This window comes from Saccopteryx bilineata, chromosome 1, assembly GCF_036850765.1.
Source record: "Saccopteryx bilineata isolate mSacBil1 chromosome 1, mSacBil1_pri_phased_curated, whole genome shotgun sequence".
NCBI lineage: Eukaryota > Metazoa > Chordata > Mammalia > Chiroptera > Emballonuridae > Saccopteryx > Saccopteryx bilineata.
The window spans coordinates 21,693,789-21,977,495 of record NC_089490.1 but is presented as its reverse complement, the minus strand read 5'-3'; the positions used below and the strand labels follow the sequence as shown (position 1 = coordinate 21,977,495).

The following is a 283,707-nucleotide window of genomic DNA, read 5'->3' as shown; positions in this document are numbered from 1 at the left end:
ACACCGTGGACCACTCCAGACCCTACCCAGGAACTGCTCTAACACAGCAATCTCAACCGTTGTGCCACAAGAATTTTTAAAACATGAAATACCTAACTATTTAGACAGGGGCACTGACCTCTTTTCCTTTTGATTGTCAAATTTTAAAAAATGAAAACAATCAACATGACAATAGCCAGCCTGTGTGAATGAGTCAAAATTATACCTTTTTGTCAGTTCGGCAAAAAATACAATTTTTGGTGTGCCGCAGAATTTAATAGTTTATGTTTGCCATGAGGTGGAAAGGGTTGAAAATTGCTGTTCTAACTCAGAAGGTAGCTCATTCTCTATTTTTATTATTGTACTTCTCAATTCTAAGAATTCTATTTGATTTTTAAATCTGCTATGCTATTTTTATAGTGTCCTGTTCCCCACAGATAAAATATCTGTGAATAAGCTAATTTTTATTTATATCTTAAAATAAGCTAATTTTTATTTCTTTAAACATAGTTAGCATAGTTTTCTCATAATCTGTGTCTAATAATAATATCTAAAATCTATGGGTCTGTTACATTTATGGAATAATAAGATAACTTATTTCCATGGTATTTAGTTATCTTTGACTCTATACTGGTCATTACACTTGAAAACTTATTTATAGAGGATATGTGCCTGGTAAGTTTAGTGTAGAATCTACCTTTCGTCCAAAATCAAGGCTTGAGTTTCCCTGGACCACACAGGTGGTGCAAATCTGAGCTGCAAACCCCTGTAGGAGCTGGTTTAATTCCATCCACCCTGCTTTAGGGCTTCCCAGAAAGCCCAGCTTATAATGCGGAAAACTTCCTATTAGACTCTATACTTTGAGGTGGCATTTGACTTTGATTTTGGACAAAACAAAAGTTCAGATTTGCTAAGATGCCAAATTCCTTCAGGCCAAAAGCACATTCTGTGCTTACTTACCTCTCTGGCTTATTTTTTCCTTTAAATGTTGGTCTGGTAATGCCTTAACATCTCATCAGCTTTTGCATCTTTAGTTGTTCTCAGCATGCAGTTTAATCCAAATAAGCAAGCTCCCCGTTTCCTAGAACCAAAGTCCTAATAGTCCATTCCCTATCAACAATTATACATATCATCCTGGCCGGTTGGCTCAGCAGTAGAATGTCAGCCCGGCATTTGAATGTCCCGGGTTTGATTCTGGTCAGGGCACACAGGAGAAGCTACCATCTGCTTCTCCACCCCTCCCCCTCCTCCCTCTCTCTCTCTCTCTCTCTCTCTTCCTCTCTCACAGCCATGGCTGATTGGTTCCAGCGAGTTGGCCCCAGGTGCTGAGAATGGCTCCATGGAGCCTCCAACTGAGGCACTAGAAATAGCTTAGTGGCAAGTATGGCCCCAGATGGGCAGAACATTGGCACCAGATGGGGGTTTCCAGCTAGATCCTGATCGGGGTGCATGCGGGAGTCTGGCTCTCTATCTCCCCTCCTTTAACTTAAAAAAAAAAAGTTACACGTGTTGTCTAGTACTTTTCTTCCACTAATCTCGTAGCGTCTGTATTTAACCCCACTGAGGGTTTAACCTTACTGACGTCCCCAGGCCTCTAGCCACTCCATTTCTCCCAACCTGTCAGCCCCTTCTGTCTCCAGTCCCGTCTTTATACCCCACAATCCATCACTCTAGCCTCTGTCTTACAAACACTCTTACTCCCAGGCCCCACTTTTCTTCCCTTACAGCTACCTGGAAAAATGAATCCTAAATTGAGCCAGCCTTCTCTGCTCCTACACTCAGGCTGCTGAGTAGTTCCGGGGAAACCTACCCGGAAGAGAATAGCACCTATTTTGGTGCTATTCTCTCAGGGTCCCTGACGACAGCTGGGACCACCACCACCCAGGGGACCTTATGACACAATCAACCGCCGTGCCAGCACTTCACAGCAGCTTTGCCCAACTTTCACCTCTCACGAAGTCCTTCCTTCTCTCCCAGCCCACACTCTGCACATGCTCACATCTCTCGGTTCACCAAAGCAGTCTCTCCTCTCGTTTCCCCCCTGTCTGCCCGCTCATCCTCATCTGGGCTCACCCTGTCTCTTTCTCATCTGTTTCACAGGCAGGATTCTTTCCCCCGACCTGGCTCTGTCCTCTTCCACTTCCTAAAGAAACTTAGTTCTCGGTCGTTCCTCGTTCTGGTGGCTCCTTCCCATCACCTTGTAAACCCACTCAAGTTCCTCTCATGTTAAAAAGGAGCTCCTCCCTTCAACCCTACAGTCCTTGCAAGATAGTCTTCCTGGCTTTGCTCCCCCAACATGGAACAGTTACTCCTCCTACACAGTCCTCTGCACCCCAGGATTACACTTTCCTTGCACTGCAATTCCTTCCCCATAAGACAATGACTTCCTTGAGCGCTGGGCCTTTGTCTCAATCACTATTGACGGCCCAACATCCAGCGTAGAACTTGCGGGAGGGATGAAAGAATAAGATGTGGGGTCATTGTTAGGCCCGGCAGACCCCATTAATCTCTGTGTACTGGTGACCAAGGAATTTTTGCTTTGATGGGAGGCCAACTGGCAGAGTGCTAACTTTCAGTGTTACTGACGCTGGGCAATTTCTTTTCAGTCTATGGAAATTCTGGCTTTATTTAGTTAGTATCTAATTTGTGGGTTAATAAGTCTTTGTCTGACGGTCTTGGTGCACGGAGCAGGGCTAGGATCACCTTTCTCAGACTCCCCCGGGGCTTGAGGTGGGGGGATGAGTGTGTTTGAAGGCACTGACTCTTTGTATAACTTACAGGATCTCAGTCTGGGTGTATTACTCATTAGGGTTTATTTACCTTTTGTGGCGACCTAGAGAAGCCAAGCTTAATGAAGTGGTTACCAAAAGCCTTTAACATCATATTTTCCACAGAGTTCAGAAAAATATTGACGGTGGACTTCACCACCACATCGCATCTTTCAAAGAGACGGACAAAGATGATATTAAGCATATTGATTTGGTTTTTCATAAAGCCTGCAGGGCAAGGAGCCTGGTGTGCTCTCATTCTCCACGGCAGCAGGTCGGGCCTTCCAATGGGTGATGAGGAAGTCGGTCACGTGGCCTTGGGCATGCCGCTGTCCCTGTCTGGGTGTCAGTTTCCTCACTCTAATACAAGAAGCTGTGGATAAAATGAGCTGTGAGGTTGTGTCTGTTTCAAAATAGAATGAAGCTATATTCTTTCTGAAGTCCCTTCCAGGACAGTACACGGCCTTTGCTTTAAAGGGAAGAACAATGGGGAATATTCTTTTTCTCTCCCAGATGCCCCACAACCAGCAGAGATGGCCATCAAGTTGAAGGAAACGGTGATGGTCCTCAGGACCCAAGTCCCCAGTTCTCAGGAGGCCCTCTTGGCTCCCAGCCCCTTGGCTCACAGGCTGGCCTCCCCAGGACTGGCCGGCTTTGAACACTCAGCTCTCCTCGCGTCCTGCTGAGCCTCTGCCAGCCTTCCCTGCGGACTTCTCAGTAGGGGGAAGAGAGGACGATCGGAGATGCCTAAAGCATCAGTGGAGTACGTGGTTTTCAAAATCACCTGACTGAAACATCCTGATGCCCAAGTAGGCGGATTCTGGATCTCTAAGGTTGGGGCTCAGGCCTCAGTATTTTTTAAAGTTCGTTAGGCGATTCTTCCGTGTAGAGAAGAGTAAGACAACTCTCATGAGCTTCCAGTTTGGTCTCTCCACATGAAGTGGCAAGCATGAGCTGTTGAATCAGGAGACCCGGGCATGAGTCCTGGCTCAGCACTTACCACCTGTGTGATGCTGTCATGCCCTTAACCTGGCTGCATTCCAGGTCCCTCGGTCAATGGCTGTGAGACGGTTGGCACAGTGCCTGGCACATAGTGGATGTCCAATAACTTTTGTCTTTCTCACCATCCTAATGTCATCATCATCATCGTTATCATCTTTATCATCACCAACATTATCATAATCTACATCAGTGTTTTAGAACCCCAGTCCACAGACCGGTGCCAGTCTTCTAGAAATTTCATGCCAACCCACAAAAGAATTAACCACCTGGATGTTGATTATCTTAGTTAATTTCCATACAACGTCTGGGTGGTTAACTCTTCATGGGTCAGCACCAGTCCGTAGACTGGCAGTTAAAAACTACTGATAATTACTAACTTCATTTTCTCATTTTTTTCTCCCCTCTTCCTCCTCCTCCTCCTTCATCATCATCACCACTGTCATCATCAGCAACACCATTATTATCACTAACACCATCTTCTTTGTCATCTCCTCCTCCTCCTCCTCTTCCTTCTCCTTCTCTCTCTTTCTCTTCTCCTCCTTCTCCATCATCATCATCATCTCATCATTGTCACCTGCAGTACAGCCTGACTCAGTCCCTCTTAGAACATGATTGGGCATTTGTGCCTCACTTAACCAGAATCATTTTCCCCATCTGAAAATGTCCAGCCTTAATAATATTACATTTATTCACTAGTCTGTGTCAGGATTTTTTCTAAGAGCTTTACATAAGGAAGGCAAGGTATTACAATCTGCATTTCACAGAGAAGGAAACTGAGGCACAGAAAGGCCTAAGTACCTTGACCAAAGTCACACCGCTACAGGTGATTTTTAAAATGGGGAGGACACTACTAGCATTGATCTCAAAGGGCAGTTGTGAAGATTAACTGAGACACGGGTACAAGCACCTCCTAGCAATCCTGGCCCCTGGCGAGTGCTCCACATACATTTCCAGGTCACCCCAGCAGCTGTGAAGGCGCTGCATTAGAAGGAGAATGCTGACCCTTCTCATGTCCCTCCTCCCCCACAGACATGCACCGTCCCCGGAGTCTGGAACCCCAGGACAAGCTGCACACCCAGAAGGAAGGGAAGAAACATGCTGACCCCTTTCCCAGCTCTGGCCACAGTCCCCTGGCCTGCTCCCTGCGCCACCAGCACACGCGCGCGCGTGCGCACTCACAAGCACCCGCTGCCTCTGCGGGGTGACACTGGACTCGGGGATTAACAAAGGGAGCCAAGGTCCTTGGAAACCATTCAAGGGTCAAGGATGGGTTCCTGAACCTGAGCCTTCTCCCTCCCTTGGGCGAACAGACAGGCTGGGCCCGGCCTGGTGGGGTCGACCCACCACCGCCTCGTTTCTTCAAGCTGACGACCCAGTTCGATTCAGGTGGCGGCATGTTTAATTCTCAGAAATGATCACTGGTCCGACTGAAACTGGTTCCGGCTGCCCCATTTTCCTTTGCCAGGCTGTAGTGGGCACGCCGTGAGACCCCGTTCTGATCAGTAAGATAGAAAGGAACTCTCTGGATGCATCTGGAAGAGATTTTCCTCCCTGGTAAAAGGTGAGGGCAGTGTGAGGAAAGTACTGTGCCCCACCCCCAGCTTCCTGGCCTAGAAGCTGTCAAGTGGAGGAGGGAGGCTGGCGCTGTGGGAGCCAATGGGAGAAGGCTGAGGGAATCGCCGAGACCGTGAGTGACATCACTGAGCTCCTGTCCAACCTCAAGACCTGCCGCGATCAACCAGCAGGAGAATGTAAACCCTGGGGCCACACCACCTTGGAACCAGTCAAGTCCTGGCTCACCACTCATTTGAACTTGGGCAAAGTGCATAACTTCTCTGAGGCTCAGTTTCCTCACCTGTAACACAGAGACCACACAGCACTTCCCTGGGAGGAAGGGCGTTCAGGTGAAATGTATGAAGAAAGCATGGCAGAACTGGTCACTGCCTCTAAGGACCTCAGGAATCAGCTTGGGAGAAGAGCCGTTCCTGTGAGAGGGGCCACCCCAGACAGGCAGCCCCAGGAGAGCTGCTCAACTACCCAGCATGCCACTCACTGATCATCCTCTCTGCCCCAAAGCGCACAGAGCCCCGCCCTGGGCATACGATGGTGATCACGTTGGCAACACCCTGCCCTCCCTCTGCTCAGGCAGATAGACCAAACAAGGATTTCCTCAAACACGTGAAATAATGGCAAATTGCCCCAAGTGCTACAGAGAGCTCCGACGAGACACTGTGGCAGAGACGTAGAGAAGGGATCCCATTTGGAGAAGTCAAGGATGGCCGCCAGAAGGAGGTCACACTGAAACTGAGACCAGGAAGGTGAGAAGGAATTAGCCAACAACCAAGTGAGGGGCACGTTCCAGGCACAAGGAAGAGCACATGTGAAGCAGAAAATAGACTCACTTCAGAAGCAGAAAATAGACTCACTTCCCTAAGGAATCCAGAGAAAATCAGTGCGTCTGGAGCTGGGGGAGGAAGGGAGAGGTGAAAGCAGGAGCAGGCAGGGCCGCAGGGCCATGGCGAGGAGGTCAGCCTTTATCCCAAGAGCTGCGCAAATCTAACGGGTTCGCCGGTGGGGACAGCTAGTCCTTGGGTGGAAGAAGAGGTGGGCTTTCAAGAGAAGGCAAAGCTGCCATGGAGGAAAATGGAAATCGAAGGGCAGGTGGGGCCGTCTCCAAATGCTAACCAAGAGATTGTCCATCGTGTGCGTAAACCCTCTGAAGGGCACAGGAACTGTAACGATTGAACTGTTTTATTTATTTTTATTTAGAAATTAAATTTAATGGGTGACAATGATCAATAAGAGTACATAGGTTTCAGGTGAATATGTCTATAGCATTTGAACTATTGATTGTGTTGTGTGCCCATCACCCGAAGTCAAATCATTTTCTGTCACTGTATATTTGTCCTTCCTTGTTCCCTTCCCCCACCTCCCCCGTCACCACTTCACTTTTATCTATCTATGTCCGCGAGTCTCAGTTTTATATCCTACCTGTGTGTGAAATCATATAGTTCTTAGCTTCTTCTGATTTACTTATTTCACTCAGTATAATGTTCAATTGAGCTATTTAAAAAATCTCTCCTCTCTCTCTCTTCCAGAAAAAAAATCCTTGGAAATTATGAGCACTAATAAAAAAGAGATGATGCAGAGGAATTTTAGGAGGCTTTCAACAGCTTGCACCGTTAAAAACCAGCCTCAAATCCAACGCCCACACACCTCCTGATAAATGTCAGCTGGAAAGCAATTCATACTGAAGCCCTACGGGTCGGGGTGGGAGGGGCCGGTTTAGCTTGGGGTGGCCATCCACAGACATCCGACAGGGCAAGTGACAGGGGCTGGCCGCCCAGAGAGTATTGCAGGAAGGCAAATGCTCCCCATCAAACAAGAGCATGAAATCCTCCACCCCATCGCGCATGAAAAGTTCAGTGAGAGTTTGAAGATATTACGCCAGGATTTCTGGAAGCCAAGTAAAAACGACCTTGAAAATAAACCACATGTTGCTGCTAATTAATCTTAGTTCCTGGCTCTTTCCAATCAGACCCTGAACTATAATCCATCTTCATTACACTTCTTTTAAAGCAAAAATGGTGCATTTCCGCAAGTCTAATTAAGGAGGGAACATTATAAGGCCTTGGGTCATAACTCTCTCTCTGTCACATATGCACACTTCTGCTGCACACACACACATGCACACATAAATAAATGCTTTTCAAACCCTTACATGACCTATTTATATGTGACCACAGGCAGGCCACTCAAGAGCCCAACGATGGATGAGATGGCCAACCTGAGTGCCATCTCGTGTCAGCCGGTGCCCCCAACTCCAGTGTTCCCGCCTTGCACACATCTACCCACCATATTACTGTACGCACATCTGGTGGGCAGCCACAGCCTTGGGAAAGAGCTGCCTGCCCCCGTCCCCAGGGATGAAGCAGGATTAGTCTGAGCTTGGAGGGGTGCTGGAAGGCTCATTGACAACAGTTGGCTTTAGGGTGGCACTTGACCCACTTCTGACCAGTTCGATGACAAGAGAGGTCTTCCGGGGGTTTGGGGAAAGTTTCTCTCCCATGACTGAGGTTAGGCTGTAGGAGGGCATGATGCTTGTCTCTGCAGCAGCCAACACAGTGCAAAACCAAAAAGGAAAGATGACTGACTACCCGTGAGGACCTGCCAAAGACACAGCTTTGAAAGTCGAGGAAGGGAAGAAAGTGTTGAGAGCAAGTTGTGTTATCGCTGAGGACTTGTCTGGTTGTCATGGTCTAAACCCAAGATTTTGACTTGGGATCTCAAGGACAGATTGTAATGGGTTCAGGACCCATCTCTGAGTTGGACTTCGTGTTGTGGATGGAGACCCAGCTGAGGTTGTGTCTGAGAGTCTGGCAACAGCTGTTTCCCAGCTGAAGATGGGTCCTCTCCATTGACACATTCTCGCCCACATTGCCGTCACCACCACCACAACCTTAAATGAACCGTAGGATAGATTTGAATTTTTTCGATCGTTGATGATTAGAGAGTTCCTGTAAACCCCTCACAGATTTTATTCATCTAAGTCCATGAACTGATAGACACTTAAGGGGCCTCTGAGGTTTAGTGAAACCTCACTCTCATTCCTGCATGGCCTCTCTACCCCAAACCCACCTCCCCCTTCCCATCCCCCACCTTTTGCTGTAGTTCTTATCAATCAATCCCTGGAAGAAGCTCGAGGAGATACACCAGCCTTTGAATTTCCTATTTGGAAAAATGTAATCAAAAGATTCCCTTTCATCACATGACCAACTCAGCCCACAGCTGGTCCATTCTCATGACAAGAATATACACCATGCAATTTAGAAGGTGCCGGAGTACGCAGTGTGGATGACAGCCTCCTAGAAGCCATTTTCACACGCATATATTTGCGTGTATTCACGTGCTCAGTGTGAGGCCCAGCCAGGACAGGAGAAGGGGGCTACTGAGCTGCCACAGCTAGCAGATTATATTAGAGCTTGAAGGGACAACCTCTTCACTATACAGATGAGAAGCTAAATCCCAAGAAGGAAAAGGTATTGGCCAGAGTCCCAAAGCTTCAAGCTTAAAAGAAGTGAAAACAAGTGAGTTAATAGCGGTGTTAAGGATGCTGGTTTCCTGTGTAGTAAAGCGGGAGGAATGACTTTGTACACTATCCAAGGGTAAGCCTTGCTGGTGGGATAGAATTTCGTAGAGCACCATAGACACCTCTTGGGTGGCTCCCTGGAGCTCCCCCCTTCGGTGCTGGACACAACCAGACATTACAAGGGGCCTCAAAGGGGTCAGTCAGCTGTGGCCATTGGCAGGATCATGTAGCAGAGATCATGTAGCATGCATGAAAGGATGCATGCCCCAAAGTGGGTCAGAGACATTCTGCTTCCCAGGAATTTGACATCTGTAGCAGCACGCACAGATGGCCACCTTTGGAGCTGGGTTGTGTTGGTTGGAGCCCACTGAGCAGAGGATCCAGACCTCCTGCCTCTGAGCCATCAGGGGCAGCCCCATTGCCTTCCAAATCCTAGTTGTTCAAGCCTTCCTTTGATTTGTGAGGTCCCCCCTAGTCCTTCTAACAAATTACCTTTCTTCTTTGCTTAAAAGCTAGTCACGCCTGACCAGGCAGTGGCATAGTGCAGTGGTCCCCAACCTTTTATGGGCCACGGACCGGTTTAATGTCAGAAAATATTTTCACAGACCGGCCTTTAGGGTGGGATGGATAAATGTATCATGTGACCGAGACAAGCATCAAGAGTGAGTCTTAGACAGATGTAACAGAGGGAATCTGGTCATTTTTAAAAAATAAAACATTGTTCAGACTTAAATATAAATAAAACAGAAATAATGTAAGTTATTCATTCTTTCTCTGTGGACCAATACCAAATGGCCACGGACCAGTACCGGTCCGCAGCCCGGAGGTTGGGGACCACTGGCATAGTGGATAGAGCATCGGCCTGGGATGCTAGGGACACAGGTTCCAAACTCCGAGGTCACTGGCTTGAGCATGGACTCATCCGGCTTGAACGCGGGCTCACCAGCTTGAGCGCAGGGTCACCAGCTTGAGCGTGGGATCAAAGACATCACACCATAGTCACTGGCTTGAGCCCAAAGGTCGCTGGCTTGAAGCCCAAGGTCACTGGCTTGAGTCCAAGGTCACTGGCTTGAGCAAGGGATCACTGGCTCAACTGGAGCCCCCCGGTCAAGGCACATATGAGAAGCAATCATTGAGCAATTAAAGGTGCTACAACAAGTTGATGCTTCTCATCTCCCTTCCTGTCTGTCTGTCCCTGTCTGTCCTTCTCTCTCTTGCTTAAAAAAAAGTTAATCACACAGGCCCCTGTTGAATACAACCAAAAACAAAACAAAACAAACAAGAATGCTTAGTAATAGAACAACGAGTCTGCTGCAACACGGTGCCCCAGTTTGCTGCTTCCTGGACAAAGTGAGAGTTCCGTGAAGTTGAACTAAATATACTGCTCACAAAAATTAGGGGATATTTCAAAATGAATATGAAGCAATAAAAAAAAAGCATTTGATTTTTTTGTGTGTGTGTGTATTTTTCTGAAGCTGGAAACGGGAGAGACAGTCAGACAGACTCCTGCGTGCGCCCGACTGGGATCCACCCGGCACGCCCACCAGGGGGTGATGTTCTGCCCACCAGGGGGCGATGCTCTGCCCCTCCGGGGCATTGTTCTGTTGCAACCAGAGCCACTCCAGCGCCTGGGGCAGAGGCCAAGGAGCCATCCCCAGCGCCCGGGCCATCTTTGCTCCAATGGAGCCTCGCTGCAGGAGGGGAAGAGCGAGACAGAGAGGAAGGAGAGGGGGAGGGGTGGAGAAGCAGATGGGCGCTTCTCCTGTGTGCCCTGGCCGGGAATTGAACCCGAGACTTCTGCACGCCAGGCCGACGCTCTACCACTGAGCCAACCGGCCAGGGCCTGATTTTTTTTATTAAACAAGAACAACCAGAAAGCAAACAAGTCAAAGAAAGTTGTTCAATTATGCAAATGAGATGCAAAACCAACTTTTATTTCATTGGTGAAAAAAGGCTGAAAGTATTGGAGTATCTGCACATTCCTTGATCTTGAAAGTGCATTTTGAAATATCCCCCAATTTTTGTGAGCAGTTCATATGGTTTTAAATCCCTAACACTGTTTACCAGAGTAAAACAAATCCATTAAATGAATAAGACTACAAAGCATCACCAACCCAACATTTAAAAAATCATGTTAATTTTTATCAAGAATATTTGACACTGTACCTAAACATTGTCCTAAAAGGATATTTTTCCAGACAATGACCAGGCTCAGGGGGCAAAAACTGAGGAAGGTCACCCGTTTAGAGACCTTGGACTCCAAATCCAGGGCTCTTTCCTTGTCCCAAGTATGGCAGACCCATGAATTAGGAGATTGGATTTTTAATCTTTATTAAACCACGAACACACCCTTTAGCCTGAAACAAAGCATTTTGTCATTCTGAAAATAATTTCTTCCTCTGTAAAATGAGAGTGTAGGAATAAATTACTTCTAAGTTCCTTCATAACTATAAAATCCCCCAATTCTATTCAACTAGTCACTGGAAATCTTTCTGTTTATTCATATTTAAGCACAAATTCCAAAAGTGGTCCTTTGTTGAATGGGTTACATCTCAAAACAGATTATTGTAATGAATTTAGCTTAGGCCTCTGTGATTAGCAGCCTCCAAGATGGCCCACGGTGACCTTCATCTCCAGCTATCTGTGCCCTTCCTCACTGAATCAGGATGATCTGTGGAGGTGATGGTGCCTGACTTCTAAGCTAGATGACAAAAGGCATGTGGTTTTCTCCTTGGCTTCTTGGATCACTTACTCTGAAAGAAGCCAGCCGCCATTGCATGAGGGTGCTCAAGCAGCCCTGTGGGAAGGCTCATGTGAAGACCTGATACCTACTGCCAATAGCCAGCACCATCTTACCAACTATGTGAATGAGCCACTGTGGAGGCAGATTCTTCAGATCACAGCAGCCCTGTTCAACATCCTGCCTGCATCTTCATGAGAGACCCCACGTCAGAACACCCAGCTCAGCCACATGCATTCTTTCTTTCTTTAAGATTTTACTTATTGATTTTACAGAGATGGGGGAAGCACAGATCGAGGAGTATCAACTCATAGTTGCTTCGCTTTAATTGTTCATTGATTGCTTGTTGTATGTGCCTTGACCAGGCAAGCCCAAGGCTTCGAGGCAGTGACCTCAGTGTCCCAGGTCAGTGCTCTATCTGCTGCGTGACCACATGCCAAGCAGCCACATGTATTCTTGACCCACCTTTATTATGAGAGATAATAAATATTTAATCCACTTGTCTTTGGGCTAATTTGTAACCCAGCAAAGGAAAACTAATTTAATCTCTAAAAATGTATATTTGATTTATTTAATATAAAAATTAGAAATCCTGATAAAGGTAATAATAATGATAGATGATAGTATTTTTTTTTTCTTCTAGAGGTCACAATGCTGTCAAACACCTGTCACCGTTTTCCCTAAGAGAGTGTGTGAGGTAAGTAGGAGACTGTAAGATACTTATCCCTCTTCTTGCTGCCTGAGAAATTTGTTTATTACTTTTATAATTATAATAAGTTTGGCCAAACATTAACAAGCCGATGGGGACCTGGAGGCCTATTGTGTTCTTCTCTTTGTTTTTGTGTGCATTAGAAGACTACTATGCTCAAAGTGACTGTAATTGTTAATCTTTTACTAAAGGGAATGGGATACTAGGGGGAACACTTTTGTAAAGTGTACGATCATCTAACTACTGTATTGTATACTTGAAACTAATATAAGATAATACTGAATGTAAACTATAATCAAAAAATAAAATTTTACTAAAAATAAAGTGAGCGGAAGAGGGAGAACACCTTGGCAGTCTCCATTTTTACCTGCCACCCCCTCTACTCCAGTGTCACCCTGCCCCAGCCACACTGCCCTCCTCGCTGTTCCTTGAACATACCAAACTCACTTCCCCATCGGAGCCTTTGCACCTGCTAGTCCCCTGCTTCTGGCAGAGACCACTAGCTGTCCATCAAAACCCATCTCCCCCTTGTTCCTGGGAACAAACACTGCATTCCCCAGGCTCCCTTGCAGTCGGGTGACCATGTGACAAAATTCACTCCAACGGAACATGAGCATAAGTGATACCTGTCACATTCAGACTGGCTCATAGAAAACTCCCAAGATACTCGTTCAAGTTTTCTGTCCTTCCAGCCATCCAGGAGGGTGATGCCAGGAAGACCTTGGAAATCAGAATTTGAAGACAATAGAGCAGCCATCAGTCTGGGCTCTTGAATGACTGGACAGAGGAGAGCTATCTCACCAACCCGAACACCCACCCTGCAGGATTATGTAAGAAATAAAGACATTTTTCAGTCTCTAAAACATCTGGTTTTGAGGGTCTATTTATTATGTCAGCTCAACAAATAACGAACGCAATCCACGTGGCCCTCGCTTCACATCGTTCAGACTGATTGGATGGCAGTGCTGCAGGGGCCGTCCCTCGCTGCCCGGCGGGACTGGCCCTTCCCCCTCTCCGTCACATGACCTCATCTCCTTTTGCTTTGTACCTGAAATTATACCCACGTGTGCTTAGCTGTTCCTGGTCTTTCTCCATTACTAGGTGAGCTCCAGGGAGGCAGGGAATTTGCCCATATTCCCACAGTCCCCAGCACACAGTGGGTACTTGCTCAATAAACATTTATTGAATAAATATAGTGGGCCATGTTGAGGCATTAGGCTGGGGGATCCTGAAGCAGAAACGAACTCAACAAACTGATTTGTAGATCTCAGGGGGCTGTGTTCCCTGAATCAGTTTGTTAAGTTCATTTATGAGCTTGTTAAAAGCACAGGTTCCGGGCTCCGTGCTCCCCTGTGAGGTCTGGGCACGGGTAGCGACCAAACCCCTGTGTGTTAGTGCATGACCAGCTTTGAGAGCCGCTGCTCTGGCTCTGGGCAGGATCTGGACAAGACCCTCCCGTGTGACAGTATGGAGTATTCACAGAGTGGCCAGGAGGTGGCCTTCATCTGACCTCCAGCAGCAGGGGAAGACTGAAGAAGACCAATCCCAAGGAAAGATGATTCTCCTCATGGGCAAGTAGGTGTGTTATTTGGGATACAGACTTGGCCACAATTGACAGAGAGGTCACCTAGCAGCGCTAAACATCAGTGTAGATGTTCACCTCTCTCCAAAGGAGAAGTTTGAGGTGGGACGGTGACTGTGTTCGTCAGGACCCTGCCTCTTCCCCTCCTGTGTTCTGCCATCTGCAGAGTGTGGCCACCGCTCACATGGTCCCCACCATGGCCACAGTGCAGCCAGCCAGAAGTAGAAGGGACATGCACCTGGCTATATAAAGAAGACAGGAAAACATTATCTATATTTTGGGTAGCACAAGCCGATCAAAAGTTCTCGGCCAGTGCAAGAAAGCAGGGAAGGAAATTAAGGGACAATGAGCCTTCTCGCCACAGAGACTGTGGCTGCTACAGAGAAGCGAACCAAACCCTGGGGCACAGGTACAGGCCTAGGCGTCAGGGTGCCGATCCAGCCTCGGCCTCTGCCGTCGGGCCTCGGCGGCCGTTGGGAAACACAAACAAGCAAACAGCCACTCCTGAATGGACTGTAAGTGGATGGAAAGGCCCCAGAAGCCCAGAGGATGGTAGAATGACTCACTATGGGGGTAGAAAGGAGACATTTCTATTGCCAAAGGAGACATTTCTGTTGGTCCCAAATAGGTGAGTGGAAACCAAGCAAGCAAGATTCCCCCACCAGCAGAGAGGCCAGAGCATGCAAAAGCTAGGAAGCATGGAAAGGCCTGGGGTCTCCAGAAAAGGAAGCTAAGTCCTGGGTACAGAGTCTCGGGTGCTTAGAGGGGAGATGAGGCTGGACACGCAGGTGGGGCCACACTCGGGAGCCAGGCTGCCTGGTTTCACATCCCTGCTCCCCGCTGACAAGCCGTGTGACCTTGGCCGTGTCAACATAACCCCCTGAGTCTCGTTCTCCTCATCCACAAAATGGAAATAAATAATAACATTTTAACACTTCATCCTAGGCTTTTGTGAGCATTAAGTGAGTTAATACAAGTGAAAAGCTTAGGAGAGGGACCGTAGGTGCTGACTGCTTTTATTTTTTCCATACAAAGGAACACGCTTTATCCCTGGTTGTTTAATAAAGTTCCTTTAGACGGGTCCCCTGGCCGTACTGAGGAAGAAACAGAAAAGGGACTTTTTCCACATGTTTAAATCTAGAGCAACGATTTTCAACCGGTGTGCCGCAAGAATGTTTGAAAATATGCACTACCTGACTACATTATTTAGTCAGGGGCACTGACCTCTTTTCCCTTAGATTGTCAAATAAAAAAAAAATGACAACAGCCAATACAATAAATGAATCTAAAGTAAACTTATTTTTTGTCAGATCGGCAAAAAAATATCTTTTTTGATGTGTCGCAGAATTTTAGTAAATAGTTTATGTGTGCCATGGATGAAAAGGGTTGAAGATTGTTGCTGTAGAGTATAAAAAAGTGCAGTCGGTGGTGCCGAGATTTGGGGAAGCCCAAATGGAGGGGACCATCGGGGCAGTCTCCTCCTTTACCCCCAGGGAGAAGGGTGACCCCTCAGAGGTGGGTTTCCTCACTGTCTCATGCCGTCTTTTGCCACTTTTATGAGAGAGACTATCAGCCCAGACTGAGTGGGGCTCCAACACCTGGCAAGAGGCGTCTGGCCAGCTCCGCCACCATCTGCCCAGCACGAGAAAGGCCCCCTCCCACAGGACACACAGACCGCATCTCCTCACTCATCTACCCGCTTTTCCTGCTTGCTCTGGACCAAACCTGAACGGCTCGGTGCCCTGGCTGTCGGTGTTGTTTGCACTGGGCGAAACAAACCCCGCTGCAGGGCGGGCATGGCAGAGGGCAGTGCCCTGCTCCATGACGCAGAAAGAGCCAGGTTTGAATCCCCCCTTCCCTGATGCTCTAATACGGACTGAGCCCCCACAGTGAGCTGGGCCCTGACCTTCAGGGCCTTGTGGGTTCTTGTTAGGGGCAGAACAAGATAATGTGACAGGCCGTGATCATTGACAGGTAGCTGTTAGCATTCAGAACCCAGCAAGGTGGTTATCTAACTACTCAGACAAGGCAAGCTACACCTGAATGTGTCTTTTTCCTGAGATGGCATCCCGGTCACCTGTCAATGGGAAACAAGTCCCTGATGAGTGGGCCTGACCAGATACAGCCTAAACGGCATTGCCTGCAGAAGCCGGCCCAAATGGCATAGAGGAGAAAGCGTAACCAAGGCCCAGGAGACTGCACAATGACATTAAACAGGCCACAGTGCACACAATCCCCACCAGTTGTCGCTGCCAGCTGCAGAACTTTTCAGAGAGACCCCAGCTTGCTCCAGGGCGGGCAAGGGCACAGCCCCCTGAGAGAGTCATCCGCGGCTGCTGCGCTCAGTTCCCACGCTCCACGGCAAGGCAGGGAGCAGGCTTTGTGTGTGTGCGCGCTCCCCGATGAGCAATAAAAACGCCCGAACACGAGAGTCAGATGTGCCTCTGTTAGGAGTTCTCTGTCCGCCCTCCATCTCTGAGTGTCCGCCAAGACCCATAAATTAGGCAAACGTCTCCTCTGGGCCCAGAAGCCGCGGAAGGAGATCACCAGCAGCCCAGCAACCAATCCGGAGAACAGTAAAAATAAATGCGTTGTCAGCTTGGCCTTGTCCCCTGACTTCCTGAGGAGCTCTCGGGAGAATTTTGTGCCACTTTGCAATTCTCTAGGGTAGTGCTTCTCAAAGCGTGGTCCCCAGACCCGCAGTGTCAGTGCACCTGGGAGTTGGCCATAAATGCACATTCCCAGGCCTGGCCCCGGACCGGCTGCACAAGTGCCTCAGACTGGCAGTTCCTGTTTAACGAGTTCCCTTAGCCAGCCCTCTAGGTGACCTTGCCCCTCATAGCCCTGGCCCTGTGTGTGGTGATGATGCAGGGCTTGTGAGAGATCGTAGAGGAGGAAACAGGAGCGAAGTTGGGGCGTTTGGGGCCCGGGGAAGCAGCAAACTATGGGAAGCACTGCACTGCGCTCACAGCCCAGAGGGTGGGGGGTGGGGGTGCTGAGCAGGTTAATGCTGTTGCGAAGGCTGAAGAGTGGGGAGCAGGGAGGCCACGCTGAAAGAGCAGGGACCCACGGGGCTTGGACTCATCCCTGGCGAGCACTCCCAGTGAGCATGCTGGGGCCACACGCCACACACCTGTTGTCCTAAAAGAATGGAGACCACACAGTCTAACCCTCTCATTTTACACACAGGCACAGAGAGGGAAGTGACTTGCTCAGGGTCACACAGCAAGTTGATGACTGAGCTAGGGCCAGAGTCTGGACGGAGCACTCTCCTGCTTGATGTCCACCGCCAGCAGGGAAGAAGATACCTTCGACTCATACAGCCAAGGAGGAATGGGAGACCCACAAGGCCAGCATCCGCTCAAACTCACCCAGCCGTGAGCCACACTGCTGAGATGGGGCCTGCTCTTCCATCTTCCTGACTGCTGCTCCCCCACCCCCGTGGGGAAGGAGGAGGGAGGGTGCCCCTATGGGGCAGAGAGGAGGTGAAGGAAGGAAAGAAGGAGTCCCGTCCTTAAGGCAAAATCTGCACTCAGGACATTCCCTTGATGATTTTCAAGAGCCTCTCCCTCTCTGCACAAAACCCAGCCGGCAAACCTCAAACCATGGCTTTTGCAACCCTTGTTTTGGGAGTTAAAAGTCTGGATCTATTTCCTTCTCTTTGCATCCTGCTCTGTCCACCCTCATCCCTGTGAGGCAATGTGGCTGCCACTGAAGTATGGGGGTGAAGGGGGGTGGGGTGCAGGGCAGGGGGCGGAGCAAGAGCCCACTGTCTCCCTGGACCAGGGTGCAGGGCAGGGGGCGGAGCAAGAGCCCACTGTCTCCCTGGACCAGGTGTGCAGGGCAGGAGGCGGAGCAAGAGCCCACTGTCTCCCTGGACCAGGGTGCCGGGCAGGGGGCGGAGCAAGAGCCCACTGTCTCCCTGGACCAGGTGGGGCTTATCACTCCTCTTTGGTGTTTTTTTATTATTTTTCTATCATCTCACTGGTGCTACTTCCTTGTGGATATGCAAGTGGTGTATGAGTCAGCTGGGCTTATTCTGTACTACCGAGCAGCCCCCAAATCTGGAGGCCGTCACCCATACGAGCTTGCTCCTCTCTCGTAAGTCCCTCCCAACTGGGAAGTGGGTCTTCTGTGGGCCCGAAGGAGAGAAAAGTCAGATCTGTTTGCGTACTGGCAATGTGGCCACCCCCTGTGACGGAGCCAGCGCACACAGCAGTCACTCACTGGCTGCTGGGAAGTGTGGCTGAACAAACGAGACAAAACGGGAGGAGCTGAGAGGACAAGGGGAGGACAGGCCTGACCCTCCCCCGCCGATCTGACATCATTTAACCTGCAGGGAGCAGGGGAGAGTCGAGCGATGGACCCAGGGTCAGGATGGCCGTGGGCAAGTCCTAGCTCTGCCACCAACCTGGACAGGCGGAAAACAAGACAAAAGCTCTGCCCTGCTTCCTGCACAGAACTCCTAAAACCCTTGGAATTTCCTGAGTGATAAAAGGATCTTTTTTCTAATGATGTGACTCTTATTTTTTTCTTTTCCAAATGAGAGGAGGGGAGATAGAGAGAGACAGACTCCATCATGTGTCCTGACGGGAATTCACCTGGCTAACTCTGTCTGGAGCCAATACTCTGCCCATCTGGGGCCATGCTCACAACCGAGCTATTTTTAGTGCCTGAGGCAGAGGCTCCATGGAGCCTCTCAGCACCTGAGGCCAATGCACTTGAACCAATTAAGCCATGGCTGTGGGAGGAGAAGAGAGAGCGAGAAGCAGAAAGGGGAGGGGTAGAGAAGCAGATGGTGGCTTCTCCTGTGTGCACTAACCAGGAATCAAATCCAGGACATCTACATACCGGGCCAATGCTTTACCACTGAGCCAATGGCCAGGGCCTAATGAGGTGACTCAAGGGGCTCCTGGAGAGGAACTGATCACCAGAAAGACCAAGCCATGATTAGAAGCTTAGAAGTTTCAGCCTCACTCCTCATTCTCCAGAGTGGAAAGAGGGACTGGAAACTGAGTTAATAATCAATCATGCCTACATGATAAAGTGTCCATAAAAACCCCAAACATACAGGGGTTCAAGAGCTTCCGGTTGCTGAACCCAAGGAGGAGCTGGGCATGTGGCACACCCGGAGAGGATGTGGAAACTGTGCACGCCCCTCCCGGGACCTCCCCATTGCCCCTCTTCATCTGACTCTTCTTCCGTACTCTTCATCATATCCTTTGTCATTTAATAAACCGAGAAACAGAAATCAGCGTTTCCCTGAGTTCTGTTCTGGGAAACTATTGAACCCAAGGAAGGGGCCACGGGAGCCCTGTTTTATCACCTATTGGTCAGAAGTACAGGTGACAACCTCAGGCTTGGGGATCGGTGTCTGAAGTGGGAGCAGGCTTGCGGGACTGAGCCCTTAGCGTGCGGGAACGGACGCTAACTCCGGTAGACAGCCTCGGAACTGAACTGAACTGTAGGACTCCCAGCTGATGTCTGGGAGCTGGCGGGTGTGGGAAACCATCCACACATTTGGTGATCAGAAGTGTGAGTGAGGTGGTAGTAGAGACTAAAGGAAGGGTTTTGTTGTTGTTTTTTACAACAGTTTACTTCCCTTATTTACTTCCCTTCAGTCTTCTCACCAGTAGAATGATGCAGTTGGGCTATCAAAAATATATAAAGAAAGAAAGAAAAAGAAGAAGGTTTCTGCCACTTCTAACATTGTATCTACAACTCTAAATGAGCATGTCAATGTTAGTGGAGCAAGTGTAACGATGTGCGTTAGGGGAGAATGACCCAAACCTGGAGGGTAGATTCTGAATTAGTCATCAGTTATGACTCAAGAATTCCTAAAGATAGTGGCAAATGTCGCCTGACCTGGGGTGGTGAAGTGGATAAAGCATCAACCTGAAAACACTGAGTTCGCCAGTTCAAAACCCTGGGCTTGCCCAGGCAAGGCACATATGGGAGTTGATGCTTTCTGCTCCTCCCCTCTTCTCTCCCTCTCTCTATCTCTCTCTCTCTTTTTCTCTACTCTCTCTCTCTCTCTAAAAATGAATAAATAAAACCTAAAGAAATATGCACACACAAAAAAAGATAATGGCAAATGTGATTTTTGTCCCAAAGAGTAGACATTATTTGAAGAGGTACTAGAAATCATACCCTCTCCCGGCCCAAGCTTCGGAGCAGCCCCCTCCCCTGGGGGGGGGGGCTGAGCGCTGGGCAGGACTTTGCACTTAGAGGATGTTAGAGACAGTGCAGAGGGAGGCAGCTGGGTCTTTCTCTACTGCAACCCACCCACTCTCCACTCTTTCCTCCTGCTCCAGGACGCAGGGAATCAGCCAGGGGCCACATCCATGACCCACTGGTTCTCTGGCCTCTGGTCGGGTTCAGCCAACGAGAGGCCCTCACAGGAGCTCGGAGGACAGGAGAGAGGAGGCTTGGAACCGCTCAGCCGGTTCCCCCTGCACCTGGGCTGGTGACGCCCCTCTGCCGCCCCAGCTGGCGCTCCTGCCCGCTCCCAGTGGCTGCTCTCCCACCTCCCCTGTGTGCAGGTGTAGCTTGGACTAGAGAGGCGGCGGTGGCAATGAAAAGTGGTCGGATTCTGGGTATAGTTTGAAGAGAAATCCAACAGGATTTGCACACAGGTTGGATGTAAGTTTGAGAGAAAAAGTCAAGAATGACTCTGGGAAGGTTTTGGGTTGGCAGCTGGAAAAATGGTGTTTCGGTTACCAACTGCTACATAACAAACTAGCCCAATACTTAGTAGCTTTGAAACAATCATTTGTTTTGTTCATGATTTGGTGGGTCTAGAATTAGAAAAAAAGTTGGCTAGGTAGCTTGTCTCTGCTCCCTGGGAGGCTGGGGTAGCAAATCTGGCTCTGAGATACCAGAATATCTTCATTCATGCTTAGTCCTCAATGCTCCTTGGCATCTCTCTCTCTCTCTCTCTCTCTCTCTCTCTCTCTCTGGCATCGTACATCATAGCTGTCTCTGGAGAGTCCCGTTTCTTACAAACATCAGGAAGTAGAACCTGGCTGGCAAGTTAACGGCTATGCCCCAAACGAACCCAGCATCACCTCCACCATATTCTGTTATTCAAAGCAGTCCAGGGCCTATCCTATTTCAAGGAGGTGAAAAATTAACTCTGCCTCTTGGTGAAAGAGTAGTAAGATCACATTGCAGAAGAGTGTGTGGGATGAGGGATATCACTGCAACCAACTTTGGAGAATACAACCTGGCAGAGATGAAGCCAGCATTTTTAAGACGGGGAGGACAGCCTGGGTCAGGGGAAGATCAGAGCTCAGTTTGAGCTGCCCATTGGTTATCCAGGCAAAGATGGAGAAGAAAGCCCAAACCAGCTTCTTCCACCCACCCACCCACTTGCCAACCCTTTACAGAAGAGCCAGGACCTCTGTCGCTGGTTTTTAAGATGGCTAAACAGCTTCAGAGAACTTTTAGAGCTTTCTGCAGGGCAGGACAGGACAGGAGAGTGGAGAGGAGGGAGCTCATGACAGTCTCCTCCCGGGCAATGTCGGTCCACTTGTAGTTATGCTGAGCCCTCCGCTGGCTCTGTCCAAGGCCCCGGCACCAAGGTGTTAGAAAAAAGGCTCTGAGTCAATGAGAGGCAGCTGGTTGAAGCGTTTCCCAGTTTTTCATATGACTCATAAATTTGTTACATGGTGAGGAAATTCCCTGAAAGCTTTTTGGCAGTCTCATCCAGTCTGACCAGTAGCTAAGAAACACATAACCTTCCAGTTAAGAAAAGGAAAGAAAACACACAAGGCCTTGACTCAGGGCTTACATGGAGGGTCACTTGAAAAGCTTTCCTTCCACCAAGTTCACAGCAGCATTCCAGGAGAGATGGGGGAGTTAGTGAGGAGGTTTGCAGTTGCTATCAGACTTCAAGCTGTAGATAGATCACGGGGAAGGGTGTGTGTGTGTGTGTGTGTGTGTGTGCGCGCGTGTGCGCATGTGCACGCGTGTGCGTGTGTGTGCGTGTGCGTGTATGTGTGTGCGCGTGTGCGTGCGCACACACATGCAAAGGCCTTAAAGACAAGCGCCTGGCTGGGGTAGGTAAAATGAGATTGCCCCCCTGACAGGCTTTTCTCTGGTTGCTGAGAAACTTGTTGCCTTTCCCCAGCCGACACACTGGTCCGCGCCAACCTTAGCAACGTCAGGCCCAGGACGGAGCAGAACCGTGAAGTCTGCCCCATCTCTCTGACCCATCACTGCCCTCACAGGAACGCTGCCCACCTTTGGGGCTCACACTACATACAGGTAATAGAAATGGTCCCTTTACCCAGGTGTAACTTCAGGCAAATGGCTCTGTTGGTTAGAAGTCGGGATGATGGTTACCTGTGGGGGATGGTGCTGAGAGGGGCACAGGGGGAGTTTCTGGAGACCGGGTGATGTTCTATGTCTGGTTCTGGGTCTGTTCACTCTGTGCTAATCCCTCAAAGTTTTCCTTTTTTCAGGCAAGTTGTATGCCCCTTGACATCTGGCAGCATAGGGATCTATGACCCATCTCTTCCCAGCTTTCTCCATAGGATTGGAACTTCTCTCTACGTATGCTATACTTCCATTAAAAGTTTATTTTAAAAAATTACCTTGTCACTTTTAAAAAATCTCTATGCTAAACATCTTAAACTTATAGAGTGCTATATGTCCCTCATGAAACCAGGACAAAATTACCTTTTCTCTCTGAGCGTCCAATTCCTCCTCTGTACCATAGGGACAGTAACGAACACCTTATGCCTCACAGGGGGGTGTTAGGGGTTAGAGATATGAACGGAAAGTGTCCAGCAATGATATTATCACAGGTAGCCACTTCACAGCTGCTCCAACCGCCCATGGCAAAGCATATTCACACGTTCAGTGTTGATTGTTAGTCACTCATATCACACTGCTCACAAAAATTAGGGGATATTCTACAGCTTCATATTCATTCTGAAATATCCCCTAATTTTTGTGAGCGGTATATTTTCATGGGTTAGATTTTTAGAATGAAAATTACTAGGATAAAGAAAAAAAATAAGGGTTTGACTATATTGGTAAGTTAAATTGTATTGGAAAAACAGGAATCTTTGAAGACCCAATGGCTATCACTAATGTTGGATAAGAATTAGTGAAGACATCCCAGCGGAAAGCAGTTCCTGCGCGTCAGCTGGAGGTACAGAAGCAAGGGAGGTCTGGAACACAGGACAGAAGCGGGTGGACAGGTGGCCTTACATCTCCTGGTACAGGGTTCAGATTTTACCCTGAGGGCAGAGGGGGAGACTCCGGGTTTTAAAGTACGTGTCAGGGATTGAAGTGTATCTCAGAAAGAACGCAGTGTGGAGGGTGGCAATGAACCGGAAGTGGCAGGATTGGGAGATACTTTCATCACTTTTTTTAATTATGGTAAAAATATTCGTACAAAATTTACCATTTTAACCATTAAGTGTATAGTTAGTTCTATAGTGTTAAGTACATGCACACTGTTGTGCTACCCAGCCCCAGAAATTTTTCCTCTTGTAAAACTGAAACTCTCTAGCCATTGACCAACAACTCCCCATTCCCCTCAGGTCACTTTGCTAGGGCCTCTTGACCCACTGGATTGGCTAGAGAAGAGGAAGTTGAGAGAGGTCACTCCCACGTTTGGGGGTTAGAAGACGGGTTAGATGGCAAGGCCACTAACCGATTGGGGGAAATGTAAGATACCTCACTTATTGCTCATAACAAACCATCCCAAATTTTAGTGACTCGAAACAACCAAGATTTATTATTGCTCATAATCTGGAGATTTGGCTGGATGCTTCCTCTGCTGGTTTGTCGGGCTCACTCGTCTGGCTATGTTCAGCTGGAGAATCAGCTGGGCTGGAAGGTCCTTGCTGGCCTCCTCGTGCACCTGGCAGTTGGTGCTGGCTGTCACCTTGGTTCTCTTCCACCTCTCATCCTCTACCAAGCTAGGCTGGCTTCCTTCCAGGGCACTGGCTTCTCCTATGGCCTTGGCTTGAGAACTCTCACTTCTATCACAGTCTATTGGTCAAAGCAAGTCACAAGGACAGCCCATCTTCTCAGGGGTAGGAGGGATGGACTCCACTTCTTGATAGGAGAAAGCTGCTGAGAAGATATAACCATATTTAATCTGTGACATAGAGGAATGCCAAGTTTAGCAGAGAAAATTAGTTTATGATCATATAGACTGAAGAGGAAGTTGAAATCAACTCAAAAGAAGATTATTTCCCAATCAAAAGGAACCATGACACTTACAGGAATTTAAAGGACAGGTGAAATAGATGCTCCCAAAAACCTTGAAATAAAATGGCCAGAGGGGTAGAAGGAACCAAGAGAAAGCTGTGTCCTAGAAGCTGAGAAAAGACAGTGGCTGACAGAATCATATGCTACCAAGACACCCAAGTAGTGTGCAATTTTCCAAAAAAGAAAAAGAAAAAAGAAAACAGGGTCATTACATTAAGTGTGGTGATTGAAAAGACTAATGAATGTGGTGAGAAAATTTTGGTAAAATAGAAATTGCTCTGGATGATGAGTGTAAAGGTGCTGAAGTCTTCCTTATATCCCTAGGACGCATCACACCAGGTGTATACCCAGGATGCATCACACCAGGTGTATACCCAAGATGCATACATAACACCAGGGTATACCCAGGATGCATAACACCAGGTGTATACCCAGGACATATCACACCAGGTGTATACCCAGGACATTTCACACCAGCAAATGGAGGTGTCTGTGGCATAGCCTTCCTGACAATAGAATTATTCTTCCCCACCCTACTGATACCAGGCTTGGCTGTGTGACCTGCTTTTGTGGTCCTGCAAACCACAAATCAGGATGCGGGGTCTTTTGTTAACACGGAATAACCTGGCAAGAACTGACTCAGATGGCACTCAATGAACGTTCATGGAATTCTATCAACCAGGGCCCAGGCAATGAGATCCCAGAGTTGGGAGTGCTCGACTGTGACTGAGGCGATGGTGAGAGAAGGGACCATCTGTGCTAGACCTTGAAAGTCAGGCCAGGACTCAAAAAGGAAGAAAGTGGAGATGGAAAGAGATTTAGCTCCGGGCGATGGGCACAGGGTACAGGGTGCAGATGATGTTCTGTTGAGTTGTACCCTTGAAACCTGTATGGTTCTGTGAACCAATGTCGCCCCAATACATTAAATTTAAAAAGTACAAATAAAATAAAGAGGAGGCAACTGCGGAAGTGACATACATGGTAATGTTCAACTAATCAAGACCACGCACTCTCAGGTTCTTTCCTTGTGTGACAAGTTCTCCATTAAAACTTTCTGGCTCCTGTGAATGCATGTTTATTAGTTTGCTTTGGTTCTCTTTTGAACTGTGCTTCAAAAACCTGCAGCAGCAACAGGGGCTACACAGGAACGGCCTGGCCCAGGGCAGGCACAGGAAGGAGGTCCAGACAAAACTGGAGTTTCAGAGCAGAGAAAATGAAGAGGGGTTTGAGACGGGCCCCAGAGTCCCGCCTGAAAAGACTTGCTTCTCTCCATAAGAGACGGACATCTGACACCCAGGAAACGCTCATGCAGACAGGCCGAGCCTCCTTCTGAACGAGGGCAATCAGGGTCTGGCCGGAACGGGGTTGTCAGGGTGACAGCAGCACCTAGCTGGCAGGGAAGGCAGGCCGCGCACCGGCTGGGAGTAGAAGCTCCCTGGAGTCCAGAAGCTGTACCGGTCAGTCCCTCCAGACGGTGTGTTCCAAGGCCTAGGGTGCACAGAGGCGGTGAGGGTGACAATGTGTGTGTGTGCGTGCGTGTGTGCGAGCGCGCTCGCCCGCACACACAAGCACGTTCAATTTAGCAGAGGAAGTGGAGGCAAATAGTTTAATCACAACCATCCCTCGGGGCAATTTGGAATAATTTTCTCATTAGAGAATATAACATGCAGCATGACTAATGTTCAATCAGACAGTAGCTTCCAGTCCCCTCCCTCCGCTCTGATTAATGGGACGGGAGGTGGGGGTCCTTCTTCTGTGGGCCTGGGATGGTGGCTGGAGTCCAGTGGTGGGGAGGGGAAGGTGGAGGGAAGGGAAGGGAAGATCTTTTTTCAAACGTAAACATGAGAAATAAAATAATGGGACCCCTCAGGGCTTGAAGCAGACCTGATTAAAGCTGAGGGGAGCGACAGCCCCGGAGGACAGGGGCACGGGGGCAGGCCTGCCGCCGGCACACCCACCCCCCCCACCCCACCCCACCCCCCCCCACCCCCCACCCCCCCCCCACCCCCCACCCCCCCCTACCCCCCCCACCCCCGGCAGAGGCAGCCCCAGAGGACAGGCACACCCACCCCCGGCAGAGGCAGCCCCGGAGGACAGGCACACCCACCCCCGGCAGAGGCAGCCCGGGAGGACAGGGGCACGGGGGCAGGCCTGCCGCTGGCACACCCACCCCCGGCAGAGGCGGCCCCGGAGGACAGGGGCACGGGGGGGCGGGGGGGGGGGGCAGGCCTGCCGCCGGCACACCCACCCCCGGCAGAGGCGGCCCCGGAGGACAGGCACACCCACCCCCGGCAGAGGCAGCCCCAGAGGACAGGGGCACGGGGGCAGGCCTGCCGCCGGCACACCCACCCCCGGCAGAGGCGGCGCTGGGACCCTCCACTTCTCCCTTTTCCTCTCCCCCTCCACCTGTCTTCCTTCCTCCCTCTGCGTCTCCCTGCTCTCCCTCTCTCAGTGCCCAAGTCTCTCCTGTCTTTTTCTGACTCACAGGCCCCCTGGCTGTGTCTGCCGCCCGCACGTGGCACCCACTGTCTGTTTCTCCATCCTTTCTGCTCTGTCACGTGGTGTGACGTGTGTGTGTGTGTGTGTGTGTGTGTGTGTGTGTGTGTGTGTGTGTGTGAGAGAGAGAGAGAGAGAGAGAGAGAGAGAGAGAGAGAGAGAGACCTCTGGGCCCAGCGCGGTTTGCTTGAGGGAGGGAGCCCGCCTCTGTCCTCCCACGTCCAGACTGTAGCCAGTGTTCACACTGCAGGGTGCGCAGGGATCTTCCAGAGCTTTGCCCCAAGTGCGTCCGCAGACCGACCAGCGCCGGGCAGAAACACCGGCTCTCGAGCCCTTCGTCAGAGCCGCTGGCTCAGAACCTGCATTTTCTCAAGATCCAGCGTCGCTGTGCACACAGCCAGCTCGGAGGAGTGTGGGCCTCACTGCTTCACCAGAACAGGTGTCTGGGGCCCAGACTGACACAACGCACCGGAGTTCAATGTTGTCCAGGTCCCAAGCCCGGACCCCGGGGTTCACTCTACTACACACCCCACCCCCTGACAATGAGGAGCCCCATTATTGTCAAGGTGCCTCTGATTTTAAGATAACCAGGTTTCAAGTGTCTCTTCCCAAATCACCTTAGAAATCACTGGCGAAGGTTTACCCCCACACCCTCCGTAGGAAAGGGTTCCTCTCTTGGCGGGTACACCGTTCCCCATCCCTATTCTCCCAGTGCGTCGAGTTATAGGCATTCAGAAAAACGATGACACAGCGAAACGCACGTGTTCTCAGGCCATGATGGAAACCACAGAAACTCAGGGCTTGGTTCTTGCTCCCAAGAAACATTTATTCCCAGGGACTCTGGCCTGCCCCAGATTACATTGATACCTCCAGTCAGGGTGGAGGGCTCCCCGGGTGCCACACACACTTGTATGCTAACTGTGCCCATGTACACACACACACACACACACACACAGACACGGGTTAAATAAATCAAATAGCTAAGACAGAATGGAGTGACTGGGACAAGATCTGCAGTGAATCAGACAAGACTTCCCTGGTGCTGGAACCTCTCAAAACCCTCCTGGAGTTGCTTTGGGCACATCTGTTCTGTGCCTCGGTTTCCCTCAGTTTCCCCACAGGCAGCAGGAAGAAGGGAGCCCCTCAAGGTACTCCCCTCTCCTCTCCCTCTCGGGAGTCTGAGGTTTAAGTGAAGCAACAAATGGTGAGACAGGCCTGACCAGGCGGTGGCGCAGTGGATAGAGCATCGGACTGGGATGCACAGGACCTAGGTTCGAGACCCCAAGATTGCCAGCTTGAGCACGGGCTCATCTGGTTTGAGCAAAGCTCACCAGCTTGGACCCAAAGATCTGCTGTAGCCCCATGGTCAGGGCCCATACGAGAAAGCAATCAATGAACAACTTAGGTGTCCCTACGAGGAACTGATGATTGATGCTTCTCATCTCTCCGTTCCTGTCTGTCTGTCCCTATCTATCCCTCTCTCTGACTCTGTCTCTGTAAAAAATAAATAAATAAATAAAATCTGTTGTCTGAAATTTTCTAAAAAAAAAAAAAGAAAGAAAGAAATGGTGAGACGGGCAGAGGCAGGGCAGCCCACCTCGCATTACCCTTCCCTCCTGGGCCGGGATGACGGGCAGGTTAGGGACTCTCAACCTACACCAGACAACGGCCAAGGCCAGCGGGGAACCAGGCCCGTCAGGGTGGGGACATGCTCCCTGTGTCTAACCCGAATCCTGCAAGTCAAGGTCGAAGCCACATGAGCTTTGGGGTTGGGCAACCGCCTGCATCCTCGTCTGCCTCTCACAGTTATGCGCCGGCGTGTGCTCCCCGGCCTCCCTCCGCCCTGCCTCTCACAGTTGTGCGCACGGCGTGTGTTCCCCGGCCTCCCTCCTCCCTCCTCCCTTGTCTGTGGAAGGGGACCACTGGGCGGAGGTAGTGCAGGCCTCAGCAGTGTGCGCGTGTCTGGACTGCGTGAGGCAGCGGGTGTCCCAGGGGTAGTCTGCAAAGTGCAACTATTTTAGAGGCCCTTCGAAACTCCAACGCCCCCCCCCAGGCGCCAGGCACAGAGACGTGGGGTAACGCTGGCATCTGCGGGGTGTTGATTTTCACCAAACAGCTCAGGAGGCCTCAAACACCCGCCAGGCCTCCCCTGCGGGGGGCAGGGGGCAGGGGCCCAAGCCCCAGCTCCCAGCTCACAGAGCCAGGGGCACAGGAGCACAGCTGGGACCCATCAGCGTCACAGGTGGGGACCCCTTTCGGCACCACCCTCCAGGTACAAAGAAACCGCTGGGTCCCCTCCTGGCTCTCACAGAAGCCTCTGGAGGAGCCCCGCCCCCCCCCCCGGCCTGAGGGCAGAGGCTGTGGGGAGCACCTGTGAGGCCAGCGAGGGTTGCTCCGTTGCCCTCACTCCCTCCACCACCCCCATGCCTTTTGCGTGGACATCACCCACAGACAGCACTTACACAGAGAGCTTAAACAGCTGCCCTCCCCTCAACACCCCTATCTAGGCTCTCTACGCCCCCAGTTTCTCAGACACCTGCCTGGACTTTCGTGACACACTCGGTAGTCCCCAAGAAACCTCAGTGATTTGACTGGAGTGATAGTGAGCAACTGACCTTTCACCTAACCCATTCAAGATTATTAGCCCAGGCCACGCCGCTTTGCTTAGTGGATAGAACATCAGCCCAGCATACGGGCATCCTGGGTTGTTTTCCCAGTCAGGGCACACAGCAGAAGCAACCGCCTGATTCTCTCCCACTCCCTCTTCTCTCCCTCTTCCCCTCTTGCAGCCAGTGGCTAGATTGGTTCGAGCATCAGCCTGAGGCACTGAGGATATCTCAGTTGGTCTCAGTGCCTCAGTGTCAGGTGCTAAAAATAGCTCAGTTAAGCATTGGCCCAAGATGAGGTTGCCAAAGCCACAACTTTAAAAAAATCAATTCGAGCCTGACCAGGAGGTGGCACAGTGGACAGAGGGTCAGACTGGGATGTGGAGCACCGAGGTTCGAGACCCCTAGGTCGCCAGCTTGAGCGCGGGCTCATCCGGTTTGAGCAAAGCTCACCAGCTTGGACCCAAGGTCACTGACTCGAGCAAGGGGTTACTCAGTCTGCTGAAGGCCCGCAGTCAAGGCACATATGAGAAAGCAATCAATGAACAACTAAGGTGTCGCAACGAAAAACTGATGATTGATGCTTCTCATCTCTCTCCCTTCCTGTCTGTCTGTCCCTATCTATCCCTCTCTCTGACTCTCTCTCTGTCTCTGAAAAAAAAAATCAATTCAACCCTAAATTTGAGAAGAGGAGGTACAGTGGGTGGCCAGCCAGGAGAAGCACGCCAGGATCGTCCGGTTCCACTGCTGGAGGCCACCGCTCAGACTCAGGGCTGGGGGGAGAATGGCCCTGAGGGGAAGTGGGCCCCAGCCTCAGTCTGCCCACCATGCAGTATGACTCTGAGCACATGTCTGCCCCAGTCAGCCTCAGGCTCCTGTCCTTGCCCACAGAGGGACCAGCAGATCTCTGAAAGGATGTCCCCCTGCCAGCTCCATAGTCCATAGGTCCTGAATCACCCAGACTGTGAGTGTCTCCCCTGTTGAACCATCTGCAGGAGCTTTGATGTCCACTTCTACTGCCCTATTGTCCTTCCTTGATCCACTTAGTGATTTCAGCACCGGTCCTTACAGAACCAACTCCCAGGAAGTGGTGGGGGAGTGAGGTATGACACAGCTGTCACCTCTGGGGGCAGGTGACTTGGCTCAATCAACATCTCTCTGAAAGATATAATCTTTGATTTTAAAGACTAGATGAAGTGGAGGGTGTGAGCATGGCTAGGAAACCGGGAGAGTGAGAGTAATGCTCTTAGAGTTATTTGTATCGTGACTTGTCTTCCCTTCTTGAGAGCAAGGACTCTGACCACTCATCTTTGAATTCCCCTATGACATCAAAGGCCATTCCTGGCACATGATAGGAGAGCAAGACACATTTGTTGAGTGGATGGATGCATGCATGCATGGATGGATGGAGAGTACATGCATGTATGAATGCGTGGATGCATGCATGGGTGCATGGATAGATGCATGGGTGGGTGCATGCATGGATGGATGTATGGGTACATGCATGTATGAATGCGTGGATGCATGCATGGGTGCATGGATAGATGCATGGGTGGATGCATGGATGGATGGATGCATGCATTAATGGATGCCTGCTTGGATCCATGGCTGGGAGGGTGCAGCAGGCATGCTGGCAGGCAGAGAAGGAAAGAGCATTGGCTGCTCACCAACAGTGAGTGGCTGGTCCTCCTATGGACAAGACCTGGCAGTTTGGCCCAGTTAACAGTGCTGGATAGAACTCTGGTGTCCAGCAACCAATATAAAATATTTTTCATTAAATTCATATTGGTTAAAAAAAAAAAAAAAAAACCTGAGTATGTCTCTGCAGAGAATGGGGCTCCCTGACACCTGTGCTGTCTAAGGCCACAACTATTTCCCTGGTTGGCTCATCAAACCACGTTCTGTAGCCACAATGGTGAGACATAGGAAGAAGGAACTCAGACAAGGAGGGGGCTCAGACCCAGCCCCCACCAGCTTCCAGTGGTAGCCAATCCCCAGTACCCATACGCAAAGACCTGGGTGGGATCCAGACGGGTGGCATCTGGCCCGGGCCTGATTCCTTGATCTGATCCCGTCTTCTGACCTAGCTCTAAGACTGTGTGCACTGTGGGCACTTCTGGTCTTTGATGCTCATTGTGATTATGGTCAAAGGGCCCACCAGATTGGAAGCCAGTGAAGGCCCACACACCACAAATGTCTTCTGACACTTGTGATGCTATCCACACAAAAGCCTAGTTGCTCAAAGTGTGGTCTAGGTCAGTGGCATGAACACCCTGTGGGAGCTTGTTGGAAACACAGACTCTTTGGTCCCCACCACAGACGACTAGATCAGAATTCACTAGATAGAATTCACCCTGTAACACGACCCCCAGGGCATGCATGCCCACACTGAAGTGTGACAGGCAGGGTGTCAGGTGCTCTGATCCCTGCCAGGGGCAGCCACGGGGATGTGGAGAAGGCCTGGGTTGGGCCTTGAAAGCAAGCCAGCGCTGTGCCTCACTAGCTCATGGCCCCAGAACTTCGTGCCCATCTGTGCTGGGGCCTTGCGTCTATAAAATGGAGGGATAATGCTTGACCTCTGCACATCAGCCAGCAGATGGGAATGCGTTTCTCTAAGTTGACTCATGAAGAGTCAGGTGCCCTGTAACACCAAGGTGTTCGCTGCAGCACCAGCTAGTATAGCAGCAAAACTGGACACGACCTCAACGTTAGTCGGGAGGAAATTCCTGCAATCACTGGATTCCCCCGAACCAGACAGGACAGCACCGTTAGAAAGGATAAATGAGAATTGCGCATGAGCCCTGGGCAGACAGCTTGGTGGGTTGGAGCATTGTCCTGAGGTGCAGCGATTGCTGGATCAATCCCTGGTGAGGACACATATGGAACAGACTGATGTTCCTGTCTCTCTCTCTCTCTCTCTCTCTCTCTCTCTCTCTCTTCCTTCCTCTCTTGCTAAAATCAATAAGTAAAAAAAAAATTTTCAAAAACGTGTATGACCTATTGCTAAGTGTCAGGACTACAGAATACTGATCGTCTGTGATACCAGTCGTGGAAAAAAAAAAACATGCCGCATTCACACTTGTATGTTTATGTATGGACAGAAAAATCTAGAAAATTATAACCCAAAATGCTAATAAACCAGGAGACAGAGGGAACTGAATTGTGGACAGAGAAGAGAATTTTGCTTTCTTGATCTTGTTTCAATTATTACGGTTGATTGAGAAAAACAACAACATGCCGTATACATCTGAGGTGTGACGACCATCATTACTGAGGAGATGGAAGTCTCGTGCCATGACCTCATCCGGGAGAGAGAACACATGCAGAGTTACGCCTCTCTCTCCGGCGTGAGTGACCTCCACCGGACCAGGACACTGGGGTCATGGGGCCACCAGGAGGTCCTCCACCTCGGTTCCCACAATCAGGTATGTCCTTGCTTGAGCAAAATAACTCAGGGAGGGCAGAGTGTTTTCCATGTAAGCGGGCTAAGTGTTGTACAGGTTAAAACAGCATCTGACTTAGAACAGAATCATAGAATTGTGCTCAGTCACTTTGAGTTGAATATATCTGTATCTCCTGGGATTCCATAAAGTCCTGACTCCCCGGGTGTAGAGCACAGTTGGAGGAGGGCTGTGAGGGTGTGTGTCGGGGGTGGTGCCTGGAGGCAGCTGGGTAGTAGCCCCAGGAGTGGAAAAGCACTCTGGGAGACCCCTGCCTCTGCCCAGCAATGCCCAGGAGAGTCAGTCGGTGTGACTCATCCAAGAAGAGAAGATAGTGCTCGCTCCGGCAGCACCTATATACTAAAAAGAGGGGAAGATTGAGGTAGGGGTCCAGGGGCACCTGGTGCTGTCTAATTGCAGATGCAACGTAATAGCCGCACCAAGGCCCTCACACCTGCATGGCAGACTGAGACTGGTCGGAGCAGGGGAGTCCAAGGGGAAGCTAGAATGCAGGGTCTTTGGGGGAACTCCCCCTCCCCCCCCCCCGACCCAGGGCCACAACCTGAAGACAAGTATAGAAAGCCCAGGGCTCATGCTCTCTGGAAGCATTTCCACATATACTGCCGATGAGGCAGGACTTGAGCATGAGATACAGACGGAGGAGTGGGAGGTGAGGACTGGGAGGGCCAGGGAGTCGGGAGCAGGGGTAGCGCCTACAGGCAGGAGCACAAACACAAAGACTGGCGTGTTCGCCAACTGCCGGGAACACAGCAGATGCACCTTCCTTAGTCCCACTGCTCCGGGGCCTCCGCCGTCCGGCTGCTTCTCAGTGATGAGGAGATGTCTCAGGTCTAAGGACGGATGAGCCCCGATCTCCCTTAGGGGAAGGAACACTCTCTCCCCAATAGGAAGGGGCCAGTTGGGGTCCTGGGAGCGATCCTGCTGGGGCCCCCTTCCAAAGCGTTTCCACATGTTTCATCTTGCGTAGGGCTGCCAGGTAAAATACAGGTGAAATATTGCTGGGGATGCACTTATACCAAATAATGACTGGTGGTTTATTTGAGATTCAGATTTAGCTAGGCATTCTGTTTGGTCTTATGTTGTTTTGTTGTTTGTTTGTCTGCTTGCTTGCTTGCTAAATCTGACTGATCTAATCCCAGAACAACCTTTGGATGAGCAGGCAGCAGAGATGTGAGTCACTGTCCCTACCCTGCGAAGGAGGAAGTGACCTCCGGGAGTTTGTGCTGTGCTCACATTCCCAGAGTGGGTGCCTGGAGGCCCCAGGACAGGACCCCAGGTCCTCAGGTTCCCAGCCTGTCCTTTCCCCCTCACCATCAGCTCCCCAGCTGCAAAACCACCCAGAGAGCTTGTTAAAAAGAAAAATGACTGAAGAGAGAGGTATGCGAGGACGCACCCAAACCGAGGAATCCCAGGTGGGGGGACCCAGAAGACTGGTTTGTTTCATACCCCTTCAAAGAGCTTGACTGGTTCCTCTCGAGAGCTCATGGCTTTTGTGATCTTAAAACCAAGACAGCGCTCCATGTTGGGAGAGGGCAGGAGGTGAGTGCAGGGCGGGGGGGGGGGCACTCAGCACAAGGGAATGACCTAACCCAGTGGTAGTCAACCTGGTCCCTACGCCCACTAGGGGGCACTCCAGCTTTCATGGTGGGCAGTAGCGGAGCAACCAAAGTATAAATAAAAAGATAGATTTAACTATAGTAAGTTGTTCTATAAAGATTTATTCTGCCAAACTTAGCAAAAATCCGACATAAAGTACTTGGTAAATAATTATTATATGTTTGCACTTGCTGTAACTCTGCTTTATAAATCTTATAAAATAAAGTGACGTCCCTACTTTATAAATCACCATTACTGTGGAACTGGTGGGCAGTTAGAAAATTTTACTACTAACAGAGATACAAAAGCGGGCGGTAGGTATAAAAAGGTTGACTACCCCTGACCTAAGCTAAGGATTTAAGTCACTCTAGAGCTTTCTCACACAGCCAGGAACCCAGCTTGAGAAAGTAATCAGGCATGCAAACAAAGATTCCCTTATGTGCGGCCTGTACAAACCATGCTTTCAAAAGACACTGAATGTCATGGGAAAGTCCTCGTGATGCTAGAAGGAAGGGACACCAGAGCGACTGTGTGACATTGGTCCAGATATAAATGCATGCGCAGTAGTACAGACCGGAAGGAAGCTTGCAGAAATGTTCGGCGTGACAGCTGGAGGGGAGGAACAACAGCAGTGGGTATCTTAATGCTCTAAATGTTCTAAACGGACAGGCACACAGACTTCTGACATAAACATAAAGACGCTTGGGTCTCGCCTCGGATAGACGAAACCAGAATCTCTGAAGGCTGCGAATCCTAGAAATCTGAACTTGCAGAGCATCTGGGTCAGCTCCGTGCCCACACCTCGCTGACGCTCTTTGTAACTCACTCCTAAGAATCGAAGGCCTGGCTCCTGCCTGTGCAGGACTCCGCCCACGGATCCGTCCTGCCCCTCCGGGTGGTTGTAGGGAAAGGAACTGCTGGGAGGAAAAGGGAACCCACGGACCAGGAAGGGCACCTCCCAGGCAAATGCACACTGGCATGTGACTTCCTCTGACCTGAAAGAAAGCAGAGCCCTGTGGCGGGCATGGAAATCACTTTGCAAATGAAAGGGAAAGCAGGGCCTCGGAGATGGCCCCACAGTACCCCTCAAGTCCCTCTCTTGGAAACACAGAGATAGCCAAACAGGTGGCACCGCCCTGTGTAATTCGATCAGTCTTCTCCGTGAGCTGGCGAAGTAACAGAAAGCTGTCCCGCATCATTCTGCCCAGGGGCTGCCATTTTGGATTTAGATAACCAGGAGCCCCCGCCCCCCACCCCCTGCTTCCCAAGAGGAAAGGCCCACCATCAAACCAAGTCAATGACTAGGTGGTCTGTAACCACTTTAGCCTGGGGTCAAGTGGCACCTGGAGAGCACGAGAGACAGGACAGACTAGCTTGGATGACTGAGAGTAGGCTGACCTCCGAGGTCTCCCCGTCTTCAGTGTCTCTTCCCCCACCCCCGACCCCAAAGTGCCCAGAAACTGGAGGTCTGCTGACCTGAAACCCCCTGTCTCTTGATCAATCCTTTCATCCAAACTTCTAACTCCTCAGTAGCTAGGACTTGACTACACATTAAGTAGAAAGAAAGGTGATCTGATTATCTCACATGAAGGTGTGATAAACCCATGAACTGACCTCTGTGAGCCACTGGAAATAGACAAGCCACGATGAACATCTTGGCTCCCGACTCCTGCCAGGCCTCGGGACTCCCGCCCGCCCTGAGAGGCCGGGGAGAGAGCGAGCTGCCTCCCGATCACTTCCGCCATCTAGAAAGGAGGCTTCTTCCTGGGCTGCCTCGGTGACCATCCCAGGCCCAGAGCCCCGAGAGGAGGCTTATGGGGCAATTACATCAGCACAGGACGCCTTTGTTTTGAGCTGAGGCTGGTTTTCCCACAAGCGACTGAAATAAATTAGAGCGTTTTCAACGAGGGCGGTTGAAAGCGGCACTCTTGGAAAAATCTCAGCAGCTGCTCTTTATTGGATTATAACTAGGAGCAAAACACCCCAAACCACACAATCGCCTGCAAAGGGGGGAAAAAATCAAATCAAATACAACATTGTTGTAGGCTCTGGAAAATGTTTCCCCAGGAAAACCAGCCTGGGAACCTGGTCAATGTTCTCCAGCTCGGCTGCTGGGGAGACAGACACTGCTCCCTGGGGGTCAGATACAGTTTGTCTACACACAGGCGGCCAGAGACACCGGCAGACAGCCACACACATGCAGGCTGGAGGCTGGACGGGTGCCCCTACGTCTACTGCCACCACAGGGGTGCATGGAGGCCCCCAGAGAAGGTCCTATCTGCAGAGGAAGCCCTGCCCAGGACTGAGACATACCGGGCCCTCTTTGCCAAGAGAGCCTTAGAAATAGGTGAAACCCCCCTGCTTGTGGAGTGGGAGAATCCCATGTTCCCTGGGAGCCCGTGGAGGCATTAAATCCATTGTCAGTATCCAGTTCAGAAGATGGCCTCAGATGGCAAGGCGGAGCACATGGCTGAGAAAGAGAGATCTGGGCCTTCCTAACTCCGCCACCACCTGCTCTATATGCAAAAGCAAGCCACTGGCCTTTCTCTGAGCCTCCCTTCTCTTATCCATAAAATGGGTGTTAAATCATCCTTGTCCTCCCTCTTTCAGGGTGGTGGGGGGGTTGTTCATAAGGCTCAAATGAGAAGCAAAAGAAGGTAGAATGAGCACCATGGTTGTTTGGTGGGGGCAGGATGGACAGGGAAGGGGCAGAGAGGGCACTCTCTGAACTGATGCAATTCGTTGAGTATATGCATGTGTCAAAATCAATCAAACTAGCCCTGGCCGATTGGCTCAGTGGTAGAGCATTAGCCCGGCATGGGGAAGTCCTGGGTTCAATTCTCGGCCAGGGCACACAGGAGAAGTGCCCATCTGCTTCTCTACCCATCTCCTCTCCTTTCTATCTCTCTCTTCCCTTTCTGCAGCCAAGGCTCCATTGGAGCAAAGTTGGCCCAGATGCTGAGGACGGCTCCATGGCTTCTGCCTCAGGCACTAGAATGGCTCTGGTTGCAATGGAGCAATGCCCCAGATGGGCAGAGCATCGCCCCCTGGTGGGCATGCCAGGTGGATCCCGGTCGGGCACATGCAGGAGTCTGTCTCTCTGCTTCCCTGCTTCTCACTTCAGAAAAATACAAAAAAAAAAAAAATTAATCAAACTATACATTTTAAGATCTGTGTGTTCCACAACATATGATATATACATTATGCCTTCATTTTTAAAGCTGAGAAGCAGAGTTAGAATGCTGAGCCCAGGAAAGCCGCTCCTGCCGTAAAGAAAGGAGCCCTCTCCGCAGCCTGCTGTGAACAGGAAGCTCAAGCAAATAAAGTCTCCTTCTGCCCTCAGATAGGAGATTATTTTGAAGTTCAGGTTCAATCGTTTCAGAAAACACATATGTTTGTGTCTCGTTCAAACTGGCTTGGTAGATATTTAAGAAAAATAACATTAGTTCAATTCAGAGTTCAGTCAAAAAATAATAATATTTGGATTCGGTTTTGGGTTCAGTGAATCAGGGCAGTGTTTTCCAATTTGGAGGTCATGGTTTGGTTCAGTTCAAGTTCTTGTTAGAACAGCCCAGCGTGAGGTCTGGCCTCTGGGACACAGGCAGCCTGGCCGACCAGCCATTGTCCGCATGAGCTCATCCGCCAGGGCAGCCACTTTCTGTGCATTCCAGAAAGAAAACCCAGCCCTGAAGAGGAAAAGTGAAGTCAAACCTGGGTCCGCACACGGGTGAGAGGCAGGGGTTGGTCACTGAGAGGCTGCCACCCACCAGGCGGAAGAATAAACCATCATGACATCTGGCAGCTTATGCCCTTGTGACTGAGTGGGTGGGAGCGGCCGTGACCTTCTTTCTGCAGGTGGCGGAACCCAGCGCTCTAGTCAGGGGTGGAGGCTGAGCCATTTCCACCCGGCAGTGGGCAGGTAGAAGAAGTCCTTCCAGAGCACCCCACGCACAGGGAAGGCCGCCTCCCCCAGGTCCCTGTTGTATATACCCTTTGTCCCGTTAGTCACAGCAGGCATGTGTGGTGGCATGACTTTCTTCTTCAGACTGGATATTTCTACTTAAGAGTAAAGCTCCCAAATTCTATTTTCCAAGACTCCCGGTAAGAACAGGAATGATGGGCGGAAGACAGAGCTCAGAACTACGTGTGGAGGTTTCCGGGAGGAGCATTTATGTGGTGTGGGAGTAATACAAGGGAGCCTGCTCTGCTCTCTCTGTCTGCCCACCCCACCCCCCCAGCCTGGCTCAGCCGCCCTGGCCTCAACCACGGAACAATGCACAGAATCCCAGGCCTCCACCTTCTGGTGCCGCCCCCCTCCTCCACGTCCCCACCTTGCACCCCACTCTCCAGACAGCCTGGAGGTTTTGTGTCTCTGTGCATTTGCACATGTGATTCCTTTGCCCGAGAGGCCCTTCCTCCTGGCGATCCTCCTGAGTAACTTCCTCGGGCACACTGACCACTCTGTGCAGAGGGGGACTGTTGTGCACAGCATCGCCCGGGTCCCAGGCACCTCCGGCTTCACTCCTGCACCCACACACACCTGGCACTCTCCTCCTTCCTGGTGAATTCACTCCCAAAGGGCCCCTCAGTTCCAGGCACAAACAGGCTCTGCCCGCGGCACCGCCATGTTCAGTCTCTGCACTGCAGAGGGCATCACTTAGGGCTGACGTCCGCTTGCCAACCTGTGCTACTGAGACCTGTGCCTGTCCAGAGGGGACACTTTTCTTAATTCTCACCTGTGAAGACGGTAACAGCCCTGGTCCACAGACATGCGCAGAACCCAGGAGTGACGTCTGACTCCTTGAACGGCTAGCTGTCTTGATAAGCTGGTCACTTACCCTGGTCACAGTGACTTGCTGGGCTGGCTGCACTCCCGGGCAGGATGAGAGACCTGGGGCTTATCTCTGCGACACTCGTCCTGAGCACCACGGGGCCTGTGCTACTAAGAGCGGCTTTTACCAAATGGGCCGAGGACCACGTGAATCATTTCATCTGGGTTTTCATGCTCAGCCTAAGGGTTTCCACAGCTTTTCTGTCAGAGCCTGACTCCGTGTCACTACGAGCTAAGGAGTTAGTCAACAGAGTCCCTGCCTGTCCCGCAGTGGACTCCCTTCAGGATCTGCTTCCTCCTGCCCACCCTGCCCCTGCCCAGCTCAGCCCCACGAACCGAACCAGTCCCTATGCTGCCACACCCAGGTTCTGAGCCCAACGGGCCTGGGGCTTTGTTCTTGAACCAAAAGATATTTTATATAAATGTCTGGGCCACAGAGGAGGTAGATAAAGCTATCAGGGCCTTCTTGGTGGTATGGTCTGCTCCTCTCCAGTGGCTGTTACCTGTTGTTATCGCCCAACCCCTGTCAGCCCCAAATGGGCCCCTGAGCCCGCCAGCTTGGGCTCTTCTGCAGCCTGTGCTCAGACTGCTGGTCCGCACACTCCTCCAGCTCCCCCAGCTTTCCGATGTGCTGCTGTCCTCAGAGCTCCAAGCCTTGGAGGAGCTCCTGAGCCGCTGCCCCAGCTCAGGCAGCCACCACAGCGCACGCTATAATTATCTATGCCCACGACCCACAGCTGCCTACCGTTCAGGCCTCACAGCTTGGCCTGGGAAAGCCACTTCTCAGCTCCCAACTTCAAGGGCATCCAGGAGACAGCAGAGTGCAGCAGAAACAACACAAGTTACGGGGACATTCGTTCAAACATCAGTTCTTGCCTGACCAGATGGCGCAGTGGATAGAGCGTCGGACTGGGATGCGGAAGGACCCAGATTCGAGACCCCGAGGTGGCCAGCTTGAGCGCGGGCTCATATGGCTTGAGCAAAGAGCTCACCAGCTTGGACCCAAGGTCGCTGGCTCCAGCAGGGGGTTACTCGGTCTGCTGAAGGCCCGCGGTCAAGGCACATGTGAGAAAGCAATCAATGAACAACTAAGAAGTCTCAACGCGCAACGAGAAACTGATGATTGATGCTTCTCATCTCTCTCCGTTCCTGTCTGTCTGTCCCTGTCTATCTCTGCCTCTGTAAAAATAAATAAATAAATAAAAAATTTAAAAAAAAAACATCAGTTCTTCCCTCCCCATCCTGAAGCTTTGGGCAGCTTGTGTAGCCTCTCTGACCCTCAGTTTCTTCTTCTGAACAATGGGGATTATAACACTACCACTGATGTGAATTAAATGAGATCATGTCTGAAAGGTGGCTGGTGCCTGATGAAGATGACAAAGTTGTCTCAGGCTGCCCTGGGCTCTCCAAGGCTCAGCACAAAAGTCTTGCATCCTAGGAACCTCTCAGATGTTTGGCAAACGGGACAACTGGTCTCCCTGTAGCCCTAATCAGGTGAGCCGCTTCTCTACCGCCTGCTTTCAGAGGAATAACTGGAACCCTGGAACCTCAGTGCAATCTCTGGAGTAGAGCAAGATAGACTGGGAAGATAACAGACGTGGCTTGCCCAACCAGACTGAGCCACTCTTCGTTACACTTGTGAATTTCCCTTCAGGTTGTCCATCCCCCTGGTGGATTATAAAGTCCATAAGGGCTGTGTCCTGCTCGCCCCTTCATCTGTGCACGCCAACAGCTCCCAGCATGGCAGGCAGTGGCGCCCCGGGAGACCCACTGCCCTGGCCAGTCCAGAGAGGGAGGACGCAGCCAGCAAACCTGCATGCTGTCCTTCTCCGACTGCACCTTCTTACCTCTTGGGATAAGGAGGAAAGGGGGGTTCAATCCTTTTCTTAGGCGGATTGGGAGTTCAAATCTGTCCTGTGTAAGGCAAACCCTATGACATGGGCACAGTGGTTTGTGCGGCGCGCCCGTCCGTCCTCTGGGGCAGCAGCGACACCTGCTGGCCGGCCCGCGGAGCTGCGGGTTCTGTGGGCGCCGAGGCGGCTGCGCTCGGGATATTCGGGGGCCCCCAGTCTGCAGCCCCAGGGAGCCTCCCCTGGACCCTCCCTGGCCGCGGAGGGGAAGCCCAGCCCGCCTGACCCTTCAGCCCCGGGGGCAGGAGCAGGGCTTCGCGGGCCCTAGGGCGAGGGCGGCCGAGCCGGGCAGCGCGCTGGACGCGGAGCCGCGGCCTCTGCGTCCCCGGGGAGCGAAGGGCCAGTGGCTACGCGCTTGTCCTCCCGCGCGTGGCCTCCCTCCCGCAGCCTGGAGAACAAGGAGGAGGGGGTCTGCATGCAGCTTACAGCTGCAGACACCCTCCCTCTCATTTACCCATTTCTTCTTGCGAGATCCCCAAGTGCCCCAAGAACACAGCATTTCTCCCCTAACACGTCTTAAGAATCAGCACTTTCTCTAAATCTTCATTTTCTCTTCTCAATGCAGGACTAATCGGTGGTTTTCTCTTCAGCGTCTTCTCCGGAAACTAATATTTTGGCCGTTGATGAGCACAACGGGGAGGTGCCTCCTAGTATGCAACCGCTGGGTTGAGGTGGGGACACCGCGCCGTCGGCTGCCTCCCCGGCGGCTGACCGACCGACCGCTGCCCGCTCTCCAGCCTCACAACCGCACCTATTCAGAAATGAGGCCTCAGCAAAATCACAGGCCAGCACAAGTCTCCGGGCCAACCATGGGCAGTGTGCTATGCTCGTGCACAGATGGGGAAACTGAGGCTGGGAGAAATGAAATGCCTTGCGCTGCTGAGCACCAGGCTTGGGGCTCCTGGAAGAAGTCATAGATATGTCTGGAAATGCCCTGATAACAAAGCAAAAACCAGCACAACCTTAAATGTTTATCCACAGGGGGACTGATTACATACATAAAGCATGTCCACTCAATGGGATACAAGGGAATGCTATTCTCACCTTAAAAACTAGGATTTATTTGTACACGCACGAACAGATATAGATGTAAACATGTATAGTATTACATTTTTTGAGGCAATGAAATATTTATTAAAATTATTTTTAAAATAAAGATTTTAATTCCCATCTTGGAGCTTCACATTAACTGTGTATTATGAAGTTCTACACACACTCGTATGCATATTGTGCAGATCACAAAACAATATACTGTAGTGCTTATCAGTCCCGGCCCTGCAAAACCTGAGGTGGGTGATTTCAGGAAAGTTTAATAAAAGGGTTTCTTTGCGGGGTTTAAGGAAATCAGCAAGAGGTGATGAAGTATCCAGGGGCTGGGGCCATGGCTACTGTGGAAAGGTAAAGGCAGGAGGCAGGGCTGGAATCCCGGGAGGGGACACCACCTGGCAGGGGCCCTGTCTCATACCAGGGCAGCTGCCAGGAGCTGACCTCAGAGAGCGAGCAGCTAGCCAGGGAATACATATCCCTGCCCACTCCCCGTCCCCTGCAGGGCCAGAGCGGGGTGGAGGAGGCTGGGGGGTAGATCTGGAGGAATGCCCACAGAAGAGACCCTCACAGGTTGTGAACACATGAAAACGTCCCCCAAAAATGTAAACCGGGGTATGAAGAGGGTTGGGGGAAGGGGAGGTTGCAAGGAAGAGGAGGAATGACACTTGAACCTTTTACTTCCTCTGCCCCTATATTTGAATTTATAACTCCTACCAAGTAGAAAATGTATAATTGTCAGCAATCATTAAAATATTTCATTTGGGGAGCAGCATATAGAATTCTGTGAGCGCTGATGGAGAGAGCCCTGTGGGAGGAGTCACCTCCTTCAAGAGGTCCTGCCTGTCTTCCCAATCCAACCGCCCTCATCCCTCCCTGCTCAGCGCTCCAGGCTGAAGAACTACAGCTCACGTTGGGTTGTTCTGGACTGTTCCACTTAAACGAAGCGTGTTTATCCACAGCTAGACAGCAGCCACCTCAATGTCCTTGCCAACAGCCCAGCTCAGGGCAAAGGGGAGGTGCCCAGAAAACAAGCCTAGGGACACACGGAGTTCCATGTCTCACCAGCGGGGGGATTCGAGCTGTGAGTCACTCACGTCGTGTCCTCCTCTCTCAGGTGCAGATTGATGGAGGCCTTGCCCCCCGCCCCTCCCCCACCCAGGGCTGCCACGAATTGGAAACATTCTGCAAAGGCAGAAGTACATACAAACCCAAAGTGTCGGGAGTAACAACACACTTAGAGTCATGCACCTTTGCAAATGCTTTTCTTTTCATTATTTTTTTTTAAGTGTGCTTAAGAAGAGTGATCACTTCTCTTCATTTCCTGCCCTCTCCCGGTCGCAGGGGCACGAGACATTTCATTCAGGGTCGCAGATTCTGTTTCCATGTGGGGGGAGGCAGGCCTCAGGGGAACAGGCCCCTTTAGGAATTTTTACCGGCTGGGAAATATAATCCAGTGTTTTCCAGGCATCATTTAGCAAAGAGTTGTCATCAGAGTGGTTTCCTCTCGCCTGGCGCTGCCTCCCACCTCACCCCTCCCAGCCCCCGAAGGACCGACTTGGTGACTCTCTTCATAGTTATGAACAAGCAAATCTGCGAAAACTTCGGAGGCCTCGGCTGAACCGAAACGTTTTTCAAAGAAACACTTTCCAGCCCAAGAAAGGTAATATCCTGGAGGGCTGCCCGCCTTCCTGCAATTAACTAGAATACCACCCAACAGCGCTTTGGTTGGCTACCATTTCCCATGGAAATACCTCAAATGCTTTTCCTCCTGGTGGTTCAGCAACTAGAGACATGGAAACAGACAGCAGCCCTAAAATGGGACCTTTGTCTCTTTCCTGTTCAAGCCGCAGAAGGGCAACCGGGACCAGCGAGCCTTTGCTCGCCACCCACCGCTGCCCAGGCACCGTGAGCGAGGGGCGAGGGGCGAGGGGCGAGGGGCCTGGGTCCCAGGTGGGCTCTGGAGGCCAGGCCAGGAAGCGGAGGAGGACCTATCTTGAGGAATGGCTGGAGATTGAAAGTCTCCCCAGTGTGCTCTCAAGTGCAAGCCCAGAAGAGAGCGACCAGACCTTGACCACGCCCAGCCTCCACTTCCCTGTGTGTTAGGTGGGGGAGTGGACCCGCTCGGGTGGCTGTGGAGATCAGATGAGGCGGGCCGTGCTGCGCCAGCTCCGGACACGGACACGCAGGAGGCGCTCAGCACGCCCCGGTTTTCATGGCGTCCTTTGGAATGGATGGAGCCTTGCCCTCTGCTGCTGCTGCTGCACTGTCTCCTCTTAAAATATCGATGTTCCAGGAAGGGGTCACTCTGGAGGGTTTCCAAGCAGAGGAGAGAGGCGGTGGGGCCGGGGGAGGAGGCCAAAGGAGACAGAAGGCAGCAAAGCAGCCGATCTCGCAAATCCCGGCCAGTGGCAGAGAGACCAGACACCTAGAAAAGGCCGCCTCTGATGGAAGGGCGGCAAGGGCCACCTCCTGTCCCTAGCACCCAGTTGTCCGCACGTGCTATTAGAGTTTCACCACTAACAGGGTCCAGAAGGGGGCCGGGGGTGCAGGGCGTGTCCCTCCAGCTTCGCGCCTGTCCCCCCAGCTCCAGGACCTGCCACGGGCCCTGGGCCTCCCTCCCAGACCTGCCCCTCTGCGGGCCTGCAGCCGCTGAGGCCGGGTTATTGACCGAGCGTGACTCGTTTCCAGGAGGCGGACTCTTGTCCCCTGTTCGGTGATCTGTCCAACGGCAGGGCCCGTACCTGAAATGACAGCATTAGCTGTTTATCTCTCTAAGCAGGAAACCTACGATTTGAAAACGTTCCAACCACGGAGGAGAAAAGATGAAGAGTAGAGGCGGAAAGGGGAGTTCTGTTGTGGGTTTACAGTGAGCATGGAGACGCAGGGAGAAATAGTCTCGTCATAGCCTGATTCTAACTTGTGTTTCGCTCAGTGAATCATCTCATTCGGTATCATCTCCAGTCCTTCTTGGCGTAAGGCAATGTGTAAACTAGCTAGTTGCGTATTAATTTTAAATGTATAATTTGTTCAGAAAATAATAAGTTTTCCCGTGGAATTTTATTTTTTACTGCTTGTGTGAGAAAAACAGGGCTATAAACTGCTAACCTTTTATAAAGCTAGCATCTTGACTTTATTCGGTTTCTGAAAAAACAGTTACAGTAATAACAAAAGAAGAAATCTTTGCTATTCCAGTGCAAAGCTTCAGATGGTCGCGTCCTTCGCACATCTCACGGAAGGGGCAATTCTGGGTCCCAAAGCAAAAAGAAAACCGCCGAGGGCGGAGGGCGGAGACCCGCACACCGGTCAGTCGCCCACCTTGCTGCGCAGAAAGTCAAGGGCGGCGGAGTGCAGACCCGGGGCAGCAGAAGAGCCGCGGCAGGGACAGTGGTAACGGGGGTGAGAGGGCCCCTCTGCAGCACAGGAACTGGAGAGAGGAACTGTGAAGATGAAACCTACCTAATTTGCAGTTTTGTGAAAGAACGCCCCTGGTGCCAAGTGACAGCTTCGCAGATTTGTTTGTGCCGATTATTTTTTTTTTAAAAAAAAAGCTAATCACACAATTGAATCTTTCAAAAATGTTTTAGATGGCCCAAGTTTTCTCTTTCTTGGAACTTTTTAACGCAGAACAAAAGAGTATGAAGACTAATAACAATCACTCATATTCCTACCACCCTAAATTAAGAGCTGTTTATTTTTGGAGAACATACCTGTGCGATATGAATGGCTGGGATTGTGCCTATTTGGCTTGTATGAAAGACCCGTGACAAGGGAGCTGCATTTGGGTAGCATATCAAAAATATGTTGGTTGGTTCAAAAACCAAGTTGGTTGGTTTAAAAAAAAAAATTCAAGTTCTTACATACTGGCTGGTGAATAGCCCTCACCCTGGGCCTTTCAGGGGGACCTACACCTGCCTGCAACCCAGCACCTCCAGGGGTGGCACCTGGCAGGACCTGGGTTACTGACCCATCGGCCCTCGGAAGCTCCTGAGTGCAAGATTCCATCTCTGCATGCCTCCTCGGCCGTGGCAGCCTGGCTCCCTCGGCAGAGACATCCTGCGTGGAAATGCCCACACCCCACCCCCACTCCCGAAGGTGACCAGCCGCTGCCCCCTGCCCACTGCCGCTCCTTAGGTGTCGCCGTTATGTAATCGCAGGTAGGAATTGCAGTCTCTGCAGGACTGGCACTGAGAGGCAGGGCAGGTGGGCACCCACGTGAGAGGTGGAAGTGTCCCACCAGCTCTGTAGGGGCAGTTCGGGGCCAGAAGTCCCCTCCAGGGTAGGTCCCTCTGTCCATAGTCCCTGTCAGATTTCACCTCTGTTTAATGGAGCGCGTAGAAAAACTCCTTAAACACCTGCCCATCACAGGCATTAACTATCTTCATTTAATTCATGAAAATGAGAACTGACATTTCCCTGGTCCTTGCTCACTGCCAGGTACCATTTTAAATGTCCTATCGCTCACTAAGTGCCATTGTCACCATCAACCCATTTTTACAGATGAGGAATCTGAGGACAGAGGTATTTAAATTTTAAGTAGCAGAGACCCCGATTCAAAACAGGCCATCTAGCAACAGAGCCCACGCGTCTGGCTGGGTGCCACACCGCCCTCCTTCACCGGAGGGAGGAGACCTGACCTCGCTCAACAGGGCACTTCAAGGAATGATTTTCAACGATTTAGTCAGGAATAGAGTCATGGATGATATGGAAAGTTCAGATGATTTTACATAAGGCGTTTAATTGATATTAGTTTAGCAGAATCTGAGAAGAGATCAACACCTCTTCTAATATCATTGACATTCAGAAAGATGTTCCACTGACTGAGGTTACAGGTTACCTAGTGACCGTAATTTCATAGGGAAATTGTTGAAAGAGTTTGAGGCCGTTTCCTATATCCAGTCACGACCCTGGTAGGTGCATCATGGAACAAGGGTCAGCCACACCAAACAGAAACCCGTGCCAGCCATTCCTGAACGTGAACAAGTAATTTGGAAACTACCAGATTTAGTTGATGCACAATTTGTGCTACAATCCAGAAAGTAGAAGAGCATTTGCTATTTTTGATGTATATATTGAATTGTGTGATTTACATTATCCTTCCCGGTAAATATTTGAGTATCAACTTCTGTCCTTCCCCAATAAGTGGGGTAGATTTTCATAAACACCGTCTTGGCAAGTGTGTCATTCGGCATCCCATTTTTCCTTGGCCCCTTCTTTTAATTGCTGCCCAGAAACTCCTCTTGAACCCCTCCCATAATCCACTTATCCTTCCCCCTTCAGGTGTATATGTTCCAATGATATACACCTTGTGCACACAGGTTGAAGAGTTTCTCTTGGGCATGAATGCTGAAATGGAATTGTTAGACCACATAATACACACATTTTTCTCCTTACTAGATTCTGACGAGTTACTCTCTCCCACCATTTGTTTGAGATGAGCATTTTTCTTTATATCCTCATCAATACTTGATATTGATAGGATTTTTTTTCAATCTGACAAGTAAAAATATCTCAATGTTGTTTTAACCTTTAGTTCCCTGATTGCTGGTATGATTGGGCATCTTTCTGTATGTGTATAAACCATTGAGATTTCCTCTTCTGCAAATTGCCTGTTCATATATTTTTTTCAATCAAACCATCTGTGGTTTTCTTTAATTTAATTATTGGAAAAGTCCTTCACAAAGTCTGGTTAGCAATCCTTTGTCTCCTTTTGAGGCTGGGGAGGTGGGGTGAGAAGTTTTTAGCACCTTCCCTATCCAAGATCTTAAAGATAGTTTCTTATTTTTTTCTAATAGTGTCGGGATTTTTTTTTTTTTGATAGAGACAGGAAGGGGGAGAGATGAGGAGAATCAAATCATAGTTGTATCACTTCAGTTGTTCATTGATTGTTTCTCGTATGTGCCTTGATCAGGGGGCTCAAGCCAAGCCAGAAACTCCTTGTTCAAGCCAGCAACCTCGGGATCATGTCAATGATCCCACGCCCAAGCCCACAATCTCAGGATTTCTAACCTGGGACCTTAGTGTCCCAGGTCAATGCTCTATCCACTGTACCACCACTGGTCAGGCCGGACTTTCTTTCTTTCTTTTTAGTTTTTGTTTCTTTGGGGGTTTTTTGTTTTTTTGTTTTAAGAGAGAGAAAGAGAGGCAGACAGACAGGAAGGGAGAGAGATGAGAACCATTAATTCTTCATTGCAGCACTTTAGTTGTTCATTGATTGCTTATCATATGTGCCTTGACTGGGGGACTCAAGCCAAACTAGTGACCCCTTGCTTAAGCCAACAACCTTGGGCTTCAAGCCATTGACCTCTGGGCTCAAGCCAGTGACAATAGGGTTGTGTCGATGATCCTACGCTCAAGCCGGCGACCCTGCACTCAAGCCAGATGAGCCCACGCTCAAGCCAGTGACCTCGGTGTTTCAAACTGGGGACCTCAGTGTCCCAGATTGACACTCTATCCACTGCACCGCCATTGGTCAGGCAGGACTTTTTTAAAATGTTACTTTCAACTGGTCACATAGAATGACAGAATTTAAGAAACTCAAGTTGCATTTCTTCATCTTTATAATCATTGTACTATCATTGTTTATTTCAAATCTGTTGTTTAAACCCAGGAGTACTTCACCAAGGGTTTAAGACTTAAATTGCTCACCAAGCCTGAATAATGTTGAATAGTTTTGAACTTCTCCAAGCGAATGTCCACAGAGCAAGTTCTCATGTGTATAACTGTATAACTGGCATTCTCCAAATTAACTTCCATGTAGAATATAATATTTACTTATTAAAGGGTAAGGAATTAAAACAAGCTATTCTGAAGCTTACGTGTATATTGAAATAACAGTAACCATAGCAACTATTTAGGACTTAAGCCAATAAAACACTTTTTTAAGGAGTATGTTATCATTGACATGGTCCAGAATTGCTGACTGTTGATGCATGGTGATTAGGAAAAGCTGGTTTTACTTTGGTTTTTCTTGGGAAGGAAGTCTTTCTTTAGTCAATGCACCCCTTGCTGGACTGCTCCTACCACCACCACCTCATTATTACTCTCTGAACCCCCAGGTTATGATGAATTACATGGTCAGTACTTTCTTTGCATCTTTGTTTTTGCTTCTATACAGACTGGCAGGGATGAAAGTGACCGTTGGCTACCAGTGAGAGAAGAGATCAACAGGCAAACACAGAGAAGAGCCAGGTTGATGCTCTGAGGTACAGCCTGCACATTCTCACTGGCTGGAATCCACCCCCGTGGGCCTGCTTCTCTCCCCTGGGATCACAGGAGAGAAAATGCATCGCCTATCACATGACAACCCTCCAAATATTGGCAGAGGGCTTGTAACAGGTTGAATTGTATTCTCCCCAAAAAAGATGTTGAAGTCCTGATCCCCAATACCTATGAATTCCTTATTCGGAAATAAGGTCTTAGCAGATGAGCAAGCTAAAATATGGTCATTAGAGTGGGCCTTAATTTAATATGACTGTTCTTTTAATAAGGGGAAATTTGGTTTTAAAAGAAGGAAGGGGGATTTGGACAGCGACAGGCAGACAGGGAGAAGAACATCATGTGAAGATGAAGATGGCGATGGGGGTGAAGTGTCTACAAGCCAAGGACTGCCCACAAGCCACCCAAACCCAAGAGGAGGGCCTGGAACAGACTCCCCCTCACAGCCCTACCAACTAGCAGTCCTGCCCACACCTTGATCTCGGCCTTGTAGCCTCCAGGACTGTGAGATAAAAATGTCTATTGTTTAAGCCCCTTTATGGTACTTTGTTATGGAAGCCCTAGGAAACTAATACAAGGTGGGGCAAAAGTAGGTATACAATGGTCCACAGTGACAGTACTACAATAACTAATAAACAATAATGCAAGAATTAACTGTTTTGCATACTCACAACTGTAAATCTCCTTTGTCCCCACCCTGTATAGGGCTGTATGTCATTTCACACACACACACACACACACACACACACACACACACCTCTCAGCCCTTTTCTCAACCAGCACACCCAGGTCACCTGTTCGAGTCTCTTAACCCTGATGGCAATATTTCCCCAAAATTCACAGCTGAACTCAATTCCCTCAACAGTCTTAGCACGGGTCACTGGTTGGGCCCCAAATCAGGCAGACCCTTGCATTCATCTCTTAACCAAACTGTTACATTCAACTCATCCTTCTGTTTAGTCAGGCTATTTTTTGCACCTTTGTAATATTTTTCAAAATATCAGCTTTTTTGTTTTTTACAGGGACAGAGAGAGAGTCAGAGAGAGGGATAGATAGGGACAGACAGACAGGAACGCAGAGAGATGAGAAGCATCAATCATCAGTTTTTCGTTGCGACACCTTAGTTGTTCATTGATTGCTTTCTCATATGTGCCTTGACTGCGGGCCTTCAGCAGACTGAATAACCCCTTGCTCTAGCCAACAACCTTGGGTCCAAGCTAGTGATCTTTGCTCAAGCCAGATGAGCGTGCGCTCAAGCTGGCGAACTCGGGGTCTCGAAACTGGGTCCTCTGCATTCCAGTCCGACGCTCTATCCACTGCGCCACCACCTGGTCAGGCAAAATATCAGCTCTCTTAACTGGTTTTAAATCATCCCCAAGTGCAGTAAGTATGCCTTTTAGGTCTTCATACAAATTATTGTGATAAGCAGACCGGGGTCAAGGTCAGAGACCAGGGTGTGCCACCAGATACTGCCCTTGAGGACAGCACCATCCCCAACATTCGCTGAAGTGTTTCCTCTTCCTGATTCTCTCGTTTACTCACGTCAACCCAACCTCACCAGGCGCTCCCACGGGCCTGGTTCACCACCGACATTTTAAGTAGTGCATTGGGCAAAGGAATCAGCCCCTTCAGGGATATCTTTGCCTGTTCAGAAAGTCAGAAATGATCACACTGGGGCTGGTGTGGCCCTCCCTTCTGTCGGCGATCTAGGCACCTTCTGTTTTGTTCTCTCCCAAGACCAACTTCCCTTCCATCATCTCCTTACGGTCCAGGGGGCACTGTGCCAGGTCCCCAGTTCCTGGCACTGAGCTCCTAAACCTGGAATTTTCTGAGTGATAGCAACACAATAGGAATGTCTTTTGTCATTCATAACAACCATAATGGAATCTATGCTAATAAGGTGACTCCTGGTATTCTAAATAGCTTCAGGATAGGAGCTGGTTGCCAGAGGGGCTAACCACGTGTTTAGAGGGTTGAACTTCCCGGCAAACTCCCCACCTGTTTTCCAGGGACAAGAAAGGGGCTGAAGATTGAGAGCAGTCGCCATGGCCCTGATTTCCTCAATTGTGATGACATAATGGGGCCTTCATAAAACCTCCTAAACAATGGGTTCCGAGAGCTTCCAGACTGTGAATGCATCCATGTGCCGGACGGAGGGTGCTGCACCCCAACTCCACGGGGGCAGAAGCCCCCTGTGCTGGGGACTCTTCTGGACTTCACTGTATGTACTTCTTCATCTGGCTGGGCTGTTCATATGTATCCTTTACAAAAGCCTTTATAATCAACCGATAGCAGTAAGTCCAGAGACTTCCTGAGTTCTGTGAGTCATTCTAACACATTGTCAAATCTGAGTGGGGATTCACAGGAAGCTCCAGTTCATAGACAGTCAGAATGGCCAGTGGTTCGGTCAGAAGTGTAGAAGGCCAGCTGGGACTGGTGTCTGAGGTGGGGGCAGTCGTGGGGGACTGAGCCCTCAACCCGTGGAATCGGACGCGATCTCCAGGTCAACAGTGTCAGAACTGAACTGACTGACTTGTAGGACACCTTGCTGGTGTCTAGACACTTGGTTGATGTGAGGCCACAAAACCTCACCCATTTGGTGCTATAACTGTTGTAAGTGGAAACAGTGCGGAAAGAGGGGAGAGGGCACCCCCTCTTTTTAAGAACACACCTCTCACATACACACTGCTTTCATCCCTCTGGACAGAACTTAGACACATAGCTTTTGTTTTTATGTGGGCTCTGAAAACTGTTAAAAGAGTCCTGAGAATGTTAATTGAGAGAGGGGTAGTTATTTTGGAAAAATACAAAATAGGCTTAAAGGCTAGGCCATGTGTAGGAAGTTTGGGGCTTGTAACTTTAATTTCCTTTCCTAAGAGATGTGGGGAATTTATTTGTAAAGTGTATTAGGCGGGATTAAATTCAGCTGTAACAGAAAACCCCAAAGTAACCGTGGTTTGTTCTGTTTCCCATTTCTGAATGAATTAAGTGACTGGAGGCCTGCTGTGTGCCAGGCACGGCCCTAGACACCACATTTCATCTCCACAAGACCCTCCCTAGCATGGAGAGCCCCATCTCACAGGCAAAGAGACTGAGGCTCAGAGAAGGCAGGTGACTTGTCCAAGGTCACACAGCTCCTTCCTAATAGAGCCTCCATGAATCCAAAGCTCTTTCCACTCCGCCGCCTGCCCTTCAGGGGACAAATGACACCTTCACTCCCAACATCCCCGTCAGCACTGAGGAAGGACATGACCCAGCTAACTGAACAGCTGACAGAAGCCCGTTTTCCCAGACTGGATTTCCGAGTAGACGTGTTCATGGTTGAAAACTCAAACTGAAATGATGTGTCTCCACACTCATCACCACACATGCCCTTCCTGTTCATTTTTTCAGATCCCACAGAAGAACATAGTTTGCTTGTGCTTCTGGTTCACCAAGTACAACTAATCAGCACATTCACTCACTCAGCTATAAACCAGTGCCAAGGTCATCTGAGTCAAGACACCATGGGCCGATGGGCCTGCCAGCGCTCCCGGGCCCCCAGCTGGGTCCCCTCTTCCTCTGCAGGACCGCATCTTGGCTCTGAATCTGGTGCGAGGTTCTCTAGTCTCTTTCTGCACAAGCAACAGTCAAGAAATCACAAAGAGAGCGGGTGGGAAGAAAGCTTTGCAGGCTGGGCGCCCGGAGGCCCACAGACCACACTAACCTGGCCCTGGTGACATCCTTCATGAGGGCGTCACAGCCGCATTTCACGCAGAGAAGTCAAGTTGAGAAACAGCAAGTGTTTGCCCCAAGGGACACAGCCCACAAATATATGCAACAGAGGCAGGACTCAAACTCAGGACTTCCGACCCTGAGAACAGAGCTTGTTCTCATTCCCAAGAAGTTCCTCCGCTGGGCTATCCTGCCCAGCAAATTGTTGGGTCATGTCCAGACTTTGGGCTCATCTGCTGATGTGGGTACCGGGGGTGTGGCCGACACAGGAGCTAGTGTGTGGGGGCCGGAGGGGCCCAGAGACAAGAGGGAGAGGAACACACACAAGAGACAGGGAGAGGCCCTGGCCGGTTGGCTCAGCGGTAGAGCGTCGGCCTGGCGTGTGGGGGACCCGGGTTCGATTCCCGGCCAGGGCACATAGGAGAAGCGCCCATTTGCTTCTCCACCCCCCCCCCTCCTTCCTCTCTGTCTCTCTTCCCCTCCCGCAGCCAAGGCTCCATTGGAGCAAAGATGGCCCGGGTGCTGGGGATGGCTCCTTGGCCTCTGCCCCAAACGCTAGAGTGGCTCTGGTAGCGGCTGAGCGACGCCCCGGAGGGGCAGAGCATCGCCCCTGGTGGGCGTGCCGGGTGGATCCCGGTCGGGCGCATGCGGGAGTCTGTCTGACTGTTTCTCCCCGTTTCCAGCTTCAGAAAAATACAAAAAAAAAAAAAGAGAGAGACAGGGAGAAACCAACAAGAGAGAGGCAGAAAGCAGAGTGACAGAGCAGTCCTCTTTCGAGGAAGATGCTTGGAAGACATGGTTCCAAGAAGCGTAGGCCCTAGCCACGGAGCTACGACATCGCACAGAAAGAAACCGCAGATGAGGTCTAACACACACGAGACCGAACCCATGTCAGCACCACGGTGACGCAAGCGGAGGGCGGAAGCTGGCCTGGCTGGGTTTGGGCAGCACAGAGAGTGACTAGGGCCCAGCGGGAGGATGGAGAGGAGCCGGGGGAGCCCCATCCCAGCCCCAGGGTGCAGACTGCATGGGCCTCCTTCACTTGTGGGTGCCACCAGGCTGACTAGAATCCACTGACGGACACGCGGGCTGTTCCCCGTCTTGCGCACTCGCAATGCTGCAGCGATTTCCCTGACATTGCTGGTGCAGCTGTAGGACAAACCCCCAGAGGTGGGACTGCTCACTCAGAGAGCATTTTCCAGGCATTCTTACTACATTCTGTGGCAGGCTCTGGTGTTTGTTTCTACCAGGCTCCCGGCCGTTGTCACTGGGCTAAGACAGCCCCCAGGGGGTGGTCCTGCTTCTGCCCAGCTTAGGTGACATGGCAGTATGTGCCCTGGTGGTGTATGTGAGGAAATGAAGAGAAAGGGAGGTTCAAAGGCTTATTCTAACCTTGTCACGTGGACTAGGAAGCCTAGGCAGATCTGTAAACCCCACACTGACTCTTGAGTATGTGAACACTCTCTCTTTTCTGTGCCGTGGGAACACGTCCAGGTTTTGCAGATGGGTTGGTGTTTATGGGGCTTGTTTCCATGGGTGCAGGGAGGACATGTCCTCTGGCAGTGCCCTCCACACCCCTAGGCTGAAGACAGCCAAGCAGGCACAAGACTGAGAACTGGGCCGTCCCAGATCTGGGCTGAACCCTACAGGCCTCCGAGACTTCGCCGTCATCCGAAGCTGGCCTTAGATGGCTGGCCCTGACGGGGACACTCCTGCTCTCTCTCATCCACGTCGGTGTGGCGCAGACGTGCGCCGCTGTGTTCACATAGTGTAAGTTGAGTTGTGATCGCAACTCAGGTTGAACTACTACATTAAAACACGCTATCAAAGACCAACACACAGACATGAGCTCATTCTTAGCCGCTGTTGTGCTCGCGTGCAAGAAGAGGCAGTCAACAGTGTTGACTCAATGAGTCAAAAGCAGAAAGCTTCTTCTTGACAGAGGAAGAGCTGCCAGGACAAGGCTTTGAATTGAGGGCAGACACATTTGATGTGTGTAAACCCTCAACATAAAATGTTGAGCTAAGTCAGAATGTAAATGCCTTTGTGTCTTAACGTGTCCTTTTTGCTGAGCTGCCAAACCAAGAGCTTGTTATGTAAAACAGCCTGCATCAGGGTTCATCTCAAACCTGGAAAATTAGGTATCAAAAGCAATCCTAAACTTATACAACTCCATTTTCTAATACAGTCAAATGTTCGCCCCTGAGTTTTCTTCCAGACAGAATAATATGCACATTATTGGATGTACAGGAAATACATTTTGGTGGTGGTGGGGGTGGTGAATTTTATTGCTGCTGTTATTGTTTCAGTAAAAGAGGATTTCTGAAGGTTTTCATCTTTTAAGTCCCGGGTGCCCTTCAGAACCGCACCGTCCCTCCGGTACACAGCACGTTGCCAGTCTGTGGCCATGCATGTGACCAACGGCCCAGTGCGACAGAGCCGACCATGAAACTGGCTCTTCTGGCTGTGGGTGCTGGCCGTGGCCCATAGCCCCTTGTCGCTCCAAAAGAAGAAACGGGCACTTGGTTTACCTTCCTTGTTCAAAGCTCGCCGAGTAGAAAGGCATGCAGACCCAGCCTTGCCAAGGGAAGCCCCGGAGGCCTTGTGGTGCCGTTCAGTTTTGTATTAGAAATAACCTACGACGTCTTAGCAGCCAACGCGTCTTACAAACCTAAAGGACTTTCCAGAATACTGTACAAGAGGACTGTAGCCCTGCCCCAGAGGACTTTCTCAGTGGTAGAAATGTGGCTATTGAGCACTTGAAATGTGGCTAGGGAGACTGAATGTACATTTTATTTAAATGTATGTCGATGTATTTAAATTTGATTGATTTAAAATGTTCACTAGTGCTGTCTAGAGCGAGGGTCCATATCGGACACCACAGTTCTAAGAGAACCAGAGCCTTTCTGAGCCTTTATGTTTCCAGGGATTTCTCTGCCCCTTTGTCCAAGTACCAGATTGGGGACGATGGGTACAGCAAGGGCCCTTGTTCTCACTGTCCCCACCATCCGACACACACTCCCCCACCCCCCCGCCCTTCCACCCAGGTTCTCTAGAGTTTCCTAGGACCAAATATTATTTCTAATAACAGAGTTTCCTCACTCCCGTTATAATCACAGATCCCTCCGGGGAGGGAGTCTTGTAGGGAAACAAATGGCCTATCCAAAGGTTTCAGAAAATTACTTTTTTAAAACTCTTTGGAGTGGACTAGGCGGGGAAATGAAATAAGTATCAGGTTGGTTTGAGTTAAGTTATCACATATGCCCATGACCCTCAGGGCATGTTTTGAGAAGGCTTTTTTTACCGCTCCCAAATAACGGACAAATTGTTGATATAATGAGTGATCGAAGGAAGGGCCGGCTGGCAGGCTTTGGAGCAGGAAGGCCTCTGCTGGGAGGAGAATATTAATCAAGCCTTCCCGAGAGGGGAAAACCAGGAGAAAAACAAGCTTCCCTTCATGCGCAAGGCAGCTCCTGGATATGGTTCCCAAATTTTAATGTGCCGCACGCAACTTGGGGACTCTTGTTAAAATGCAGATTCCCGTTCAGCGGGGCTGGGTGATGTTGACCCGCTAGTGCAAAGACTACACTTTGCACAGTGAGGCTCAAGGTCTCAATGCTCCGGAGGTCCGCAGAGACAGACCACTCAGAACAGCCGGCGGTTGGCCGCTAGTGCCCTGACTCCCTGCCCGCCCCTGACTGCCGAGAGCTATACTCTCTTGAAATGATCATTTTGGGGCTTGTCTCCTGGGAATTCAGTCCCGCTTTATAAACTCGCCTGCTTTGTGAAGTTGCCAGAACCCATCAAACATCTAGGACAAAGGCCTGAGAAACCAGTGTGAGGCAGCAGCCCAGGTAAAGTATCTGCTCTAAAGCTCACACTGGCCCATAAGGGGGCTGCTCTGAGGGCTGGGGGTGCTGGGACCACTAGAAAGTCATATTAACACAAATCTAAGCTCCATCCTCTGGTGTGGTCCCTTCCGTAATGACGTTGATGTTTTCATTTATTTCTTCTTATTCCCTACTCTCTCTCTCTCTCTCTCTCTCTCTCTCAATTAAGCACTAACTGGGAATAAAATGGGTATAATTTGCCCTTTCAAACCACTTTATCTATAAAGTGAAGATAATAGAGCACCTACACCTCTATTATCTTTTGAGGTTTTGTGAGGATTAAGTTAGAGTGCAGAGGGGTTTACCATTGCTGCTAGCATGACAGGCACTTAACTAAATGCAAGCTGTTATGATCAGAGGCGCTCCGTGATGTTTGTTCCATGAATAAGTACAGATCAGTTTCCAATAACAACTTCCCTCGTGACCTCCAGACCCAAAGCCTGCCTGATATTTCCACTACAAGCAAACATTTCATCATTTCTCCAAAATGAGTTTCCCTCGCCATCTCCTGTTGGAGGTATACTCACTGTCCCTGTCAGAGACAGCTAACCAAGGCCCGTTCTGCGTCCATATCCAGGTCCATATCCTCACACTTTTCAACTCTGCCTTCACCAAGCCTCTGGTATCCACCGTCTTCTGTCTCCCCCTCTACCCTCATCACGGGTTCTTGGACTCCTGCATTAACTTCTCACCAGTCTTCCTACCTTTGTCTCTCTCCTTCCAATCCCATTACAGGAAATGCCCCCTGATCAGTCCTTCCCAAGTACCAGTGGAGGTATTCAAAACAACCCCTGTAGGCCCTGGCCGGTTGGCTCAGCGGTAGAGCGTCGGCCTGGCGTGCGGAGGACCCGGGTTCGATTCCCGGCCAGGGCACATAGAAGAAGCGCCCATTTGCTTCTCCACCCCTCCCCCTCCTTCCCCTCTGTCTCTCTCTTCCCCTCCCGCAGCCAAGGCTCCATTGGAGCAAAGATGGCCCGGGCGCTGGGGATGGCTCCTTGGCCTCTGCACCAGGCGCTAGAGTGGCTCTGGTCGTGGCAGAGTGACACCCCGGAGGGGCAGAGCATCCCCTCCTGGTGGGCAGAGCGTCACCCCTGGTGGGCGTGCCGGGTGGATCCCGGTCGGGCGCATGCGGGAGTCTGTCTGACTGTCTCTCCCCGTTTCCAGCTTCAGAAAAAAAAAAAAAATACAAAAAAAAAAAAACCCCTGTAAGCAGTTCCAGAGACCTGTTCTGGAAGCAGTGGCAGCATTGTTGGATTAGTGCATGGCTTCCCAGGGGACTGCTTGCGAAGAGGCCACACACGGGCACCTGATGCTCATGAAACCGCCCACAATCAGTTGTGATACTTGAGAGCCACGTCGCAGTACTGTTAGGGACGCAGACCACTACCTGATCAACACCCAGGGAGCTCTACGAGGGCTGGATGCTGAGGTGTTGACAGCTCTATTGAGTGATGCTGAAGTCTCAGGTTGAATGACCTGTTTCTCAAAGAGCACTGGTTTGGTTTAGCTTTCTCTCTGTGCATATTTGCTATAGTTTTGTCATCAAGCAAAATCATTTTTTATTTTAATTCTTTTATTATCTGCTAGGGATTTCAGGACCTGGTATCATTTTGGAATTCATCTAGTTCTCAATAAAGATTTCCAAAGAAGCAAGTCCACTTGAAAATAGTGATGACAGCTGAGAATGAACATGTTCCATTTCTCAAGTTTGGAAGTCACGAGTCTTCGTCAACAAGGACCAGTGATTGGTCCCTCAGGTAAAAGCAATTCCTTCATTCAACCACTAGGCGGCACTTGAGCTGTGGTAGGTTGAGCCAGCTGGCTCACGTTTGGGACTACCCTCTGGGTTCTTTGAGAGGAGACAGCTGGAATTTGGAAGAGGTGCCTCCACTTCTTTAACCAACCATAAAAGCATGTCACTTCAGAACCTAGTTTTATTAAAGGCAAGAAGAATTCACACTTGAATATAATAAGCAAAACACCAGCAGATAATAAAACCAAACAGGTGACTTGAAAAATAATTTCACACGTGAGTTTCCCCAGCCTCGCCCTCTAGTTCCATCCTCCCTCCCCCTGAAATGGACAACTTCTGCGGGTGGAGCCCCCAACATCCCTCTAGTGCCTGTTCCCATCTGCAGGCTCATCATCACTAAGATCGCCACCGTCCCTCCGAGCTCAGTTCTCCAAGCCGCAATCCCCTAAGGATTCAGAAGCTGTTCATTCACCGGGGCTCCTCCTAACTCGAGGACAGAAGAGGCTCACTCGGGCTAAGCTCAGTGTCCTGCCAGCTGAACACGAGTTAACACGTGCCTGCTGTTCTTTCTTCTTCCATCAGATTTTAGGAACCAAGTCTGATCTTTGGGGACAGACACTGGACACCTCTATGGATGTTAAAAAACTTCTAGATTTCATAGGCGAGCCAATCCAAACTCTGGACAGGTTTTCTTGACCTCTCCTTCTTCAGGTAAGACTTTAAACACAAAACTAGAATTGGCGACCTGCCTTTTTTGTTGTTGTTGGGAATCAGAAAGTTCTCACTGGAGTAATCGAGTAAGCCTCACCCACATTATTTTGAACACTTCTACTCATAGTCAGACTAAGTTTCCCTGCAAGGGCTACTGTGGGAGCACAGAGCAAATTAGATGTTTCATCTTCCAATGGATCCGTGATGCACCTCCGAGAGGCAGGCCATATGCATCACTTCCAAACTCCGGTCCAACTTCTGTATTTAAGCCTCTTCATTATATACCAGGACAATTCTGAATACATTCAGCCAAATATTCTTGGGGGGGGAGGGGAGGGGCAAATGCTTGGTGGGGATGCAGCTGCCCCTCCATAAATTCAATTTTAAAGTTTATCCATACAAGACATAGTTCCAAGATATATAAAAAAGAACCTCCAAATTATTCATGAATCAAAATGAAGATTTTCTTTTTAATTCTTACTGATGTTAAAGAGAAAGGGAGAAACATTTGTTATTCCACTTCTTTATGCACTCATTGGTTGATTCTTTTATGTGCCCTGACTGGGGATCGAACCTGCAACCTTGGTATATTAGGATGTTGCTATAACCAACTGAGCTAAACAGCCAGGGCAAAATGGTGGATTTCTTTAAACCTCCAGTTTATGCCAGTTTTCCAGGAGGTGAGTCCCTCAGTTTTATTAGGTACAGTAACACAAAGAGTTGTTTTACTTAAAAACAAGTAAGTGTTCTGGGATCAGTCTGGTCTGAGATTTCAGATCCCAGGGTGGCTGGTTACAGTGGAAAAGCATGGGTAGGGGCCCTGGCCAGTTGGCTCAGCAGTAGAGCATCTTCCTGGTGTGTGGAAGTACCAGGTTCAATTCCCAGCCAGGGCACACAGGAGAAGCGCTCATTTGCTTCTCTTCTCCTCCCCCTCTCCTTCCTCTCTGTCTCTCTCTTCTGCTCCCACAGCCAAGGCTCCATTGGAACACCGTTGGTCTGGGTGCCAAGGATGGCTCCATGGCCTCTGCCTCAGGCACTAGAATGGCTCCGGCTGCAACAGAGCATCACCCCAGATAAGCAAAGCATCATCCCCTGGCTAGCATGCCGGGTGGATCCCAGTCGGGCACGTGCGGGAATCTGACTGCCTCCCCGCTTCTCACTTTGGAAAAATACAAAAAAAAAAAAAAAGTAAAAGGGTTGGACCCTGGACTTGGCGTGAACATTAATTTCATTATTTGGCCAAATCTATTCCCCTCATGAGATTGCAGTCACCTCATCTCCAAATAAAATTTTACTGCCTTATTAGTGTTCCCCCATAACTGTATTTTGCACATCTCTCTAGGACCAATAAACACAAAACAAAATCTAACTAGTCACTTCTGCTCCTTATTTCAGTTGAAAAACCTCAAAACACAATAGGAGAGTAAGGAAAGGACAGTGGGGCTGGAAGGACCCAGGAGAGCAAGGCACAGCGCACTTCCTTCCGATCAAAGACCACAGAGAAGTGCGGGTTCTCCAGGCAGAAGGCATTCACTACATCCAGCAAGTTTAAAATGGCAGTCTCAATCAGGGGGACCTCAGGGTTCCTCTACACTTTGAAACACTGGGTCATAGCTATTGATATTTACTGTATAAATTAAAACTGGGAATGTTTCTTAGATATTTACATATAAACTCATTTTAAAATAATAAATGCTTTTACTCAAGCAGGGGTAGGCGAGGTTTTTCTTTAAGAATCAGGCAAGTAAACAGTTTAAGCTGTGCAGGCCATATGGTCTCTGTTACAACTCAGCAATTCCCCGGGGGTAGCAGTGAAAGCAGTCAGACAATAAGGAACAAATGAGCATGGCTGTGTTCCAATAAAACTTTATTTACAAAAACAGGCATGGCCAGTTAGTTGCTTAGAAACAAGCCTCAACAGGATTAAACTGATATCCAAGTAAATTAACTATCTGCTAAAATAAAGCCCACTATAAAGAAAACAAAGCCAGCAATGGAACATTCACAATGTATGCCACCCTTTGTAGGTACTAGACCAATGAACTGGAAAATGGCCAGGATCCAGGAGAAAAATTAGTCAATAGAAATAGACCCAGAGATGACAGACAATGGAATTGACAGATAAAGGTATTAAAACATTATAAACATGCTCTATGGGCTCAAGGATGTAAAGTAAAGTATGAATACTAGTAAGAGAAATTTTGTAAAACAGAACAAAATGGAATTGCTAAAGACAAAAATATATCTGACATGAAAATTTCACTGCAAAGGAATAACACATTAGACGCTGCAAAAACAAAGTTCAGCAAACTCAAAAAACTGAAATACGATTCATACAAAATGAAGGACGGAAGAGAAAAATCATTTTAAAAAAGAACAGAGCCTCAAGGACCTGTGGAACATTAAGCAGTCTAAGATACATGTCAACCCCAACCAACAATAGGGTACCTATAAAAACTCACATTAACTACAAAGCTACAGAGGCTAAAAGGATGGAAAAAGATATATCATGCAAATACTAATCATAAGTAACTAGAGTAGCAATATTAATATCAAAGTAGGCTTCGAGCCAAAGAATGTTGCCAGATATAAAGGACATTTCATAATGACAAAAATGACAATTCTATAAGAAAACATAATAATCCTAAATGTGTATGTAGACAGTAACAAAACTTCCAAATAGAAGCAAAAACAGAACTGAACGGAGACATATGCAAATACACAATTACAGTTGCTTATTTCACCATACCTCACTCAGCAACTTACAAGTGGAGAGAAAAAAAGCACTTTAAGATATAGAAAACCTGAATTCTACCAATCAGTGTGACCTAATTGTTATTTATAGAACATTACTGCTGCAGAATACACATTTTCAAGTGAACAAGGAACATTCACCAAAACAGACCATATGCTGGGTCTTACAAGTTTCAATAAACTTAAAAAGATTGAAATCATCCAGAGTATGTTCTCAAACCACAGTAGAATTAAATTAGCAATCAATAACAAAGAAATTAGAATAGTGCTAGGAGTAGAAATATAATGCAAGCCACATATGTAACTTTAAATGTTCTACTAGCCACATTTTTAAAAGTAGAAAGAAAACAGGTGGACTTAATTTTAATAATATATTTTATTTAAGCCACTATTATCAAAAATATTCTCATTTCAACATGTAAGCAATACTTTAAGTGAGATTTTTTTCATACTAAGTCTTCCTAATCCAGTCAATTCCTTTCAGCACATGGTGATGTGAACAGCCCCAGGACAAGGGCTTGACAGTCCCCTGTAGTGTGGTGGTACCGTGTTGGGCAGCACTAGTCAACATGGCAGGTCAACAAATATGTTATATCTGATAATGTTAATTCCCAGTACTAAGTTGTACTTTCCCACCAAAGGAAAAAAATCTTGCCTTGAGACAGGAAGGCTTCGGAAATGTTTAGTCCTATCTAAGAAGAAATGCACATTGATCATTGAGGCTAATTTGTCTTCACATGTTTATTTACTCCCTTTAGCTCGCCCACTACAGCAGTAGGCAAAACTCTAGTTTTAGCCACTGTTCTCAAATCGGTCTACCACTCATTCCAAGAATACTTGTTGGCTACTGCAGGGTTCCTCTGGTCTTGGGCGTCAGACGCCTTCTGGCCTCCGCGTGCTCCTGCAGACTTAACAGCACCCAGGTCTTGTGCCCTCTGTAGGTCCCATTGGCTTATCCCCACCCACACAGACTCAGGGCCGCATGGCATGCAGTTATGTTGTAAATGTTGGCTGGGGGTTTTGGTTGCTCTATTCCAGCCATCACCATCATCCCAGAGTTTAATTTTGTAAAACATACGGATGTACTGCTGATAAAAATGTTTTTAAAGAGATAACATTGCTGAACTCCCCGCCTTGTCTTTTGCTTTGGCTGAACATCTGGAATAAAGGGGACCCAAAGGACGGACGGACCGTTGCAGGAAGGATAGGAACAAGGAAACACTTCCAAGGAAGAGGGAAAGCCTGGACCCAAACCCCAGACTGGCCACAGGGATAACCAGATGGAGTAAACATCTCCTCTCTAAAACCAGGAAGTACCAGGAAACTTCCCTGTTCAAACTCTGTAGGGTTTCTTTCCCCTGAATAGACTGTGCACGGCAGAAGAGCACACAACCCTGGGGACTGCCCAGAGACTAAAATTATTGTAGAAAGAGTCCCCTTATGGCGGTGGAAAGGAGCTGTTAACGGAATTAAAGGCGGTTCAGACACCGGCTTCATTCCTTACTCAGCTGCTAAGAAAAATAGAGGCTTGAGTGTGACTCTGAAAAACAATGGTTACTGAGCCAGCTGCAAATCCACCCTTCTGCCCCGCTTCATGGTACTCAAGTTATAACAAACATATCTTATTTGCCAGTGGACGCATTAGGCGCTGTCATTTGGCGGCAAGGCAGACACTGCAAGTGGAAAGGACCTCCCGTCTGCTGGCCACAGAGCTTTTCCCTCGTGCCCCTAGAGTCACCATCAGCATGTCACCTTCCTGCCAGCCGGGGGCGCCCCTACCAGCCAGTGGTGCACATTCTCCGGTTTTGCTGGTCTGGTGCCCCAGAAGCAGCTGTCCTCCAAATGTCACTGGTACCTCAGCAAGTGACTTCGAGTTTCCCTGATGCCCTGCCGGTCACCTCAAACAGTGGCACCTCAGCAAATGTCTGCTTCCAGTGGGCCACACATTTCCTTCAATGAGATCTGCATTTCAGCCTTGCAGGGAAAGAAGGGGCTCTTCCAAGTCTGTCCCTTCCTCGGGCACTCTCTCAGTCGACAAGCAGTGGCTGCCCTACACCCGCAAGTCCTGCATTCCTGAGAGATGTCTCGGCCCCTCTGAGAGGATAAGCAATCCCCTCTTGCTAGTTAGTAATTCTTCATGTTACATTTTCTCTGTTCAGCCTGACCTGCGGTGGCGCAGGGGGTAAAGCGTCAACCTGGAATGCCAAGGTGGCCGGTTTGAAACCCCAGGCTTGCCCGGTCAAGGCACATACGAGCAGCAACGAGTTTATGCTTTCCGGTCCTCACCCCCCACCCCGCCCCACCTTTCTCTCTCTCTCCTCTCTAAAATCAATAAATACCGAGAAATTTCCCTGTTCAAATTCTGGTAGGCTTTCTTTCTCCTGAATAGATTCTGAACCCTAAATGATACCATAATCATTTGTAAAGTTTAAAGGAGGATGTATATTTTCTAAATCACTAAGAAAATTAAAGCCAGGAAATTACAGTCCATTTAGGAAATGAGAGGAATCAGCGAGAAAGCATAAGACAGGCTCACAGAAGATCAGAGTCAGTAATTAACATAAGAGCAAATGGATTACACTCCCCTCATAAAATGCAAAGACTCTCCAAATTGGCTGAAATATAAAAAGACATGCTGTTTAAGAGACAACTAAAAATTATATAAAAGTAAAAAATGAAAGGATAAAAATCAATTTATCAAGCAAATATGAACAACAAAAAAAGGGGAAATATTCTAATGTCTGGAAGTAAAATTCAAGGCAAAAACATAAATAGGACAAAAAAATAACTTTACAGACTAGTAAGTCTGCCTCATGAATTGTACCTAACAGCACAAGTACTTGTACACTAAATAATAGTATCAAAATACACAAAGCACAAGCTCTAGAGATGAACGATAAAATTCAGAGAAATAGCTATATTAGGAGACTTTAAGACAATACTACCAGTCTATGGTAGTTTATAACCAAAAAAAAAGAAAAGAAAATTGGAATAATGTAATTAAAATGGTTGAGTAAATGCATGTTCACCTGTCTGACACTAATTGAATAAACCATTAAAACCATCCAGAAAATACCTTTTTTTAAAAGATAGGCCCCTAAACCTCAATAAATTCTAAAAAGCAAAAACTATATAAGCCATACTTTCCACAAAGTAGAAAAATCCTACAAGTGGCAAAAACTGGAAAAATAGAAGTCAACTACACAGAAAAATTTGAATATTCTTAATAAAGCAAACATTTAAAACAATAATAGACAACTTAGAAAGCAAAACACATCAGCATAGCTGGGGTGTAACAGATTTGAAATTAGTGATAAGCAACAGCTTTCAACACATTCATCGGTATACAAACAAAATCACCAAATGAACATCAGACTCAAAACGTTACAGAGAAAATATAGTATCTATAGAAAACAAAAATAATCAACACAAAATGAGAAATTAATAAAAAATCACAACTGACAAACAAATCCAAACTGGTGTTTTGAAAAGAAAAAAGACATATTTAGCAAGTCTAAGTAAGGAAAAAATAGGAAATGGTGGAACTAAGAAAAGGTAAATTTCTTTTAACCTAGAAGTACCAAATTTAATAGAAATTTTTTATTCTAATTAAAACTCTTTGCTAATAAATACATTAAATTTCTTAAAAAATGAAAAGTTTGCTAGAAAAGTATAAATTACCTAAATTTAGTAAATAATAAACACAAAAGCAAAAATACATTTGAAAACAAAAATTTAAAGTTACTTATATTTCAAAATAAATGACATACTAATAGTCACAAAAGAAACAGATACTTATCAAGAAATTCTTTCTAAAAAAGGGCTCTGGACTCAAGTTTTATAAGCACAGTCCTTCAATCTTTCATGGAACAAATCACTCCTGTGCTATAATAAAACTGCTTAATGCATAGAAAAATATATTTAGTTATCCTATCTGCTTTACAGAGCTAGCAAAATCCCTACGTCAAAACTTGGACGACAGCCAAAAGACCAAACTCACTCATGTAAAAATGCAATTTTCCTAAGTAAAATATTAGCAAATCAAATTCTATAGTACCAATAAGGCAGTCACATTTTAGGGAAAATGCATTCCAGAAGACACCACGTATTTCAAAACTAATTTTCCCAGAAAAATATATGTACATGGGGCGCACACAGTGGGACCACAGAAGCCCACAATCACTATAGTGTATTTTTCCTTTGAGACTGCTTTTTCTTATCTCACCATTATTTCTGATATTTCAAAAAGGACTCTTGCTCATAGTGGTAGTTCCTTTAGGATCTTGATCACATTTAATTTCTGTCCCAAAGTTACTGAGACTCAAACATGATCTTCAACACTAGTTTTACTGCTACCACTTAATAAAGGCCTGTAAGAGAACAGGATAAATGTGCATATTAAAGTAGTCACCAAAGTCGCTCTCAGAGTGGTGCTGTAAGGAACCCTGGCTCCACGAGACACTAACAAAGGGTGACGGCATGCCCGTGTCCAAGTCAACGCTGGACTGCAATGTGGCAGAAGCCAGAACAGTCTACAAGTGCACTGAGGCGGCCAGTCTTAAAATCACGCCGTTCTTGGTTGATTTTTAGGCTCACGGTACGTGCACTGCTTCAAACTTTGAAATCAAAGTGAGTTGTGACTACTACTATTAGACCAACAATTTCAAATCTGTATAATTCAAGTCTACTTAAAGATGCAAGTAAACTGGACATCTTTTCTTTTTCTTTTTTTTTAATTGATCTACCTGATTTCAAGAGTTCAAGGATGATTTATGCTGAAAAATCTATTAATATGTCATCAACAAATTAAATGAAAAACTATATAATCATCTTAACAGCTATCCAAAAAGTGTATCTAACAAAATTCCAGGACCATACCTAATTCAAATTCTTTAAAAACTAAAAATAGAGGGCTATTTCCTTTTTAGATGAAGAATATCTGACTCGAAACAGCCAACCTAAAGGTAAAAACACTAGCGATGTTCCCATCAAAGTAAAAAAAACAAGGATGTCTACCATTATAAGCATTGTCTAATGTTGTTCTAAACATTTCAGCCAACAAAACATGCAATAAGAATTAAATAAGACTGTTAGAACATCATTATTCATAGATAGCAAAGAATTTCCCAGAAAGCCCATGCAAGATGACTGGAAGAAGTACCAGAGTGAAGCAGATACCAGGAAATGTAAACTGACACCTGACCAGAACCCCTGCTGCTCAGTCCCTCCCACACCTCCATCGGGGCTGCTCCAGTCCTAGTCTGCATCATGGTGTTGGCCTGGATTACTGCAACAGGCTCCTAACTGGAGTGCCTATTTCAGCCTGGTGAGATAACCCACAGTATGGCTACAGGATGTTTCTAAAACAAATCTGACCACGTCACTCCTTGGCTTAGAAGGAAAAGCTTCCCATCATAGAATAAGACCCAAACTCCTTATAGATATGGCCCCATACAATCAGGCTTCATACAGACACCACTGACACTCTGGCCACACTGACTCGCTGATCCTCAGACACACCTTAGTGCTAGCTATTCACACTGCCGCACTGCACTTGCCTTGAATCGAACAAGGATGGCTCCTTCTAAGATGTCAGTCACACCCTATCTTCAATGTCACCTCCCTGGAGAGCTCTTCAATCATCCAACCTAAGGAATCACCAGGTCACTGTTTCTCATCACCCTATTTTAATTCCCTCCAGAGAATCTAAAGTTCACAATCGGACACTTTCCCCTATATGTTTATCTCCACCCACAAATGTTACCTCCATGACAGCAAGAACTGTGTCTTTGTAACTGTTTAACTCCAACACTTAAAAGTGCCTAGAACATAAATGTCACTCAGTAACACTGAAATTTACTGTAAGCCCCACAAAACAGGAACTATGCCTATTTTATTCATTGTTCTATCCCCAGGACTCTACACCAGGTATACAGTCACTAAATACCTGATGAATGAATGAATGAAACCCTCCTTCCCTTTTAAGTCCCTAATATTCTAAGACTGTGCAAATTTTTTGGTGAGTCCAACATACTGTTGGCCTATATTGAACTTGTAGTCACCTAATACTGTCCTAAAAGATGTCATATGAATTGTTATGAAGTTAGATTTTCCCACCTCTACCCATCCATTCCCCCAATTCCACATTTGTGTGACTGGCTTGTTAAGATAAACACCGAGCTTTAATAAAGTTTGACAGCCTTGCTAAAATCAATCTTTCAAATGCCTTTGTCAAAAATATTTACAAGAAATTAATACGTCCAGGAAAATTAAACCTTTTGAGTCCTAATCCATAAACTATACATGTAAGTAGCTGGGCAGAGAAGAGACGTTCCTAACATGATACTGGAGGGAGCAAACAGAGGTATCTTGTCAGTACAGTACACAGACAAATGACCATTGCATACTGAAATAGTGAAAACAAAGCCACAAAAGGATCACATCTTAAGGATTTCAGTTAAGATACTGGATCACCATTTTGACTACCCAAGAGTTACTCATCAAATATGACAGAGTACATATTTGCTGGTTTGTGGGTACTCTAAGTTTCCAATTACTTCAAACAAAAGGCTACATTCTCAATTTTTTACATTTTGTTTTTATTCAAGAGTATACTCACAGGCAGCACTTTAAAATTAGGCTTTTAAAATAAAGGCCAAAATTTAAAAAAAAACTTGCAAATATGACACTGCTAAAAGAATGATTGTCATAATAATTTAAACCCTAAAATGTCCTGTGGAGTTAAAGTCTTTATACATAGAATGTGTAAGATCGATATCATTTAAAATAAACAACCAAAAAAACCACATATCATGGGCAAATTTGTCAATGAAGATAAACATCAGCTTCAGCCTTCCAGAGTACGAAAACCAGCAATTAATTCATCTTGTGACAGAATACAAACTGTGCTTCACATTTTGTTTTTTAAACCTTCTTTCTCCAGCAGCAAATCAGCATATCTTTGCTGAAGTTCCTTTTCTCTGTCCTGTTGTCGCTGAACATCTTCTTTTAGACACTTGAAAAGACAAAAATATTAATTATTTCATATGTAATCACACTGAAAATTAAATATATTTTGTGGTACTTTATCATTTTGCAAACAGCTGGGTTAAGTCATGACTCTTAGAAGCAAGTATTGCCCAAAGAGAAACAAAATTAGCTACTTTTGCTATAAAACAAATACTAAATACTACTACAGCCACTCTTTGATTGGTCATATTGCTACCACCTTTTTGTATCTTCTATGTCAAATAAACTAGCCACGCCTAATTGGAGGTGGCAGTGGATAGAACATCGACCTGCAATGCTGAGGGTCCAGGTTCAAAACCCTGAGGTCGTGCTGGCTTGAGCGCAGGGTCACCAACTTAAACACAGGATCATCAACATGACCCCACGGTTGCTGGCTAGAGCTCAAAGGTCGCTGGCTTGAAGCCCAAAGTGGTTGGCTTGAGCAAGGGGTCACTGGCTCAGCTTGAAACCCCCCCCCCAATTCCATCGTCAAGGCACATAAAGCAATCAATGAACAACTAACGTAAAGCAACTATGAGTTGATGCTTCTCACTCTCTCTCTTCCCTCTCCCTCACTTGTCTCTCTCTCAAAAATCAATTAAAAATTTAAAAATTTTAAAAATAAATGAGCCATTATTGTCCTACCAATACCCACAAATGTACTTAGGCCCTGCCTGCACTTTATCTGGAGGGGGGTTGCCACGCACGCTTGGGAAATAGTTAAATTAAATGTGACCAAAAAGGAACTTGATGCTTTGGAATGACTATATACACATCATCCTAAATTACCAAGCAAAAGACACTGGTTTAATGTACCATTTGAATGGGATATAAGGGTACGTATTCCATTTCATAATGTATCATTATACAAAAAATGAGTCAAGGAAAAGCCTTTGTATCCAGCACTGGCCTGGTCTATCCATCAACACCCAGGCAATGCTAGATCAGAAGTTTAGGCTCTCAATGAAGAAAAGTCAGATAGCATCAACTTCAGACGACAGCCTGCAGAGGAAGAGGGGAGAAGGAGAGCCTGGGCAATTCTTCAACACTGTTTGTCTAGGCAATGATTCAGGGCAGTCATCTTACCTCCAGTCTCCGGGGAATAGCAGAATCTTCATGTTTCTTGAGTTCTTCGAAAGTGCGTAACTCTAAGAAAGCCTGCTCAATTTGATCCCATAAGTCATTCAACTGTTTCATGAGCCCCATAGCACGAGACTGGTAACCCCCAAGCAAAATTTTCATCTTCTTTTCCATCTTTGCAGCTCTCTTGGCTTCTGTCGTCATGTGACCCCTGTTTATCTGGGAAAACATCACATTAGCACACATGAGAAAAGCAGGCTAAATAATAAGACTAAAAAAGGGCAGTTCTGGTTCAAAGCAGAAGTACATTAGGAGTTCCTTATACTTCAGCTACTGTATCACAAAATTAGGCTTAAGGAGGATCTGTCTTATACCTGAGGGGTTTTATAGGTCAGTCCTAAATAACCTATTTATAATAATTTTACCCATGATTCAATCTCAAAGCACGCTTGAATTTCATAGCATGGAAAAACTCATCTCTATGGCTAAACGTAACTTCTACATTAATCGGCACCGAATGGGAACTGGGTAGTGACTCAGTCTCACCACCTTCTCTCAAACGTGTACTTCTGCTTACACATGTGTATTTTAAATAACTGGATAATATCCAATTAATGTACCAGAATTGGGATTAAAGCACAAGCCCTCAAACTGTAAAATTACTAGATTATTTTTATAATGTAAAAATCCTCAACTTATCATATAACCCATTAAAGAAAGAGAATAACATAAAATTAAGAAAAATGAGCCCTGGTCGGGAAGAGAGTTAGTTAGAGCATCATCCCAACACACCAAGGTTGCAGGTTCTATCCCTGGTCAGGGCACATACAAGAATAAACCAATGACAGCATGAACAGGTGGAGCAGCAAGTTAATGGGTTTTTCTTTCTCTCTCCCCCTTCCTCTCTCTCACACAGGTGGGCTGCCTCCTTAGACCATTCTAAAATTAGGGGAAAGAATTTTAAAAATGTATAAACTCACAAAGGAACAGAGAGAGACATTAACAGAAGAGAGATTTGAACAAAATTCTAAAGCTGGTACATGAGGGCAGAGAAAACCCCAGCTCAGAAGGTCCAGGGAGAGGTGGCTGACAAGGAACCAGAGGGATGTATGCAGAATCCCCCAGCACACACCTTCTCTAGGTGTGACTACATCTCACAACTGAACCACTTCAGATTGCAAAGTGATCTGCACATGCTTGCTTTCAACACACACTTAAAACTGTGAGGTCAAAGCCTTGGGAATAATTATTAAATCAGTGCTGATTTCTTTGACTGTCTTTTCCTCCTTTCCTCCCTCCCTCAACCTACTTCCTCTCCCTACCCTGCCTCCCACCTTGCCCCTATGAAACGGATTCCATCAAGCGGCGTCTGTCCGAAGCATACATGGGACAGAACTACCTTCAATCAGCCCCAGCTCCCCGGCCCTACACCCCCCCACACACACAAAAACAACATTAAAGTCCCACAGAGCAGTGGTCCCCAACCCCCAGGCCACGGACCGGTACCAGTCCGCAGAGAAAGAATAAATAACTTACATTATTTCCGTTTTATTTATATTTAAGTCTGAACAATGTTTTATTTTTAAAAAATGACCAGATTCCCTCTGTTGCATCCATCTAAGACTCACTCTTGATGCTTGTCTCATAAGTTCAACAATTATATTTAAAAATACCACAGTTTTTACGCTGGTCGCATAATTTTATTTTGTGCATTTATCCGTCCCACCCTAAAGGCCGGTCTGTGAAAATATTTTCTGACATTAAACTGGTCCGTGGCCCAAAAGAGGTTGGGGCCCACTGCCACCGAGGACAAACTCGTATTGTTTAAAAAGAAAGATTCGGGAAGAACACGACTTTGGTTTAACCAGACCCACATTTCTAAGCCTTTAAAAAAGAAATATAATGAAGCATTAGCACCTGCTCTGGATGACTTATTTTGAGAAAACAAAATTTAAAAAATATACATATATATAGACTTAAGAAGTCTGCACTGCATCTTAAGGCTGATTTACCAAAAGTTCTCCCCCCAAAATAATTTTTAAGTCACTGCATTTATAGTAGATTTACCAAAAGTTTATCAAAATTTTTTTAAATCCTTATATGCATTTAGAGGTACATCAAAGTCTTCGTAAAACATCTAACAAAAATAATGGAGCTAGGATTAAATACTTTATTCACTTGACACAAGACAAGCCTCCCAACATGGTTACAATAGAAATTTGCTTTAAAAATGCATCAGCACAGGTTCTGGCCTGTTAGCTCTGTAAAGAGCATCATCCAGAAACCAAAGTTGCGGGTTCGAGGCCTGGTCAGGGCACACACTGAAAGCAGCCAATGAGTGCACGACTGAGTGGAACAAATGAATATTTCCCTTCCTTCTCCCCTCCCTCTCCTTTCCTCTCTCTGTCGCTCTATTAAAAACAAAAACAAAAACACCCTGGCTGGATAGCTTAGTGGGTTGGAGCGTCCTCCCAGAGCTGGACGTCACCGGCTGAATTCCCAGGTCAGGGCACATACAGGAGCAGTTCCATGTTCCTGTTTCTCTCTCTCTCTTTCCCTGCCTCTCTCTCAAATAAATATCAGCACTACATGTCTAATAAGGCTAAAGTTCACTACAACATTACAAATTTAAAGTAGGACAACACTTGATATAATTAAAGCTGACTACAGCCAAAATGAAAGAGTAAAATTCAATTTAAAAGAGGCGATGGAGCCTGACCAGGCGGTGGCGCAGTGGATGGAGCGTCGGACTGGGATGCCGAGGACCCAGGTTCGAGACCCCGAGGTCACCAGCTTGAGCGCGGGCTCATCTGGTTTGAGCAAAAAGCTCACCAGCGTGGACCCAAGGTCGCTGGCTCCAGCAAGGGGTCACTAGGTCTGTTGAAGGCCCGCGGTCAAGGCACATATGAGAAAGCAATCAACGAACAACTAAGGTGTCTCAATGTGCAACGAGAAACTGATGATTGATGCTTCTCATCTCTTCGTTCCTGTCCGTCTGTCCCTGTCTATCCCTCTCTCTGACTCTCTCTCTGTCTCTGTAAAAAAAAAAAAAAAAAAAAGAGGCGATGGAGCTGCCTGACCTGCGGTGGTGCAGTGGGCAGAGCTTTGACCTGGGATGCTGAGATCCCAGGTTTGAAACCCCAAAATCACTGGCTTGAGCATGGTGTGGCCTTGCCAGCTTGAGTGTGAGGTCATGTACATGACCTCAGGGTCACTGAGTTGAGCCCAAAGGTCGCAGGCGTGAAGCCCAAGGTCACTGGCTCAGCTGAAGCACTCCCCCCCCCCATTCAAGGCACATATGAGAAGCAACGGGCTAAGATGCCACAACTACAAGTTGATGCTTCTCATCTGTCCCTTCCTGTATCTCTCTCTCTCTCTTAAAAAGAAAAGAAAAAAAAAAAAAAAAGAGGAGATGAAATCTGGCCTGTGGTGGCACAGTGGACAGATTGTTGACCTGGAACACTGAAGTCGATGGTTCAAAACCCTGGGCTTGCCCACTCAAGGCACAAAAGCAAGCAATGAACCACTCAAGTGAAGCAACTATGAGTTGATACTTCCCACTCCCCCCCCCCTCTGTAAAACCAATAAATAAAAATCTTTAAAAGAGGAGATGAATAAATCTACATATAAATGTGTAAGAAAAACAAGGTGACAAATTTCATGCACCATAACTGTTTTATAGTATGTCTGGAATTTGCTTCAAGATAATGGGGAAGGGGAAATTGAAACAAAGTGGCTCTATGAGCTGATGACTGTCACAGCTGGGTGGTGATAATGAGGACTCACTATGCTAGTCTACTTTTACTTTTTGGATATATTTTTAAATTCCCATAATAAGCGGTGTTTTAAAGTTCAAATTCAGTATCTACTCTAAAGGCTAATTATTTTAAGACTGTACACCGCAAACCATGGCAATGCCAATACAATGAAATGTAATGTAGACATTAAAATGTACAAGTATGTCAACCATTTCAACATACCAAACTGTATATATAAAATGGTAAATTAAAATCCACAATTATGTAAAATCCATTTACACTAACCAAAATCAGACTTAGTTTTAATCTCTGTCCTAAGATCAACTATGTCTCAAATTTCAGACAGTCATCAAAATTTATAAAATAAAAACTTAGCCACTCTGCTGTTCAAGGTGAAGTTACTTCTCCATATCTCAGAGTTTCAAACCAAGTTTCCTCTACTTACATAACTCTAAGGATGATACAAACCTGAGACATGGGAGAAAACTCCCATTCACTAAAACTTGCTACCTGCTGGGTACACAGTATCTCACTCAATCTTACATTATCTCAAACTCTCACTTCCACAAGATTACAAACTATTACCTACCCAAAATTTACAGATAAAAAAACTTGAGACCCAGAGAGGTTAAGTAACTCACCTAGGCCACACAGCCAGTCACTAAGTGATGAAGTTACACAGTCATGTCCTACTTGAAAGTCTAATACTCGGGCCATGCCACTGGTAATAAAATGGAAGTCCTCCTTGCCTCAACCCCATAAGTGCAAACACGACTGAAGAAATCCAAGCAGTGGACTAAATGGCTTGACGCCACCAGACAGTTCACTGACAAATTATTCTACACACAGGTAAATAAAACCTTGATCAGGGGTCCCCAAACTTTTTACACAGGGGGCCAGTTCACTGTCCCTCAGACCGTTGGAGGGCCGGACTATGAAAAAACTATAAACAAATCCCTATGCACACTGCACATATTTTATTTTAAAGGAAAAAAACAAAACGGAAACAAATACAATATTTAAAATAAAGAACAAGTAAATTTAAATCAACAAACTGACCAGTATTTCAATGGGAACTATGGGCCTGCTTTTGGCTAATGAGATGGTCAATGCCCGGGTTCCATATTTGTCACTGCTAGCTGTAACAAGTGATATGATGCACTTCCGGAGCCGTGACGCATGTATCCTGCATCACAGGAAGTAGTACTGTCCGTGAGCGACACATACAGTACTCCAGGAGCACAGGATGCATCTCACTGACCACCAGTGAAAAAGGTGCTCCTTCCAGAAGTGCAGCGGGGGCCAGATAAATGGCCTCAGGGGGCCGCATGCGGCCCGCGGGCCGTAGTTTGGGGACCCCTGACCTTGATTAATGGAGCTGCCCATCATGCTTCCAATTTAGACATTAACCTGTATATACCCACTTAGAAGAATTTAGACTCTTCAGAAAAGCTTTTACTTTCCCGAGTTTATATTTTTAAATTCATAATTCTTTAATTCTTAAGCTACATAAAACTACAGGTAAGCAAACACCTCTCAGAAAAATTTTACAGAGGAAAGAAAGTTACTTAACTTCTTAAGAAGTTGGGAAGACTCTAACTCGTGTAATTATTTGTAGATTCACCAAAGCTAATCTTTGCCACATACTTTAAATGAGAGCAAGTAATCAGGTTTCTTTTCATTTTTAATGATATTTATAATATTGTACTATAAAATGAACAAAGTAGAATATGATGATCCCAATTTTAAACACCTTCCTCTTTTCATCCATACATAGCTACGTGTTATGTATTATAACCTTTTTCCTATCACATTTCATCTTATATATAGATGAACTCACACACACACACACACATATATATATATATAAACACACACCCCACAAAATGTTAAAGTGATTATGTCTCGATGGGAGGCTCTTTTCTTCATTTTTTAAATTTCTTTTTAAATTTTCTGGCATTTATTTTTAGAAAAACAAAGTACTGGCATTATTTTTAGAAAAACGCCCTATAAATGTTATTTTTTAAATGCATAGAAAAGAAACTGTCTAGAAAAGACTGGCCAGAGACCAGTGGAAAACTGATGGTCCCCAGGAGATGAATCAGTAGAACCATAAGTGTTTCCTTGGGCCATTACAAAAGGGGGCTGTATGGGACTTATAAAAGTGTAATTGTTACTTTCAAACTCACTAAGTTTGTTAAGGTTACTAAGCTTAAGTAATTCCAAAATAAACACATTATCCTTGGGTCTCCAATACCGTCTTCAGTTAAAGTCTGTTACAGTGAGGTTCAGAAACTTTAAGAGCATCCCTCACTGAAACTCTTGCTTGGGGGCCCATAATCTGACCATATACCACTGGAAAAACAGGTTTAAGTATACCCCAAATAAATACAGAGTTAATGGCAGCTCCACTTCCCAGTCCAGCATTCAGCAATGTGATCTTGTAGTAGCAAAGATGTGGTTCAACCAGCAAATGTTTGCAAACCAGAGTCCATGGGTGGTTCTTTTTCTCTATACTGCTTACTAGCATTAAGGGTTATCAGCCAACCTTCTCTATACTGAGGAGATGCAGGTCCACTATGTGATTATTGTTAGCATCTGTCCGAGTTAGCGACTGTGAGACTGCACCCCTGCAAAGCAAGCTAGGCAGTATGGCAAAACTTGACTCAACACCTTTCCAAGAACAGTAATGTCACAACAAAGCTATATACCAAGAGCTCTTTAATCTGCACAAGTTAGAAAATGAAACATAAACTGCATGAAAAACATTCAACTCAATGCTGAGGCGTAACAAGCAACACGGTGTACCAAGGAGACCTCTGTGGTCTAGCTCTAAAGTCCTGCTAGAACAACAAGGCACGCCGATGTCTTTAAGAGTTATGACAAAGTGGAGCCTGAGAGAGCATTCCAAAGTACTGGGGACCCCTCTCCTGCGCTCCATGCTACACACGCCCCTTTTTTGCTCTCTCTAAGCATAAACCTACTGAGATACAACACGTAGTCCTCCACCCAAAATTGCCCTCCACCTTAATCCTTACCCTAAGTTTTCACTCTTTCAAGTATTAAGGGAACATTTTTCCTGTGTGAAAACATCTGACTTTATAATGAAGCCGCTGAAAAAACAAGGTCCATTCTGCAAGCCAGTTTTGCTGAAACATTACCACTCTCCAAGGCAGGGGTCCATACAGTTCTACAAACACACTGAGAAAGATTTTCAATGTGTTATCTGTGTTCTTTAAGTTATTTTATTTCCAAGAAGTCAATGTTACATAATATTTCTTAACTAAGTTGACTATGCCAGTAAAACACAGGGAGAATATTTCTCCTGGACCTGGCTTCCACCTCTAAGGAAAGCCTTGCCATTTTTATAGCTAACATGACAAAATCTACTTTTCAGCCAAACTTCCTCAACACAGCAGTTTAGATACTATTTCAAATACTATTAAATTTAATGGCAGGCCTAAATTCAGACTTCTCATTTCACTTTTGCACCTACTGGAAATTATTTCACTCAAAATAATTATGTCTTCAGACGATTTCCTATTTCCACTTAAAGTGGAAACAAATTAGAACACTTCAAATTCTATTTGCACTTCCCAAATACAGTAATGACTCATTTATCTGGCAGCGTCAGCAAAGGAGGTTCTCCACAAGAAGCATTTTCCAGATATCAGTGCGCAGAGCGGAGCGCGCATCGGCCGCCCTTGCTGCTGGACCCCGGGCCTGGGACTGGGCTGGCCAGAGCAGAGGCCCAGGAGCACCACCGAATGTGTGATTAAGTGAAATACTGAAGCTCTTTTATTTTTAACCATTTGGTGAAAACTTTCCTACAGTTATAGCCATTCCTCCTTTAAAAAAAAAAAAACAGAACATGACATTGAAGAGAAATTAACCTTTTCTTTTTTGGGATAGCTCTATAAACAGCAATCACTCTACCCTTCTACCATATTCCTATAATACCCTCACAGAAGCTGTTAAAATTCAGAGGGCTTTCTGCCACTATATTTAAATGGCATGAACATGTTATGCTTTCTAACCTTTCCTTCTTGATATCAGCTGCTATTTCTAGTTTCTGTTGCTATCTTATTTTACACACAAATGTCTGGCAACGTTCTAAAATTAATTCTGCCTCCAAAGTAGAATAAACTATGTATGTAGACTTGGTTATAATTCAGAAGTCTTTCCCACTTACTTCTGACCTGTGTCTACATTCTGACTCTATTTAACAGACTCTCTGCACCACCCACCACATTCTTCATAAAATCTGAGAGGTTTCTATTAGTTTAAAAGGAGTATCTTAAGGATTTTCATTTAGTTCAAATATTAATCATGAGTAATGGCTCAAAGATGAGTTCCAATATAAACCTCAGGGTATATATAAAATATTTTTAATCCACTTAGGAGACACCAACCACGACAAAGCTGGATTTCATCTTGCCTGATATGCTGTGATAAGACCATAACTTAAACTCGCTGTTGCAGAGTTCACGGCAGCAGAAAGCAAACGTACTGGAGCCGGGGCACCCTGTGCCACAGAGAGGCCTGTCACCCTGAACCGAACAGTGGGAAGGATAATTGAAGTATAGTGTTTAGTTTATACAATACAACTGAAGTTCCTTCCCCACAACAAACTTAGAATAATGTTTATAATTTAGCAATCAACTGAAATGATGAAAGAATTACCACAATTGAAATAAAATATGTATTTCAAACCAGTAGAATTGTATCTTCAAAAACTAAAATAAGCTCAGACAAACCTAGTTCTGAATCAGGGATGGGTACAAGTGGAACGGGGGATTTGTTTATTTGGGTTTTTCAGTCTCTTTTCTTCTTTTTAAAGATTTAATGAACTTTCATTTGAAATAAGCATAGTTTAGTAAATTAAAGGATTTGATTACATATTCTTTAAAAGTAACTAGTTGGGTAAACAATATCCAGGAGTTAAGAAAAAAAAAATTACTTCAAACTGTTTTATGAATATTCTTCCAAAATCACCAATACTTCAACAAAAATAGTTCAACGGAAGATTTCAGTTCCTGGTACTGAACTGAACAAAGAGAACCACATGTTTTTAATGCTTGCTCATAAACGACCCAAATAAATCTCCAGAAGAGCAGCAGCGGCGCTTTCTGTACCTTTCCCTTCAAAACTCACAAGACCAATTCAAAATAGAAATAAAAATTACTGTACTTTATGGCACCACTCACTTTGTGACACATTTATTTGCTGTCATGAAAGTTAGTGCCTCAACAAAGTAAATGAGATTTAGGGGAAAACGGTTTTTACATTTTAAACAGCACAAAATGTCCTTACCATTTGAGGCAGAAAGAGTTTACCCACCTCAAATGAGAAGATTTTCAAACTACGTGAGAGACATAAGTATTTATATACAAATATTACAAGAAACCTCTCCAAATAGTTTTCCAATCAACTATGATGCTGACCTCGGATCAGAATTACACTGCTAACTATCATTTATAAGAAACGAAGCCTGCACAACAGAAAATATAATTTAAAGTGCAACCGCTGAGGCTCTCCTCGGCCGCCTGGACTGAAACACAGAGCAACAGCACACCCTGCTGGAAGTCAGCAGCACGGCCCCAGTGGCCTGCAGCCGGGAGAGCAGTTTTCATCCACGATGAGAATTACTTCAAAATCAAATTATAACTTCCCACTAAATGACAAACTAGGTTCACAAACATTAACCATTGTGTATTTCTTAAGGTGTTCTTAAAGGTAAAATTAAGACTCAGAATAATTTCAAATAAAAAGATACTGCTTTTTCTTTTTGGATATGTCTCCTCAGGCAAGGGTAACAAAATAGAAAATAAACTAACGGGACTACATTAAACCAAAAAGCTTTTGAAGAGCAAAAGAAAACATTAACAAAACAAGAAGGCAACCAACTGAGTGGGAGAAGATATATAAACCGCTCACAAAAATTAGAGGATCTTTCAAAATGAATATGAAGAGATAAAATATCCCCTAATTTTTGTGACCAGTATATTTGCAAGTGATATATCCGATAAGGAAGTGATATCCAAAATATATAACAGACTTATACACTCAGCATCAAAAAAACAAATAATCCAATTTAAAAATGGGCAGGAGACTTGAATAGACATTTTTCCAAAGACAACAGGCAGATGATAAGACATATGAAAAGTAGCTCAATATCACTAATTATCAGGGAAATGCATGTAAAAACCACAATGAGATACCATCTCACCTATCTCAATGGCTATGAGCAGAGACAAGAAACAACTAGTGTTGATGAAGATGTGGAGAAAAGGGAACCGTTGTGCACCCACTATGGAAAACAGTACAGAGGTTCCACAAAAAATTAAAAATAAAACTACCATACAATTCAGCACTTTCAGTTTGGGGCATTTATCCAAAAAAAAAAGGAAAACACTAATTTGAAAAGATATACACATCATTGTGTTCACTGCAGCTATTTATACTAGCCATGACATGCAAGCAACCTAGTGTCCATCCATAGACGGTGGGTGATGATGATGTGCTGTGTACATATACACTGTAATATTACTCAGCCATAGAAGAGAGTGCAATCTTGTCCTCTGAGACAGCATAGATGGGCCCAAAGGGTATATCTAGGTGAAGTAAGTCAGAGGAAGACAAACACTGTATCATTTCACTTACATGTGAATCTAAACAACTAAACAAATGAACAAACGAAAAACCAACTGAACACCAGAACACCAACTGAGAGTTGCCAGAGGTTTGGGCAATGCAAGAATGGGCAAAAAGGTGAAGGGGCCTGACCAGGCGGTGGCACAGTGGATAAATCGTTGGACTGGGATGCCGAGGACCCAGGTTCGAGACCCTGAGGTCGCCAGCTTGAGTGCGGGCTCATCTGGTTTGAGCAAAGCTCACTAGCTTGGACCCAAGGTCGCTGGCTCCAGCAAGGGGTTACTCGGTCTGCTGAAGGCCCGCAGTCAAGGCACATATGAGAAAGCAATCAATGAACAACTAGCAGCGAAAAACTGATGATTGATGTTTCTCATCTCTCTGCGTTCCTGTCTGTCTGTCCCTATCTATCCCTCTCTGACTCTCTCCATCTCTGTTTAAAAAAAAAAAAAAAAAAAAAAGGTGAAGGGGATGAAGAAGTACAAACTTAGTTATATTCAAGTCACAAGGATCTAATGTAGAGCACAGGAAATACAGTCAATACACAATACCTTTGCACAATGACAGTTTCTAGACTTCTCAGGGTGATAACTTTGTAAGGTACATAAATGGCAAATTATGTTGTACACCTCAAACTAATATACTACTGTATGTCAACTACACTTTAAAGACTTTTACATTCCAGAATGAAAAAAGATACTGACTTTCCTGCTCATTTCCCTAGCCTCACACAGCCCCAACCACCCCAGTAAATTTTACCATTTTTTAATTTTAACCCTAAATAAAAATATTTTCAAATATGCTTTCTGTAAAGAGAAACTGGTAATCACATAAGAGAAAACTGAGGCCGTTTTCTCCATGTGATTACCTGAAGCACCCTGTTCTCCTTTCCATTCCAACTTGGCCTCAGAAACATCCCTAAAGACACCACGAAGAATCCACCAGGCAGCCTAGTGGCCCATGAACCACAATTTGCATGCCACTGGCAAAATGCCTACAGATTCTGGAATTCAAAACATGCAGACGACATTAAGAAACCACATACCAGCCCTGGCCGGTTGGCTCAGCAGAAGAGCGTCGGCCTGGCGTGTGGGGGACCCGGGTTCGATTCCCGGCCAGGGCACATAGGAGAAGCGCCCATTTGCTTCTCCACTCCCCCCCTTCCTCTCTGTCTCTCTCTTCCCCTCCTGCAGCCAAGGCTCCATTGGAGCAAAGATGGCCCGGGCGCTGGGGATGGCTCCTTGGCCTCTGCCCCAGGCGCTAGAGTGGCTCTGGTCGCGGCTGAGCAACGCCCCGGAGGGGCAGAGCATCGCCCCCTGGTGGGCAGAGCGTCGCCCCTGGTGGGCGTGCCGGGTGGATCCCGGTCGGGCGCATGCGGGAGTCTGTCTGACTGTCTCTCCCCGTTTCCAGCTTCAGAAAAATACAAAAAAAAAAACCACATACCATGCAACTCCCATCTAGTACATTTCAACATCTTCATAGACATTAAAAACATGGAAGCCATTGTCTAGATCAGGGGTCCCCAAACTACGGGCCGCATGCGGCCCCCTGAGGTCATTTATCTGGCCCCCACCGCACTTCCGGAAGGGGCACCTCTTTCACTGGTGGTCAGTGAGAGAGGGACGCAAAGCACGGCGTAGCTCACGTACAGTACTACTTCCGGTGACGCGGGACGCACGTGTCACGGCTCTGGAAGCACGTCACATCACTTGTTACGGCTAGCAGTGACAAATATGGAACCGGATATTGACCATCTCATTAGCCAAAAGCAGGCCTATAGTTCCCATTGAAATACTGGTCAGTTTGATTTAAATTTACTTGTACTTTATTTTAAATATTGTATTTGTTCCCATTTTGTTTACTTTAAAATAAGATATGTGCAGTGTGCAAAGGGATTTGTTCATAGTGTTTTTTATAGTCTGGCCCTCCAACGGTCTGAGGGACAGTGAACTGGCCCCCTGTGTAAAAAGTTTGGGGACCCCTGGTCTAGATAATCCAACTCAGCATACTCTCTGTAACAAACTCACAGGAATCAGAGGATGAACAAAAAGGTATCAGAGGGCTGTAATGTGCTCTTCTGGCTACAGCAAAAAAGGCTCTTAGGTCCCAGAGTTCCCTTCTCAGAGAACACACGCTACTCCAGCATGGATCTACACTGTTCTGAGTGACGAGTGCTAACTTCTTGACTCCTTGCTCCCACAGCCAAACGGTTCTGACTGACCTGTGGCCACCCTGGAGGACACTCTCCGTCATGAAGGCCAGCAACTCTGAAAATCCAACAACAAAAAAAGAGGCCAAAAAGGATCAAACACTTCAGTGTTGTTTTCTCTCAAGAACTGCAAAGGTAAATCACCTTCAGGTCTATTTTTCTGAAGTTATTTCCAGTGGTATTACTTCGTTCATTATTTCAATCATAGTACGTTTAAATTTGAATGTTAAAATGATACCAACCTCAAGCCTCTTTTCAAGTGACTCAATTCTGTCCTTTTTGCTCGCCAGGTTGGCCCGTGTGTAGCGGCTCTGCCCAGGGAGATACAGAACCTGACTGTAGCATTCTTCCCACACCTGGTTATAAGCTTCACTAGAGAGTTCCCCGTGGCTCATGCCTTGTTTCACCACTTCCATCTCCTGTCCCAGAGCATCCTGGGCCTGTTGAAAAGAATAATTTCAGTAAGTCTGAGTACGAGAAATACTTGCCATTAGCAAAGAGCTTTAACAAAAGACTAGTTTTTCCTCCTTCTTTGGGCAACGGCAAGGTGGTCTAGTTGACTGGTTGTTCCTTGGAAGGCGGAAGCAATCCCTAAACAAAAGCCTACAAGTCGGTGCAGACCGGTCTGAAGGCAAGCATCCATGTATCCCCAATACTATCAACTCCCTTTGCCTTTACTCACTATACCAGCAGCTCTCATTTCTGGTATAATGAGAAATGAGAAAACTGGATTTATTCTAGTTTCATCTATGCTATCTCCAAACACCAGAACCCCCACAGAAAGTAGCCAATATTAGCCTCATTTTAAAGCTGATGAAGCTAAGACTCAGAGAGATTAAACACCTTGTTCAAAAACACATTGTTAGTAAGCACACAAGGCAGGACCATGCCCAAGCCGAGCACCACCAATGGGTGAGCTCCCTCCACCCTACCATCTCTCCCTACACTCAGGACTTCACAGGATCGTAAAGGGAACGAGGCATTTTTTTTGACACATGCCTCTTTTCTCACCTGAAGGAATGTCCCTGGCTTTGTTAGAGAATGGGACTGAAGGCACAAATCAAGTAAGGATGGATCACTGACCAGCGTTAGCTCACTACTAAAGGAACAGTTTAAAATGACAGAATGAAGGGGAGAAGGGGAACTGGACAAGCCTGGGTTTAAACTACAGCTTTGCCATTTAACATCTCTAAAATGGGGCTAACACATCGACAGCGCCTTGCCCAGCACCAGACACACAGACACATAGACTCTGTGAGCAAAGCCCATGACCTTTCTCCAGTTCTTTGCTTCAGGGCTCGTGAAAAACTGCCAACCGCTTTTAGTTCCTTATAGAAAGCTTTCTATCATGCTAGTAACATCATAAAATAAGCAGAGAACCAAAATATACAAAATTAAGAGAAGTTACCAGCATACAGAAAATTTAAACAGAAGATATAAAAATTCACATCTACAAAAGATAAAAAATAAATATTTTTAAACAATACTTAAGAGAAATAATGAAAACAAACCAATTTTAACCCACCTAATGAACCTGACACTTTTTAAGAAAACTGGTATTTCACTCTGTACATAGTAAAAACTTGTAAGTTCAGCTCTTACTATTATTAGGAGAGAGTACCACTAAGTTATCTTTAAACTGTGCATAAAGAATCTAAGTAAATAGCTACTTCAAATTCATTTTGGAATAAACAGGATTGTAAGTAAATAAAATATGGGAAAATATTTCATTTGTAATGGTTTCAAATACATAAAAATATAAAGCACCACTAATAGCATTTTCAAAAATTTCATTGGACTCTAATCCCTAGAGAACCTCTATTAGCAACAACGTGAACCTTATCTCAGGTTTCCATACATACAATTAATTTAGAGAAACATATTTCCTAAATGCCATCCTCCCCTCATATTTTTACTCTATAAAGAGGAAAGTGGTCAAGTATCAAGTTCACTGTCTAGTTCTCAACCCCAGTGCAATGACTGAAGTCCTACAGGGCACAGGCACTCAACGAACGTCAGGTTCCCACAGCACTTTAAAAACACACCTCAGGTCTGACCTGTGGTGGCGCAGTGGATAAAGCATCGACCGGGAACACTGAGGTTGCCAGTTCAAAACCCCACGCTTGCCAGGTCAAGGCACATGACAAGCAATCAAGGAACAACTAAACTGAAGCAACTATGAGTTGACACTTCTCATTCCCCACCCCCCTCTGTAAAATCAATAAATAAAATCTTAAAATATTTTTTAAAAAAGCAATTCAGAAGTTACTCAGAAATCAGGGGCAAATTGTTGAATTATAAATCTAAATCCTGCTCCGTTTCTCTATTTTCTAAAAATCCTACAATAAACATGTACCACTTATGCAATACAAATAAGAAAAAGAGAAAGGGAGAGGAAAAGTGCAGGAGAGAAGACAGAAAAAAAGAATCTTGTTTTCTCCCAATTATACATTTAGCCCATCCAATCAATCGGTCTATCATTGCCCCTCAGGGATAAAGACTAAAGACTAAAAAAAGACTGTGTGTGTGTGTGTAGACTAAAAAAAGACTGTGTGTGTGTGTGTGTGTCTTTTTCTGAAGTGAAAAGCTAGGAGGCAGAGAGACAGACTCCAGCATGCCCCAGACCGGGATCCACCCAGCGTATCCACCAGGGGGCAATGCTCTGCCCATCTGGGCCATTACTCCATTGAGACTGGAGCCATTCTAGCCCCTGAGGCAGAAAGGCCATGGAGCCATCCTCAGTAACTGGACCAATTTTGCTCCAATGGAGCCTTGGGCAGGAGGGGAAGAGACGAGAAAGAGAGAAAGGAGAGGGGGAAAGGTGGAGAAGCAGATGGGTGTTCTCTTGTGTGCCCTGGACAGGAACTGAACTTGGGGCTTCCACACGCCAGGCCAATGCTCTACCGCTGAGCCAACTGGCCAGGGCCTAAAAAGACTTTTAAGCTAATGACCACTGTGCTTCCAACCATGAAACCAACTATGTTCTTTTACACCTGTGTCCAGATTCTATTCACAATCACAGCCAGCTATCAGCTCAGCCCGAGCAGAAAGAGTTATACACATGGAGGAACAGGCAGGGCAACTTTATACAGAAAATATATATTTCTGCCCTTACCCAAAAAGACAGGGGGAAATCATTTGAAGGAAATAAATTCAATAAAAAAAAAAAAAAACTTCCTTCCTTTGAATAGGTAAAAATTTAAACTGCAAACAATTTTAATATCTTTTTTTTTATATCCATCCTATTCAGAGAGCAGTGTTAGAGAAAACGGCAACTGTGGCACCTGTCAGTCAGGCACACATGACACAAAAGCCCCTTGCCAGCAGAGGTAGTGTTTATCTACCACTGAACCTGGGGGGGGGGGGGGGGTAAAACGGCAGGAGGGGGGCAGTGATGCCCTTTTCATTACATTTAATAATACAAACACTTATCTCCTGATTACACATGTCAGGTGTTTATGAATATCGATATGGGAAAAGAAGTTAGTATTTGTCCATGATACACAGTATCAAATAGATACCCTGATCTCAAGACAAATATTCCCATTCAATCATACCTTTTTCAGCTCTTCTTTAGAGAACTTTTCGTAAGAATTGTGTTCCAGATAGGCAATGTGCTCTGAATTATTGGTAGCAAATCCTACAGTTTTTCCTTTTTTATTTCCAGACGGTTCATAAGGGTGATGTAGAAGGTCATAATGAAGCATTGTGATCATTTCTTTCTTGATTAATTCTTCACTTTTTTGTAAATCTGTTAAAGGTGGCTCTACATTTAAGGGTCTTAGAATAGTTTCATTTACCTAAAATTGGGAAACAAGTAAAATTACCAAACATGCCACTGCAACATACTACCATTATTACTTTTCCTAGCATGAATTAAATAGCAGTTATACATTTTCAAAACAGTCATTTTTTTCCCCTTCTAAATTCTGATTTGTAATAGTGACAGGTTCTGGGAATGCTTTAATATACTACAGAGAGTAGATAAAATTTTCTTTTATAGACTTTATTAATAATATAAGAAAAAACATCAACCACATGAAAAGAAACTTAAAAACTCCCTAGGCCAAAAATGTTCACACTCACTTCCGACGGTCTTGGAAGATCCTTCTGGACAGCTTTGTGCATCCGTTTCATCTCCTTGACACGCTCTGCATCTCGTATGGCCTAAAATATTTTTAATATCCATTATTGCAATTAGACCGTATTTAACACAGTTCAATAAAGGTGAAAACACTAGCCTGTAAGAACATGTATGTTCAAGAGCTAAAGCTGTAGACACCTGTATATTTGTAGAAAGACAATATAAGGCAACCGAAATTAATCTATTCATCCTCTCATAAAACAGACACTAAATTTCCAACGTCTACTACAACATTCTTCAAATTTGCATGGCTGTATCCATTAGATAATTATCCTTTTCCTGTGTAAATCAGAATCCTAAACTTAGTGGGGAATACTCTTTCTGCAACCCAGCCCTATTCTTCCACCCCAAAGCTACCTTTATTTTTTTTATTTAAAAATCCAGCTAATGAATGTGTCATTTCCTAACTCAAATTATAAATAATGTGGGAAAACACATTTGAATTTCACACTGTTTCTGAGTAAATGTATGTAAAAGTAGCTAAGAGAACTAAACACAAAAAGTATTATCCTATATTTCCCAACAAAAAGCATATTTATGTGGTTTCTTCTAAAATATGACTTCCTACTGATGCCATTCTCACTCCAAGCCCATGAAATTATTCAGCTTCTAAACCCATCCTGAAATAGACTGCAAGAGAGTTCCTGAAAGGGGCCACCCGATCTCAATGTCATTTCAAAATCACCACATTCCAGCCATGAAACCTGAGTCTGTTCCCTCATTTCTAAAATGAAGCTGGTACCTATCCTATTTACATTGCTAGCTTATGTGCAAATGAGAAAGTAATTAACTATAAGGTATATTAGTACAAAGTGTTACTATTATTAGTCTGGCACATGCTCTAAATTTCCAAATCCACATTTTTTATTAGTTTACACTGGCCTAAAATCATTTATTCAAACAATCCAAAAGATACCTGTTTTTAAGACTTGATCGGTAATACTTTTCTTGGCTAGCATGAAAAGCAATGTCTATAAGCGTACTTACGTGTATTTTAAGAAGCATAATGAATTTAACAAATGTTATTTAAGCTGATATATACATATACATTTTAAGAATGCCTATCAAGGCCCTGGCCAGTTGGCTCAGTGGTAGAGCATTGGCCCAGTATGTAGATGTCCCAGGTTCGATTCCCAGTCAGGGCACACAGGAGAAGTAACCATCTGCTTCTCTGCCTCTCCATCTAGCCCTTCACTCCCTCTCCTCTCTCACAGCCAGAGACTTCACTGGTTCAAGCGTTGGCCCCCAGACACTAGGATAGCTCATTTGATTCGAGCAACCACCCAAGACAGGGGGGGTTACTGAATGGATCCCAGAGAGGGCACAGGAGGGAGTCAGTCTCATTATCTCCCCTCCTCTCATTTAAAAAGATACTCTGAGTAGTCCTGGCCCAAGTGGCTCAGTGGATAAAGCATTGTCCTAGTGCACCAAGGTCAAGGGTTTGACCCCCGGTGAGGCACATATGAGAAGCAATCAAAGAATGCACAACTAAATGGAACTAAGTGAAACAAGCTGATGCTTCTCTCTCTCTCCCTCCTCCCCATTACTTGCTCTCAAATCAATGGAAAATTTAAAAACAAAAAGATAAAAATATTCTGGGCCTATTATTAATTATGTGAATATATATTATTAATGACATAAGTAATTCACTTTAGGGTAATTTATTGAAATATTGAAAAAACTTTTAAGTTGAGCTCTTGAGACAGTTACCGGCCATTCTTCGTTCTGGCAGCATGTGGATACGCTCAGGAACTCACACACACGCATACACACACTCCGCTCCAAGCACAGCTACCCACCTGCTTCCGCGCGTCCACGTCGGCAGCATCCTCAATGTACGTGTCATCCACCTCACGCTCTTCCAGCTCCTTCTCAGCATTTTCTGGTAGAACAATCTCAAAGTCATTCTTAGGGGCAGGAAGGCCCAACAACCCTAAACGGAGGTGTTCACGAGACTCTCTTTCCTGCAGGAAAAAATGGTCCTTCTCAATTCATACACATTTAGTATTCAACCAATATTCTTTAAGTTTCTAAGAAATAATGAGCCTAATTTTAATTCTACAAAACAATCCCCAACTTCAGAGCTAGACGAGTTTTTAAATTTCTGTCTCCATTTCTTCTCTATGGTAAGAAGAATCCATTTGGAATCAGTACAGTTACTCTGGGATAGTCTCACAGAAGGTTTAGAAAGTACCTCAAAGTGGGGCCAAAAGAAAAGTCCTTCAGGATTTCCATTTAAGGAAAACATTCTGACAAGATATTTAATGGCAAACAAAAGAACGAGTTCAAAAGTCAATTTGTCCTTGGACTAATAAAATCTAATCTGAGCTCTGGCTGGATAGCTCAGCTGGTTAAAGCATCACTCGGATATGCAGAAGGAGCCTGTTCGATCCCAGGTCAGGGCACAGACAAGAACAGATTGATGTTCCTGTATCTCTCTCTAAATCAAAATAAATTTTTTAATTTAATCTAAAAAGATGCCTGAATCTGTATGTGTATGCTGTGTATGTACATTTTTAATACCAAGACTAGATCACACGCAGGCCAAAAAAGCCCACTGTGCATGAAGAAGTTTTGCCCAGGACACACTCACTCACGTCCTCAGCCCCACCCCATTAAAAACTAACTCTAACCAAATCTATATATGAAGTTAGAATTTGTAAACTGACTACAACATCATTGGAACTCATTAAAAAAATAAATGTATCTCAGTGATTTTCTGTGGCATCAAAGAGCAAGGCCTAATAATGATGTAATAAATGCAGTAACATGGGCAGAGCAAAACTGCAACTTTATAATTACCTTTGTACATCACCATGCAACAACACATGAAAGAAAACTTCACTAGGATCAGCAATAAATATCAAATTAACTTGGCTCTGTGATCTAGACTGTCCTTTTACAAGTACAGAGCAAACAGAGGAATCAAGAGTCAAAATCTAGTTTGAAGCATTCAAAACTAATTTAACAAAAATAAAAGATTTTTTAAATAAACGTGTCACTCAAGAATGTATGAATTAGTAAACTGATAAAATCATAAAAGATATAAGAAATATTACTACAGACATAATCAATATTCACAAACATAGTAAGAAAAAATAGGCATAAGACCAAAAGTTTCCCTTCTTAAGTACTAGTAATCATTTTCCTTTTCCGACATCATGGGTGTATAGATCCTTAAAATAATGAAACAGCACTGACGGGGGGGGGGGTAGCTTGGCACCCATAAGATACAAAGGAAAATTTTTTAAGAGTATTGAAAGAGAATCGGCGTGTACCATCTGCTTCACATAAGAGGGATCACTGTAGTCTGCCATTCCATCCTCAGGATTAATGTTCAGCTTGTCTCGAAGAGGAGTCCTTCCCGGGGTGGAGTTAACGACTGGTTTGGGAGTTGTCCCACTCCGGGGAGTCAGCCCTTCAGATCCATGAGAGGGAGTCCTAGAAAGACATTCTAATTAATAAAAGTGCTTTTACTTGTATTGTGTTTTCAATTGTTTTTCACATGAATTATTTTACAAGGAAAAAAATAAATAAATATTCCAGAAATTGTCTCCCTACCGGGTTTTAGGTTAGATTTTTAGGTTAAAATAAAGTTTGGCTCAGCTAGCTTAATATTTACATGCAGTATTTTTATTTTAATGACTTTCAAGTAGTTATTACATTTGACATTTCCTACCTTTCTAAACTAGGTCCATCAAACATTATCTCAACTTTTCCTTGATGCCGTAGGGAGGCTTAGAACATACAATGGCCAGAGAGCACTACCAGCCAAAGATGCCAGGCTTGCCTGCCCTGTGGTGGCACAGTGGATAGAGCATCCACCTGAAACGCTGAGGTCACCAGTTTGAAACCCCAGGCTTGCCTGCCCTGTGGTGGCACAGTGGATAGAGCATCCACCTGAAACGCTGAGGTCACCAGTTTGAAACCCCAGGCTTGCCTGCCCTGTGGTGGCACAGTGGATAGAGCATCAACCTGAAACGCTGAGATCACCAGTTTGAAACCCCAGGCTTGCCTGGTCAAGGCACATAAGAGAAGCAACCATGAGTTGATGCTTTCTGCTCCTTCCCCTGCCTTTCTCTCTCACTTTTCCCCACTCTAAAATCAATAAATAAAATATTTTAAAAAAAGAAAAAAGACACCCAGGCTCTCTGAGTTCAGGATCTTCATCTAATCATTCTATCCTCCTTCCTCTACTGGCTATCACTTCATTATCATCAGTGCGCAAACTTTAAGTAGTTCCTCTCACATTTTTTTTGAAATCATACTTAAATATGAAGTTCTAAGTGAGAGATTTTAGAATTATATCTAAATATGAGTAGTTGTAAGAGCTGGGAGAGACTCTCTTAGGAATAAAGTCCACAGACTTTGCAACTTAAGTTTTAATTGTTTAAAGCCTTTTTATTTTGGCTGCTTCCTTCCTGTTTCTTGAATGTTTCAGAAAGGTGGTGCTGCCAGACAAGCTGGTCCCCAGAGGAGAGGTGAGGAGAGGTGAGGAGCCGTGAGGTGTTACCGTACAAAACACGGTCCCTGCCCCCAAGGAGCTTACAGTCTAGTTGGGAGACAGGATATACACAGAAAAAGAGGGATCGGGCTCTCTTACAAGCCTTGCAAGAAGTGTTAAAACAGATCCTGCTGTCATGTACAGCTCTAGCAGTCAGATGCTCCTCACACTGAACAACCAGGGCGGACACACCCTAATGTTAAAAGTACGGAGCGTCGTCCCAGCACGCAAGGTGGCAGGTTTGATCCCAGGTCAGGGCACGCACAGGAATCAAACAATGAATGCTAAGTGGAACAATAAATCAATGTTTCTCTCTCAAAAAGCAATTTACAAACATTTTTAAAATTTAATTTAAAAATTAAAAGTAAACCCCAAATATTTCCAACCTCAAATTCTATTTAAATACGACTTGCTTCTATAACGTTCGTATCTCAAAAATTCTTCTTTAGAACACAATAGCTTAAAACAAAAGAATTGCAAACAAATACTGAACTCTGAAATCTAGTCAATGACATACACAAGGAAGTGTTCAGGGGTGAAATAAACTGATACTTGCAAGTTACTCTGAAATACATTAAAAGAAAATGGATCAATAGATGATGGATGGATGGATAGATTTGTGATAAAACAAATATAGTAAAATGTTAACAACTGTAGAACCTAGGTGGTAAGTGTAACAATGTTTGCTTTCCCATTTTTTCAACCTCTATGAATGTTCGAAATTTTCATAATAAAATGTTGGGGAGAAGGCAATAGTAATACATACACAAAAAGGATTACAGCTTTTATCAAATTCTCCAAATGATCATTAACAATGGGTTGACCTGGTCTTTTTTGTTTGTTTGTTTGTTTTTTTTGTTTTGGTATTTTTTCTGAAGCTGGAAACGGGGAGAGACAGTCAGACAGACTCCCGCATGCGCCCGACCGGGATCCACCTGGCACGCCCACCAGGGGCGTCGCTCTGCTGCAACCAGAGCCACTCTAGCGCCTGGGGCAGAGGCCAAGGAGCCATCCCCAGCGCCCGGGCCATCTTTGCTCCAATGGAGCCTTGGCTGCGGGAGGGGAAGAGAGAGACAGAGAGGAAGGAGGGGGTGGGGGTGGAGAAGCAAATGGGCGCTTCTCCTATGTGCCCTGGCCGGGAATCAAACCCGGGTCCCCCACACGCCAGGCCGATGCTCTACCACTGAGCCAACCGTCCAGGGCGACCTGGTCTTTTAAATCAGACAGAAAGTCTTTGGAAATAAGGTGTTAGCATCAGAAACTCTGCAAAAAGAAGGAAGCTCCATATAGTATTTAACCATTTCCAGGATATTTTATGTTATGTACTACTAGGAGTGAAGAAAAATCAGAAAGACAAGTTGATCACTTATTTCCATTCTCTGTTAATATTATGAAAGCAAACACGTTGTCCAAGTCCTCAGATTCAAGTTTATCCAAAACAGAAAACATCTATTAATTTACAATACCTGAACGGGGTAGAAAGAACTGTGTTTGGAGTCTGTACAACCTGCCGCTGAGGAGTCACACCTGAGAAGTCACTCTCGTGCAATGGTGTGTTAAGTCCACCTTTTAATGGGGTGTCCACGTTGGTCAGAGCCATGAGGTTCTGGGCTTCCTGATTAAGGAGAAAGTAAAGTATTTTAACAATTTAGACAGATGAGCAGAATGCTCTCATCTGGTCCTACTATAGAAATCTTACCAACAGGCAAAATTCTTACACCCTTTCTCAATGAAAACCCAGAGACAACCGGGCCATGGCAGAGTCAACACTTCCATTCCTCCTATCAAACTAACATTGTACCTCAGAAGTTTGAAGAACAAAGTTTTTATGTCAGGAAATGCTTTTGTGGTCTCATATGAAATTACCATTACCCAAAAGCTTCTCCTATATTACCTGTGCCAAACCTCTTTATAATGATAAACTAAAAATTCAAATTTCCCAGTGAGCTTAGGCTAAATGTCAGAACACCAAAACTATAATCCAGCTTCATCACTACTTGTATACCTAGTCTTCATCAGATGCTCTGAATCTCAGATTCTCATTCTGCGAAGTTAAGACACTACCAACTAACTGGCCTATCCACGTCCTAAGAAAACTCATGTGGGCAGGGTCCCTCCTGAAACCCTGCCCGACCTCAGTCCCTCCACTACAGCCCTGTGTTCATTACTACCACTGTACCTATAAGCCTCTTACTACTGAACTTAGAGTCTGTAAAAGACTTAATTTTAAAGATAGTCACACCATTATCTCTCATCTCACATGCTCTTGTTATAATCTTGACACTCCTTCCATCATGGACTGGAGGGTGGGGGAGGGGGGTCTATGTGGACTCTTCAATCTAGGTGGACTCATAATTAACAGAATGCAGCATTAAATGACACTGCTTGACTTGCAAGGCAAGGGTAGAAAAAAATGCAGCTTCCCACCACATTCACTAAAACACATACTGGAGCTCTGAGAGACCATGGGAGAAGTTCAACTGCTGATGCCACTATACCAGGAGAAAGCCCAAGCCACATGGAGTGGCCACACGCAAGTTTACTCCACATTCCCAGATGAGGATCCAACACACAGCCAGCATCAAATACCAAACACAGAAAGATGATTCCAGGCCTATCAATCAAGTCACGCTCATATGCTGAGTCATCCTAGCCGAGGCCCTAGACACCATGGAGCAGACACAGGCCATTCCTTCTGTGCCCTGTCTGAATTCCTCACCCACAGAAACCATGAGTACAGCAAAATGTTTTAAACCACTTAAGTTCTGGGGCAAAATAAAGTGGAGCAAGGCTTATTCCATTATTCACTATTCATGGAAAGAACCTTAAAATTTCACATTATCAACTTAGGTGTTCTTTTTGCTATTCCAAATAAAAAACATTTCTCCCCATCTATGTTCCCAAAAGGCTGGCCAGCTTTATCTCTCCAGGCAGAAGAATGAAAGCTACCTACTTCTTTGGGGAATCTAACACAAGAAAAAAAAATCTAGAAATACTGACATCAACTGTTCCCCACCCTAGCCAGTTGGCTCAGTGGATAGAGCATCGGCCAGGATTTTCACATCACCAGTTCAATTCCTGGTCAAGGCACACAAGAGAAACTACCATTTGTCCCTCTCCCCATCCCTCTCCTTCTTCTTTCCGTCTTTTCTTCCCACAGCCAGCGGCTCGACTGGTTCAAACGTCACCCCGCGTGCTAAGCACAGCTCATTGGTCTGAGTGTATCAGCCTCAGGGGCTAAAAATAGCTTGAGTGATTTGAGCATCAGCCTGGGTGGATGCCAGAAGAAATGGATATGGAATCTGTCTGTCTCTGCTGCTCTCAAATAAATAAATAAATAAATAAGAGTTCCCCAATCAAACATCCCAGCAAGTTCACCCTACAAGGAAGCCCAGAGTCAAGGAGCCCCAACCACCCCAGGAAACTTCTGATCGGCTTTAATTGCCCCATCCCTACCCTGGATATAGGCAGAGAACCAAAGAGCAAAAGATATTTAAGGAGGCATCTCATATGAAAGTTAGACAATAAGGCTAACAAAAGAAACTTAAAGACTATGCAGAGAGAAGAAAACCTATGAAAATAAACAAAACCATCAGTAACAGCCTCAGAGAAATAAGAGAAAATATTCATATATAAGAATGCAATGTTAAAATGTTGAACACGGCCCTGGCTGGTTAGCTCAGTTGGTTAAAAACATCACCCCAAAACAAGGTTGCAGGTTCGATCCCTGGTCAGGGCACACATGGGAAGCAACCAAAAAAACACACAACTGAGTGGAACAACAAATGCTTCTCTTCCCCCTGCCCTCTCTCTTCCTCTCTCTGTCTTTCTAATATTCAATAAAAAATTAAGCCCTGGCCAGATAGCTCAGTTGATTGGAGCGTCATCCCAGAGCACAAAGGTTGCCAGTTTTATTTCCCAGGTCAGGGCGCATACAAGAGCAGCTTGATGTTTCTGTCTCTCTCTCTCTCTCTCTCTCTCCCCCAGCCTCTCTTTAAAAAGTAATTAATTAAAAATAAATAAGTAAGAAAATCTGAAGTTCATGGAGACCAGATCAATGAAAGGGAGGAAATTTGTTTTTAATTTCAAAATAACTTCCCCGAACCGAAGGCCATGAGTCTCCAGAATGAAAAGATCCACAAAGAAAGTAGAACAATGGTTAAAAACAGACCCACACCAACAAAGAGGCTTGTAAAAAAGAGAGGCCCATCTAAACTCCCAGAGAAAGGAAAACACAGGTTCCCTATGAACAGCCTGAATGGCTCTCAAGGTCTCAACAGCAACAAGGGAGCGCTGCCTTCAAAACGGAAAAAAACCATTTCAATTTGGAATTCTAAATCCAGTTACACTATCAACCAAAAAAGAAGGTAGAAGACTAATGCAGGTATACAAGGTCTAAAAATTCTGTCGTCCGTAAACACTTTTGCAGAAAACTACCATCAGGTCCACTTCACTGACATGGGATGAACCCAGAAAGCCCAAGCCGTGGGAGCTGGGGAGGAGGGGATGGAGGACTTCGGGTGAGGTGAGAGGAAACCAGGAGGAGGGGCTGTCCACAAGACCTAAAACGTCATCAGTCCAGACTAGAACATTCAGAATGTCTAGGAAAGTCTTCCTCAAATAGATAAGAATACCTAAAATTTGCCCAGATGACAGGAGATTTACAGTTAACATCAAGTCTACAGATGAATTAGTGCTATGTAATCGGAAAATTTAACAACTGCATAAAACAAGTATTAACTCAAAGAAAAACAAAATACTGTGCAGTAAAGTAGGTATACGACACTTTGTGACTCAGCACTGAATACGGCTTACAGAGTCATACGGTCAACCATGAATGTGGAGCTAACCAAAATGATGACAGAACCATAATGGAAGAGGGGCTGAAAAGCGTGCGTCTGCGCATGTGTGATGGTGGGGGAGGATGTAAGGGAGTCCGATGTTCAAACTCGGGAATAAGAGCCTAAAACTGGAAAAATCAACGTGTACCGTATTTCCCCATGTAGAAGACGCACTGTTTTTGAAAAACTTGGGGTCTAAAAACTGGGTGTGTCTGCTAAAGGTTGTAGATTTTTTTACTTGCACTTCCTGCTTTTTCGCGCTTGTTTTTGCGCTCACTGTTGAAGACAGTGATCTCTGTCGTCAGACACAGATGAGGACAAGCTAATGGATGGGAGTTTTGACAGTGATGAGGAGTTGTATGAGTTTTATGATGAATAAAACTTGAGTTCTTATAATAACTTTATGTAATACAGTTTTTTTCAAATTTCGGGCCCCAAAATTAACATGCGTCTTATACATGGGAGCATCTTATTGGTTGTGAACAACGGAAACAAGTGTCTTAGCAATAAGGTGGTAAAGCAGAGAGTTGTCACTGGAGCCTCGAGAGAGCAAGTGAGAAGGGCCACAACTGTCCGCTCCCTGAAGCCAGGCAGGACTGCGTCCCTCCCGAAGCAAGACCCCGACATGGCATTTCTGACCATTAGAGAAAAGGAAATGAGGTGCCAGGGTAACAGAAACTCCACAGTGTCTGCTGGCTTGGCTCCTGCCTGGCCCGCAGACACCCTAAGCCCACGGAGCTGCAGGCCTCCGGCGCTGAGGAGAGGGGAGGCGGCAGCACTACGGCGCCGACACCAAGCCAAGGACAGAAAGGCAAGGAAGTTTTTCAAGTTGCTGACTACACACATGACTTCTTTCTAGAACTGCAGGCAACATGCCATTTTAAAATGCGGTGCTAAAGGCTAAGGAAGGTAGAAGGGCTGGCTTCCAAAAAAAAAAAAAAAAAGACTATGACTTAACAGGTAGAAACAAAACGGCCTAATAAACTGAATCTGCTAGTTTAGCATCCCTACTACAGAAATCTCTAAGATCCTTGCATTCAGGACTGAGTTTCAAACTGCTGACCCTCAAAGAAACAAAACCAACCGCCCAGTGTTCGGCTTCACAACCCTTTCAAGAACAATGAACAAAGAGAAAGGCTCTCGCACTCCACTCTGACAGCTCACCTGCAGGATTCTGTCCTGGGAAGCCGGTGTCCGCGGTGTCCTAAGCGCGATGCTGTTGTTGGTGACATTGTACTCAGACAACAGAGTGCTGGAAGCAGAGTTTGTTATGCCAGACTCCTCAGCAGTCTGACGTGCGATTTCACTCGCCTGGCCTACTTTCACAACTTCCTGCAGTTCTGCATCTGAAATCTAAAAAGATCGTCATCACAGTAAGCAGTATTTTAATCAGAGAAGAACACACCTTCCATACACCAGCAAGACCAACCGCTGAAGCTGTATGATGAGTACACAGGCTTCCCTGTGCTACTCACTCTATGTTTTTGGGTCTGAAAATTTCCATAACAGTTTTTTCAAGTCTTTCCTTTATAATGTCTGTGTGTAGCAGTGGGAAGGGGGGAATAATGGTAATTCCATGGTATCAAGCTGCAAAGTCTTATATGTATTTCCACACTGAGATCCTTTTAAACCATACAACATATTAATATACCAAAAACAAAATACTAGTGTTTGTACAAAACTATCATATGGGGAAATGACTGAAAAATAAAAAAAATATCACACAGAGAGTACACTCATCCACAAGGTCCCTAAGAAAATCAAAATGTGTTATCTTGGTAAGTTAACCAAAATAAATATCCTAAAGAGGACTAAGAAAAAAAGTTAAAAAAAAAATCTCAATTTGAGAAATATCACTACTAGGAACGGCAACATCAAACAATCTCAATTTGAGAACTGTCACTACTAGGAATGGCAACATCTGACAAATTATTTTGTGTGCGCCAAAGACTCCTGTGTTGATGCGGCCTGTGCACGCATCCAGAGGGCGCTCCTCCGGCCGCCGAAGTCCGTCCCTCTGCGGCATCAAACTCCTCTACAGCGCTGCAGTCCTCCAGACACAAGAGCTTATGAGGCTCCCCTCCTATGGCAAATATAAATTCCTTTTTCATCTGCAGTTTTTAAAGTAAAAAAAAAAAGCTTATTCAAAATTCCCATGTTTCTGTTCCTGACCATTTATAATTAAGTCAAAGGACTAAAGCTTGTAATAAGCTGAAGGATTGATTTTCTCTCTCTCCTCTCCATCTCCCACACTGATTTTTCACTGCTGTTGCCTCTAAAACATAAGCGTGGCACGACAAAATATTAACTAGAAGTAAGCAGCCTAAAGTCCACAAAACCAAATACCACTTTTATCCTGGTCTGGCCTGTGGCAGCACGGTGCATAAAGCATCAACCTGGAACACTGAGGTCGCTGGTTCAAAATTCCAGGCTTGCCCGGTCAGGGGACAAACAAGAAGCAACTATGAGTTGATGCTTTCCACTCCTCCCCTCTTTCTCTCCCTCTCTGAAAAAAATCAATAAGTATCTTTAAAAAAACAACAACAACAAAAAAAAACCTTTATCCTGGTCTGCCACAAAAAAACAGGCCTAGCGCCCTAACCTGCTCACAAATTGCTAAGAGCTGCCAATTACTTACTAAACCATCATATAAGCAGTTTCAGGCCTAGCATGATTTTACAAAGACATTTTGCTTATTTACTATGTTCTATCACAATGACTTATTTTTATGTGACTCACATATTACACCATGAATTTCTTAAGGGCACTGAGCACCTAGTAAAAACTTGGCACAAAAGCCCTCAAGTATTGCTGAGCAAATGATAAGTATTATGAGTCCACACAATGAAAGGAAAAAATGCTTTTATCCTATTACCTGAGGGGCCGGAAGTACCAGTTTGCTTCTCTTTTTAGTAAATTCAGAAACACCACTAGTTTGCAGAATAGCTGATGGTAAATCAGATTCTTTTTTCCTTTTCAAATGCTGCTTGTCTTTTTTTCTATCTCTTCCTTCTTTTTCACTGTCATGGACCAAGGAAGAGATTTTTAAGTTACATAAAGGCAACAACATTAAAAGTCATATAAATACTCATACATTTTGAACAAAATAATCTCATTTCTATGAAAATTACTAACAGACAAAAACTATATAAATTAAGTTGGTCTCTATACCAATATCTACCCACTATATTCAACAGGAATATGGACTTAAAATAACAAAAGAATTAACAAAACAGGATACACTAAATTATTAAATATGAAAACTATATAGTATGAAGATTATAATAAACTGAATGCTGCATATATAAAAAAAAAACAACCCATAAAATTATTCCTTCAGGCCCCAGCTGGCTAACTCAGTCCGTAAGAGCGTCATCCCAAACTGCCAAGGTTCAAGATCCCCGGGCAGGGCACACATGGGACGCAACCAGCAAATGCATAACCAGTGAAACAACAGATGAATGCTTTCCTCTCTCTCTCCCCCTTCCTGTGTCTCTCGAATTAAAAAAAAAATTTTTTCCTTTATCATATTATATTCACATAAAAATATGTGTACACATAGGAAAATGATGAAGTATATACCGAAAGGAAAGCAATTCATAGAGGCAACAAAATTAAAACATTGTGAATTTTAACATTTCCCTTTAAAACTGTAATTCAATTGTTCGTGATTTTTTAAATTCACAAAACATTTAAAAAAGGATATTTAAGTCCTGACAAATTACACCATAAAGTTGTTAGGTCTGACCCGGTGGTGGCACAGTGGATAGAGCATTGACCTGGGACACTAAGGGCCCAGGTTCAAAACCCGAGGTCGCCGGCTTGCGCGAGGACTCACCAGCTTGAGCATGGGATCATAGACACAACCCCATGGTCATTGGCTTGAGCCCAAGGTTGCAGGCTTGAGCGAAGGGTCACTAGCTCAGCTGTCTTTTAAAACTCCAGGAATACTTCCTCCCCTCTTTTGCATGTCATCCTCTTCCCCCATCTAGTTTACTCCTTCCAAATGATTAGTTTTCATCTTATACTTCTTTATTTGTAGAAGCTCTTATCTTTAGATTCTAAAGGAAGGTCCTAACTTAAGAAATAAATGCAATGGAATACATCCAAGAAAATTCTGTTTCACAGTGGCTAATATCTGTTATTCAGTAACAATTCATGCAATAGAAATGGAACATCAATCAGGAGGTGAAAAACTAAAAATCTTTGACAACCATAAATAGTTCTCCCCACAATTTTCTGACATAATTAAAGGAACGCTAAAAATCCCTTGAAATAGGCAAAATCCTCCGCATTCTAAGACATTTTATTAATATACCTACTTATCTTCATTAAGTGAAAAATTTTAAAATGCAAGGCAAAAAGAACCAGACCAGATTTTGACAGATTCCTTCAAGCTATTAGTAAAACAACTAACTGTTCAAAAATGTGCATAAATCTTAAGATTGTGACTCATTGAAAAGACAGTTCGCTAAGAGCCAAATGCTGACATTCAAGAGATACAAACAGCATTCTATGCGAAAAACAGGACGGCCAGGGTCACTGATTTTCTCACAAAGTGAACTCATTAAATAAATAAAAGCAAAGGGAGGCTATATTGTGCTAAATCAGGGGTAGTCAACCTTTTTATACCTACCGCCCACTTTTGTAGTAAAATTTTCTAACTGCCCACCGGTTCCACAGTGATGGTGATTTATAAAGTAGGGAAGTAACTTTACTCTAAAAAATTTATAAAGCAGAGTTACAACAAGTTAAAGCATATAATAATAATTACTTAACAAGTACTTTATATGGATTTTCGCTAAGGTAGGCAGAATTAATCTTTATAAAACAACTTATCATAGTTAAATCTATCTTTTTATTTATACTTTGGTTGCTCCACTATTGCCCACCATGAAAGCTGGAATGCCCACTAGTGGGCGGTAGGGACCAGGTTGACTACCACTGGGCTAAATAATAAACATCTGGTTCTGACAAGGATAACACTTGGCCCTCCATAAAATTCCTACTGCACCTTCCCATTTTCAAAATCAGAAAGGCACTTACGATCGTAACTCGCCATCAAGATCCTGTTGTCTTAACTTCCTGAAATCTGCATCAAGAGCCTGGTAGTTTTCCTCAGAAGTATCATAGAAACCAAGAGCAGGCTTTTTCTCAAATGGGATTTCAGCATTATAATCAACTCCTCTCTTTTTTTTTCTTTTCTTCTGAATTTCTATTCCAGCTGCTCGAAGTTCTCTTCTCTTTTGGAGGGCAGCAAGACGCCTGGAAAAAAAAGAACATAAGATCATCTTGAAAATCATTTCATGAGGAAAGTATGGATTAGCCAACAGAATTAAGACAACTGGTTATTTGAGGGGGGAAAATCCACCCCTCACACCAGTCACCAAAATAAAAATTCAGTTCCGAATTAAAGGGACGAGCGCAGGTGCATGCGCACACCCACACACAGACACAGAAGCGGAAAGAAAACCCAGAAGAACTGTGAGTAAGTATGTATCTTATCTTTGGATGGGCATGTACCAAATATAAATAAAGGGCAAAGGAAAAGAGCAATGGCTTTGAAATTTAACTTTTATATCTCTGTACCATTTTTAAAAAACCATAAAGCAAAATTAAAAGACAAATAATAGGAAAAAATATGTTACTAATATTAAGAATAGTTAGGCCCTGGACACTTGATTCAGTAACAGAGCATCAGCCTGGCATATGGATGTCTCAGGTTCAATTCCTGGTCAGGACACACAAGAGAAGCAACCATCTGCTTCTCCACCCCTCTCTCTCCTTCCTCCGTCCCTCTTCCCCTCCCGTAGCCAGTGACTCCGTTGGTTCAAGCAGTTCAAGCATCAGCCCCAGACGCTGAAAATAGCTCAGTTGGTTCAAGCACATCAACCTCAGGAGCTAAAAATAGCTTAATTTGAGCATCGGCCCCAGATAGGGGTTGCCAGGTGGATCCCAGTCAGGGCACATGTGGGAGTCTCTATCTCCCCTCCTGTCACTTAAATTAAAATAAAATAATAATATTGCAATAATAATAGGAATAGAAATAGTTAGACATAAAAAATCTATGCAAGCTTTTTTTTAAAAAAAAGCAGTTCACTAAGAAAAAAATGCAACTTGAACAATTTAAAAATCACAAATTAAATCACGTACCATTTCTGCATATTTAATTACTAGCAATTAGCTTTTTGTCCTGTTTCAAAGGCAAGGGTGCTAAAAAGTGGACCCTCTCCCACACTGGCAGTTGAGAAAATAAACTGATATAGCTTTCCCCAAAAAGAATTTGAAAATATACATTAAAACATTGAAGTTTTTCACATTTTCTTTTAACCTGGTAACTTCACTCCTCAGTCTTTAGCCTAAGGAAATAAGTAAGAACATGAACAAGGACTTGGCCCTCAAGCATTGTTTATAATACTGAATAACCAGATAATCTACCCAACAGTAAGAAATTAGTTAAATGAATTTATACATAGCTATAAGATAGGATATTATACAGCTATACATATAATCTTTAAAAAGCCTATAAATCTATTCCAACATAGAAAGATGCCCAAGGCACACAGCTATGCAAAAATGATTACAAAATATATGTGTACAGAGCAACAAGAATTACATGCATGTGTATGAATGACATATGCATGAGGAAATGTGAAGAGATCCACCAAAATATTAACAGTAATCATCACTGGAAGTAGGAATTTTTTTATTTGTACTTTCCTATGATGCCATAATTTTAATGATTTAATGAAGAGAAAGTTATTCACAATATTAATGGGGGGAAGAAAATCAATCCACAAAAATCAATTATAGGAGCAACTTCCAGCTAGAGAAGGTTCTGTAGACCTTAGCAAAACTGACAAATATTATTTTTTAAAATTATTTTTTAAATAATTTTTAAGTCTCTGAAAAGGATTCTAAGGGAATACAGCAAATGAAGAAGCATTTATTCAAGAAAACCTACTAAGGCCCTGGCCAGGTGGCTCAGTGGATAGAGCATCATCCTGGGGCACCAAGGTCGAGGGTTCAATCCCCAGTCAGGGCACATGTGAGAAGCAGTCAATGAGTGCACAACTAAGTGGAGCACGAGCTGATGCTTCTCTCTCTCTGCCCCCCCCCCACCCTTTCCTCTCTCTCTCTTTCAAATCAATGGAAAAATTTTTTTTTAAAAGAAAAAGAAAACTTACCAAAACTTGGCAAGAAAAGTGAGAATCTATGATATCTGAATCTAGACCCACTTCATGCAGCTCAAGGAGATGGAAACCCCACTCCACACTGCTAAGCCAGACACACAGGCATCCTGGGCCTCTGCTCTGGCCCCAGCAGGAGGGCTCTCATTCCAGGAGGAGCACGTCTCATCCTTCCTCCAGACGCGCACCGCCGAGGGTAGTTCGGTCCAGAGCGTCCATGTACTGGCTTCCTCCTTCTGGCCAAAGGCCGTCTTGAGCACATCACTGCTAAGAATACTAAAGGCCCAAAGCCTTTGCCCCAGGTTGTGGGATGAGGGTTCCATGCTGGGAGAGGCAGGCCGAGGAAAACAGGAGCCACTACACCCCCTCCCCAAGCACTCGGCTGCTAAAGTCAGGGTGTCACTCAGAGACAAGCCCATCTGAGTGCAGCAGCAAAACCAGACTCCAATCTCTCTCCAAGGAAACTAACTTCATCTGCAACACAGCATGAGCCTAAAGGTACTCTCAAAACCAGTGGAAGTTGTGGTGAAGCAAATGGGAAAAACTGTCACTGGAGATATATAAGCTAAGCTGCCGGCCCACTCGTTTGCGAGAAAGAAACATAGAAAGAGACAGGTGGGAGAGGCCCCTGGGGGGTCAGAACAATTATCAAACCCAGACCTCAGAAACTATCCCTTCAATTAAGCCCCAATTTGACTGGACAAGTCTATAGAGTAAATTATGCCTCAAAACACTGTTGAAAATAAAACAATCAGCTAACCAGTAATAGAGTTAGGTGTAGCCAGGAAAAAAGATGTCAAATAAAGTCCTGACAAAACCACATCATCTCACGTGGTAGCGCAGTGGACAGAGCACTGGCCCAGAACACTGAGGTCATCGGTTCAAAACCCCAGGTCGCAGGCTTGAGCACAGGGTCATCAACATGATCCTGAGGTCGTCAGGTTAAGCAAGGGGACACTGTCTTGGCTTGAGCCCAAGGATGCTGGTCTGATCCCCAGTCAAGGCAAGTATAAGAAGCAATCAATACATAACTAAGTGGAACAAGTTGATGCTTTTCTCTCTGTCTCTCTCTCTCAAAAAAAAAGGGCATACTTGAGAAATAAAAATTTTTTTAAAAAGCCATGTCATGTCATCCAAGGGTGACTATGAGCATACCCCAGACTGTGCCCCCATGAAGGATAATATCAGAGACTTCTCATTTCTGAGATGAGAGAAAGGGAAAACAGACTTCAGTAAATAATCCAGCCTCATTAAACAAGTAAACAAGCAAATAACAATACCAAGGAGGTGTGGAGGTGAACACCAGTACTCAGAATTACTATAATATATCATCTGAGTTCTAGTGCTCTCAACAAATAATTATGAGGCATGCAAAGAAACAAAAAACATAATCCATACATCAGGAAAAAAGCAGGCAACAGAAACTGCCTGAGAGCTACCAGATGTCATATTTAACAGACAGACTTCAAAGGAGCCATTAAAAACATGTTCAAAGACAAAGGAAACAATGATTAAAGAAGTAAAGAAAGGTATGATGACAACATTGCATCAACTACATATCAGTAAAAAGATAGACATGATTAAAAAGAACCAAATGGAAATTCCGGAGTTGAAAAGTATAAAGCTGAAATGAAATGAAACCTTCAGGAGAGGGGCTCAACAGTGGATTCAAACTGACAAAAGATTTAGCAAACTTGGAGACAGATGAATCAAGATTATGCAAACTGAAGAACAGAGATAAAGGAATGAAGAAATATGAACAGACCTCACAGATATAGGGAGCACCACTAAGTGCACCCGTATATGCACAAAAATAGAAGAGAGAAAAAAGGGAGCAAAGTAAAATATTTCAAGAAATAACTTACAAGGGAACCCCAATAAAATTAAAGGCTGACTTCCCTTCAAAACAGTATATACAGTGTGACTTAATCATATATAAATATTATTATGTGTGTACATCTATATTGAGAAAGGTTTGGAAGAACACATTTCAAAAGTCAAAGTAACTTCTTTCTTTAAATAAAGACTTCAAGTGCCCTGGCCAAATAGCTTGGCTGGTTAGAGCATTATCCTGAAGTGCAGAGGTTGCCAGTTCGATCCCTGGTCAGGGCACATACAGGAACAGCTCAATGTTTCTGTCTCTCCCTACCCCCACCTTCCTCTCTAAAATCAGTAAATAAAAATGTTTAATCCATTAAAAAAATAAAAAAGACTGCCTGACCAGGCGGTGGTTTAGTGGATAGGGCATTGGACTGGGACATAGAGGACCCAGGTTTGAAACCCCAAGGTCACAGCTTGAGCATGGGCTCATCCGGCTTGAGCATGGGGTTGCTGGCTTGAGCATGGAATCATAGGCATGACCTCATAGTCGCTGGCTTGAGCCCAAGGTCACTGGCTTGAGCAAGGGGTCACTCGGTCTGCTGTAGCCCCCCCCCGCCCCGGTCAAGGCACATATGAAAAAGCAATCAATGAACTAAGATGCCTCAATAAAGAATTGATGCTTCTCATCCCCCTCCCTTCCTATCTGTTTGGCCCTGTCTATCCCTCCATCTCTGTCTGTCTGTCTCTCTCTCTCTCTCTGTCAAAAAAAAAAACTTTAAGTGACATTAGAAAACCTTTGCAATATAATATTAAATGACCATAACCAAAATATATAGCATTGTACCAACTATGCCACAAAAAGAAAAAAGAAAATATTAAATGTACAGCTCACAAAAATTAGGGGATATTTTATCGCTTCATATGAAGTATAAAAAATGTATTATTTTTGTAATCAATAAAAAGCTTTTAAGTTATAAGACAGATTTGTAATTTAGCTTTTAAATAGCCTTGCACTACATTTTGCATACAGACCAATCAAGTCCAGCAATTTTCAACCAATGTGTCACAAAAAATTTTAAAACATAGAATACCTGTTTAGTCGGGGGCATGAACTTCTTTTCCCTTAGATTGTTAAATTAAAAAATGACAACAGCCTGACTGGTGGTAGCACACTGGACAGAGTGTCAACCTGGGATAAAGCCCCAGGTTAGAAACTACTAGGTTACCGGCATAATCCCATGGTCGCTGGTTACAGCCCAAAATTCAATGGCTTGAAGCCCAAGGTCACTGGCTTGAGCAAGGGGTCACTGGCTCAGCTTGAGCTCCCTGCCCCCTACAAGGCACATATGAGAAGCAATCAATGAACAACTAAAAAAATGTTAACTACTGCCTGACCAGGCGGTGGTGCAGTGGACAGAGCATCGGACTGGGATGCAGAAGGACCCAGGTTCGAGACCCCAAGGTCGCCAGCTTGAGCACAGGCTCATCTGGTTTGAGCAAAGCTCACCAGCTTGGAACCAAGGTCGCCGGCTCGAGCAAGGGGTTACTCGGTCTGCTGAAGGCCCGCGGTCAAGGCACATATGAGAAAGCAATCAATGTACAACTAAGATGTCGCAACAAAAAACTGATGATTGATGCTTCTCATCTCTCTCCGTTCCTGTCTGTCTGTCCCTATCTATCCCTCTCTCTGACTCTCTCTCCGTCTCTGTAAAAAAAAAAGTTAACTACGAGTTGATGCTTCTCATGTCTCCCTTCCTGTCTGTCTCTGTCTCTCTCTCTGGCTAAAAGAAAAAAAAAAAGACAACAGCCAACACAACAGCTGTCCAGTGTGAATGAATCAAAATTATACCTTTCTTCAGTCAGATCAGATCTGTGGTATGCCACAGAATATCAGTAATTAGTTTATGTGTGCCCTGAGATGAAAAAGGTTGCAAACTGCTGATCTAGTCTATTACAAGACTTACATACAACATACATTACAAGGGTGTGTAGCCCTGCCAAGAAAATCTGTAAGGTATAGGTAAATTTAAACCTGAAAAATTTTATTTAAGGCAAGCAATGTCAGCCATAGTTGGAGATTTTTCACATGAGATTGGCAAATCCTGAGCCCAATCCATATAGTTAAAAGGCTCAAAAAAAAATCCGGTTCCCTACCAACCATGGACAAAAATGGAAAAACGGTATTTTCAACCTTACATTACTTAACCCTAACAAGTATACAGAACAGAGAGGTGGCTGAGACTGGACAGAAACTTTAGCACCTCCTTTTGTTTGAGTTTCCTGTCCCAGCCCGTCACACCCCTTCCATCGTAAGTAATTACTCTGGAATAGTGGCCAGCCGTCTGTGCCAACAGCACCCTCAGGCATGAAAGAACCCTCCAGCCCAGGATCTGGCCCTTCAAAGCTGTTACCGGGCAACCATCAACACAATGGTTGTCATCAAGTCAGGAAGCACGTTGGGGACCACAAAAAGTAGCTGTGCAGGCTAGGGAGGTTATTACAATGCCTGCAATCCTAAAGCTAAAAAGCTCTTATACAGTTCAGGTTTCCCTCTATCCGTTCCTGGGCCATTAGGAATGGCGTCAGTCATGGCTTTATCCAAAAGGAAAAAGGGAGGGGAAAGTGGAGAAAACTTTGAACAGAGAGCAATACTTAAAGCACTCACTTTTTAAATAATTCCTGTGAACACCTAAAATTTGGTTGAAAGTTCATTAATTCCCTCTAGGTTCAGTCAAGTTTCCTGTTTTAAGCCAGTGTCTGCACAAAGCTAACCAAGGCGAGTAACTGGCAGTCATGCACAAGTCACACAGCCCTGTGTGTCCCAGCCCCCTGACTCCGAGCCGGCCCAACCAATGACGCACTGCCATGCTAACAGGAAGATCCAACACACTGAACACACAGCGGGGCATTACTTCTGCCTGTATCTCCCCCTCAAATTTTTTAATATGCATTTTTTTCTATATTCTAAAATGATTGGGGGGGCGGGGGTTAGGCATTTCCAAAGTAATAAAGAACATTACCAAAACTGGAATTCTAGTTATTATTCACCCAAAAGGGTTAGATAATCATGCAATTTTGTTGGGCTAAGGATGCACGGACTAATTGCTCAACTATGGATGGAAACAACCATACCTTGCTTCTTCCAACTGTTTCTCTCTTGCTTTCCTCTTGGCCTTCTTTCCCTGAGTATTCGCCAGGCGGGCTCTAGCTTCAGAAAGCATCTCAAGTTCATCTGCAAAAATAAAAAAAACTAAGTTCTTCTCCAACAGAAGGAAAGTATGTAAGTGACATACCCTAGTGCTTAAGATGAGAAAAACCATCTTCTATAAAATCAGAACAATTCCTATTTAACAGATATGTTGAGAAGAGCTAAGTATAACAAAACAGGAAGACATTTAGCAAGTATCCATTAAAACGTGACTATAAGTTTCATATCCTTCACCATCATCTACTAACTGGCAAAGCACAAATTACAAAATATTGCAAAACTATTTAATTATAAGTGAACTGATCATCCTCATTAGATATACCTTCCTTTCCTCAGAACTATTTTGTCCTCCAATACATTTCCCATAGCTCCAGAGAATATAATAATAAATGTCATTACTGATGCCTCAGACCAATTCCTATACAAGGCTATCCAATGGAGTCACAAGGGAACTTTTGAAAAACTCAGATTCTAGCCTTGGCAGGGTAACTCAGTTAGTTCGAGCATCGTCCCAATACAACAAGGTTGTGGGTTCGATCCCTGGTCAGGGTACATACAAGAATCAACCAAAGAGCCTGACTAGGGTACACACAATAATCAACCGATGAGCCTGACCAGGGTACACACAATAACCAACCGATGAGCCTGAAAAGGGTACACACAAGAATCAACCAATGAGGCTAAACCGGATACACACAAGAATCAACCAATGAGGCTAAACCGGATACACACAAGAATCAACCAATGAGGCTAAACCGGGTACACATAAGAATCAACCAATGAACCTCACCAGGGTACATACAAGAATCAACCGCCCTGGCAGGTTGGCTCAGCGGTAGAGCGTCAGCCTGGCGTGCAGGGGACCCGGGTTCGATTCCCGGCCAGGGCACATAGGAGAAGCGCCCATTTGCTTCTCCACCCCCCCTCCTTCCTCTGTCTCTCTCTTCCCCTTCTGCAGCCAAGGCTCCATTGGAGCAAAGATGGCCCGGGCGCTGGGAATGGCTCCTTGGCCTCTGCCCCAGGGGCTAGAGTGGGTCTGGTCACGGCAGAGCGACGCCCCGGAGGAGCAGAGCATCGCCCCCTGGTGGGCAGAGCATCACCCCTGGTGGGCGTGCCGGGTGGATCCCGGTCGGACGCATGCGGGAGTCTGTCTGACTGTCTCTCCCCGTTTCCAGCTTCAGAAAAATACAATAAATAAAAAATAAAAATTAAATTAAATTAAAAAAAAGAATCAACCAATGAGGCTGACCAGCGTACATACAAGAATCAACCAATGAGGCTGACCAGCGTACATACAAGAATCAACCAGCCCTGGACAGTTGGCTCAGCGGTAGAGCGTCGGCCTAGCGTGCGGAGGACCCAGGTTCGATTCCTGGCCAGGGCACATAGGAGAAGTGCCCATTTGCTTCTCCACCCCTCTGCCGCGCTTTCCTCTCTGTCTCTCTCTTCCCCTCCCGCAGCCAAGGCTCCATTGGAGCAAAGATGGCCCGGGCGCTGGGGATGGCTCTGTGGCCTCTGCCTCAGGCACTAGAGTGGCTCTGGTCACAACATGGTGACGCCCAGGATGGGCAGAGCATCGCCCCCTGTTGGGCAGAGCGTCGCCCCATGGTGGGCGTGCCGGGTGGATCCCGGTCAGGTGCATGCGGGAGTCTGTCTGACTGTCTCTCCCTGTTTCCAGCTTCAGAAAAATGAAAAAAAAAAAAAAAAAGAATCAACCAATGCTGCAGTGGACAGAATGACAACCTGGATGCTGAGGTCCCGGGTTCAAAACATCAAGTTTGCTGGCTTGAGCGTGCAAGCTCATCTGGCTTGAGTGCAGGCTCACCAGGTTGGGTGTGGGATCATCAAAATGACCCCATGGTCTCTGGCTTGAAGCCCAAGGTTGCTGGCTTGAGCAAGGGGTCTCTGGATCGGCTAGAGGCCCCCCCCATCAAGGCACACATGAGAAGCAATCAGTGAACAACTAAAGTGCCACCACTACGAGTTGATGTTTCTCATCTATCTTCCTGTCTCGCTCTAAAAAAAATTTTTTTTAACCAACCAATGAATGTATAAATAAGTGGAAAAACAAATCAAATCAATGTTTGTGTCTCTCTCAAATCAATAAATAAAATTTTTTTAAAAAAAACACCTCAGATTCCAGGATTGCCCCTCCATCCCCAAAATTATTGAGGATAATAAACTGAGGGGGATAAATTATTATCCCCCTCAGTTAACTCCAGGAGAAGTGCTGGTACTTGTATTTTTAAAAGTTTGCCATGTGGGCCTGACCAGGTGGTGGCGCAGTGGATAGAGCGTCGGACTGGGATGCAGAAGGACCCACGTTCGAGACCCCAGGTCGCCAGCTTGAGCGCGGGCTCATCTGGCTTGAGCAAAAAACTCACCAGCTTGGACCCAAGGTTGCTGGCTCCAGCAAGGGGTTGCTCGGTCTGCTGAAGGCCCGCGGTCAGGGCACGTATGAGAGAGCAATCAATGAACAACTAAGAAGTCCCAATGCGCAATGAAGAACTAATGATTGATGCTTCTCATCTCTCTCCATTCCTGTCTGTCTGTCCCTGTCTATCTCTGCCTCTGTAAAAATAAATAAATAAATAACTCTCTTAAAAAAAAAAAAAAAAAGTTCGCCATGTAACAACGATGCAGCCAGACTAGCCAATGTCTGCCTTTGGGAACCACTACAGTCAAACTTTTAAATTTTAGAAACTCAAACAAATATTTAATGAATGCTTTACAATAAACTTAGAAGGTAAGAAAGATATTATTCTCCATTTGGCAGGAAATGGAATCAAAACTCAAAGAGATTGCCTGACCAGGCAGTGGCGCAGTGGATAGAGCGTCAGACTGGAATGCGGAGGACCCAGGTTCGAGACTCCGAGCTCGCCAGCTTGAGCGCGGGCTCATCTGGCTTGAGCAAAGCTCACCAGCTTGGACCCAAGGTCTCTGGCTAGAGCAAGCAGTTTCTCGGTCTGCTGAAGGCCCGCGGTCAAGGCACATACGAGAAAGCAATCAATGAACAACTAAGGTGTCCCAACAAAAAACTAATGATTGATGCTTCTCATCTCTCTCCATTCCTGTCTGTCCCTGTCTATCCCTCTCTCTGACTCTCTCTCTGTCTCTGTAAAACAAAAAACAAACAGAAAACTCAAAGAGATTATATAACTTGCCTAATGTCAAATAGCTACTAATTGGCAGACATGCATCTAAAATCTAGTTCCTGATTCTTGATACAATGTCTCATGGAGTCACCCTAAATCGCCATCACAATCTTGGGGTGCTGCTTTTTCACAGATTAAATTACCAGCCTAAAGTCAAAGAAGTAATTAACAGGACTGGAGCCCAGTATCTTGACTTCTTGGCTTTCTTCACAGAATGAGAATAAGAATACAAGATCTCAAGAGCTTAGCCCTAGCCTCCACTAAATCTGTCCAGTAGTAGTACACTGCTTAACTTAGAAAATGGGCTAAAAAATCAGAAGATAAAGGGACACTGTTCAAAAAGGGCAACTACTCTATAATAAAAGACTCGATATGTTTAGAATGAGATTTGGAATAACAGGAAACTGACCTTGGATACTAAAAAGTCAGAGAAATTTAGAAAGGAATTAAGTTTTTCAACAAGCCTGAGAGAATAGGGTTACCAAAGAAATTTCTCACAAACATGTATTTACCCTCGTCCATATCAATTGGGTCAGGCCGTGCTGGTTTTGTTTCTGGATTTGGATCTATCTCTCCAGGTTTAAGTTTTCGTGGATCATCCGTTGTTTCCTCTTCATTGTCTCTTTGGGCTGCTTTATCCCTATAAAGGGTTCAGATGAATCAGTCATACTCTCACCCCATTTAGTCTCAGAAGCACCAGGTTGCCTAGTGCTGGCACGCTTTTCTTTCAGAAACCCAGTGGAACAGCACGGATGGACCTGGAGAGTACTATGCTAACAGAAATAAGCCAGCAGAGAAAACAAGTAGCAAATGATTTCATTTATATGAGGAATCTAATGAACAAAATAACATAGAAACAGATTCATAGATACAGAAAACTGATGGCTGTTAGAGGGGCAGGGGTAGGGGAACTGGGTAAAAAAAGTGAAGGGATTAAGTAAAAATAAAAACTTCACAGACACAGTGTGGTGATTACAGGAGGGAAAGGGGGGTGGGGGAGGCAGGAGCAGGAGCAGGAGCAATTAATGTGGTGGAAGGAGACTTGACCTGGGCTGGGGAACACACAGTACAATACACAAATGATGTACAATTGTGTCCCTGAAACATAATTTTATTAACCAATGTCAAACCAATAAATTCAAGAACAATAAAAAATATATATACCAAAGGATGGGCATAAACAAAATAAAACATTTCTACTATTGCTTCACCTGAAAGAGACAGTATTAATACTCCCTCTAATTTCAGTGAGTGTTTCCATTCACTGTAAAACAGGATCCAAGCAGTCCCTTAATCACACAAGCAGTACAGCCATACCAAAAAAAAAAAGATTATTAGCGAAGAAATAAAAGGTTCCAATAGTTAACTCTCAGTAGTGAGATTATGGGTGATTTTTATGTTTTATTATTTTTTCCCCAGGTTTTCTATAATGAACATGTATGGTTTAACAAAAATAATTTTGATCAGCCACATGAGGTTTGGAGTATACAATCCAGTAGCTTTAGCTCCTTTAGCTTTACTCCAATCTGTAACTAAATGTTTAAAGACAACAAATGCTAGAACTTTATCCAGATTCATTCAGATGATATACACGCATTTTACTACTGCTTTTGTAGATTCACTTACAGAAGAAATTCATAGTGCTCCAAGCACTGGGCAGCTGTTCTTCCAATGATTGGAGCAATGGTCCTCCACTGAGTTGGCATCAACTTGGCCAAGTGCAAGAGTTTTTCCTCTTCTTCTCTGGACCATTCTGTTTTCTTAATGCTTGGATCCAGCCACTCATACCTATTAAAAAGATACTTTTAATAATGTACTTTTCTACATTAATCAGTCACCTGGCACAAATGTCCTATTTTCACATTAGGTACACTGACTTCTAGTGCCTGAAAAATGGAAGGTTAACGCTCATCCTTCAATTACAAAAGATGTTTTTTTACAACAGAATAGTCACTGCTTTTCTTTGAAGTTTTTCAATTTAAGTGAAACTACTGTCATTATCTGCCTTTCCTAATCCCAACCCACCTTTCCCATTCAGTTTACCTAGCTGGATGAGAGGCTGACAAACAAGGTATAAGCCTTACCAAACATTAGGGCAGGGGCCTAGCTCCGCCAAGAGAAGCAGAAATCAGAACATCTTCAGTTTGAGGACTATCTTCCTTTTTGGGTTCCAACCTCTACATTATGATCTCTTCCCCTACTCAGCTGCCTAGGAAATTAGGTCACTTTTGTACAATTCAAAATACGATCCTAGTACCACATGGGTGAGGGCTGGGGCCAGATCACTCATGCCAAGAACACATGAAATAAGAAGTTTAATGTGTCTACCGCTTAGGACTTAAAAGGGGATATCCCAGGTGTAGAGATGGTTTATGTTATATTTTGGGGTAGCAAATATACTGCTCACAAAAATTAGGGGATATTTCAAAATGAATATGAAGCTATAAAATATTCCTTAATTTTTGTGAGCAGTGTGTATAATATTTCAACTGTATTATGAGGAAACTACTACTGTGAGCTAGCCTAGAAAATTAACCATTACTTATCATTCATTTCTTTGAGAAAGAGAATTCTAACCAACTTTTAAACTTTTGGAGCAGAATCCGTTTATAAGCTGAAGTCCATCTGTACCTACAAGCAGATTCATTTTACACTTCATAAAGCATTCTCAAACAAATTAACTCACTTGAGCCTGGTATCTCCATCAGTTAGGGCCAAGTATTACCATCCCCAGATGGGAAAAAACATGTGCAGGACGGAGAGGATAGGAAAATGACTTGCCTACGATCACATAGGAAGCAAGAGACAGCTAAGTCTTATATTTAAATTCCCATTTCCCACTGCATCCTTTCTGTTACATCACAACACCTGCTTTTGTTGGTAAGGTTCAAAACAACTGACATTTCATCATCATAATTAAGGTTGTTTTCTGTTTTCCATTCATTAACTGGTACATACCATCTGGCTTTGCACTGCTTTGCTGATTTTCTATGCAGCAGTGAGGCAATCCTAGACCACTGGTTTTTCCCATATTTCATTACCGCTGCTTTCAGAATTTCATCCTAAAAAATTGCCAAAGAAAAACAGTATATTCAATCACAAAACTCAAAGTGAGATATGACAAAATTTAAATAAATTCTGAGGTGTTGCTGGAGATAAAAAGAGACACACACACACCTCCTAGATCAGCAATTTTTAATTGGTGTGCCACAAGAATTTTTAAAACATGCAATACCTAACTATTTAGTCACAGGTACTGACCTCTTTTCCCTTTGATTGTCAAATAAATATATGATAACAGCTAACACAATAGCCATCCTGTGTAACTGAATCAAAATTATAAAAAAATCATAAAAAAATAATATATTTTTGGTGTGCCACAGAATTTTAGTAATTAGCTTCTGTGTGCCATGAGATGGAAAAGATTGAAAATCGCTATCCTTGATTTAAAAAAAAGTGAAAAAATCTTTTTTACTATCATAATAAACAGAAAGCTGAAATCAGCAAAAAGCAACAAATTAAGACCTCTCTTAGAAGGACATCCTACCCTCCCTTACACACAACCCCTGCACATACACACTCCCCAATAAATTGGGATGGATACAGCCCAATATAAGAAATCTTATTTGATAGAGACTAACAAAAAATATTCTCCAGTGTGTGGCTGTCATTCTCCTTAAAAGCTCATTCACTTAATCATTCATTCAAAAGACATTTCCTGAACACCTACCTTGCACCAGGTCTTCTGTACTTAGGGAAAAAGAATCCAATAGGACACATCAAGCCCTCAAGAAGCAAGTCAAGACTCTACTGATTCCATTATCAAATCCAGGGTTCCTGTCTCCAGTTTATAAAACAGTATTTTCTCTCCAGCCCCATAAACTCCACTCTGAGCCTAGAATCCACATCTAGATCTAACCTGAGAATTAAGTAGTTCTCTCCCACCTCCTTCCAGTCTCCCCCAGTCCCTAGATGCTATTTCACTAGGGCACCCATTCTGATATAGAATTTACTGATTCTGGGGTATCCCAGCAAGATATGCATGGACACCAGGCCACAGAGGAATGCACTTGGGCATTTTAAGACTTTCTCCACTCAAGCTATGCCTCATACATGAGCTACTCTAACCCACTCCACCTTCCCATCATCCGAGATTACAAGACTGCGGAGCTTTGGCCACTGCAGAGGAATCCTGCTGTTACTTGATTTTGTACACCTGTCTCTCCTCCAGAAGCCATCTCTCCTCCAATGTAAACTGCCTGATTCCCTCTGTGCAAAGTGTGAGGCAAGACTGTCACCAACTTTATTTGTAACTCTGCTACAGTGCTGCTACACTTACATACATCTTCAACTAAGTATATACAGGGGTGGGCAAAAGTAGGTTTACAGTTGCAATACAAAAACTAATAACAATTCAAGAATAAATTGTGTTTCACATACTCAAAACTGAATAACTTTTGCCTGCCCCTGTATCACAGTTATCTGTCCTACAGGATTTATTCCGCAAACATTTTGCTAAGCAACCTACTTCATGTCGGTTACTGTCCTTGGTTCTAGGGAGATCAAGATCTGGTCCTCTTGGGGTGCTGTCTGCTAAAGGAAAGAACTAGCAACTAGTACTTACTGAAACAATACTATGTGCCAGATTCTGTCCTAAATATATTGACTCATTTAATCCTGGGGAGGTGGGGAGGTATTATTATCATTCCCTAATATTAGAAAAACAAGGAAACTGAGGTTCTGAGAGGTTAAGAAACTTAACCAGCATCACACAAAATGATGTGATACATGCAAAAGGACAAAGCAAGCTATATAACAAATGAATGAAGGAGGAGCAATGGGAACACCGGGTGGAACTCATTTTTTACAGGAAAATGGGCAAAAATTCCAAAAAGAGTTCTGAATTGGGTTTTGAACGATGGCAGGAAAGATGCCAAACAGTAGGAGGCTATTTCAAGAAAATACAAGCTATATAAAGACACAGATCACAAAAACATATGATCTGCTCCAGAAACCGACAAATTCAGTGAACTCTACACAGACTGCACTAATATTTCTACTTTACTCCCTCACCCCACCCCCGCGTCCACTGGCTCGCCACTGGCATTATCCACTACATTTCTGGAAGCAAAAAGACGACTGTAATCAGTTTTTCCACCTGGATTCTATCCAGGCTGAGGAGTGACAGGAAGAGACAGGCCTTGGGATCTGTCGGCTGGACAGACAGGTTACGCCTTGATAATAGATAACCACAGACATGAGGGCATAAACGGGCTATTCAAACCTGGCCACCAAACTGCTTCCCCTCTGCACGGAAGTCAATAAAGAAACAAAGTTGTGGCCACAGCACTTCTTTATTTTTGAGTATCAAAAAAATGCACGGTGCCCGGGCTAAGGGGAAGGGGTGCCCCCAGAAGCCCAACTCCCGCTGATGTGCTATTTCCCCCTCCACACTCTGAGTTCCTCCAGGGCGGGGGAGGGGGCGCAACCTCTATTCAACCAAGGTTCACTGGGGGCCTAACAAGTGCCCGGCAGGCAGGCAGGTGATTAAATCACGGTCCCTATCCCAGAGGTGCTCAAATAACGCAGGATCTTGGGCACGAGGTAAAAGCGCAGAGGGTCTGCCCGGCGCCGCCCCGCGCGGTCCCCCACGCAGACCCCGCAGGGCATCCACCTCGCCTCCCGACCTCCGCGCGCGTGCGCACAAACTGCTAAGGGGGCGAAGGGCAGCTGACGGCGGGAAAGGGAGACTTACCTCGGTATTCCTCCACACGCCCCCCTTAATCATAATTCGAGGCATCTTGGTGGCGGAGTGTCTCGGCAAGCGGCCGAGAGGAGCTTCAGAGAAGTAGGAACGGCCCTGCGGCCTCGGGACTCAAAACCGCCACTTCCCCCAGGCGCGACCTTCTGCTATGTAAAGATCTGCGCAGTCGCAAGGAGGTGGGCGGGGAGAGCGGGGTAGCAAGTATCGCGAGAACTCGGTAGCTGAAAAGAAAGTAAGTGCCTCGCTGTTAAAGCTGTAGTCTAAGACTGGTAGGAAACCCTTTAAGCACCCTGGCTAAAGCGCAGTAGGGTGCGCGCATGTCCACAACAGGTTAGAGAACAGGGCCGTCGCGAGATATACGCCGTGGCTCTTAGCAAGAACGCAGAGGTGGTATTGGTTGTGACGTCACCCGGTGGCTAAGAGTGGCACCGTCACGCGCGTGGAGTTTCAGCCCAGTTGGTTTGAAAAGAGATTTGTTAGTTATTAATTTAGCACTTTATCAAGCATTTAACTAATAGGAATTTGTGCACAGAATACTCAAGAAAAGACTACAGCTTATTTCTACATTTCCTAACCTGTAGAGATGACAGTACCAACCTCATAAGGTTGCCTAAGGATTAAATATCATAAACCTAGCATAGTGTCTTATACCTAATTATTGTTAAATAAAAGTTATTGCAAGAAGGGCAACGCCAGGTCGTCTTAGAAACCCTATATACGATATGTCGATATGTGACCTTTACCTTCTGCCCCTGCACCCCCAATAGCCACTCAGCTACTATGGTTACAGTCTGTCTTTCTCTCTCTCTTTCTCTCTCTCTCTCTCTCTCTCTCTCTCTCTCTCTCACACACACACACACACACACACACACACACACACCTCGGTGCTCTGGCCATGTGACTGATTTGATCAAAGATGAGCCAGTTAGGTCTCCTCCCTAGGAATTTTGACACGAACCTGGAAGAGGCCAGTCTCTCTGCTGCCCTATGAATCTCTGATAGGTGATGCCCAGGAGTTGTCTGCCACGATGTTTTGTACATGTGTAGACTAAGAAGGGAAGAAAGCAGGCCCCAAATGCATTGAGAGGGACAGAAAAAAGAGTACAGATAGCCAGGCGTAGGTCCTGACTGGGTGGGAGTCCCTGGGTCCAGTATGTTCCTCAGTCCTAGGTGCATTCTTGTTCTTGAATTCTAATGATTAGTTCCTCTTTGGCATTAGCCAGTCATAGTTGAGTTTCTATTATTTTAAGAAAGATTCCTAACAAATCCAATTCTCTCTCAAGAGCCATTTCAGATCTAACATTCCAAGAGCCCATAATGATGGCTTCTCCATCTCACACAGGACCACCTCCACAACGTAAGTCATCTTTGTATCAGCTAGTAAAGATGCCCCTTCTTCAAAGCAGAATTTATTGACATCTGCTTGGAAATTGTCACAACATATTGTTTTCAGAACAGAACACTCTTTTTACAAGAAAATTAGAAATACCACGTTTACAATGTGCATTGTATTCCCTAGGAACATACATTATACAGCCTAACCATCCAGACAGAGCAGCCCTGTCAAATGTCCCCCAAGGCACCTCTGAAGGTGCAGACTGTATATTCCATTTCAGGATTCAGAAAATGCAATATCATACCAGTTCTAGGATGTCCAAAACCGGAGCCCATAACCATTAACACCAGAAGCTGTCCTCCAGCATGGCTTAGATTAGCCAGTCTACTCCACCATACCACCCCAGCCTCACCAATCAGAACTTGGAGCTCCCAAAAGGAGGCCATCTCCACCCAAAGGGCTGCCAACGACCTCCCTGAAGGCAGCCATAGTGAATAGTCAACCAAGAGGCAACCAAATGGTACCATCAGTCACTGTGAACCTTTAGGAAAGTGAGTGGTCATTTCTAAAGAGAGGCTTAATGAGAGGAATTATGGGCTCTTGGAATGTTAGATCTGAAATGGCTCTTGAGAGAGAATTGGATTTGTTAGGAATCTTTCTTAAAATAATAGAAACTCAACTATGACTGGCTAATGCCAAAGAGGAACTAATCATTAGAATTCAAGAACAAGAATGCACCTAGGACTGAGGAACATACTGGACCCAGGGACTCCCACCCAGTCAGGACCTACGCCCCCATGTCTTCCTCACTCACCCAAATATGTTCTACAGAACACCGGGACACTCCATTAAAAATAAACAAGTTTTTTCATGATTACTTGAACATTTAAAAAACACAATGCTCTGTCAGCTCCCTTTTACAGTCACCAAAATCAAAACCTTACAACAAGATGCTGTAAGATGAAGAAATCGTGTCTCTTTGTTGTGGGTTGAATTGTGTCCCCCAAACAGATACATTCAAAGTCCTATTCCTTGGTACCTATAAATAGAACTTTATTTGGAGATAAGATGTAATCAAATTAAGAGGAGGTCATACTGGAGTAGGATGAGCCCTAATCCAATGACTGGTGTTCTTACAAGGAGAGGAGAAGGAACACAGACACACAGGGGGAACAGTATGTGACGAAGGAGAGGTTGAAGATGGATCTACAAACCAAAGGAATCCCAGGGATTTCCAGCAACACCAGAAGCTAAGAAAGAGGTATGGAATACATTCCAAGAAGGAACCAGCCTTGCTGACACCTTAATTCCAGACTTCCAGTCTCAAAGCTGTAAGAGAATAAATTTCTCCTGTTTTAAGCCACACAGTTTGTGACACTTTGTTATGTCAGCCCTAGGAAACGAATACACTCCCTTGTAAATACAGCATTTCCAAACTAATTTGACCCCGGAAACCTTTTTCCTTAAATCTATTGATATACAGGGAACACAATTTGAGGGGAAAGAGGTTGGGAGATCCATCCAGTTTACAAGGGGATAGATTACAAGAGATATAAGCAGGGAGGTTGTAGGTTGCACCCTTCATCCCTTTTGGGGGAGCAGATTCTAATGAACTAACTTTGTTTAGCCAAGAAAACAATCAAAATTCTAGTTTCTCTTTCATCCAGGATTTTTTCATTAAGAAACTGCTGAGGAAAGAGCTAAACCAGGGGTCAGGAACCTATGGCTCACGAGCCAGATGTGGCTCTTTTGATGGCTGCATCTGGCTTGCAGACAAATCTTTAATTAAAAAAATAATAACATTAAAAATATAAAACATTCTCATGTATTACAATCCATTCATTTTCTACCGCTCATGTTCATGGTTGCGGGTGGCTGGAGCCAATCACAGCTGTCCTCCGGACAATACCAAATATTTATTGGATAATGCATAATGTACACGGGTCGTTGTATGGCTCTCACGGAATTACATTTTAAAATATGTGGTGTTCATGGCTCTCTCAGCCAAAAAGGTTTCCGAACCCTGAGCTAAACTAATGGTCAAAGCCTGTGACAGCAAGGCATGGCAAGGGGCTGGGGTTAGCTACCCTCATAATTTTCATCTGCCCAAAAATAAAAAGGTGGACTTTAAGTAGAAACAATGAGCTGCTTTGCAAATACCATTTCATCCCATCTACCAGATTGCCACCCCTCAGCCCTTCCCTCCCATTTAGAAACTCCTCAGCTAGTACTAGGAGAAATTAATGTCTGGGTGTCAAGTTATTACAAAATGGAATCTCATGCACCCTAAATGCTGGTAATTCCTACCGTGTTGCTAACCATGGTTAATCATGTTAATGGGTTTGAGGTTCATCTACCGAGACTTCCTGTGGGGGGTCCAGTTATAGTTTGTAATTTTTTTCTCAGAAGCTCCTTTTCCTGGATGTAGTCCCCTGTGCCCCAAGGTAGGGAAGTGTTCCCAAAGAGAATTTGCTTTTTCTCAGAATTTGATTTCCCCCCCAGAGGTTCAGGAGTCTTTTTGAGCTCATTTCTCGGTTTGGGATTGATAGTCCAGTCAGGTAATTGACATCTCAACCCGGCATCCACGTGGCACAGGCTTGGGATTGACATTTCTCACAAGAGACTTTTCCACATGCGTATAGAAGACCCCAGACTCAGATGCCCAACTACCTGCTGGACAGGTTCACTTGTGTGTGTCACAGGTTCCTCAATTTCAACTTTCCAAAACTGAGCTCCCCCCAGAAAACCTACACTTCCCCGCAGCACACCCTCTCCCAGTGACTAGCCAAGGCTGCCATGTACAGTAGTGTAAGCAGGTCACTGCACGAAGGACAAATGGGGTGGAAATCTAGCTGGCACACTGCTCTCCAAGTGGTACGTCCATGGGACTGTGTCCACAGAGAGGGCATCTTTCTCTTAGGTGTATGAAGATACCACATGGGCTATGCCCTGGCAATAGCACCATCAAGCTTGTAGCTACTTCTCCTTCTCTCTCACCTTCCCCCACCCACATCCAAGCCATCCCAGAGTCTTGCCACTTGAACTTATTAGTTGGCCATCAAATCCTTCTCCTTTGTGCCACCTCTCCTATAAATTACCAGATTTAGCCAATAAAAATACAGAACTCCCAGTTAAATTTGAGCTTCAGATAAACTAATGATTTTTAGTATAATTATGCCTCATGCATCCATTCTGTCCTCCCTTTCTAAGAGAACCCCAGTGTTTACTCCAGCCCACACTGCACCCAACCAAAAGAACACATTTCTAGCCAGATGATCAAACCCATGCTCACACTATCACCACTGAAAGCTGCCCCCACAGCCTCTCCATATGTGTGGCAGATACATTTCCTTCGAAAACAAGTCATCAGCATATGGGGTTGCTTGTTTGATATGAGGGCTGGGTCCCTCCATGCACAAGAAATGTTTGCCATGGATGTGTTTCTTACAAGGTCCAAGTGTTGGCTCCTCACGTAGTAGCCCCCCACCCTCTAGGGTGGGCTCCAGCTATGACCCCTCCTGGAGTTTCCCAACATTGAGACGATGCCAGGCACCTCAAAGAGACTCCCACATGCTTTCCCAGAGCCCCCTGGGAACTTCACCATCCCACACCTGGCACATTGCCATGGTATCACTTGCGCCTAGCTTTCCAGCCAGGAAAGAAAGCCTCTCTCGGCATAGCCTGGACCTCTCTTGAAGAGAACCAACACTAAAATACTTGTGTTAAAGTCAATAAACCAGGCATTTACCTACCGAACTGTTTTTATTACTTTTGATTTCAGAGTGAGAGGAAAGGAGGAGTAGAAAGAGAGAGAGGCCTGACCTATGGTGGCGCAGAGGGATAAAGCGTCGACCTGGAACACTGAGGTTGCCGGTTCAAAACCTTGGGCTTGCCTGGTCAAGGCACATATGGGAGTTGATGCTTCCTGCTCCTCCCCCTTCTTTCTCTCTCTCTCTCTCTCTCTCTCTCTCTCTCTCTGAAAATCAATATATATATATATAAAGAAAAATGAAAGTTTAAAAAAAGAGAGAGAGAGAGAGACAGGACCATAGACTTCTTCCTGTGTGTGCCCTGACCGGGGCTCCAACCAGCAACCTCTGTGCTTTGGGATGACGCTCTAACCAACTGAGCTATCCAGCCAGGGCAACCTACCTAACTTTAGAGACCCAAATGCTTAAGAGCAAAAAGAAATAATCTAACCAAACTGAATACCTCAAACTAGAAATGTAGACAATGAAATCATACAAAATATTCCCAAATCATCTGTGGAATTTTAAAAGTTTAATACCCTAATATATAAATCCTTTGATAACTTAGAGTGCAGAGACAGTGGAAACAATCTTGGAACTATCTTCATTTAGCTTATTTGGTCCTTAGTGCCATTAGATCCGTAACAATTTTCCATCCGGACGACATACGGCTTTTAGTTTTCCCAGGATCTGAAATTAGAATACGATATGTGCGAGGTAAGTCAGTACTTCACTGAATTTACTTCTCAATGTCATATATGCGTTGTTTTTATTAAACCTGCAAACTTCAGTTATTGAAAGAAGTACAGACACGCGCGCGCGCGCACACACACACACACACACACACCTGTGTACACACATTTTTATTTACTAAAGACCCTACAGTGAGATGCCTGACCAAGTGGTGATGCAGTGGATAGAGCGTTGGACTGGGACGCAGAGGACCCAGATTCAAACCCTGAGGTCGCTGGCTTGAGCACAGGCTCATCCAGCTTGTGCATGGGGTCACTGGCTTGAGTGTGGGATCATAGACATGACCCTATGGTCACTGGCTTGAGCCCAAAGGTCACTGCCTTGAAACCCAAGGGCACTGGCGTAAGCCTATGTTTGCTGGCTTGATCTGAGTCCCCCTCCCCAGTCAAGGCACATATGAGAAGCAATCAGTGAACAACTAAAGTGCTGCAACTATAAGTTGACACTTCTCATCTCTCTCCCTTCCTCTCTCTCCCTCTCTCTCTCTCTCTCTCTTTCTCGCACTAAAAAAAAAAAAAAAAAAAAAACACGACATAATGTAGACTGTATAGTGAGGGAATTATATCAATGTTAAATTCTATGAATTTGATATTTGTATAGTGATTGTTGGAGAATATACTTGACCCTAGGAGATACATATTGAAGTACATAGAAGTAAAGGGTTATGATGTCTGCCATTCACTCTCGAATAAATCAGCAAAATAACAATAGCAATAATATGAGAGAGAGCACACAAATTTGGACAGTTGCTAACAATCATAGAATCTAGGTGAAGGATACGCACATATTTGTTCATTGTACAACTCTCACAATATTTCTGTTTATTTGAAAGTGTTCAAAATATAAAGTTTAAAAAAGCAGCCTGACCAGGTGGTGGTGCAGTGGATAGAGCATCGGACTGGGACATGGAGGACCCGGGTTCGAGAACCCGAGGTCGCCAGCTTGAACGCGGGCTCATCTGGTTTGAGCAAGGCTCACCAGCTTGAGCCCAAGGTCGCTGGCTCAAGCAAGGGGTCACTCGGTCTGCTGTAGCCCCCCTCTGCCCCCGTCAAGACACACATATGAGAAATCAATCAATGGACAACTAAGGAACCGCAACGAAGAATTGATGTTTCTCATCTCTCTCCCTTCCTGTCTGTCTGTCCCTATCTGTCTCTCTCTCTGACTCTGTCTCTGCCACAAAAATAAATAAATAAAGCAAAGCCCAGTGTTTCCTTCTCAAAGTCAAACATTTGATTGAGAACAGTCACACCAGCAGATGCAATGGACTCGAAGAGGCTCCCCACAGTGCTCGGTGCATGCTCTGTGGGCTTGTTTCTGCTCAGGATTGTCTTGGGTACCCAAAATACCTGCAGGTTGAGGCACTGAGTTCAAGGTGGTATTTCATTAAAAGAGTCAACCCAGGAAGTGTGGCCATGGCATCTGCCCCAAGGCCCTCCACCTGGGTGGGGTAAAGACACCATCCACTCTGGGAAAGGCTCTGCCTTTTCTCTTCTCCGTGAAGAAGCCCTCAGAACCCTGCGTTCCTGGGCTCGCCTCCAGCTTTTACGCTATTCTTTGAAGGTGCTTACACCCACCAGCAGAGGATACACGGCGCATCAAAGGGATCGCTGGGCGCCAGTTATCAAGCTCCTTGACTTCTCTTATCTCATTCTTCAGCTTGTTGGCCTTCTCCTTTACCCAGAAAGGCAAGCTGTCAGAAGAAAACAACACCCAGAGCTTGTGTTTGTCCGATGCAAAATTTATAAACATGGTCAGTAAGAAGGCCTCAAATTTAGAAGATCAGTGTCAGAATAAGACACCGTGTTAATTGTTCACCATTTGTCCTTGACCCAAACGAAGATATTTTTTTCTGCCCTTCTCTGTCCAGGAAGTTGACCCTTGCAGCTGTCATCAACTTGACTCCTCCCTGCCCCACCTGGGCTTGGCCAATGAGAGGCATCAACAGATCAGAAGGTGAGAAGAGAGAGGTTGGGAAATATCTTACCTAGCTCTGCCCTGTCTCCAGAGAAGCCCCAGTTCTGGCAGTGGTGGCATGCTCCACTGCCGCGAGTCCTTCCCAAGAGCCCTCTCCACCGCCCACTGCTCTGTGAACCATGATCCCTCCTCTGGCTGCTCAGACCTCGTAGTAAGAGCTTCCCGCTGTTGGGAGCCCCTGGGTGCTTCACCCTCCCGTGTGAGTTCTCTCAACCTGCTCACACATCTGTACACAGTTCCTACACTGAACTGCTTTCAAAATCCCAGGGAAGTGTGCCTTCTGTTTTCTGCTGGGACCTCAGCTAATGCAGACACCCAGGGCCCTCCCAGGGCCGTTGCGATTTGAAATGGTATATGCCGGGCTGCGCCCTGTGTGTCCCAAGAGGTATCATCAGGCAGTGAGACTCCTGAGATGAGCTGAAGCAGGAAGATGAAGGACGTTCTTTACTTGAGTAAATAAATAAAGTTTAGAGTGGAGCTAAGCAAAATCAAAAAGTGGGAAGCATGATATTTCATTGAAATACAGGAATACTCCAATGGTTTCTCTCTGCCTTTTCAAACTCTAATCATATTCCCTGGCTGCACTTACTGAAGCATGTGTCTTTCTTTGCCAACAAACTCTCAAGTTTTGGAAGCCAGGGACTCCTGTCTTTTTGCTCCACATAACGCCCCCACATAGCGCATCCCTAGCACACCACACGGCATCTGGTAGCCTGTCAATCATATCTTGTGAGCAGCCCAGCTGTCAGACTCTACAGACACTTGTCTCCAACTGTCTCACCAAAAACTGTCCATACAAACTGCCCTGCCCACCTGCTGGGATTCAAAACGTCCCTATGTGTTGGATGTCTATGAGTTTCTCCATAGGAAAAAATAATAAATAATTGATATTTTCATAGAGAAAGAATAATAAAAAACACGACGAGAGAACTCACTTGGGAACTTGTGGAAGAGGCTCAAGTGGAATAAATGTATCAAATGCCTTTTCATAAGGCACTCTGAAAACAGAAAAGGTGATCATAAAATTAGTTTGCTCCTACAGCGAAGAGATCAGTATGTCATTGTGGTCAATAAAATGTCCTATTTTATCTTCTTTTTTTTTTTTTGTATTTTTCTGAAGCGAGAAGCAGGGAGGCAGACAGACAGACTCCCACATGCGCCCAACTGGGATCCACCTGGCATGTCCACCAGGGAGCGATGCTTTGCCCATCTGGGCCGTTGCTCCATTGCAAGTAGTGTTATTCTAGTGCCTGAGGCGGAGGCCAGGGAGCCATCCTCAGCATCCAGGCCAACTTTGCTCCAATGGAGCCTTGGCTGCAGGAGGGGAAGAGAGAGATAGAGAGAAAGGAGAGGGGGAGGGGTGGAGAAGCAGATGGGCGCTTCTCCTGTGTGCCCTGTCCGGGAATCGAACCCAGGATTTTCACACGCCAAGCCGACGCTCTACCGCTGAGACAACTGGGAAGGGCTTATTTTCTCATTTTAATTGTTACATATGGGCTTCAAATATGTAAGGGCCATAATTTTTATTAGTTTTATCATTTTTAGTGAACATCATTAGATCAAACATAGATAATTTTTAATGTGATATGCCATCATTTTTCTTTTAATTTAATGGTCCTCCCTTTCTCCTCATTCACTTTGGTCTAAGTTTAGTTCCCCGTGTAAGTGAACTCAAATAGTAGTCACTAATCAACAACCTGATTCACTATGAAACCTGAAAAGTCTTCAGATGTGTGGTAATAACAATAGGAATACAATTAACAACCACTTTTTGTAGTAAAGGTCCTGTGTATAATTTTAATTATATGTATGCCTACATTAACAAACTAAATACGGACATTTTTAGAAATTTTCACCCACCATGTTTTATTGAGATCTACGCCTTGTAAAATATAATTTCTTTAGAGTAGAGAAAGATATGATTCCTTTATTTTTTAATGTTTTCTTTTTTTATTTTTTATTGAATGTATTGGAGTGACATTGGTTAATAAAATTATGTAGGTTTCAGGTGTACAATTCTATGCTACATCATCTGTATATTGTATTGTGTGCTCACCACCCCAGATAGAATTTCTTTAAATTTAACTAAGTAACCCTAGTATTAGTGTATACTTACATTGAAAAATTCACTGGTGAGAGCGTTGATCCTACTTTGTGGAAACCTTTACTCTGTTCTGGGTACATATATGGGTTATCTCCTGGAGTTAATTTTGGGATTCCATTCCTGGTATCAATATCTGTGAAAGATGTATTAAAAAGTCATAAAACTGGCTAAAGATGATCCACAGATTTGCTTTAAGCACTGAGATGACAATGGAAATAAGATAATTTAGTGCTTTATTATGAGATGCATATAGGTATCTTAAACTTCTGTTTATAATTGAGGAGAAGAAGATAAAAGTGTGAACTTGTGTTTAGGACATTTTCTAAAAGGTATTGTTATGACTTTCTCACCCTGGGAAAGAAGAATAGCTGAGGTTTGGGTTAAAATGAATGATGACTCATAGGTCATCATATTATACCTAATCTAATAGCTTAAACAAACATATTGTTTCAGAAGTGCTGTTTGGGAGAGATTTTCTCTTAAAAGTAACATCTTCTATTTGGACACAAGTCATTGGTTCTTTTTCTACTTGCTGACATTATCTTGTGAAATCTACTAGATTTCTAAGTGTTGTCCTCAGACCACCTGTATCGTAATCAATTGGAGTTAAAAATTTTGGTTTTTGCCAAGCATTGTTCAAATATTCAAGGGTTGCAAGTTTGATCCCCAGTCAGGGAACATACAGGAACAGATTGATGTTTCTTTCTCTCTCTCTCTCTCTCTCCCTTCCTCCCTCCTAAAATCAATGAATGAAATTTTTTAAATTCTGGTATCAACAATGAGCAAGAACTCTCACTTAAATCTCTTCATCCCTGAGCATTAGTACGCTTTGAATCCCTGAGTCCTATAAAGCTCTAGGAGGAGTTGTCGTGGGGCTTTGCCTCTCTGAATGGCTCTCAGAAGGAAATCGGCCAATGAGAGTCCTTCTCCTTCTGCTTCAAGGACTGGGGCAGTGCAGCAGCAGAAAGTGGGCTTCCCAGTGAAGAGGAGCTAGGAGAAAGAGCACACATTGCTTATTCAGCTGATACTAGGACATTCAACTAGCTCCTTCGGGCACCCCGGGAACAAATAACGAACAAGTAATCACTTGAGCTTGGAAGGAGACAGCTGGTACAAGATAGTCATTTAAACCCACACATCTGACACCAGATGCACCTCCTAAGGGAACAAACCTTAACTGCAAGACTACACAGCCTTGGGATCATGTTACCAGGCTAAAGGGGTCTGTTTGCCCTTGTGCATCAAAGCCCAGGAAGACACGAACAGGAGTTTGCAGCCAAGAAAGTAAGGATTTATTAAGGAGATGGCACCATGCCCAGAGTCACAAGTGAGCTAATGCTCAAAGACCTGGCTCCCCAATGGCTTCCAGGGGAAGGGTTATATAGGGAAAAAAGCATGAATCATGACTAAAGGAGTTAGGGTCGTGGTCTCTACTGATCAGTTGTTGCTAGAGCAGGGGGTAATCGATCATTGTATCTGGTCCTGATGTCAGCCATGGAGTTGTTCTTTCTGAATTTGCAAGGATTTGCTCACTGGGTGGGATCACTCATCTTTTCTGGGTACAGAGCTAAACCACAGCTGAGGCCAAGATGTCATCTTTCATTTGACTGAAAACTCTGTCTTTGGAGTCAACAGATCCAGGACCTTGTCCCTAAGACTACTAGATGCTGACCAGAGCCTCATTGTCCTAAGGGCAGAATGATTAATTAAGCAAAGGAGAGGGAGGTGGGGGAGTCAGGATGCTGGGTGAGGCCAGTTTGAGTTAGAGGGAAAAAAATCAACAGAAAAGCCAGGAAAGGGTTTTGATAAGCTGTTCCCTACCGACCCAACGCCTCTAGCTGACTCAGAGACGCCACCTCACAGGAGTGAAAGGACTGGAGGGTTTAATTGTTTTACCATTTTCTTTTAAAACCCTTTTCAATTGCTAAGACTCTTCATCTAAGCTTTTCATTAACTCTTTTATTTTCTTAGTGAGAGAGACAGAGACAGAGAGAGAGACAGACAGACAGGAATGGGGAGAGATGAAAAGCATCAATTCTCCACTGCAGCACCTTAGTTGTTCATTGACTGCTTTCTCATATGTGCCTTGACCAGGGAGTTAGAGCTGAGCCAGTGACCCCCTTGCTCAAGCTAGCAACCTTGGGCTTCAAGGCAGTGACCTCTGGGCTCAAGCCAGCAACCATGGGGTCATGTCTATGATCCCATGCTCAAGCCAGTGACCCCGCACTCAAACTGGTAAGCCTTATGGTCAAGCTGGAAGAGCCCATGCTCAAGCTGGCGACCTCAGGGTTTCTAACCTGGGTCCTCTGCATCCCAGGCCAAAGCTCTATCCACTGCACCACTACCTGGTCAGGCCCAACCCCCAAAATTTTGTTTCAGAAGCTCTGGAGTGGTTCCCAGAACCAGAATTTTTAAAAATTTCATTCATTGATTTTAGGAGAGAGGAAGGGAGAGAGACAGAAACATCCATCTGTTCCTGTATGTTCCCTGACTGGAGATCAAACTCACAACCCTTGCATATTTGAACAGTACTTGGCAAGAACCGAAAGTTTTAATAAACACTCCGGTTGATTATGATACAGGTGTTCTGAGGGCAACACTTAGAAATCTACTAGATTTCACAAGATAATGTCAGCAAGTAGAAAAAGAACCAATGGCTTGTGTCCAAATTTAAGATGTTATTTTTAAAAGAAAATCTCCCAAACAACACCTCTGAAATAATGTTTGTTTAAGCTATTAGGTATAATATGGGATCTTGGATAGTTTCTGAATATTCCACAAACACGGCTGTCAGAACAAAGTGCTGGCCACCATGTATGCATAGCTGATAGATCCATATCCTGCTTGTTTATGCTTCCAGATGAACCATGCAATGTCCCAGCTAGAAAGACACTCAGGATGTAGAAAATGGGATACTGTATACGCATTAAAATCAAAGAACCATATGAAGGAGCAAACTAGCAACTGTTCACCAAGTAACGTATTCTGGCCCGCATCTCTCCACCCCCGACGCAGTTAGGCAGAGCCACGTTCTGACCACTAGAGTGTGAACAAAAAGGATGTGTGCCACATCCAATACATTGTACACCTGAAATTAATATACTGAATGTCAACTGTAACTGAAGGATTTTTTTTTACTTTTATTAATTTTTAGAGAGGAGAGAGAATGAGAGAGAAAGAGAGAGAGAGAGAGAGAGAAGGGGGAGGGAGGAGCAGGAAGCATCAACTCCCATATGTGCCTTGACCAGGCAAGCCCAGGGTTTTGAACCGGCGACCTCAGCATTCCAGGTCGACGCTTTATCCACTGCACCACCACAGGTCAGGCAGTTTTTTTAATTTTTTAAAAAGGAAAATAATGAGGGAGGAGAGAATTTCACAAAGGAATAAAAGTTCAGTAGCAAGCTTCACAATATCAAGAGCTGAACTAAAACCAAGAAAAAGAAGAAGCAGGAAAAGACCCTGGTGGGGTTTTTTTTCCCTTAAACACTGGACGTTGAAGGAAGTCATTGCACATCACCGAAGAAGAGGTAATCACACCAACACCAATCAAGTATCACTTTACAAGAAATACACAGGACAGACGAATCTGTTAAGTGGTATCAAGGAGTGTAATCAGCTATCTCTCGACTGTGGCAAACTCTAGACTAGGGACAAAGGACCTAGTTTCTTCACCAAATAAATTGCAAGGGAAAAAAAGGGGTGGGGGGAGAACCGATATATTAAAAGAGACTTAAGAGACTTTTCAAGAAATGGCTAAGTATGGACCTTATTTAGATCCTACTTCAAACAAACTATAAATGTTTTTTAATTATGGCTCTTGGGAAGCAGTTGAATATTTGAACATTGAATATTTGGTGATATTAGTGAATTTTTGCTAGTTTTATTTTAAAGATATGAGAATAGTATTGGTGTCATGTTAATAAAAATAATCCTTATCTATTAGAGGTACATACAAGTATATTTATAGATGAAACTATATGCTGTCTGGAACTAGTTTTAAAATAACCCCTGGGGGAGAAGGGTAAAATGAAACAAGATTAGTCACATGTCAATCACTATTGAAGCTAAGTGATGATTTTCTGGTTACATTGTGCTCTTCTTTCTACTTTGACACACTTGAAAATGACCTTAATAAAAAGTTTTTCTTGACCCTGGCCGGTTGGCTCATTGGATAGAGAGATGTCCCAGGTTTGATCCCTGGTGAAGGCACACATGAGAAGCGATTATATGCTTCTCTTCCCCTCCCTTCTCTCTTTCTTCCCTTCTCGCAGCCAGTGGCTCGATTGGTTCAGATGTTGGCCCCAGGTGCTGAGGATAGCTTGGCTGGTCCGAGCATCAGCCTCAGGCACTAACGATAGCTCGGTTGATTTGAGCATCAGCCCCAGATGGGGGTTGCCAGGTAGATCCCGGTAAGGTTGCATGCAGGAGTCTGTCTCTCCATCTTCCCCTCCTCTCACTTAAAAAAAATTGTTTTCCTTTTTAATAAAGGTGGAATAGTGGTTACCCTGGAATTAGGGAAGGAAAGATGTTATATTTAAGTAGGGGCCTATTGGAGGCTTCAAATACAAACATAATATGTCATTTCTTAAATGGACTGAGAATCATATAAGTGTGAAACTTTATTCTATATAGTCAATAATTATTTCATAAATATGCCTCAGTATTTATGGAAAAAAACATAAAAGGAAGAAAGGAAAAAGAATAATCACAAAGTTTAGGATACTTTTTACTGTTGAGTTCAGAGGGAAGTGATGAGTTAGGGTAAGGACTTGGATCATCATGATAATCCCATTCACTTTTTTTTTTTTTTTTTTGTATTTTTCTGAAGTTGGAAACGGGGAGGCAGTCAGAGAGACTCCTGCATGCGCCTGACTGGGATCCACCCGGCACGCCCACCAGGGAGCGATGCTCTGCCTAGCTGGGGCTCCGCTCTGTTGCAACCAGAGCCATTCTAGTGCCAGAGGCAGAGGCCATAGAGCCATCCTCAGTGTCTGGGCCAACTTTGCTCCAGTGGAGCCTTGGCTGTGGGAGGGGAAAAGAGAGACAGAGAAGAAGGAGAGGGGGTGGGGTGGAGAAGCAGATGGGCGCTTCTCCTGTGTGCCCTGGCCAGGAATCAAACCCGGGACTCCTGCACTCCAGGCCGACTCTCTATCACTGAGCCAACCGGCCAGGGCCCACTTTTGATATATACTTGTCACTGGCCCAGTTCTGGTCAGTGAGACATGAGTGAAAAAAAAATCTCCCAAGGACCACATAGCAAACTCTTCCTTCCTTCTAAAAGGGGAAGGCAAGTTCTCGCTTCCACAGTCCATATTCTAGAGTTGGAGCAGAGAGGTTAACGTGGCCCTGCTCAAGGATGACATGTGGGTTTGTAAAGTGTTCCATATTTCTAGAAGAAGAAAAAAAAGAAAGGGAGGAAAAAGACAACAAGAGAGTTTCCTCTTCTTCTGGTCTTAACAGACATGATGCTTGAAACTGCAACAGTCATCTTGTGACCATAAAACAAGAAACATTTTTGATAAGACAACAATCCAACACAGTAGTAAAGAATGATAATGCATAAAGACAGAATGAGCCTGTATCTTTGATGATATTTCTAGGCAACAAGACCCTATAGGCCACCTAGATTTCAAAGATTCTTGTTAGGTATATAATAAATATCTTACAAATTAAGCCTCTGGTGATTTGGGTTTTCTCTTACTTGCAGCCAAGAGCATTCTTAAGTAATATACAGCTAAACTTAGTTCCTTCTTGGTTTTCCTCATTTGTTTCTGATTTGAGCCAGTAAAATAAGTCCTTCCTATTCTGCCCGATGGCTGCATCTCAGTTGGGAGTGGAAAGTAGGGGTGTGCAGAGCAGGCTTATATGACATCAGGGCTTTAGTGGAAGGCTTTGGGGCCCAGGTTACTGTCTGCAGACTGCACTGGTGTCTGCTGCCTGCCTGACCTCTGCTACTCTCTGAAAGCTGGCATCTATTTTTATTTCTGTTTCTGCAAAATGTGCCATCCAGTCTGAGCCTCAAGAAGCCATCCCCCTCCACAATGCATCAGGTGAAGCATAAAATTATTCTCATAACATCCCTGGTTTGATCATCCACAGCGCATCCTACCATGGCCTCCTGGCATTCCAGAATGAGTCCTATATGGCTCTCCTGGCTTGCTCTCTCTCTCTCTCTTTCTCTCATCCTTTCTCTCTGTCCCAACCTCCACAGCCTTCACAAGGTACAGAAGTGTGGCTATTCTCCCACACCTCCTGGGTGGGTGAGACCCTGAGGCTGGCTCTCTGCCCATCCTTGTCCAAAGCTATCACTACTCTCCAGCTCAGAGTCAAGCAGCTAACATTTCCCTTTGAGGCTCCAGGTTATCCCCAAGTCACACTCTGAGGCGGAAGCCCCAGCTAGAGTCACATCCAATCACCCACTGGATTTTGATCTCAGGAGCTAGCCTCCTCAACACTCCCATATCGCTATATCCTCCTACCTCCTCCAGTCTGGCTTTTCATTATTCTCTGTCTAAACAAAATCATTGGTTTTCAAAATCATGTGTTACTGATAAGAGTTTAAAGGCCTATTTTAAAGCTCAAAAATGAGAACTTTCTATTTCTTTGTCTTTGTATTCTTGCTACAGTAATTCTCTGCATCCCTGAAGCAGTGGCTGCCTCCTACACAGGTATTTCTGTAGAAGATTGTGTCATAAAAGGTCTGTTGGGATTCAGCAACCCTTTAAGGTCTTTAATAAATTATGAATAGGTGGGAACAGAAAACTCACCAAGTTATAAAACAAGGAGACAAATCAGTAGATAGGCAGAAGATGATAGATAGATGATAGATGATAGATAGATAGATAGATAGATAGATAGATAGATAATAGATAGAAAGATAGATATAAATTCTTGTGCCAGTTACCTTTTATTAAATAAGGTATGAAATAACAATATATGCCTTAGCCTAAGACTTATAGGATGTTTTCCTTGTGAAAAATATAAAGTACAATTTAAATGCATATGACAGGCAGCACCTAACTGAAACATAAATGATTTTCTTCAAACTTCAATGAAGGTTTCTATTAATAAGTATCTGAGAGAACTTATCTGATTACTTAAATGTCACATTAGCATTTTATGAAATTCAGAGAAAAGCAAGAATGTGGATCAGCATCTGCTGCGAGTTCTTTGCCAAAAACTGCAGCCGCCAACCCTCCTCTTCCCTTTCCTATCTTGCTGGCTGCACCAGGCTGACTCGGTGACCCTGCAGGGCTGGGCCTGTGGAAGCACAACCGGAGGGGATTTTCAGGCACTGCACAGTCAAGGTCAAGAAGGAAAATGTTACCATATTTCTTCTTCCCAAGGCACTTGTCCACCGTCCTCTCTGATAGAGACCTCTTGTTGCCGAGGAAGACCCCACTAAAGAAGCACCGTTTTCCAACATGGTATGTGTGGATACTGCTGCTCAGCCTTGGGTAAAATGTCCACTCAGGACGCTGCCCATCTTCTGCAAGACATCAGAGGTCTCTATATTAGCACCACTCCCAGCCTCATAATGCAACAGGGTGACGAAAGGTTGGGGAAACTCCCCAGGCACTCTCTGGCTTTGATCAGTGTATATAACTCCCTGGTCCTACATCAGGGCACCCTTAGCCTTTGTGGGACTAGACACAAAAGAAAGGACATGGGAAGAAAGCTATCTAAGCTGTGTGTGTGTGTGTGTGTGTGTGTGACAGATACAGAGAGAGACAGAGATAGGGATAGATAGGGACAGACAGACAAGAAGGGAGAGATGGGAAGCATTAGTTCTTCGTTGTGGCACCTTAGCTGTTCATTGATTGCTTTCTCATGTGTGCCTTGACGGGGGGTCCAGCAGAGCCAGTGACCCCTTGCTCAAGCCAGTGACCTTGAGCTCAAGCTGGTGAGCCTTGCTCAAACCAGATGAGCCTGTACTCAAGCCAGCAACCTCGGGGTTTCAAACCTGGGTCCTCTGTGTCCCAGTCCGACACTATGCACTGTGCCACCACCTGGTCAGGCTAAGAGGCTTCTTTTTTTTTTTTCAAAAAAATAAAGCCAATTTTATGGTTGAAAGTGATGTCGTGCATTGGGAAGCTCAGAGACCGTTTACAAGCACCTGTGACCCAACCTTTATTCTGATAAGTGAGTAAGAAGAAGACAATGCTCATCAACCAGGGAAGGGTTGGGCCAACCATGGCAACTGGGACCTGGTGGTGTCAGCAACAGCAGCTCCTGCATGCCCTACGGCGACACCAGAAGATGCATCCACGTGATTACAGCAAATGAGAAAGGCGGCTGTGCAAACCCGGGTGAGTTGCTGGGTCTCTCAGCATCTTTGTCTCCTCATTCTACCATTTTCCTACAAAATTGCTAAAGTGATTTCAAGCTCTAAAAGATCTCCTAGTAGCTCCATAGTTGCTTGAGAAACACGTGGGCCCTGCGGAGGGCAGCGAACGATCCTGGGCTTTGGAGGTCGGCAAGACTGGGTTCTAACCCCATCACTCTGCTTCCTTCCTAGCTGTGTGCGCTTGTCCGAGCCGCTGAATCTCCCCAAGCCTCGGCCTCCTGTGTAAAACAGGCGGGTCTCTCTTAGCCACATAGATCTCTGTGTACTGACACAGAAAGAAGTCCAGGATCTATTTACTTTGAGTGAAAATAGTTTCTATACTAGTCTCTTCTGGGGAAAATGTGGTTCAATACTATTGCTCATATATCAACGTATACAAATGCATATGTAGTTCGAAATTTGGGAAGAATGGTGTGTAGATATTAAACTTTTCACAGCTATTGAAGCAGAATGGGGGTATTGTTGGAGAATATTGGGGAAGGGATTTATTTATATACTTTATATACTTCTTTATTATTTTAGAACGCATTTCATGTTTGAAACACATGCGATGACGTTTTCCCCAGAGGACTTGTTGTGAGATTTAGAGATGAAGCATGTCGAGTGCCTGGCCCTTAGTGGGTTTCCAGTGCATGGCGCCCAACAGGAGGGCGGACTTCCGGAAGGACCGTGGGCCTGGAGGCGTGTGGAAGAGGAGCTGTGACTTACTTGTCTGCAACTTTAGCAGGCTGAACTCCTCGAGGTATTTTTCCTTTTGGACTGCAGACCACAGGGTTTCAGAGGACTGATCCGAATGTGAGGAGGAGGATTTCAGATCCAACTCTGCAGCAGGCCTGGAAGGGAAGTAGCAGGATTAAATTCTTCCGTGTGCTGAACCTGGTATTTAGAACCTGAGCTTGACATTTCTTATACTAGAATTACCTCACTCGTGATACCCAGGCTCCCTCTTCCATGCACATCCATGAGCATATAATTTATTTATTCACAATTCGGGAGACCGAAACATATTCAAAAGATGCATGCTTAAAAGTGGTTTGGTGGTTCCTTAAAAATTGAAATGTAGAATTACCATACAACCCAGCAACTCCACCCCTAGGCATTTAGGGAATACCCAAAAGAAGGGAAAACAGAAACTCAAACAGGCACATGCGCACAGATATTCACTGCGGTATTATGCATAAGAGTCCCAGAGTAGAAACAACCCGAATGTCCACCAACAGATGAATGAATAACTATAATGTCACATATACATACAATGGAATATTATTCAGACATAAAACAGAATGAAGTGCTGATATGTATTACATACAGATGAACCTTAAAAACATTATGTTAAGTGAAATAAGTCAAAATACCTAAGGAAAAAATATTGTATGATCCCACTCAAATGAAATATCTAGAATAGATAAATTCATAAGGACAGAAAGTAGATTAGGTTAGTTAGATTACAGTACCAGGAGCTGGGGAGAGGGGAGAATTGGTAATTATTGCTAATCAGATACAGAGTTTCTGTTTGGAATGGTGAAAATATTTTTTAAAATGGTAGTGAAAAATGCACAACATTGTAAGTGTAATTAATGACGGTGAACTGTACACTTAAACATGGATAAAATAGCAAATGTTCATATATCTAGCCACAATTTTTCTAAAAAAGGTATGATGTACTGCTTGCTATATGTTACTACACTGATGAACCTTGAAAATATTATGCTAAATTAAAGAAGTCAGACACTAAAAAAAAAAAAACAACAAAAAAAACATATTGGTAATTCCATTTATATGCAGTGTCCAGAATAATCAAATGTATAGAGATAAAAAGTAGATTAGTAGGTGTCTACGGCTGGGGGATAGTAGACATGGGATGGGTAACTGCTATGGGGCACAGGCTTCTTTGGGAGTAAGTAAAATGTTTTAGAATTCTGGTAATGGTTGCACAACTCTGAATACACAAAAAAACCACTGAGTTGAACACATTAAATGAGTGAATTATATAGCATGTGAATTAGGCGTCAAGAAAACTGCTACATCATGGGCATGGAAAACAGTTTGGAGAGGGTAGGGAGTGCTGGGAGGGGGTGGGGGAGGGGAGGGGGGTACCTAGTGACGGAAGGAGACTTGACTTGGGGGGGTGAATACACACTATGGTGTATAGAGATGAGTTGTAGAATTGGGCATCTGAAACCTGTATAATTGTAATAACCAGAATCATCCTAATACAATTCAAAAACATCAAACTTACAAAAAAGATCCATGTTCAATGGATCCATTAAATGACCACTAAGTATAAAAAAAAAAAAAAAAAAAAGAGAGAAAGAACAGTCAAAAACAAACCTAGACTGAAGTGGTTATAACAACAGAGCATTATGTCTGGTGCTAAACTTCCTGGCAGGTAGAAGGTCCCACAACAAAGTACTGTGGGTGTCAGCAGAAAAAGCGATCACTTCTGGTTTAAGAGGCTTTGCATATGATAGATGGCCCTGGCCAATGTTTTCAAGTATAGTTATCTGTTCTCAAGTCATAGGCTTTTTCTTCATAAGATAACATCACCCTTATATTTGAATAGTTTCAAAGCAATTTCATATTGCTTGTGTTTGCTCCCTACTAACAACCTTGTGAGGTAGGCAGGGCCAATATAAAATCATTTCCACTTGAAAAGGAAATGGGCCTTCAGAGAAGTTAAGGATAAAACACACCCAGGCAGGGTCAGAGCTTGATCTGTAGCCTCACTCTAGACTGCGTTGCCTAAAAATCATAAGGAAGCCTAGTTCAATAACTCACTAGTCTTGTATAGCTGGATCTCCAGTTTTAAATAAATACATGTATACTAATACTTTTGAACTCTGAGTTTGTGTGCAGATAGAGCAAAAAAAAATGCAATAATTCAGAGTCCCCCAGTTCAGAATATTGATAATTTTGACACTGGGATGAAATAAATCTCTTACATATATATATATATATATATATATATATATATATATATATATATATATATATTTTTTTTTTTTTAATTCAGTGAGAGGAGGGGAGGCAGAGACAAACTCCCACATGCACCCTGACCAGGATCCACCCAGCAAGCCCACTAGGGGGCAATGCTCTGCCCATCTGGGGAGTTGCTCTGTTGCTCAGCAACTGAGCTCTTCTTAGCACCTGAGGTGGAGGCCATAGAGCCATCCTCAGCACCCAGGGCCAACTCGCTCCACTTGAACCATGGCTATGGGAGGGAGGTGGGAGAGAGAGAGGGAGAGAAATGAGAGGAGGAGGGGTGGAGAAACAGATGGGCACTTCTGTGTGCCCTGATGGGGAATCAAACCTGGGACTTCCACATGCTGGGCTGACACTCTACCACTGAGCCAACCGGCCAGGGCCTCTTAAATATTTTTGAAAAGACTTTGCTAAACAAACTGTACAAAAAAGATTGCAAGGATAAAGAAAATTTTCCAAAAGAAATTTAGAAGTATTCACCTACTTTGTTTACTCAACAAACATTTATCTGAGTATATTTTGTGGTGGCCACTGTTCTAGACACCAAGGAGCCAACACAGTCCTGATCTCAAGGAGCTTAGAGTCAAGGGGCAGAGAACATGGACAGATAAACAGGTGATTGTGGAAGAGTGAGTAAATGAAGAGGGGGAAAAAGCAGGATTTAAAAAGAGTAGTATAGACCCTGACCAGTTACTCAGTGGATAGAGCGTCTGCCTGGTGTGCAGATGTCCTGGGTTCGATTCCTAGTCAGGCACACAAGAGAAGCAACCATCTGCTTTTCTTCTTCTCCCTCTCCCCTTAACTCCCTCTTCCCCAGTGGCTCCATTGGTTTGTGCATTGACCTCAGGTGCTAAGGATAGCTCAGTTGGTTCAAGCGTGTCACCCTCAGGTGCTAAAAATAGCTGGATTGATTCAAGCATCAGCCCCAGACAGGGGTTTCTGGGTGGATCCTGGTTGGGCGCATGCAGAATCTGACTCATTATCTCCCCTCCTCTCACTTAAAATAAAAATAATAAAAAGAGGCCCTGGCCGGTTGGCTCAGCGGTAGAGCATCGGCCTGGCGTGCAGGGGACCCGGGTTCGATTCCTGGCCAGGGCACATGGGAGAAGTGCCCATTTGCTTCTCTACCCCCACCTCCTCCTTCCTCTCTGTCTCTCTCTTCCCCTCCCGCAGCCAAGGCTCCATTGGAGCAAGGATGGCCCGGGCGCTGGGGATGGCTCCTTAGCCTCTGCCCCAGGCGCTAGAGTGGCTCTGGTCACGGCAGAGCGACGCCCCAGAGGGGCAGAGCATCGCCCCCTGGTGGGCAGAGCGTAGCCCCTGTTGGGAGTGCCGGGTGGATCCCAGTTGGGCGCATGCGGGAGTCTGTCTGACTGTCTCTCCCCGTTTCCAGCTTCAGAAAAATACAAAAAAAAAAAAATAATAATAATAATAATAATAATAAAAAGAGTAGTATAATAGATCTTAATTGTGTCAAATAAATATATACTGCTCACAAAAATTAAGGGATATTTGATCACTTCATATTCATTTTTTAAATATCTCCTAATTTTTGTGAGCAGTATATATACTAGTTAGCCTGGCCTGTGGTGGCGCAGTGAATAAGCGTCAACCTGGAACACTGAGGTCACCGGTTCAGGACCCTGGGCTTGCATGCTCAAGGCACATATGGGAATTCATGCTTCCTACTCCTCCCCCCACCCTTTCTCTGTCTCCCTCCTTCTCTCTTTCTCTTTCTCCTCTCTAAAATGAATAAATAAAAAATAAAAATAAATATATATATATATTTATATGCATAAGGAAGAACTAGAAGTCTTTTTCTTACATATACTAAAAACATTGAATTCTGTAAGAGAATCAATGTTAACATTGATTCTGTAAGAGATGAAGTTACTGTGATTTTTTAATACTGCTTTTATATTTGCAAAAATTATTACAATGCATTGAAATTATTTCCATTATAACAAAATTTGTTAGAATAAGGTTTTAAAAAATTCTACTGTAAAATAAATATAAACAGATAAAAATACACCAAATATAAAATAGAAACTCAGTTTTATAATTATAAAGCCAACATCCAGGACAAGAAACAAATAAAACAAGGCCAGCCCGCCCCCTGGTCCCCAGAAATCATCGTCATGCTCCCTTCCCAGAGAAGTAGCCACTGTCCTACTCTGACCCTCATAGGAATCATTTCTTTGCTTTTCTTTAAAATTTGCCACCTATGTATGTATGTATATATTCTTAAAAATATATAGTTTACATTAGTTTAACCTGCTTTTGAACCTCATAATAGCAAGCACTTGCACGGCACTTATTATATGCCAGGAAGTAATTTAATCACTCGCCCAAGTTCTCACAGATGCTAAGTGGTAATGCGAGGATTTTAACCTCGTCTGGCTCCAGAATTCATGTTCTTGCCAAAGATGTCAAGACACCTATCAGGCTCTTGGCTCACTGGTCGAAACTGCCCCACCGTCTATGGCTCTTCACTGGATGCTTACTTACTCTAGGTGGGCAGACTCTCTGCAGGAGCCTAGAGGCTCACTGACACCTGGACCTGATACAACAGAGGTTGAGGGACTGACCCTTTGGCCAGAAGATGTTGTATTGGCAAAGCATCCCGCAGATTCCACAAATTCCTTGTGCTTAGTACCTGCAACACATAGATATGGCCATTTATTACATTAATGAAAATACTTTCCACTCTATCTCTTTCCCTAGATTATATATTTTTTAAAAACTAGCATTATTTTTTTTCGAGCATTTCTTGTATATTGGGGATTGTGCTGACATCTTACACACATTTTCCCATTTAATTCTCATCACTACCCACAGATGTAGGGATTATTTATCCTTCCATTTTACAGATGAGAAAACTGAGGATTAGAAGGTTAAGCAACTTGCCTTTAATCACATAAAAAATAAACATCTTGGCCCAGATTTGATCACAATTTATATGACACTGGTCTAAATTCCTAGCCACTGGGCTAGACTGCTCGTACCCACACAGTCAGTCTACTCTGAACTAAGTGAAAGGTAAGATCTGACTTGAGTTATATATCACTGTATCTTTCCTGACCTCTAAATACAATTTTTCAAAGGATTTGCTCATAGAAAGAATAATGAATATAGCTGGTGATCATAACCCAAAGATTTGTCTTCAGAGACGTCCATCGGCTCCCCTTACACTGTAGTGTTGTCATTTGTTTATATACGCAATTTCCCCACCAGAGTGTGTCTTGGTCATCTTCGTAGCACTCAGTGCAGGGCCTGACACAAAATAGATGTTCAATAAGTGGAAAAAAAAAGTAGCACTCCCCAGTCACCCACAAGGACATCTAAGGGAGTCCGGTGACTGTCGGTTAGAGAAGTGTGTCCATTGTCTTCACTGCTTTACAATCATTGCTTCGTGAAAGTCAAACTGTCCTCTCCTCTTCGGATGGAGATGTGTGCCTTGTCCATGTTATAAATGTCAGATAAATGGATAGTACCTCTTTTTTTTTAAAGATTTTATTTATTGATTTTAGAGAGAGGAAAGAGAGAAAGAAGGGGGGGAAGAGCAGGAAGCAGCAACTCATAGTAGTTACTTCTCACATGTGCCTTGACCGGGCAAGCCCGTGGTCTCAAACAGGCAACCTCAGCATTCCAGGTTGATGCTTCATATACTGTGTCAGGTTGGATAGTACATGCATAATTTCACAGAGCATAGAAGTTCAGTAGACATAATGTAACTTTTGGTTATGAAGATATAATAAGAACAGCCCTGGCCAGGTAGCTCAGTTGGTTAGAGCATCATCCCGACATGCCAAGGTTGCAGGTTTGATTCCTGGTCAGGGCACACACAAGAAACAACCAATGAATGAATACATAAATAAGTGGTACAACAAATTGGTGATTCTTTCTCTCTCTCTCTCTCTCTCCTTTCCTCTCTCCCTAAAATCAATCAAAAATTAAAAATGGGCTAGCCAACTTGAGCACAGGATCATTAACATGACCCCATGGTTGCTGGCTTGAACCCAAAGGTCACTGGCTTGATTGAACAAGGGGTCACTGGCTCAGCTTGACCCCCCCCCACCCAGTCAAGGCACATATAAGAAAGCAATCAATGAGCAACTAAGGTGCTGCAACTACAAGTTGATACTTTTCATCTCTCTCCTCCTCCTCTTCCTTCTTGCCTCTCTCTTTCTCATAAATAAATAAATAAATACAAAAATAAATGTTTTTTCTAAATGAGCTACTGATATATATAGCTGGCAAGAAAAAAAATTAATGCATTTTAACATCCAAATGAGGGACATGGTATACAACATTTCCAAACAAATTTGACTTCAGACACCTTTAAAAAAGAAAAAGTCCCTAGCCAGTTGGCTCAGTGGTAGAGTGTTGGCCCAGCATGCGGAAGTCCTGGGTTTGATTCCTGGTTTGGGCACGTAGGAGAAGTGCCCATCTGCTTCTCCACCCCTCCCTCTCTCCTTTCTCTCTATCTCTCTTTTCCCCTCCCGCAGCCAAGACTCCATTGGAGCAAAGTTGGCCTGGGCACTGAGGACAGCTCTGTGGCCTCCACCTCAGGCACTAGAATGGCTCCTGCCGCAACAGAGCAACGCCCCAGATGGGCAGAGCATCACCCCCTGATGGGCATGCCAGGTGGATCCCGGTCAGGCACATGCGGGAGTCTGTCTGACAACTGCCTCCCCACTTCTAAATTTGGAAAAATTTTAAAAAAAGAAAAAGAGCCTGACCAGGTGGTCACGCAGTGGATAGAGTATTGATCTGAGACACTGAGGACCCAAGTTTAAAACTCCGAGGTCACTGGCTTGAGCACGGGGGTTGCTGGCTTGAGCATGGGATCATAGATATGACAGCATAGTCGCTGGCTTGAGCCCAGAGGTCGCTGGCTTGAAGCCCAAGGTCACTGGCTTGAATCCAAGGTCAGTGGTTTGAGCAAGGGGTCACTGGCTTAGCTGGAGTCCCCCTATCCCCGGGTGTCAAGCCATGTATGAGAAAGCAATCAATGAACAACTAAGGTGCCACAACTATGAATTGATGTTTCTCATCTTTCTCCCTTCCTGTCTATATATCCCCATCTGTCTCTCTCTCTCTCTCCCTCTCTCTTGCTCACAAAAATAAATAAATAAATAAGAAGAAAAATAAAGGCAAAATAAATTGATTAAAGCATTATCAAACCATACTCCCTTTCGAAAATCTGATTACTAACTCACTTTTCAAAGCAATCACTAATATCCACATTTTTTATTAAGGTCGGTGCAACAGCATGGGTGATGCAGCATTTCTAAATGATTGCTCCTTTATTGCCTCTGGCATTTTCTCCCAAGCCGCTCACATACTTTCTGCATTATTCATTGCTCATGCAGCAAAGTTTATGACAACTACTTCACACCTGCCGCTGGGCCCACAGCACTGGTTAGACCAACCCAACTTCAGAGATGCAAACTATGAAAAATGTTCATCTTAGAACTGATGGGTTAAAGTATAAAAAAAACACAAAGATTCCAAAGTTAATGAGCTAAGCTTTCAATTCAAAAAATAAGGGGGAGGGGAGAGAATAAATCCCCTAAAATGATAAAGAAGTAAATCATAAAATACAAACAGAAATAAATGAAATGAGGAAGATGATCAGAACTATGGGTTCTAATCATCAAAGTTCAAGAACACAGATTAACAAAGTTCAAGAAAAATATTTAAACACAAATATACAGTATTAGGAAGAAGAAGGAGGTCACAATTATAGGTAAATTAGAAATAACTTTACACATAAAGAAATTGAGGACCCAAAATTTCAAATAACATTTGCAAGGTGACAGAGCTATGGGGTATAATTTATAAAATGTAGTTTCAACCTGACCAAGTGGTGGCACAGTGGGTAGCGCATCGACCTGGGATATTCGCCACTAGAGGACTGGAAAGTTCACCAAAGCAAAAACTGGTTGCCACAGATGGTATCAGAGGGGCCCTTCAGAAGTTTTTTGTTTTATTTTTCATTTTAGGGGAAAATTTTGAATATATTGCATAACTTTGAGCAGCAAGCAGTGAAATCACATGTACAGATTTAGCATATTTCCTTGTTTGCTTAAGAAGGCTTGTATTGGCAACACTCTATCTAGAAAGTGGCCTGTGGCTGAAAAACAGGGAAGACTGATCTGACAGCCAAGGACCAAAAGAGCAGCAGTCTTTCTGCTACACTGGCATCAGCACCTTCTCCAGAGCCAGCTGACTACAGGATCCTTCCAGAAGCAACTCCGCCTCAAACACGACCTGGAGACACTTACACGTGGCCTCCCGCTGCCCCTCAGCACCTGCTCAGGTAGGAGAGTCTGAGCCCTCCCACTCTGATGCTGATGATCCCATGTGAGCTTGACATCAAGTAACTTTAAGCAGGACAACTACCTCTCCATGCCCAGCCCCCAATTCCTCCCCCACCTCTCTCTCTCTCTCTAGCTAAGGTACATCCTTCTTGAAAGGGTCACCATTTATCATGATAATTGTTATTCAAATGCAATAAATATTCAGTAAGCCATAAGACAGGAAAGTCTAACAAATCACTAAAACACTACGAGATGAGGAAACCAAAGGACCAAGCGAAGGTTCTGGGGGCTAGAAAGGAATTCAGGGGAGAAGGAGAGTTTAGAAGAAATTCGGCTTCTTTGGTACCATCTGCCGAACTCAGGGTAATTATCTCCTTTTCTTTAGGCAGGAATAACATCTTATATAACCAAGGCTCTTTCACACACTTGTCATCTCAGCTGATTTACACAATAGCACTGTCTGGAAGGGAGAAAATAACACAACGATCCAAGTTAGCTTCATATGAATACTCTCTAAACATTCAGTTTCCCACCCCTGCTTATCTGCTCAACAAATAACTTAAGGATCTAGGACAGTGGCTTTTAACCGGTTTTTTGGATCACAGACTCCCCCGAGAAGTAATGAAAGCATTGGGCGCCCTCTGCTAGAAAAACGCATGGACACCCACAGTGGTGCATTCGTCTTCAACTGGTTTTTGGAGCCGTTCATTCCTGAACCCCACGAGCTCAGGTGTGGTCTCCCAAGTGGACACACCTACAAAGCAGAAAAGGAAGCCACGGAACTTTGGTTAATGTGGTTTGGGGATCTCAGGGGCTGGTGCCTCTAACTCAGAGACATTGAGCCCCTGTGACCCACCCTTAAAATAACAGCTCCCTCCTTCACCCAGATCCACCTGGAAACTGTAGAGAAGTCTGGAGCTTCGAGTTAGAAGCCCAGAGCCTTTTCCTCCTTGCTGACCAGGGTATTGTTGGGCAGTTAATGATGTTACTTCCTCCCGTTCCACTGGCCCCACTTGTAAGTGGGTGTGGTGAGTCACAGCACCCCCCTCCCTGCACTTGTGAAAAAGAGTGAGGAGATCGCAGACCTGAATACAGAAGACCAGGGACCACGCTAAGATCTGATGGGGACGAGACAGAAGACCTCATGGTCCCTTTCTGTAGCATATAGCCCACTCACTTATAATAACAGGTAAATGTCAACCTGGGCATACACTACTCTACGGTTTCCTGAGAAACTGTGGCTGTTCTGCTCCACAACACCGTTCTCTCAAGGCAAATGTGCCCCCAAACACCATCCTCAGCCTGAAGAGCCAATTAGAGAACTACTATCCATTATTTATTTCAGACCTTTCTTTAAGGTGATCATAATTTCTACCTGATCTGTCCCATCCAATAAACAGTGCCACAAATTATATGAGCTGGCCCTGGCCGGTTGGCTCAGTAGTAGAACGTCGGCCTGGCGTGCAGGGGACCCGGGTTCGATTCCCAGCCAGGGCACATAGGAGAAGCGCCCATTTGCTTCTCCACCCCTCCCCCTCTCCTTCCTCTCTGTCTCTCTCTTCCCCTCCCGCAGCCAAGGCTCCACTAGAGCAAAGTTAGCCCTGGGCGCTGAGGATGGCTCCATGGCCTCTGCCTCAGGCGCTAGAATGGCTCTGGATGCAACGGAGTGACGCCCCAGATGGGCAGAGCAACGCCCCCTGGTGGGCATGCCGGGTGGATCCCGGTCGGGCGCATGCAGGAGTCTGTCTGACTGCCTCCCTGTTTCCAGCTTCAGAAAAATACCAAAAAAAAATTATATGAGCAAGGAAAAAACAAACGAAAGAGCCTGGACTTTGGAGACCAGAAGACTCCTGCCCAATCCCAGCTTCGCTGTTTACTGACTGGAGTATCAGGCCGGTCAAACCTCTGGCTCCCTTTCCTCATTTGTAATATAACCCAGGGCTGTTATGAGGTCCAGGAAGTCATTTATGAGACTCTCTGCTTCGATGCTACACAAGTAGTATTTTTTTATGCCCCCAAACAGCCTCCTTTTAAACTAGAGGGGTTGTCTCTTGGTTCTATTACACTTGGATATGATGAGCAAATCCACACCCAGCCCTCCTGATTTCTTAAACTCAACTGTGTCTCCTCTCCACCGCGGTGGTGCCAGCGTCTTCTTCCTCTTGAACCTTCTCCAGCTGTCCGCTGTGGGTCGCCCTGGAGACGGAGGGCGGATTGCAGTCCCCGGGACCGTTTCCCATGGATGGACTCATCTCTGCACGTGTTGATTTTAAATAGTAACCGCAGCCCGGAGACAAAGAAAAGACCTTTGTAAGAACGGTAGCAGTCAAAACAAACAGAAGTTCCACAGGCCATTGAAAGTCAAGAGGGCAGGGCTGGCCTCTTAATCAGAGCTTCCCTGGCTCCCTCTACCAGGTGTTTCTTGGTTTGGATGCCCCAGAGCTCCAGTGAGTTCTCTCCCAGCCCCATCAGGGCTCACTGCCCGCGCATCCGGGGTGCCCTTTCCCTTTCCACCTGTGGGTCTTCCGTCCCCTCCCACCCAAAGGTGGCCCGGCTCTACACTGAGAGGACTCACGGGAAGATGCAGTGATCAACGCACCAATTGGCAGCCCAACTGCGGGATCCCTGGCTGGAAACTCAGAGCCAAAGGCCAGAGGGAAACAGCCACCGCCTACTCCTCCCACAGAGGCGAGTTCTGAGGTTGCCGGGACACCGGCCCCAGCAACTCGCTGCAGCGCGGGTTCGCGCCAGGCGGGGGCCTCCGGGTTCTCTTCCCTTTGCATCTGGGGGCTCAATGGTCCTCGGCGTGCGATGGCGTCATCTGAGATGGGCAGAATAGAGGCTTCGGCCACGATGGGGCGTCGTGAGCAAAGACTACTGGAAAAGTTGCTCAGCGTTTCTGGATTTTTCTTTCTTTCTTTCCTTTTTTTAATTCTGGCTCTTCTCTGGGCTATTATAGTACATTATTGTTGGAACTGGAGCCTCTGGTGGCAGTGAAGGATGAGCCCTCCGCAGAGCTCTCAGATGCCCGCTTATAATAGGCATTGATTAGACAGGATCACCTAGCGCTTCCAGAACGCCTTTTCTGGGCCAGGAGCCCTGGTGGGTGTTATCTGCCTTGTGCAGCCAGCTGCACTTTTCAAAATAGAAAGCTGAATTTGAGCAAGGGCTTGCTCAAGGTCACCCAGAAAACTGAGATTCATTTCCAAGTTTCCTCCCTCCAAATCTACCACTCTTTTCATCATACCAACTTGAACTGACCTTACTAATCCTTTCCAGCATCATCTCATCAGCCTTGTGTGGAAAGCTTTCTCCCAGTCTAATTTAAGGACTTCAGTTCAAATTCAGATCTTAATTCTCCTTAGGTAAAGTGAAAAAATTTAGATGTTTTATTTTTAATGACAATTTTTATGGATTATAAAATAAAGTGGTTCTTGTAGAAATCTTGGAAAATATAGAACAGTAGTATTAATACCCACAGTCCTACAATGCAGATAAACCACTTTTTCTGGATCTCTATTGCTATATTAAAAAAAAAAATCAACCCTGCCTGGTTGGCTTAGTAGATAGAGCATCAGCCCAGCATATGGATTTTCCAGGTTCAATCCCCAGTTAGGGCACACATGCCATCTGCTTTTCTTCCTTTCCCTGTCCCCCTTCTCTTTCTCTTCCACTCCCACAGCCAGTGGCTTGGTTGGTCTGAGCATCAGCCCCAGGCACTAAGGATAGCTCAGTTGATTCAAGCATCAGCCCCAGACAGGGGTTGCTGGGTGGATCCCAGTCGGGGTGCATGTGGGAGTCTATCTCCCCTCCTCTCACTTAACAAAAAATCCCCAAAGTCTGTGGCTTTAAACAACTCTCATTATTATCTCCTGATTCTGAGGGTTGGCTAGGTTAAACGAGACTGGTCGTAGTTGGGGTCTCTCACATGGCTACAGCCAGAAGGTGGCTCTCGTTTCCTCATTCATGTCTCATGACATGTGTTGGCCATCAGCTGGGACCTCATCTTGGGCTTTGGTCAAGTCACCTACACATGTGCTTTTCCATGTGCTTCCTCATAGCATCTGGCATTCCAAATAGGAGCATCCCAGGAGGGCTAGGCAGAAGTTGTATTGTCACAGATGCAGGGAGAGGAATCCTTGACCACACCTCTCAATGGAAGAATCAAGTTCACATTGCATACAGAGCCTAGTATGGGGGACTTTGTTGTGGTCATCTTAGGAAATACAGCCTGTCACACCACTACTAATAATTAGGGGCTATTGCTCACCAGTCCTTTTTCTATGCACATATTTATGAACATAATTGGAACTAAACTGCATATATAATTTTCTCTCATGCTTTTTTATTTAACATTAAATCCAGGGCATCTCCTCTTATTAAAGTCTGAGAAAAACACATCTTATCTGTTTAATTATCTCATCCCATGGTAAAAGTGGTAAGCTTTGTAATAGAAATGTTAGCTGGGCAACTGCAGTGTTACTAATGATGTGACCCAAGATGCTGCAATGCCAGGAGGGCAGACATTTTGTCTGTTTTGTTCACAGCTGTCCAAGTACTTAGCACAGTGCCTAGCACAGATTAGCACTCAATAATCATTTGAATGAATGAATGAATGAATGGTTAGACAGATGGGTGGATGGATGCTAAAATGGCCTGAGCTGAGATCCTCCCTCTCTTGTTTGCATCCTCCTGAGAGGAAAGACACTAGGTCCTTAACCTGCACCACCAGGTTCTAAGACATCAAGATCTCTGTGTTAGTCCTGGGGGTTTCAGGGGATTTCAAAGCAGGCTGATGAATCTCAGAGTCGAAATTTTCAGTGATGAATTGCGACTCACAAACCTCCCATGACTCTGTAGCTTTAAAACCTCCGGGGCCACTCTGCCTTCATCTGTTGGGCACATTCTAGATGACTCCTGAACCAGGCTTGCTCAGGCTACCAGCCGGAAGTTTGGCAGGGCACAGGAGCCATCTGCAGGGTCCTGGTGGCCTGCGGAGTTCACGCTCAGTCTGGGGACACCCAACGCCAGCCAGGCTGCCAGGTTGGGCAGCAGAGGTGAGGGTTGGGGGTGCTTGGTGTGTCCGGAAGCCCAAGGCCTCCTGCCCTCCTGCCTCCCTGCAGGCCACTCTGAGAGGGTGAGCACCTGATAAGAAGCACTTCTCCGGGGTTCCCTTGCTACCTGGCACGGCGATGGCGGCTCCTCCCTTGGGCAGTGCCCCAACCAAGCCTGGCCTGGAGGTCGCCGAGGAACTCGTGCAGGATCAGAGGGTTCTGACATGGAGAGTGAGGCTGGCCACAGGCCCCTGAAGTCGACTTGACCTTTTCTAGGGCCTTAGGGCCCTCCTTGCAGCTCAATAGTCCGGAGTCCTGATATGCCACAAACCTGGGTCTGAGTGAGCCGGGGAGTGTTGGACTCCAGGGCCACCAACAGCACACACAGGGTTGATGTGGCTTGTGCCAAACCATATGAAATAGTTGTTTTTGTAGGTCAAAAATTGTTCCATATGGGCAATTTCATGATTCAGGCTAATGGTAAAAGCCATATGCTTCTAGCAGGTGCCACAGCAAGGTCAGCAGAAGGTGAGCTGAACTTAAGTGCCCATTGCCCCCTTCTGGCCTGAGCGACCCCAGTTCGCACTCACTGACCCAGAGCTCAGCTCTGAGGAGGGACAGCAGACAGGAGGCAAGGCGGCAGAAGCAGGTGGAAGGGCGGGCAGTTGCAGGCCCAGCATAGGGAGGGTAGATTCTGGGTCTCTCTTGGGTCCAACGCCTCCCATGACCTCAGACCCCTAAAAGCAGATGGAGAATCTCTAAGAATTAAGTGTCCAGGGACTAGAGGAAAACAGACAGCAAATAGGGAACGACACCCAACTACCTTGTTTCTTTTGGGTCTCAGCCAAACACAAAGTGCCTGCCATAGAGAGAAACTTGAGTATAGAAGGGTGATATTATTTGAAGGCTGAGTCATCAGGGACATTGGTAAAATGCCTCATGTTTGGTAAACCTTAGGAGTTTTGAGCTAAATTGGGGAAGGGGTCTTAAATACTACCTCTCAACCCCAACAATACTGCAAACAGCAGCTATAAGGGAATTTCTTCCTCAATGTCAAGAAAATGTCACCACAAACCCTCATGTAACATGCTCGTCCCATGAGCATACACCAGAGGGCAGTGTAAGCCAGGATATGGGCAGGCAATTGGGGCAGGAGATTCACAGACTAAAACAAAGAGGGCGCTGGGAAAACGGGGGCGGAATGGACTACCGGCTCAGGATCGCCCTGAAAACCTTCAGGGAAGGCAGATGGGTTCTGGCAAGGATGTGGAGAGGGAGCATTCGCTACCTCAGAACTTGCTAACACCATTAGCTCTCACATCCTTGCAGGACCTCACCCCCACTTCAGGACAGGGAAGTTCCCAAGCACCTCTTGTGTCTGAGGCACTGCCAGGGGCAGTGATTCGAAGGTGGGTAAGACTCAGTCCCTTCCCTGTTGAGTGCCCACACTGTGCCAATCTCTTTACAGGCATTATCTCATTTAATCCTACAACAGGAACGTGTTGTGAGAGTCATCCCCATTTACAAGATGACGAATGAAAGCCAGGCTCAAAGGGGCGAAGTCCTAGTCTAGTTGGTAAGTGGCAAAGTTGGAGTATAAACCCATTCATTCTCTGAGGATTCAGAGCCCGGGCTCTCCACTTATCTGAGCCTTCCGGTGTGTGCTCTCAGCAGCGAGGGGGCCATTTGCCATCTCAGGACCAGCAAGGCTGCTAGGATGCTGGGAGGGGCTTAGGTGATGCTCAGCCTCATGAGCACAACCCCCTTGCCTTGGGTACCAGAGTAACATAAATAAATTACTATGATTTTTAAATGTACATAAGGCCCTGGCCGGTTTGCTCAGTGGATAGAGCATCAACCTGGCATATGAACATCCTGGGTTCAATCCCCAGTCAGGGCACACATGAGAAGCGACCATCTGTTTCTCTTCCTGTCCCTCTCCTTCTCTCTCTCTTCCTTTCTCAAAACCATGGCTCGGTTGGTTTAAGCATCGGCCTGGGCGCTGAGGATAACTTGGTTGATTTGAGCATCAGTCCCAGACAGGGATTTTCAGGTAGATCCCAATCAGGGCGCATGTGTGAGTCTGTCTCTCTGCCTCCCCTACTTCCACTTAAAAATAAATAAAATGTATATAACCTATATAATATATAAAATAGACATGCAGAGTAAGAATACCAGTGTATGTGAGTGCAATGCCCGTTCTCTATAGGTTTAGAAGGGAGAAGACTGGATTTGATGGGCTTGTTGTGGAATTCTTGAATACCAGGTGTGGCCCAACATGGACGGGAAGTCACTGCAGATCCCGCAGCAGAATGAAGGTGAGGGGAAATGGTACATGTGCACCCTCCTAGCTCCCTCTGCCCTCCAGGTCCATGCCCCACTGTCCCCCACCCTGCTCTATGCCCAGCAGGCTGACCGGTACAAACTGCCTCCCCCAGCTCCCTTTGGAGGCACCAGAGGGAAGAAGGGAGGGTGGAGGGAGGGAGGAGGGAGGAAGAACGGAGGAGGGAAAAGGGAGGGAGGGAGAGTTATTAAAATCAGGGATTTTATTCCCCCAACTCCTTCCCCATTGAGACTGAATAGCTATCCATACCCCTCCTCTGGAGGCCTAGCTCCTATCAGGGCCCTCTCCACGCGTAACTGCTCCCTTCCCTGGACCCTGGGGCCTGGGGAAGAAGGGACTCCCCCACCCTCACTGTTACAGCCCCGGGGTCTTGCTCCATCCTTCCTTGACTTTCCTAAATCCCACCTGCACCTTTGGGACCTGTCCCTTCATCACAGCATGTCACTGACCAGTTTAAGAGTGCCAGGCCTTTCCTGCTGGGGCCCCAGTGCTCTAGGCGGATCGTTGTCTGGTGAGATCGGAAGGCCACTGTCTGGGGAGGAGGGCCAGGCCAGAAGGGACTTACTGGGTATGAGAATCCAAACAGAGGAGACAAAGGCACTGCAAGACTTGTAGCCCGAGGGCCTCAGGTCTCAGAACATGGATCTAATTGTACACTAGTCCCCGTGTGAGTTAGAGAGGAAAGAGGGGTGACGAGGGAAGTGGTTGACTCCGTTTCAGCAAAGCTGAGAGTGGAGAGATGTTGACATAATAACAGGAAGTTGGACTTTTCCTGTTTCCTGGACTAGGTACCTGGGGCTCAGAGCTGGGGACAAAGAGGCATTACTGAGTAATCCACATTCTAAAGAGAACATTTAGTGGACAGCCCAAGTCTTCCTAGGACCTAGTAAGAGCCTGCCAAATCTCTGAGCATTGCTAAATATTTGTTACTTTTCCAGGAAAGAAGTAAATGAATGTTGGAGTGACCTTCAAGCCAGCCAACGCTGTGTCGATGAGCGTTAGAACATATAATAGTAGGCACAAGTGCAGGCGTCAGGGCTGCACTCCGGGAGTGCAGATCTCGCCCCTCCCACCGACTAGCTGGGCACACCTGGGCAAGTCAGGCTCTGTGAGACTCGGTTTCCTCACGTGTAAAGCGTGGTGACAATAGCACGCACCTCACACGGCGACTGAGCAGATGAATAAATAAATAGATACAAGCCACTTAGAATAAAATGCAGATGGTAAGAAGCCCGTAAGGGCGCACTCTTGTTAAGAGCATTTCTTTCTATGACTGATTTATATTATAATGAACAACAAACTCAAGTCTGATGCAGAGGAATGAGCGGTATTAGGCCTGTTCTCTTGGGGAATGGGTAAGGAGATCCAGCAATAAAAGCAATGTTTATTTTGCAGGTTGTTGAAGAACTGGGCTAGAGCTAGAGGCCTTTGGGGAAGGGGTTGGGTCATCCCCCTTGCCTTGCTTACCACCTGCTCTGAGAGGTGGGCTGCAGAATCCCACCCGCTCAGGTGTCCGAACCAGGACCAGGGACGCACAGAGAGCCTCCAGGAAGACTGGCTGTAGGAAGCAATTAGGGAGGACTGGCTTCTGGGGCCAACGGGCTTCCTCCATCTAAACCCTAAGAAAAATGGAAAGAAGGCTGGACAAGGTGCCCATTGGTCTGGAAATTCTCCGCTGGAAAAGGAGAGTACGAGACAGAAGTGGAGCAAATGCATACAGTAGATTCAGAGGTAAATGCAAGTTAGTGTCCAGAGACCAGTCTAGCTAAAAATATCCCACTGAAGTTGTGATAAGGGTCATCTGATCCATTCTTCCAATCCATAAGTGTGACAGAGGAGTCACCTAGGTCGTGGTGGGTGAGCCAACTAGAATACTGTACCATCACAGCCCAAACTGGTGGTAAGCTGGGGTGTCCTACTGAACTCCGCCACCTTCAGGTCCTCTCCCACCCCCACACAAGCACAGGAATAAACAGGCTTCCCTGAGAAAGAGAGAAAGGAAGAAACAAAGCCAGCAGGCTGGCTGATGTGGGCTGAGGGAGAAGCAACCACAGGTGGAGGGCGGCTTTTTTTTTGTATTTTTCTGAAGCTGGAAACGGGGAGAGACAGTCAGACAGACTCCCGCATGCGCCCGACCGGGATCCACCCGGCACGCCCACCAGGGGGCGATGCTCTGCCCCTCTGGGGCGTCGCTCTGTTGCGACCAGAGCCACTCCAGCACCTGGGGCAGAGGCCAAGGAGCCATCCCCAGCGCCTGGGCCATCTTTGCTCCAATGGAGCCTCACTGCGGGAGGGAAAGAGAGAGACAGAGAGGAAGGAGAGGGGGAGAGGTGGAGAAGCAGATGGGCACTTCTCCTGTGTGCCTGGCTGGGAATCGAACCCGGGACCCCTGCACGCCAGGCTGACGCTCTACCACTGAGCCAACCGGCCAGGGCGGAGAACGGCTTTTTGCTCAGAGGATTGCCAATGAGAGTTCAAGACTTGGTCAGATGTGACATCCCATTCGGTGGGACTCCTACCTTCACTAAACATCAAGGCTCAGGAAAACAAGATATATCAGTTCCTTACTGAACATCAGCTATCAGTTCTTATTACAAAATGGCAGCACGGTTATCGACATCAATGGGTGGAGGGCTTTCCTCTGCCAACATCCACTCTCTCTTAACTTCTCCTGGCAATCCCCCGGGGTAGGTACTGTGAGTGCCACTATCTCCGAGTCTCAGTCTGGAGAGGCTAAGTCACTTCCCCAAGCTCACAAGACCTTCCAGAGCCCAGCTCGCAGCACGGGCATGTGCTTCTGAGTTGGTTCCCTGTGCTAAAGGCTTTCTAAAGTTCAGAAGCATCCTGCCCGTGGTTAGTGGTGCCGGTACCCACTAAGCAGAGCTCTGTCCTTAGACCTCATGTGCCCGACCTTTTCATTGTTGCTCCCATGACATAATGTGACCACAAACCTAGATAGACCCCAACACTAAAAGTCTAGACCCCACCCCCACTAGAAATCAAGCATCTACCTCCCAGACATTGGCAAAACTGAACAAAGACACCCAGTGGTTAACAGAGGCACAGAGGAAAGGTGTGTGTGTGCATATGTGTGTGCGTGAGCATGCATGCATGCGCATGCGTGTGTGTTGTTTCTCTTCCCACCGCCCACCCAGCATCGGATGGGGCAGCGGCTGTAGCATTCCTTTTCCTCTCATCTTCACCTCGTCTTCTTCTTCAGGCCCGTCCCTACTTGCTCTATGCTCAGACCCAACCACCACTTCCTTCCTTATTCCTAGGCCAGCCACCTACTTCACTTATCCTTTTACTCTCTGTTTCTGCATTTTGGTCTTTGCATTAGTCAGCTATCACCACAGCAATGCTCTGTAACAAATTTCCCTAAAACTCAGTGGCCTACAATAAGCATGTATCTTGATTACTCATGGGTCTGGAAGTCAGCTAAACATCAAGGTACTGCAGGTCAGCCTGGCTCGAGGGTGCAGCTTAGATTCAGTTTACTCACTGAGAGTGGTCTTATGCTCCTGGGGTCAGCCACTTCACGACTTGCGTTCTTCTTGTGTCATGTGGCATAAGCACAAGAGGGGTGACTGAATTGCCACACTGTCACTTCCACCCATCTTCTGTTGGCCAAAGTGATCACAGGAGGAAACCCAAAATCGGTGAAGTGAAGACACATACCCCATCCACACCAGATAATGCAAAAATCACGTGGCACAGGGTATGGATATATAGCTCTAACCCAGGGAGGGTGCGACGAGCTGAGGACAAGAACTTACTCTGATAAATTTCATCTATGCTCAGCAATTCCTCCAATACACCCAGGACCATGGGAGACCATTGGTCCTTGTTACTTTAAAGTGCAGGGGGAAACATCTTCCTCTTCCGTCCTCTCCCAACTCTTACAATAAACTCGTGGTCCACTTTTCTGACACCGCACACAGATTCACTCTGTGGGGCTCTGGAGGGAGGGAGTCTTCGCCTGTGGGATAACTGGCTTCCTCCGAACCAGATGTCCTCGTGATTCTCACGCTCAGGAGTAAGACATGGGCATGTTCTTCCAACACGCGGCAACCTTCACAAATTTCTGTTCTGCTTTTTCATTTTCCAGAAACGCTCTAACCACACAGATATGCCTTTCTCCCAGATGAAATAGGCCTTTAAACGTTCCAGATGTTCTTTGCTCGGCTACACAGGATTCAGATTTAGGGAAGGGGGCAGGGCAGGAGAAAGGGAGCAGAACGGCCTACCTACACATTTTTCTTTCACACACTCTTGGATATGAAACCTTTGCCTTTAGGAGGCAAGTCTTCCCGAGCAGATGAAGAAGAAACATTCGGAAATCATCACCACTGGAAGCATCATCCCTCAAACGTGGCTTTGATTTATTCTGAGCTGGCGTTCATACCACCGAGCACTGAACTGAAACCACTTAAGGGGAAGGAATCCACTTAATCCTGCAACGGGGCCAGGGAAGTTAGCTGTGAAGTTGGCAGCAACACTGACTCACACTGGAGACAGTGGTCTGACGCTGAAACCTTAGCTGCATAGCAGTCTCTCATGGCGATGACAGAAAACGAGAGAAAAATCCATGGCAACAGCCTTCCAGGCACCACTTGCTGGCTGGAGACTGTCATCACACAGCTGGACGGTAATAAACTTACACCAAATAAAAAGAAATGGGAGGCACATGGGGCCTCGGGGCCATAGCCAGTGCACTTCATATCAAAGCCCTTGGTCCCCGCGGCGGTCCGATTCGCAGAGACAGGAAGGAGACTGATGGTTACCAGGGCGGGGGCGGGAGGACCGCGGGGTTCACCGGTGTGGAGTTTCAGATAGGGATGATGAATGAGTCCTGGCGATGGATGGCGGTGATGGCCACACAACAATGTCACTGTTCTTAATGCCCCTGAAAGGTGCGCTTAAAAGCAGATAGAATGCTAAATACTATGTTACATATATTTTACAATGAAAATAAAATTTTAAGAAGTCCATGACCGCTGGAAAAATCCTTCCAGCAGTCACCGAAGTGCACCTTTCAGCACCTGTGTTATATACTTCAGTGGCAAGTTTGAAAGTGGCAGAGAAATAGATGTGAGCATGAGAGACAGAAATAGCGCTGCGAAGGAAATGAAATGGGGAAGGGGACGGAGAATTGGGGGGCGGCAGGCGGGGGACACAGGGCTTGCTGGGCTAGGCTGCGGCTTTTCGTACTCTCTCCTAAGAACATCAGGAAGCAATTTTATACTTTTTTTTGGGGGGGGGGGCAGGGAAAGATTAAAATTCAAATAACTAGTAAAGTGTGCCAAATAATTCCTGCTTAATGTATTTATCTATTATAGCAAAGAGGAAGGACAATGTTAACTCAATCAGGCTTAAAAGAAGCCTTCTCATTTATCACTGAAATTTCATTTCAGCAACATCAAGGACTTTTCGTTTTGGTATTTATTCCACTTCTAGTGTCTTTTTTTTTTTTTTTTTTTATCAAATCACAAAGTTTTGTGTGGAAAACAAATGTGGTTAATCTTGGTTAAAAGTCAAATAAAAATATTTATACGTAGATATACATATGTATATACAGGGATATCTATGTGTGTGTGAAAGAAAACAGTTTTCTTTAAAATAAAATTATAGTCAGCTTTTTAGAAGTCCATGACCGTACGCTGCTGAGTTTGGGCTTTGATTTAGGACTCAGCTGAAATCTGACACAGGTCTTAACGTTGGGGACACTGAAAAGATAAGCAAAAGCCATGGAGTGAGCCCCCAACGCAGCCAGACTCAAACCACAGCGTAGGGAAAGACAGTTCTCCTGACTGGCTGACCCTGCCGTGCCTTTTCTTGCTCCTCCTCTGTGTTCTACAGCTCACGGCGCCACCCCAACTACCATAATCTGAACTCTTCCTGAGTTAATGCCGTCTGGGGAAAAGAAAATGTCAAGCGTCTTTCGGGCATCAATATTTCTGCAAGACTGTTCCAAAGCTATTAATTACCAACTCTCTTTCTCCGTCCGCCAAGTGCCATCTAATACCTTCGATTGATCATTCCCTGAAGTCCCCTGCTTGGGTAAGGGTAACATCATCATCCACAGAGCTGACAATCACAGTTAAATAATTTTCCCATTAGCTATCAGCCTGTCACTGAGGATGAGTGTGAGGTGGAGCCAACTTGACTGCAGTGAGCACTGCTCTATTTAATTCCCCGAGCTCCTGGCTACTGCTTCAGCCTTTACCACGACCGAAAGAGGAAAGAAAAGACACTATTCGCTAAGTGCAACATAGGAAATATAGTCAATAATATTATAATAGCTATGTACGGTGCCAGGTGGGTACTGGAAATATCAGGGGGAACGCTTTGTAAAGTATGTGCTGTACACCTGAAATGAGTACAAATGGAAAGTGCAATTGAAAAAAATTAAAAGTGAAACTATTAAAAAAAAAAAAGAAACTATTAGCTGAAGACTCTTTTGATTCCTGGATGATATTCTTAGGTGATAACTGCTTATGCACATTGCAAGAGGGCACAATGGCCACCTTGAAGCTCACTGGAACCTCTCCCATGGGTGGGAGGAGCTTGGAACAAGAAAGAGAGGAGAGGGGGAGACTCCAGATGGTACTTCCATGGGACACACCTCTCAAGGCAGAGAAGCCTCTGAATGGGCTTTTCAGCTCCAGCTTCCATGAGACACAAGTCCTCCTTTCTTTAAGGAAAACGCAACACTGCCAAGAGCTAGAGCACGGGCCAGCAAAGCTTCTACGCAGCCTCAGGACTCTGCCTAGTTGTCCCTCCAAAGAGCCTTCCCTGGTGCCCCAAGTCAGGGTTGAGTCCTATGCCACTAGCGTTGGCCACTTTCTATATCCACATGTTCATCTGTGTCCCCACACCTTGCTGACCGGGAGCTCCCTGACAGCAAGGACTCTAGCAGCCTTGCCTGGCACACAGTGCCCGTTCCATAAATATCTATGGAAATGAACTGAATTACCTTCTTTCTTTTATACCAACCTTTTTCTGCCACCATGTAAAAAGTTCCAAATAATTAAAGTTGCCCCTATTAGGCCTCAAATCACGTTATTGAGCTATTTCTAAAATGCTTTAAATATTTCCTTGATTTGTTAACAAAATACAGCAAACATAATGTAACCTTTCCTTGAGGTCCTGTGTCTACTCATTGGCTTGTGAGTTTGGCTGCTCTAAGGGCATCTAAAATGGGTGAAACAAGCCAGTTTGTTTCTCTCGCATGTAACAATGCAAGAATGAATAAATAGTCCAGAATGCCCAGGTGACTCCACAGAGTCAAGGACCTGAGCCCATTTCATTTGCTCTTATCTTTGGGTATTTCTTCCCTTCTCACCACCTAACCCCAGGACTGCAACCCAGCCTGTGGAGAGGAAAAGGCAGAAGGGCAGAGCTTGTCTGACCTGACATGTCTCACTTCTGCTCCTAGTCCAAGGACCAAAACTGAGCCACATGGCCACACCCAGCAGCCATGATCCATGGAGAACTTGGGGGCTCTATTACTAAGTGAGAGAAGGTGAAATTGAACTTTATGGACAGCGTAGTGTCTGCCACCATCTTTATAAATTTTAATCATGGTACTATGCTGTGTTTTGGTGGTTCCCTCAAGGACAGCTGAAATGTGCAGGACTGACTCTAGCAAGGACCCAGACTGCTTGAGCTTACAGGTCTTCACCTTCTCAATCACTGCTTGATGCTATGAGTATGCTTGCTTCTAGCAGCCCCACTTCCTAATCTGCTTAGAGTCAGAAAATCAAATATCCAAGCTTTTTAGAATTATATATGTTACATACACACACACAGACAATCAAATGGGATGCAAGTAGAGATAGTTAAGAGGATAGGCTCTGCACCAGAGGTGGCACAGTAGACAGAGCATCGATCTGGGGTGCTGAGATCCCCAGTTCAAAACCTCAAGGTTGCCAGCTTGAGCACAGGGTCGCCAGCTTAAGTGTGGGATCATCCACATGATCCCAAGGTCATGGCAAGCCTGAGCAAGGGGTCACTGGCTGCCCTCCCTCAGGGCACATATGAGAAGCAATCAATGAACAACTAAAGTGAAGCAATTACAAGTTGATGCTTCTCATCTCTCTCGTCCCTCTCTCTCTCCCTTCTTGCCTGTCTCTCTCTCTCTCTCTCTCTCTCAAAGAAGAAGAAAAAGAAGAAGAAGAAGAAGAAGAAGAAGAAGAAGAAGAAGAAGAAGAAGAAGAAGAAGAGGAGGAGGAGAAGGAGGAGGAGGAGGAGGAAGAGGAGGAAGAGGAGGAGAAGAAGAAGAAGAGGAGGAGGAGGAGGGGAGGAGGAGGGAGGAGAAGGAGGAGGAGGGAGGAGAAGGAGGAGGAGGAGGAGAAGGAGGAGGAGGAGGAGAAGAAGAAGAAGAAGAAGAAGTAGTAGTAGTAGTGGTGGTGGTAGAGGAGGGGGAGGAGGAGGAGGAGGAGGAGGGGGGAGAAGAGAAGGAAGGGGAAGGGGAAGAGGTAGAGGAAGGGGAAGAAAGAAGAAAGAAGGAAGAAGGAAGAAGAAGGTAGGTTTTGGTGCCAGGTTGCCTAGGACTAAATACTGCTTTACTACCACTGTCTGTGGAACCTTAAGCAAGTCACTTGAGAATTATAATAACTCATTGGGTTGTTATAAAGATTAAATTGTTACATTCAAGCATGTCAGCTGGCACACAGTAAGTGTGAGAGCTATTATCACTAATATGAAATAAGCTACTGATCTCACAGGCTGGGTGCCAGAAAGACCCTCCTCTGAGCTGAGCTTCCTGAGCCTGCCAGCAGCACCCCTCGCTGCTCAGAGGCCCTGCCCTCCCCCCCCCCCCCACTCTGGGCCACACTCCAAACAACTCAAGCTGCTGGGAGCCAGAGGGCTAGAGAAACGGAGCCTTTGTAAATTGGCATCAACTTGAATTTGTATGTTTTATTTCACTTACATCCTGCACGCATTTTTAATAGCATCTCAAAGACAATAGAGGAAGCTGATAACAAATGAAAATGCATTAATGTTAGGATTCCTATTCCGTGTTTACTTTTCCATTCTCCAGATAGCCTTACAGACAGACAGAGGTCCCGTTTCAAGAAGGGATAATGGAAGCTGATCTTCTCATTTATTAAACACTTACTGCAGAAGGGCTTCTCAGCATAAGCCTCTAGATCAAAGCCAGAGTGACTATCTCCATGCCTAAAAGCTCAAACAGCAAGAGAGAAGGAAGCCACAGGGAAGGCAGATATTCTGGTGAGTGAGTTAATTTGATTCCCATCACATGATGCCTGCCTTTGTAGAATTTGTTCTAGAAAACGCTCTGCTGTATCCCCAAATCCCACCTACAGGCAGGCATATGCCCAGACACCGCTGTGAAAGGTGAAGGGTATGTTGATAAACTTACCTACAGAATCAACAAACAGAATCAAACACAAAGCAACGAGAAATAAAACCAGTATCAAAGTAATGGACCTTGACAGCGGAGCCACGTGGATGACATTTATTAGAGCCACATGCATAACATTTATGAAGACAGAGTCTCTGCCTCTCACTGCCTAGCACTGATCTTTGTAACTGAAATTGTGATTAATTGGGGAATGCCACAGCTTTGTAATTTCCCATTTTTGTTTCTTCCAAGAAACTGAAGAGCATCGTCTCATGTTATTCTATATTCTTTTTTTATATTTCATTTACACGGCTCACAAAAATTAGGGGATATTTATTGCTTCATATTCATTTTGAAATATCCTTTAATTTTTGTGTGCAGTGTATTTAATTTTGAACAAGAAATTCATTTACAGAGCTTGAAAAATCAAAAACTATATAAAGGTACACACGCAAAGCCTCCCCCCACCGCACCCGCCTCTCCACGTCGGGGCAGGTCCCCCCTCCTCTCCATCCTAACAGAAGCCACTGGGGCGGCTGTGGGGCCCTCCCAGAGCCACACAAGCAGGTACGAGCATGCGCGCGCTCTCCATCCCCTTCTGCACAGACTCTCACACCAGTCTGCTTGTTTTTCTTTTCACTTTCGGAGATGTTTCCATAGCAGTACATCTAGAACTTCTTTATTCCAGATAAAGAATCTGGAAGAAACAAACATTACACAGGACCCCCGGCCCTGGTCAACTCGGATGAGAGAATAGACCCCTCATCGTGCAGCCCCTCGAAGCTGCTCAGACGCGTCCACCAGTGAGCGTTACAATCGAGCAAGGGGCAGGGCCAGGCTCCCGCGCATGCTCTTTGTGCAACGTAGCCCCTCCTCCCTCCCCTCCCAGCACCACAGCGTCTTGGGCCCCCGACCAAAAGATGCTTTCCTACACAACGCATCCTTATCACTCACAACCACACTGAAGGGAAGCTGCTCAATCTTCAGCCTTTTTTTTTTAATACACATGTAGCTCTGAAAGTAAAAATAATAATTATAATAAATACTACTTTTTTAAAACCAGTGACTAGATGATGGTGCTCTGTTAACAAGCGCCCAACAAATTTTGAGTCCTTTGCCCCCGCTGTCTAAATTCATCCTATTTCTGATGCATTTCACAATAAGTTACAAATGTCAGAACACTTTACCTCTACTAAGTTCAGCATGGCCCTGGCCGGGTAGTTCAATTGGTTAGTGTCATCCTGATATGCCATGATTGTAGGTTCAATCCCCGGTCAGGGCACATACAAAAATCAACCAATGAATGCATAAATAAGTAGAACAACAAGCCTGTGTTTCTCTTGCTCTCTCTCTCTCTCTCTCTCTCTCTTTCTTCTTCTCTCCCTAAAAATTAATTTAAAAAATTTAAACAGTTCAGCATGTATATCATCAATTAAACTTAATATTAGTTTAGTGTTTTTTTTTAATTATACATCATGAAATGTTTTGACATGAGTTTTGACAAATGCCTACATTATATTGGTTAGCCAGGTAAGGATGTTTTACCATTTTCTATCTGCCAATCTAGAAAAGACTGCTCAGCTAGGGACTGCGGCTGAGATGCTGAGAGAGAATCCCATCAGACCCATTAGTGACAAGTGCAGGGCAGACTTATTTCAGCTCCAAGCAAAGATGCATTGTAGGAATCGAGTATAGAAAAAGATGTCACTCTCCAAGGTATCGAAAATGGGTCCATGCCTGACTGGTGGTGGCATAGTGGATAGAGCATCGACCTGGGACATTGTGGTCCCAGGTTCGAAACCCCAAGGTCACCAGCTTGAGCATGTGTTCATCAGGCTTGAGTGTGGGCTCACCAGCTTGAGCGTGGGATCATCGACAAAACCTCATGGTCGCTGGTCTGAGCCCAAGGTCACTGGCTTGAACAAGGGGTCACTGGCTCGGCTGAAGCCCCTGGGTCAAGGCATGTGTGAGAAGCAATGAATGAACAGCTAAGGTGCCATAACTATGAGTTGACGCTTCTCATTCCTCTCCCTTCCTGTCTCTCTCTCGTTCTCTCTCTCTCTCTCTCTCTCATACACACACAGACACACACACACACACACACACACACACTCACAATGGTTCTGTGTACCAGCTGGTAAAGCAAGCTGGAGGCATGAAAAACTCAGGATTAAAATCCAAGTAGAACCCACAGAGACCATAAACTTTGAAAAGGGCCTGACAAATAGTCTGAGTGCACAACTGGCTGTCTATCTCTACCGTCACTTTTTCTCTTTTCTTAGCACCTCCCACTCCCCAACCATGGTTATTTTATGTGCCTCTGACTCCTGTGTGCAAAGGAGTGGCATTAATTCATGGAAAATACCCATGGGTAGAGCGTTGTCCTAGTACACCAAGGTTGCCGGTTCAATTCTCAGTCAGCAGAGCACATAAAAGAATCAACCAATAGCCCTGGCCGGTTGGCTCAGTGGTAGAGCGTCGGCCTGGCATGCAGAAGTCCTGGGTTCGATTCCCGGCCACGGCACACAGGAGAAGCACCCATCTGCTTCTCCACCCCTCCCCCTCTCCTTCCTCTCTGTCTCTCTCTTCCCCTCCTGCAGCCGAGGCTCCATTGGAGCAAAGATGGCCCGGGCGCTGGGGATGGCTCCTTGGCCTCTGCCCCAGGCGCTAGAGTGGCTCTGGTTGCAACAGAGCGACGCCCCGGAGGGGCAGAGCATCGCCCCCTGGTGGGCAGAGTGTCGCCCCCTGGTGGGCGTGCCGGGTGGATCCCGGTCGGGCGCATGCGGGAGTCTGTCTGTCTCTCCCCGTTTCTAGCTTCAGAAAAATAAAAAATTTTAAAAAAAAAGAATCAACCAATGAATGCATAAATAAATGGAACAAATCAATGTTTCTCTCTTTCTCTCTCTATCTCTCTAAAATCAATCAAAAAAAATTTTTTTAAAGAAAGTACCCATGGCCTGACCAGGAGGTGGCGCAGTGGATAGGGCGTCGGACTGGGATGCGGAAGGACCCAGGTTCAAGACCCCGAGGTCGCCAGCTTGAGTGCAGACTCATTTGGTTTGAGCAAAGCTCACCAGCTTGAACCCAAGGTCACTGGCTCCAGCAAGGGGTTACTCAGTCTGCTGAAGGCCCGCGGTCAAGGCACATATGAGAAAGCAATCAATGAACAACTAAGGTGTTGCAACGCGCAATGAAAAACTAATGATTGATGCTTCTCATCTCTCTCCGTTCCTGTCTGTCTGTCCCTGTCTATCCCTCTCTCTGACTCACTCACTGTTTCTGTAATAAATAAATAAATAAAAATTTAAAAAGAAAGTACCCATGGGATAACTGACTTAAAATGTCACAACCCAACTCACTGTGTCATATAAAGAATTACAACTGTTAACAGAAGCAGCATGGAGTCTAGAAAGAAGACCAAGGGTCAAAAATGTGAGTGTCTCCAGCCATGTCCAGTGGAGAGTGTGCTAGATCTAGCCAAGGTGAAGCTTCCAATTGGATGTGTAGGCAAGCGTCTGGCCACCCTAAATCAATGATGTCAGCCGTGAAGCCATCAACCCACTTATACCTCTTGCCACACTGCTTTGTTCCCCAAGGAGGCGTCTGAAGGCATTTGTTTCTCATGCCCACAGGAGACAGAATGCAATGACCATCTGCCCCACACATCTGATCCACTTGGCATTTCCATGACTCATCATTCTGGTTTGTGCAGTAATTTCCTGTGAAGTGGGCTGGCATGATCTGGGCACACATGGGGTACTCAGATGTTTTAGTTTCTGGACTTGCGATCCTGAGAACCAAACCCTATCATGCCATTTGGAGATCCTGCCCAAGCAGCCAGATGATTTCCCTTAGCTCCCATCACTACCATGATTCTCTCGAGTGTTAAGTGCCTAAAACAACAGAAAAACTAGTAATTTATGTAATTTCCTCTCTAGAGACAGGTCCTCTCCAGACAAACATTCACAGGTGGGCTCTAATTGCCCTCCCTCTTTCCCACTCTCCATCACTGGTCCCTTTGACCCTTTTATCTTTCCCCCTCCACCAGAATACGTACTTACCTCCAGGGTCCCAGTTCTAGGTCATGTATCCTTTCTTCTATTTGAGTAGTTTGCTCTTTCACATCCCTACCTCTTATTTCAGATGGGCAGAGCATCGCCTCCTAGTGGGCATACCAGGTGGATCCTGGTCGGGCACATGCGGGAGTCTGTCTGCATCCCCCAGCTTCTCACTTTGGAAAAACACACACACAAAAAAAAATTCAGTGAGAGGAGGGGAGGCAGAAACAGACTCCTACATGCACCTTGATCAGGATCCACCCAGCAAGCCCACTAGGGGACAATGCTCTGCCCATCTGGGGTGTTGCTCTGTTGCTCAGCAACTGAGCTCTTCTTAGCACCTGAGGAGGAGGCCATGAAGCCATCCTCAGCACCCAGGGACAACTTGCTCCAAATGAGCCATGGCTGCAAGAGGGGAAAAGAAAGAGAGAAAGAGGGGGGAGGGTAAGAGGGGGAGTGGTGGAGATGCTTATGGTCGCTTCTTCTGTGTGCCCGACCAGGAATTAAACACGAGACATCCACAAGCTGGGCCAACGTTCTACCACTGAGCCAACCAGCCAGGACCAAGACTCAACTTTTCCATATGGTAACTTTTCCCTTCAGCCTGAAATATTTTCTTGTGGTGCAGTCTGCTGGCAATAAACTCTTAGGGGTGATGGGAATGCAGTATAATTAAATGTCAAAATAACCTGGAGATGTTTTCTCTGAACATATGTACCCTGATTTATCAATGTCACTCCATTAAAATTAATAAAAATAAATAAATAAATAAACTCAGTATTTTTTTTAAACTCTTAGTATTTTTATCTGAAAATTTTATTTTGTCTTCATTCTTGAAAGGTATTTATGCTGGATAAGGAATCCTGTGTTGATAGTTTTTCTTTCTGCACTTTAAAGATGCCTTTCCACTGTCTTCTGGTTTCTATTATTTCTGAGGAAAAGTCAGAAAATTTTTCTCTTGCTAAACTAGTGACTATCTCTTGTCTATTTTCTCCACCTTAAAGTAAGTAACAAAGCTTCAAAAGGAGGGAGCGAAGGAGGAAGAAGCTACATATCATTTTTGATTAAAGGTTATGGTTTTGTTTTTGTTTTTGCTTTTAGCATAGTGCCTAGCTAGGCACTCTGTTAACATCTTTATTTTATTTATTGGTTTTATTTAGGAATTAAATTTAATGGGGTGGCATTGGTCAACAAGAAAACAGGTTTCAGGTAAACATCTCCATAGTGTTTGAACTGTTTATTGTGTTGTGAGCAAGTTTGTGTTTTGAGACATGATGCTAACTAGAACTCAAATACTGAACAACGCTCAGGACTTGAACCATTTACCTGCAAACACCCTTACTCGTGCCTGCCCCCCTCCCTCCATCACACTCAGAAGGCGGAACACCAGACCTAATTATACCCCATTACCCATCTGCTCGGAGCACTTGAGCACCTAAGCATGGATCCCACGGTGCCTACCAGTCATAGTCTAAATCGATGACTTCAAATCTTAAAACAGAGGCCAATGCCATCAGCTAATCCTACACTTCCCCAGTAAATCTCCTTCTATCATGACAGCAATGTCATCTCTTCATCTCACTGCACATTCACTCATTAAGGAGACAGATGCATGAGGATGAAGACTCCCTCACCTTCCCAGCCCCAGAGCCACTAACCTACGAGCATTCGAGCATTCCTATCCAGTTCTCCCTCTCTTGTTATAATGGAAACCATGTCTGTGCTCCTGGCCATAGCCTATCCCTCCACTTTGCACTGAATTCTTCAGTCTCTTCAAATATTTAAAATCTTTGCTATTGCAATAATCCTCTCATTCTCTAACTTTATCAGTTTCTTCTTGGTAGGGGCTAGATCATATTTATGTGCCTACAAATGAGCCTTCATGTTGGTAATTTTTTAATTGAATTTCTTGGGGTGACTGACACTGGTTAACAAAATTATACAGGTTTCAGGTGCCCAATTCTACAACATATCTCTGTACACCATATTGTATGTTCACATTTGAGGGAATGTTGCTATTTATTCTTAAAAATAAATAATCATGCTCCCTAAAAATCAAAGCTTCTTCCAGCCTCTACTATTTTATTTTTCTGCTTCTCTCCCCAGCAAAATCCCTCCAGAGTTATCTGTATTTCCTGTTTTCACCTTCTCACCCCCTTCTCACTCACTCCGTTTAGGCTTCCCTTCCACCAGCCCCCTGACGCTTCTCCCATCTTGCCCATTGGTCAGCTTTCTGCTCCCCTCTGCTCAACCCTCAGCAGCACTTGAGACAACTGGCCACCCCTCTTCCCTCCTTCGGGATTTGATGTGACCATACTCTTTCCAGTTTTCCTCTTTACCCCACCGTTTTCTCCCCTGCAGGGGTCTCCTCTTCCAGCCCGCAGCCCAGGACCTGACCTTCCTCACACCTCCTCCACCCCGCTCCTCCACTCGGTGATCGTATCTCATCCAAAACCACCGATGAACCAGTGATCCTCAAATCTATAAAGACAGCCCTGATCTTGCCTCTGTGCTCCAGATTTTGACACTCAACATCAAGTGACATCTCCACTTCAATATCTAAACTTAAACTTAATATGCTCAAAGCAAAGTCTTGATTCCCTTCCACAGTCGTGCCCCTTCTGCAGGCTTTTCCCTGCCAGTGAATGGCACCACCGCCTGACCAGGCGATGGCACAGTGGGTAGAGATCGGCCTGGGATGCTGAGGACCCAGGTTCAAAGCCCTGAGGCTGCCGGCTTGAGTACAGGCTCATCCGGCTTGAGCACAGGGTCACTGGCTTGAGCACGGGATCGTGGACATGATCCCACAGTCACTGGCTTGAGCCCAGGGTTGCTGGTTTGAGCAAGGGGTCACAGGCTCAGCTGGGGCCCCTTGGTCAAGGCACGTATGAGAAACAATCAATGAGCAACTAAAATGATGCAACTACAAATTGATGCTTCTCATCTCTCTCCCTCAAAAATAATAAATAAATAAATCACCTGGACCTCGTGTCGTGAGATTTTTCCTGCACAAAGTCAAGAACTCACACACTACCAGCTGGCCCTGGTCAGCAAAAACATAAACTGTGGGAAATGCTACAGGCAAACCGGCCTGGCCCTACAGCGGATACACTCTAAAGCAGGAGTCGGGAACCTTTTTGGCTGAGAGAGCCGTGAACACCACATATTTTATTTTATTTTATTTTATTTTATTTTTATTTTTATTTATTATTTTTTTATTTTTTCCATTTTTTCATTTTTCTGAAGCTGGAAACGGGGAGAGACAGTCAGACAGACTCCCGCATGCGCCCGACCGGGATCCACCCGGCACGCCCACCATGGGGCGACGCTCTGCCCACCAGGGGGCGATGCTCTGCCCATCCTGGGCGTCGCCATATTGCGACCAGAGCCACTCTAGCGCCTGAGGCAGAGGCCACAGAGCCATCCCCAGCGCCCGGGCCATCTCTGCTCCAATGGAGCCTTGGCTGCGGGAGGGGAAGAGAGAGACAGAGAGGAAAGCACGGCGGAGGGGTGGAGAAGCAAATGGGCGCCTCTCCTATGTGCCCTGGCCGGGAATCAAACCCGGGTCCTCCGCACGCTAGGCCGACGCTCTACCGCTGAGCCAACCGGCCAGGGCGACACCACATATTTTAAAATGTAATTCCATGAGAGCCATACAACAACCCATGTACATTACGCATAATCCAATAAAAATTTGGTGTTGTCCCGGAGGACAGATGTGATTGGCTCCAGCCACCCACAACCATGAACATGAGCGGTAGGAAATGAATGGATTGTAATACATGAGAATGTTTTATATTTTTAACGTTATTATCTTTTTTATTAAAGATTTGTCTGCGAGCCAGATGCAGCCATCAAAAGAGCCACATCTGGCTCACAAGGCATAGGTTCCCAACCCCTGGTCTAAAGAAAAGGAGATTAAAAGAGAATTTACAGATTAAAAGGCTTAAAATGCCTATCAAGTAAGCCTTTTAAAATAACAGACAAGACTGTAACATCTAAGGATGGACATGTGGGTGATATAGCTACAAAGACACGCAAACTTGTGGTTACTGTGAAGTCAGGGGCAGTCATCTTTGCCAGGAGGAAGGTGGTTGGGTGAGGGCTGAGTCCATGGCGGGCTCCTGGGGTGGTTGCCAAGTTCTTTTCGAGACCTGGATACAAAAATGTTTGCCATCTAATAATTAAGCCATAGATTTAGTTTAGTCAACTTTTCTGCATCTGTGTTTTTTGTTTGTTTTGTTTTTTTGTGTGTGTGATATAGGGGAAAAAATCTTTTTTAAACCTCAAATACAGGAGGTGCTAAACTCCTTTCAAAATGGGCCATACAGGACATATTTTAGATTTTGCTGGAAAGGAGGCAAACTCGAGGATATTGTGCAGGTACTTATGTAACCATTTCACAATGCATAAGGACAAACCCGAGCACTGCGACCGGGGACAGGTCACTAACCCTTGAACTTCCGATCCCAGGAGGTTCCCATTCCTCAAACCCCGCCACCCATAACCCCATTCCCTCGCCAGTTCCTGCCGGTTCCCGCCGGCTCCGCTCCCCCGGCCCCCCTCCCCGCCGCAGGCGGGCACTGCCACCCTGTCTCTTAGCAACAGGCAGACTCCACCGCCACCTCCCCTACCAGCACGAGGAGTTCTCGGCTCCCCCCACCCGCTCTGGGAGAAAAGGCAGAGCCCAGGGAAACACAATCCCTGGGACCTGGACGCCCGCGAAAGTCTCTGTACTAACACTTCCCATCAGTCCTCTACCACACCCTTGTCACTCAAGGTATGATCTTAGACGAGGGGACAGCAACAGCATCAGGTAGCCTGACAGAGATACAGAATTTCTACCTCATCCCAGACCTACTGAATCAGCCTGCATTTTTAACAAGATCTCAGGAGATTATCATGCGTATTCACATGTGACAAATGTGGCTTTTACATCCAGGTAACACCGAGCCATAAATACATCAAGCTGGGAACACCTACAACAATTGAACTTTTAACCTACACGCTAAAGCACAGCCTTTATGATTTACAAGAGGAAGTCCCCAAAGCTGAGTTCTCTGCGCATTAAGGGTGAAAATTCCCTCGTGCCTCCTCTGACCAGCAGTCCAGGACAAAATGCATCACTGACCTCAGGTTCCTGCTCTCAGAGCCGTGGGGAAATCAGGATGGACAATTTCCATTCGCAGGGTAAGGGTGTTGCTGCTTATGAATAACATGGAGAGAGAGAGTTCAAAGAATGGGCAGCTGGGAACAACAGGGTAATTCAGTCAAATGGCAACATACGAAGAATCCCAGACCCAGGGAAGGCAGCAACTAAACCCAGCTAAACAGCTCCCAGGAAACAGGCTCCACTTGCATTTTCAACCTCAAAATTAAAATTCTTCTAATATTGTCAGTGGGTATGAACTCCTGAGAGAAGTTCCCAGGTTAGTAACTTCCCAGTTCTGGTATGTTCTCTCCATATCCATCTATCTTGGGAAACTGCCGACCTTAAGTTTAACTTCCTCATCAGATGACTGGGAAATCAGAGTAGACACATCCCAGTCCTAGAAGAACCACTATGCCTCATGGGAAATACTAAAAAGAAGAGGCTGACGTACCGAAGAACTCCACAAACAAAAACACAATGATCATTTTTTAATGGCAAAGACAAAACAGCAAGACAAGGTTGGAAAACCCTTCTTCAAACAGAAAACGCATTTCTAAAAATCCTACAGCATAGATGAACTTCAGAAGACTGTGAAAGAAGTCAGTCACAAAGAACCATATATTGGTATGGTTGCATTTATATGAAATGTTCAGAATAGACAAATCCATACAGAGAGCAGATTAATAGTTGCCCAGACTGGGAGGATTGGAGGGTTAGGTTAATGGCTAAAGGGTATGGGGTTTCTTTGGGGGACAGTGAAAATGTTCTAAAATTAATTGTGGTGATGGATGGCAACTCTGTGAATGTACTATAAGCCCCTGAAATATACACTTTAAGTGAGTGAACTGTATGGTATATGAATTATATTTCAATAAAACTTTAAAAAAATCCACGGCTCCATACTAGATCCACATTAGTCTAAAGACATGGAGTTCCTACTACAATGTAAAACCTTTCTGGGAAAAAATCTGAAGGGAAAAAAGAAAGTTGACATCATTACTAGGTAAAGGCCTCAGCTAGATTTCCCTAGCAAAACATTCCCGTCTTAACTTGGGGAAGAATTTCACAGTCTTGTCTCAAAATTATCAATCTAATGGAAATCCCCATCTAGCTTTAGGTTCCTGTTCCAAAAACTCTGGAAAAACCGTAACAGGCAAAACACACTGTCAAAACACCTTTAATCTATGTGGGCCATGGAAGAAACAGAGGATCATGAGACAGAACAGAATACCAAGTTAAGAATTCACTATCATTACAGAAACTCAAGTCCAAAAAAGACCACACATTTCCCAAGGAAGCTGTGTTTCAAAAGTCCCTCAATAACACAGCTCACAAAGAATGGCAGCCATGAGAACCTCCCTGGATGGCTGAGGCCTGTACGTAACCACACAGACCTCAGTTCTTCTGCCCCTACCTGGTTTTTACCTTGGCAAATTCTCTTTTCAATGTTAAATTTTCCACACCAAGAGCAGAGGGATATCAGGAGAAGCACTGTGAAGACCCTAGGGGGCACACTCAAGGGTCTGTGTGGACCTCATGGTCACAGCTGTCACCATGGAGAGAAAGACAGAAGGGGAGGTGGAACCCTAAATCAAAACACACAAAACCCTAGGGGCACTGGGTTGCCTAGGGAGAGAAAAATCTCTTCAGCTATTGGCCAGCAGGTTCGTCTTGCCCTAACCACGGGATTCTCACTAATTCCCAGGCAAAATAAATTAAAAGACCAAATGTTATTAATCAATTAATAGTGGAATAGATGCTGTTTGGCTTCTGCCTCTCTACTAGACTCTTGTCCTAAAGGGTCTGCTTCAGTCCTTAAGAACAAAACCGCCGCCTGACCAGGCGGTGGCGCAGTTGATAGAGCACTGGGCTGGTATGCAGAAGACCCAGGTTCAAAACTCCAACATCACAGGCTTGACAGGCTCACCAGGCTTGCGCATGGGGTAGTGGCTCCAGCATGGGTTCATAGACATGACTCCATGGTCACTGGCTTGAAGCCCAACCAAAGTCTCTGGTTTGAGCAAGAAGTCACTCACTGTGCTGTAGCCCCTGGGTCAAGGCACATATAAGAATGCAAACAATGAACAACTAAGGTGCAGCAACGAAGAACTGATGCTTTCCATCTCGCTCCCTTCCTGTCTGTCCCTATCTGTCCCTTTCTCTGTCTGTCTCTCTGTCTCTCTCGCAAAAAAAAAAAAAAAAAAAAAAAAAAACCCAAAAAACAAAAAACAGCCATTTCCAATGCCAAGGACACAGGAAACTAGCAAGTGGTTAGAACAGTGCCTGGCACATAATAGGTATTCAATAAATTTGTTGAATGTCTCTTGAATGAATGCTAGTATTAGCTCCCTTGGCACTCTTGCCTTCTTCTCTTAGCCTGGAAAAACACACACACACACACACACACACACACACACACACACACGAAGCTGAATCCACACCTGTCTGATGCAATTCCATTTGTATGTAACCTTGCAAAATTAATCAAGTTAACAATTACTGTTACAATATACTGTACAGTAGACATCTGGAGAGCAGAGGTTTTTGTTAATTTTGTTACTAATGTACCTTAAGCTCCTAAAACAATGCCTGACACATTGTAGACTCTCAATGAATATTTGTTTAATGCCGAATGAATTATGTGCCTACACTGTGCCAGGCAGTACTGCTAGGCCACTCTTGCAAGAGACCCTTTCACAGTCATTTCAGCAATAGCCGCAGAGGCAGCCTTGAGTCCTCCCACCACCAGGAGCCGCTGTAGGACGCGCCCACTTCCTTCCACGTCACCGTCTATCGGTGTCCTTTGACCCCGTGAAGTCGCTGCCCCTAGTTAAGATGGCGGCGCCGATGGTCGCTGCAGTCGGAGGACTGTGGCGGGCCATTCGAAGGTCGCCCTCGTGGGGAGGCCCCAGCCGCCGGCCGCTCTCATCCAAGTCTCCTCCATCTGAGGCGACGGCCATACGTGACGCCTTCCTGAGCTTCTTTCGGGACCGCCATGGCCACCGGCTCGTACCGTCCGCTTCCGTGCGGCCCCGCGGCGACCCCAGCTTACTTTTCGTCAATGCCGGCATGAACCAGGTGGGGGGCGGAGTTTGTGAGTTTTCGTGGGAGAAAGGCGCTATGGGATTGGGTAAAAGAAGCAAGGGGCGGAGTCATACCTTTTGGAAAAAGAGGGCAGTGGTTGGGCCGGATTGGGGGCTCGAGTTAGGGTCTAGGAAAGACTTAGTTGAGTATTAGGCCCGGGAATGGTGAGTTTGGAGTCCCATGGGGGCACACTGGTGGAGGAAGTCTGACTTCATTTATTAATTCCCTGAATAAACTCATTCAGTCATTCATTACAGGATTGGGGTGTTGAGCACATGCTATATGCTAGACTGTGTTCTCTAAGCCTTTGACTTTGAGCACTGCTTACCATCCCTAGACTTGATTGTCTTCATCTGTAAACTGGGGAGTGGGGGGTTTTTTAACCTTAGAGATCCCTATTAAACGCTGATGTTGTTAGGATCCCCAGCACCCTGTGATCTGTTTTGTACCCTGAAGTTATTGGATATGCTTGAAGCTGAGGTGGAGGATGCAGCCACCAGAACAGAGCTCCTCCTTTTATTTTGCCTATTTTTCTAGCAGAGGATCTCTGATGATTTCTAACGAGAGACTGGGATATCCGTCTCCCCCTTCTTCATGTGTTCCAGTTCAAGCCAATCTTCCTGGGCACTGTGGACCCACGAAGTGAGATGGCAGGCTTCCGACGTGTGGCCAACAGCCAGAAATGTGTGAGGGCTGGAGGACGCCACAGCGACCTAGAGGATGTGGGCCGAGACCTTTCCCATCATACCTTCTTTGAGATGCTTGGCAATTGGGCCTTTGGGGGTGAATATTTTAAGGTGAGTCTCCAGGCAGTCCTGGAGTTAGGAAAGGCTCAGTGACCAACTAAGAAGTGGATCAAGCTTAGTCCTCTCGCCAGTCCTCGAGTTTGCTTAGGCAGGGTCTCATACCAGACCCAGAGGCTAAGTGCAAGATAAACAGGTATAATAGGAATGTGTCTCATTTCCCTAATTCTCCTGCAGGCTCCTTGATGGCCAGGACTATGCCTCTTTCCTAATAGCTGGTCAATAATAGTTGTATGAATAGACAATGACACTAAAATTCAGGAGTTAAGAAAATCATTTCAGGCTACTTTGGTTAGAAGATTTCTGGAGAAGGTGGAACTTGAAAGAAAGGAGGATTTAGAGGAGGGAGGAAGCTTTCTGGGCAGGAAAAAACTTAGAGAAATGGTCACGGCTTGTTTTAGAAACAAGGTGGACAGTGGAAATGGTTTTGTCTTAAGCTGAGGGCTGAACTCATGTGGCTTGATTGATGCTTCCATGGGGCTTTCTTCTCACCCATCTTCCTCTTCCCACCCTATGTGGGTTTCTACTGCAGGAGGAGGCTTGCAGCATGGCCTGGGAACTGCTGACTCAGGTCTATGGGATCCCTGAGGACAGACTGTGGGTCTCCTACTTTGGTGGTGACCCCAAAGCAGGACTGGACCCAGATCTGGAGAGCAGGGATATCTGGCTCAGCTTAGGGTAAGTCCATCTTCCCTAATGGACCAGCACCAGGCCTTAGAGTCTCAGCACGTCCCAGGACTGTGGGATCAGTCCTGTTCCGCTTCTTGCTGAACTTGAAGGAGAGACTGTCACGGCAGAGAGGGTCCAGCTTCTGGGTTTGTCTGTCGCCCCACCACCCTGGCTTTCTTTCCAGGGTGCCTGCCAGCCGCATGCTTTCCTTTGGACCACAGGAGAACTTCTGGGAGATGGGGGATACTGGCCCTTGTGGGCCCTGTACCGAGATCCACTACGACCTGGCTGGCGGGGTCGGAGCCCCCCAGCTGGTGGAGCTTTGGAATCTGGTCTTCATGCAGCACAACAGGTAATGGGGTACAGAAGCTTCTGGCCTTCGCCCCTAACTGTTTAAACTAGTCACTGTGGTTCTCTGTGTGGCCTCTGCTCTCTTAGTAAGTGATGGAGTTGAATTTGATGGTCTCTAAGGTTTTCTTCCAGCCTTGACATTCCTCTTTCTAAGGGCAAAGTATTCTGCCCCAGAAAGGGCATGTCTGGGTCCAGGCAAGGGCCCAAGGTGAGGTGAGGGTGGAGGTCACCCTTTATAAGAAAGGACAGGACCCAGGCCAGCGTCGTCTGTGTTTGGGGGTGGGGCGGGGGGGTTCTATTGCCCTCTGGGTCCTCGCTCTGTCCTCCCTGGAGCCCTCCTCACTGCTGTACCCCACTTGAGCTTCTGCCTCTCACGTGTAATCCTGTGCGGGGCCTCACCTTGCACCCCTTCCTCGGCCAGAGAGGCAGATGGAAGTCTGCAGCCCCTGCCCCAGCGACACGTGGACACCGGAATGGGGCTGGAAAGGCTGGTCGCTGTGCTGCAAGGCAGACGCTCCACCTACGACACTGACCTCTTCTCCCCGCTGCTCAGCGCCATACACCAGGTGAGCCTGCCTCTCCCTTCCCAGGAGCCCTGGCCTGCTCATCACCGTGCTTTGGGGATCTGGTCTCCTGCAGGAAAGTTCCTGGCTGGAAGTGAAAAAGGTAGCAGTCAGGAGAGTTGGGGCAGCTGTACTTCTAGGAGTTGGCTGGCTGTCAGTTTGGGGCAATGAGGGTGACCAGGCCACGTGTCTGTCATCCTCCGGCAGGCTAGCTTAGACTTGTTCACGTCACAGCTCAGCAAGGTTCCCAGAAGGAGTGCAGAGGCACACAGGGCCTCCTGAGGCCTGGGCTCAGAACACGGTCGTTTCCACCGCACTCTGTGGACCAAAGCGAGTCACAGCCGAGCCCGATTCAAGAGAAGGAGAAGTAGCTCCTATCCCTTGATTGAAAGCAACTGTAAAGTCACAGTGCAAAGTGGCATGCACACAGAAAAGGGAAGAACTATGACCATTTTTGCAAACAATGGCCACAGAGAGGAAGGCTAGAGTCCAATCTTGTGGAACCTGGACGTCCCAAGTGGGGCTTTTAGTCTAAGTGTGGTGAGCAGGGCTCCAAATAGGGAGGAGTGTCATCTGACTGACACTTTAAAAGGTCACTCCTGTTGGCACATGGAGGATGGGCTGCAGGAAACGAGAGTAGAAGCGAGAAACCGATTGGGGGGCTATTTCCTAGTCCCGGGAAGAGACACAAGGTCCTGCTCAGGCTGCTGGTAGTGGAAGTGGGAGTGGAGCGCGAGTTGAGAGCTCTCCGGGAAGTGGAAGTCCAGGCCCACTGATAGGTTGGGTGAGGAGGGGAAGGAGAAGGCTGGCTCCCGAGTGTTCGACTCAAGCATTGAGGTGAATGGCGGGACTGTCTATTGAGAGGGGGCAGCTTGGGGAAGAGGCAGGTCTGGAGCTGCAGGAGTCTGGCAGTCTGCTCTGGGGCACACACATGAACACGTTTACCTCTCCTCTCTGCCCCCCGTAAAGCCTGTAGAAGCAGGTGTGGGTCATGGGAGCACCTGGAGTCAGACAGGCCTGGTTCAAATCTCAGATCTGCTCCTGATGAGTTGTGTGGCCTTGTGGCCCTTAGATCCTCTGAGCCTCTGTTTCCTTTTAAAGTGGGGATAGTATTACCTTCCAGAACAGGATGTTTTGAGGATTAGACATCATGTCATCCAAACACCCACACAGTTCTGATAGTAAAAATTCAGTAATGATCACACCTGGGATTATTGCTGGTGTGAATGTGGGCCCTTGAGGGCAGGGTCTGACTCTCATTCATCTTTGAAACTTCTCCAGCCAGGCCATTCCAGATGTGGTCGGCTTTAGGACGGACAAAGAGCATGCCACCTGGGCCAGTTCACTCAGGGCCAGCAGCCATGTCTCCTCTCCTGCTTTCCAGGGCTGTGGGGCACCCCCTTACTCGGGCCGGGTAGGGGCAGCAGACGAGGGCCGCACAGACACGGCATACCGCGTGGTGGCCGATCACATCCGCACACTCAGTGTCTGCATCGCCGATGGCGTCTCCCCTGGAATGTCAGGCGCCCCGTGAGTCTGGAAGGAGTACAGAGAGGGGCAGGGGCAGCTGGGGCCCGCCGGGGAGAGGGAGCAGATGAGAGGCGGGCCGGGTTTGGATGGCGGGAGGAGCCAGGAGGAAGAGGGCTTTGCGGGCGGGAGCACGCACTAGCCCCCGCCCTCCCGGATGCCCAAGCTGCCGACCAGGGGCTGCTGGGGGGTTCACATCTGGGCTCTGAACCCCTTCAGGCTGGTTCTTCGTCGGATCCTCCGTCGAGCTGTGCGGTTCGCTACCGAGGTGTTGCGGGCACCACCTGGCTTCCTAGGCAGCCTGGTACCCGTAGTGGTAGAGACGCTGGTAAGGACAGAGCTTTCTCACTCCTGTGAGCCTCCCTGAACACTCAGGGAGCCTGCTGCTGAGCCCAGGCAGTGAGCCCATCCTGGGCTCGTCACCCTGAATGTCCACCCCAGGGTCCCACCAGCAGGCTGAGAAAGCGAGAATTGCTTACAAAAAGCTGAGAGCCTTCAGGAGGCCTCCTTGCCCGGGCTGCTGAGCCTTTGACCTTGGGAACCCCTCTGCCTGTTGTCCCCACCTCACAGGGATATTAATTCCCATTTGGGTCCCTCTGCCATCAGCCTGTTGGAGCCTCCAGGACAGGTGTCCTCAGGGGAGCCCAGGGTGTGGGGTTGCAGAACAGACGGCTGCCTCTCATACCTCTGCCCTCTGCCTCCTCCAGGGAGACACTTACCCAGAACTGCGGAGGAGCTCGGCCCAGGTACTGGATTCGGATGGGAGAGGGGGCCAGCGGGAGTGGTGGGGAGAAGCTCTCCCTCCAGTCCTGTCCCACCCCCGGTGCAGATAGCCAGCCTGGTGTCGGAGGACGAGGCAGCCTTCCTGGCCTCCCTGCAGCGGGGGCGGCGGATCATTGATCGGACCCTGAGGCGCCTGGGACGTTCTGACGTGTTCCCTGGTGAGTGGGGTGCCTCACCACGGTGTGAGGGCCTCACTTAGGCAAGCCAGGGCAGGCCGAGGAGGGAGCTGTGGGCCCGGCCTGTGCCTCACATCCCCCCTTCCTCCTCCCATGTCCCTCTCTCTGCTCTTTCTAACACCCATACCTCTCCGGTGGACACCACCCTCCCATGTCCCTCTCTGCTCTTTCTAACACCCATACCTCTCCAGTGGACACCACCCTCCCATGTCCCTCTCTGCTCTTTCTAACACCCATACCTCTCCGGTGGACACCACCCTCCCATGTCCCTCTCTGCTCTTTCTAACACCCATACCTCTCCAGTGGGACACCACCCTGCCCCTCCCCAGTCCCCACCGCCTCACTGCCGGGCCGGCCCTGCCTGAGACTCCGCTTTCCAAGGCCAGCTTCATGCCTGGAATGAGCTTCCCTCCTCCTCTGAATGATGGCGGCCAAGAATACCCCGGGCGACCCCCAGTTCTGGCCTTGGCTCACAAATTCAGAAGGTGACCCCTGCCCTGGGCCAGCTGGCATGGGGAGATGGCAGTGGTGCATGGCACCTGGTGTGGCTAGAAATGCCTTGACCCTTCTCCTCATTTCTATCCCTCCATCCGTCCTGCCCTTCCCCACTCAACACCCTTTGTCTTCCTTCCGAAAAGCCGAAGTGGCCTGGTCCTTGTCAATGTCTGGGGACCTGGGGATCCCCCTAGACCTGGTAGAGCTGATGCTGGAGGAGAAAGGGGTGCAGCTGGACTCGGCTGGGCTAGCGCAGCTGGCCCAGGAGGAGGCCCAGGTGAGGCTGGGCACCCCCAGGGTTCTGTTGGGACCGCCAGCCCCTCCCCAACCCTGAGTTCCTGTGGGGGGGGGCCTGGAGCTGTAGGCTGAGGTAGGGTCTGTCCTTCACCTCAGGCCCCACCCACAGCCCATAGAGAGGAACACTAGTGCAGTGGGCTAAACAGAAACAGAGGGAAAGACCAGCCCAGTGTCCTAGGAGGCTCCTCCAGGGGCAGAATTGGGTGAGGGGGCCCTGATCCAGGGACCCTGCACAAGGGGTGGTTCACCAGCCCACCCAGGGTCTCCAGCAGCCAGCAAAGCCCTGCACGCTTACTCCCGAGGGGGCTGCCGGGTCCACAGAGCTGTGGCAGGGTCAGGGCCCTGCGGAGGCTCACATCCCATTGCGCTTTCCACGTATCCCTTCTGCACGCGCACACGCGCATGCCCGCCTTGCAGCTCCGGGCCCAGCAGGCTGAGCCAGTTGAGGAGCAGGGACTGAGGCTCGACATCCATGCACTGGGAGAACTGCAGCGCCGAGGGGTGCCCCCAACTGATGACAGCCCCAAGTACAACTACTGCCTTCGACCCAGCGGGGGTTATGGTGAGAGCCTGGACTGAGCCGGGTGGCCACAGGCTTACCTGGTGGTGACTGGGAGGGGCGGCAGAGGGTTGTCCTCTGCATATCCCGGGGTAGCCACCAGGGGCCGCTGTGGTCCTCAGTTGGACTTTCCCCCTCCCCCACCCCAGCCGGGTGCCCGTTGGCTACAAGGACATCACAGACCCACGTGTATGTCTTAAACCTGCCTGGCGCTGATAACCATTCTTCGCCCTGGCAGAGTTTGGCCTCTGCGAGGCCCAGGTGCTCCAGCTGTACACAGAAGGTGGAACAGCCGTGGCCACCGTAGGGGAAGGCCAGCGCTGTGGCCTCCTCCTAGACAAAACCAACTTCTACGCTGAACAGGGAGGTCAGGCTTCAGACCGAGGCTACCTGGTGCGGGTGGGGCAACAGGTAAGCCCACACACACACAGGCTGACTTCTGCAGGAGGCAGATCTGAGCTGAAAAGGGAGCCAAGGGGAGGGAGAAGCTACAGTCACTCTGGCAGCGTGGTCCTTGCCCTTCCCCAGGATGTGCTGTTCCCAGTGGCCCGGGCCCAGGTCTGCGGAGGCTTTGTCCTCCATGAGGTGGTGGCCTCTGAGTGCCTGCGGGTGGGGGAGCAGGTGCAGCTGCACGTGGATACGGTAAGGACGCCCCCTGGCTGTTCCTGATACCTTGCAGCCCCCTTCCCCTCTCTACACCCCCCTACACTCTCACCCAGGAAGCTGGGTGACAAAAACGTTTCAGGCCTGGCGTCTGGGCTGCATGGAGAAGCACACAGCAGTCCACCTGCTCAACTGGGCACTGCGGCAGACCCTGGGCCCTGGCACCGAGCAGCGAGGCTCCCATCTCAACGCCGAGCGGCTGCGCTTCGACGTGGCCACCCAGGTGAGCAGGGCACAGAGAGGCTTCAAGTGAGGCGACAGGCTCGAAGTGAGAAAGTCTGGTGGTGTGGGGAGTCTGGCCAGTCCACGGGCCTGGTCTCCCTGCCACTCAGTCACTGTGGGAACCTGGGGAGTGTCTTCCTATCGGACTCCTCCTGCACAGCAAGGAATTGACTAGACAGTGTCTGGAGCCCTCCTTCACCAAACAGCTGCTCTCTCCCTTTGTCATTTCCCTCCTCTCCTTGCACATCTGGTTCCAGGAAGCCCTCCCTCCCTAAGTGCCATCCCACCTGGCTGCTCCTTGCTCCTGCATCTCCCCGGCCTCTACTTCTCTTCCATCGGGCTGCCCCTGTAAGCTCCCTGAGTATAGAGCCTCCATTGTATTTCTCCATCAACTTTTAATGCCTAATGAAAGGCCTGCAGCTTCCAGTAGGCCCAACTCCCAGGTAGTTTTCTAAGACAAAATTTATTCACTCCATAAATGTTTATTGAACACATTTTACATTCTAGAACCTGGGGATAGTTCAGTGAACAGTGACTGTAGTTTTTTGTTGTTTTTATTTTTCGATTGATTGGATGGGAGAGAAGCATCATCTCATTGTTGCACTTAGTTGTTCTGCGTAGTTGTGCACTCATTGTATCTCGTACGTGCCCTAAGGATCAAGCCCATGACCTTGGCGCACCAAGGTGCATTATTCAGTGAGCCACCCACCCAGGTCCCAGTGACTGCTTTTCAATGCATCAGTGGCAGGCATGGGGCTGACCGCCTGTTGGCCTGTCCATCTCCCTCCCACCTGCCAGACCCCGCTGACCCCAGAGCAGCTCCGGGCGGTGGAGAGCGCCGTGCAGGAGGCTGTGAGGCGGGATGAGGTTGTGTACACAGAGGAGGTCGCCTTGGCGCACACAGCCCACATCCCTGGCCTGCGCTGTCTGGATGAGGTGAGTTGGGGGAGCCCCTTGGTCGAGATCACTTTTCCCCCACTGGCCAGTTAGCAGACCTGTCCCCTCTCACCCGCAGGTGTACCCAGACCCGGTGCGGGTGGTGTCAGTGGGCGTACCCGTGGCCCGTGCACTAGACCCAGCCTCTCAAGCTGCACTGCAGGCGTCTGTGGAGCTGTGCTGTGGGACGTGAGTCTCCCGCGTCTGCCTGCCCTGGGCTGGGGCCGATCCTCACCCTTCCTTGGTCTTTGGAGCCACAGCCCCTGGTTAGGCTGCTCTTTCCCATAATCCCCCCTGACTTGCTCCCCTGCCCCCCTCTGTCCACAGGCACTTGCTGCGCACGGGGGCTGTAAGGGACCTGGTGATCACTGGGGAGCGCCAACTCGCCAAGGGCACCACCCGCCTGCTGGCCATCACTGGGGAGCAGGCCCAGCAGGTCGGCATGCCAGCAGGGCCCTGGCGGGTGCTGAGTGTGCCTGGGGGCAGGGGACACATGCAGCATGCTCTCAGGCTGGGGGCTGCCCAGCGACAGAACCAGTGTCCCTACATGTGCACTGCTGGCAGCTGGCAGCTGCTGGGATTATTCGGTGCCTTGATTGGTCCTGATTGTTAAACGTTTCTAATTTGGCTCCAAGCAGCTATAGGTTGAGAGCCTTGAAAATAAGCAAAGTGTCCTGACCATCCTGTTCCCTCCCTGCAGGCCCGAGAAGTGGGCCAGAGCCTGGCCCAGGAGGTGGAAGCGGCCACAGAGCGGCTGAGTCGGGGCAGCCAGGATGTGGTGGAGGCTCAGCGGCTGGCCAAGGACATGGGACGACTCACTGACGTGAGGGCCATGCCCACCGTGGAGCTGCAGTGCGCGTGTGCGCATACACACACACACACAGCATGTATACACACGCACACCCCATGCACACACACACACAGCATGTACACACACGCACACCCCATGTACATACACGCCGCACACCCGGTGCATACACACATACACACCCCATGCACACACACACGCAGCATGTACACACACGCACACCCGGTGCATACACACATACACACCCCATGCATACACACACACAGCATGTACACACACACACAGCATGTACATACACGCACACCCGGTGCATACACACACAGCATGTACACATGCACACCCCATGCACACACACACACAGCATGTACACACATGCATACCCCATGCATACACACACACAGCATGTACACACACGCACACTCCATGCACACACACACAGCATGTACATACACGCACACCCCATGCATACACACACACAGCATGTACACACACGCACACTCCATGCACACACACACAGCATGTACATACACGCACACCCCATGCACACACACACAGCATGTACATACACGCACACCCCATGCATACACACACAAGCATGTACACATGCACACACACACAGCATGTACACACACACACACCCCATGCACACGCACACACAGCATGTACACACATGCACACCTCGTGCATACACACACACAGCATATACACATATGCATACCCCGTGCATACACACACACACCCCCTGTCCTGGTCCTGTGTCCTTCCCCGTGTCTCCCTGGACCCTTCCATCTCTCCCCAGCATTCCCATTGGCTCCAGCTGGCCCAGATGTTTGTTAGTTGTCTGCAGGGTGGGGTAGGATGAGTGTGGTCTCTTCCCTGGCCCTGCTGTCCCTGCCTCAGAGGCGGAGGCTCAGGGAGGTGTGAGGTGACATACTGCCTCTGGCTGTAGGCTGTGGACACTGCTGTGATGCCCCACTGGCAGCGGCGGGGGCTGCAGGCCACACTGAAGGCGCTGCAGCGGCGTGCCAACACTGCTATCCGCAAGCTGGAAATAAGGCAGGTAGGAGGGGGTTGGGCTGCGCCCATGGGGGCGGATGCCGGCCACACCCATCGAGGGCCAGAGACACTCTAGTAGGAACACAGAAGCCTCAGGCCCGGCGTGGGGGTGGGAGTAGGTGTCAGCTCCCTCTCGTGCCAGCTGGTGTCATCACCAGATGCCCACTTCTCTGCCAAACTGTCTCCCCGGCTCCCAAGTCTGGTCAGCCTGTCCCTCCAGGAAGCTGACCGCTGATTTCTCCATTCAGCCCTAATTACTCCTTGACTGTGCATTCTCCCTCCAGCCCCTCTCGTCCATCTGTGCTCCAGCCTTAGTCCTTTCACCTTCAGCGACCTATTTGTCGGGGCCTGGAGCTGGAAGGGACGGGAGGGAGGACACAGGTGGGACCAGAGAAGGAGGCCGCTCTAGGCAGGGTGCCTGGCCCCTCTGCTCAGAGCTGAAGACCTGCTGGAGGGTTGGGGGGTTCTGGACGCAGCTCAGTTCGGAAGTAGAGGCCTGTTGCCTTCCAGCCTGACCCCTGTGCTGTCCTTCCTGCCCCGCAGGCTGCACAGAAGACCCAGGAGCTGCTGCAGCGGCACTCAGAGGGGCCGCTGATTGTGGACACGGTTTCCACCGAGTCCCTCTCGGTGAGTACTGGGTGGGGGTGGCCCCAGGGTCTGCGGAGGGGAAAGTCCTAACGAGGAGGTACAGGAGCTGGGGCTGTGGGGTCACCACCTGCCCTCCTTTGCCCAGGTGCTGGTGAAGGTGGTCCGGCAGCTGTGTGAGCAGGTGCCCAGCACGTCCGTGCTGCTGCTCAGCCCGCAGCCCCTGGGGCACGTGCTGTGTGCCTGTCAGGTGGCCCAGGTGAGGGGAACAGAGCAGCCCACCCCGCCCATCTCCTAGTCCAGCCCTCCGGTTCCACTCCTTTTATTCCTCCCAGACAAGGGAGCCAAGGCTGGGGGATGTGATCCATGAGGGACACCCCAGGACATAGAGAGGGTCACCTCCCTGTCCCTAACCGCCACCCGTCCCCACCAGAGACGGCGCCATGAGATTCCCTGATTCCCACCATCCCCCTCCAGGCTCCACATCCCTTGCAAACAAGCAGCAGCCATTCGTCAACCTCCACACACATTCCCAAGCCAGCCCTCACCTGTCCTCGCCCGATTCCCCCCCCCGTGCACCTGACTGGACGGGGGTGCTAATCACCGGGACTCCACTCAGTGCACTGCGTGGACGGTGGCAGGCGGCCTGTTCTGCATTGCTGCTGCATTTGTTTCTCTCCCCAGAGCGCCACGCCAGCTTTCACAGCAGAGGCCTGGGCGCTGGCCGTGTGCAGCCACATGGGGGGCAAGGCCTGGGGCTCTCGAGTGGTGGCCCAGGGCACCGGGAGCACTGCTGACCTGGAAGCTGCCCTCCGTACAGCCCGAGCCTACGCCCTCAACCAGCTCTGACCCAGGGACTCCCGCAACTGAGGAGACAGCAGACAGGCCAGTGACAGTTGCTGCTCAGTAGCTGAACGTGGTCAGAACCAAACACGAAACTCCTCGAAGGAGCCCTGACGGCCCCAGCAGGACCTCCCTGGAGGCTGCAGGGGGGCGAGAGGCTGGGGCCAAGCAGCTGCGCTGAACGGGGCCAGCCCGGGCTGGGTTCTTCGTGGACACAGGAAATGTGGGCTGCTGAAGGCAGGGTCGGCCCAGAGACACACTGCGCTAGGCGAATGTGCAAACGGGGACTGTCCTGGCTGTGACTGCTCATTGGAAAGTATTTCCCAGAAGCCTGGCCTGGGTGGCGCAGTGCGGAGAGCGGTGACCGGTCGAAACCCTGGGCTGGCCCGGTCAAGCCACATACGCAAGCAATCCAAACAACTGAAGTGAAGGAACTATTGCTATAAAGTGATGTTGGTACTTCTCGCTTCCTGTCCTCCTCCCTCCTCTCTGTAAAATTGAAAAATAAAATCTTCTCAATAAATAAATAAATAAAACTATTTCCCAGAGCAGAGGGAGTTCCAGAATGTTCTTTTGTTTAAAAAAGAGCAGACTCTCCCTTCCCAGCAACCTGGTATGGGTGCCCTTCACCAGTCTGACTCCTCACACTGGGCTGAAGGCCGCCTAGAACCTGCAGCAGAACCAGCCTTGTCGCCACAGGTGCTCGGCCAGCCTCTCTCTGCCAGCCTGGCCACACACAACTGTCATGAAAAGAGGATCTGTGGCAGGGCACATCCTCTCAGGTGTCCCTTAGTTCTTTAATAATAACTATCTTTCGGAAGGCCCTGGTGATTTGTTGAGATAATGAGTAACAGGTACTGGTCAGTTGCTGAGAATGTAGTGAGAACCAGACGAAACTTGCTGTCCTTGTGGAGCTTCCTTCCAATGGAAACGCAATAAAAAGAAAGAAGAGGGTGTCGGCCCGTGATGAGGTCTGTGAAGAAAGTGAACTGGGGGTTGGGACTGGGGGGTGGTCAGTAGCATCTGAGGGAAGAGCTGTCCAGGCCGAGGGAACAGCCACAGCGGAGGCCCTGGGAGGAGGGCAGACACTGAGCTAGGAGAGGCAGGGGATGGGCTTAAAGGAGCAGGAACCGGAGCAGTGGCACTCAAACGTTGCACAGCACCTGCCCCACCCCTGAGCTGAAACTGAACATTGGCAGCTCAGAGCAGGAGGAAAGTGAGGGGGAGAGGGCAGCCCTCCTTCCCTCCCAGAATGAATCTAACCAGAACCAAGTCAGATGCCAGAGCTCCACCTCTGTTCCCAAATCCCTGTTGTTATAAGAACGAAAGGACCTCAGGGGACTCAACAAGTCAAAGGCCCCCTGGGCACCAAGTTCTGGGGGTGTTTAATTAAGATTATTAAAGCAGAGCAGGCCCTCCTGGCAGCTTTTCCTGCACAATCTCTCATTCTACGGAGGCACCAGTAAAATGTTGGTAAATCACTGATGACGACTCGAAAGGGCCCCGAACCCCTGGTGCCTGGCCCCAGCCACTTTCTCAGCTCTGCGGAGCTGCGGAGCTGGACTTCCAAATCTGGGCAAATATAGCAGTAGTCGTGTTCAGCAAAGACCCAGCTCTCCATATGTGGGTGCCAAGGTAAGGTATGGTACCCCTACTTGATCCAGGGTGACCAACTAGTACAGTTGACCCTTGAACAACACAGGGGTTAGGGGTGCCAACCACCCATGCAGTTGAAAATCCACGCACAACTTGGATCAGTCCTCTGCGGACTCCCAACCACACATCAAATGGACATAATCATCGGCGGAGCTGAAATTAAAGCTATCTCTGCCTCCCTGTGCAACTTTCCACCACCCTGATTGCCTCTCCCTCCTGAAGGACATTCTTTTTCTTCCTAGCCAACCCCGTGAGTTTGGTCATCTGTGCCCCTCAGGGACACCTACCCTATCAACCAGGGCTTGCTGGTGGGGACTGCATCCTGTCACCCAGGGCTGGGGGTTGGGGGGACTGACATCAGGTTTAGAGCTGCGCGGAGTGCTGTGGAGGCTGGAGCCTTCCTGCCTGGTGCCAGATATCAGCCTTGTTTACATCTTAGAGAAAGGTGGCAGGCGCCACCCAGCAGGGACGCTGCATCCCGCAGCTCTCCTGCAGGGCCCGCCCCACGGGATTCCAGTAACACCTGCAGGTGCCCTTCCTCCCCATGTTCTAGAAGAGACTGATCATTCTCCTGGACCGTCCTAACAAGTCACCCCTCATCCCTACTTCCACACAAAATGTACCAAGAAGGAGCAGCGCTCCAGTCCTGGAGTCCTGCCGCGGGCGCCTACTCCCCACCTTCCCCCGCTAGAGCTCCCCTTTCCTAAACATGTTCCCCAGAAACACAGAGCATGCCCATGGCCACGGAGTTCCCTCCCCCCGCACAGCGGCCGCACACAGCGCATTAGCCAGAAACTTCCTTGCGTCAACCCCGTGCCAAGGCCCATAACGACAGCCATCAAAGGTCAGCCCCGCGCTCCAGCAAGGCACCCAGTAGAGACTTGGTGCGCACGCGGCCGGACACACACAAGTGCTCCCGGCTTGGACCCGCCCCCTAGAGACGTGGGGCGTCCCTAACGACCGGCGCAGACCACGTGGGAGCCTGCGGAAAGGCGAGCGCCTAGGGACCGAGAGCCGGTGAGGTGACCTCCGGGAGAGAGGACACTCAACCCTGGGTGTCCCTTATAGGGCTGAACCTTCCCTGTCCTCATTCCCACCCCGCCGGACGCCCTCAGCCCAACTGGCCCAAAGCCCACCCGCGGTCCCAGTCTTGGCTCCCACATTTCACTTGGCGGGGAAGGGCCGGTCTGTAGGGCCACGGTGTCTGTCTGCAAACTGGCCCAGGGGCTTAGGGCTTGCGTGCAAGTAAGGAGAAAGGGGTACTGTGAGGAGGGAGGTGGAAATAGGGCATTTGTAGGTAGGTCGTGGAGAAGAGTAGTCCTAAACCCAGGGCTCCAGTCTTCTTAGGAAGACTGACCCTCCCACCCCAGCTCCTACGGGCCAGCAATCCCTGCTGCAGGCCCAGAAGGTTCCGCACCTCCCTCCCTCTCTCCCACAGCAGGGCTGGTTTTCCTTGGTTACCCAGGAGTAACAGGGTCTCCTAGGCGATTGAAGGAGGGGTTCGCTGGTCTTTGGTGCTGAGCGTCCCCGCTGAGGTGTCTGAGCCGGTGGTAGGGATGAGAGCTGAGGAGTGAAGCCACTGGGTGTTTTTTTTTAAGACATCAGACCTAAGTGAACAAGAGCAAAGGAAGGGCCAGGCCCAGGGCTGTTTCACTCGCCAGGGACCAGGAAGGCTGGGCCTGGACTCTGTCTGAGAAACTATTTGGCCCCTCTTTTGTGATTCCATTAACTGAGAATTCCTAAATAGGAATTTGGGAGTGACCTGACCCGAGGTAGGGTCTGACACGGTGGCCATGAGAAAGATTCGGGAAATGGAGACAAAAGCCCAGGGCCCTGAGGACAGATGCTTGGGCTGAAGGAAGGGCTGGGTTTGAAGGCACAAGAAGCATGAGAGAAGTGGGTGGAGCATGGTGGGCCCCGTGGAGGCCGTGTCAGGTAGGCCATCAGGGTGTCCAGGGACACAGAGGTGCTCACAGGACTAAGGAGGGCCAGAGGCGTCAGCGTCTCAGTTCAGAGCAAGGGAGGTGAGGACGACTGAGGACCAGGGTGTGATGAGCAGGGAGGGGAGCTGGCTTCCTCCGGCATCTTCAGCTTTCCCATGGGGGCAGGTGGGAGGAGCCCCTGCCCAATGCGGTTGAGGACACAGGGCAGGGACTTCAGAAGGATGGAGAAGGTCTGAGGCGTCCCCTGAGAGGATCCCCTAAGCTGTGGGGCAGGAGAGCATGGCTCTGCAGGATGCTCACGGGTCCCCTCGGGGCCTTAAGCTAAAGGATACAGGCAACGATCCAGTTCTGTGGAAAGACCCTGCGCCTGGTGGCGATTTAGGGGGTGAGGGAGCCTGGGCTCTTCAGGTCAGCACCAAAAGGGGACCCCTACATTCCACTCTGGCGACAAGATGAGAGAGCTCGTGAGCTGGAGAAAGTGGGGGTTCCACCAGAGAAGCGCTGTGAACAGCTAGTTGAAGGCAGTTAGGAAGCAACCCCAACATCCCACTACTTGCAATGCTTTTGTTCCTGGAAGTAAGAGAGAGCTTCAGACATCAACTCAAATCTTGTGAAATGGGGGATAATGATGCTATAACAACAATAATAATCCTCAGTAATGCGTTAATAAACTTCGGTAAGGCATCTCACATTTTCATCGTAATATCTAACACATATCTTGAGTGCTGGCTCTGAGCCCAGCACTGTATGAAATGCCTCACACACATTAGCTCCTTAGTCCTAGATACTCTTATGAAGTAGCTACATTAATTACCATCCCCATTTATAGAGAAAGAAATGGAGGCTGAGTGGGAGTAAAATGACTTGCCCAAGGTTTCTCAGATGCTAGGGGCAGGGTAGAGATTTGACCTTAGGCCATTTGACCCCTGAGTCCTTAGCCAGCTGCTACACTGCCTCCTGCTGTGCACATGCTGGTTTCCAGATCACTTGTCCACCAGACACAAGCCATCAAAAATAAGGACAACCCTGGCCAAACAGGGGCATCTTATCATTTATATTACCTGTGCAGACCTTAACACCTAACCCTTTGAGTTATAACCTGAATGTGGTTTCAGGCCCCTGGACCCTGGTTGAGGACACAGGGAGGGACCTGGGGAGGAGGGTTTTTCCAGGGACTGTGGTCCTGGGCTGGGTTGGAGTGATGCTGGAGGCGTAGCATGTGAAGCCCAACGGACCTGTGAGATGGGATCCAGGAAATGAAAGGTCACTTGGCGTGTCCTCACATCCCCATCTAAGGTCAGGGTCATTGGGCATGTCCCCACTTTCTCCAACTGAGGGCAGGGTGTGCCCTTAGTGGGGACATTAGATGGTGGCACAAGAGCCACTCAGTCCTGGTGGCCCCAGCCTTCTGTCTAGAATGTCAGAAAGGATTCCTGCCCAAGAGAAGGACCAGAGTCTTGAACACGCTTCCAGCCTCCAAACTCTGGGATTCTCTAACTGCCCTGTAGGCTCCCCAGGGAAAGAAGGCTCCAGAGAGTAGGATGACTTCTCTGTCACTTCTGGGGATATTCTCTGTGGGCCTTGGGGGCTGTCTGGATGCCCCGGGGCCCCTGACTAATGCATGTCTACCCATCCCTCCAGGCTCCAGGGGAGGTAGTGCCACCTCTGCCGTCTCAGCTGAACACTGGCGATGCCCAGGCCGGATTAAGGCCACCTGCAAAGTAGGTGGAATTTTCACAGGTCTCCTGCCTTCTCATTCTCCTGTGAGCCCTCCCCATCTTCTCCCATTTAGTGCTACATTTTCCTTCCTTCCTCACTTCGCACTTTGTGTTTGGACCTGAAACTCACTCACACTGAGGTGTGGATGACTGATAAGAGGATATACAGTTTCTGTATACTTAAACTGTCAGAATAATATATCAAATGACTTCTACATTGTTTAAAATTTGCAACATTAGTGTCATATATTTCATAATTGACTATGACCTGAAATAATAAGATGCATTTTTAAAAAGCACTTCAAAGTTAACATGAATATATACACATGTATGTAATATTAAGATTTCATTTCATTGTGGGGTGCATTTCAATATAACAGGGTCGAAAGCCTTATGTTAAGGGCCTGAAATTCCCACAGTGGGATGCCAAGGCCTGGCTGCTCTCCCAGCCTGGGAGGCCCTAACTGACAGGCCCTCTCTGCATGAGGATAGGACCCTACTTCCCAGCAAACATGCTTTCTTCTTTCTGAGTGGAGAGTAGGAAAGTGTGGGGGAGGGGACATACCAAGTGACTGTGACAGAGCAGCACACAGCTCAGAGACAGCAGCCCACCCTCAGGCCCAGGCCTCGGCCCTCCTAGGTGACCTAGGGCCGGTCATCTTCTGGGCTGGTCCTCAGTTCCTTCGTTAGTAGAATGGAGCTATGAAGCCTGCCCTGCCTCCGCTATTGAGTGCTTGTGAGACTCAAATGAGAGAAGACTCCAAGAGGAGCTTGTGACTGTTCCGTGCTGAGCAGATGTCAGTTGGTGACACTGTCCCGTGGCTGGAGAGAGGGGAGGTAAGACTGGAGGCTCTGGATTTTCAGAAGAAGAAGAGGCCACAACAGTTAGATGTCAGGCCCTATGTATAATAATCTGGGGGTCTCTGGCCCTTTTCGGCCATCGCAGTGAACTGTTTCATCTACTGATTTAGAATTTTTCTTATAATTTAATTCACCAGATGGTGGGCCTATCACAATGGTCAGGACCCTTCGTTCAGAAAGGGGCAGGAATCCCAACTGTTAGCTTCGGCAAAAGGGACTTGTTAGAAGACACCAGGTTAGGTCTCAGAATGGAAGGAGCCGCTGAGGAACCAGGCAGTTCTGGGGACCTCAGGGACTAAGACGGGACGGGAGGCAGCCAGGTGCTGTGTTCACCTCCCATCCCTGCTGGTCTCTACCTGGCTTCCCTCCCGCTGCTGCAGACAGGACTTTTCCACGGGAAGGGAAACAGCTGCCTGCAGCGGGGGGTCTATAGCCTTCAAGGACGTGTCCTTCTGCCATCCTCCTCTTGGACAAACCCCCAGGAGGACTCAGATTGGCTTGCATCAGGTGGCCACCTGAACCAATCACTCTGATGACATAGGATAATCCTACTGGCCAGAATTTATTATCAGAACGGGATGGGCATCCCAAAACAATAGCTACTTCACCTAATGCAGAGCTGACATCAGCTGCGGACCAGAGATCAAAATGAGTAGCAGACGGTCCCTGCGCCCTGCGGAGCTCACAGTCCAGTGTGGTTGTGGGGAGACAAGGGTCCATCAGATCACTGAAGCGCCCCAGGTACTAGGGGTCTGATAAAGGGAGGGACTGTTTGGGGAATGGGGGACAAGAAAGGCTGAAAGACTTCAGAGAGAAAGTGGAGCTTGAGCTCAGACTCAAAAGGAGCCCTGCTTCCTGAGCTGAGATGGTGGGAAAGGCATTCCCAAGGAGAGGGAACAGCATGAGCTAAGGCTGGGCAGCGGGAATCAGCCTGGAGTGTTCCAGATGCAGAGAAAGCACCCAGCCGCAGAATGCCTTCTACACCGAGTTGAGGAAGTGAGCAGTGGTGAGCCACTGAAGGGGCGCACGGAGGCCTCCCATGGCAGCTGTGAGGGGGCTGGAAGGGCGAGGACCACACCGGATGGTGGACCAAGGTGCTGGGCGCCTGGAGCTGCCATCCGGGCAGACAGCGCGGTCCTGAGGCAAGGCAGCAGCGGAAGAGGAGACTGTGGGTGCTGGGTGGAAGGGTCTTCTCCTCCTCCTCCTCCTGCTCCTCCTCCTTTCTTCTTTTTTTAAATGAGAGGAAGGGAGAGAGACAAACTCCCGCATGCGCCCTGACTGGCAACCCCCGTGTGGGGCCAATGCTGGAATTAGCTGAGCTTTCCTCAACGCCTGGGGCTGAGGCTCGAACCAATCGAGCCACTGGCTGCAGGAGAGGAAGAGAGAGAGAAGGGGGAGAGGGAAGGGTGGAGAAGCAGATGGTCACTTCTCCTGTGTGCCCTGCCTGAGGATCAAACCCCAGACATCCACATGTCGGGCCAATGCTCTATCCACTAAAGCAGCCAGCCAGGGCCCTCCCTGGCTTCTGGTTCAGGCCTCCGGTTGGACCATGGTGACCCCAGCCAAGGTAGGGAGCCAGGAGCAGGAGCAGCTTAGGGGAGGCACTGAGTTCTCTTGCGGGACAGTTGAGTTTGAGGGAACTGGGGTCAAGGCCAGTGGACCTGAGTCCGCAGCCCAGAGGAGAGTGAGAGCTGTGATCCATCACCAGGAGGGGGGCAGGCCGACTACACAGAACCCTGAGAAACCACAACACATGAGGAATGGACAGAGTGGGAGGAGCCTGTGCTGGAGACTGAGAAAGAAGAGAGAGGTGGGAGGGGAGGAAGAGGGTGGCAGGCTTGTGGTGGCTGAGAGGGCAGGCGTCAGGGTAACAACCTGCGGGGGGGGGGGGAGCACAACTTATATCATCTTTTTTTTGAGAGAGAGAAGGACAGGAAGGGGGAGAGAGTGAGAAGCATCAACTCATATTTGCTTCACTGTAGTTGTGCACTGTTTCTTGTACGTGCCTCAACTAGGGATCAGACTTTGGGTTCGAGGTGAGCCAGCAACCCCTTGCTCAAGCCAGCAAGCTTTTGAGCTCAAGCCGATGAGTCCGCACTCAAGGTAGCCACCTCAGGGTTTCAAAGCGGTAACAGTGTTCCGGGTTGACGCTCTATCCGCGGCGCCACCACCGGTCGGGCTTATATCATCTGCCTAACATTAATAACAGGGAGGCAAGGAGTTGGTTCATATCCTTTTCAATATACTTTATTTTATATTTTATTATGGTTTTTTTTTTTTTTTTTTTTTTTTTTACAGAGGCAGAGATAGACAGGGACAGACAGACAGGAATGGAGAGAGATGAGAAGCATCAATCATCAGTTTCTCTTTGCGCGTTGCGACTTCTTAGTTGTTCATTGATTGCTTTCTCACATGTGCCTTGACCGCGGGCCTTCAGCAGACCAAGTAACCCCCTGCTGGAGACAGCGACCTTGGGTCCAAGCTGGTGAGCTCTTTGCTCATGCCAGATGAGCCCGCACTCAAGCTGGCGACCTCGGGGTCTCAAACCTGGGTCCTTCCGCATCCCAGTCCGATGCTCTATCCACTGCGCCACCACCTGGTCAGGCTTATTATGTTTTTAATAATAGATTTTTAAAAAAATCATTTGGAACCAAATTTCTTCTTAAAAGAATCCTCTGTGTTGGGTAATAGTTTTCTTCCCAAAAAATATTTTTGTAATATCTTTTTTTTTTTTTAATCAGGAAGTTATTAAGTGAGAAACAGTCAACTCTGACCTTGTCATGAGGTTAATGGTTTCAACATTTGCCTTACAAATAGCGTCAGACCTGATGGTCTATGGAAGTTTCTGTGTACATCATAGGGTGGTAGTGGCTCTTCTTTATACCAGCCATGCACAAGGAACCCATGCAGGGACCCTCTGCCTCCTCCCCTCCTGGAGGTGGCTGCAGGCTCTGGGACCCACCCTTGGACTCATCCTGCAGTAGCCTGCCCAGGAGGGGCTGCAGGTCAGAGAGATTAGGACCAGACCTCAGGAGGAGATGCTGGGTACTGAGACAGCGAGGCATTAGTCATCATCAAGGCTGGGCCCAGCGCGTGGCCCACAGGAGGAAGGAGAGGCCCCACCTCCCAGGATGGTGAGTCCTGATGGGATTGTGAGTAATGCCTGGAGGGCCGGCTCCAGGGCAATGCCCGCCACTCGCCTGGGGCTTCCCCTGCCAAGCTGGGTCCTGCTCCCTGGGGTGTGCCCACAGGGTGCCTTGTGGTACACAGGGACAGAGGGGAATACATGGACGTATCAGGCCAGGACTTTGGAGGAAACCCATATGTGAAGGTAGCAGGAACGAGACTGGTCTCCTGTCTGTCCTCTTCTCCTGCCCGGGTGGCCGGCCCCGCTGTCTCTTCCAGCCCCAAACACAGCCACTGCCACCTTGCCCTTCACGTCTCCTCTGGGAGGAGCCTCTAGGGAAGAGCCTCGCTCAAAGACACCGTCTCAGGTTAGTGCTCAATCGGGAGGTGTCCGGAGTATCCTCTCCCAGCCTAGGACCCCTGTCCTTCCTAGTGTCAACAGCCTCCACACACACCCTCCAGTGCTCTTTCCAAATATTATCAGTATTATTCAAATATTATTGTTATCCTGTTTTACAGATAAGGAAACTGAAACTCAGATAGGTTAAGTAACTTGGCCAAAGATCACACAGCAAGTCACTGGCAAAGCCAGAAATGCAAAGTCATCTGATGTCTTTAAGCAGCACAGCCCTCCTGGCCACACCCTCTGAGGGGCCATTAGTCAGAAAGCACCAGCTGGTTATTCCACAATTTTGGACACAATTTGTGAATTTGCATTTGATTTGCATAAGGGTGTCACAAATACATAGATATCTTGCCTACAATTCCCCTTTCTTTCTCTCTCTTTTTCTCTGTCTCACCCACAGACACGCACAGCCAGACTCTTCCTCCTTGAGGTGCCTGGTCGGTGGGGAGCACCATCTGGTCTCCTCCACCTGCCAAGGACACCTTTACTGGCTCTGAGTGTTCCTCCCCAGCAGCCACTACACAGGGCCCCAAGTCGGGGCGCAGACCTGAGGGGAGGGACGCTGCCTGGAGGAGTTGTTGCGTGCTGGGCTGCCCCACTTGGGCCTGCCTTCTCAGGGCAGGGACAGGAATGCACAAATGGGAGGGGTGTCCCCAGCCCCAGATACATCCTCTGTCTTCTCTCTTCAGCCCCAGATTTAGCTGCCTTTTCACCTCCCACAATTTCCTGCTGCCATCTGGAATGCTGGGAGGCTGGAGAACTAGAAAGAAGGCTGGGTTGGGGAGATTCAAGGAAGGGGCCCCGAGATCCAGCTCTTAGAGGGAAGGAGGAGAAGGTGCTGGCACCCTGGACAGAGTCGGTCCAGTTCCCCCTTCCCTTATTCTCTCAGCTGCACTGTCCAAAACAGTAGCCACTAGCTACTTTAAGATTTTGAAGGCTTCATTTGAAAAAATAAATGTAAAATATCTCAATAATTTTTACATTGATGACATATTTAAATGATAACATTTTGGACATACTGGGTTAAATATAAAATTAATTTCACCTGTTTACCTTTTTTTTTTTAATTCAGAGAGAGGAGGGGAGGGAAAGACAGACTCCCACATGTGCCCCTATCAGGATCCACCCAGCAAGTCCACTAGGGGGTGAAGCTCTGCCCATCTGGGTCATTGCTCCATTGCTCAGCAACTAAGCTCTTCTTAGCGACTGAGGCAGAGGCCATGGAGCCATCCTCAGTGTCGGGGCCAACTCACCACAATCAAGCCATGGCTGCAGGAGGAGAAGAGAAAGAGAGAGAGAGAAAGAGAAAGAGGAGGGGGGAGGGATGGAGCAGCAGATGGGTGCTTCTCCTGTGTGCCCTGATTGGGAATCGAACCCAGGACATCCACACACAGGGCCGACGCTCTACCACTGTGCAAACCAGCCAGGGCTACCTGCTCACTCTTTGAATGTGGCTACTAGAAAATTTAAAGTAATCTATGTGGCTTGCATTACATTTCTGTTGGGCAGTACTATTTTCAACCCATCCTCCAGGCCAAAAGTTGCTATTCTTTAAAATACTTATAGCAGGAAGCTGTTTTGAATTATTATACTTTGGTCTTTTGGCAATACACATTCCTACCCCTTACCCTAGGAGGGGCAGTACAACGCAGAGGTGAGAATATGAACCTGATAGACTGAGTTTAAGTCCATTCTTGTTATTTTTAAGCTGTGTGATGTTGGGAAAGTCAGTTAAGATCTCTGTGCTTCAGTTTCACATCATAAAAATGGGAATAGTACAAGCACCTATCTCAAAAAGTCTTTCTCAAGGATTAAATGATTTCATATGAATATTAAAAATACTGCCCAGTATACAGCAATTGCTTGTCATTGCCATGTAGTTATTATTATCTAAAATTTGGGCTGTTCCTCCACTCCTCCAAGTCATTTTTTTTTTTTTTGTATTTTTCTGAAACTGGAAACGGGGAGAGACAGTCAGACAGACTCCCGCATGCGCCCGACCGGGATCCACCCGGCACGCCCACCAGGGGCGATGCTCTGCCTACCAGGGGGCGATGCTCTGCCCCTCCGGGGGGTCGCTCTGCCGTGACCAGAGCCACTCTAGCCCCTGGGGCAGAGGCCAAGGAGCCATCCCCAGCGCCCGGGCCATCTTTGCTCCAATGGAGCCTTGGCTGCGGGAGGGGAAAAGAGAGACAGAGAGGAAGGAGGGGGTGGGAGTGGAGAAGCAAATGGGTGCTTCTCCTATGTGCCCTGGCCAGGAATCGAACCCGGGTCTCCCACACGCCAGGCCGACGCTCTACTGCTAAGCCAACCGGCCAGTGCCTCCTCCGAGTCATTTTATTGGTAACTGTTACCGTCATTTCACAGAGGAGGCATCTGAAACTCAGAGAGGTTCAGTAACCTGCCCAAGGCCACACATCTAGTCAGCGAGATTTGCACCTGGATCTGTTCGATCCCAAAGGCTGAACCTTCAGAGCCATTCTGTGCTGCCTCTCTTGAGAAATGCCTACCGAGACCCTCCAAAGGAACACCTCTACCCCTCCTCTGGCTCCAGGTTCCCACCAGCATCAGGATCTACCAGTCTGAGAAACTTCCTGTCGCAAGACCATCACCAGGGGGTCACCTGCCTCTAGGTTGTCAGTCACCAGCATGGAGGAAACCCTCACAGTGCCACCCACAGCTCACAGCCGGTCCATCGTCCCTACCGAGGACCAGTCCTCGACTGCAGGCCAACCTTTGAGATCAGGCTCGAAGTTCTCAAAGGCCTCAGTCATCCCACCCCCTGTGAAGCCCAAGGCTCCGCATTCTGGGACCAATGTGTATCTAATGCGCAGGATCATCGCAGAGGATGCTGAGTGGTCGCTGGCCACTGTGCCCCTGCTCACGGAGCTCTGTATTCAGCACATTGTCAAGAACTTCCAGAGTGAGTCTCTTCCTGCTTGGGGCAGGAGTGGAGCGGAATGGGTGGGGCCTGCCCGGGGGAGAGGCTCAGAGGCTGGGTCTCGGGACAGCCCCTGCCGTCCCCCACAGAGCCCTCATCTCCACTCAGCACTTCCCTTCAACCCCTGCAGCTGGGACAGTTTCTCCTGTGGTCCCCACTTCCAGGTCCTCCTAGACTCCTACCCACAATGTGCCTGCCCTCCATGCCTATGCCGTCTCATCTTTTCTATTCTCTTTAACAACACCCAGCCCAAACCCTATTTGCCTCTTCCTCCAGAAAGCCCTCCCCAGTTGACAGACATGTACCGTCCTGGAGTCTTCCGTGGCGTGTACGGGTTCTTGGTTTGTTCTGTACTTTGCACTGTAAATGTTCATCCTTCTCAAAAACAAGTTGCCAGCCTCTCCTATTGGATGAGCAGCTCTCTGAGGACAGGGCCATCATTTTGTCTATAGCATCTGTCACCACCAAACCTACAGTATATTCATTTGACTTGTTTATTGTCCGCCTCCCTTCATAAAAGCCCGAGGCTTCCTCTGCTTCATCCACTTTTATACACTCAGCACTTAGAACAGTGTCTGTCCCATAGCAGGTGTTCAAAAAATGTTGTTTTGAAATGAATGAATCAAATCAAAGTAGAAGCCTCTGAAATCAGGGATTGGCTCCTCTACCAGACTAAGTGATGATTGAGGGCTGGACCTATGACTCCCTCGTAGACTGGGGCTTCCTGAGACTAGATGCTAAGACGTCAACTTTCGGGCAAGGAAAACCCAAAACCCAGGGGCTGTGTCTTCTTCTTAGCCTGAGCCTCCCAGAGAGTAAAGTCTGTCTCCCCTCTCAGACTGGGGCTCCCTGAGGGGAGTGGAGGGTTTTCCCTTTCCTCAGTGGCCCCAGGCAGGCCCAGCCAAGAGCACCAGGTGGTGGTGTCCCCAAAATGGTGACTCCTGCTTTCCTTCCTCTGTTCCTAAAGACAATCCTATCCTGAAGCATCTGCTTCCAGAGCACCAGAGGAAGGTCCTCAGCCACCTGTCCCCTGACCTGCCGCTGGCTATCACCGCCAACCTGATCGACGACGAAAGCTACTGGCACCGTTGTTGTGTGCAGCGCTGGCCTGTGAGCCACCTGGGCCACCACGGCAGCAGCTGGAAACGCACGTTCTTCGAGAGGCACCTGGAGAATCTGATAAAGCACTTCATCCCGGGCACCACGGACCCTGCCGTGATCCTCGACCTGCTGCCGCTCTGCAGAAGCTACGTGCGCAGGGTCCACGTGGATCAGTTCCTTCCGCCCGTGCAGCTGCCGTCCCCGCCACAAAGCGGGGACCAGTCCGATTCCGGCAGCGAGGGAGAGATGGAGGAGCTCACCATGGACCACTACCAACTGGGTGACCTGGTGGCTGGCCTGAGCCAGCTGGAGGAGCTGGACCTGGTGTATGGAGTCAAGGACTGTGGCATGAACTTCGAGTGGAACCTCTTCCTCTTCACCTACCGCGACTGCCACTCCCTGGCGGCTGCCATCAAGGCCTGCCGTACCCTCAAGGTGCCGTCTTCCCCCAGCCTTCCAGCATTTCCCGTTCTCAGCATCTCTGAGTCCCTCCCACTCCCACTTCTCCTTTCTCAGCTACCTACTGTCATCTCCCTCCTCTCATTTCCTTATTCGCTGACCGCGTGTCCTTTTATGAATCCAGCTGGGTTCTGGGGAGGCAGAGATGAACAAGGCACTACCCTCCCAGTCCACCAGCTATTTAGTCATTCAACGAACATCTGCGCTCCGGGCCCTGTCCTAGGTGCTGAAGACTCAGCATTGAGCAAAATTGTACCATTTGCGCCCTCTGGAGCTGTCTAGTGCGATCAAAGACACTAATCAGCAATCATGTGAATGTAAAACTGCCAGATTTAGGGGAGAAAAGGCACCCAGTTAAATTTGAATTCCAAATACATATTGGATGATGTTTTTTAGTATAAATATGTCCCAGTATTCTGCTTGGAAGAAGGAGAGCCTGCCCAGAAATCAGAGAAGAAAGAAAAGGGGACAGGGCATTGTGTCACCAAGCCAAGAGAGGGTGCATTTCAAAAAGAGGGGGTGAGCAGTCAGGCGGTGGGACGGAGCTGAGGACTGGATTTAGCAAACATGGAGGTTATGGGGGAGGGGACTATGTCAGTGGAGTGCCAGATCAGACCGGCTCACGGAGAGAGTGAGAAGTGAGGAAATCGCATGTCTGTGATCAACTTTTTTCAAGAACTTGGCTGCGAAAGGGGAGAAAGGTAGAGCAGACACAGATGAGAGGTTTGCAAGTATAGAAAACCAATGTAAATCTCCTCTCAGCTGCAAGAAATGTGTTGCGTCCAGGACAGGACGCAACCGGTCATTGACCATGGCCGGTTCCTGAGAAGGCAGGAAGGGTGGGAATCGGGACTGAGGTGGGCAGCCGGCTCAGCGCAGAGGGAAGCGTGAATGTGGTGGGATGTTGTGTTTGGTATAGGAAAGCGGGGGTTCCCATCCAATGGCAGTGGAGGCGGGAGGAGATTTACCTGCCAAAAGGAGGCTTTGGGGTGGCCCCTGCAGTTTGAGGAGACGGGAGAAGGCTGCAGTTGTTGTAGACTGTGAGGGGACATGTTGGCCAGAGAAACAGCGTGGAATCGGCACACAGCATTGAGGGCCCGTTGGTGGTTCCAGTGAAACCAACCAGTTCTGTCACGTAAAATGTTCCATCATGTCAGCTGCCTGGGCACAGGCATGCAGAAGACAGAGTGGGCTGGATCCAGGATTGAAGCTTTGCCAGACAGATGCAATGAAAAGATGAGAAAGACAGAAGATTGTAAGCTGGCTAAGGGGAGGTGTGAAGAAAGGAGAGGACGGAAAGACAGGGAGGGAAGGGACAGGCCAGCCGCTCCGAGGTGTCAGGGGAGAGGAAGGAGTGGAACGAGTCAGTGAGAACGAAAGGGGTAGGGGTTCCCATCGTCCATATTCATAATATTAGCAGCTTTTTTGAAAAAAAATCTTTTTACTTTCTTCCCATCCATTTCCTGGTTCTCACCCTTCCCACTTTCTTCCTGGTTCTCACCCTGGCAGCCTCCTTCAAAAAGTTCCTCTCCTTGCCATGCAGATCTTAGCCAGCTGAGGAGGGTGGAGCAAGGGGCTGCTGGGGCAGAGAGACCTGGATTCGAAAGCTGCCTCCTGAGCTTAAGCACGGCATGACTCTGGGCGATGACAGGTCCACCCTAAGCCTGTATTTTCTGTCTGTAAGATGGAGAGCACTTGTTGTACCTCACCAGGATGCTGAGGGTGAGAGATAGTAGTTATGAAACATTCTAGCAGCACCTTGTCATTTCTCGAGAAATGAGAACCTTTTCCCTACCACCTGCCACCAGTTCTGCCACGCTAGGTGAACCTGTTCTGTTCCAGAGCCAGCTAGGTGCCAACAGAAGGTGAGCAGAAGAAGCTCAGGCCTCCCAGTGGCTCCCCTTCTACCTGCAGAAGTTAGGTAGGGAAGCAGGTTAGCCCAGGCTACCAGGTGTGATGGACTCTACCTGCCCACAGATCTTTCGGCTGACCCGGAGCAGGGTGGATGACGACAAGGCACGCATCCTAATTCGCAGCCTTCTGGACCACCCAGCCCTGGAGGAACTGGACCTGTCACACAACCACATCAGGGACCGTGGTGCGCGTGCCGCCGCCAAGCTGCTGAACCACAGCCGCCTGCGTGTGCTAAACCTCGCCAACAACCAGGTGCGTGCGCCTGGCGCCCAGTCCCTGGCTCACGCCCTGGCACACAACACCAACCTCCTTGCCCTCAACCTGCGCCTCAACTGCATCGAGGATGAGGGCGGCCAGGCGCTGGCCCATGCCCTGCAGACCAACAAGTGCCTCACCACGCTGCACCTTGGAGGCAATGAGCTGTCTGAGCCCACGGCCACGCTCCTCTCCCAGGTGCTCTCCGTCAACACCGCGCTCACCAGCATCAACCTGTCCTGCAACCACATAGGACTGGTAGGCTGCAGTCCCTGGGGTGGGGAGGCCCAGGAGAGGCCCTGGGGCCTTGAGGGTGTGGGTGGAATCCAACCGCCATGAGGTAGTTACTGGGTGATTGTTAACATCACAGACTTCACCTCATTCAAATCCTAGCACTGCCATATAGCGCTTTGGTTAAGCTATTGTACTTAAACGTTTTGGGCCTTCGTTTTCTCATCTGTAAAATGGGGACAGTAATAGTATCTATCTCTTAAGTGTTGTTACTGAGAGGATTAAATGAATTATACTTGTAAAGCAATTAACCATTGCAGGCACTAGCTAGATCCTCAGTAATTGCTAGCTGTCACTGTTACTCCGGGTGATAGAAAATTGAGTCTCAGAGATATTAGTAAGCTTCCCGAGAGCATCCAATCAGTGGCAGAGCTGTGCTTAACTCCAGGACTGATGGAAAGCCGAGGTCCTTTCCAATAGAGTGTCACTCAAATGTTCCCGATCAAGCCTCAGAATAAGAAACGCTGTTTACATGAATACCTCGTGAACATATACATGAATATGATATAATTGAAATTTACTTTTACTGCTTGGTATATCTGTTGATGTTTCCTTTGTCATCTACTTTATTTTTTGTATAAATGCTTCTGTATCACATTGACTTTGCAACACACTATTGGGCCACAGCCATGGAACAGCAGCATTCTGCTTCCCAACATGAAATTCTTTTTATTATTATTTTTTTTTTTTAATTTTTAATTTATTCATTTTGAGAGAGAGATTGGGGGAAAAGAGAGAGAGAGAGAGAGAGAGAGAGAGAGAGAGAGAGAGAGAAGGGGAGGGAGAAGCAGGAAGCATCAATTTCCATTTGTGCCCTGACCGGGCAAGCCCAGGGTTTTGAACCGGCGACCTCAGCATCCCAGATGGACGCTTTATCCACTGCGCCACCACAGATCACTAACCCACCCAACTCAGCAGGGGCTGAAGTTATGGGAGCAGTGAAGAGGGCCCTCTGTGGTCTCCGGTTAGGGCCCTGCACCTTCTTCCAAACCTCCCCATAGGGCAGTCTTGCTCACACTCACAATCTCCAGAGGGTGTGCTCTTGGCTACAAGTTACAGAGAGCTTAGCCAGGAATCAGCTTAAACAAAAGGAATATTCATTATGTGCTATTATCAGAAGCCCCCAGGATAGGGGGTCCTGGGGTTGGAAGATTCCTTGGCTCAGTGCCAGGCTCCGCTCTGCCCATCCCTGCCATGTGACCATGGCCTCTCTGGTGCTCCTCGTGTGGTCCCAAGATGGCTGCTGCAGCTCACATAGGACAGAGTAGAATAGAAAATGTCAGCACGCCACACAAATATGTTAAGAACTGTTTTGTGAAACTCCTGTTCCAGTCACATCTCTATAAAAGATCTGTGAGTGTGTGTCTGTGTGCACACAAGCGTGTGATCCTCGGTAATGAGGTAAAAACTGGCCCTTCTCTTGTCCTCCCCTCCCAGGACGGTGGGAAACAGCTCCTGGAAGGCATGTCGGACAACAGGACCCTTCTGGAGTTTGACTTGCGCCTGTCTGGTGTAGCTCAGGAGAGCGAGTACCTCATTGGCCAGGCCCTCTGTGCCAACCGTGAAGAAGCCCGCCAGCGGGCCTTGAATCCCAGCCACTTCATGTCACCACTCATCGCCAAGGGCCCTGAGAACCCTGTGGGATAAGATGGGGACAGTGTGGGGCAGTACTCATTTCATGCCCCTACCATGCCTGCTGCAGAGTGTCGCACTGGTCCATGGGGGGAGGGGGGGAACCACAAAGATCCTTGGGGTGTGATCAAGGACTGTGTGCGTAAGATATAAAGCAGGGAGGCCTAGGATAGGGGAGAGAGGGGTATTAAGTGGCACCCAGCTCCCTACCCAGAGAGAAAGTATTACAGGAGCCCCTGAAATAACTGACTTATTCCATCTAGGGAGAGGCAGAACTCTGAGGGGCTGTGCCTGCCCAGACTTTCCCACGGTGCCACCCATGCCCCTGACCCCACCACTTTCCCCTTGACTGAACAGATCCTTGGCCTGTTAACCTTCGCACACACACCCTTTCTCCTTGCCTACAGCTGCACTTTGCCTGGCTCTCTCACCCTCACCCCTGTAGACACCACCTCCCTATCACTCAGCTCTGCTTAAGTAACCCAGTTCTACAGGCCGTGACATCCCTAACCCTTCCCCACAGCCTGGGAAGGGGGTAACAGAGGTGACAGGAGGGACTCCCCAGAGAGCTTCTCATGGGAAGGAGAAATGGTGCCAGAAGTGCCACGCTGGAAAGGAAAGTCAGTGAGTCATCCGAAACTTTATTATCCACCGGTTTGATTTGTACAATCTTTGCGCTTGGAAATCCACAACAGAAAGGCCACAGTGTGATGCACCCAATTGACAGAGACCTATCCTCTCCCCAGCCAGGCCCAGCCCACCCCACAAGCCCTTGTCCCCAGCACACATGGAGCTTTCCAGGTGCCCTCCGCAAGTTGCTGTCACCCTGTGGCTGCCCACCCCGGAGCCACACTCACAGAAATCACATCAACGCACAGGGCCACAAGACCCGACTGGTGGACTCAGGCCGGGCCTCATCTCCCATCATCCTCAGGCGGAGGGGCCCCAGAAACTCCAGATTTGTTTTCAAAGGGTGGGTCATGGGCTGTAACCATAGCCTTGGCTTGCCTACTCTCTGGGGACTCCTTCCAACAAGCAGGCTCTGAGCAGAGCACCAAAGGGGCCTAGGAGTGACTGCGCATGTGTGCCTGTCTGGGCAACCTAGTCTATCTGTGCCTGACACCCTCTGACAGTTCTAGAGTGCAAATGTGTAGGTGTGAGGGTGTGTGTGTGTGTGTGTACATAGCCACAGCTGCTAGCAGAGGTTCTAATTAGAGAAACAAGAACATTCAGTGTAAAGTTTAATTTTAGAGATTAATTAATTTTTCTGGTTTTCCTTTTCCCTGGCAATCAATAAAGCTACCAAGGAAATAGACCAGAGAATTGGTTTCTAAGTCTGTGGGGGGTGGGGGGGAGCTTAGGCTGTGTGTGTGAGAATACCTAGGCAGAAATGGTGAATACAGGCAAAAATAATAACAATCCACCCCTTACCTCCTCCCAGCTCAGGATCCATCTCAGAAACAAACTGAGGTCAGAGGAGCTGAGTTCCTCCCTCCTTGGAGCCAGGAGGTGGCCAGGCTGCCCCCATATAAGGGCAAGACATCCAGATGCCAGCTGGCCAAGAACTGGGGCCTGAGGCCACAGCTCACCATCTGTACCTCACAGATGTCCGCTTAGAGGAGAGGGCTGCCCCAACCACCAGGCCCCCAAGGAGCACAGACTCAGGGTCCAGGCAGGTTCAGTGCTAGCAGGCAGGTGGGCACCACTGCCCAGGGAATCGTAATGGGCAGCTGTTCCCTCCTGCCCCAGCCTCCCCTTTTCCGGCCTCCTCTCCCTTCCCAATGCAGTCATCTCCACAGGAAAATAAAGCTCAACCACAACGGGCCATCACAGACTGTGGTGTCCCCACAATCTGTGCCTCCCAAGTCCCCTCAGGAGAGGGGGGCAGGGGAGCCAGAGATGTTGCATAGGTGGAGGCCATGCCCTTGGTGGGTCCAGGCCTCGCTGGGCTGGAGGAAGATGCAGAGGCTGCAGGGGGTGGGAAGGGGCTCTGATGGCTCAGGCGAAGTGAGAAGCATCAGGGATGAGCAACGTCAGGCGGCCCAAGGGTTGTCCTTTCCAGCTTGAAATCTGAGCCCAATGCCTAGGCACTAAGTCTGCTAGGAAAACTTTAGCCAGGGGAGTTGGGAGGGCAGGGGGGCTGTACACAGACATGCACACTGAAGCACACCAGGACTAAAGGCAACATCAGAGCTTTGGGGGAGCAGGATGTAGGGCCAGGACCCTGTGGTGATGGCAGAATGCCTTTCAAAGACCCTGGGACACACAGCAGGGCATCTTCGGCTCATGGGATAGGGGAGATGGGAGGGGTTGGGCAAGATGTAGAGAATTCGACTCTGACCCTGCCACTGGCACTGAGGATTTCTCCAACTGGGGCTCGTGACAAGGTCCCCAGCCCTACAAAGGTAATGTGTGGGCCACTCCCCAAAGATACACCCTCCTTTGAAGGTCCTGACACTCCACCCTCCACTGCCCTCTCCTCTGACTCCCATCTGCTTCCAGAGCTCCCCTCTGTCACTGAGGTCTGCCTCTCAATCTCCTCACTCCATCCTCCACCTTGGCCAGCTTTAAGGGATGCGCTCGGAGGGGATAATACCCTGTCTGAAGGTCCTCCCAGAACCAGGCAAGGAGGCTGGGGACCAGAGGACTGAGACAGGACTGAGGTACACTGCCCTGCCCCCACCCCTGGCAACAGCTCTTCAGAGACAGGGAGAGGAGGGGAGGGGGGAGAGTGACGTCTCTGTGGTGAGCTCAGTCTCTCCAGGACCCAGATCCCTGGAGCTAGTGAAATAAACAATGGTGAGAGTGGCAGAAAGGAAACCCCCATCTTTGGGGCACGCGCCAAGAGGACAGCAACCTTTCCACGGTTCTGAGTCTCGGTTTTGAGATGAGGAGCTGACACCTGGCCTGGCCTCAGACCCACTGAATTCATTAGCTTGGTTGGAAGCCAGCCCTGCTGTTCACCAAACCACCGCCCCCTCAGTAGAGAGAGGCCCTGGGGAGCCTGGCAGTGGAAGAAGGAAAGCCCCATTTCCCTTCCCCACAGCCTCTGAACCTCAGAGACCAGGCCCACGTGCAGCCCACAGCACAGTTGCCACATAACAGTCAGAAGATTGGTTGAAAAGCTGGACGGGAAATCTTAAGTGGTGTGGTGGTGGTGGTGGTGTGTGTGTGTGTGTGTGTGTGTGTGTGTGTGTGTGTGTGTAGGAAGGGAAGAGATCCTCTTAGGAACTCAAGGGCAGGGCTGAAAGAGAGGATTCTGCCCCGTGGGATTCTCCAGAGACTGCCGACCCTCTCCCACCCATCTGTCTCTTTATATACAGGGAAGGCGGGGGTCTCAGTCCCATGGGGTCTGTCCCGCTCACCCTTGTCTCGCCCCACCCCCCGCTGTGCCCAGCACAGCCTTGGTCATCATCGTGACTCCTCCTGCTACAGGCAGGGGGCACAGTCCGGCGAAGGGCAGGAGGGAGGAAGATGGGCCTGTCGCGGGCCATTGGTCACAGTGAGGTCTCCACGCAGGAACCGTGGCGGTGCAGCGGCCGGTGGCTGTGGCCCAGACACCCCTCCTGCCGGTGCACGATGAGAACCGGAAAGTAGAGGGCGTCGTGGTAGGGCGGCGGCGGGCCGGCCTCCTCCTCGTCGTCGTCCTCGTCGTCCCCCATGCTGGCCTGGCTCGATAACCGCGTCTGCTCCGTGGGACAGCTCGCCTCGTTGACGCTCCCGCTCCGGCTGCGCCACAGGCAGCTGCGCCGCGAGCCATAAAGGCGGCCAAGCGAGAAGCGGCTGCCCCCGCAGCCCGGCCCTCCGCCGGGCCCCGGGCCGGCCCGCGGGCTGGCGCAGATGCTCAGGGCGCTGCGCGAGAAGATGGACGAGCTGCTGACAGCGCGCTGGCAGTGCTCGCAGCTGCGCCGGAACGGGGCCACGCCCGCCGCGCCCGGGCCGCCCACCCCGCCGTAGCGGCAGGTGGGCGCGTACCCGCCCGCGGCGCCCCCCGCGCCGCGCGCCGCCAACCCCGCCAAGTCCATGAGCACCGCCTCGGAGTAGCTGGGCACGAGCTGCTGGTTGGAGCGGATGTGCCACTCGAGCTCCGTGCTGTCCACCGTGTTGACCCGCGGCAGGCGGTGGGTGAGCGGGGGCAGCAGCTCGTCGCTGGGGCTCAGGCCGCCTCCCGCACTGCTGGCCGAGCCTGGGCCCTCCAGGCCAAAGAGCTTCTCCACGTGGTAGTGCGCGTAGGCCGTGCGGTACTCAGCCAGCACGCGCAGCGGCCACGACAGCGTCAGCAGCGCTGCAGCCCAGAAGGCCGTCGAGCAGGCGTACCACGGCGGCCTGGTCGGGTCCGGGAAGGCCACCATGAACTCGCGGAAATCCACGTTCTTGAGGTGCATGCCCTCGCGTGCCTCCATGTAGTCGTCCAGGCCCTCGTTCTCGGCGAAGAAGCGCGCGCGCTGGCACAGATATGCGTTCTCGGCCTCCACGCTGGCGAAACTGAAGCACTTGGTGAAGCGCAGCCGCGTGGCTGGCGCGCCCTCCAGCCCCACCAGCGCCTTGGACACGTCGCGGACACCGCAGCGCGCGTAGTCGAACTCAGCCTCCGCCACGTGCGTGTTGACTCGTTCATGGTAGACCTGCGGCGTCAGGGAAGGAGTCTGCTCACCCTCGTCTGCCCTATTGCTGATTTCATGGCCTGGTCAGACCCTAAGCCGATCCAGGTTTTGATCCCGGTTGGAGCAGGGTAGGATCTTCTAATCTGGTTTATGGAGAAACTGAGGCCCTCAGCTTAATCAGTGAGTTAGAGATGAGAGCAGGAGTCGACCTCATCCCTACCTGTGTGCGTTCTAATTTTAATTAAACCCTGCTTTTTCTGGGGGTCACACCGTGGCCACGAACTGCTCCTCCAGCTTGTCTGCTGCTTCTGCCCCTGCTTCCACTGTTCCACACTGCCCTTCATCACCACAGCCTGCCTGCCTTCCCTTTTCCAAGTATGTTTTCAAATGGGCCCTCCAGGGGAGCTCCCTGTTGAAGGCCTTTGTCTCTGGTCTCCTTGTTCCCATCTTGGCTGTTACCCAGTCTTCCTCCTGATTCTTAAGGCCCCAGGCTTCTGTTTAATCATCCCAGTACGGAGAGGGAGGTCACACTCATCTGGGAAAATCTCCTCCTCTTCCTCTAGGGCTTTTAATATGTATAATCTTGGAGGGTCCAGGAAGTGCCGATTGACCATCCCTACCACTGCCACTCTCCATGTGGACTCCCACAATTAAGCACTAAACAGTAGAATCCCTGGAGCCAGGTTGCCTGGGTTCAAATCCCAGCTCCCTCACATACTAGCTGTTTGACTTAGGCCAAGTGACTTAACTTCTGCAAGCCTCAATTTCTTCATCTGTAAAATGGGGATAAGAGCTACCTACTTCATCGAGTTATTATGAGGGTTAAGTAAACGATTTGATGTTTGTAGACTACTTATAGCAGCCTGCCTGCTGGTGTTTGATGTTATTATTGTGGTGGTTGTTACTGTCCTGTTGCAGTGCCCACAAGAGCTCACTGCGACCTCTGCTCCTCCCCCTGGGGACTGTCAGGCAGGATTGGAGCAGATGTGCACCCCACCTCCCAAGTGGACTGGCCCGTGCTCCCCTCCAGGTCCTCACCTGGGTGGTGGTGTAGGCGTCCCCGTTGCGGTATCGGGTGACTTGGCGGGTGCGGCGAACATAGTGGTAGCTGATGGCCTTCCACCAAATGCAGGGCGTGGCCTGTTGCATGCGGCCTACGCGCTCCCGAACACTGCTCACATCAACACGGTGCTGCAGCTCATGGCGGGCTTGGCAGTGCCAGCACTCCACCAGATAGACGGCATACAGCATGAGCAGAAAGGCCAGGGGAATGTAGACATAGCCGTTGGAGCAGGGGCTGTCATGGTACATGAGGCTGTTGCCCTGGTAGGCGCTGCTGAAGGTGAGGCGGGTCACCGTGGTGACATGGCACCAGGCCACGGCCCCCAGGCAGCCGTACATGAGCAGGGAGAGCAGCAGGCACTTCCAATGGGACTCACGGCAGAGGGACTTGGTGAAAGAGGGCTGGATGGGACGCTGCTGCTCAGAGGGACAGGAAGAGGGTCCGAGGTGAGAGGGAAGTGAGACACAGGCAGGACCCAGGACAGAGGTGGATCCGGGGAAAAGGGGCAGAGGCCAGCCAGCACCAGTTGACAGGCAGAGACAGACAGGGATGTGGAGAGAACATGTAAGACCGGGAGGGGTGCCGAAGACCAGAGATAAATACAGAAGTGACCCAGAGTGAGCCGTGGCGACAGGAAAAGGGCCCAGAATGCCAGAACAGGGAAGTGCAAACAGACATCCCAAAGCAAAAGAGAAGGATCAGCACCGGAGAGGGAGGGAGGAGGCCCAGGGGGCAAAGACACAGATGGATAGGATGGCACCCAGAGAAACAGCCCAAGGACAGACACAAGATGGCAATGAAACAGAGAGTGTGGATGGGGAAGACAGGGGAAGACAGGGAAAGACAGGGGAAGACAGACAGGCATCAGCAAAGGCATCCCCAGCCCAGACCCCTTCCAGGTGTTCCATTGACGTCACCTTCCCAATTAACAGGTGGGGCCCTTACTGCAGACTCTTCCGGTCCTACGTTCTGGAGAAACCACTCCTCTCTGACCCAGCCATTGCCACGTCCCTCACAATTAGCCCATACCTCCTCTGGAGGGGGCCCCCAGGAAACCCCAGGCCCTGTCTCTTTCCCCATGTTCTGTACCCCAGGCCCCCTGTGAGTCTCCCTCCTGCACCTTAACATCCTTCCCCTGTTCCAAGATGGGAGGGAGGAAACTGGTGTTCCTGAGCAGAAGGCAGCCCTGGAGGAAATCTGTAGAAAGGCAGAGGCATGTAGCTGGGGAGAGGGGATGTAGGACGGACTTGGAAGGTACGAAAGAAGACGTTTGCAGCCCAGTCATTTGTCAAGGGAGAATGATTTTTGGTGCTCTCCCAGGGCCTGTTATCCTCTTAAAGCACTTGGCGCGTCCTGTCCCACGGTCGCCTCAGTGACTTGTTTACATGTCTGGGTCTGCCACTAGACTGGGTGTTCCTGAGGGCAGGGCCCCATCTCTTTACACCCTGGCTGCCTATGATGGTGCTGGCCCCCAATAGTCACTTAATAGGTGGGTATTGAATTGGATTTCTGGTGGTGCTTGGGCTTTCCCACTCCTCTTCCGTGCTGTGTAGCTTTAGGGACCTAACACACACCCTCCTGCTGAGATCCTGATTTATTCCTTCAATTCCCCTGGAGGTTAGCCAGGGGAAGGGACAAAAGGATAGAAAAGAAGGGGACAGTAACAGGCAGTGGGCCCTGGACCTAGTGTGAAATCAAAGGAAAGTCTGGAAGTGTGGAGGGGTAGGTGAGCTAGGAAACACCACACAGCATAAACAAACCAGATTAGGGTCCATGAGCCTTTCAGGGAGCCTTCTCTTTGGGGTGGGGGGTGTATACATGCATCTCCCTGGGTGTGCGCTTGTCCCAATGAGAGCACATCTGAGAGGGACTCTACCTGCAGGCCCATCCGCCTGTGTGCTTCTGCCCTAGTGCAGTGTGCGTGTGTCTGCACGGGTGTGTATGGGAGACGGGGGTGCTCCTGGTACTTTCTTCAGTCTCTTTGTCTCCAGGTTCAGAGGACGGTATCCTTAGTACCAGCACTCTGAAGGATTCCTGGGCTCAGGTCCCCCTGGCCGGGGGTCTGCATGGGATGGACATTGAGAGAGAGAGAGGTGCACCCCCCCACACACACACACACATACACACTCCCAGTGACGGAGTGGGGGCTGCAGGGCGGGATGTGGGGTTAAGTGGGTGTCGCCTCTCTACACATTTGACCTTCTCAGGACCCCAGCTCAGGTAACACCACCATTTTCCCCGAGTACTCTACTGCCTCTGTAGCCCCTACAAGTCGCTCTTCCTGGCCTTCAAGATAGCATCCCCTCCGCGATATAGGATCCCGGCCACTCTCCCTACCCGGATCCGCCCGGGGTCCGCGAGGCTCCGCCCCCAGGCCCCTCCTCCTGCCCAGGACCCCCGAGCCCCGCCCCTGGCGCGGCCCCTTCCTCGCCACGGCGGACAGCTCCCGCCGCCGGGTGGGGACAGCGGCGCGAGACTGCGGCTGCAGCGGCCGGCTCGGGGTGCGGGGCGCCGGCCGCGCTGCGGCGGAACCGGCGGGGGCCGCGCACAGCGGGGGATGCGGGCCCGCCTGCAGCCGCGCCGGGGAAGGGGCCTCTCTGGCTCTTACCTCCTCTCGGGCGGGACCCTCGTCCGCCGCCACCGCTGTCGTGGGCTCCTCCGGGACCCCGGGGCCGCCACCGCCGCCGCCGCCGCCGGCGCTCTCTCCCGCGGCCGAGCCAGGGGGGGACATGGCGTAGAGGGGGCGCGTCGAGCTCAGGGCCTCCCGGGGGGCTGCCGGGGGCCCGGGGCATCCTGCGCGGGCCCTGGAAAGGGGACGGGAGGGGCGGGGCCCTCGCTGCTCCCCACCCCCCGCACGGGGGGAGGGGACCTGTAAAGGGCACCGGGGGTAAGGGTCTAGGGGCTCGGGGTGGGGAAGCGGGCTGAGGGGCCGGGCTGGGGGGGCCGGGGCCGGGGGCGGGTGTCACCTTGAGGCCCGCGCGGCGCCGCTCCGCCTCCCACCCGCTCCCGCCGCCGCCTTTTGTCTGAGCCGAGCTGAAGCCAGCGCGCCCCCCCTCTTCCTCCCAACGCCGGAGCCCCGCCCCCAGCCCCCCAAACTCCGCCTTCCCCAAGCCTACCTAATAACCACCCCCCAAAGAGGAGAAGCAACAGGGGCTCCCCGCATCCCTTTCCCACTCCTAGCCCTGTTAACCGCATACACACACCGCCACCACCTCCACCTCCACCACCAACCATCCTAGGAAGATCTATGAAATTGAGTCTCAAAACCCTAAGAAGATCCTTATTCCCAGTTGGATGGAATTAAGGCAGGAGCCAGATTTAAGAGGCCGGACCAAATGAACCTGGGTGTAATAGGGCAAAAGGGAAAGGATTGGAGCTATGTGTGAGAAAGGCAGAGAAGGGAACATTGGAACCAACCTTCACGGACCATCTTCCTTCCTTAGAAGCACAGCCCCAGAGAAGCGAAGAAGTGTGTACATTGCCCTATGCTGGAGATCAGGAAACCAGAGTTCTGATTCTCAATCCTGGCTTTTCTATTAACAAATTATGTGAGCTTGGGCAAATGCCTTTCCTTCTCTGACCCTTAGTTTCTTCATCTGTGCAGTAAGAAAAATACTGGACAATCTCTAAGGCTCTGGCTTTCTCTGGGTGTAGGAGGCAAAATCACAGACCCTAGGCTAGGCTGAGTGACTGCAGGTAGCCTACCCCTTAAAGCCATCCACCTGATTGCTTTTCCCAGCCACACCTAAGGAAGAAAACTGACATTCATCCATTTCTGTATGCATCCATTCAATAAACAAGTATTAGGTACCTACTGTGTGCCAGTTCAGAAATGAAACACACAAGGTCCTACCCTCAAGAAGCACAGTCTAATGGGGAGGGGGACATGGAAACCAATCATGATAGGATAGGATAAAAGCTATGCAGTATCAATCTGTGGGCAGTCACTGCGGAATCCTACTACGTGTCAGGTGCGTTGTTGGAGTCTTTGACATATAGTAACTGTTTCCCCCTTTACCCTTTAGAAACTGAGGCAGAGGGAAGGTAAGTTACTCAAGGAGACCTGCCAATACTCAGAGAGCTAGTCTTAGAATCCAGATCTTCCCCACTCAAAAGTCCATGGGGATATTTGGGAGTAGGAAGTTAGCTTAAGGCAAAGCTTCGGTAGATACCTGACCTTCGGGGATAGGGGACAAGCACACTGATTTGCTGGAATGGTTCTGCCCTTAGCTGGGGCAGAAGGGCCACTGCTTCCACACTCCACACACTCACCCCCGACTCCTGGTCCTGCCTCCATTTTTCTACTGTTCCCTTACCAGGCGAGGTAAAGGTGACTCTCTGTCTGCCAATGACTTCAGAACTATCCGGTCTGCATGATCCTCCCAGCCCGGTGAGTCCTTCCTCCTGCCCAAACTGGGGAAGGACTCGCTCCTGGAGCAGCAGGGGTTCTCTCTCCCTCCTGTGGCAGAGGAGGCATCTCACTTGGTGGCTCATTCCAATGTCCCCCACTCAGGGTTTTTGGAAAGTCCTGCCTCACAGCTAACTCCAACCCTTCTACTTCTGGTTTCATCCCCTGCCACCTAGTTCAGTCCTCGCTGCAGACAGGGAGCAGAGGTCCTAACCCTGCCCTTGCCTAACTCAGTTAAAAATCCTCACATGCCACACTTAGTTGTTATAATCTTCCTCCTGTCCCCCACCCCTACAGCCTTCCCTTTCTCGCTCCAGGGGGCTTTGGGAGAGAGATAGCTCAACTCCTCTGGCCAACCCCAGAGCTCCCAAGAGATACAAGAGCAATCCCCACCCTCTCCATTCACACATATCACCCTTCCTTGAAAGCCCAGGGAAAGGAGGGATGAAGGGAGGGGGCTTGGAAGGAGCCAGCTGACCAGCTAGTCACCATGGCAACAGGGCCTGCTTCCAGAAGATGAGCCCCTGGCTAGGGTGGGTGGAGGCTGGGAGTGGGAGAATCACTAAGAGAACTAGAAAATACCAGCAGAGAGAGAGAGAGAGAGAGAGAGAAGAGGATCGGAGGGTCCCCACCTCAGATTCAGGGCCCTGACCACACTGTGGCCTGAGTCAAAGTCCCCTGGCCATCTTTCCAGATGATACTGCATGGTCCCTCTCCCCATTCCTGAAGTTTCCTTAGAAAAGCTTCCTGTCAGAGTGTGGGCTAGGTGCGGGAAGCTGTGAGCAACTCAATGCTGACCTCATGTGGCCAGAAAGGGGGCTGCCCGACACCTGTTATGGTTCAAAGCCAGACATGGGGCTGGATGGGAGGGTTTTCCTTAAATTCAACCTCTGTATGAATGAGTGGTGGGGTCACTGCACGTTCCTGAGTTCTTGAGTCTTGCAAAAAGCTCAGATGCCCCAAACCCTTAGGTCTTCATAAAGGAAGAAAATTTTACTAAAAAAAATTTTAATTTTGAATTAGGAGCAGGAGAACCTGGCTCTGCACTTTGACCTTAGGAAAATCAACTCGCATCTCTTAGCCTCAGCTTACCAACTTTAAAATGGGGAGAGTGCAAGACTGAAGCCAAGCAGTCCGGGTCTGGAGTTTGTGACAGTCCTTTATTCTCCAGTCACTTCTGAGGATGGGAGAGTAGCGTGTCAGGGGAGGAAGTTGAAAACATCTGAAATCACACTGACCACAAGGGAAGTAGATGCCTCAATTTCCTTGGGCTTTTCCCTCATGGCTTCTTACTGCCTCATGCTCAACACATCCTCCCTCTCTGGTCTCCAAGGGGCTGAAGAGCAATAAGTCATCTCCTCCCGTCTTCCCTCCCCACTTCTCTATACTAACCCCCTCCTGCCAAACACTAGGCACTTCTCTTCTCCCCAGACCTCTTCCCTTCCTATTTACAGCTCAAATGGAAACTTTCCTGGCCCACTGAGTAGTTGGCCTCACCATGTACCTCCACAGCACCCTGTTCTCACTCCTGTCTTAGCACAATCACTGTGTTGTAATTGCCAGGAGTTTTTTGACGGTTGGGACCATGGGACATTTTTGGTGGTGGTGGGGTTAGTGGTTAGTGGATATTACTGTTACTATGATACTCAGTTTTGCTTCCAGCAGAGAGAACAATCATACATGTAGGAGAAGCTCCGTACGTTTGTTAAATAGATGAATAAAATGGGGTTGCGTCGGGAGGGCAGTAGGGAAGCTGGTTAGTAGCTATCTACACCCACTCTAGCGTTCTTCCCCCAATGCCAGAGACAGAAGAAGATGCTCCCTCGGGGATGATCTTCTAAACCATTGCTGGCCCATGATTGATGGCACTTAGGGTAGGGGGTAAATAATAAAACACTGGTTTGGGGCTCACCATGTGGGTGGGGTTTGCCTATGGCCTCCCTGGGCCCAGGGAAAGCAGGAATGGGGAAGGAGGAAAGATGTGTTGCATTGGGGCTGGGGCTGGGGTGGTCACCTCAGCAGAGTGTGGCCCAGTGTGTCTGGGGCCTCCCCTTCCTGGCCCCACCATGAATATAAGGATGACAGATGGAGGTATTGAAATATTGTAACCCTCAAGGCCAATGTTTCACCCCTGTGAATAATGATCACTCTGGTTTTTGCTTTTGCTTTTTTTTTTTTTTTTTTACAGAGACAGAGTCAGAGACGGGGATAGACAGACAGCAGGAACAGAGAGATGAGAAGCATCAATCATTAGTTTTTTGTTGCGCATTGCGATACCTTAGTTGTTCATTGACTGCTTTCTCACATGTGTCTTGACCGCGGGCCTTCAGCAGACCGAGTAACCCCTTGCTGGAGCCAGCGACCTTAGGTCCAAGCTGGTGAGCTTTTTGTTCAAGCTGGCAACCTGGGGTCTCAAACCTGGGTCCTCGGCATCCCAGTCCGACACTCTATCCACTGCGCCACCGCCTGGTCAAGCTGCTTTTGCTTTTCTTTTCTTTCTTTCTTTCTTTCTTTCTTTCTTTCTTTCTTTCTTTTCTTTCTTTTTTTTGAGAGAGAGAGAGAGAGAAAGAAAGAGAGAAGAAAGGGGGCAGAAAGAAGCATCCACTCGTTACTCCACTTAGTTGTGGAGCAACCCATACGTGCCTTGACCAGAGATCGAACCAGCAACCTGTAGCTCAAGCCAGCAACCTCAAGCTCAGCCAGCAACCTTGGGTTTGAGTTCACAACCCCAGGCTCAAACCAGTGACCTCAGGTTTTGAACTGGTGACCTCACCACTCTAGGTCGAGGCTCTATCCACTGTGTCACCACCAGTCAGGTGATCAATCTGCTTTTTGATTTTTACTAATTATGTATATTTTTTAAGATTAAAAATCTTTTTTCTCCCTGGCCAGTGGTGGCACAGTAAATAGAGCATCAACCTGGGACGCGGAGGACCCAGGTTTAAATCCTGAGGTCACCAGCTTGACCATGGGGTCACTGGCTTGAGCATGGGGTTATAGGCATGACCCCATGGTCACTGACTTAAGCCCAAGGTTGCTGGCTTGAGAAAGGGGTCACTGGCTCAGCTGGAGTTCCCCGCTCAAGGCACATATGGGAAAGCAATTAATGAACAACTAAGGTGCCCCAACTACGAGTTTATTCTTCTCATCTCTCTCCCTTCCTATCTGTCTGTTCCTGTCTGTCCCTGTCTCTGTGTGTCTGTCTCTCTCTCATTAAAAAAAAAAAAAAAAAAATTCCATTGATTTGAGAGGAGAGAGAAGCATCAACTCGTCGTTCCATGTAGTCATTCCATTTAGTTGTCTACTCATTAATTGCTTTTCATACATGCCCTGCCTGACCAGTGATCAAACCTATGACCTCAGTGCTCTGGGATGATGTTTTATTCATTATGCCACCCGGCCAGAGCAACTCTATTTTTTCAGACAACAACAAAAAAAGCATGACCAACCTTCTTTTAGACAATAGTCGGCCTGAGAAAACGCATTTTTGAAAACACATCCTCATGCCCAATTCTGTGTGATCTTGGAAGTTGACATAGAAGATCTTCCATCCAGGACCTAAAGGGAGACCCTCTCCTTAAAGACCATGGGTGTCCTCGTTCCCTACCCAAAGTCCTGGGCACTGGAAGATGAGAAAGCAAGAGGAATGGAGAGAAATAGGTAGGAGATAGGAAGAAATGCTTCCCCACGCCACCGGCCATGTGCCCTCCCCTACAAGATGCCTAGCTTGTACAGTTAATAAATATTTCTATAACGTCTTGGCTGGACAGTTTAGTTGGTTAGCATTCTCCTGATATACAAAGGTTGCTGGTTTGAACCCCAGTTAGGGGTACTGTAGAAACAGATTGATGTTTTTGTCTATCTGTCTCTCTCTTCCTCTCTCTAAAGTCAATAAATGTTTTTAAAAATTAAAAAGGTGTTAGGAACAGAAATGAAACAGAGGAGAGATCAAAGGGATCAGAGGAAAAGAGAACAGAGGGAAAGGGGATGATAGGATGGGATAAACCTGAAGGGAAGTGGGGAGGGCGCAGTGGGGAGGGGGGCATGGGAGATGTTAAGAGGAATACGGAGGAGGGGGGATGCATTCGGGGCAACACTAGAATCTATGTAAACACAATAAATTAAAATCAATTTTAAAAATGTTTCTTTAACAACAAACGAATGAATAAATGGAAACAATGAGTGAAGAAATTGAGGAAGGAAAGGAAGAAAAGAATGCATAGAATGAAGAAGGAAGGAAAACAGTGAATGTATGAATGGATGGAAGGATGGATGGATGGGTGAATTAACGCAGTAGTGAGTCAGGACCGGGTAACCCCAGACTCGGAGCCAACGCAAAGGGCGGGGTAAGGGGGATTCCGGAGGGCGGGGCCTCTGTCCGGAAGCGCCTCTCGGGGGCGGGGCGTGAGGGGCGGGGCGAGGGAGCGCGACAGACCGGGCATCCCGGCTTACCTGAGCAGCTTCTGCGGTGGACCCTAGCAGCGCTCCGAGCCTCGCCCGTGCTTCTCGCCGACTTCTAGGACTCCCCGCAACCCGGGAACGAGGCCACTGCAGACCGGGCGCCCGTTCTGTCAGGCGGACTTGCAACCCGGAAAGGCGGTGCGCCGGAGCCCGGAGCCCGGAGCCCGGAGCCGGATCCTGCTTGGACCAGGGCCCCCGCGGGCCGGCGCTGCGGGCATGTCGGAGGTGCGCAAGGGGACGGACGAGTCGGATGAGAGCCAGTATGATTCGGGCATCGAGTCTCTGCGCTCTCTGCGCTCCCTGCCGGAGCCCACCCCGACCTCAGCTTCCGGGCCCTCGGACGCCGGAAGCCCCCAGCCCTGGACCCGTCCTACGGGAACCGCCGACGAGCCACGGGAGAAGGAAGACACGGATGGGGAAAGGGCTGATTCCACCTATGGCTCCTCGTCGCTCACCGAGCCCTTGACCTTTTGGAGAAGCCCAGAGAGCGAAAACGAAAACCCATCCCCAGGCTCGCCGCTCTCCCCAGCTGGGCCGCTGAGCCCTCAGCAACTGGAAGCACTTACTTACATCTCTGAGGACGGAGACACGTGAGTGTGGGGCTCTCTAGGCTGGGACAGCACCCCTTCTTCCCCATGCTAACGCCGGGCCTTTCCAGGAGCAGCAACAGGCTGGGCACCCCCTCTCTGAAGGTCTCTCAAGGCACCAGTCCCAGCAGGGGCATTCTCCACTCTCCAAACTCCAAACTTAACCCTCACCCCACTTTTGAGCTCTAGCCAGGCCCAGTCCGGAGGACCTGGAATCACCTCTCTGCCGTCCCTTTTGGAGGTGGGCAGAGCTGGTAGGGACCCTTACCAGGCACCTGGAACCCCAGCTAGGCTCCTGAAAACTTACCAATAACCCACCACTAGGAAGAGAAAATTCCCCTGGCCAGTCCAGTTTGTTTGTGTTGTTTTTTCTTGCTAGGGGAGAGGGCATCCTTCCTTGTGCAATATCTGGAATTCCCGGCCCCTGACCTCAGAATGCCTTGTCTTAAGGAACAAGAGGTGCCTGTTACAGGTTGCCAATGGAGGCCGGGATGCTAGGGGTGGGGGGATTGCCAGGGTGCAGAGCCGAAGCTGGCCCGGGGGGGAGGGGGGCGGTGAGCCAGGTTGGGGCACTCCTGCCCCAGCAGACTGACAGGAGGCTGGCTGCCCCAGCTTACTTCCTTCTCTGCTGAGAAAGGGGAAGTGAGGGTTCCAGTCAGCCTTACCGACACCTTCTGTCTCCTGAGCCCCAAGGCCCCTCACTATCCTTTCTGAGGCCCTTGACCATTTCTGCCAAGGCCCAGGTGGAGCTTGGTGAGGACTGGGCTGGGAGTTGAAGTAAGAGACAGTGCAGAAGTCCCAGCCAGTTGAGGATTTGCCACTCAAGAAGATAAAACACTGTTAGGATGAGGGATGGCTGGAATTTGGGGGCTGAGACGCAGAGTGGAGGGAGTTGGGGACCCAGATCAGGGATGTTGAACAAGGTGAGGGGGGCTGTAGAAGGGGCAGGAAGTGTCTGTCCTGATCTGCTTTTTGTAAATACAAGGGTCCTAATTCTGGGTGACCTTTGACAAAAATAGCTTTGAGACCCAGTGGGCTTGAGAGGAGTGACCCCAGGCCTTTTGTACTCTGCCCAGATTACTAGCCCTCAGGCCCAGACCAAGCTTTCGGGGGCTCCATGTGAAATACCTATAGCTGACCTTTGACCCAGGGAATGGGGACTTCTGGTTGGTGCCCTCCTTTGTTAGCCTCTCAGCCCAGCCTTTACCGCCTCTAGTTAGAGACAGGTGTTGTGTCTAGACTGGGGGGTGGGGGGTGTCAGGACTCCCTAGGGGGTCCCTTCCCTCGGAAGTGTCTGGGGTGTGAGACTTATGGAAGTGGGAAGAGGAAGTGGGAGGAGAGAGACTGAGGGAGAGAGGGAGGTGGCTGCAGGAATGTGACCCAGAGAGCTGGTCCTGGCCTAGGGGATTTCCAGAGCGGTTCCTCCCTCCCTCGTCACTCTCTCCTGGGCCTCTCCTGCCGCCTGCCGCCAAGCCTGCCCCACGCCTGCCTAAGCAGCCCCCTCCCCAGCCTGAACAGGCCTCTTAGCCAGTCTACCCAGTCACTGATGCCCCAAGGCACCTGTCCTGGCCTAGACCCTTCTGCTCTGGTTTTCATTTTCCCCACCTGATGTGGGGAAACCCCAGGACTGGAACTTCCCCTTCAAGCTGCCCTCCCGCCCCTAGATTAAGGCTCTTTGTCCCCCAATAAACACATTTTCTGCACTGCATCGACCTCACCTTGGAGGTGCACACAGAGTGGAGGGCTCTGGCCGGACCCACCCAGTCTGTGCTGTCTGAGGAGTGGCCCTCTTGACTCACTTCCCTGAGGGGGGCAACAGCACAGATGTGGCACTTCTCCTTGCTCCTTATCCAAGGGCTCCTGTTTTCTCTCCCTTGGCATGTGCAACATTGAGTGTCTGAGAGGGGGTGTGACTCCACTCCTGCCCTCTCTGCTCTCCCTATTGGGGTGGGGGTAAGTGGGGAGCTCAGCCCTGGAAGCCACCTCTGCACTACCCTGGCAGCTTTCAGTTTGGCTGTGGAGCTGCAGCTGGTCTGGCAGGGCCCGAGGGCAGAGGGGAGTGGGGTGTGGCACAGGAAGGACCTTGGCCCTTCAGTACCCTGCCCACACTCCCATTGAGCCAAGACCTTCCTTGAAGGCCAGAGATGGGAACTTGGAGCCTCCACCCCCAGGATCCTGGCTTCCCGCACCAACCCTCACTTCCTGGCACAAACTCTCACTTCCTACACTTACCCTATGGGTGGCTTCATAGAGATGTGTTCCTTCTAATCCTGGGACTCCGAGCCACTCTCTGTCCTGGGCCCTGACACTAAACCCTGGCCCTGCTCTCCAGGCTGGTCCACCTGGCTGTGATTCATGAGGCCCCAGCTGTGCTGCTCTGTTGCCTGGCTTTGCTGCCCCAGGAGGTCCTGGACATTCAGAACAACCTTTACCAGGTGGGTGGAAAGGATGGCTGTGCCCAGATACCCATATCTGCCCTGCCAGCCATCCTGAGCTGTCACACAAATGACCTTAGGTCACTTACTCAGGAAACTGAGCTAGAAGTGAGGCTACAGACACGAGTAAGACACGGCCTCTGCCCACAGGGCGTTCGAGTCCGGTCTAGGGGACTCATGTCAACACATCATTACACAGGATGGCGACAAGAGTTGGGATGGAGATACCTAAGCAGCTGCTGTGGGACCTGGTGTCTGTGGGGAGCAGCCAGGGAGGGGTTATGCAGAGGTGACATCTGCAGGGGGGCTTGAAGGGGAGTGTGCCAGGTGGCGAGTGCCTGGCGCCTCTGTCTCCTCTCCCCAGCCCCTCTCTGTCACCTGGGCCTTAGGGAGAACAGAGCTCTCCCTAGAAGGTGAGAAGGTAGACCTGCCCATCTGTCCACTCTCGAGGGGCTAGAGGGCCTACAAGAAGAACAGGGGGCCATTTTTCTCACCCTGCCTCCAGAATTGGGGTTCCAAGAGGTTGGGGGGAGTGACAGAGGGAAGGGCTTGGTAGTATGGCTTTGGGAGACCAGGGTCATAGCCTCTATAAAATGCTCTCAAGGAAGGTGCTGGCAGTTGTCAATTCCTGTGCCCACTTGAGCATGTTCCCAAAGGTGGGTACCTGTGTCAGTGGCCTGCGACCCTCTGTTTGTGTCCCCAGACAGCACTTCATCTGGCTGTACATCTGGACCAGCCAGGCACAGTTCGGGCCCTCGTGCGGAAAGGGGCCAGCCGCACGCTACAAGACCGGCATGGTGACACAGCCCTGCACGTGGCCTGCCAGCGCCAGCACCTAGCCTGTGCCCGCTGCCTGCTGGAGGGACAGCCCGAGCCGGGCAGAGGGCCACCTCTGTCCCTGGACCTCCAGCTGCAAAACTGGCAAGGTACAGGCGGCCACGGGCCCGTAGGGTGAGGAGGGGATAGAGAACAAGGGTCCCTGCTCTCAGGGAATGGGGGGTCAGTCATAACTTGTCCCTTAATGTACCCCAGTCCTAAGCACATACTCAGTACATCTTTGCTGAATGAATGAATGAATTTGATTTAGAATTTACTTAGAACCTTCTGTGTGCTAGACAGAGCTAAACCTTGCCCTGAAGATATTCAGTTTAACAGACATTATTGATTCATTCAACAAAAATGTACTAAGGACCTCTTTGTGCCAGACACTATTCTAGGAGCCGGGTGTGCATCTGTAAACAAAACAGAACTGAGACCAACAAAAAGTATATGAAGTGGGTTCTCTAGTAGATGAAAAGGCAGTAAGTGCTCTGGGAAAGTAGAGCAGCGCGAGAGGAGCTGGAACACGGGGAATGGGGCTGTGATTATTTGTGATTAAATAGGTGGTCGGGGCAGGCCTCGTGGAGCAGGGACACTTGAGCAGAGACTTGAGGGAGGTGAGGCGTGTGAATCTGAATCTAGTTCTATAAGCAGAGGGGAATCAAGGCCAGAAAGGAGAGAGCAGAAAGATTAGGGAGCCTGGCCAGTAGGGGTGCAGTAGAGACAGGTTGACCTGGAGTGCTGAGGTCCCTGGTTGGAAACCCAAGGTCGCTGGCTTGAGTGCAGGCAGGTACGAGAGGAATCAATGAACAAATCAAGGGAAGCAATTACCAGTTGATGCTTCTCTCTGTCCTTCCCATCTCTCTCTCCCTCTTTCTAGTCTCTCTTTCTCTCTCTCTCAAATCAATAAAATAATAATAATAATAATAATAATAATAAAAGGTTAGGGGAGCACACGGGAGGAGGTAGCCCTGGGGAGGCGCTAGGGGCACAAGGACCCCAGAGACCCGTGAAGAAAGTGGCTGTGGGCAGGGCTCGCAGACAGGCAGAGGTAGAGTTGGAGAGAATGGGGAAAAGGGTGTTGGGGGAGGGTATATGTATGGGGGTGTCACTCAGCAACCTGACCCCTGAAGCATGAAAGTTTCAATAACATGACTGAAAAGGTGGAAACTTTGTGTTCCTTTCCCCTCAGATTTTTGAGGGGGGTTTTGGACTTGTGTTTTAACAGCCCTGTGATCAGAGGGACTGAGTGGGCAGTGGGTCCCTTGGGGCTGAGGGGTAGGGAGGTCCCTGAAGAGTGGGAGAGAGTTGGTAGATGCAGATGAGCAGCCCCACGTTCACCCCATCCCAGGTCTGGCCTGTCTCCACATCGCCACCCTGCAGAGGAACCAGCCACTCATGGAACTGCTTATTGAAAACGGAGCTGACATTGATGTGCAGGTGAGGCGGCCAATCAGGGCGCTGCCGGGCCCAGGGCCTGCCCCACCCCCTGGTCTAGACCCCAGGTCCACTCCCAGTGTCAGAAGTGGCGACATTCACCTTATCCAGAGCCTAGAACCAGCATGCTTCCTTTTGAAGGCCTTGGCTGACATCCTTATTCTCCTCCAGGAGGGCACGAGTGGGAAGACGGCGCTGCACCTGGCTGTGGAGACCCAGGAGCGGGGTCTGGTACAATTCCTGCTCCAGGCTGGGGCCCGGGTAGACGCACGCATGCTCAACGGGTGCACACCCCTGCACCTCGCTGCGGGCCGGGGCCTCAAGGGCATTTCATCCACCCTGTGTGAGGCGGGTGCCGACTCCCTGCTGCGGAACGTGGAGGATGAGACCCCCCAGGACCTGACTGAGGATGTAAGAGGCATCCACTCAGCTCTGCGCTCCAGTCCCCCCCACAGCCAGAGCAGAGACAGGCGCTGTAATGACCGAAAGGGCCAAGGAGTTAAGATCTGGGGTGCAATTCACGACTCGGCCACTCACCTTCGGTGGGAACTTGTGCAAGCTTCTAGCTGCTCTCAGCCTATTTTCTTAACTGGCCATGACCAGGGGGCCCAAACTTGGAGTCCTACAGGCTTCTGCAGCAAAAGTGGATCAGTGAAGCAGGCCAGATGTCAGACAGCAGGGGGCTGGGGGCCTGGGGGAGACCAGAGAGTCTCTGCCTGAGGGTCCACTCTATTCAGCCACAGCAGATAGTTGCAGAAGAGGAATGTGGGTCCAGTATTTCCAGGTCTTGGGAATATTTTAAGAGAGATGAAACCTAGATTTTCTAGATAGTTTCTCATTTTTAAATGTTCAGTGTAAAAAAATATTCAAAATGTTTTGTAAGTATCTGTTTCCTACCCCTAACCCCAAAATTCCAGATCCATGAGATGGTTCACCTCCTTGGTCCTTCTTGTCTGTGATATTCTGGCACTTTCTTAGAGAGTGAGGGCTTGCCTCAGGCCTCTTGCTAGCCCATAGGGACCACCATTTGAGAGACTGGTAGGAAGATTTGTTCCCTGACATCGTTATTTGATGGGGAGAAAATGGCCCAGTGGGTCTCCCTAGTTCCTTTCCCCCTAGGCCCTGATCTTGTTTCTCTCCGTTCTCTTTCTCAGCCCTTCACTCTTTTGCCCTTCGACGACCTAAAGATCTCTGGAATGCCACTGCTGTGTGCCGACTGAAGCCAGGGCAGGGTCTGGGGCCCCGGAGGCTTCACTTTCTCCCATCTGGAAGCTGGGGCCACAGCTGCTGCAGTATGGGGCCAGGCAAGGTGCCCTTCTGGAGTCCTGGGGACTGCTGGGGCCAGCACAGTCCTGAGCTGAGAGGAGGGGTCGCAAGTGAGGGAGGGCCAATCTGGAAGGAAGAGCTTCCCAAGTGGACGGAGATTCTTGGAAGACACCCCCCCCCCAAGCCCCAGGTATCCTGGGTGAAGCCTGTTTACTTCTCTGGAAGATGGTCACCCGGAAACAGCTAACCAGTAGGAAAACAAGGACTCTCCTGAGGGAGGAGAAACTGAAATGTGGGCCATCGGGGCCCTGAGGGCTCCCGTCTCCCTGCTGTTGGGGACTGTTAAACACTGTCGTTTAAAGACTTGACACAGAAGGCCCGGACTGAGCCTCTGGGGAAGGGGAAGTTTCAATAACATGACACTAAAATGGCAGAGACTTTTAAAAGTCCCCCCACCCCCCTAGAGTTATTTTGTGTGAATGCATGTCTGTGTGCACTGGGGATTTTTAGACAGGCCTGCCCTGCGACCTTGTGGTAGAGGCAGAAAGAAGGAAATTGTCACCTGAGCGGGGTGGGACCTTGCTAGGGAAGAGAGGAGGGCTACCTGTCCAGCTAACTGTCCTCAGGCCTCTGTCCAGCACAGGCCCTTGGCCTTTCTGTGGCAATGCAGAGGGATGGAAGAAGAGAAATAAGGAGGTATATATACCTTACCACTGCCTTGGAGGTTGCCACCTGGAGGAGTCTGGGGAGAAGGGCTAGTCTAGGGTGGGTGACACAAGGAAGCTGTGGCTTTGGGGTTCTTTTCTCATATTTCACACATATTTGAGGGCCCTGGTAGGTCAGCATAGGCTAGGAGGAAGAATATGGGAATAAACCAATAGTCTTTGGTCACTTGGAGCATATAGTCTAGTGAGTGAGACAGCCATTAAAATCATAAATTTCCATGTAACATAAATATGTAACTACAAGTTGCAATGGAGGCTGTAAAGGAAAAAGTAGGGCGAAGGAGAACAATGGAGTGGGTGAAGGGCCACACTTTGGACAGTCCGTGTCATTTCAACTTAGATGTAAGGATGAGTAAAGGCTGGGGGACATTGTTCGGGGAAAGGCCTTTGGCAAATTAGAGGAACTGAGAAAAGGCCAGTGGGGTTCTACAGGGGATGGGTGAGTGGGCGAGGTAGGCTGGGGCCAGGTCATGCAGAGCCTTGCAAGTCATGAGGAATAGGAGACAGAACTGCTGGCCCAGCCTAAACGGGACATCGTCCTGTCAGAAACCGGTAACATAAGGGGAAGTGCTTGGGTCAGAACCTCAGTGTCCCCACCCCTAAGATGGCAGTGCCTCCCCGGCTGGTTTTGAGGGCTACAGGCGATGACGAAGCGGGGGCAGGGGGTATGGGGTTCGGGCTCCCCACCTCCCTTGCCCAAGGCAGCATACACCGGGACACCGAGCTGTGTCTCCCTCCGGACCGCGCGGGGGCGCTGTGGCCCAGCGGCGGCCCGGGGCGCTGCGTGGTCGCGGCGGGGGGCGGAGGGGCGGCCGCGGGCAGGCAGGGAGGCGGGAAGATCGCGGCACTTCCGCTATCCGCTGGCTCACTGGCAGCTTCTGGAGGCGACGGCGGGAGCGGAGGGACCGCGCGGCCCGGGGCCTCCCATTCCCCGGTCCCCTCCGCCCCACACGGCCCGGACCATGGTTGCCAGGTGGGGGGCTATGGGGCGGCGAGTCCACGTGACCGAGCCCCGGGGCCACGTGACTGCTGCTCCTCCGCCGGGTGTGCCGGGTGGGGGGTTGGGGTGGGTCCCAGCTGTCGGGCGGTGGTCGGGCAGAGCACTCGGCGGAGCCCGCGGCACCGGCGGGCTGGGGGCGCGGCATGGGCTTGCGCTCTTTGGGGGACTTCGGGAGTGTCAGGCGGAGGAGTTGGGAAACCCCGGCGCTCGGGGGACCTGGCGGGTGGGGGGAAGGAGGGGGCGCCGCCTCTGGCCGGAGCAGCCGGCGAGCGCTGGAGGGAACAGAGGGAACCTGTGTGGCCGCAGGGGCGGGTCCGTCCCCAGGGAGGGAGGAAGCCCTGCCTGGACTGCGCTGGCCCCCCAAGGAGAGAGAGGCTCTTTGTCCTGGCTGGGCTGCAGCTGAGGGGATCGGGGAGGTGACTCCGGGCCCTTCTCCAGTGTGGTCCCTTCTGGAGGGCCGAGTGGATGAACTGCACCCTAATCCTTATGTCCGCTGTCCCCGCAGGTGGTGGGCAGTGATGGTGCTGGTTGCGGTCCCCTCCCTGGGCGCAGGTGGTGAGACCCCCGAAGCCCCTCCGGAGTCATGGACCCAGCTATGGTTCTTCCGCTTTTTGGTGAATGCTGCTGGCTATGCCAGCTTTATGGTACCTGGCTACCTGCTCGTGCAGTACTTCAGGCGAAGGAACTACCTGGAGACAGGTGTGTGGGGAAAGGGCGGGGAAGTGTGCCAGGTCCATATTAAGAGTAGTGTTGGCCAGCCGCCAAACAGGAATGTGGTTTGAAAAGAGGGAGGGAGGGCGGGCGGGCGGGCAGGCCCTATCGCAAGGCAAGCTGGCTGTTCTGGAGATGATGAGGAGGTGCTAGGGAGAAGACTGGGGCTTGACCTGTGTGCCTTCTTCAGGCAGGGGTCTCTGCTTCCCCCTGGTGAAAGCTTGTGTGTTTGGCAATGAGCCCAAGGCCTCCGACGAGGTTCCCCTGGCTCCCAGGACGGAGCCGGCAGAGACCACGCCTACTTGGCAGGCCCTGAAGTTGCTTTTCTGTGCGGTGGGACTCCAGGTAGGTAGCCACGCAGGCATACTCTGCTTCTCGTCCTGGGTTGGGTCCCCTTGGGCAGGGTCTCTGGAACCAGAGTTTTCACCCTACTAGTCCCAACAGTGTGCTGGTTAGTATGTTATGTGTCCCCCTCCTGCCAAAGGCACACTGTACCACCACCTTCTTAGAGGTGGTTGGTGGAAATGTCTTTACCCCCTCCTTTCTCTTACCTTTTTTTCTGTGATTTCTACTGTGCTGTTATTACACTTTCCCCTGCAATGATGTGTTTCATATACTGTAAACCTACTGATGGAAGTTTGGGTAAGCCATGCAGCCTCCCCCCACACTGCATGTGAGGAGTGCCAAGGTGCTGACCTCGTGGCATTTTTGAGTAGATGCTGCTAATTCTACTTCATATAACATGTTAAACTGATAGGTATCTGATCTCTAAGAATTCTTGCCGCCCTGAATTGGGTGGAAATAGGTAGGAAAATACTTGGGATGGGGTCAGCTCTAACATACCCTACTGTGGGGTCAGACAGGACCTGGGCAGTTCTAAAGCCATTTGTTGTGATTCACACACACTTGATTCCCTGCAAGGTGAATCCAGGCTTGAGAGTGAAGGGGAAACTTCTAGTTACTCAGAGGAACAAAAATATGTATGCTATCCTTTAAGCCATTTAAACAGCATTCTGAGGAAGAGGGAGGTTGTTGAGATTCTTTTTTGCCAACCTTTCCTTCTTTGCTCTTCTCTGTCTCCACCCTCCCCCACCCAGGTGTCTTACCTGACTTGGGGAGTGTTGCAGGAGAGAGTGATGACCCGCAGCTATGGGGCCACGGCCACATGGGCAGGTGAGCGCTTCACAGACTCTCAGTTCCTGGTGCTGATGAACCGAGTGCTGGCTCTGATCGTGGCTGGCCTCTACTGCCTCCTCTGCAAACAGCCCCGGCACGGGGCACCCATGTACCGGTACTCCTTTGCCAGCCTGTCAAATGTGCTTAGCAGCTGGTGCCAATATGAAGCTCTCAAGTTTGTCAGCTTTCCCACCCAGGTGCTGGCCAAGGCCTCTAAGGTGATCCCTGTCATGCTGATGGGAAAGTTGGTGTCTCGGCGCAGCTACGAACACTGGGAATACCTGACAGCTGGCCTTATCTCCGTTGGAGTCAGCATGTTTCTGCTGTCCAGTGGACCAGAGCCCCGGAGCTCTCCGGCCACCACACTCTCGGGCCTGATCCTGTTGGCAGGCTATATTGCCTTTGACAGCTTCACCTCAAACTGGCAGGATGCTCTGTTTGCCTATAAGATGTCATCAGTGCAGATGATGTTCGGGGTCAACTTCTTCTCCTGCCTCTTCACAGTGGGCTCCCTGCTAGAGCAGGGGGCCCTCCTGGAGGGGACCCGCTTCATGGGGAGACACAGCGAGTTTGCTGCACACGCCCTGCTCCTGTCTGTGTGCTCCGCGTGCGGCCAGCTTTTCATCTTCTACACCATTGGACAGTTTGGGGCCGCAGTCTTCACCATCATCATGACCCTCCGGCAGGCGTTTGCCATTCTGCTCTCCTGCCTCCTCTATGGCCACACTATCACTGTGGTGGGGGTTCTGGGGGTGGCTGTGGTCTTTGCTGCCCTCCTGCTCCGGATCTATGCCCGGGGCCGTTTAAAGCATCGGGGAAAGAAGGCTGTGCCCGTTGAGTCCCCTGTGCAGAAGGTTTGAAGGACCCGAGGGGCAAAGTGAAGTAGGACCCTTTCACCAAACCGTTTTCCTCTCCCTGTCATTCCTCCAAGGCGCTGGCTCAAGGGCAAAATGCAGGTTTTCTCAGCATCACAAACCAGCTCTGCAGTCAAGGGTAGGGGCCAGGAGGCAGCCTTCCCTTATGCCTTAAGTCACCAGCCCTACAGTAGGCACTGTTCTTGAGCCTCAGGGTAGTGGTTACAGTCCTCAGTGTATGTGGGGGGTCAACAAGGTGGATGCATCTTCCGGAGCCCCTCCCCCCTTAAATTACCTTCAGTCTTCAACCAGTTGGCTTTGCCACCACCCTCACCTATGCTTGACCCTACCCTCAATTACCCACCCATTTAGACTCCCTCCTCCGGTACCTGCATTTCCTCCTCTGGTGAGTGTAGGCCACCGCTGCTCTAAGATAATTGAGATGCTGTGCAAGGGGCAGGATGTGGGGGGAGCCCTGCCCAGCACCACCACCCTGTGCTCCAGGACCCCTAGGCTGAGGCTTGATGAGCTAGTTGCAGGTTTTGGTACTTTGGAAATGTAATTTTCTGCTCTCATAATTTTATTTTATTAAATTAAATTGCTGCAAGGAATTGATCCTGTCTTTTAGATGATGAGTATATGCTTTAAAGAGGGGACTGAGGCCCCGGCCGTTTGTGTTTGTCTCAGTGGTAGAGCGTCGGCCTGGCATGCAGGAGTCCCAGGTTTGATTCCCGGCCAGGGCACACAGGAGAAGCACCCATCTGCTTCTCCATCCCTCCCCCCCCTCTCCTTCCTCTGTCTCTCTTCCCCTCCTGCAGCCAAGGCTCCACTGGAGCAGTTTCCCGGGCGCTGAGGATGGCTCCATGGCTTCTACCTCAGGTGCTAGAGTGGCTCTGGTTGCAACAGAGCAACACCCCAGATGGGCAGAGCATAGCCCCCTGGTGGGCATGCCAGGTGGATCCCAGTTGGGCGCATGCGGGAGTCTGACTGCCTCCGTTTCTGGCTTCAGAAAAATACAAAAAAAGGGGGTTTAAAGGGTGTTAACAATGGTAACCTCTTAGTCAAGTGTTGTGTGACTTCTCAACTGCTACATGGTCCCAGCAAATCAGCTTTTGATGTACTATGCATTCTACAACATGTACTCCTGATGACAAGTGGGACTTGGGAGAGAGCATCTAAGAAACTCAAAAGGTAGCATTCTAGCCACTCTTGACACATGGGAACAAAACTGTATAAAACTGCATTTTCTTTATTTTGTATACTTTTTAACTTCAGAACAAAATAAACAAACCCCACAATACACAACATCCAAACCCGTTGTCAAATGTGAGAGGGGAAGGCTTGAGGCCCTTGTAACCTGCCTTAGATACAGGTGAGGAAGGAAAAACAGAACACTAGACATCAGTAGAGAAACCAGGTGGGCCAGGGCCACTCAGGGCTGCTGGGGAAGTCATGAACACTACAGAGGACACAATGTCTGCAGATACAAACTCCTAATCTACTTCTTCCATGCGAGAAGCATCCTCATCCCCCTCAAGGGGAGGGATCTCATCAGGTACGGCAGCACTGGGCTCTTCTGCTGTTACTTCATCTTCATCAATGCCTAAAAGTGGAAAAGAAATGTCGTAAGATTTGACCCAACCAAGTAGAACCAAGTCAAATCTGTCCCCACAAAGACCCGTTCCCCAACTCCTTGCCACACTTGGATAAGGGGTGTTCACCTAGGCCTAGCTTGATCATGCGGTAGATGCGGTTTGAGTGGGTCTGTGGATCCTCAAGTGAGAAGCCGGAGGACAGCAGCGCAGTTTCAAACAGCAGCACCACAAGGTCCTTGACAGCTTTGTCATTCTTGTCTGCCTCTGCCTTCTGCCGCAGAGTCTCCACGATGGGGTGGTCGGGGTTGATCTCCAGGTGCTTCTTAGCCATCATGTAGCCCATTGTCGAGTTATCCCGAAGGGCCTGGGCTTTCATGATCCGCTCCATGTTAGCTGTCCAGCCGTAGGTGCTGGTCACAATGCAGCAGGGTGAAGACACAAGCCTATTGGAGATTGTCACCTATGGACAGTCAAAAACCTCAGGTTACATTAAACCAGATTACCTCTTCAAGCTTATTAAGAGTTATAGCAGTTTAAGTCCTACTCTCAGAAAAAATGCTTCATTTTTGTCAAATTTTGTAAAAATGGCAACCTTAAACCTGCCTGCGTAAGAAAGAGGTAAGGCCCTGGCCAGTTGGCTCAGCGGTCCAGCATGTGTAAGTCCCTGGTTCGATTCCTGGCCAGGGCACAGGAGAAGCGCCCATCTGCTTCTCTACCCTTCCCCCCTTCTCCCTCTCTCTTTTCCTCTCCCACAGCCAAGGCTCCATTGGAGCAAAGGTGGCTCCAGCGCAGAGGATGGCTCCATGGCCTCCACCTCAGGCCCTAGAATGGCTGATTGCAACACCCCAGATGGGCCGAGCATTGCCCCCTGGTGGGCATGCTGGGTGGGTCCTGGTGGGGTGCCTGCGGGGGAGTGTGCTTCGCTTCTCACTTCAGAAAAACACAAAGAAGAGGTAAGGTGGCTCTATATTAGGTTGTTAAATCCCACTAATTGTATAAGAGGCCAAGATTCTGAGGGAAACAGCCCCCGAAGGTATCTATTACAAAATAGATCAGCTCCAGAATTGCTTACCTTCTCGACCTTCTTATCCAAGATTTCTTTCATGAGTTTGCAGAGGTTCTCAAACTTGGCCTTACTCTCTTCCATTTTCTTCTTTTCCTCTTCATCCTCAGGTAGTTCCAGACCCTCCTTGGTAACTGAGACCAGGCTTTTCCCATCAAACTCCTTGAGCTGCTGCACACAGTACTCGTCAATAGGCTCTGTCATGTAGACTACCTCAAAGCCCCGCTTCCGCACTCGCTCCACAAAAGCCGAGTTGGCAACTTGCTCCTTGCTTTCACCTGCAGGATTATTGTTGAACATAACTCAGACATAAGCTTCATTCCACCAATTCCCAGGCAACCCTGAATGTATCCTTCCCGCCTCCCAATCCCACACCTCCAAGAGGCAGCTCTGATCGGACCCAGGCTCCCACGCACCAGTGATATAATAGATGGACTTCTGGGTCTCCTTCATGCGAGACACATATTCTGAAAGAGAAGTCATTTCATCTCCAGACTGGGAGGTATGATAGCGCAGAAGCTCAGAAAGCCGTCGCCGATTAGTTGAGTCCTCATGGATCCCAAGCTTTAAAGGTAGGAGAAAAAAGCCAGTCTTACTTGAAAATAATCTCTTACCCTTTATGTAAATGAAAACATGAGTAAATCCAGCCCTGGCCAGTGGCTCAGTGGATAAAGCATCAGCCTGGTATATGGACATCCCAGGTTTGATTCCCAAGTCAGGGCACACAGGAGAAGCAACCATCTGCTTTCTCTCCCCCCTTCTTCTCCCTCCTTCCTGTCCCACAGCCAATGCCTCAACTGGTTCAAGAGAGGCCCCAAGGTGCTGAGAAGAGCTTGGTTTTTCCAAGCAGTCAGCCTTGGGTGCTAAAAATAGCTCAGTTACAGGAGCATTTGCCCCAGACAGGTTGCCAAGTGGGTCCTAGTAAGGGAGCATGCAGGAACCTGCCTATTTCTCCTCTCACCTTTTAAAAAAAGAAATATCCATCGTAATTGTAAAGCATTTGCTGCTTCCTCACCTTTAGATTTTTAGAGAATGCCTCGTAGAATTTCTTATAGTTTTCCTTGTCTTCCGCCAGCTCAGAGAAGAGCTCAAGGCACTTCTTAACAATGTTTTTGCGAATGACCTTCAAGATTTTGCTCTGCTGAAGCATTTCTCGGGAGATATTCAGGGGAAGGTCCTCAGAGTCAACTACACCACGGATGAAATCTGCAATCACACAGGGAAGAAAGCTCCATTTAAAAAAGATACAAGGTCATCTGATCAGCAAAATAATACATTTTCTCACTGAATTTTCACTTGCTATGGTTGTGGATAATCCTTAATTATCTAAGGTAAAGACTCTATGCCAGGCCCAAGCAGGTTGAAGTCCTGGGCTCAATTCCCGGCCAGGGCACACAGGAGAAGTGCCCATCAGCTTCTCTACCCTTCCCCCTCTCCTTCTTCTCTCTCTCTTCCCCTCCCACAGCCAAGTCTCCACTGGAGCAAAGTTGGTCTGGGTACTGGGGACAGCTCCATGGCCTCCGCCTCAGGTGCTAGAATGGCTCTGGCCACAGTGGAGCAATGCCTCAGATGGGCAGAGCATCACCCCCTGGTGGATCCTGGTTGGGTGCACACGAGTCTATCTGACTGCCTCCCCGCTTCTAACTTCAGAAAAAAGACTAGTGTCCCTGACAATGCTTAAAGCCTCACAGAACTTACCCAACTAAACTACATTAAGCCAAGAGGATACTTACTGAGGTATTCTGGTATCAATTCATCACAACTGTCCATGATGAACACACGACGGACATAGAGTTTGATATTGTTTTTCTTCTTCTTGTTCTCAAAAAGGTCAAAAGGAGCCCGACGGGGAATGAACAGCAATGCCCTGAATTCCAACTGACCTTCTACAGAGAAGTGCTGAAATCCAAGACAAGTCAACAGTGCACATTTCAAGGTTAGGCATAGCTTTTAGACAACACCAAATTATCCAACTGTTTGGAAGAGATCCCTAAGCACTAAGGCAGGCGTCCCCAAACTACAGCCGGCCACATGCGGCCCCCGAGGCCCTTTATCTGGGCCCCGCCACACTTCTGGAAGGGGCACCTGTTTCATTGGTCAGTGAGAGGAGCACTGGATGTGGCGGCCCTCCAATGGTCTAAGGGACAGTGAACTGGCCCCCTGTGTAAAAAGTTTGAGGACCCCTGCACTACAAAGTACTCTAAAAAAACTACTGAGAAAATTAAGCCCTAACAAAATCAATCTAGAATGGTGTAAGCTATATTCTTGGGTCAATGAAAACAGTCAAGTTTGAACCCAGGATTTCTAATTTAAGGCTACCATAGATGCGAAGTGAGATCATTGGGAAGGATGACATTTCTCCACCCTATTCCTGTCACCAGTACATAAATTCATGTGGCTCTGTGGCATTCACAGTTTTAACAACAAACCAGTTGGGCAAGGTCCATTTTTCTAGCACAAGCAATGCCTTTCTACCTGCTCCTATCAAGCCAGTAAACAGGGTTTCTCACCTTGACTGCCAAGTGGTCTTCCCAGTCATTGGTAAGGCTCTTATAGAACTCTCCATATTCCTCCTGAGTGATGTCATCAGGGTTTCTGGTCCAGATGGGCTTGGTCTTGTTCAGTTCTTCTTGATGAATGTATTTTTCCTTAATCTTCTTTGTTTTCTTTTTCTTATCCTTAGTACTATCATCCTCCTCATCTGAACCCACATCTTCAATCTTGGGTTTCTCCTCTTCATCTTTATCTTCCTCTTCTTTCTCCCCCTTCTCTTCCTCTGCTTCATCATCACTGATTTCCTTCTCTCGTTCCTTCTCCAACTACAAGTACCAAAGAAAATCATTTCAGAGTACAGAACACGGAAAACAAAAAAAACAGGGACCATGTAGAGCAGCAGACATCATGCACGTGAGGGTTTCCAGTTCATACTCACATAAAGGGTGATGGGATAACCTATGAACTGTGAGTGCTTCTTCACCACTTCTTTGACCCGCCTCTCCTCTAAGTATTCTGTCTGGTCTTCTTTAAGGTGGAGGATCACTTTTGTACCTCGGCCAATGGGCTCACCTAGAAAGAAGCAATCACAACATAGTATATAGAAACGATACTAAATGCAGAACTGTAGTGAAAAATAACTGCTTTACACATAGAATGCTCAAGATATCTATGTCTGTAACAGATTTCACTACAATTCTATCTCAGAAGATGCATTTACAAGCAAGCCAGCCTACCATGGTCAGCTCGCACAGTGAAGGAGCCCCCAGCAGAAGACTCCCAGGCATACTGCTCATCATCATTGTGCTTGGTGATCACAACCACTTTCTCGGCCACTAGGTAAGCAGAGTAAAAGCCAACACCGAATTGTCCAATCATGGAGATGTCTGCACCAGCCTGCCAAAAAAGTTTAAAGAACACTGAAGTTGCCAGCTCGAAACTCAGGGCTTGCCTGGTCAAGGCACATATGGGAGCTAATGCTTCCTGCTCTCCTCCCTTCCTTCTTCTTTCCTCTATTAAAAAAAAAGAAAAAAAAACAGCCCCCAAAGAACATGAATAAATATGATGTGTGTCTAGCTGAAATGCCACATACCTGAAGAGCCTCCATAAATGCTTTAGTACCAGACTTGGCAATGGTTCCCAAATTATTTATGAGATCAGCTTTGGTCATGCCAATCCCTGTGTCTATCAGAGTCAGGGTTCGGTCCTGGGGGTTGGGGATGATGTCAATTTTCAACTCTTTGCCACTGTCCAACTTGGATGGGTCAGTCAGACTCTCATAGCGTATCTTGTCCAAGGCCTGAAAACACAAAATACAATTTGAACAATTCCGCACTTTAACACCTCTTCAACTAAAAGAACACTTAAGTTATTTTTACTCCCAAAGAGCCTCAATTCTGATCCCTTACCACAATTAAAAATCAGAGTTGGCTACAACATCCCATCTATCCACACAGCAAGGAAAACAGTTTTGGAAGGCCAGTTTTATCCCCTTCAATAGTAGAACCCACAAAATGCCAAAAAAAACAAAACAAACCCTCCCCACACCACCACCCATGAAGACCCCCCCCCCCCATGAAGACCCCCAGGGCACTCACATCAGAAGCATTACTGATCAACTCCCGAAGGAAAATTTCCTTGTTGGAGTAGAAGGTATTGATGATCAGGGACATGAGCTGGGCAATTTCTGCCTGGAAGGCAAAAGTCTCCACCTCCTCCTCTCCATGGTGCACTTCCTCAGGCATCTGAAATAAAAACGGTCAACAATTACAAAGGAACATAATGGCCCCAATTTAAGACTCAAGTTGCTCCAATCACAATGAAGACATCAAAAAGATTTAGTTCAATCTGCTTTGAGCTGGGTGCTATCCTCTTTCAAGAGATTGACTTTCTTCCTAAGACTTCAGGCTGTACGATCAGTCTGAAAACACCTGAGTGGGGAGAAAACTAACAAGTTCTTCAATAAAATACAAGGTCAGATTTTTCCGAGGCCGAACTACTACTACTGTAAGTGGTCCAGGGAACAAAAGCTTCAGGTCACCTAGCCGTTTGTTAGATATGCAGAATACTGGCCCCCAACCAGCGTATCTCGAGTAAGAATCCCAGGTAATCCACACGCAGCTAGAAATCACTGACTACAGTTCTATTACCTTTACTGTTAACAGATTGGGGGGGGGGCCCCAAGCTCACTGGTTTTCCGTTAAACAATGATCGGAAACCGCTCCCCCACTAGGCACGTGCTGCCTCACTATATAGAGGATAAATTCCGAGATATCGGTGGGATATATCGCCGGGAGAGAGCTATTAAAACAAAGAACCAATAAAATAAAGCGAAAGCTCAATCGTGACCCTTAGCACACGTGACTAAAAGTATAGGCCCAACCAAACACAGCTAAGATGGTGGCCTCGGTCCGCCAGGCCGACCCTCCCCACTGGCGGGCAACCGTCGGCCCGGAACAAGAGGAGGGGGCGCCGTCGCGCAGCCTCCCTGCGCCCCAGCATCCGGGCACCAGGGCGGGGCGCTGGGCTCGAGAAGCTTCCAGAACAATCTCAGCTCTCGGAGGGGCGGGGTGAGGAAGGAGTCCATGAATATTCCAGAACCCGCCCCCTCCCCTCCCCTCCTCCTCCAACCGACTGCAGGAAAGCTCTGGAAGAACCGTGGGCCAGTGGAGGCCGAAACCGCTTCCAGCCGCGGGCCCGCAGACTTGAAAGACACATCCACAAGGAAAGGCGACAAGGCCAGGCCACCACCGTGCTGTGCTGAGTCACAGCGAGCGCACCCCCCCCCTCACACTCACTCACTCACACTCTCACACACACACACACACACACACACACACACACACACGCTCCTGCGGACCCTCCAGCGCCCGGAAACGGAGGGGCAAAATGGCAGCGTCCCAGGCCGGCGAGGCCACCACGTGCAGCTGCCCACTACCCGCAGCCCCCCACGCGGCCCACCTCGCCCGGGGCTGGTGGCCGCTTGGGGGAAACCCCGCCGCCTCAGCACAAAAGAGAAAACACCCACCCTGAAGACAGACCGCCCGGCACAGCGAAATCTGGGCTTTGAAAAGAGACGAAAGCAACTCGAAAAGGCCTGCCTGTCAAAAAAACCTAGAAGAGAGCGCTGTGCTTTACCTTGAAGATGAAAAGCTGCAAGGACTCGAGAGCACTACGGGCAGGGCCTGGGGGCTCACACGCCGCAGACTGCGTGCGCAGTGGCGATTCAAGAGAGGAGCTATGCGCCCCCAGCCGCCTTATATAAAGGCGAAGCACCCTTAGCTGCCCGCCCACGGATCCCTCCGCCTTAAAGGAGGATGCCCGTCAGCCCGGCACCTGCCGCCGCCCGCCCTCCTTGACGTCACGACCCAAATAGGAGAGGAAGCGGTGGAAAGCGTGGACCAGACGACCTCTCTCGGCGTGGAGAGCGGGCGTATGCGTTTACGTAGCTACAGCTCCGCACTTCCAGGGCATGACCTACCAGAACTAGAAATTGGTATGCTCAGATGACATAACTGGTGACTCTAAAAGCTAGGGTCTCACTGACCACCCTAAAAACGTATGAGTCAGGTGCTTGCACCCGAGTCCCAGCCTCGAGGGGTACCTAAGACGGGGGAGGCGGCCAATCACTCCGGCGTTGGCCCCCAGGCTCCTCTCCTTCCTAGAATCTGCCTTACACAGTCCTACACCCCATAAGGGCACAGGGGTTTTTCTCCAGGGACGATGCGGCATTTCGGGCTCAACTACTGGCAGCCCAGGGACCCCGGGCTTCACATGGGCTGGGGGAAGGGCCAGCGTTTCGCCGCGGCTCGTGGCTAAGGTGGGGAGGACGGTGGGCAGGGTCGACCAGCACGGCTGGCCAGGGGGACTACTTGTCCGCGTGCGGCGGAAGGAGCGACATCAGCAGTACTGCGATTACTTCCAGCAGTTTCCAAGCCCGGCTGCGAGATTCCGCCCCCGCCCCGCCCCCTTCCCCCGAGGCTCAGCCCCGGCTGTTGCGGCCTGGGCGGTGTCTTTGCGGCGGCTCCGCCCAGCCCCGGGGTCTCGGGGTCTAGGGGTCTCGCGGTCTCGGGGTCTCGGGGTTCAGGGGTCTCCGGGTCCAGGGGTCCAAAGATCCCAGCAGAGAGGTTGAGCTTTCCCAGTTCACTGTACTCTGCGGAGCCGTGGCCCGAAATCTCTTCGCCATCCGCCAGGCCCATTAGCTTGGCACTACCTCGCGGATGGAATGGAGTGTTAAAATTATGTTTGATTCCTTCCAACCCCCCCTCCCGCCCCATCCATCACACCGCACCGCCTCTGCGGGCGCCGCCTTCAGTGAGCCTAGACTGGGGACGGGGTCGCTACCGCAGGGACCCCGTCCCCAGTCTCTGCAGCTGCCCACTTGTGTGGAACGCAGAGACATGCAACCTTTCTACACGAGCACATAGAGCTGTTTCTCTGTCTGGTTTATTTCTTTTCGTCCTCTTGTCCTTTTCCGTAGCTGTCTTGACCTAAGGAGAGGAGGGTTGGCAGGGCCTCTCGGAGACCTCATGAAGAAGCCGGCAGGAGAGGGCCTGCTTCCAAGTTATTTTCTTCAGCTGTGGCTCTGGAGCCCCCAGGCCGACGCCTATCCAACCATTATTCGTGCCCACCAGCTGACAAGGTGTCCTTGTCTTTCCAAGAGCTCATCTTGGAAGCCAGCGGGACCCACAGTCCCTCCAGGAGAGAATGGCCACTCCTTGCTCTGTAAATGTTCATCAGACTTTCTTCCTGACCCACTGTCCTACCCCGGGATGCTGTCCTTCACTAGCCCTGGTGCCCAGTCTTTGATCATGTGTTCAATTTCAAAGGACAAAGGACCCTTACTTTCTTTGCCTCACACTGTAGACCTCGTCACCCCTCCCACCACCACCCCAATTTCATCTCTCCTTACCCATCCACTCCCCTTCATTATGGTCTATGAAGCTTGAGGCTGGGAGATGCCAATGAGTGTGGGTAGGGGCGTGGTGCTGCTGCCAGGAAGACCCCAAGGTGCTCTGTTCCTGACCAAAATCTCACTGGGAGCATCCTCCCTCAGCACACTTCTTCCTCCCCCTCTGGGTAGAAGGGACCGAGCCAATTAAAAATCTGCCCCTGGTTCACGAAGAGCATTCACCACATACATCTCCCAGATAAAGAGAAGAGGTAGAAGCCAATCTGCACAGTTTAGGGAGTAGAAAAGAGAAGGTGGGTCAGCTCAGAGCCTTTGTTTTCATTCCCCTGCTCCCTGCTCCACAAGTGTAGTGGGCAGCTGCGCAGAGACTGGCTGTTTCCCATCAGGACCCAAGTCCAAAACCATCAGAAATCACTTCTCTGGATCAGTATCAGGACCAGGGACCCCTCAGGAGTTTCCTGATGGGAACATCTTAAACCTTGAACCAGTACGGAAATTCTACCTCTCCTACAGAAGCCTTCTGAGATGACTTCTCCCACTCATTCACACTCACTAAGCCTCCAATGTGAGCCTCCTCGCCTGGGATGCAGAGATGCATTAATAAGAAGGGCAAGGAGTCCTCAAGTCCTCAGACCACTGGGGCTGCAGCAGGCCACGTGTGGATCAGAGCAGGATGGGAGAAGGTAGGAGACTCCCAGCCCAGCCTGGGGGAAGGGAGCAGACTTAGGGCGATGACTAGCCAGGTTACAGCATATGTCTCCTCACAGGAGACAGAAAAGAATGACAAGGCACAGCCCTCACAGAGAAACTGTAGTCCAGGAACCCCTGCAGGAAGCAGGAGAAGCTGAAAGTGACCCTGTAGGCGGCAGGCAGGGGTCTAGTGATGGAGGGCCACAAATGCCATGCTAAGAAGTTCTGACCTAACAGGGTGAAAGAAGCCACTGAAGGCTATTAAAGATGACTTGAACAGTCCCCCCCCCCCCCCCCCAGGTCTCCAGAAGACTATCCCAGCAGCACTTGCAGTGCTTGATGTTCCCAAGATGCCCACTGTTATACCCATTATTCCCGACCCGGCCTCAAAGACCCGGCCCAACCTTTGGCTACTGGAGGGAAGCCAGATGAAGCGAGGCAAACTGGCCAGCAGCCACTGGGCCTGTTGCTTGGTTTTGTATGGCCTGTGGGTAAGAATGGTTTGTACATTTTTGTGATGGTTGGGAAAAGTTTTTATTTTATTTACTTTTGCTTTTAGAGAGAGAGAGAAACATCGATTTGTTGTTCCATATATGCATTCATTGGTTGATTCCTATATATGACCTGACCAGGGATCAAACCCACAGCCTTGGTGTATCAGGACGACACTCTAACCAACTGAGCTACCCAGCTGGAGCCAGGAGAAAGTTTTTGAAAAGATAATATTTTGGCATGTAAAAGTGTGAAATTTGAATGTGTCCATAAAGTTTTACTGAAACAGCCACACTTGAGCTCATTTGTTTACATGTTCTCTTTGCTTTCATGCTATAATGTCATGGTTAACCATTGTGACAGAGACCATATAGTTTGTACAGTTCTAAAATATTTACTCTTACCTGTTTCAGAAAAGGTTTGCAGACCCCTGATCTTTTTTTTTTTTTTTTTGTATTTTTCTGAAGTTAGAAACGGTGAGGCAGGCAGACAGACTCCTACATGCACCGGACCGGGATCCACCTGGCACGCCCACCAGGGGGCGATGCTTTGCCCATCCGGGGCGTCGCTCTGTTGTGACCAGAGCCACTCTAGCGCCTGGGGCAGAGGCCATGGAGCCATCCCCAGTGCCGGGGCCATCTTTTGCTCCAGTGGAGCCTTGGCTGCGGGAGTGGAAGAGAGAGACAGAGAGGAAGGAGAGGGGGAGGGGTGGAGAAGCAGATGGGCGCCTCTCCTGTGTGCCCTGGCTGGGAATCGAACCCGGGACTTCCGCACACCAGGCTGACGCTCTACCACTGAGCCAACCGGCCAGGGCCTGCAAACCCCTGATCTAACTAAAGCTAGGTGAGGTCTTGGAGGGAGCAAGCCTGGGCAGAAGCCTCCTGCTGTTGCTGCTCAGACTGGGAATTCTTGTAGAGAAGCACCTCTGGCCTTTCAAGGGGGTCAGGGTGCTGCTTAGGGGCGCTTTGATAAAGGGCAATGCATGAACAAAGCATCTGGGGGCATTGCAACATCAGGGTTATATCATCATTGGGAATAGCTCTGGATCCTTAACTTCCAAAAAAAGCAGCCTCTCAAGCTCAGCTCCTGCCAGATGTGCCCTGTCACAGTTCTATGGGCTTACATCTCTGAATTCCCCAGGGACTGCCCTGAACCGGCATTTTCATAAGCCAATAAATAGACTTGACATTCAGATACAGTAGACAATTGATGGCCACCCTGGGCTCCATTTCTTTGTCTCAGTCACCACGTCCTGCTGGAATGTGAGTCTCTTGCACAACTTCTGCTCACTTTGTTATTATTCTTTTTTTTTTTTTTTTTAACAGAGGCAGAGATAGACAGGGACAGACAGACAGGAACGGAGAGAGATGAGAAGCATCAATCATCAGTTTCTCATTGGCGTTGCGACTTCTTAGTTCATTGATTGGTTTCTCACATGTGCCTTGACCGCGGGCCTTCAGCAGACTGAGTAACCCCCTGCTGGAGCCAGCGACCTTGGGTCTAAGCTGGTGAGCTCTTTGCTCAAGCCAGATGAGCCCGCGCTCAAGCTGGCGACCTCGGGGTCTCGAACTTGGGTCCTTCCGCATCCCAGTCCGACGCTCTATCCACTGCGCCACCACCTGGTCAGGCTTATTAATTTTTTGATGCTATGGAAAATGGAAATTTCCCTTCCATTTCTGTTTCCCAAAGAGTTTGAAAAGCAATTGATTTTTGTTTTTTACTGAGCCCACAACTTGATAAACTACCTTCTTTGTCAGTTTTTGGTGTTTTCTAGCTACAACCCAACTACCATCTGAGAACAATGACAGGTTGGTGTCTCCCTTTCTACAATAATCTTTGTGTTTCTTATTTCTTGTTCTACTGCACCAGCTAGGACCTGCAGAACAATGATGAGCGGAAACCATAATTCTGAGTATTCCCTTCTCATTTCTGATCAGAAAAGGAAAGCTTGTAACACGTATTCATCATTGAACATATTTACTCTTTCTACTTCTAACCTGTTATAATTTTTAAAAATTTTATTTATTGATTGCCCTTAGTGAGAGAGAGAAAGAGAGAGAAACATCCATTGTTCCACCCACCCATGTGCTCACTGGCTGACTCCTGTGCACGATCCAAACACGGATAAAACCTGTGACCTTGGAGTATGAGGACGACACTCCCACAAACTGAGCTATCTGGCCAGGGCAACTTGTTATCATTTTAATCTGAATAGTTATCAAAATTGTATTTTTGCATCTATTCAAAATACGATTTTTTTGAGAGAGAGGAGAGAGACATGAAGGGAGAGAGATTAGAAGCATCAATTCATAGTTGTGGCACCTTAGTTGTTCTTTAACTCTTTTCACACTTGCCTTGATTGGGGTCTCCAGCAGAGCCTGTGACCCCTTGCTCAAGCCAGCAACCTTTTGGCTCAAGCCAGTGACCATGGGATCATGTCTGTAATCCCAGGGCTTAAGCTGGTGACCCCATGCTCAAGCTGACAAGCCTGTGCTCAAGCTGGTGACCCTTAGGCTTTCAAACCTGGGTCCTTACTGTCCCAGGCTGACTCTCTATCCACCTGGCTAGGCTATTTCAGTCTACTATTAGTAAGTCATTTATGCATTAAACATATAAATAGGTTAAAGAAATTTAAAAATTATATTCTCAATAGCCTGGCTAGTGGTGGCGCAGTGGATAAAGCATCAGCCTGGTACACTAAGGACCCAGGTTCGAAACCCCAAAGTTGCCGGTTTGAGCATGGGCTCATCATCCTGAGCAAGGGGGTGCCAGCTTGAGTATAGGATCATAGACATGACCCCATGGTCGCTGGATTGAAGTCCAAGGTCACTGGCTTGAGCCCACGGTCGCTGGATTGAGCAAGGGGTCACTGGCTCAGCTAGAGCCCCCTGGCCAAGGCACATATGAGAAGCAATCATTGAACAACTCAGGTGCCTCAACTATAAGTTGATGTTTCTCATCTGTCTCCCTTCCTGTCTGTCTATCCATCTCTCTCTCTTTCTCTCTCTCTCTCTCTCTCTCTCTCTCTCTCTCTCACACACACACACTGAAATAAAAAAGAAGGGCCCTGGCCGGTTGGCTCAGTGGTAGAGCATCGGCCTGGCGTGCAGAAGTCCCGGGTTCAATTCCCGGCCAGGGCACACAGGAGAAGCGCCCATCTGCTTCTCCACCCCTCCCCCTCTCCTTCCTCTCTGTCTCTCTCTTCCCCTCCCGCAGCCGAGGCTCCACTGGAGCAAAGATGGCCCGAGCGCTGGGGATGGCTCCTTGGCCTCTGCCCCAGGCGCTAGAGTGGCTCTGGTCGCAACAGAGCGACGCCCTGGAGGGGCAGAGCATTGCCCCCTGGTGGGCAGAGCGTCGCCCCCTGGTGGGCGTGCTGGGTGGATCCGGGCGCATGCAGGAGTTTGTCTGACTGTCTCTCCCTGTTTCCAGCTTCAGAAAAATACAAAAAAAAAGAAAGAAAAGTAGGCTTAAATAACCTATTTCTTTAAAGTTTTGTAGCCAGGACCCACTTCTTTTTCTTAAAGAAGTCCTTTTAAGCCTGACCAGGCGCATCAGACTGGGACGCAGAGGGCCCAGGTTCAAAACCCAGAGGTCACTGGCTTGAGCAAGGGGTCACTCGGTCTGCTGTAGCCCCCCAGTCAAGGCACGTATGAGAAAGCAATCAATGAACAACTAAGGTGCCACAACGAAGAATTGATGCTTCTCATCTCTCTCCCTTCCTGTCTGTCCCTCTCTGTCTCTGTTACAAAAAAAAAAATCTTTTTCTTGTAATACTGGTTTGGTGGTAATGAGCTCCTTTAGCTTATTTTTTATCTTAGGCTCAAGCTAGCAACCTGGGGCTTTGAACCTGTGACCTCAGCATTCCAGGTCAGTGCTCTATCCACTGTGCCACCACAGGTCAGGTTCTTCTTCTATTTTCTTAACTTTAATATTTAGCATAATACTTTTCAACCTTCCTCCTTTTCCAGTATAAGAATTTAAGGCTACAAATTTCTCAAGTACCATTTTTGGTATATGCCACAAGTTTCAATATATATTATTTTTATTATAATTCAGTTTTAAGAATTTTATGACCTGGCCAGGCAGTGGCACAGAAGATAGAGCATCGGCCTGGGATGCTAAAGACCCAGGTTCAAAACCCCACGGTCACTGGCTTAAGCCTAAAGGCCCCTGGCTTGACAAGGGGTCACTGGCTCAGCTAGAGCCCCCTGGTCAAGGCACATATGAGAAAGCAATCAATGAACAACTAGGTGCTATAGCAGGGGTCTCCAAACTACGGCCCACGGGCCACATGCGGCTCCCTGAGGCCATTTATCCGGCCCCAGCTGCACTTCCGGAAGGGGCACCTCTTTCATTGGTGGTCAATGAAAGGAGCACATTGACCATCTCATTAGCCAAAAGCAGGCCCATAGTTCCCATTGAAATACTGGTCAGTTTCTTGATTTAAATTTACTTGTTTTTTATTTTAAATATTGTATTTGTTCCCGTTTTGTTTTTTTACTTTAAAATAAGATATGTGCAGTGTGCATAGGGATTTGTTCATAGTTTTTTTTATAGTCCGGCCCTCCAACAGTCTGAGGGACAGTGAACTGGCCCCCTGTGTAAAAAGTTTGGGGACCCCTGTGCTACAGAATTGATGCTTCTCATTTTTCTCCATTCCTGTCTGTTTCTGTCTGTCCTTGTCGCTAAAAAAAATAATTTTCTGATTCTCCTTACATTACGTTCTTTGATCATTTGTGTTACATTTTTAAACAAATTACAATTTTTTATTTGATTGATTTTTAGAGAGAGATGAGGGAGGAGAGAGACAGGAACACCGAGCCGTTCCTGTATGTGCCCTGACTGGGGATCCAACCCGCGACCTCTGCGCTTCGGGACGATGCTCCAACCAGCGGAGCTGTCTGGCCAGGGCTAAAGAATTTTTTTTTTTATTTTATTTATTTATTTATTTATTTTTTAAATTATTTATTTATTTATTTATTTTTAGAGAGGATAGAGAGACAGAGAGAAGGGGGAGGAGCTGGAAGCATCAACTCCCATATGTGCCTTGACCAGGCAAGCCCAGGGCTTTGAACCGGCGACCTCAGCGTTTCCAGGTTGACGCTTTACCCACTGCGCCACCACAGGTCAGGCTAAATAATTTTTTTTAAACTTTTTTTTTTTAATGTTTATTTTATTGATTTTAGAGAGAGGAAGGAGAAGATAAGAACTTCCATCTGTTTCTGTATGGGCCCTGGCCAGGGACCAAACCAGCAACCTCTGTGCTTTGGGCTGATGCTCTAACCCAATGGTCCCCAACCTTTTTTGGGCCACGGACCGATTTAATGTCAGAAAATATTTTCATGGACAGATAAATGTATCACGTGACCAAGACAAGCGTCAAGAGTGAGTCTTAGACGGATGTAACAGAGGGAATCTGGTCATTTTTAAAAATAAAACATCGTTCAGACTTAAATATAAATAAAACGGAAATAATGTGAGTCATTTATTCTTTCTCTGCGGACCGGTACCAAATGGCCCACGGACCAGTACCGGTCTGCGGCCCGGGGGTTGGGGACCGCTGCTCTAACCAACCACGCCCTCTGGCCAGGGCAAGTGTTTTACACTCTTACAGATCCCCTGATCTAGCTAAAGCTCAGAGAGGTCTTGGAGGGAGCACAGAGACCCAGTTGCGCAGAGATTTCTTGCTGCTTCTCAGACTGGGAATTTTCAATTATTTTTAAAAATATTATTCTTTTACACAGTGGACAAAGCATCAACCTGGGACACTGAGGACCCAGGTTTGAGACCCCAAGGTCACCAGCTTGCGCACAGCGTCACCAGCTGGAGTGTGGGATCACGGATATGATCCCATCGTCACTGGCTTGAGCAAGGGGTCACTGGCTCGACTGGAGCCCCCCTCCCCGTGTCAAGGCACACATGAGAAAGCAATCAATGAACAACTAAAGTGCCACAATGATGAGTTGATACTTCTCATCTCTCTCCCTTTCTGTCGGTCTCTCTCTCTCTGTCTCTCTTGCTTAAAAATTTTTTTTTAATTATCCTTTAATAATGTTGTAGACATACAATGTGATATGCATAATATTGGCTCCTTTGTATTTGAGACTACTTTTGTAATTTAGGTGGCTAATATTTACAAATGCTCCATGCATCTTTGAGAAAAATATATATTATCTTTTTTGGGTTTAGGTCTACGTATGTTAAATCTATTAAGTGAAGCTAGATAACTGTGTTGTTCAAAACAGACTGACACTTAGAGACTCCACAGGACATACCTTGGAGAAAGGAGAGGCTGAAGTTGAGGAGGTCAGAGAGGGTGGGGAAGAGGCATGGTGTACACCTTTTCTGGGATAGAATTACAGAATGTGGGCGCTAAGAGGGAGGGAGGAGTACTAACCTAGGCTGCAAGGGTGGGGAAGTTCGTTTTGGGCATGTTGTGCAGAACGGAGGCGAGACGTCCAGGAGCCAGAGGCAGATGGCAAGAGCCAAGTCACTCAAGGGAGAGAGGGGAGGCCAGAATATGTGATCTCAGCCACTTGGAATTATAAACTGTGTGTCTTTGGTAGTAACTTGCTCTATTAATACACATATGATGGAGTCTTGGCTCTCCAAGGGCATAGGATCAGTGGCCTAAGAGGTATGACTCAGTCCTGTCTACCTGCCACTGTCAGCCCAGCCCAAAAATGTGTGTGTGTATGTGCCGTGTTGTGTCTCCTTCCTGCCATCATGACCGCCAGGCAGCCCTTTCTGTCTTGGGTGTTGCTCAGTGTTCCGGGTTCCCTTTGACAAAGAAAGTAAAACTTAACCCCAAATCAGTTCAGCTCAGAGCAGGTTGTTGGCAGAGGAAGGTGCAGGAGGCAGCACCAGAAAGAACCCTGACCTACTTAACTGTTCTACCTGCCACCTCTTCACTGTGGGGCGCAAGTCACTCCTCAACGTGCAGGGCCAAACTGACTGGATTTCTGGGTCAGGTACTGGGCCCAGTGCCTGCACCCAGATAAGGGACTGGGAGTGCTCCTGGGAGGAACTGAGACCAGATGTCAAGAAGGACTTTGCTGGTATCACCTGGGAAGGATGACATGGGAGTGCAGGATGCTGGGACACTCGGAATCCCTGGGGTTGTGAAAAGAGATGCTTCTCTGGAATGTTTTGGAGGCAGGGGAAGAAGACGCAGCAAGTTTGCTTTAAGGTACAACGTGGTCACATGAGGTCTTGTGCATGCGTGCACGTCAGAGATATTTACCTGGTGCTTGGCAGTTTACAAAACATTTTTCCATCTTTTACCTACCTCTTCAGCCTCGGTTTTCTAGCGTGAAACGGGCATAACAGTAGCCGGCATTTTATAAAGTTATAAACAGATCATAGGAGATAATTTATGATTAAGATGGTGAGCAGAGTGATAGGTAAAAGTAATAATTGTTATTCATTATCTCAGAGGAGTTTCCCAACCGGAAAGGTAGGCAGGGCAGTGTTACTATCCCAGCTTTACAGATGGGTGTCTCTAAGCTGGAAAGTGCCTGGGTCGAGGTCACTCGGAGAAATGACAGTCTGGTCTCCTTGGTCCGGGGGTCAGAAGCAAGGGCCGCGTGGGTTGGGACCTAGCTGCCGCCAGGGGGCGCGCAGAACGGGTGACACCACCCTCTTCGCCTTCCCCTCCCCCATCCCTCCCCGGTTGTTTCCGTCCCTCGTGACCCGCCCGGCTCCACAACTGTGGGTCTCCGGTTGTCCCGCGCCAGGCGGGGACCCGAGTGGTGATTTGCACTGGGAATAGCTGCGGTGGGGGGAATGAGCTTGGTTCTCAAAGCTCCGTGGGGCTGGAGGTGCGGGGTAAGGGAACCAACCGCATGTAGGGAGGAGCAACGAGCCATTGGTGGGGGGCAAGCCAGCGTTCAGTGCTGACGCTCATTTTAATGACGGCGCCGCGCGTCTCTAGGGTCCTCGCCTTCTGTGTCCAGGCTTTCCCGCAGACTCCCCTAATTTCCTTAGCAGGTTCACAGGCAGGTCACTCTGCTTTAAGAACAAGGAGCTGGGTCACAGAGGGTGAGTGATTGTCCAGAGTCTTGTCCAGTGTCCCACAGCTGGTACCTGACAGGCCCCAAATGGAATCCTAGGCTCTGAATCGGAACCACCCTGCAACCGCATAGAAAGGCCTGGGAAAAGGTAGCTGTCATAGGCTTGTGCTCCCACTTTGTGGGGCCCCCGCTGGTCGCTTAGCATTGGCCTTAGTCTGCAGCCAGCAGGCCAAGTGGCTCATTGACAGGGAGCACCAGGGCGGAGGGGTGTGGGGAGCTCTGAGCGAGCACATCCTCTCTGGGCTAAGGAGCCAGGTCATGTGGAGACAGCCCAGCTAGGACACAGGCCACTGATGGAGCAGATGCGTGGGTGGGGGGGGCGTGGCTCTGCCTGGCTGAGGTGTCCATCAGAGCACCCACTGCCAGCTTGCCCAGGGAACTGACGGCCTCACTGCCAGCCTGCCCCCGTCAGGGCCGCTGGCTGACCTCCCGCAGACAGCCGCTCCTCCAGTCTCAAGATGTGTTTCAGGCAGGGCCTGCTGGCCAGAGCGCAGGGCTCTCTCGTAAAAAAAAATAAAAAAAATTGTTTTAATTGATGGATGTTTTAGAGTGGAAAGGAGGGAGGAGAGAGACATTGATTTGGTGTTCCACTTATTTATGCATTCTCTGGTCGATTCTTCCTCTGACTGAGGACGGAACCTGCAACCTTGATTTATCAGGGCTATGCTCCAGCTGAGCTACCCTGCCAGGGCTGCACAGGGCTCTCTTTAAAGTGACTGCATTTCTCTGTGCACATCCATTTTGAATCACTATTCTAGTTTTCACATTTTAATAATATTCTCAGTAACTTGTCCTGTCAAGCCACCCCTCATTTTACTGCCCTTACCGTCCTCTTTCCATATTCACCTCAAAGAATATACAGATACATTCATCATTAGTTACACGGGAGGTCGGGTGCTCATTTTACTGGGACTCTTAGCTTTCCAAATGTTTAAAGCCCAAGCATTGACCATATGACTAAACTAGAGGGAAATGTCTGTGTTGTAATGGCAGCCACCGGGGAAAGACAGCAGCTGAAATCAGGCTGATACTTCGGGCAGAAATGTCACATGGAAGGCGATGACCAGCTTGAGTCACGACAGAATCAGGGACACCTGGCTAAGTCTCATGCTCAGACCTCCCCACCTTACAGGGAGGAAAGTGATGAGGCCCAGAAGTCTGACAGGTGGTATTGCATGCAGTGCGCCCCCTTGTGGGTGGAGCCATCACTGCAGTTTAGCAGGCAGGACCCTGGGAGCTGCTTTTTCTTTCTTTTTTTTTTTTAATGCTCTTTTTATTTTAATTTTATTTTTTTTACAGAGACAGAGAGTCAGAGAGAGGGATAGACAGGGACAGACAGACAGGAACGGAGAGATGAGAAGCATCAATCATTAGTTTTTCGTTGTGCATTGCAACACCTTAGTTGTTCATTGATTGCCTTCTCATACGTGCCTTGAGTGCGGGCCTTCAGCAGACCAAGTAACCCCTTGCTCGAGCCAGCGACCTTGGGCTCAAGCTGGTGAGCTTTTGCTCAAACCAGATGAGCCCTCACTCAAGCTGGCGACCTCGGGGTCTCGAACCTGGGTCTTCCGCATCCCAGTACGATGCTCTATCCACTGCGCCACCGCCCGGTCAGGCAGGGAGCTGCTTTTTCTAAGCTCCACTCGCTAGGCATCCATTTTTCAGGTGAAAACATTGAGGTCAGGAGAATGGAGGTGAATGACACTACATTGTTTTTTGTCATTTGCTTTAGAAAGCCTCCTGCCCTCTGGGAGGAGTCTGAGACAATATTTTTGAGAAAAATATTCTATATAGTAATATTCTTCAACATCAATGGAACTACAGAAAGACTTAAAATGACTAACCTAAAGGTCTTTTCTTCATTCAAATCATTGCTGGGCTTGATGAGCTGACAACACCCATCGCCCTCCGGGGCAGAGGCAGGGAACTGGCGCTGCCTGACACAGGGCGGGAGGCAGGCCTGTGAAGACCGTGGGAAGAGCGTGCAGGTGCAGGAAGCAAACCTCCCTCGAGTACTTCCGGGAGCCAGGCATTGCTCTTGTACAGGCTTCGAATCAACACAGGAATAGAACAGACTCCAACCGGAAAAACGTTTGGTAGCTGGAGGAAGATAAGAACATGATAAAAGATGTCACCAAGTTACAAAAGTTCTGAGGCGCAGAGGGGAAGAAATGACACAAAGTGGCTGTTGCTGGTGGAGGGTCTGGAAATCCAGGGAGGGGGACCGGCATCCAACTGAACTTTCCAGGTTATCCTGTGGCCATGTGTGGGAGGGGCTTGAAGGACACGTGTGGGAAGGGTTTGAAGGACACGTGTGGGAAGGGTTTGAAGGACACGTGTGGGAAGGGCTTGAAGGATACGTGTGGCAGGGGCTTGAAGGACACGTGTGGGAGGGGCTTGAAGGAGACGTGTGGGAAGGGTTTGAAGGAGACGTGTGGGAAGGGTTTGAAGGACACGTGTGGGAGGGGTTTGAAGGACACGTGTGGGAGGGGCTTGAAGGACACGTGTGGGAGGGGCTTGAAGGACACGTGTGGGAGGGGCTTGAAGGACACGTGTGGGAAGGGCTTGAAGGACACGTGTGGGAAGGGCTTGAAGGACACGTGTGGGAAGGGCTTGAAGGACACGTGTGGGAAGGGCTTGAAGGACACGTGTGGGAGGGGTTTGAAGGACACGTGTGGGAGGGGTTTGAAGGACACGTGTGGGAGGGGCTTGAAGGACACGTGTGGGAAGGGCTTGAAGGACACGTGTGGGAAGGGCTTGAAGGACACGTGTGGGAAGGGTTTGAAGGAGACGTGTGGGAAGGGCTTGAAGGACACGTGTGGGAAGGGCTTGAAGGACACGTGTGGGAAGGGCTTGAAGGACACGTGTGGGAAGGGCTTGAAGGACACGTGTGGGAAGGGTTTGAAGGACACGTGTGGGAAGGGCTTGAAGGACACGTGTGGGAAGGGCTTGAAGGACACGTGTGGGAAGGGTTTGAAGGACACGTGTGGGAAGGGCTTGAAGGACACGTGTGGGAAGGGTTTGAAGGACACGTGTGGGAAGGGCTTGAAGGACACGTGTGGGAAGGGCTTGAAGGAGACCTGGACAAGAGTCCCGAGAGTCCAGGCAGGAGGTGGTGACAGGACCCGGGGAAGAGACCTCAGCCCTGAAGGGCTGCCGGTGAAGGAAGGGGTCCATAGGACTCTCGGGTTTGTTGGGTGCAAATGGGCTGGCTGGGAGGGCTGAGGGAGGCTGGGGAGTGCAGGTCTAGCTCAGCCTGATGCATCGCCGAAGGGCACTGCATAGACTGCAGAGTACTCAGGGAACTCCTCTTTGAACCTGATAGGAAAGAAATACCTGGTTTTTTACCAACCTCAGATCTGTACCCTGGTTTGACTCAGAGTCCATGGACTCCAGTGCCCCGTATGACCTACTTAACTACCCCTTAATGAGGCCTGAAGCCTTCAATCCAATGAAACTGAGAAACAAAGCCCAGAGAGGTGCCAACTCTGTAGCGTCTTCTAATCAGGGATCAGTGAGGTGGGGAAGGAGCGTCCACAGTGGCCCGAGCTCTGGTCCCACTTTGTCAGGAAGTCATTTTTGAGAAAGGGGACCCAGTGGTATGGCCACTCATGACCCACGCCATCCCACCTCTCCCTAGACCAGAGTTTGGGAAGAGAAGGGGAGGGCCCAGCCTCAATGCAGGACATGTAGGCCTCTTGTTCCCCAGGAAGTCTGGGATTTGGAGTCAGGGCAGAGGACCAGGTCGGGGAGAACCCTCGGGCGCAGCCTGTTCTTGCCAGGAGGTGTGGGAGTACAAACAGGAGCCGGGGTCGGGGGGTTTGCAGGGGGAGAGCTGGCCAGTGTTGCAGAACTCATCCCAGGGACTGAAGAGTGAGAGCAGAGCGGAGGGCATGGCAGTGAAGACAGAAAAGCGAAAGGAAGGTGCTGTCTGCATTCCCAGGCCTATGGAGGAAGGAACGAAGCAGCAAAGAAAAACCTTTCCTGGTCTCAGTGAACAGTCTGGGTGTACTGGATCCAGGCCTGTCCCTCCTCTGGGGCCCCAGCAGGGGGCACTACAGCTCCTTTGAGACTGAGGACTAACCCCACCCTCACCCTCAGCCTTGGACCCAGGCCCGGTGCTGGCCAGGACCCGCTGGGCCTCGCTCATCCCCCCGGACTCAGGCTGCGTCCCTCTACCCTTTCCCTGTCCCCCCTCTGGGGCCCCAGCAGGGGACACTACAGCTCCTCAGTGAGACTGAGGACTAACCCCACCCTCACCCTCAGCCTTGGACCCAGGCCCGGTGCTGGCCAGGCCCCGCTGGGCCTCGCTCATCCCCCCGGACTCGGGCTGCGTCCCTCTACCCTTTCCCTGTCCCTCCTCTGGGACCCCAGCAGGGAGCACTACAGCTCCTTTGAGACTGAGGACTAACCCCACCCTCACCCTCAGCCTTGGACCCAGGCCCGGTGCTGGCCAGGACCCGCTGGGCCTCGCTCATCCCCCCGGACTCAGGCTGCGTCCCTCTACCCTTTCCAGGGCACGAAGCCATGGCTGGAGAACACAGGGAGCCGTGGAGGAAAATAGTTTATTGTCGGCCTCTGAAGGCACCTGGTTTCTGTTAAGTATAAAAAAAGGCAGTAAAATGGCAACTGTACAAATGACAAGATAAACACAAGGAGAGGGACGGGGAGAGGTTGGAGGAGACACGGGGGAAGGAGGGTACAAACATCAAACCAGACCTCAGAACAGACGGTCCTGGCCTCCAGCCACCCTGGTCCAGGCACACACACACACTCTCTGAGCCAAGGAGCCTCTGCTGTCCGGCTCGGCTAGAGGGCTGTCGGGGCCAAGGTGCGGGAGTCCGGCACATGCAGAGGCTGCGTCCCCTCCCTTGACTCTGACCCGTAGGCCCACACTGTCCCCAATGTCCACTGAGACGCTCCCTCCTCAGGGCCTGAACATCAGGCCCAGCAGAGGCAGCGAGAAGGCAGAATTCAGCTAGAAGAGAAAATGTCCAGCTCAGCCCTGCCCATCCCTGAAGGATAAGGAAGGGGCAGGGGCAGGTGACTGGTGCAGGCGACCGAGGCAGCCCTCTGTCCGTCCATGGTCACACAATTGCCCGGAACAGGAAGGAGAACACAGCCCCCAGCGCCAGGCCCAGAGAGAGGAAGAAGGCCATGATGGCTCCAGCTGTCTCCGCCTCCGCCGGCTTCACTTTCCTGGAGGAGGAGGCAAGGCGACCTCAGGACGGCCCCCACTCCAGCCCAACCCCAGCCCAACCCGGCGTGTCGGGTGGGGAGGCTTGCCTCAGCACCCAGTTCTGCTGACCAACCCATCCTACTTCCTACCCTCATTCTGGCTTTGCCCTCTAGGGGGAACGTGTCCTGTCCTGGGATTCTCTTCCTCCTTCCCCGGGAGCCCCCTCCCACATCCCTACCTACACCCACATAAGCCTAGGCACCCCACCTTTGCACTCCCCGCCACGACCCCTTCAACCTAGGTGCCTCTCCCCGGGGGGGGGTCCTCTCTCGGCTTGCAAACCGTAAGCTCCGGGATCGGGGAGTCTCCTTTGCCCTTTCTCCCTCTGCTGAATGTCCCCCACGGAGCGCCAGACCCTGCCCGACACTCACTTGGGCCCGAAGCACATGCAGAGACTGGCTAGGTAGCCGTTGGAGAAGGCGAAGGCGGCCATGAAGATGATGAACCAGGCATCGTGCAGAAAGACCGCAGGCAGGTACTGGTGCTGTTTGATGTTGCACAGCATCAGCAGGGGCACAAACACCAGCCGGGCCAGCACCAGGCTCGGCAGCCATCGACTGTCCTTTCCAGGCTGTGGGGAACGGGCAGCAGCTCAGCCGGGCGGCCCCCAGACCTTCACGTGGAGCCCCTCAGGATCTACATTAAAACCTCAAAGCCGGGTTACCCTGATGGGTACTGATGGAGAGGGGAGACTATGGAACCTTCTGGAACGCTGGAAATGGTCTCCATCTCGACCTGGGTAGTGACTGTGCAGGGGATATGTATAGAGTTGTTAAGCTGTACACCTAACTATACACAATGTCTTGGTTTTTAAAAAAGCACAGTCCCCTTGTCCCCATATTGTTTTGGTGCCCCTTCTGGGTCTCAGGGTAGACTCTTCTCTTTCACAGGGCGGAGTGCCCTCTTCTTCACTTACCCACATGGTTACGGCCGTGAGGCTCCGGCCCAGCCAGTCAAAAACATTGAAAGTCAAGAAACAAGACACAGGGACGAAGTAGTGTTCTGGAAAACAAAGAGTACACGAGGGGATGGTTATGACGTCCAGAGCAGACTCAGCAACCTTGACCCTCACCGGGCTGTGTGCCCCAGCCGCAAAGTGGACAAGACGCTTTTAGGCCAGGAAAGGGCGAGTGGACCAGGAGAGTCCACCCGAGGAGACGGCAGCTCAGGGTCCCCCCCTCCCAGTCCTGCAAGAGGCCATCCATCCCCATCCTGGGAGCCCAGGGTCCTCACCCCAGGCACTTTTGCCTGCAATGCTGGACCGGACCTCAGAGGTGACGGCGGGAAACACCCCAATGGTGACCGTGAAGATGAAGCAGACGGAGAGAGCCGGGACTAAGATCTGGAGGAAGGGACCCAGGCCCGCGTCTTCAAGGCGGTTGTGCGTTAAAGAACAATCTCTCTCTCTCTCTCTCTCTCTCTCTCTCTCTCTCTCTCTCTCTCACACACACACACACACACACACACACACACACACCTGGGAGAGTGGCCAGTCTCAGGTCAGAAAGGGACGGGATGGATGTGGGACTGGGGGGTGGGTAGGCGGGGGAGGGACGAGGAGAGAAAGAGGATGAGGAGTGGAGGGCAGGGCACCCCGTCCCCACGCACACTTCTGAGGATGACCCGGATAGAGTGGCTTTTGCTGGGCTGACTGCTGGGGGCCAAAACTCCAGACTGCGCCTGGCCTGCTCTCGGCTCCTCTCCTGGGGGATGACAGGTTGCAGAAGGGTCTTCAGGTTGGAGGAAAGCCAGAGCAACAGAAAATGACACAAACAATTCCCCCAAAGGGCTGGAGTTGGTTGGGGGCGAACACCCTCTCAGTGCACAAAACACCCTAAAACCTAGGCCAGACCTCCCCATAATCCTCGCAGTGCCAGGCCCAGGGTCCTGACCTCTCCCCAGAGCCTTGGCTCCTGTTACACCTGGTACAAAATCTGGGACCGCTTCCCACCGCCCTCAGGCAGTCCGGGTCACCCAGGATTGCCCCTGCCTCAGTTCCCCCAGCTCTCGTTCCCACTGTCCCCTCAGCCCACCCCACCTCCTGGTTCCTCCGCCTCATCTCTGCCAGGAAACGGTGTGTGCCCAGTCCTGCCCTCTGTGCCCAGCTGCCCCCTGCCTCAGTTCCCCCAGCTCTCGTTCCCACTGTCCCCTCAGCCCACTCCACCTCCTGGTTCCTCCGCCTCATCTCTGTCAGGAAACGGTGTGTGCCCAGTCCTGCCCTCTGTGCCCAGCTGCCCCCTGCCTGCCTCAGTCCCCCAGCTCTCGTTCCCACTGTCCCCTCAGCCCACCCCACCTCCTGGCTCCTCTGCCTCCTCTCCGCCAGGAAACGGTGTGTGCCCAGTCCTGCCTTCTGTGCCCACCTGCCCCCTGCCTGCCTCAGTCCCCCAGCTCTCGTTCCCATTGCCCCCTCAGCCCACCCCACCTCCTGGCTCCTCTGCCTCCTCTCTGCCAGGAAACGGTGTGTGCCCAGTCCTGCCCTCTGTGCCCAGCTGCCCCCTGCCTGCCTCAGTCCCCCAGCTCTCGTTCCCATTGCTCCCTCAGCCCACCCCACCTCCTGGCTCCTCTGCCTCCTCTCTGCCAGGAAACGGTGTGTGCCCAGTCCTGCCCTCTGTGCCCAGCTGCCCCTGCCAGGAGGTTGCCCTTCAACCCAGCTTCCCCGGGCTGTTCGGACCTTTACTAAGGAGGTCCAGCTTGGTCTCCTGCTCCCCAGGCCCTTCGAGCTTGAGTTGCTGGTAGTAGCGGTAGAATTCCTGTTGTGTGAGAGACGGACGTGGACTCAGAGGTGGGCTCTCCACAGTCCCCGCCTCCCCCAGGTTTCGGCCTCAGAACGCCCGCTGCCCAGAGCCCCGGGCTCCCCTGACCCCACGCCCCTGCCTTTCTCCTGCTCACCAGCCGCGGAAGTCCCAGGTAACAAATGATGGTCAAGACGATGACCCCGCAGGCTGTGATGAAATAGCCAAAGGCACTTTCTGACAGCTCCGAGCCACCTGGGCGAAGGGGACGAGTGGTCAGACAGGCTCCACCCTCCTCCCCACAAAAGGCAGACAGACGGCAAGACTTACTGGCAATGGCGCAGATCATGGCCACCGAGGCGAAGATGCCCGCCAAGCCCTGGCCACTCATGATGGGGGCCGTGTAGCTGGCAGGCAGGAGGCCAGCCAGACCAAACAGGCTTCCCTGCAGGATGGCACCGAATGCTGGAGGAACAGGGTGGGCATCAGCGGGGCTGTGGGACTCGCTTCAGCCGGGGGCAGTGGGGGCTCAGGGCAAGACAGGCTCCTTGACCTCCTGCTTTCCTGCCAGGGAGCCCCGCCCCTTGGCGGCCCCTCTCCCCCACCCCTCACCCCTAGCCCTGTTCTGGGGCCTGCTCAGGCCTCTGAACCCTCACTGCCCACAGCACCCATGTCCTCGGGGGCTCAGGGCAAGACAGGCTCCTCTAACTCCTGCTTTCCTGCCAGGGAGCCCCGCCCCTCGGGCCCCTCCCCCCCACCCCTCACCCTTAGCCCTGTTCTGGGGCCTGCTCAGGCCTCTGAACCCTCACTGCCCACAGCACCCATGTCCTCGGGGGCTCAGACGGGCTCCTCTCTGCTGACTGCGGATCTGAAGGGAGGGGAGGGGTCAGTGGGAAGGTCTCTGGCCCGGGGTCCCTCCCAGCCCCGCTTACAATTAATGAGCATGATCTTGACCATGGTGATGACGAAGAAGGGCAGGGCGTCCAGGTGCACTTTCACCAGGACAGCGGTGATCAGGAACACCAGCAGGATGGCCACCAGGCTGCCCAGGATCCGGACGGACGGGGGGATCCTGCGGAGAGGCCGAGGCGGCCGGGAGGCGTAGGTAAGGCAGGTGTCCAGCCCAGGGCCCGCAGGAGGCCCCCAGGGGCCGGGCTGGGTCTGGGCGCTCACCTCTGATGCAGGAAGGAGTTGAGGCAGGTGAAGACCAGCAGGGGCAGCATGGCACACAAGGTCATGACATTGTTGAAGATGGTGCTCAGATAGCTCCGCTTCGGAGAGGACGCCGTGGGGGTGGCCAAGGCCTGCACGTTCCTGCTCGCCTCAGCAGCGACCAAGGACATATTCTGGGGCTGGTCCAGGCGGGTTGTGAAATACTGCGGGGATGCAGAGAGGAGCGCTGGAACCTCTGTCCCTGTGCCCAGGAGAACAGAGCCAAGCCCTGAGTGCCCAGTGGACATGCCCCTGGAGCCCCGGCCCCAGGCTCACCAGGGTGGCTGTCATGAAGAAATTCCAGGGGAGCAGCGTCCCCAGGCCCAGCATGAAGAAGATAAGCCAGACGGCCTTGTACCTGGGGGGGGGGGAGGAGAGAGGAGCCAGGTGACCCACCACGCCACCCTCCTTCCCAGATCAAACATGTCCCACCACACCACCCTCCTTCCCAGATCAAACATGTCCCACCGCGCCACCCTCCTTCCCAGATCAAACATGTCCCTGTCCTGACCTCCAGGCTCTCAGGCTACCCAGGGCATAGGGCATCGTGTTTGTGTCCACGTGCATGTTTCCCCTGGGGGGGGGTGTGTGGACAAGGAGGTCTCCCAGGATAGGGAAAAGGGCCCAGCGGAGTCCAGAGGGGGAGGACAGGGACACGGGGCTGAAAGGCATGGCCACGGGACGGTGGTTCTCAGTCCCTGAAGACTCAGGGGACCCTGCGGGCTTGGGAACCAGTGTGACCCCCACATCCGGAGGTGGCTTTGGAAATCCTGCTATAAAGGCTGGGGGTGGCGGGTGAGTGAGAGAGCAAATATCAAGTATCCTCCACCCCTGCCTGCCGAGCAGGCTGGAAGTGATTATGCAGTCTGGGCAGAGCCTGTGTGGCTCCCCAAAGAGGAGCCTGAGGTCAGGAAACTCCCACACCATTCTGGACCTAGTGGGGCCGGCAGGCGGGGTGCCTTGGGGCAGCTGGGAAATGAGGGAGCTGTTTTTTCCGGGCCCAGACAGAACCGGCTTTGTAGGCCACACCACCTAGGGTCGGCCAGGAGGTATCCGGCCACTGGATGTCAGCTGGGCCCCAGAGTATAAATAAGTGCGGCCCCAGCGTTTGCCAGGGCACAGTCCCAAAGCCCACACCCCAGGGTCAGCCCCCCCCCCCCCCCCCGTCTCCAGATATTTCTGCCATACCGTCCCCACCGCCAACATCTGCTTTCTTCAGAGATGGCAAGGACAAAGCCCAAGGGAGCGAGGGCAGGTCTGGCCAGAGCACAGGGCCTGGCCGCACACAGGGCGGGCCTGGGGGAGTGACCCAACTGGACAGGTCTGAGTCACTACAACTGCAGCCCCCTAACTCCTCATAGGTCCCTCACCTTGAAATAGAGAGCTAAGGGCTTGATTTAGAGACGCAGGACGAAGGGAGACACTCCCAGCCCAGGCTACATAGGACAGAGGGTCGGAGTGGGGCCGGATGAGTGCAGAGGGAGACGGAGAGCGGGGCAGAGACCACCAGGAGTGGCAAGGCCGGGAAGGGGCCGCCAGGCAGCCCGGGAGCAGGAACGGCAGAGGGAGCCATCCTGCGCCTATACTTACCGTCTCCTTCAACTCTCCCATCCCAATAACCCTCATGTCTGTTTAATTTAACGAGTGGGAAACGGTCTCAGAGGGAGCAAGCTAAGTACCCCAGGACCCACAGGCGGGAGCGATCTGATTCTGTGGCCTCTGGCACAGGACGGAGTCAGAGTGGGCAGGGAGAGGTGATGGGCTCCAGGCCTGAGCTGAAGAGCTCTGGACCTGAGGCATGATAACTTCATCAACTTTCTCGGGCCCCAGACTCCTGGAAGAACTTGAATCAGGCGACAGCGTCTTCCCCCAAAACACATCTGCACGGTCACACGTGTGGGTCTAACTGGAGGGATGCCGCAGGCTCCAGAGGCGCAGAAGTGCGAGGGAGGTCAGAGCGAGGACCAGGGTGAGCCAAGGGCACGGGAGATAGAGGCCACGCTGAAGGAAGGGCAGCGCTGCCAGGCGGGCTCCCGAATGGGGGGCGCTGCCAACTGTGTCCCTCCTGCGGGGGGGCCGGCAGGCTGGAGAGCCCCAGTGGAAACGCTGACCGGCCAGGGAGGGGCTGCCGCCCACCCACCGTGGCCCTGCAGTACACACCCCAGCCAGCACCCAGCCAAGGCAGGCTGGGCCCCCAGCCCTGGTGCGGACCTGACTCAGCGCCCTGACTGGAAGGCCAGCCAGCAGTGACAACCCCAAATTCCCAAAGACACTGCACCCAGCCCCCTGAATGCCCATTTCCGCTCCCCTGGGTCCCCAGCCCAGGTCTCCGCGTACCTGTCCTGAGGCTGGTGACTGGTTGTCATGGTGACGGCGGTCTTGATCTTGGTCTTGCCTGGCTGACCGCTCTCTCCCTCTGAGGCTTGCTGGGGGCAGAAGCAGTGTGAGGCCTTGTCTTGCCTTATTTCCCCACAGGCTTCCCCAGGCTCTTGGGGGTGGGGGTAGGAGGGGCAGGGCAGACAGAGCTGGCCAGCCGTGGAGTCCAGAGGACCCCCTCCGGGCCCTGCTGCTTGGGACTGCCCAGCCTGAGCCCCCGGCCAGTCCTGTCGGCCGCCCGCCTGCTCCAGCGCTACCTGGCAGCAGGCCTGGCCCAGCCGCTGCCGCTATTTTTACCCAGCAGCGAGGCCGTGTGTGAGCTGGGAAAGCGGAGGGTGGAGAGCAGGAGGGAAGGAGGAGGACGTCTGCTTGAGAGAGAGGCAAGGCAGGCAGAGGCAGGACAGGGATGAGAGGGGTCAGGGACAGTGACAACAATGGAAGAAGGGACAGGAGGGGGAAACGAGGGAGATAGAGCAGAGAAGGGGAGGGGGGAGGGCACACAACAAACATCTGCAGGAGCAGCAGCCACAGGGGATGATGACTGAGGTCGAGCCAGGGAGGCGGCCCCTTCCAGGCCCTCTCTGTTAGGTCTGACCTCTCCACCCTCCCAGGCAGCCCCTGGGTTCATGGCTAAGGTGGGCTCTGTCTGCAGGGTGGGTCACCTGTGCCCTCCCGGAGGCACCTCTGACTCCAGCTCTGGGCTGGCAGCACCTCAGCCTCCCTTTCCAGCCATTGCCCAGGGACTTCCTAGTTCCTGGTCAGTTTTCCAAGAAAACGCTTCCTGATGGGTGTGGGACACAGCCTTTTCTACAACCTAGGTCCTCGGCTGACTGACCCCTGTCCCCCAGTCTGGCACCAGAGTCACCCCATCCCCCCTCGGTTCCTCTCTCGCTCCCAGGCCCCTGCACTCTTCCCCTTTCTGCGAGCAGACTCGAAGTGAAGGTGGGGGGTGGGGGCACCAGATAACTGCAGTCCCAAAGCGCCGAGCCTCCCTCTGCGGTGACCTCTCCTGCTCGCGCCTCGTGTTAGTTATGTAGCTAGGCCCTCTTTGGCACCAGCAGATAAAATGGCTTTCCCTTCGGATGGCATGGAAACCCAGGCTGGCGAGCGCTGGTGCCCCCCCCCACCACGTGAGGGCCTAGCTCTGGGGCCAGGACTGGCTTCCCATGTTACCCACCTGGGCCAGCACTCACCAGATGCCCAGACTTGCCAGCAGAATGGTCAGAGAAGAGGCCTGGGCCGTCCCTGGGCGGTGGTCCTAGCTCCGGCTCAGGCGGCACGCCTTGTCCATGGGCTCCTCCTGGGTTAGAGTCCAGAATAAAGACAGTGGCACCGGGCACATGGGGAGAGAACCCCCCACGTCTCGCTGTGGGAAGAAGCTGCCCCATTCTGAGAAGCCTCACGGACACTCAACCAGGGAGATAAAAAAACCAGGGCTGCAGCTAGGGAGATAACAGACCCAGCAGTCTCCGCGGGGGGGCTGTGGGGGTGGGTCAAGGCGCAGGTACAGCCTGTGCTCCAGGTCCCAGCCCAAGACACACAGACACCTTCTGGGACCCCATACCTTTAATGGGCTTTTCTACCCATCCCAGTAAGTCCTCTCAACTGCTCCCTGGGCAAATCCCAGACTCTCCAAAGCTGCCTCAGCCCCCTAGCGGCTAGGGCCGAGCCCACCCGGGTTGTAGGACAGGGAGGGGAGGAGCAGACCCACAGGTCTCCATCTGGAGACAGAGAACGTCTTCATTCATCCTTTCAACGAATATTTACAGGGGACCTTTGCAGGCCAGCCAGGCATAGTACTAGGCGCTGGGGACAGAGTGGTGAACAAGTTTTTGCATTTTCTAGAGGGATGAGGGCAAGAGGACTCTATGGGGTTGTGTGTGTGTGCTGGGGGCGTAGACAGAGAAGGCTCAGGACTAGTCTTCTATTAGGGAACAGGGAGGGGAACCCGCAGCTTTTCACAGCAAACTCTGTGTTCCTCCCCCACCTCCACAGGCAAGCTTCCAGGCAGTGCAGTTTCAACCAGACCGGAGACTGGGTGGGGAGAATAGGGTATCTCCCCTTCCTGAGTGAAATGTGCTTTAAGCTCAGAGGAGTCTTCTTTTCAGCCCTGGCCCTCAGCTACACCCCTGCTTTTTGTTCTCAGCAAACTCCCCCTGAGTCACACAATTTGACTCCAGGGGAAGCCCCCTCCCCCTGCCCACATCCTGATATTCACGCCAGCCCAGGTGTTTTATTCTTGCCAGCCTTTGCGAAGCAGCAACCAGGGATTTGATACCAGCTTAGAGCACCTGGTGTACCTCCAGCCAGGCCCTGGCCTGCCTAGGTGGGGCCCTGAAAGCAGCCACCAAACGCAGGCTCCCAGCACCTCTCATCACTCCAGCTTCTAGACACGCCTTTGTGGTAGCATCAAATTCTCCACTCCCAGGATCCCTATGGACCAGCCTGCAGATACCTGCTCTTTCTCTCATAACCACCCATAAGCTAGTTCTAATTGTTTCCACTGAACAGATGGGCCAGCTAAGATTCAGAGAGGTTGAGACTTGTGCCTACCATCACAGAGCTAGTGAATGGGAGATCTGGAATTCAGACTCAACCTGCAGCTTATTCTGCGCTCCTTCTGGGGTGGGGAGGGAGGTATAGGGCGGCTTCCCAGATAGCCCTGTATACTGGGAGGTGGGTGTCCTCTGCTCCAACTAAAGGAGAAAAATAAGGTGGGGGCCAACGTTACCTCCAGCCTGACATGAGTGTCAGGTATAAGGCCCCCCTCCCATTACACACACATCCAGGCATGGAGGGCTCACACTGGCAGGAGGACGTGTGTGTGTGGGGGGGGGGGGGCAGGGGGATGAGTCTAAAGGTTACCAGGGAAATGGGCAGAGGGGCCGCTCCAAGAGGGGTGTGGTGGGACCAGCCCGCAACCTCCACTGTTCTCCTCTGGGAAGAAAACCTAGAGGGGGTGTGCCCTTGCCTCTTCTCTAAATTAAGAAAGGGTCCCGTCTCTGAAAGTAACTGAGGACGCGCAACCAGTAAGGGGAGGCCAGGGACACGACTTCGGCCAATTAAAGGCGGGGGTTAAAGAGACAGCACCTCTGTCTCGCCAGCTGCCCTGACCCAGCATAGTTAGCGGCGTGGCGCCTCCCCTCCCTGTTCCAACAAAATTGATCGAGATTAACCATCGACTCGCCCGCCCTTTACGGAGGTCAGCTCCGCGACAGCCGGTTCCAGGCCCTGGAGCCAGGTCGCCCCCGTCCCGCTAGAGTCCCCTTGCCACGCCACGTTCCCCTACACTGCATCATTTTCCTTCTCCCCGGCATCCCTGCTCCTGCACGCCACGTGCCGCGCTGTTCCCCGCCTGGGACCCACCAGGCGTCCCGTCTGCGGGCAGTGTAGCTGCCAGGCCCGCCGGCCTTACCTCGTGGCAGGCGGGAAGCGGCACCTTATGCCCCAGCGGTCTCCGGACGCCCGGACTCCAGGCCCGGGGCAGCACCTGCTGGGAAGGAGCTCTCCCGCGCTGAGATGCGCGCGTTCTCTACCGCTTCCCGCGCCGGTGGCAGCGCATTCAAAGCCGCCTTCCGCTGGGCCGGCCGGCCCCCGCTGGGCCCGCCTTCCGCTGGGCCCGCCCCGCGCACCCCCGCGCGGCCCCCGCTGCGGCCCGCGCGCTCCCCCCGCGCGACGGAGAGCCACGCGGCGCACTGCTCCTGCCAGCCGCGCTGGGGCTTCGGCCGGAACGGCCCCTCCCCGGGACCTTCGCCCCCCGCCCTCCCCGGACCGCCAGTCCCACACCTAGCCTTGTTATTTCTGTAGCTGCTACCTTTCTGGGCCCGGCGCCGCAGAGCCCTGCCCCATCAGGGAGCACGCGGCATTGGAGAGGATAGCCCACGCGGGAACCTCTCGTCTCCTCCGCGCTGGGGCCGCACAAAGCCTGCAGAACTCATCTCGGGGCTCTCCCAGAGACAAACCTGCCAGACAGGCCCGGGCCTCTCCACTCTATTTCAGATGTGCCGTCATCACTCCCCAAACCCCCTCCCACGCCACTTTCTTCCACACTGCACCTTTTTCCTTTCCAGCGACCGCCTCCCTTTTCAGTGCCATTTTCTTCCTTTCAGACTTATCCCGATCTTGGCTCTTCCGCCCACGACCCCACCACACCTTGGGATCCCTCCGTCATAATCGGTAGAATCAGTGACCTGCGTGTTGGGCTTTCCGACCTCTAATACACAGACACCGTACCTAGACACAAACACACCACCCGCAACTCTGACTTGGACGGGGATGTGTGGCTCTGTGTGTGGGGTGACGGGTAGAGGCACAACCCATTGCTCCCTCATGATTCACCCTTTCTGAATACAGAGCTCTGGAAAGACTGAGGCACAATGGGGGATGGGAAGAGAAAAAGCCCAGAACAGCCTTACATCCTGAGTCCTGGTACTCAGGCCGTCAGGGGCGGAAGCTTGCTGAGTCTGGCTGAGCCCCACATCCTCCACAGTCAGAGGCTGAGGGGGTGGGCAGACTGAGGAGTGGTCAGTCCTTCTTGTACTTCCAAGGGAAGGGGTAAGGATTCCCTCCTCTTTTGTTGATTAGTAAATTTGGGGGAGAGGGAATCAATACCCCTAGGGCAGCCCTCAGAGCCAGAGGACAATACAAGGCTGGAGAGGTGCTGAGGAGGGACAATCCAACCCACTCCCACCCCCACTACCCAAGAGGCCTGTCCCCTGGAGAAGCCACAGACCACAAATTGTCACTTAGGAGTGCCCTGGCTGGGTAGCTCAGGTGGTTAGAGCATTGTCCCCATAAACCAAAGCTGCAGGTTTGATCCTCGGTCAGGGCACATAGAAAAATCAACCCAAAGAACGCATGAATAGAAACAAGAAATTGATGTTTTTTTCTCTCTCTTTCCCTTCTTCTCTCTCTCTCAAATCACTAAGTAAAAAAAAAATATTTTTTTTTTTAAGTAAAAATTTTTTAAATTAAGAGTACGAATATCCTAGGGAGACCAGACTGGGCCCTGAGGAAAGGGCTAGCTTTTCTGTTCCTACACTCCCCAAGCTACTGCAGAAGGGGTATTCCCTGCCTTCCTGCTCCTTATCCCAGAGGCATGACACATCAGCACTCCCAGCCTTACCCACGCAGAGGGCAGGAAGAGGGGAAGCGGTGCTGTTTTTCTAGGCACTGCACCATGGCTTCAGGGCAGCTTCATGTCTGGGGCTCCCATTCCTACCCGGTGTTTGTTGTCTCTCTCTCTTCCTCTCTTGGCCCTCCTCTCCCCTCTTTCTTAGCCTCTGTCTCTCTACCCACCTTCATTGCTCAGCTCTGGGCCTGTGGGGGTGGCAGTCTTTAGTGGTCAGACAGATCCACCAGGCACGGCTAGGCTGGTGGCCAGTGGTTCCCGTTGTGTACAAAGGGCTGGAAGCGGAAAGACACTGGAGGGAAGTGGTGAGGGTCTTAGGCCAGACAAGGGAAGGCTGGTTCCTCTCCACCCCTGTTGAAACCTGGCCATTCCCCTAGAAGGCGACAGCCAGAGCTGTTATTGCTGGAGAGAAGCCCATCTGGACCTCACCCTGTTTGGGCCTACTGCCAGCACCCACAACCCTCCAGGGTGCCTCCCTGGGCAGCAACGATTGCTGGGTGCCAGGGCCCTCTGCTGGACAGCCTTAGAGCCCAACTCATACAGGCCTATGTCTGGAATGTATTTAGCCAGGCCAGGCAGTCCTGGTCACCCTCTGCCCAGTCTTATGGGCTCCCTCAGTTCCCTGGCAGAGTGGGGTGGGAAGGACTGATCCAGTTCCCCACCCCTACCCTATTTGAAACTATGGCTCATGCCAGACTCCCTCCTCCCTATCCGGCCTGCCTCACCACCTCACACAGCCCTATCTTACCCCCGCCTGCCTTCTGTCCACATGTGTTTGCTGGAAGTGTGTTGCTCAGCCCAGCGTTTTGTCACCAGCGCATGTTTCATGACTGGGTGTTCTCAGTTGTGTTTGTGACTATATCTCTATGGCTTTGTTGTAGGGGTGGGATTAGGGCAAGGCCAGTGAGGTGCAGAATTTAAGGGGTGCCAAAGAAATTCAGGAATCAAGATGAATAATATTTTAATGCAATAGTTTTTAAAACTCAAAGTGAATGCAAAAAAAAAAATCCATGAACAAAACATCAACATTTAAAATAATGGCAGGATCTGGCTCTCTCAGAGTCAGACTCACCTTCCCTGAGAGTGGATAGGTGCTCTGTTCACTAGGTCTGAACTTGATTTTCCAGTCTAATTTTTCAGACACCCCCCCCACCCCCCTCACTCCCCCCACCCCCCACCCCGACATCCTATCCCTCTGGGTGGGTCTCTGACCTTTCCATATCTGTATGTGTTTGGGGGAGGAGCAGTGGTGGGATTCGGCAGGTTCACACTGGTTTTGCAGGACGGATACCTAATTGTTTCAGTTCAGTGAACCAGTTTTTAAAACGGCACTTGTAGTCAGGGTTCTCTCTAAAGCAGGCACCTGGGCAGCTGCCCTACGTGGAAATCACAAATTTATACTCCTTACTCTTTTTTAACATTCATCTGGGAAACAGTGTAGTGATGTTCATTCTGTCCATAGGTGAAAAAAATTGCAAGTGAGGACACCAATCAAGGAGTAGTATGGCAATATCTTAAATGTTTTATTGTTTTATTGTCAGGTATTACTTAATATTTCTTCATTAATATTTTAAAACTTTTTTTTTATTTATTCATTTTAGAGAGGAGAGGGAGAGACAGAGAGAGAGAGAGGGAGAGAGGAGAGAGAGAGAGAGAGAGAAGGGGGAGGAGCTGGAAGCATCAACTCCCATATGTGCCTTGACCAGGCAAGCCCAGGGTTTCGAACCGGCGACCTCAGCATTTCCAGGTTGATGCTTTATCCACTGCGCCACCACAGGTCAGGCCTAAAACTTTCTTATAACACAATCTAGTTTTGTGTACCTCTTTTATTGTTCTTGTTTAAGTATTAAAACATGAAATAGGCCCTGGCTGGTTGGCTCAGTGGTAGAGCATCGGCCTGGCGTGCAGGAGTCCAGGGTTCGATTCCCGGCCAAGGCACACAGGAGAAGCGACCGCCTGTTTCTCCATCTCTCCCCCTCTCCTTCCTCTCTTTCTCTCTCTTCCCCTCCCACAGCAAACGCTCCATGGGAGCAAAGTTGGCCTGGGTGCTGAGCATGGCTCCTTGGCCTCTGCCTCCGGTGCTAGAATGGCTCTGGTTCCAACAGAGCAATGCCCCAGATGGGCAGAGCAGCGCCCCCTGGTGGGCATGCTAGGTGGATCCCGGTCGGGCGCATGTGGGTGTCTGTCTGCCTCCCTGTTTCCAACTTCAGAAACAAACAAACAAACAAACAAAACCCGTGAGCCTGACTGGGCGGTGGCGCAGTGGATAGAGCGTCGGACTGGGATGTGGAAGACCTAGGTTCGGGACCCTGAGCTCGCCAGCTTGAGCGAGGGCTCATCTGGTTTGAGCAAAAGCTCACCAGCTTGAGCCCAATGTAGCTGGCTCAAGCAAGGGGTTACTCGGTCTGCTGAAGGCCCGTGGTCAAGGCACATTTAAAAAAAAAACCCATGAAATAATAAACTACCTTTTGGCACATCTTTTTAAAACTTAATTTAAATGGTCATTAGGGCAAAAAAACAGGTTGTTCAATTATTTGAATCTCATGACTGGGGAGGGATGTGTGTGTGGGGGGCAGTCATCTAAATGCGGCCTTCAAAGTCCCAGGAAAGTGTCTCCTCCTCCAGAAACTGCAGATTCCCACCCCATCCTCCACCCCAACCAGTGACCTCTCCTTACCTCTCTCAGTCTGGGGCGGGGGGCGGGCGGGAGGCTCGTGGGAACATCGCAGACGCCGCCCCATGCCCCGACCCCCGCTGCCTCTGCCTCTGCTTCCCGCAAATCTGCGGAGGTCTAGGGGCATCCTGAGTTGGGGAGGAGAGGCGTGAGCTCTTCCGCTGCCCCGGCCTTGGTCGTGCTCCTACCCTCCCCACCTCGGGGTTGAGGCGGCCGCCGGAAAATCGCAACCTGCGTCGGGTCTGACCGGTCTCTGCCGCGCAGCGGGGGACCGGCTAGAAGGGAGGCCCGGAGCAGGGCCTGGAGAAGGGTAAAAAAACCCGCCCAAGACCTCGGAGGGCAACGCGGTTAACGGACCAAGGTTTCGCACCGCCTACACTCCGCTCCTCCCCCCAGGCCTTCTTCCCACGAGGGGCGAGCACGTGCACTGGCTTTTGAGGACTGCCGGAGGAAGCAGATGGCCGGGCGGCGGGCAGGCGCGGGTCTGGCGGAAAGTCCCACAGGGCTGGGGTCAGGGCACAGCGCTGGTCTCTGGTCTTCCCCTGGCCCAAGCTTCTAACGGGTGTGGGGACCGGGCGGGAATCCTGTAAAATATCTAGACTCCTCCACTATCCCTGTCTGACTCGAGAGCTGGTGGAAGGAGAGAGGACTATTGCAGGGGAATCCTAAACAAATTATCCAGAGGTTAAAATGCAAATACTTCCGACAACTCCTATTTGACCCTTGAAGAGCCTCCCTCTGGGGAGGAAGAAAAGCGGTGAATTCCTCAGGTTATGCGGCCCCCACCCCCATCTCTGCAGGAGCATGCATTTCTGCACTGTCCCCCTGAGGGGCTGCCCACAGGGTCCTTTAGCCAACAAATATTCTTCTTCCCGTCACCCCTAGCTGCGAAGAGTCTCTAAACCAGGGGTCTCAAACTCAACTCAGCATGTGGGTTCGGCGGGCCGCACTAGGTCTACAAAAGGCAACTGTTACGCAACACTTTTCTCACTGCAGTTGAAAACAAAAAAAAATCAGTACAACAAGCACAATCGTACATGCAGTTTACTCAGTGTCACAAAACGACCAGAAACTGTAGTTCGCATCACAACTGCTGTTAACTAAGCTAATATCTAGCTAGGATGCTAGAGAAATGAAAAATACAAGTAGGCCCCTAGGCTTACTTAATTTTATCCAAAATATTTTGAACTTCGTGGATTAGTCTGCGGGCTGCACAAAATTGTTCGGCGGGCCGCGAGTTTGAGACCCCTGCTCTAAACCCTGTCAAGGACATTTTCCTCCTTACCGTGAGAGGCCCACTGAGGTGTGAGGAGAGAAACAGCTTCCAGGAGGCGAGGACTGCCAGGGAGAATGGAACAGGGATCAGAGGGGGCCTTGATTGTGCCCCACCTAACCCCCTGGCCAGGTGACACTGTCTCGCGATGGGGTCACCCAGGCAGCAGTGTGGGTGAAAAGAATTTCAGAGGCATCCCAGGAATTCAAAAATATTTTATTGACTGCCTGCTGCTTACTGAGCTTTGGGGCAGAATTGATTCTCTGGGGGAATCAAGGTCTTACTCTTTTAAGGTAAACCCTGAGTCTGGATTAAAATCTTGCCTCCACTAAATTGTCAGTTGACCCTTGGTTAAGCATTGTTCCTCACTGGACCTCGTGTCCCCATTTATCTGGAGATAGGGAGAGGGGGAGAGACAGTTCCTCTCCCTGCGGAGGCCCCAGGTGATTAGGAAAGGTACTGAAGACAGCAGAGAGGATGGATAAAGTCAGTTTTCTGCTAGATGCTGGGCTTGGTTCCAGTCATTTCTGCTGGAGCCAGGAGGCTCCTGTGCCCAGCTGGGAACCATGTCTAATGCTCGCTGGGCAGGCTTCAGTCGGTGATGGTTGCCAGGACTGTCGTACTCCAAAAGAAAGCAGTTCATTCCTGCTGCTACCAGGACTCGTGACCTCATTTTTTGGGGGCTAGCCTCTCCCTCCTCTCGGGGCGGGCCGCTCTGGAGGCCTCTCCCCCGTCTGGCGGATGTCTCTGGCTGAGGACAAACAACAGACAGCCCAACAGAGCTTCCCTAACGTCTTGGGAGCCAAGGCGGCGGGCCAGTCGGCGCAGCAGGGGCAGGAGGCGCTGGCGGGCCAGGCGGGCTGCGGGCAGCAGCAGGCGGGACAGCAGCGTTCGAAGCAGCAGCGGGAGCAGGGGCGCAGGCATGGCTGGGTCTGTGACTCTGAAGGCAATCCAGAACCTAGACTTGCCTTTCCTGCTCCTTCCTCACCTGGCAAAGACACAGCACATGGGGCGGCGGGCAGAATTCCCATTCCCATCCCCTTTGGTTTCCACCCTCACGTTCTCCCAGGCCTCAGTTCTTGGGTCCCTTCCCTTTCTCCTGGTGAGGCAGCCAGGGCAGGAGGGTCCTTCCTGGAGAGGAGAGCTGAGACTGGGGCCTGCAGCCTGCCATTCCCAGCGCCCGGGACTCCTGCTGGTCCCTGCACCCTTCCCTCCTCTGGTCACACCCCCCCCTGCACACACAGTCCCCTGACATTCTTCATTCTTGTCCCTCATTCAGGACTTCTCCCTCAGGCAGTTCTGAGTTTTCTCCTGCAGGCCCTTGATCCACCCTGACCTGAGCTTCTTACCCTCCCAACCCCCATCCCTATGGGCAGCAGCTCTCACCGGTCAGAACCACTGCTCAGAAGCAATCTCTGGCTGAATTTGCTTGTGGGGGACACAGCCTCCCAGGACACTCAATACACGGGGGCTGCCCCACCCAGCTCAGCCCCACCCAGGACAGCCTGCCAGGGTGGGGAGAGCAAGGAGGATGACAGCTGCATGCCAGCACCTGCTGTGGGGAGCAAAGGGGGCAGCTGGGCTGCGGAAAGTGGGAGGAGCAGATGCAGGACTCTCCCTGCCGGGTTCAGACCTCAGAGTCGGAATCTAAACTGCACCTTCTAATGATGACTGTATGCACGTTGATTCTCCGGGGCTCTAGTCCCTTCCTCAGTGACCTCAGCACCTGGGGGTAGCAGGAAGGAGTCACTGCAACGGGATTGTGTATGAGATTCACTTGCCCAGACCTCAGAAGCAGAAAGACTGCAGCCCAGACACTGGCTGAAACAAGAACAGGACCTGGCCATGCGTTTGTGGGCCCTCTCCTGGGGTAGAGGACTGAGGTCACAGTCCGTCTCACAACTGGGCCCAGTTGAACGGAGCTGGGTGGCACTCCCACTCAGGGACAAGAAGAGGAATACAAATGCTGAAGTTGCCGGTTCGAAACCCCTGAGGTCGCCGGCTTGGGCACAGGCTCGTGGGCTTGAATGTGGGGTCACTGATTTGAGTGCAGGATTGCCAACACAGGATTGCCAACACGATCCAAAAGGTTGCCAGCTTAAGCCCAAAGATCGCTGGCTTGAGCTGAAGAGGTTGCTGGTTAGAGCAAGGGGTCACTGGCTCAGTTTGAGCCTGAGGTCCTATCCCCAGTCAAGGCACATAATGAAAAGCAATCATTGAACAACTAAAGTGAAGCAACTACGAATTGATGCTTCTCATTCTCTCTCCCTCCCTCTCTTTCTCTCCCTTTCTATCTCCCAGGTCTTTTTTGTTTTTAAATACTTCATTCTCCTACTTCATAAAATGGATATGATTTCTGCCTTGCTGGGCTCAGAGAAGATAATGGCCATAAAATTGTTTTATAAACTTCAGCCTAGCCTTGGGAATATGATCTTTATTATCATTTCACCACCAGCTTCCATTAGCATCATCCCATGTCCAAAAACCTTTGAAGACCTTGAAGGAAGAAAACTTAACAATCTAAAGGACCTGTTCCACTTCCACCCGGAGGAAGCAGGAGCTCGAGTGTAGATTTATAAGCATCGGCTTCCTCTCCTTCAGTTTCTTCCTGAAGATTTATGCTGGCCACGTGTCGTTCCTGGGCCATGGGTGGGACGTGTATTGGGTACACACATGTGCCAAGCTTGTGAGTTAATGAACTCTCTCAATTCTCATCACCACTCTGCAAGGGAGTGATTATTATAACCATTGTACAAATGAATAAACTCAGGTTCAGAGTGGTTAAGCAACTTACTAGGGTCACACAGCAGATAGATGGCCTGATCTCCCTTCCAAACCTGCCCCTCCTCAGGCTATCCCATCTCTGTAAATGGCAGCTGTACCTTTTTAGTGACTTTGGCCAAAATCCTCGACTCTTCTCTTCCTATCACCGTTCACTACCTACATTCATAAATCCAGGTGGCTCTACATTTTTTTCTCTTTCATTCTGGAATATAAAGCTTTTTTTCTTAAAGTATAGTTGACATACAATATTAATTTCAAGTGTGAACATTGTGATTTGACACTTATCTACTGTACCAGACAGATGGTTTGGTACAAAATTATTGAGATATTATTGGCTGTATTTCCCATGCTGTACTCCACATTTATCTACTATAACGGGTCCCCAAACTACAGCCCGCGGGCTACATGCGGCCCCCTGAGGCCATTTATCCGGCCCCCGCCGCACTTTTGGAAGGGGCACCTCTTTCATTGGTGGTCAGTGAGAGGAGCATAGTTCCCATTGAAATACTGGTCAGTTTATTGATTTAAATTTACTTGTTCTTTATTTTAAATATTGTATTTGTTCCTGTTTTGGTTTTTTTACTTTAAAATAAGATATATGCAGTGTGCATAGGGATTTGTTCATAGTTTTTTTTAATGTCCGGCCCTCCAACAGTCTGAGGGACAGTGAACTGGCCCCCTGTGTAAAAAGTTTGGGGACCCCTGTACTATAAGTTTGTAACTCAAACCTCCACCCTACCACCCACCCCTCTGGCAACTATCACTTTGTTCTCTATATCTACCAGTCTTTTCCGTTTGTTTGTTTGTTTGTTTGTTTAGTTTTTTGTTTTTGTTTTTTATTTATTTTTTATTTAATGAGAGGAGGGGAGGCAGAGACAGACTCTGCATATGCCCTGACCAGGATCCCCCCCCCCCCCCCGGCAAGCCCACTGGGGGGTGATGCTCTGCCCATCTGGGGCCCTTGCTCCGTTGCAACTGGAGCCATTTTTTAGCACCTGAGGCGGAGGCCTTGGAGCCATTTTCAGCTTCTGGGGCCAACTCGCTTCAATCGAGCCATGGCTGCAGGAGGAGAAGAGAGAGAAAGAGAGAAGCAAGAGAGAAGGGTAGAGAAACAGATGGGTGCTTCTCTTGCATGCCCTGACTGTAAATTGATCCCAGGTCATCCCCACGCTGGGCTGACACTGAGCCAATCGGCCAGGGCTGTTTAGTTTTTAAAATTTTTTTTTTTATGTTTATTTTATTGATTTTAGAGAAAGAGAAAAGGAGAGAGACAGAGACAGGAACATCAATTTGTTCCTGTATGTGCCCCAACTGGGGATTGACCAGCAAGCTCTTGTGATTCAGGGCGATGTTCTAACCAACTGAGCTATCTGGCCAGAGCTGTTTTGTTTTGTTTTGTTTAGATTCCACATATAAGTGCAATGATAAAGTATTTGTCTTACTCTTTCTGACTTATTTCACTCAGCATAACACCCTCTAGGTCCATCCATGTTGTTTCAATGGCAAGATTTCATCCTTTCCTATGGCTGAGTAAATACTGTGCGCATGTGCATGTGTGTATTACATCATCTTTATCAACTTATCTATTAATGACCAGCTGGGTTGCTTCATATTGTGGCTGTTGTAAATAATGCAGCAATGAACATAGGGGTGCATATATCTTTTCAAATTAGTGTTTCTGTTTTCTTTGGATAAATGCCCAGAAGTGAAATTGCTGGGTCCTTCTTTATCTTTTGTTATAGCCATTTTTTAAAATCTATTTTGTCTGGTATAATTATTATTACCCCAGCTTTTTTCCTTTCATTTCTATTTTCATGAAATATCTTTTTTCATTACTTTACTTTCAGTCTGTGTCTTTTGATCTGAGGGGACTCTCTTGTAGGCAGCGTATGTAAGGGTCTTGTTATTTTATCCATTCAACATGTGGTTCTTTCAAAATATACATAATCTGACTACTCGCCCACACCACCATGACTACCGTCTTCTGAGCATTACCTCTCGCCTGAATTATTGTAGCTGCTTCCTAACTGATGTTCTTGCTTTTTTTTCCACATAGTACCAGAATGACTTTTATAGAACATGAATCAGATTCTGTCCTTTTTTTGCTCACACTGTCCTATGGTTCCAATTCACTCAGTTAAAGCCAAAGGCTTGAATTATGACTACGAGGCTCTGGGATGGATGGTCTGACTGGTTCGACTTCTAGTTGTTGTCTCTTGCTCTACTCCAGCGACAGTGTCCTTGCTGCTCTTGAACTATGTCAGACATGTTTCTGCCTCAGGGCCTTGACAGCTCCTATTGTTCCTGTCTGCTAGGCTCCTTCTCATATGGCTTCATCGCTTATCTCCTTCAAGTCTTTGCATTATCCATCCATCCTATTCAACGTACACTCCTCGCCTGATCTGAGTTTGTTCAGTGGATAGGGTGTAAACCTGCAATGCTGAGGTCGCTAGTTCGAGACCCCAGGCTTGCTCAGTCAAGGGATATACAAGAAGCAACTGTGAATTGATGCTTCCCACCCTTCTCTCCCTCCTGGATTTCTCTAAATAAATAAAATCTTAAAAAAAAATAAAATAAAAATAAAATACACTCTTTCACCAGACCAGTGGTGGTGCAATGAATAGAGCGTGGACCTGAGATGCTGAGGTCCCAAGTTCAAAACCCTGAGGTCACCAGCTTAAGCAGCTGCTCATCTTGCTTGAGCACAGGTCGTTGGCGTAAGCAGGGGATCATCAACAGGAGCCCCCTGGTTAAGGCATGTATGAGTATGAGAAGCAATCAATGAACAACTAAAGTGATGCAACTGCGAGTTGATGCTCTTACTCTCTCCCTTTCTGTCTGTCTCTCTTGCTAAAAAAAATTACACTCCTTCCACCCCCTCTCCTGCTGCCTCCTCTCCATCCCTTCCTCTGCTTTGTCTCCATTGCAGATCGTTGTCTGACATGCTATGCATTTTATTTTACTTCCTTATCTTATTGATATTTGCTTTCCCCACTAGTATGTAAACTCCTCGAGGTAGGGACTTACATCTATTTTGTCAGCTGCTGTGTCCCCAGTGCTTGGCAATAAATATTTGATATAAGAATAAATAAATGCAAGTTAATTCTGTGACAGGATCAAACCCAAGCCGGCTGGCCCCAGAGCCTGTGTCCCGAAGTCCCAGAGCTTCACTGATGTGAACATACTTCTAGGATGTGTGTGATGAGACTCCCGCAGGCCACACAGCTGGAGAGAGCTGCTTGGAGGGGAGGATCTGACCACACTGAGCCGAAGAAAAGGAAAGTCAAGCCTCCATGGTTCCCTCTGGGAACCTCCAAAGTGTTATTTTGAGGGTACCACGGAGGGCTGACCAAGCACTGGCCCAGATCTGTGGTCGCTATGACCTTGGGTAAGTCACACACCATGCCTCCCAGCCTTGCTTCCACAGCTGTGGGGTCTTCTTCCAGCGGTGAGAACCTCGGGACATGGGCCTGGGGCCAGACACACGAACCATCCCCACCCCCTGTAAGCAGAGTGAGGGGCTCCAGGGACCTGGGCCAGTCAAGCAAGAAAAGGAAACAAGATGTGGTCTCTGGTACCAACGGTGAGCCCCAGAGGAGGTTGAGAAGAGAGGTGGGGAGGGACTACAGCTGGTCCAGGGCGGGGATCTAGTCATAGTATACTCTCCACCCCCATGACCTCCTGGGATTAACTCCCCTTGCCACCTCTTCCCACCCTCACCTGAGATTACCGGCACCACACCTACCTCCGTCTTCCCCAGGCATTTTCTCCAAGGCAGAAAAGCAAGGGCGCTCCTAAGGATTTCCTGTCTTTCCTGGAAAGATAACCATCAAACCTTGCAACAAAGCTGCCAAAGACAGTTCTTTCTGATTTCACCTTGTGTAATGGGTCCTGTCTTCACCACCCTCACCTCTGCCCCCTCACCCACTGCTGGCTGGGGAGGGGCCAGACAAGTTTTGAGGAAACTGGCCAAACCTTGTGATTTTAAAAATCAGTTTTAAAAAAGTATCTGGTGGCTCTATCCATGTGCAGTGAATAGAGCGTTGACCTGGAACGCCAAGGTCCCAGGTTCAAAACCCTGAGGTCGCTGGCTTGAATGGGTTTGCCAGCTTGAGCACAGGGTTGCTGGATTGAGCAGGGGATTATAGACATGTTCTTTTTTTTTTTTTTTTTTTTTTTTTTTTGTATTTCTCTGAAGCTGGAAACGGGGAGGCAATCAGACAGACTCTCGCATGCGCCCGACCGGGATCCACCTGGCACGCCCACCAGGGGGCGTTGCTCTGCCCATCCGGGGCGTTGCTCTGTTGCGACCAGAGCCACTCTAGCGCCTGGGGCAGAAGCTAAGGAGCCATCCCCAGCGCCCGGGCCATCTTTGCTCCAATGGAACCTCGCTGCGGGAGGGGAAGAGAGAGACAGAGAGGAGGGAGAGGGGGAGGGGTGGAGAAGCAGATGGGCGCTTCTCCTGTGTGCCCTGGCCGGGAATCGAATCCGGGACTTCTGCATGCCAGGCCGACGCTCTACCACTGAGCCAACCGGCCAGGGCCTAGACATGTTCTTAAAGTCACTGGCTTGGCTTGAGCCCTCAGGTCAAAGCACGTATGCGAAATAATCAGGAGACAGCTGAAGTGCAGCAAGTAAGAGTTGATTTTTCTCCCTCTCTCCTCCCTCTCCCTCTCTATCTCTCAAAATTAATAAAAGTAAATAAAGTACCTGGGTGCCAACTTTTGAAGTGGAGGACCCCTACCATCCCCATACATAGGTATCAGTTAATGGGCCGTTCATGTCTCAACAACAAGTATTGAGTGCCTGCTGCAGGCCAGGCCTGTGCAAGGTGCCAGAGACTCAGGACGGACACACAGGGTCAGTGGGGTGAGGACAGGCAGGTGGGGAAACTGAAGATGGGGCTGTAAGAGTTGTGACGGAACTAATGAGTTCTTTCACCTCCTGTTCTTCCAACCCCTCTCTGCTTGTCTCCATCCAGGGGCCCAAAGCACTCTACAACTTGGCCACTGCTTCTGCTATGACCTGCACAGGGAGGTGAAGGGTACATATGTATTGTCCACTCAGCCCTGGAGTAGTGTGCTGGCTCTGGGGCCCTGTCTCAGGGCCACTCTGGCAGATGGCACTGCACAACCCGATGTGGGAATGATTATAAAACCTACCTTGCGGCCCTGGCTGGTTGGCTCAATGGTAGATCATCGGCCCAACATGTGGAAGTTTGAGGTTCAATGTCCAGTCGGGGCACACAGGAGAAGCACCCATCTGCTTTTCCACCCTTCTCCCTCTCCTTCCTCTCTATCTCTCTCTTCCCCTTCCGTAGCTAAGGCTCCATTGGAGCAAAGTTGGCCCTGGGCACTGAGGACGGCTCCATGGCCTCTGCCTCAGGCGCTAGAATGGCTCCAGCCATAAAGGAACAATGCCCCCAGATGGGCAGAGCATTGCCCCCTGGTGGACATGCCAGGTGGATCCCAGTTGGCGCATGCAGGATTCTGTCTGACTGTCTGCCTGTTTCTAAGTTCGGAAAAATACAAAACAAACAAAGAAACAAAAAAACCTACCTTGCCTGACCAGGCAGTGGTGCAGTGGATAGAGCATCGGACTGGGACGCAGAGGACTCAGGTTCAAAACCCTGAGGTCACCGGCTTGATCACAGGCTCATCTGGCTTGAGCTCGGGATCATAAACGTCACCCCATGGTCATTGGCTTGAGCCTGGAGGTCGCTGGCTTAAAGCCCAAGGTCACTGGCTTGAGCAAGGGGTCACTTGCTCTACTGGAGCTCCCTAGTCAAGGCACATATGAGAAAGCAATTAATGAACAACTAAGGTGCCACAATGAAAAATTGATGCTTATCTCTTTCCCTTCCTGTCTGTCTGTCCCTATCTGTCCCTCTCTCTGTCTCTCAGTCCCTGTCACAAAAACAAACAAACAAACAAAGACAAAAACAAAAATATCCTCCCTTGGACAGGATCAAGGAATGGGAGAATCCTAGGTCGGAGCCGGCTCCTAGAAGGTATCCAATAAGCGGGATTGCTTTCATCCTCTGGGTTTTCCCTCCCGGTGTAGTCTGTGTGAAGGCCAGCCCACCCAGGGCTCTCCTGGAAGTCCCCCCCATGCCCCCGGGCAGCCCTGGAGAGTGGGTGCTGGGACTCCATCAGCACTTGAACAATCAGTGGAGGCCCCGGTGCCCTCGAGGCCCCTCTGGCTCTGTCCTGTTTAGCTGTCTGTTGTCCCCTCCAGGGCGTCAGCACTGGCCTGGCCCCACAGGGAGGCTCCTCGAGGGCGGGGAGTGCTGAGAGGCCAGGTGCCCAGGAGGAGGTGCAGAGGCCATTGGGGAGCAGGTGGGGTGGGCAGAGTACCAGCCTGGAGCTGGGATTTCAACCCTGTCACCTGTGACAGCACTTCTCTGCCTGTGTCAGTAGTCTTGAAGCCACCCACCTGAGTGGGGCTGTTGGAGGCTCTGAGGCCTGAATGTGGTGACCACTGAGGAAACACTGTGCGAACGCTAGCTCCACGATGTAAGAGACATGCATGCCGGGAAGGACAGTCCCTTACCCGTACGACCACCATTCCTCTACCCACCAGTGCTAGGTGACGATAAACCGTGGACAAGCCACTGCACAGCACCACACATGCTGGACGTGCTCGCAAAACACAAAGAAAGTGTGTCAGGGACTTAGATGTCGCTTGATTACCGGGACAGTTGTTCTGCCCAGAGAGGGACCTATAGAGAATGTAGTTATTGTCCCCACTGAAACAACTGTCACTCTCCCCCAGGCCCTTCTGACGAGGCTTCTCTGGAGCAGGCAGCTGTTGCAGTGAGACAGCTGCTCCCTGGAGGGAGGGCCCTGGGCCACGGGGGTGGGGTAGGGGCAGGAAGGACATGCCTGGCATATTTGATGGGGGGAGGGAGAGCAGCAGAACCCACAGGCCCCAGGAATGAATGTAACATGCATTGAGCAAGACCCTCGTGAACAAAACAAAATTTTCACAAAAAAAGATCTTTTATTTTTTTTGATGAAATGTACCAAGTATCATGTTACACAGATGTTAGTTCTCCCCCAAATTAATCTGGAATTTCATGAGATTCCAATTAAGAATCTGATAGTTTGGGTTTGGTTTTTTTTGTTTTTTTTTGTTTTTTTTTTTTTTTTGACAGAGACAGAGAGGGAGTCAGAGAGAGGGACAGATAGAGACAGACAGACAGGAAGGGAGAGAGATGAGAAGCATCAATTCCTCGTGGCGGCACCTTAGTTGTTCATTGATTGCTTTCTCATCTGTGCCTTGACTGAGGGGGCTACAGCAGAGCAAGTGACCCCTTGCTCAAGCCAGCGACCTTGGGCTTCAAGCCAGTGACCATGGGATCATGTCTGATCCCATGCTCAAGCCAGTGACCCCTTGCTTAAGCTGGTGAGCCTCCGCTCAAGCCAGATGAGTCCGTGCTCAAGCCGGTCATCTCGGGGTCTCGAACCTGGGTCCTCTGTGTCTCAGTCCACCGCTCTATCCATTGTGCCACCGCCTGGTCAGACCTGATAGTTGTTTTTTTTTCCCCTTTCTAGAATTGGGTAAGCTGATCATAAAATGTGTATGGAAGGAAAAAAAGGCCAAGCATAGCTAAGTCAACTGAAGAAAAAAAAGAAGAGGAGATAAAAATCTGGCCCTACAAGTCCCAATCTGGCCAGATGGGAATGAAAACTGCGGGGCACAGTAACTAAGAAATAGAATAGAGAGTTTAAAAACAAGTGCAAGGATATATGGAGTGGAGGTGGAATTTCTGGTTAGAGGAGGAAGAACACACTGGGTCAGAGATGGGGCTAGGACAGTTGGCCGTCCACCAGGGCAAGATAGGATCTGACCCTCTGACATACTGACTACAAAAGTACCATAAATTCCAATGGCATTAGAGACCCGAGTGTGAAAAGTACCATATTTCTCGTGTATAAGACGCACCCATGCACCTTAATTCGGGGGCCTGAAATTTGAAAAAAAAGTGTATTACATAAAGTTATTAACTCAAATTTTATTCATCATAAAATTCATACAACTCCTCATCACTGTCAAAACTGCCCTCCATTAGCTTGTCCTCATCTGTGTCTGATGACGCATCACTGTCTTCATGTATTGCCTCGTCCTCAGTTCCATCTAAGGCATTTGAAATGCTACACTTCTACAACCACTGTATAAAGATGCACCCAGTTTCTAGACCCCAAATTTTTCAGGGAAAGGTGTGTCTTATACATGGGGAAATATGGTAAAACTATAAAACCTAGGAGCTGATCTGTCTCGAGGAATTTTGGACAATACAGATTATTTGTTTTTTTTTTTGTTTTTTTTCATTTTTCTGAAGCTGGAAACAGGGAGAGACAGTCAGACAGACTCCCGTATGCGCCCGACCGGGATCCACCCGGCACGCCCACCATGGGGCTACGCTCTGCCCACCAGGGGGCGATGCTCTGCCCCTCCGGGGCGTCGCCATGTTGCGACCAGAGCCACTCTAGCGCCTGAGACAGAGGCCACAGAGCCACCCCCAGCGCCCGGGCCATCTTTGCTCCAATGGAGCCTTAGCTGCGGGAGGGGAAGAGAGACAGAGAGGAAAGCGCGGCGGAGGGGTGGAGAAGCAAATGGGCGCTTCTCCTGTGTGCCCTGGCCGGGAATCTAACCCGGGTCTTCCGCGCGCTAGGCCGACGCTCTACCGCTGAGCCAACTGGCCAGGGCAATACAGATTATTTGTTTAATACACTTTTACAACTTTTTGTTACGGTCATTTTCAAAATAACACAGAAGTAGAGATAATAGTACAACAAACCCCCATGTGTCACTTGGGCAACTTCAAAAATTACTCAAAAACTTGCATTTGGCAAAAGATACTATAAAGTGAAAAGATAGTCCCTCACAGTCTGGGAAAAGAAATTTGCAATCTATGTAACTGAAAAAGATCTATACCAATCATGAATAAATTATTTGTATAACCAATAAGGAAAGGCAAAAAAGAAAAACCCTCAAAATGAACAAAGGATATGGGCAGGTCACCTCCTGAGGAGGAAATAGGACTGGTCCATATGTGTAAAAAGTAACTCATCCACAGCGGTGTGTGGGAAAGTACAGTCCACACTCCGCTCCCGCTCCCACCACTGGGCAGTAGACACTCATGGAGTTCTGTAGGGCGGTTTAACTGGCACAGTCATCTGAGAGGGCCACTCGGCAATACCTGGTAAAGCTGGAAACGCACATTTGTTTGGAACCCAACAATTTTATTTTTAATTTTTTGTTTTTGTTTTTTAGTGAGTGAGATGGAGACAGAAAGGGAGAGAGATGAGCAGCATCCACATGTAGTTGTGATACTTTAGTTGTTCGATTGCTTCTCAAACATGCCTTGACCGAGGGGCTCCATCCTAGTGAGTGACCTTGGGCTCAAACCAGTGACCTTGGGACCCTGTCAGTGATCCCACACTCAAGCCGGAGACCCCACATTCAAGCTGGTGAGCCTGTGTTCTAACCAGATGAGCCTGCGCTCAATCTGGCGGCCTCGGGGTTTTGAATCCGGGAACTCTGTCCCAGGTTGTTGCTCTATCCACTGTGCCACCGCCGGTCAGTTCCGATAATAATTCTACTTCTAGGTGTAACTCTCAAGAAATTCGCACAAATGTACACAAAGAGATGTGTACAAGGATGCCCATTCATGCTTTTTGTAAAAAAGAAGCAGCTTAAATGTCCACCAAGAGAATAGAAAACTTAAAGTGAAATATTGTACAGCAGATAAAATGAATGCACACTCACGTATCAACAGGAATAAGTGTCAACAACATGATGCTGAGTAAGATAAAACCAAGTGGCAAAAGAATATAAGCCAAAGACCCAGCAGCTCAGTTGGTTAGGGCATTGTCCCAATGCACCAAGCTTACGGGTTCAAGCTTTGGTCAAGGCACATACAAGAATCAACCAATGAGCCTGACCAGTGGTGATGCAGTGCACAGAGCATTGACCCGGGACTCTGAGGTTCCAGGTTCAAAACCCCGAGGTCACCAACTTGAGTGCTGGCTCATCTAGTTAGAACACAGGCTCACCAGCTTGATTTGATGGTGAGGTCACCAGCTTGAGGGTGGGATCATCGACAGGATCCCAAGGTCGCTGGCTTAAGCCCAAAGTTTGCTGGCTTGAAGCCCAAGGTCACTGGCTTGAGTAAGGGGACACTGGCTTGGGTGGAGCTGCAGGGGCAAGGCACATTTGAGAAACAATCAATGAACTATTAAAGTGAAAAAACTACAAGTTGATACTTCTCCCTCTGCTCCCTCTCTCCCTCCTTCCCTCCCTCTCTTCCTTCCCCCCCATTGCCAAAAAGGAAATATCAACCAATGAATGTATAAACAAATGAAACAAATCAACATTTCTCTCTCCTCTCTCTCTAAACATCAATTAAAAAAAGAAAAGAGTATCAGCTAAATGATACCCTTTATATAAAAATTTAAAACACATGGCCTGACCAGGTGGGATGCAGAGGACCCAGGTTCGAGACCCCGAGCTCGCTAGCTTGAGCGTGGGTTTGAGAAAAAGCTCACCAGCTTGAACCCAAGGTCGCTGGCTCCAGCAAGGGGTTACTCAGTCTGCTGAAGGCCCGCAGTCAAGGCACATTTGAGAAGGCAATCAATGAACAACTAAGGTGTTGCAACGCGCAATGAAAAACTAATGATTGGTGCTTCTTATCTCTCTCCGTTCCTGTCTGTCTGTCCCTGTCTATCCCTCTCTCTGACTCACTCTCTGTCTCTGTAAAAAAAAAAATTTTTTTTTTTTTGTATTTTTCCGAAGCTTGAAACGCGGAGAGACAGTCAGACAGACTCCCGCATGCGCCCAACCGGGATCCACCCGGCACGCCCACCAGGGGGGCGACGCTCTGCCCACCAGGGGGCGATGCTCTGCCCACCAGGGGGCGATGCTCTGCCTCTCCGGGGCGTAGCTCTGTTGCGACCAGAGCCACTCTAGCACCTGGGGCAGAGGCCAAGGAGCCATCCCCAGCGCCCGGGCCATCTTTGCTCCAATGGGGCCTCGCTGCAGGAGGGGAAGAGAGAGACAGAGAGGAAGGAGAGGGGGAGGGGTGGAGAAGCAGATGGGCGCTTCTCCTGTGTGCCCTGGCCGGGAATCGAACCCGGGACTCCTTGCACACCAGGCCGACGCTCTACCACTGAACCAACTGGCCAGGGTCTAAAAAAAAAATTTAAAACACATGTACAACAGTATATATATTTGTGGACACACACCCATGTGGTAAAAATGGAAACCAGATGGGACTCCAGGAGAATGGCTTTCTGTAATGGAGAGAGACAGAGGAAATGATGGTCCACAGCTGGGGGGAGGGGATTATAGCTTTCTCTAATTTATTATCCCTTTAAAGCAGTGGTAGTCACCCTGGTCCCTACCGCCCACTAGTGGGCATTCCAGCTTTCATAGTGGGTGGTAGCAGAGCAACCAAAGTATAAATAAAAAGATAGATTTAGGCCCTGGACAGTTGGCTCAGTGGTAGAGCGTCGGCCTGGCATGCAGGAGTCCCAGGTTCGATTCCCGGCCAGGGCACACAGGAGAAGCGCCCATCTGTTTCTCCACCCCTCCCCTTCTCCTTCCTCTCTGTCTCTCTCTTCCCCTCCTGCCTCAGGTGCTAGAATGGCTCTGGTCACAACAGAGCGATGCCCCGGATGGGCAGAGCATCACCCCCTGGTGGGCGTGCCTGGTGGATCCCGGTCAGGCGC

The 283,707-nt window shown here is 48.9% G+C and overlaps 10 protein-coding genes and 1 long non-coding RNA gene across 19 annotated transcripts; 5 read left to right on the top strand and 6 right to left on the bottom strand.

Moving 5' to 3' along the window:
• Positions 1–61,179: 61,179 nt before the first annotated feature.
• Positions 61,180–117,582, bottom strand: CDC5L (cell division cycle 5 like). Its single transcript, XM_066251632.1, has 16 exons — positions 117,408–117,582; positions 114,611–114,714; positions 113,279–113,440; positions 112,165–112,292; positions 108,422–108,521; positions 101,325–101,543; positions 99,154–99,298; positions 97,443–97,631; positions 92,904–93,052; positions 90,212–90,374; positions 88,733–88,897; positions 86,876–86,956; positions 86,347–86,589; positions 83,032–83,229; positions 70,178–70,390; positions 61,180–69,098 (listed from the first exon to the last, which is right to left on the bottom strand). The coding sequence occupies exons 1-16, from the start codon at positions 117,450–117,452 to the stop codon at positions 68,994–68,996; spliced, it is 2,409 nt and encodes an 802-aa protein (XP_066107729.1). The 5' UTR covers positions 117,453–117,582; the 3' UTR covers positions 61,180–68,993.
• Positions 117,583–117,599: 17 nt separating this feature from the next.
• LOC136318776 (uncharacterized) lies at positions 117,600–120,106 on the top strand. The gene is made up of 3 exons (XR_010728120.1): positions 117,600–117,648; positions 118,700–118,773; positions 119,893–120,106. It is a non-coding gene; the product is annotated as an uncharacterized lncRNA (long non-coding RNA).
• A 4,693-nt stretch (positions 120,107–124,799) lies between these two features.
• Positions 124,800–147,342, bottom strand: SPATS1 (spermatogenesis associated serine rich 1). Its single transcript, XM_066252959.1, is given in 8 exon segments — positions 124,800–124,947; positions 126,167–126,229; positions 127,348–127,468; positions 134,663–134,824; positions 136,391–136,515; positions 141,170–141,317; positions 147,107–147,225; positions 147,227–147,342. Coding segments are annotated over 8 exon segments (1,002 nt in total).
• A 26,234-nt stretch (positions 147,343–173,576) lies between these two features.
• AARS2 (alanyl-tRNA synthetase 2, mitochondrial) lies at positions 173,577–185,933 on the top strand. Of its 2 annotated transcripts, XM_066251610.1 has the most exons (22): positions 173,577–174,043; positions 174,655–174,846; positions 175,385–175,530; positions 175,706–175,873; positions 176,294–176,438; positions 177,820–177,965; positions 178,182–178,290; positions 178,670–178,708; positions 178,792–178,903; positions 179,560–179,693; positions 180,131–180,275; positions 180,511–180,683; positions 180,801–180,914; positions 181,018–181,158; positions 181,956–182,093; positions 182,173–182,282; positions 182,421–182,529; positions 182,794–182,916; positions 183,851–183,961; positions 184,501–184,584; positions 184,691–184,801; positions 185,227–185,933. In XM_066251610.1, the coding sequence occupies exons 1-22, from the start codon at positions 173,801–173,803 to the stop codon at positions 185,389–185,391; spliced, it is 2,958 nt and encodes a 985-aa protein (XP_066107707.1). In that variant the 5' UTR covers positions 173,577–173,800; the 3' UTR covers positions 185,392–185,933. The 2 variants fall into 2 exon arrangements, with proteins under 2 accessions (XP_066107707.1, XP_066107716.1); XM_066251619.1 differs by lacking the exon at positions 185,227–185,933 and having other exon boundaries at positions 183,851–183,957.
• A 4,691-nt stretch (positions 185,934–190,624) lies between these two features.
• On the top strand, positions 190,625–203,721 carry TCTE1 (t-complex-associated-testis-expressed 1). Of its 2 annotated transcripts, none has more exons than XM_066251597.1 (5): positions 190,625–190,705; positions 197,650–198,018; positions 199,004–199,572; positions 201,574–202,023; positions 203,494–203,721. In XM_066251597.1, exons 2-5 carry the CDS (start codon positions 197,745–197,747, stop codon positions 203,701–203,703), a joined length of 1,503 nt encoding a protein of 500 aa, XP_066107694.1. In that variant the 5' UTR covers positions 190,625–190,705; positions 197,650–197,744; the 3' UTR covers positions 203,704–203,721. The 2 variants fall into 2 exon arrangements, with proteins under 2 accessions (XP_066107694.1, XP_066107685.1); XM_066251588.1 differs by lacking the exon at positions 190,625–190,705 and adding an exon at positions 194,970–195,057.
• A 3,464-nt stretch (positions 203,722–207,185) lies between these two features.
• TMEM151B (transmembrane protein 151B) lies at positions 207,186–212,255 on the bottom strand. Its single transcript, XM_066251574.1, has 3 exons — positions 211,964–212,255; positions 209,331–209,771; positions 207,186–208,313 (listed from the first exon to the last, which is right to left on the bottom strand). Exons 1-3 carry the CDS (start codon positions 212,084–212,086, stop codon positions 207,186–207,188), a joined length of 1,692 nt encoding a protein of 563 aa, XP_066107671.1. The 5' UTR covers positions 212,087–212,255.
• A 5,924-nt stretch (positions 212,256–218,179) lies between these two features.
• NFKBIE (NFKB inhibitor epsilon) lies at positions 218,180–225,659 on the top strand. Its single transcript, XM_066251558.1, has 6 exons — positions 218,180–218,814; positions 221,144–221,246; positions 221,950–222,172; positions 223,417–223,505; positions 223,674–223,913; positions 224,657–225,659. The coding sequence occupies exons 1-6, from the start codon at positions 218,441–218,443 to the stop codon at positions 224,720–224,722; spliced, it is 1,095 nt and encodes a 364-aa protein (XP_066107655.1). The 5' UTR covers positions 218,180–218,440; the 3' UTR covers positions 224,723–225,659.
• A 622-nt stretch (positions 225,660–226,281) lies between these two features.
• SLC35B2 (solute carrier family 35 member B2) lies at positions 226,282–230,622 on the top strand. The gene is made up of 4 exons (XM_066251546.1): positions 226,282–226,466; positions 226,999–227,192; positions 227,395–227,549; positions 228,302–230,622. The coding sequence occupies exons 1-4, from the start codon at positions 226,456–226,458 to the stop codon at positions 229,238–229,240; spliced, it is 1,299 nt and encodes a 432-aa protein (XP_066107643.1). The 5' UTR covers positions 226,282–226,455; the 3' UTR covers positions 229,241–230,622.
• HSP90AB1 (heat shock protein 90 alpha family class B member 1) lies at positions 230,464–236,130 on the bottom strand. Its single transcript, XM_066251535.1, has 11 exons — positions 235,984–236,130; positions 235,479–235,685; positions 235,123–235,282; positions 234,825–234,958; positions 234,403–234,711; positions 233,626–233,791; positions 232,908–233,098; positions 232,309–232,456; positions 231,902–232,170; positions 230,956–231,289; positions 230,464–230,837 (listed from the first exon to the last, which is right to left on the bottom strand). The coding sequence occupies exons 1-11, from the start codon at positions 236,128–236,130 to the stop codon at positions 230,728–230,730; spliced, it is 2,175 nt and encodes a 724-aa protein (XP_066107632.1). The 3' UTR covers positions 230,464–230,727.
• Positions 236,131–253,098: 16,968 nt separating this feature from the next.
• On the bottom strand, positions 253,099–265,546 carry SLC29A1 (solute carrier family 29 member 1 (Augustine blood group)). Of its 6 annotated transcripts, none has more exons than XM_066251514.1 (14): positions 265,409–265,546; positions 261,304–261,410; positions 260,072–260,160; positions 258,011–258,092; positions 257,696–257,898; positions 257,455–257,594; positions 256,853–256,987; positions 256,680–256,777; positions 256,462–256,540; positions 255,399–255,493; positions 255,024–255,132; positions 254,707–254,792; positions 254,162–254,361; positions 253,099–253,750 (listed from the first exon to the last, which is right to left on the bottom strand). In XM_066251514.1, exons 3-14 carry the CDS (start codon positions 260,098–260,100, stop codon positions 253,639–253,641), a joined length of 1,368 nt encoding a protein of 455 aa, XP_066107611.1. In that variant the 5' UTR covers positions 260,101–260,160; positions 261,304–261,410; positions 265,409–265,546; the 3' UTR covers positions 253,099–253,638. The 6 variants fall into 6 exon arrangements, with proteins under 6 accessions (XP_066107611.1, XP_066107591.1, XP_066107601.1 ...); XM_066251494.1 differs by lacking the exon at positions 265,409–265,546 and adding an exon at positions 263,526–263,702 and having other exon boundaries at positions 261,288–261,410; XM_066251504.1 differs by lacking the exon at positions 265,409–265,546 and adding an exon at positions 263,526–263,702 and having other exon boundaries at positions 260,072–260,157; positions 261,288–261,410.
• A 3,854-nt stretch (positions 265,547–269,400) lies between these two features.
• On the bottom strand, positions 269,401–270,700 carry MYMX (myomixer, myoblast fusion factor). 2 transcript variants are annotated; one of them, XM_066252956.1, is made up of 2 exons: positions 270,575–270,700; positions 269,401–270,176 (listed from the first exon to the last, which is right to left on the bottom strand). In XM_066252956.1, the coding sequence occupies exon 2, from the start codon at positions 270,110–270,112 to the stop codon at positions 269,858–269,860; it is 255 nt and encodes an 84-aa protein (XP_066109053.1). In that variant the 5' UTR covers positions 270,113–270,176; positions 270,575–270,700; the 3' UTR covers positions 269,401–269,857. The 2 variants fall into 2 exon arrangements, with proteins under 2 accessions (XP_066109053.1, XP_066109054.1); XM_066252957.1 differs by having other exon boundaries at positions 269,401–270,128.
• Positions 270,701–283,707: the final 13,007 nt, after the last annotated feature.

Bases quoted from the DNA above. Each gene is read 5' to 3' on its own strand.
- MYMX (XM_066252956.1), bottom strand. From the start codon at position 270,112: ATGCCTGCGCCCCTGCTCCCGCTGCTGCTTCGAACGCTGCTGTCCCGC.
- HSP90AB1 (XM_066251535.1), bottom strand. From the start codon at position 236,130: ATGCCTGAGGAAGTGCACCATGGAGAGGAGGAGGTGGAGACTTTTGCC. The intron at 234,712-234,824 runs GTGAGTATGAAC...TGGTACTTGTAG, and splicing joins GTTATCCCATCACCCTTTAT to TTGGAGAAGGAACGAGAGAA. The intron at 232,171-232,308 runs GTGCGTGGGAGC...ATAATCCTGCAG, and splicing joins GTCCATCTATTATATCACTG to GTGAAAGCAAGGAGCAAGTT.
- NFKBIE (XM_066251558.1), top strand. From the start codon at position 218,441: ATGTCGGAGGTGCGCAAGGGGACGGACGAGTCGGATGAGAGCCAGTAT. The intron at 218,815-221,143 runs GTGAGTGTGGGG...CCTGCTCTCCAG, and splicing joins ATCTCTGAGGACGGAGACAC to GCTGGTCCACCTGGCTGTGA. The intron at 223,506-223,673 runs GTGAGGCGGCCA...ATTCTCCTCCAG, and splicing joins GAGCTGACATTGATGTGCAG to GAGGGCACGAGTGGGAAGAC.
- CDC5L (XM_066251632.1), bottom strand. From the start codon at position 117,452: ATGCCTCGAATTATGATTAAGGGGGGCGTGTGGAGGAATACCGAG. The intron at 93,053-97,442 runs GTGAGCTGTCAG...CTCCTTAATCAG, and splicing joins CCCAGGACAGAATCCTGCAG to GAAGCCCAGAACCTCATGGC. The intron at 86,590-86,875 runs GTGAGTGTGAAC...TCCCAATTTTAG, and splicing joins ATCTTCCAAGACCGTCGGAA to GTAAATGAAACTATTCTAAG.
- TCTE1 (XM_066251597.1), top strand. From the start codon at position 197,745: ATGGAGGAAACCCTCACAGTGCCACCCACAGCTCACAGCCGGTCCATC. The intron at 199,573-201,573 runs GTGCCGTCTTCC...ACCTGCCCACAG, and splicing joins AGGCCTGCCGTACCCTCAAG to ATCTTTCGGCTGACCCGGAG. The intron at 202,024-203,493 runs GTAGGCTGCAGT...CTCCCCTCCCAG, and splicing joins CCTGCAACCACATAGGACTG to GACGGTGGGAAACAGCTCCT.
- AARS2 (XM_066251610.1), top strand. From the start codon at position 173,801: ATGGCGGCGCCGATGGTCGCTGCAGTCGGAGGACTGTGGCGGGCCATT. The intron at 175,531-175,705 runs GTAAGTCCATCT...CTTTCTTTCCAG, and splicing joins GATATCTGGCTCAGCTTAGG to GGTGCCTGCCAGCCGCATGC. The intron at 184,585-184,690 runs GTGAGTACTGGG...TCCTTTGCCCAG, and splicing joins TTTCCACCGAGTCCCTCTCG to GTGCTGGTGAAGGTGGTCCG.
- TMEM151B (XM_066251574.1), bottom strand. From the start codon at position 212,086: ATGTCCCCCCCTGGCTCGGCCGCGGGAGAGAGCGCCGGCGGCGGCGGC. The intron at 209,772-211,963 runs GTAAGAGCCAGA...CCCTCTGAGCAG, and splicing joins AGGGTCCCGCCCGAGAGGAG to CAGCGTCCCATCCAGCCCTC. The intron at 208,314-209,330 runs GTGAGGACCTGG...CTGACGCCGCAG, and splicing joins ACGCCTACACCACCACCCAG to GTCTACCATGAACGAGTCAA.
- SLC29A1 (XM_066251514.1), bottom strand. From the start codon at position 260,100: ATGACAACCAGTCACCAGCCTCAGGACAG. The intron at 256,988-257,454 runs GTAAGCGGGGCT...CTGTTCCTCCAG, and splicing joins CAAGATCATGCTCATTAATT to CATTCGGTGCCATCCTGCAG. The intron at 254,793-255,023 runs GTGAGGACCCTG...TTTGTTTTCCAG, and splicing joins TGCAGGCAAAAGTGCCTGGG to AACACTACTTCGTCCCTGTG.
- SLC35B2 (XM_066251546.1), top strand. The intron at 227,193-227,394 runs GTGTGTGGGGAA...TGCCTTCTTCAG, and splicing joins AAGGAACTACCTGGAGACAG to GCAGGGGTCTCTGCTTCCCC. The intron at 227,550-228,301 runs GTAGGTAGCCAC...TCCCCCACCCAG, and splicing joins TCTGTGCGGTGGGACTCCAG to GTGTCTTACCTGACTTGGGG.